The sequence below is a fragment of the Nematostella vectensis genome, chromosome 14 (genome assembly GCF_932526225.1).
Source record: "Nematostella vectensis chromosome 14, jaNemVect1.1, whole genome shotgun sequence".
Lineage (NCBI taxonomy): Eukaryota > Metazoa > Cnidaria > Anthozoa > Actiniaria > Edwardsiidae > Nematostella > Nematostella vectensis.
Genome location: NC_064047.1, coordinates 1,612,575 through 1,897,435, shown reverse-complemented (window position 1 = coordinate 1,897,435; position 284,861 = coordinate 1,612,575). Strand labels below are relative to the sequence as shown.

General features: G+C 40.7%; 21 protein-coding genes across 42 annotated transcripts in view; 7 read left to right on the top strand and 14 right to left on the bottom strand.

The window, feature by feature from the left end:
- Window positions 1-4,411, top strand: part of LOC5518800 (tetraspanin-33) — a 6,232-nt gene extending 1,821 nt beyond the window's left edge. Inside the window, exons 4-9 of one of the 3 annotated variants that reach the window (XM_048721992.1) lie at window positions 567-641; window positions 938-1,144; window positions 1,365-1,412; window positions 1,889-2,005; window positions 2,224-2,300; window positions 2,966-4,411. In XM_048721992.1, the coding sequence (XP_048577949.1) occupies window positions 567-641; window positions 938-1,144; window positions 1,365-1,412; window positions 1,889-2,005; window positions 2,224-2,300; window positions 2,966-2,975 (534 nt within the window). In that variant the 3' untranslated portion in view covers window positions 2,976-4,411. Of the gene's footprint in view, window positions 1-566; window positions 642-937; window positions 1,145-1,364; window positions 1,413-1,888; window positions 2,006-2,223 lie in introns of all 3 variants that reach the window. The other 2 variants (XM_048721991.1, XM_048721993.1) reach the window with 2 other exon arrangements.
- Window positions 4,311-10,558, bottom strand: LOC5518799 (monocarboxylate transporter 10). Of its 3 annotated transcripts, none has more exons than XM_048721990.1 (6): window positions 10,248-10,558; window positions 8,815-8,855; window positions 8,052-8,443; window positions 6,934-7,496; window positions 5,871-6,240; window positions 4,311-5,413 (listed from the first exon to the last, which is right to left on the bottom strand). In XM_048721990.1, the coding sequence occupies exons 3-6, from the start codon at window positions 8,242-8,244 to the stop codon at window positions 5,064-5,066; spliced, it is 1,476 nt and encodes a 491-aa protein (XP_048577947.1). In that variant the 5' UTR covers window positions 8,245-8,443; window positions 8,815-8,855; window positions 10,248-10,558; the 3' UTR covers window positions 4,311-5,063. The 3 variants fall into 3 exon arrangements, with proteins under 3 accessions (XP_048577947.1, XP_001638729.2, XP_032219467.2); XM_001638679.3 differs by having other exon boundaries at window positions 8,052-8,321; XM_032363576.2 differs by lacking the exon at window positions 8,815-8,855 and having other exon boundaries at window positions 8,052-8,321.
- A 3,726-nt stretch (window positions 10,559-14,284) lies between these two features.
- On the bottom strand, window positions 14,285-27,950 carry LOC5518797 (T-box transcription factor TBX15). 2 transcript variants are annotated; one of them, XM_048722124.1, is made up of 8 exons: window positions 27,791-27,950; window positions 21,363-21,549; window positions 18,161-18,277; window positions 17,600-17,756; window positions 16,623-16,787; window positions 16,132-16,196; window positions 15,477-15,580; window positions 14,285-15,359 (listed from the first exon to the last, which is right to left on the bottom strand). In XM_048722124.1, the coding sequence occupies exons 2-8, from the start codon at window positions 21,494-21,496 to the stop codon at window positions 14,935-14,937; spliced, it is 1,167 nt and encodes a 388-aa protein (XP_048578081.1). In that variant the 5' UTR covers window positions 21,497-21,549; window positions 27,791-27,950; the 3' UTR covers window positions 14,285-14,934. The 2 variants fall into 2 exon arrangements, with proteins under 2 accessions (XP_048578081.1, XP_032219494.2); XM_032363603.2 differs by lacking the exon at window positions 27,791-27,950 and adding an exon at window positions 22,562-24,741.
- Window positions 27,951-31,499: 3,549 nt separating this feature from the next.
- On the bottom strand, window positions 31,500-36,829 carry LOC5518796 (matrilysin). Its single transcript, XM_048722028.1, has 7 exons — window positions 36,675-36,829; window positions 35,984-36,201; window positions 35,386-35,541; window positions 34,039-34,355; window positions 33,590-33,655; window positions 32,745-32,861; window positions 31,500-31,570 (listed from the first exon to the last, which is right to left on the bottom strand). The coding sequence occupies exons 1-6, from the start codon at window positions 36,813-36,815 to the stop codon at window positions 32,749-32,751; spliced, it is 1,011 nt and encodes a 336-aa protein (XP_048577985.1). The 5' UTR covers window positions 36,816-36,829; the 3' UTR covers window positions 31,500-31,570; window positions 32,745-32,748.
- Window positions 36,830-37,741: 912 nt separating this feature from the next.
- On the bottom strand, window positions 37,742-41,214 carry LOC5518847 (ribosome biogenesis protein BOP1 homolog). The gene is made up of 5 exons (XM_001638675.3): window positions 41,064-41,214; window positions 40,498-40,858; window positions 40,209-40,228; window positions 39,089-39,210; window positions 37,742-38,441 (listed from the first exon to the last, which is right to left on the bottom strand). Exons 2-5 carry the CDS (start codon window positions 40,806-40,808, stop codon window positions 38,322-38,324), a joined length of 573 nt encoding a protein of 190 aa, XP_001638725.1. The 5' UTR covers window positions 40,809-40,858; window positions 41,064-41,214; the 3' UTR covers window positions 37,742-38,321.
- Window positions 41,215-41,335: 121 nt separating this feature from the next.
- Window positions 41,336-76,889, top strand: LOC5518846 (activating signal cointegrator 1 complex subunit 3). The gene is made up of 34 exons (XM_032363480.2): window positions 41,336-41,738; window positions 44,069-44,752; window positions 45,028-45,098; window positions 46,263-46,405; window positions 46,917-47,070; window positions 48,024-48,149; window positions 48,639-48,839; window positions 49,166-49,306; window positions 49,455-49,619; window positions 51,167-51,415; window positions 52,633-52,767; window positions 53,147-53,338; window positions 57,515-57,739; window positions 58,472-58,591; window positions 59,363-59,527; window positions 60,839-60,925; window positions 61,594-61,773; window positions 62,446-62,671; window positions 64,023-64,273; window positions 64,989-65,255; window positions 66,181-66,303; window positions 67,257-67,342; window positions 67,510-67,663; window positions 68,312-68,470; window positions 69,031-69,294; window positions 70,046-70,183; window positions 70,814-71,067; window positions 71,541-71,778; window positions 72,606-72,740; window positions 72,889-72,944; window positions 73,827-73,995; window positions 74,367-74,636; window positions 75,344-75,547; window positions 76,160-76,889. The coding sequence occupies exons 1-34, from the start codon at window positions 41,489-41,491 to the stop codon at window positions 76,454-76,456; spliced, it is 6,579 nt and encodes a 2,192-aa protein (XP_032219371.1). The 5' UTR covers window positions 41,336-41,488; the 3' UTR covers window positions 76,457-76,889.
- Window positions 76,741-83,225, bottom strand: LOC5518845 (protein DGCR6). Its single transcript, XM_001638674.3, has 5 exons — window positions 82,903-83,225; window positions 81,662-81,822; window positions 81,101-81,207; window positions 79,240-79,338; window positions 76,741-77,829 (listed from the first exon to the last, which is right to left on the bottom strand). Exons 1-5 carry the CDS (start codon window positions 83,109-83,111, stop codon window positions 77,725-77,727), a joined length of 681 nt encoding a protein of 226 aa, XP_001638724.2. The 5' UTR covers window positions 83,112-83,225; the 3' UTR covers window positions 76,741-77,724.
- Window positions 83,226-88,955: 5,730 nt separating this feature from the next.
- Window positions 88,956-90,635, bottom strand: LOC116602230 (TNFAIP3-interacting protein 3). The gene has a single exon (XM_032363508.2). It carries the CDS (start codon window positions 90,344-90,346, stop codon window positions 89,456-89,458), a length of 891 nt encoding a protein of 296 aa, XP_032219399.2. The 5' UTR covers window positions 90,347-90,635; the 3' UTR covers window positions 88,956-89,455.
- Window positions 90,636-93,143: 2,508 nt separating this feature from the next.
- LOC5518843 (protein mono-ADP-ribosyltransferase PARP4) lies at window positions 93,144-131,673 on the bottom strand. 5 transcript variants are annotated; one of them, XM_048721509.1, is made up of 43 exons: window positions 131,431-131,673; window positions 130,620-130,824; window positions 129,473-129,551; window positions 129,298-129,376; window positions 128,913-129,041; window positions 128,293-128,463; window positions 127,721-127,900; window positions 127,323-127,463; window positions 126,830-126,990; window positions 126,424-126,532; window positions 123,762-123,790; window positions 122,974-123,072; window positions 122,829-122,910; window positions 121,832-121,930; window positions 121,105-121,148; window positions 120,286-120,383; window positions 119,977-120,122; window positions 119,521-119,605; window positions 118,974-119,107; window positions 118,278-118,483; window positions 113,475-113,556; window positions 112,981-113,118; window positions 112,580-112,672; window positions 112,234-112,327; window positions 111,630-111,703; window positions 110,943-111,139; window positions 110,185-110,284; window positions 110,002-110,097; window positions 109,800-109,874; window positions 109,392-109,472; window positions 108,535-108,615; window positions 107,552-107,653; window positions 106,618-106,752; window positions 105,718-105,861; window positions 104,813-104,906; window positions 102,612-102,702; window positions 101,412-101,791; window positions 101,016-101,119; window positions 100,039-100,231; window positions 97,525-98,040; window positions 95,098-96,488; window positions 94,493-94,589; window positions 93,144-93,833 (listed from the first exon to the last, which is right to left on the bottom strand). In XM_048721509.1, exons 1-43 carry the CDS (start codon window positions 131,566-131,568, stop codon window positions 93,541-93,543), a joined length of 7,065 nt encoding a protein of 2,354 aa, XP_048577466.1. In that variant the 5' UTR covers window positions 131,569-131,673; the 3' UTR covers window positions 93,144-93,540. The 5 variants fall into 5 exon arrangements, with proteins under 5 accessions (XP_048577466.1, XP_032219398.2, XP_048577467.1 ...); XM_032363507.2 differs by lacking the exons at window positions 93,144-93,833; window positions 94,493-94,589 and adding an exon at window positions 96,987-97,120 and having other exon boundaries at window positions 96,189-96,488; XM_032363506.2 differs by lacking the exons at window positions 93,144-93,833; window positions 94,493-94,589 and adding an exon at window positions 96,900-97,120 and having other exon boundaries at window positions 96,348-96,488.
- Window positions 131,674-135,165: 3,492 nt separating this feature from the next.
- LOC5518842 lies at window positions 135,166-140,469 on the top strand. Its single transcript, XM_032363496.1, has 14 exons — window positions 135,166-135,301; window positions 135,808-135,833; window positions 136,270-136,326; window positions 136,409-136,434; window positions 136,869-136,905; window positions 137,040-137,065; window positions 137,231-137,279; window positions 137,640-137,695; window positions 138,198-138,246; window positions 138,649-138,704; window positions 138,924-138,972; window positions 139,413-139,459; window positions 139,537-139,585; window positions 140,250-140,469. The coding sequence occupies exons 1-14, from the start codon at window positions 135,292-135,294 to the stop codon at window positions 140,409-140,411; spliced, it is 699 nt and encodes a 232-aa protein (XP_032219387.1). The 5' UTR covers window positions 135,166-135,291; the 3' UTR covers window positions 140,412-140,469.
- Window positions 140,470-143,330: 2,861 nt separating this feature from the next.
- Window positions 143,331-148,780, top strand: LOC5518841 (muscle-specific protein 20). Its single transcript, XM_001638725.2, has 6 exons — window positions 143,331-143,489; window positions 146,119-146,258; window positions 146,589-146,649; window positions 146,853-146,957; window positions 147,775-147,807; window positions 148,360-148,780. The coding sequence occupies exons 1-6, from the start codon at window positions 143,439-143,441 to the stop codon at window positions 148,555-148,557; spliced, it is 588 nt and encodes a 195-aa protein (XP_001638775.1). The 5' UTR covers window positions 143,331-143,438; the 3' UTR covers window positions 148,558-148,780.
- Window positions 148,781-150,306: 1,526 nt separating this feature from the next.
- On the top strand, window positions 150,307-154,396 carry LOC5518840. The gene is made up of 4 exons (XM_001638724.3): window positions 150,307-150,538; window positions 152,076-152,247; window positions 152,957-153,116; window positions 153,829-154,396. The coding sequence occupies exons 1-4, from the start codon at window positions 150,355-150,357 to the stop codon at window positions 154,024-154,026; spliced, it is 714 nt and encodes a 237-aa protein (XP_001638774.2). The 5' UTR covers window positions 150,307-150,354; the 3' UTR covers window positions 154,027-154,396.
- Window positions 154,397-155,172: 776 nt separating this feature from the next.
- Window positions 155,173-165,600, bottom strand: LOC5518795 (muscle-specific protein 20). 7 transcript variants are annotated; one of them, XM_048721427.1, is made up of 7 exons: window positions 165,426-165,597; window positions 161,737-161,876; window positions 160,873-160,933; window positions 160,425-160,532; window positions 159,693-159,725; window positions 155,280-155,494; window positions 155,173-155,237 (listed from the first exon to the last, which is right to left on the bottom strand). In XM_048721427.1, the coding sequence occupies exons 1-6, from the start codon at window positions 165,474-165,476 to the stop codon at window positions 155,297-155,299; spliced, it is 591 nt and encodes a 196-aa protein (XP_048577384.1). In that variant the 5' UTR covers window positions 165,477-165,597; the 3' UTR covers window positions 155,173-155,237; window positions 155,280-155,296. The 7 variants fall into 7 exon arrangements, 5 of the variants coding, with proteins under 5 accessions (XP_048577384.1, XP_001638721.3, XP_032219405.2 ...); XR_007306439.1 differs by lacking the exons at window positions 155,173-155,237; window positions 155,280-155,494 and adding exons at window positions 156,386-157,029; window positions 157,099-157,304 and having other exon boundaries at window positions 165,426-165,598; XR_007306438.1 differs by lacking the exons at window positions 155,173-155,237; window positions 155,280-155,494 and adding exons at window positions 156,386-157,029; window positions 157,122-157,304 and having other exon boundaries at window positions 165,426-165,598.
- A 2,025-nt stretch (window positions 165,601-167,625) lies between these two features.
- LOC5518839 (F-box/WD repeat-containing protein 7) lies at window positions 167,626-169,813 on the bottom strand. Its single transcript, XM_001638670.3, has 2 exons — window positions 169,560-169,813; window positions 167,626-168,917 (listed from the first exon to the last, which is right to left on the bottom strand). The coding sequence occupies exons 1-2, from the start codon at window positions 169,741-169,743 to the stop codon at window positions 167,737-167,739; spliced, it is 1,365 nt and encodes a 454-aa protein (XP_001638720.2). The 5' UTR covers window positions 169,744-169,813; the 3' UTR covers window positions 167,626-167,736.
- Window positions 169,814-169,871: 58 nt separating this feature from the next.
- LOC5518794 (nuclear migration protein nudC) lies at window positions 169,872-176,623 on the top strand. Its single transcript, XM_001638723.3, has 12 exons — window positions 169,872-170,073; window positions 171,909-172,031; window positions 173,062-173,238; window positions 173,996-174,109; window positions 174,558-174,575; window positions 174,670-174,738; window positions 174,991-175,050; window positions 175,176-175,238; window positions 175,650-175,733; window positions 175,907-175,975; window positions 176,135-176,184; window positions 176,448-176,623. Exons 1-12 carry the CDS (start codon window positions 169,999-170,001, stop codon window positions 176,497-176,499), a joined length of 954 nt encoding a protein of 317 aa, XP_001638773.2. The 5' UTR covers window positions 169,872-169,998; the 3' UTR covers window positions 176,500-176,623.
- Window positions 176,624-179,546: 2,923 nt separating this feature from the next.
- LOC5518838 (monocarboxylate transporter 10) lies at window positions 179,547-185,032 on the top strand. The gene is made up of 4 exons (XM_001638722.3): window positions 179,547-180,172; window positions 181,671-182,230; window positions 183,604-183,973; window positions 184,687-185,032. Exons 1-4 carry the CDS (start codon window positions 179,938-179,940, stop codon window positions 185,013-185,015), a joined length of 1,494 nt encoding a protein of 497 aa, XP_001638772.3. The 5' UTR covers window positions 179,547-179,937; the 3' UTR covers window positions 185,016-185,032.
- Window positions 185,033-187,723: 2,691 nt separating this feature from the next.
- LOC116602257 (ralBP1-associated Eps domain-containing protein 1) lies at window positions 187,724-205,329 on the bottom strand. 6 transcript variants are annotated; one of them, XM_048721431.1, is made up of 18 exons: window positions 205,226-205,329; window positions 200,823-200,921; window positions 200,200-200,528; window positions 198,891-199,136; window positions 198,225-198,435; window positions 197,672-197,915; window positions 195,518-195,666; window positions 194,484-194,547; window positions 193,823-193,974; window positions 193,096-193,184; window positions 191,758-192,532; window positions 191,524-191,564; window positions 190,881-191,111; window positions 190,510-190,549; window positions 190,337-190,392; window positions 189,418-189,533; window positions 188,761-188,866; window positions 187,724-188,058 (listed from the first exon to the last, which is right to left on the bottom strand). In XM_048721431.1, exons 2-18 carry the CDS (start codon window positions 200,914-200,916, stop codon window positions 187,993-187,995), a joined length of 3,009 nt encoding a protein of 1,002 aa, XP_048577388.1. In that variant the 5' UTR covers window positions 200,917-200,921; window positions 205,226-205,329; the 3' UTR covers window positions 187,724-187,992. The 6 variants fall into 6 exon arrangements, with proteins under 6 accessions (XP_048577388.1, XP_032219480.2, XP_032219479.2 ...); XM_032363589.2 differs by lacking the exon at window positions 205,226-205,329 and adding an exon at window positions 202,859-203,283 and having other exon boundaries at window positions 193,096-193,160; XM_032363588.2 differs by lacking the exon at window positions 205,226-205,329 and adding an exon at window positions 202,859-203,283 and having other exon boundaries at window positions 197,672-197,912.
- A 590-nt stretch (window positions 205,330-205,919) lies between these two features.
- LOC125559771 (transient receptor potential cation channel subfamily A member 1-like) lies at window positions 205,920-211,661 on the bottom strand. Its single transcript, XM_048721433.1, has 7 exons — window positions 211,429-211,661; window positions 210,675-210,882; window positions 210,052-210,185; window positions 208,883-209,732; window positions 208,077-208,286; window positions 207,637-207,812; window positions 205,920-207,323 (listed from the first exon to the last, which is right to left on the bottom strand). The coding sequence occupies exons 2-7, from the start codon at window positions 210,852-210,854 to the stop codon at window positions 207,122-207,124; spliced, it is 1,752 nt and encodes a 583-aa protein (XP_048577390.1). The 5' UTR covers window positions 210,855-210,882; window positions 211,429-211,661; the 3' UTR covers window positions 205,920-207,121.
- LOC116602256 (transient receptor potential cation channel subfamily A member 1) lies at window positions 207,225-247,198 on the bottom strand. Of its 2 annotated transcripts, none has more exons than XM_048721428.1 (13): window positions 246,859-247,198; window positions 245,510-245,661; window positions 245,197-245,360; window positions 240,960-241,300; window positions 239,804-240,077; window positions 238,138-238,468; window positions 236,265-236,461; window positions 235,479-235,686; window positions 234,855-234,988; window positions 233,686-234,535; window positions 232,809-233,018; window positions 232,368-232,543; window positions 207,225-207,636 (listed from the first exon to the last, which is right to left on the bottom strand). In XM_048721428.1, the coding sequence occupies exons 1-13, from the start codon at window positions 246,902-246,904 to the stop codon at window positions 207,621-207,623; spliced, it is 3,099 nt and encodes a 1,032-aa protein (XP_048577385.1). In that variant the 5' UTR covers window positions 246,905-247,198; the 3' UTR covers window positions 207,225-207,620. The 2 variants fall into 2 exon arrangements, with proteins under 2 accessions (XP_048577385.1, XP_048577386.1); XM_048721429.1 differs by lacking the exon at window positions 246,859-247,198 and adding an exon at window positions 246,559-246,729.
- Window positions 247,199-247,675: 477 nt separating this feature from the next.
- On the bottom strand, window positions 247,676-257,460 carry LOC5518837 (acetyl-CoA acetyltransferase, mitochondrial). The gene is made up of 15 exons (XM_032363594.2): window positions 257,361-257,460; window positions 257,222-257,272; window positions 256,154-256,271; window positions 255,718-255,813; window positions 254,729-254,829; window positions 254,234-254,326; window positions 253,899-253,949; window positions 253,713-253,814; window positions 253,455-253,506; window positions 252,982-253,077; window positions 252,447-252,560; window positions 251,937-252,001; window positions 251,485-251,574; window positions 248,676-248,743; window positions 247,676-247,893 (listed from the first exon to the last, which is right to left on the bottom strand). Exons 1-15 carry the CDS (start codon window positions 257,409-257,411, stop codon window positions 247,773-247,775), a joined length of 1,269 nt encoding a protein of 422 aa, XP_032219485.2. The 5' UTR covers window positions 257,412-257,460; the 3' UTR covers window positions 247,676-247,772.
- Window positions 257,461-258,470: 1,010 nt separating this feature from the next.
- On the bottom strand, window positions 258,471-279,600 carry LOC5518836 (palmitoleoyl-protein carboxylesterase NOTUM). Its single transcript, XM_032363593.2, has 12 exons — window positions 279,406-279,600; window positions 269,402-269,635; window positions 268,943-269,157; window positions 267,894-267,946; window positions 265,460-265,558; window positions 265,297-265,357; window positions 264,966-265,027; window positions 264,459-264,561; window positions 263,438-263,626; window positions 261,889-261,986; window positions 261,238-261,397; window positions 258,471-260,598 (listed from the first exon to the last, which is right to left on the bottom strand). The coding sequence occupies exons 2-12, from the start codon at window positions 269,402-269,404 to the stop codon at window positions 260,223-260,225; spliced, it is 1,419 nt and encodes a 472-aa protein (XP_032219484.2). The 5' UTR covers window positions 269,405-269,635; window positions 279,406-279,600; the 3' UTR covers window positions 258,471-260,222.
- Between the last annotated feature and the right edge of the window lie 5,261 nt (window positions 279,601-284,861).

The following is a 284,861-nucleotide window of genomic DNA, read 5'->3' as shown; positions in this document are numbered from 1 at the left end:
CGCGTAATTTGGCTTTCTCCGCATAATCCGCAAATTTCTGGGTAATTTGGCTAAATTTTGAAAGACAAAACATTTAAGTGCATAGCTGATGTGTTTTTTTTTAGGGTTCTTTACCCTATTTCCATACCTGTCAACCTCCGAAAATCTCAAGGCTTGAGAATTTGTGGGGAGGAGGGGTGGGGTATATTCATTTTTGGGGGAGGGTATAACCTCGCAGGCGTTTGCCGTAAAGAAAGCTTTCGTAGCTTGGGCGTAACAGTTGATATTCCGTGTATTTAACGCGTAAATCAGTAAAGAATCACGCAAAATTTTGATTTTTAAATAAAAATGTATTGCAAAATCCCGAGTAATTTAGCGCGTAATAGCTGATTTTTCCGCGTAATTTAGCGCATAATTTAGCAAAGAATCCCGCGTAATTTTGAGTTTTTTTCCGCGTAATTCCAGAAGCCCTGTTTAAAGAAACAGAAAAAAGGCTGATTTATTTTTTATTCATTTTTCATATTTCAGAAAAAAATAGAAAATCAAAATCTGTTATTTCATATTTTTTTTTCTTTCATCCCTTACAGTACATGGTGGTGCTAGCTGTCCTCTTCACATCAGAAATAATTGCTGGATTCTTGTCATTTTTCTTTGTTGAGGAGGTAGGTGTGAAACAGCACTGATGAGCTCTTAGATACATATATCTTTGGTCACCAATCAATGTCACTAACATTTCTGTGGTGTTTTGCTTTGTGTGTGCAGTGTTCCATAGTGGCCGCTCTATGAATTAAGGGAACCGATCCAATAAAAAACATGTTCTTATGATCTGATTATCCACACCTCTATTCTCACAAGTAATTAGTACCAATAAGCAGCTATTGGTCATTGAACTGCATTTGGAAATTCATATTTTTTAAATAGGTATACTATGGTGCCCTTTTGTTTTTTTATTCTTCAGACTAGAAGCAAAGTGTCTTCAGCCATCAAGCTCTTTGTGGTCCATTATCAAGATGACCTAGACCTTCAAAATGCCATAGATGGGATTCAGAGTAACCTCAAGTGCTGTGGTGGTTACTCTTATCACGACTGGAATCATAACAAGTACTTCAATTGTAGTGCGCAGGCTGTCGAGGCATGTGGTGTTCCGCATTCATGCTGTGTTGAGGTAAGGGGTGTGGCCCAACTGTGGTCAAGGGGGGAGGGGCAAAGCAGGTGCAGATCTGGATGAGGGGATTTCAGAAAACCATTGGAATGTCCTAGATTTTGCCGGCTCATGCCTTTTTTCGGTCCCACTCCGAGAAGGCTTTTCACCTTTTCCTTTTACACAATTTCCTCGGCAGCATACATACGGCGCCCTGTCAAATGTTTATTTTTTCTGATTTCAGGATCAGATTAATACTCAGTGTGGATTTGGAGTTCGTAGAGAAAAAAGCGTAAGTAAATCACGCATGATTCGCTAACAAGAACATGGAGGGGGGTTAGCTTTCTAGCGTTCACCCTTCTCGTATACCATTTGCGGTTTTCACGATGTTGCGCGCGCGATCCGAATTGGCTGCGTGAACGATTGAAGTTCTATTGCGTTCGATTGGTATTTTGTTCGGATTTGTTCAATTAATCAGGCCTAGCCCTAGTCTAAGGCCCTTTCATCGTTCCCAATGAAGTATATACCAAGAAACTTTTGATCAGAACAGGCCGGGTATATGTAAGGGATATGAGATATACCAAGGGCTCGTCACGAAGCATCGAGCGTAATCTACGACAAGTGGTGTGTAGATAGCTTGTGCGATAATCGTTACGATCTTTGCGATGATATGCCCTTAGGTATTAGAAGCAACGAGCGTAATCTACAAATGTGATGTGTAAATAGCTTGTGATAATCGTTACGATCTTTGCGATTACATGTCCTTAGGTACTAGAAGCATCTAGCGTAATCTACGTCAGGGGGTGTGTCGATAGCTTATCTGACTGGATGGTGGAGAACCTGCACATTATTGGCGGACTTGCATTTGGTTTCGCCGCAATTCAGGTAAACGCAAAAGCTGCATTTATGCTGGCCCCAGCCTAATCCCGTAGCGTTTCTTCTTGGGCTTCCTGTGGTTGACATTGGTGACGTCATAGGAAACACGATTTATCTCCGTGCACAGGAAACCCGGTACAAGAACTCAGCCTGGGCTGGCCCAAGGTCAAATGGAGAAATTTGCTGTAAACCTGTTGATTAGCTGAATTGTCTGATTTTATTTCCAGTTGCTGAGTATTTTAGGAGCGAGTAATCTCATCAAGGACATCGAGCAGGCGATCGCCATCAGCGATAAGCTGCACGCAGATGCGCATAACGACTTTGTCTACACGTAAACTCACGCAGATGCGCATAACGACTTTGTCTACACGTAAACTCACGCAGATGCGCATAACGACTTTGTCTACACGTAAACTCACGCAGATGCGCATAACGACTTTGTCTACACGTAAACTCACGCAGATGCGCATAACGACTTTGTCTACACGTAAACTCACGCAGATGCGCATAACGACTTTGTCTACACGTAAACTCACGCAGATGCGCATAACGACTTTGTCTACACGTAAACTCACGCAGATGCGCATAACGACTTTGTCTACACGTAAACTCACGCAGATGCGCATAACGACTTTGTCTACACGTAAACTCACGCAGATGCGCATAACGACTTTGTCTACACGTAAACTCACGCAGATGCGCATAACGACTTTGTCTACACGTAAACTCACGCAGATGCGCATAACGACTTTGTCTACACTTAAACTCACGCAGATGCGCATAACGACTTTGTCTACACGTAAACTCACGCAGATGCGCATAACGACTTTGTCTACACGTAAACTCACGCAGATGCGCATAACGACTTTGTCTACACGTAAACTCACGCAGATGCGCATAACGACTTTGTCTACACGTAAACTCACGCAGATGCGCATAACGACTTTGTCTACACGTAAACTCACGCAGATGCGCATAACGACTTTGTCTACACGTAAACTCACTCTTCTTGGCCAGAAAACGTCTGCATGTCAACCGACGCGTGAAGACACGAATGACGTCTACATCAACTCGTGAACACACGCGTGAAAACGCGAATGACATTTACATCTACACGTGATGACACGCGTGTAGGCCCAACGTCTACGTATCAACCCACGCGTAAAAACACGTATGGTGTCTTCATCTGTGCACGAACTCGCGTGAAGCTGCGAATAAGGGCTATAAATCTAAACGTCAACACACGCAGGGAGCCTTAAAAGAAATAATGCGTCTACACGTTAACTCACGCGCGAGAGCACAAATAGCTGCTACAAAATCTATAGGTGAACTCTTGCGTTAAGCCGCAAAATGTAGAAATAATTGCGTGAGGCAATCCCCATCAACAACAAGCTACTCGCAGTTACACACGGTTAAGAAAACTATACATGCCGACCGACAAGCTTCAACCAATTTCAAGCAAATTGTTTTACATGATCTCACACGCGATACACTAGGTACCATAGTCTCGTTCGTTTACACGCGCGGTCTCGTGACACTACAGTTCTCATACAAAGCAATGGCCAGGGGTTTGTCTATAGATAAATGCAGACTGGGATCCAGCAGTAATTCACTGACTTAGGAATGGTTTGGAAATGGCAGCTACTTCTCATTATACTTCACAAACCATTTCGTATCCGGAAAATAAGTCACTACACACATCTACATATCAGCGTTTTCTATCCAAATACACAGAAAAGTCAAAACTCAATCACATTCTAAACTATTCGAGTCATCTAGTCAATCTATTCGTCGGGTACCCACGTAATGTCTCATTTCTCCGAATAAGTACTCGTCCTTGATGCCGTACGCACATCCTAAGGCAGACGTACTTTAGGGGAGTTGTTTTTTTAAAAGGAGTGTGGTCTCGCACGAGCATCAGTGCCGTAACATGTATTGCAACAGGTCTTTTTTATGGTGATAAAGATGATAGCAATGGTAGAGTGGTTTTCAAAAACCCGTGAAATACTTGATGATAGAGTGGTTTTCAAAAACCCAAAACTATTTAGTTTATTAAGTACTACAGGGTCATACCTTTGTTCTCTTTTGTTCTGGCTTGACTATTACACCCAGAGTGGTTTTCATAAACCCGTGAAACAAAGTGTGATAGTCAAAGGGTAATTGTCAGTAAAACACAAAAGGGAACAATAGAATCAGATCACAACAAAGTGTAATACGCTAAAGCGCAGTTAATAAAAATCACTCTAAACTATTACATTTTGTTGCACGGGATTTTAAAAACCAATCTAGTGCTTGGATAAAGATAGAAAGTAAGTACCACATTAATATATTGTAATTAAATTTTTCTAATAAATACATAATGTGAAACTGCAAATAATTCGAGCTTATATAAATAAATATACTTTATACCCTAAATTAACCTGCGTCGTTATTACATAGTTCCCTCAAGCAGACATGGCTATTGCCCCGAAAGTACCAAGGCTTCTCGAATGTCCTGTGGCGATTCGACGAACGCACAACGCGAGGAGCTGAGAACGAATGAATTCTTCCATGAATTACAGTTTTCAGTTTCCGCATTTAGCATGCTCACCACAGGAAACCGGTCAAGTTACTCCCCGATTGATTTCGATTCATATATATATATATATATATATATATAAATCACAAGCATCTCTTTGTGTTGTCAAAACTAGATTCTCGATACAATTTAACTAATAACAAGAGAAAACACTTTGTTATGATCAGCAGCACCTATATTTCGGCTGAGTACAACAGCCTTCCTCAGAGTGACTTATTATATATTATACTTATTATATATTATATATGATATATTATATATATTTTCGAAGTCATGTATATTCTTACAAATAATTTATCTAATGAGAAAATCTATATTTTTTTCGATATCATGCATTCATTGTGCCTTGTCTATCTGTGCAACCCTCAGACGTCCCTCGCTTGTCCAATCAGAGCATGTCTCTCTTGAACAACAGTCAGGCGTTCCTCCCTTGTCCAATAAGAACAGTGTCTCTCTTGAACAATAGTCAGGCGCTCCTCGCTTGTCCAGTCAGAGCACCGTCTCCGTCTGAACAACAGTCAGGCGCTCCTCGTCTGAAGATAGCCTGACCGCTTCTGTGTACGACTGTCGTCTGACGGACATCGCGTACCACACCGCATACGAACCGCTCTTAGAAGACCGCGCGCACGACATGGCTATCAGCCCGTCTGTCCCGTAACGCCCGGCATCATGGGATAAGGGGCCCATGATGTCATGCATGACGTCATCAGTGACGTCAAACGCCTTTTGTTTCGCTGCCATATATGGTATGAGGAAGAGTAGTAAGGAGGTGAAGATTGCAATGCCTCCGGCCATGTGGAAAGCTCCGTTGTAGGAGCCGAACCCATGGTACAGCCAGCCTGGGAAGAGGTCACGTTATTCAGTACCATCGTACGTATATATCTCTATCATAAAAATAATAAATAGATTTTGTCTTTTTGAAAGCTTTCGCGAAATTTTTTTTAAAGCCTTTTTTGATCTGCCCAATTCATTGAACTTACCAAGTAGAAATGTACAGCCATAAAGCGGGAAGAACCGCAAGATCCTATACATTTTGCAGATGAAATATATGCCTACACTACACACACCATCGGCAAATGGCTACGTGATATTTTTAAAGAACTGACCTTCCATAATGATTCGAATAAGCGCCTTCAATTAAATAAACCCCCCCTCCCCAATAAGCACCTCTTCGACCTCAAATTTTGGAATAAGCGCCCCTCCCTTTAAGACCGGAAAAAAATAATAATAAGCGCCCGAATCATTACGGTATACGCCAAAAAAATACGGACGGTTTTTCATGTCACAGTTTCTTACCTGCAATTGGTGGCCCAAAACTCATTGGCAAAGCTATCGCTCCAAACATATTTCCAACAGCCTGTGACAACCGCGCATGCCCGACGACATCGGCAGTCACCACAGGTACCTGTCCCACAAAGCATCCATCAAACATGCCGTAAACAATGGCATAGCTAAGCACGCCTGCGTACCCAGTAGCCAGCGGGCACAGACTAGTACCCAGGCCCATGGCAAACATGGCCGTCTGAAGGAGAAGTCGCCTGTTGACACAGGCACACTCGCTGATTTTGCCAAACAGGATTTTGCTGACGGTGGTGGTAATTGACAGGATGCCCAGAAGCCACGCCCCTTTCGATGACGGGATACCGATGTCTTCAGTGAATTTTACCTATAAAAAGTATCATAAATTAGTATCATCATAGTTAGATGTAACATGAGTAGAAAGGGGCTATTTTATCTTTCCCCCAGTAGGGTGGTGTAGAAGAATGTTGATCAACGGCTTGAGTCTAGCTTGCGTTGACAGCCAAACTTTACCCCGGAAAATGTTTGGCAGTCAACACAGGCTACTTGAACCCTTTGCTATTGTTTACAAAAAAAGGTTTCAGTGAAACTTTAAAATATGGAATCGTCTGGTCCAAGGCTGGAAGTCTAAAGAGTATAAGTTGTAAATGTAATAAATAGTAGTAAAATTGAATATGACCTAACTACTCTATGCAAATCAGGTGTGAGTAACCTCTGAAAATGTCAGCATGGCATTGTTTGCTTTTGTTGTATTGGACACTAACATTGAAGCTAACACCAATTCTTTAATTTTTCTGCGTGCCACTGAAATGCCAGTATCCCCAATTTCTATCAAAAAAAAAAAAAGAGAGCATGTATACGGCTACCTGGATGTCTAATCTCAAAATTAATTGGATTTGTACTCTCTGCCAGCATTGCTTCTATTTGTATCTAATAGTTCCCTTATTTTGCAATAGTTTTAATAGTTTGTTTGATTATGCACTGAAGTGTATGGCACAACTATTAGTGAACGATTAGAAACAAATGAGAGCAGAGGGTGAATATAAAACCTTTTCCTTACCAAGTGCGTGTAGGGAACTGGATAGCAGAGTTGAAACATTCCCACTGCTACAACTAGCAGAACAAACGGCTTGCTTCTCCATATTGTGAATAAAGGCCTCTGGCCTCCGTCTGTGGTATTAGTTGGTCCCCCATGTGAGGTTTTAGGTTGGCCATACAGCAACGCCCCAATCCATAGAATATTTGCAATACATGCTAAAATTCTCATTGAGTTTTGCCAACCAAAGTTGGAAAGTAAAAACTGTATGAAGGGAGCTGCAAGGAGACCACCAATGCCAGACCCTGAGGAGGCAATCCCATTGGCCAGAGGAAACCTCTTGCGGAAGTACTGTCCAAGAACTATGATTGAAGGAGTGAATGAAAGCCCTGACCCAACCCCCCACAGGAGTCCATACGTCACATACATTTTGCCGGGGTTTTGGACAAAGGATGTTAGGAAGAGACCAAGGACAGATAGGATACCACCAATGAATGCCACTGATCGGCAGCCATACCGATCACACAGAAAGCTTGCTACAGGACCACAGAGAAAGTTAAGGCTTCCTGCTACAGAACCAATCCAGGCTGAGAAGAGAAAAAGGAGGTTAACCTTGAGTTGAAAATTACTAAAGGGACAACTGTATTCGGGTCATTTAATATTATTTTTCATATATTGGGACCTCTGTTTTTTTGGTTTCACAGGAAGCCCATATTTAAAGAAATGCTTTGCAATTCCTTTTCCCCCTTTTCTTGATTTACTGATTCAGAAGACTATGAAGGAGTCAATTAAAAGGATAGCTTATTCCTAGTTTGTGCAGGTTAGAACTAGGCAACTAAATGGCAAGTGTACGCTGGCATATCAAAAATGCCTTTGTTAGTACTAATAATTGACTAAGGGAAAAATTATACATAAGTTACAAAACACTGAATTCTGCATAAAATTTGTGAATATTTTATTTTAGTTGTTTTATCTGGGGAACCTTCTAATAGATCCTCCCTTTGTTCTGCCTGGACATTTAGAACAAAAAAGATACTAATGAGGGGAAAGCTGTGATATACCATATACCATAGGACAATGTTCATGAACATGATTCATAAAAATATTAAGGAGGGGAATACAATGCAAGCTTGTAACCCTACCTGATTCTGCCTCTCCAAAGCCATGTTCATCCACCAAATTTGCGTAGATAACACCATAGGATATATGAATCCCAAACACAGTGAACATGGCGAAGAATGCAGCAGCGCAAACAACCCAACCCCTTCCCCCCTCAGGGTAAGGCTCCTCTATGGGCTGCTGTAGAGGACTGGTAGATGAGCCCTCATCTGACATGGCCACCAAGGCTTGTCACTTAGGTGTATTCAGTAAACACACCAATAATCTTAGCCGTTTTCATGATTCTTTGAAATCTGAAACATGGAAATCATGTCATACTTGTCAACTCTCCCGCATTAGGCGGAGATTTTGAACTCTCCCTCTCTCCCGCTTGAAGCACCAAATCTCCTCTGCTTTTAAGTGATTTTTATTGCTCCTGAAAAATTAGTGTTGAAAATCAACATTTTGCCTATTTTTTATTAAAATATTAGAAACAATCATTTAAATCCTTGCATATGTAGCGCAATTTATCTAACACCCTTGTGAGATCTATAAGTGAATTGGTATGCGAAAGCTTTCTGTGAGGGTATACCAACCCCTCAAAAAATGAATATACCCCAACCCTCCCCCCAAACAAGAATTCTCAAGCCTTGAGATTTTCTGGGGTTGGTAGTAGACTTGCCTAGTAAATGTCTAGTAAATTTAATATAAGTATATACTAATATGTATGGGGATGCTGTCTTAGTCATTCTTTGCATATAAGGTAACCCTGACAACCCGAACTTAGGTAACGTACTGCCCACTCACTTGAACTTATCTCCTTTGATTGTTCCCTTGTGCTTAACCATCTATAAAATTACTTAGCATAATTAAAAGGGTTTGATGTAAATATACACAAATTATACTCTAGTTTTACTGTATAAGAGAAATAAACAAATTAATAAATTAATAAATGCACAGAAGGGACTGCTCATTCCTGGAGTGTGAAATCAATAAAAATTTAAAAAAAAACTGATCGATAAATGGAAATCAATGGACAATCCTTGATTTATTGACATCAATTGTATCGGATGATCGATATTAATCGATACTCACAAAATTCTTCCCAATTAAGGCTATCGATTTTATCCGTACCTATCGCTCTGTGCAAGCGACAATAATTTTCTTGATAAGCCTTTTTTATAAGACACTGAGGCTCAAATTTTCCCATGGCGTAAGAACAGGCTAAAAGTCTATTCATAGACGTTCTCATAATAAAAAAGTGTATATGTAGTTTGCCTTGCTCACTGTTTCTTTTATGTAAATATACAACAGAATATGTTTTTTAATTGTCCAGGGTAGTAAAGGGGGTCTGGATCACGTTTCACGGACCGTGCAAAATGGCTTTTCACGTTTTGTGGACCGAAAAATGGCCTTATAAATTGTGAAATCACGTTTCACGATGTCGAAATAGACGATTTCATGTTTTTCGATGGTGAGAAATGGCAAAATCTTGTTTCACAAAATACCCTTTACCACCCTGATTGTCGGCTTTGGCTGCAAAAAAAAAAAATAGCCTGCATAGCAAAGGGATAGAGGGCGTGAAAAAAATTGAGGCGTGCAGACACGCCAAGAGTAGAATGCAGATCTCGACAAAACTCAAGACCATCAGATAAAGATATAAACTGATGTTTTTCTTCAATTACCCGTCAATTGTAATAGGCTTGCGTATGTCCCATTCTTTATCTTCTGTGGTTACTGTGGCTACTGCTAGTTGGTGTTGGTTCCTTTAGTTTTCAAGTTTTGTTTGCACATTAGGATTAAAAAAAAATTGTGAAATTGCCAGACTTGTCCTTTTTTTATAAATCGATATAAACTGATCAGAATAATCGATAATTATCGATTTTTCTCACATTTTTTTTCTATCGATTACGATCGATTACCGATACATTTAACAAATTTTATCGATTGAAATCGATTAATATCGATTCTATCGATTGCACGCTCCGAGGCTCCTTGAAAATATATCTCAAATAATATTAGCTTCAAATATAGTGTAAATTTATACTTACTTTAATATCGAATAAAATACAAAACTTAGGCAAATATTTACGCAAATATTGAGAAAAATAACGAGTCGTAAGAGAGAAGTGCCGAGGACCATGACAATTGTAATTAGTCAAACGATCACACTGCGTGTGACTTTTTGAAAGACGTGAAAACGCAACGTGTAGGCAAAAACTTGCCACTTATCTACTTACCTGACCGAAAGCATCGCCTTTCACTCTACACAATACCAAACAATAATTATCGTTTAAATCGCAAGCAAAGAGGTAGACACGCGAGATTCAACACTTTTCCTGGCGAGTCAGCTTGACTCCATCGCATTTTCAAAGTAATCATCCATTTTCTAGCTATAACAGGTGGAAGCCGCTACACAGCGGATAAACGCGGCGGCCTTGTGCCTTTGTAGTACGTGAAAGGATAAGAAAACACGGTTTCACTCTTCGCCATGAGAATCATCGATCAAAGTAACCATATCAGAAACACCAGAGCTCAGTACGAGAGGGCCTAGGTACGAGCTGATAACCATCGTACATCCAACTTGTACATCCTTGGATCGCGCGCAAGGGCAGAAGGAACAGCGTTTGTAGGCGAAGAGAGAGGATAAAAATTTATGATATCTTGGTAGGCTAAATTCTGATAATAAACCACAAAATTCCCTCTGATATGGCTAGGGAACCTGTCGAAGCTGCATTGCGTAATCTGAGCTTCTACGTAACCTAACCTAGGTTTTCTAAGGAAACCGAGAGCGCGTCCTTATGCGCATTGGGCTCTTCCCTCTCGAAGGCCAAAATGCACGCGCTTATAATCCATCTCACGCGCGTATATTTAATTTCCATTTAAGACATTTCGACATTACATTTCGATTTAAGACAAATACAGGCTCTGTTTGTTTAATATTCTAAATGTCTTCTACTTTGCTGGTTTTCCGGTAGGTGTTAGGTTTATCGGCGAATCGAAATAAACAAGAAGTGTGTGCATTTAAATGTGTCAAATCATGTGAATTTCTGGGAAGCAATTAATGAAATGGACATGATAATGAGATATATGACATAACAGGTGCGTAAGGGGAGGGGCTAGTCAAGGTATTATAAGGAAAAAAAGAAGGAAAAAAAGAAGGAATAGGAAAACATTAGCTTGGAATGACATCATGTAAACTCATTTCTCTTATTTCATGTATATTACGAGTCTTATTCCTATTCCTAGAATTCCAAGAAAAACGGACATCCAAGTAGCACTTGAACCAAACATCATATTCCCGATTCTGTATCCGCACTTGCTACGCTCCGCATAAAAGAGAAACTCGTTTAAGCTTGCGCGATCGCGAAACGCGTGACCCTCATTCCACTCGTGGGAGCACCGGTTGTTGATACTGTACAGCAGCCCATCGCATTTCCACGTTACACGCGAGGCGGACACGCAAGGCACGAGGAAAATCAGGAAGTTCATGAAAAGAACAGTCACTATGTACCCCGCGGGCGCCCCTCGAAACACGCGGGACAACAGCGAGAAGTGCATTGCATCAAATGCAAACACGGCGAGACAATTAACGCCAAATACGACCCAATGCACGATGAACCACCGCATCAAATAACGACACGCTGTCAGCAGCTGTCGGGAGAGTCTCTGATGCATGCGAATGACGTCATTGATGTCCCCACTGCGCATGTCACAGAGCTCTTGGGAAAACTTGTCAACAAGCCTTCCGAGTGCGCATGTCAAAATGAGAAATGCGCTGCAACATGTGAATGCTGTTACGTAAATGATGAACACGCATGCGCTAAGAGCGCCTATAATGTGTCGTTTTTCGTATTCAACGGCAGCTATTCTAGACCCAAAGGCAAGGATTATGAGAAGGGGACATGTGATCCAGTAACTGGCGATGAGAATGCATTCTTTGGTAAGTTTGGCGTGAGCAGATGACAGCGTTGCCAACGGGAATTCCCTCTCCGTCCTCCAAAGCGTACAAACCAACAATGCAAACGTCAAAGAATTCGCAAAACCAGTCCATACATCAAGCCCGAGCGTTACTTCTAAGACTTTTCTAATACTGCGTGACTGGTTAAGATGCCCGTTGTGTGACGTAAGGCCTGTCACGCAATCATCGTTTCGGACGCCGCAAATACTAGGGATTATAATTTCTGTTAACATAGATGCGATGTTTAGAGCCAGGACGACGGCGCACATAACTGTGTAGCCTCGTTTGCGCGGGTTCCATAACCCTGTAACCCTTGTGATTGTCTTGAGGAGTATCCCTGGACCAATGCGTAAGGCTGTTGTTACGTAATCACTACCTTTGAAAGAAGAAATCCCTTGCGATAACTTGTCGGTGGCATGATAATTAGTCAAGGGATAATTTTTAGGATCCAATAAATTAGAGTTTTCGCTGGCTCCAACATGCATCAGGCTTGCCGGCTTATCCATTCCTCAAAAGATTTGCGCTATGTTCGTTAGATGGCGTCCACAGCCTTTCAGCTTTGAAGTGTAATATCATCTCATAAAATATGGCTATTATATAACACGCGTGATCGAACGTGTCGTGGTGTGATCTTTTATTACTGTACACCAGGGTATGTCGCGCACTTCCGATACACGAAGGCGCGAAGAGAAATAGCGAATACTTCTGGTGCTTAGGCTTAAATGCTTTCCAACGTAACAACGTGCAGTTGGAAAGCGTTTTCGTTACGGTTCTGAGTATGTGTTATCACATTACGTGATCTTTTGTTTAAATATAACAACTATGTTTTTTTTTTATTTTGTAAGATTACGTAACTACTTCAGCACTACATATCGTATATACGGTAGAGATATGATAATTATTTCATCTCGAATGTTGGACGCTAGTACCACTGTGTAACCAAACTTCATGGTATATTAGATTAAGGCCTTAATCCTCGATGCTATATAATCAACGCATTCGATCGAGGAATACGTTCCCGGGTTTTTTGCTTATAGGGTTTTATCCGGGTTTTCGTATCGGGCGTGTGATTTTGAAGTTGTATTTTCATAAGATTATTGATTTTTTGAATTGTGTAATTGCACTTGCACTTAAGTAATATGTTAGGTATTATAATTTTAAAGTTAAGAATACTTTCTGCATTGTATTTATATACCACGTTTGATTTCTAATAAAATGTGTAGTGGTACGAGTTCGCAGGCTGTTGTTTTTGCGCCTTAGTGTGCGGCTACCGAAGGGTAATAATGAAACGTTTCACTTTCGAGGGGGTGGGGAGGGTAAAAGACAGGAGCTTTCTTGATCCCCGAAAGCAGTTTGCTGGGGCGAATCTAGTTTTTTTGATAAATGGGGGGGGGGGGGGGGGTGTAGACTCAGTGACAAAGGGGGGAGGGGGTATTTATTTGTTTACATATAGCTTTCTGGCAGCCCAAAAAGGGGGTTAAGCCCCCTAACCCCCCCCCCCCCCCCCTAGATCCGCTAGTAATTTGTTAGTCGAGTAAATGCAAAAGAACATTTGCGAAATCATGTATGCGTGAGGATGGACACATTTTTATTATTATCATTTTTTTGCCCTGTTGGCTCTGACATGCATTACGTCACTGCCGTAACAAATGTAGCAATCCGGGATACGACAGATTCAAAGCGTCCAGACATGACAGAGCCTTACAAGCCTCTACAGTATTCATTTATAAGGAAATTTCCAGAAGGGGCGTTGCTTTGCCCCCCAATATTTTCTTACTGTTTCTCCCAATCTTACATGGCCTGCTAAGGCTCTAAAACACCTTCATTTCATTTTCCATCTACACCACAGCGTGGTGTAACCATGAAAGATGGGGCTAGGTACTTCATTCGCGTCTCTATAAATGCTTGGGTGTCAATTGGGTCTCTGTGTTGGAGCCAGAATCTCCTGGCTGACCATTCGCTGCCATACAATGTCTCAGCGAATGTCACAAATTTATTATTACGTTTTCTCAAAGTTGGGGACGAATTCCGTTGTCGGCCACTCCCTCTCTCTGTTATGCATTTTGTTCCTCCTTTTTACGTCATATCTTTTCATTTAGAAGACAACAAACATTCCTACTAATTTAATATCAACTCCTTCTTCCACACCATTTCTACTGTTGTAATGACCAATAACGTTGCTGGGTTATCATAAGAAGGAGTGAATTTGGGAAAAGGCTTGATGGGGGCTCAAGTAAAATCAATATTTTATGGCAACTTAATGGGCGCTCCTTTGGCTCGTTTTCCCTCATGCTTTTGCCAGTTAAGAAGTCAAACTGCAGGTAAGACTTTCATTTGTGTTTTTCACTACTTAAGCTAGAGGAGTTTTCCTTGTGCTTTAAAATGTACTGTTTTCTATGGCAATTAGCACAAAAGCATGCCTTACCAAAATAACTTTATTATATACAAATTATATCTCTACAGTATCTTAGATAATTCCAATATCAACAAATGCATGCTGAAAATTGATAGAATATATTATAAAAGGCTTTTTTACGTTAAAAAAATTTGGCTTTACTACTTTATATTTGTTAATAATACTGTATTTAAACACGTGGAAATTATAGCTACAATAGGGGACTTGCGCTAAGACATCGCGACCTTTTTGGGTGGCAAATTAAAAAAATAAGAAAAGATTGCGCCCGTTTCACCAGAGAATGACGAAAAAATTAAATCTTTAAATGAAACTAAGCTCTTTCTGGTAAAAAGAATTCTGGATTCTTTCGTAAGCGCTGAATGAGTTGCTTTTCGTTGCGCAAGTCCACAATTGGATTTTATCAACAGACCATGATGTACATCATAGTATCTTCATTTCATTTGTAGGTTCCAAACCCCCCTTCTCCCCCAATCCTGACCCCCTTGGCCTCTCCCCCAATCCTGACCCCCTTGGCCTCAAATGTAGCGCAGGAGGACATTTTTATAAATGTTCAAATACATGCTGACTGGCCAGCGGTCCCTCCACTATGTCCATGTGCTGATCCGAAACCATTTGCGAACATCTCTGAATGAATCGGTAACCCATGCGCGTGCGTATTAGAGGGTCCAAGTGCATGCGGGCTCGTTTGCCTCCCAGGAAAAGCATTTGCATATGGCGCGAAACTCGTCACTGGCACGTGATAGCCGCGTGGTATGCCATTGTAGCCTTCCGGTGGCGGCGGTGGGCAGCATGGCCCCATGGGATACTGCGGAGGGAGAATAGTTCCCGAGGGTAGAGCAGGAAGGCACGGATGACTATTGTATGGCTGGAAGACTGTGGTGACGGGGGACGGAGGAGACTGGGGAATGCTAGTGCTTGCGGTGGATGGCGGGAAGGGCATTTGGGGCCCTGATGGTGGGGAGTACCGGTCTTGCTCTGCCAATAGAAACAATATCAACATTTAGATAAACAACCTAGGTTCTTTTTTTACCATTATTTGCGTTGCGTGACGCAAGTGTACCATAATATATTGCGTGATGTGGATTGCGTTACCTTTGATTCCTTTCTCTCCTCTCTTCATGTCAGGGTACATAAGCTGTGGCGGTGCAGGGGGTCTGTAGTACGAATAAGCATGCATGATCTCCTCCATGGGATCCCTGTGGTGACAAAAAAATTAAAATAAAATGCCTACGCTCACCAATAGTTGACAACACATGACTACCATTAGACAAGGCACGTTAGCAGGGCTTGATGAGTAGGAGAGAGTTGATAAGTCGATACTTCAATTATAAAATATCAGCGGGGTGGTTCGTTTTTCCATTTCAGTGGACCAAATTTCCGGTAAACCAGTCGCCTCGCCTTATAATATTAGGTAATCAATCTTGTATTTAAAATGTTATTAATATGGTGCTTTTTGACATATATCGATAATAATAAAGATAATTATTATAAAAAGATTTAGAGAGCCATTTTAAAGATATATTGATGTGCACGGTATATCTCCAGCCAGTAATATATTTTTGTTTGTTCTGAGCGGACCTTCAAGCCGGGTGGGGGGGTTCGTCCGAGCCCCCCGAACCCCCCCCCCCCCCCCTCCCCCTGGCTACGGGCCTGATCACTTTGGCGCGGTCAAGAAAAAAAAAGGAGGGGAGGGGTCATCCTTCGCGTGTGGATGCCCGGGCGCGATGATAGGACATTGACTGCTGACCTTAGTCTGCCGGAATCGCGGAAACCTTTTGCAAAAGGATTACTGTCGATCTTTAGACGAGTGATCTGTCACAAAAAATATATTTAATAATTTAATATTTAACAAGAATTCCAATATTTAGCAGTATAGAATTGTCGCTAGCGTATTGTCCTAAGTTGTGGACCATAAGATACTAAGTGTGAGAAAACATTTATATTTATAGTCTGATTTGCAGATGTTATTACGATATTTTCTTTGTGAATTTGGTAAATAAAATATAAAACCTTGTTTTTAGATAGTTATTTGGAGATTTCCTCACCACATCAAAATGAATGGAAAACAACAATGTTGCCACTTTTGTTTTGATAGGCGGTGACAGTGGTAAAGTTTATTTCTGTGACTATATTGTCATGGTTACCTGTTAATTCTGATAGGCGGTGAAGGTGATAAATACATATTAGATATTTGGCGATGGTGCAGATTTTTTATATGGTAGATGTTGTCAAAGTTACCTGTTGATTTTGGTAGGCGGTGACGGTGGTAAAGATGGTTTCGGAAAATGTAAAGGTTTTCCTCTCCGAGCAAGGTCGATCGATGTCAATACTGGCTTCGCTCGTGTCTTTCTTTCTGATGATGTGAATCCGTGGCTGGTACTTGTGCATTGAGTGGAGGATTATCTATTTGCAAAGAAAAAGCATATCATCATCATCATTATCATCATCATCAACAACATGACCACCATCACCATCACCATCACCATCACCATCACAATCACCATCGCCATCGCCATCGCCATCGCCATCGCCATCGCCATCGCCATCGCCATCGCCATCGCCATCGCCATCGCCATCGCCATCGCCATCGCCATCGCCATCGCCATCGCCATCGCCATCGCCATCGCCATCGCCATCGCCATCGCCATCGCCACCGCCACCGCCATCGCCATCGCCATCGCCATCGCCATCGCCATCGCCATCGCCATCGCCATCGCCATCGCCATCGCCATCGCCATCGCCATCGCCATCGCCATCGCCATCGCCATCGCCATCGCCATCGCCATCGCCATCGCCATCGCCATCGCCATCGCCATCGCCATCGCCATCGCCATCGCCATCGCCATCGCCATCGCCATCGCCATCGCCATCGCCATCGCCATCGCCATCGCCATCGCCATCGCCATCGCCATCGCCATCGCCATCGCCATCGCCATCGCCATCGCCATCGCCATCGCCATCGCCATCGCCATCGCCATCGCCATCGCCATCGCCATCGCCATCGCCATCGCCATCGCCATCGCCACCACCACCACCACCACCACCACCACCACCACCACCACCACCACCACCACCACCACCACCACCACCACCACCACCACCACCACCACCACCACCATCACCACCACCACCATTATCAGCAGCAGCAGCAGCAGCATCAGCATCAGCATATATTGTCATGCGGACATCATGCCTAGCTATCAATGAACACTCACATGTCCTTGTTGGTCCAGCTCGTTATTGGTCAACTTGACTTTATCGAATGACACGATCTGTCTCATCCATTCCTCCCCAAGAGCCGGAGAGTCCGGGTGAATATAGACCCGCCCGGGCATAGGAGCGTCTGCATTCCCCGCTACCACCCACTTGGAACTGGCATAAACCAAGAGGTGGATTTAAGTAATGCCGAACACCACGGAAACCACCAAGTAAAATTATTCATTTTGTGCCAAGAAGCTGCTTCCGTGCAGAACATGCATCGCAGAGCAGGCCTGTAGCCAGAATAAAAATTTTACCGAGGCAAAGCTACCCACTGGATGATAAATCCAACAAAAGCAGGTACTTTATCTCATACTTTTCAATTGTGAAACACTAAACATCAAAATTTTACCGAGGCAAAGCTACCCACTGGATGATAAATCCAACAAAAGCAGGTATTTTATCTCATACTTTTCAATTGTGAAACACTAAACATCAAAATTTTACCGAGGCGAATGCCTCACGTGGCTTTTGCTGGCTACGGCCCTGCAGTGTGACGACTGCCCTTAGGAACTTACCTATGATATGCGTATCTGTAGCGTTTGCCGTCCAGCGGTATTACATCCATCACTAGTATGTAGTGCGCATGGGGATCCAAACCAGACACCTTCACGCGAATGGCGGGAAACATGCGCCTGCAAACATGATAACAGCGGTGTCATAACAAATGGTGGAAAACATGCGCCTGCAAACATGAAAACAGCGGTGTCAGAACAAATAGCGGGAAACATGCGCCTGCAAACATGATAACAGTGGTGTCAGAACAAATGGTGGAAAACATGCGCCTGCAAACATGAAAACAGCGGTGTCAGAACAAATAGCGGGAAACATGCGCTTGCAAACATGAAAACAGCGGTGTCATAACAAATGGTGGAAAACATGCGCCTGCAAACATGAAAACAGCGGTGTCAGAACAAATAGCGGGAAACATGCGCCTGCAAACATGATAACAGTGGTGTCAGAACAAAGGCGGGAAACATGCGCCTGCAAACTTGAAAACAGCGGTGTCAGAACAAATGGCAGCAAACATGCGCCTGCAAACATGATAACAGCGGTATAAGAACAAATTTTGGGAAACTTGCGCTTGCAAAAATGAAAACAGTGGTATCAGAACAAATGGCGGGAAACATGCGCCTGCAAACATGATAACAGCGGTATCAAACATATGGAGGAAAACATGCGCCTGCAAACATGAAAACAGCGGTGTCAGAACAAAGGTGGGAAACATGCGCTTGCAAACATGAAAACAGCGGTTTCATAACAAATAGCGGGAAACATGAGCCTGCAAACATGAAAACAGCGGTACAAGAACAAATGGCAGGTAACATGCGCCTGCAAACAGAAAACAGCGGTGTCAGAACAAATGGCGGGAAACATGCGCTTGCAAACATGGTAACAGAGGTGTCAGAACAAATGGCGGCAAAAATGCACCCTCAAGCATTAACAGAATTATCACACATTTGCTCAAATACCGAACGACTAAATGGTCAAACCATCTTACATGAAGTCCCCCCACACTGCCTTTCACTACCTCTTACCCATTGACCCTTAAACGCCCCTGTAACTAGAAATATGCTATTTATTAGAGTGTAATCACTCTCAAAAAAGGAAACAAAATACATCCATGTGGAACTATCTGCTCCAATCTGCGGCTTTTTGGGTTACTAATTGCTGTAATAACCGTCTTCGGTAGTTTAAACTGACCAAAAGGCCGACGCCGAAAGGTTTAAACTAAATGAGCGTAATTCATGTAATGAGACGTACAAATCGCTATATGATAGATGAGCTTGTCTGGTTAAGCCCCTAACGGGGCCTTTCAAAGGCTGTAAATATGCCGGCATCACTAACTCTTTCCAAATGGCGCATATACATACAACAATGCTTACTAATAGGGTCAGCACGTCACGAAAAAAGACGTAGCTCTTCTTTTGAGTTAACATTTAACCATTTCTTCTTGGACTCATCAAACATGTTTTTAAAACATTAAAAGCCAGGTTTCGAATATCTGAAAGGCAAATTTTTTACCACACGATGACGTAATCCAATAAACTTTAAAAAAGGAACATTGAGATGCGCTTGTAGTTTGAACAAATAAGAAATGATACACACAGCGAAAGAAAAGGTATTGAGCAGAGGAAGGATTTTAGTGCCGTTTAGGATATTCAACCGCTAACAGAGGCTTGATGACTTCCAAATGTCTTCAAGCCGTTTCGTCGACCATCATCCTTGGGGCAGACCGGAGGAGAACTGGGCACGCCTACGCAATCGTAAACAGGAAATGACGTAACGAAGAACTAGACAAGATTGTTCTCTCAGAGGCTATGCCAGAGGCTGTTACTAAGCAAGCCGTTGGACTTCATATCGTGGATCATTTATGCAATATCAGAATGAATTTATGCAAAACTGAATGTAAGACACTAATAGAATGCTTAATCGTGTTTCGTGCAAGTTTTTCTGCTCTGTCCTGGCTGTGACACTTGGATTGTTTATGATCCAGTTGCTGCTATATCCAACTCCCTTCAATGGTCACGCGAATATGGCAAATATGGCATTTCTAGGAATTACTATATTGCCAAAAAAAAAAGCTTAAGGGGCAAATGGGTCTGTGAATCGAGTTATATTCTAAGCTAGATTTTTTTTTGAGCGGCTTTATTCCAATTGATATTTTTCAACGGTTTGCATTTAACTATTCCCGGCTTTTTTTCTTCTTTTCTTTATCTTCACTGTTTTTGGGGTTTCCACACAGTGTAGACCATCATCCGTACTACTCCCTCGATGCCTCAAAATAAAATAAATATCTCTACAAGCTCGAGCTCACCTCTGACCTTTTATCGGTTAAAGAGTTAAAAACTTATTAATTGCTCCATTCTTTTTGTTTTGTCTGTCCGAGCGTAACCTAGTAGCCCCTATCTTGACTGCTGACATTACCATAAGGGGGCACACTTGGGCTAAGCTTCCTGGTTTTAATTGAATTTTACGCTCTCAACCCAAACAGGGAATGAGTAAGTGTACATTGACAAGCATCTGCTTGATACCTGTTTTTGTTTATTAAAGAGTGTTAATCAGCCCTCCTCCCCACCTCATGTTTCAAAACGAATGATAGGTCTTTTAAAGGCAAATGGCATATCACATTTCTGTCTTCTCTTCGGGAACATTTCTAAAGGTGTGTCTATCAGACCCCAGCTTACCAAACGTATCAAAAGGTCTAAAATAAGCCGAAGTAGAGAAATAGTCATTTTTACGTCTGCTTTGAAACAAAAGATGATGTGTTGCTTTTAAGTTCTTGTCCATCACACTATGGCTTGAAATTGATGATCTTCACAAAATTGTTTATTTTTCTTTTTAGTGCTATTACAAAACAAAACACGCATTTAATTAATTCTTGATCTAGAGGTTTATAAACAATTTCAGAGATGTTTCTAGATAAGTTAGATCGTCACGTACATACGAAGCATATTCTTTATATTCTCACTACCCTAATTATTACAAACGTTTCAGTTTTCCCCATCCACTGTCGCTATCATGGAAATCCTGACTTTTTTTCACTAGCACCCACCCACCATGTTCATCCCCACATTTTCGACACTTTCTGCCATCACTTCATTCTATGTACTGGATGTACGAAATAAAAATCACCACAAACATACACAATATAGCCCCAGGCACAAAGAGTGGAACCCAGATTCGAGCTTCAAGCTCCCTATAATCCACTTCTCTTACCTTCCCGCCTTTGTAATTATCATCTCCGTGCCAAGCTCGTAAAACCTTCGCCACAAGTCGTGCATTTGTAACTCGACCCGAATTCCATCTGACTCGCTGCCGAAGGTGCTCGCGGGTGGTACTCGGCTCTGCATCGCTTGTAAGGAATCTAGAGATCGGCTCGTCAGATTCGTTTCTTCTTCAGCCTCTATACGAACAAATACAAACGATCGGAGTAGGTGTTATACCCTATAGCGTATAGTTTGGGTGGGATGGGAGAGGAAGATGGGGGAGGGGGTACTTTTACTTTTGGCATCCCCATCCCTCCCCTGACAGGCGGGTCTTGTGATGCCATGGCTTCCGTACACTTCTTAAAGAAAAAAAGAATCTGTTCGGAGAATAAGCAATAAGGACGGATACTAACAGACACCGCGCACATCGAGAGCGTCTGTTAAAACAAGGTCCTATGAATGCATTGTATGTAGGCTTCCATCGATCCGGCGTCCATTTTTATACCATTACAGAGGGCAGGTCCCTCAAAGAACCACAGCCCCTGAACAAAGCAGACATGGGAGCTATTACTAAATAGATCCATAATGTTCTACCCGTATAATTCGGACTTCACTAATCACTCCTTATCTTCGGATGACACCAATTTGTCAAACTACGTAGGTTAATAATTGCTAAGGATATTAGCAGTTAATCTATGATACATACCCTATACATACAGCCAACACTATTTAGTTTTTTTTTTTTAGGAAATGATTGAGTGTGTAATTAACAGGGTATTGGGGTTTTAGACAAAGAGTAATTCAATTCATCAATGAGTGGACCGGGCTTGCCAAGATATGGCAAGATATATCATTATCGCGATGGAACTCATTTAAGAACGTAAATAATATTTAGCAGCGTATCAAAAACGGATCTTCGTCTCGAAACTCAGCATTTGTAAGGATAATTTTCTATGAAGTGCCTTTCTGAGCTAAAGACAATGTGTTACATGTCAAACAACACGATAACCCGTGCCGAGTAATTCGAACGCGATAAACCATCTTACAGAGTTCTAATTTAAGAATAAAACCATTGCGAACAACTAATGGTTTAAACTCGGAACATCACACACCGAGAATCATCCGGCCACCGAAGACGAATTCCTCTCAACACAACAAAAACAACTGAGGCTCTTAACGTTAAAGATACACAGAGTACTTCGGAACTACCTTGGTGGCTCCGCTTTCTTTTGAGCCTCACAGAATCCAAAGTCTCTCTACTTTTGATTAGTGCATCAACAGAGAAGGCATTCGCTCGCGAGGAGAGCGTAGGACTGTAGCTTGCCAAGGTTTGCATTGTACATTGAGCTCGCTCTCTCTCTTCGTGTGATCTTCCGTTATGTGGCCTGCACCGCTGTGCCGATGGGCTAAACTACAGCAAAGCGCTCTAGCAGATGTGCTGACTGATGACGTTCCACAAGTCCCACTCGCCGATTAGGTCAATTACGAGTGATAATTAGATTAATCGACTCCATCACTCGTCGGGTTGTTGGGCGAGCGAGCCGCGCTGTGTAGCTCGGGGCTAGTAGATATGTTCTCGTGATCATTGGGGTTTGATTACAAAGAGCTGCCGATGCGTTTAGCACCGTGGAATAACAAGAGAGCGAGATGTTGACTTTGGAGCCGTTTATTGTCTGGCTGAGCTGGTAATGGGGTATTTCCTAGGAACAGTATTTTTAGCTTTAACATAATGACATTGTGCGTCTTTTGCCTTAGTAAAACCTTGTATTGGGGTATTGACGCTATTGTCAAGAGGTATATTTGTGTGGCAAGGACGGACTAAGCTAGGAGGTGTAATGAGAGTAAGAGAGAGAAAAACAAGAGAGGATCAAACAGGAGCTGCAAAATTTCACCGACAAAAGTACACAAAGTACAAATTACACCCCCTCCTGTCGCCCTTGGTAGTACGCGCCAAGACTGCCGGAAAGACGCAATAGTTATATAGTTACCATCGTCATTACCTGAGGAAAACGTTTGTGCAGAAAAAAAATCGTTACTCACGAACAGGGTTTGATGACGCAAGAAATACCGCTTTTTTGCTCAAAGAATTTCATTCTAAAATATAATTATCGAGTCATCTTTCTAAAAGACACTCGATGTAATAAAATGTAGATCTGCGGGAGACATTCTAAGTTGTCATACTGCCGAGCGAATCAATCTTAGATAATAGAAATAAAACAGACAGATTCTACGTCGACTTTACGTTTTGTGAAGTTAGAAAACATGGTGGATTTAATAACTCGAATACATGCAGTCTCTTTATTACCATCCACCCTAGTATATTACTCAGTCCAATATCATTTCTATTTCCCCATCGCTTGCAACTTCCGGCAATCAGCGGGTGCCGTTCCGTCAAATTGCCCGTAGCGTCCCGAGGAGGTTTCGCTGATGAGTTGTGACTTCCTTCGCAAGCTGAGAGCGATAATCCGACAACAACAATACACAGAGTGTGACCAAACAGCGCGTCGTAGTGGCTTTCGCACGACGAGAGACAACAGAAAATAGCTCTGTTGTGGATACCTTCCCATCTCCAGTATAGACTTTTGAGTACAAGCACTACGTATTTGAATATTCTCGAAAGTTGGCATTTTTAGTCACCTTTATGTTAACCTGGTTCCAGAGGCTCCAAGTTTCACTACTCACAAGCCGCGAAGCGGCGACAACGACTAAACAGAGAGAAGAAATGAAGAGACTCTTGAGCCAGGGTGCCTTTACGTGTGCTGTGACATTTTGTAGCTTACGCTTATGAGAGGTGAATGCGCTTTCCGTGCGCATTATCAAGAATTATTATTTTCTATATTCCGTGAGAAGACACAATGACGGGAAGCCTTGTCTGTTTGAGTTATCAAGGTATAAGATTAAAATGACTTAATTTTTACGTGTAGATTTGAATCCTGTTCGAGTTATGAAGGTTTGAGAGATCTGAGTCAAAGGTATCGGGCTTCCATGATAATATGAATAGTCGGAACTGTTGACCCTCCGCAAATTCGAGCCGTTAGCCGAGTATCGCCTCTTATCATCGCCCATAGTTTCACGAGTCTCAAGACTGCAGACAGCTCGTGTCAATAGCGACAAGCTATATTAAAAGAATTGTCACCATCATATTAAAATACTCGAGCGATGATAACACGAAGTGACGACCCATTTTGTTAGGGCGGATAACAAGATCCCGTTGAGATTTGTCATCTGCGCTCCATATTTCGTCTACGCGCGCTCAGTTTGCCTCTTGTTGTGACAGCTAAACACCCAAGTTCCTAATTAATGATTATCGTGCTCGATTAATTTTGGGATTGTTTTGATTTGTTCGGCGTTGATTATTATTCTTAACATGAAAAAATAAATTGAATTTGTTAATTAAATCGATTAATGTTAAGGTCTGTCATTGTTCTTTATATAAAATGGTGGCATCCATTAAACGCTCCTATTTAGGCTGTAAAGAGATTGTACGGAAGAAGCTCAGATCTAGATAGTTATGAATTCCATAATGCCATGAATTCAAGACTGCCACGCGGTAGCTATCACGTGAATCGACACTTGATAGCTTACGGCTCATCATTGCTTTTGATCCTCGTCCGACATCATTATCCGTCATCTCTTCAAATAATTGCTGTTATCTCTTACGCGATAATGGAGAAAACAAATACCCGCAAATGATAATAATATGTGGTGAAACAAGCTTCCACTTGAACCACCTCAAGTAGGCCTCAGCACTTCTATCCGTGTGTTCACCTTTGATTCCGCATACGGGTACTGATCAAGTAAAACTAGGCTCAGTACTTTGCGCCAGCGTCTAATTGGTCTCCCTGTGTCGGCACTCAAAGCTCTATAAGAACCGTAAATGAAGGCGGGCTGTTATGACATTGTCGTGGGAATGTCTAAAAGGTTGGTAATGTCCTTCTTTGACCGTGCCGCCTCGCCAGCCATATTTCACGCGAGCTAATTAAGGCGTTTTGGGCGATTTGTTTCGCGGTTGTATGATTTAGAGTCTCCCTCGCAGGCGTTTATAGGCAGGCGTCCGTCGCTTTCTCCCCCCCCCTCCACCTCCTATGATTGTATCCTTCTTATACCGCATTCACACCAGTATCTAAACCAGTTTAAAGGTGGGGTAATTAAACTGGTTTAAATTTCAATCTCCCAAGAGCGGACAGAACCAAGAACAAAACTGAATAGACTGTGCTGTAGACATGTCACTTAGTGATCATTTAGCTAGTAAGAATTCGACACAATTAGAAACTGGCAAGCTATCAGGCAACGAAAAACCTTGTTTAACTAACCATGGTTTTGGTGTGAATGCAGCATAAGACAGGGCAAAATCGAACATTAGTGGGCACCCAATGCGTTATGCGAAAACACAGCAGTTTTTTTTCTTAGCGAGAATTCGCACAAGAGACTGGAGACCCTAAGTAAGATCTCATCAAGCCAGATAGGATTCTGGTTCGAATTAAAGGCCCATCTAAATCTGAGTAAAGAGAGGCCGCCTATAATCGGTGACCGGTCGCTTCACATATAACCACAAACGCGCCACAGTGCAGCGGCGAACCATCAGTTACACAATGCACTGCGCGAACCTGATATCGGCGATGCGTAAGAGTGGTGAAAGGGTTATGATTGACGTATGCATGACGTCATGTACTGACGTACTGCACAATGTGTGATGATCGGAAAGAGTCGCTAGCATCCAAACATATCGTTGCAAACGATTTGAAAGGTGTGGATAAAAGGTTGCTGTTTCGAGAATTTCCAAATGCACTGCAAGTGTTGGGAGTTTTTTTTTTTTTTTTTTTTATGAGTGCTGTGAGAGTCGGTAGCGTTTGGGTTGACCATTACTGACGGCATTTACCATTTTGTTGATCGCAGAGTTTATAATCGCTCTTAAATACCAGATGTATAAGGGCTAGACCGCCAATCACGGCACAGATAAGCCCTATCAGACGCGATCATCGTCACATGGATCAACTTCACGAGATTGCCCGCTCGTCCCCTCGCATTTGGCGCTAAACAATTTGTTATATCTCTTATATACATTGACCCCGTAAGGGATTTATCTCAAACAGGTATTTATGAATTGCCGTGGAATCTATAACTTAATCTAAAGCTGTTTACGATAGCGGTTTAGTTAGTCACGCCCTGTTTTGTCGAACCTTGATGGTGGCTCCACACCCTACAAGCTTTTACAGCTTTTTTTAGTTTTTTAGTTTTTGTTGTTACAAGCTTTTTAGTTGTCTTAATAAGACGGATCTATATAAGACCAAAATGCTTGCAAAAGCGGCTTCAAGCTGGTCCTATACACTTAAAACTTGTTTTTTTTCACTGGCATAAATGTGATCAAAACCTACCAAAAACAGGTATATTACAGTATCCATATCATAGCATTCATAAAAGGATAGCTCTTTGGCATTTTCCCCAGCAAGTTCTTATACAGGTTTTAAAGGTATAAAGTATATAAAGGTATAAAGAATATAAAAGATAGCAATGCTTTCTTGGATAGCACTTTCGGCATTTTCCCCAAGTAAGTTCTTTAGTTCTAAAAGTTATTTAGTTCTAAAAAAATTTAACGTATAAGTATATAAGAAAATACAAATGCTTTCTTACCGAAATCATTTCAAAGACGCTTACGAAATTATGCTGAGGACATTAATAAACTGTGTTTCGAGACACTTAAAGCATTGAGTTCTTATGGCTGTCTTATGGCTGCGGGAGCATCCAACAGCGATGGAATTTAAGTTTGAGATTAGGGGTGCAGAATCGAATTCCCTATGCTTGGGTGAGTATTGTATTATTATTTCGAAAATGCGCGAACGCTTTTGACTTTTCGGCGTCATGCGGGAGAAGCGAGCTTTTAAAAAATTAAACCATTCGGCGAGCAACAAGATTGTAAACAACTTTAAAATTGCATGAGTTGTCTATTAGTTTTCTGTTGGTCGCCTCGTGTGACAGATAATAATAATGCTATCAATAATAAAAAATGAGTAATTCTTTTTGGGGGGAACAAGAGAAAAAGTGAAAAGCGTTTGTGATTACATCAAGATTTCTAGAAAAACAATTTGATAAAGCAAGTGTCGTATTTTTTGACAAAATTCAGAAATCTAGCGATAATTCAGGGCCATTACGGCCCGTAAAATGCACAGTTCGTAGATTTTGAGAATTTTGTCATTTTCTCACAGACGCAAATGTCTATTCTGTTGTGATTTTATTAACTTCCAACCAAGGCTTTAGCTCGCTAAAGAACGCGTATATTATTCTATAACAAATAGTATAAGCTCAATGTTTTCTTTATAGATTTTAAGTATTATATCAGCATTCTGATATATCCGTAAATTTTTCACCTGGTATTGATCAAACATTTTCAAATTAGCACAAAACCTGCAAATTTACTGAGAACAGCTAACACTCACTCACCTTGAATCGCCAACTGCCCACACACAGTAAAAATAACACTGAAATAGAGCGAAAACAAACGAGTCTCGCACAAAACCGATAGTGGCGAGTGTAAACTACCGACACGAAGGCTGAAATAACAGACTTGTTCTTACTGCTAAAGATTCCGCTTAAAGGTCCTAGCGGCTTCCAAGCTAATATATGTGTTCAAGGCAAATCTTTTCGCCATGTGTTCGGGTGATTAAGGCAGTTAATGACTTCTTGTCGGTAATTTCATTTCGTTTAATGCTCGCTGTTTCCCTGCCGACATTTTTATGTTATAGACAGATGTGGTGGCTTAGGTCATAACAGGAATTGAAAGTCCACTCAAATAACCGCCACCGCACACACAGTCAACACTCGCCTTGTGGACATTCGGCTGTTTGGGCACCTGACTATTACGGGCAGAAATACAATCTCCGTCTACTAAAATACTAAGGAATTGATAATTAAGATGTCTTGTTATTACGGAAAAACCGGTCTTAAAGATACTCCGTTATTACAGGCAGGATAAAATCCTCGACGACATGAAGTATAACGATAATACTTAGTATACTTCGCTGTTACACCCCGCTTCTAGGGACACCCCGTTTTAACGGACAGAAATACAATTCCCGGCGACAGAAACACAAAGAAATTACAAGGAGTATCTCTCGCTAATACGGGCAGTCCCGGGTAGCCAATCAAGTTTTGTACGTGCTATTCCAAAACAATGGGATTTTTGGAATCTTAGGGTCGCGCAAAACATATAATATATGTCTCTGGAAGGAACATATATTATACGTATACTATATACGTATAATGTTGGGGCTGCCTGTGTTAAGATTGATTGCTGTAATAAAAAGAAACTAATTTGTTAGAAAATACAAATACAAAATGGATAATATTTATTCTGCGGATTTATTTTGTCATATACATCAGAATGGTAGATTGTACGCAACTCTTGGACATCTGCAGGGGCTGGTAGAAATATACACGTTTATCAGGTTTGGTTGTACAGGGCAGATGAACTAGCCTTTTGTGTATGTGGGATGCGTGTCTGTGGAAGGAACAGAGTGTGTTTTGTGTATGTGGGATGTGTGTCTGTGGAAGGAACAGAGTGTGTTTTGTGTATTGGGATGTGTGTCTGTGGAAGGAACAGAGTGCGTTTTGTGTATATTGGATGTGTGTCTGTGGAAGGAACAGAGTGCGTTTTGTGTATGTGGGATGTGTGTCTGTGAAAGGAACAGAGTGCGTTTAGTGTATGTGGGATGTGTGTCTGTGTGTATGTGGGATGTGTGTCTGTGGAAGGAACAGAGTGCGTTTTGTGTATATGGGATGTGTGTCTGTGGAAGAAACAGAGTGTGTTTTGTGTATGTGGGATGTGTGTCTGTGGAAGGAACAGAGTGCGTTTTGTGTATGTGGGATGTGTGTCTGTGGAAGGAAAGAGTGCGTTTTGTGTATGTGGGATGTGTGTCTGTGTGTATGTGGGATGTGTGTCTGTGGAAGGAACAGAGTGCGTTTTGTGTATGTTGGATGTGTGTCTGTGAAAGGAACAGAGTGCGTTTTGTGTATGTGGGATGTGTGTCTGTGGAAGGAACAGAGTGCGTTTTGTGTATGTGGGATGTGTGTCTGTGGAAGGAACAGAGTGCGTTTTGTGTATGTGGGATGTGTGTTTGTGGAAGGAACAGAGTGTGTTTTGTGTATGTGGGATGTGTGTCTGTGAAAGGAACAGAGTGCGTTTTGTGTATGTGGGATGTGTGTCTGTGGAAGAAACAGAGTGTGTTTTGTGTATGTGGGATGTGTGTCTGTGGAAGGAACAGAGTGCGTTTTGTGTATGTGGGATGTGTGTCTGTGGAAGGAAAGAGTGCGTTTTGTGTATGTGGGATGTGTGTCTGTGTGTATGTGGGATGTGTGTCTGTGGAAGGAACAGAGTGCGTTTTGTGTATGTTGGATGTGTGTCTGTGAAAGGAACAGAGTGCGTTTTGTGTATGTGGGATGTGTGTCTGTGGAAGGAACAGAGTGCGTTTTGTGTATGTGGGATGTGTGTCTGTGGAAGGAACAGAGTGCGTTTTGTGTATGTGGGATGTGTGTTTGTGGAAGGAACAGAGTGTGTTTTGTGTATGTGGGATGTGTGTCTGTGAAAGGAACAGAGTGCGTTTTGTGTATGTGGGATGTGTGTCTGTGGAAGGAACAGAGTGTGTTTTGTGTATGTGGGATGTGTGTTTGTGGAAGGAACAGAGTGTGTTTTGTGTATGTGGGATGTGTGTCTGTGTGTCTGTGGAAGGAACAGAGTGCGTTTTGTGTATATGGGATGTGTGTCTGTGGAAGAAACAGAGTGTGTTTTGTGTATGTGGGATGTGTGTCTGTGGAAGGAACAGAGTGCGTTTTGTGTATATGGGATGTGTGTCTGTGGAAGAAACAGAGTGTGTTTTGTGTATGTGGGATGTGTGTCTGTGGAAGGAACAGAGTGCGTTTTGTGTATGTGGGATGTGTGTCTGTGGAAGGAACAGAGTGTGTTTTGTGTATGTGGGATGTGTGTCTGTGGAAGGAACAGAGTGCGTTTTGTGTATGTGGGATGTGTGTCTGTGGAAGGAACAGAGTGTGTTTTGTGTATGTGGGATGTGTGTCTGTGGAAGGAACAGAGTGTGTTTTGTGTATGTGGGATGTGTGTCTGTGAAAGGAACAGAGTGTATTTTGTGTCTGTAGGCTGTACGTTTAGTAAGGGGTAAGTGTGTGACAGGGGGAGTATGGTAAAATGGGGTGTCGTCTGTCTGTGTCTATATTGTAGTGAAAAAGAAAGGATCTTCGTGTATGGTTTGTGTGGTAGGGGGAGGGGGTGATATTGTCTGTAGACTGTATGGGTGGTAAGGGTCTTTGTGAATGGTTTGTGTGGTAGGGGGAGGGGGTGATATTGTCTGTGGACTGTATGGGTGGTAAGTGTCTTTGTGAATGGTTTGTGTGGTAGGGGGAGGGGGTGATATTGTCTGTGGACTGTATGGGTGGTAAGGTTCTCCGTGTATGGTTTTTGTGGTAGGGGGAGGGGTGATATTTTCTGTGGACTGTATGGGTGGTAAGGGTCTTCAAATATCTGATAATCACTTTGTAATATCTTATAATCACTTTCTAATATCTTATAATCACTTTCTTTCTTATTAATTCTACAACATACAACCTTTAGGAGGAGGATAGGGAGGAAAATTCACTCTATCTGTAAGACCGTTTACCTGAGCCGTTCTTAAAACGCTGAAAATTCTATTCAGAATTGGTGGTGGTGGTGGTGGGGGGGGGGGGGGGGGGGTCTTTAAGCCACCCCTCCGGGAAAATAACTGTAACTTCTGGACCATAGCAGCTGAGAGGCTAAAACTTGGTGACTTTTCCTAAAATGTATCTGAGGACGTTTTGATGCCATTGACATGTCAAGCAGACGCCCCATGTTACCATGGCAACCGTTTTTTCACACAAAGGTTTCCCCAAAACTGAAAAGTAGTGCATTTTTATATTTTTAAATAAATACCAAATATATGATAAGAAAAGCATTTTATATAAGAACAAGCTAGAACGAAACGAAAAGATACTGTGTTATGTTAATAATAATAATAATAATAATTTATTAATTTATATTGCGCTTTTTTCATATAATGATCTGAACACAAAATGACAAAATAAAGAAAAAACTAATTTGTAAAAAAAAATACAAGTACAAAATGGATAATATTTACTCTGCAACTTTATTTCGTCATACACATCAAAAGTGTAAAATTGTACGCAATTCCTGGAAATCTGTAAAGAAAAAAGAATGCACACGCATTAATTGGTAAAGTTTGCAAATTAACCAGCAAGTTACATTTTCACTGTCGAAGTGTCTGAGAAAGGAACAGTTTTTTTGTGTGGGATGTGGCGGTGCAGGCAGTGCAAAGAAAGGAGGGCCTTTAAGAGTTTAGCAGCCAGTACTTCGTGTCGGGTTCTGCCTGTAGGCTGTAGGTGTAGTGAGGGGGGGGGGGGGGGGGTTATATGGTTTGTGTTGGGAGGGCGCGGGATCTTGTTCAGTAAGGGTTAGTGTAGTAAGACGTTTATTGTGTCTAAGATACTCTAAGGTGCTACCATACAATCGTAGTCCGATCGCTCTAGGAGGCCGCCATCTTACTTCGCCCCAGTCCCCCTAGTCCCTCTGCTACTACAGGTAGCCCAATACTACAGTTAGGGCTAGGGTAAAGGTCATTAAGGGGTCTTGTGCTAGATGTGTGTGAGAGGGGTGGGGATGGGTGGTATTCTATCTGTAGGCTTGTATGTAAGGGGTCTTGTGCTGGATGTGTGTGGGAGGGGTGGGGATGGGTGGTATTCTATCTGTAGGCTTGTATGTAAGGGGTCTTGTGCTGGATGTGTGTGGGAGGGGTGGGGGTGGGTGGTATTCTGTCTGTAGGCTTGTATGTAAGGGGTCTTGTGCTGGATGTGTGTGGGAGGGGTGGGGGTGGTGGTATTCTATCTGTAGGCTTGTATGTAAGGGGTCTTGTGCTTGATGTGTGTGGGAGGAGTGGGGGTGGTGGTATTCTATCTGTAGGCTTGTATGTAAGGGGTCTTGTGCTGGATGTGTGTGGGAGGGGTGGGGGTGGTGGTATTCTATCTGTAGGCTTGTATGTAAGGGGTCTTGTGCTGGATGTGTGTGGGAGGGGTGGGGATGGGTGGTATTCTATCTGTAGGCTTGTATGTAAGGGGTCTTGTGCTGGATGTGTGTGGGAGGGGTGGGGGTGGTGGTATTCTATCTGTAGGCTTGTATGTAAGGGGTCTTGTGCTGGATGTGTGTGGGAGGGGTGGGGGTGGTGGTATTCTATCTGTAGGCTTGTATGTAAGGGGTCTTGTGCTGGATGTGTGTGGGAGGGGTGGGGATGGGTGGTATTCTGTCTTTAGGCTGTATGTATGGTTTTTTGTTCATGGTGTGTGTGGAAGGGGTTATTACCATTTTAGCAGAACTTGCATGTCCTAGCACACCAGTACTTCATGTTATCTGGGTACGTGCTGCAATACCCCGCGTCCTTATAAGGAGCACATGGTCTGTCCAAACGGTCTCTGCAGTCTTTGGAGAATACACGAGACAATGGTGTTGAGATAGGCGAATATTTATTAGGGTGTTGAGATAGGCGAATATTTATTAGGGTGTTGAGATAGGCGAATATTTATTAGGGTGTTGAGATAGGCGAATATTTATTAGGGTGTTGAGATAGGCGAATATTTATTAGGGTGTTGAGATAGGCGAATATTTATTAGGGTGTTGAGATAGGCGAATATTTATTAGGGTGTTGAGATAGGCGAATATTTATTAGGGTGTTGAGATAGGCGAATATTTATTAGGGTGTTGAGATAGGCGAATATTTATTAGGGTGTTGAGATAGGCGAATATTTATTAGGGTGTTGAGATAGGCGAATATTTTTAGTGTGTTGAGATAGGCGAATATTTATTAGGGTGTTGAGATAGGCGAATATTTTTAGTGTGTTGAGATAGGCGAATATTTATTAGGGTGTTGAGATAGGCGAATATTTATTAGGAGGTATGGACGGGGCTCAGAACTGTGACAAATATGGGGAAAGGGGCACGGCCGCGCCCTACGTGTCAATTCCTTATAATTTTTTTAAAATATTGGGCACATATCACAATCATTATCATATTACGGTGTCGCATTTTCAAATAACAATAAGTAAGTTTAGAAAGTTTCAAGTGGTAAGCTTATTAAAAACCATTTTTGGCAAAGTGTTTCAAACCTTAGGAACGATATCACACATTCATCTGGTGACCTGGACACTTACTGGGATTGGCAGTTGGTGGAACCACAGGAGCATCAGTGACCTCGCCTCCGCCTCCACCCGTGGGGCCTGAGGAAGAAATATAATATATGACTATAAATCGTTATTATCAAAGTGAGTTTAGAGGTGGGGGGATTAAACTCATCTCTTCTCGTAAATTGACACGGTGTCAATACTTCTGTCCTAAGAATGCAATAAAAAATGATTTTTTTAAAGATCTAGACGCGCTTAAAAATGCAGCTTGGTCGCGTTGGCGAGCACATGAGAGATCCCGAGTATGTTGTTTTACGTTACGCAAGTATTGCAAGCTTCATCGATTTGCGCGAGCAATATTCCTGTTTCAAATTTTTCTGAGAGGAGTGTTATCCGTCGGAAAAGCTTAGAATTTACCAAGGTAAAGCTTTTGCGATAACCAATTTATTTGGAAAGAAAATAAGTCTCGATTCACTTACCGCCATAAAGGTGCTGTATTCCAGCGATGTCGTCCGCGTGGAGCTTCATGTCCGGTTTATACCCCGTGTAGTAGGGATACATAAGGGCGCCCTGAACATTAGAGTGTCCAAGACCCAGGGAGTGTCCGAATTCATGCGCCGCCACCCACATGAGGTTGATCCCAGATGAGGTCCCATGGGTGAAGGTCTCGTCCTCGTCAAAGTGGGCACGCCCATCTGAGGGGAAGTAGGCGTGGGCGAGGACTTTCCCGGGACCGTCGAAGTCGAAGGGGCACTGAGACTCTACATGGGTGCCCATGTGAGCTCCGGAGCCGAAACTAAAACGAGGGTGAAATATTATGCTTGAGAGCCTAAGGATTTCTTAATGCTTTTAACTGCGCAAAAGAGCACGCAATGACCGCTCCCTCTTCGAGCATTGGTGTTGTATTGTACGGACTTCTTATAATGTCAATAAAGGCTTGTTGTCTATGGAGGCGTCAGCGCAAGTCCGGGAATAAAGGCGCAAGTCCGGGAATAAAGGCGAATTAAACTTAATCGTGAAAGAATGAGAAAACATGAAACGGAACGTTACTTGTTCCCAGGCCCGTACCCAGAGGGAAGGAGGGGGGGGGGGGGTGGTGCAGGAGGTGCGATGGCACCCCCACCCACCCACCTCCCCCCCCCCCCCCCCCACACACACACACACACACAACGGCCGAAGGTCCATTTTCGGTTCTCAATAGACGTGCTATTTGTTGACAAAACAATGAAGCATAACCTAGATCACTCTTCTACGTAGCCGAATCCGACAATAAACGTCCCGTAGAGATACTGCAAAGGCATTAAAGAATTCCTTTTTGTTTTTTTTCGGGGGTGGTCAGATTTTTATCAGAGAACCCCCCTCCGGAAAAATTAGGTCTACTTTTACGGATTTCGCACCCTCCCCCTATGAAAAATCCTGGGTACGGGCCTGGTTCTCCATTCTTCTTCTCCCGCTAACTTCATATGCATCTATTTCAAAATGCACCTTTTTAAATAAACGTTGTCAGGGCGAATGGAAATTGGCAAATGGGAGTTTTAAAGCCAATCATTTTCTATGGGTATAGTTATTAGTAAGAAAAAAGATGATAAGTAATGTAATCGCAGAAGTTATCCACATTTTCCTACGTTCAGTAGAAATTTGACGAAGTCCTTGTTATTTTTTGAACTGCCAATTTGCCAATCGCCATTCGCCATTTGCCCTGACAACAATTATTGAAATAGGTGATAATATACGTTCTTGGATTCTCGACGCGTCTGCGTCTAACGCTTCCAGTCCGTCTCAGTCTCCCTCCTCTAGTTAAGCTTTTGCATGTTTCGTGTCGTCACCTTATCTTAATATCGGCGGCTGTTCCACTTTTCACTTGACGGAAAGAGAGCCCGGACTCATCCGCCCAGAACTTAAGAGCAAGTCGGAAGATGTCATCCTGTTCGGACGCACTCAAGTCAGCGCCGTACTCGATGTAGTAAGTCAGGCTCTTTTTGCTGAAAATAAAAGAAAGTACAATGTTTTGCAAGTCTAGCCCAGGCGTTCTTACTGGGTTTTCTGTGCTCTTAAATGCCCGGGGGCCTGGGACCAACGGTTTTCAACACGGCTGTGGCAATCGCAATGATGTTTTTGTGGGAACGGTGCGTGTTTTTCCAACGCTGTTGTAGAACTTGTTGTCTAACAAAGCTTAACAAGTCGTAAGAGGCACTTGGACTTGAAAAGCGTGGGGACGAGAATATGAAAGATTCATCATTTTGTAGGCTTAGGAAGGTGGCCATGACAACATAAATGTCACATGGACAAGTCAATGAGATCAAAATGTCCGCCGTTGATCGTTCAGGAATGGTTTTAGCTTTATAGCTCATTAACTTTAGTCTGTAAAGGGTTAACGCTTGGGAAAGAAAAACGAAAAAAATGTAACGTCAAAGTACAGCTCACCTCCATGGATCTCTTGCATTGTATCTGCGCACGCGCAGACCGCTATCGTCAACATCGGGCATTCCGCACCGCGGTTTTCTCATGAGGGCCACGGTAGCTTGATCCAGCTCGCCTGACAGAGGCAGCCCGAAGAATGTTTGGAAATTCTTGATTGCAGTCGTGAAGTCATGGTTTCCGCTTCTCGTTTGGGAGATGTAGTTGTATCTGCTCAGAAAGTCCTAGAAGTGAAAATCAATTTGGCAAGGCAGTCATATGATTAAAAAAAAAAAAATTAAGAACGTTCTTAAGAACATTTTCTGTATATCGCAATCAGTTTTCCAAAAAATACTCGGAGAAGAGCTCTCATATATGAAGAACAATCGAGGCGATCTCCCATATTTTTTATGGTTGGCTACACCAGAAATCAATGTCGTAATACCGAGAATATTGTAACATGAAATGTCGCTAGATTGACAGGTTCTGTATGCGAGAAATTATTCGTATAAATTTCATAAAGGCTAATTTAGATAGCAGGATTTAGTTGTATGCGTTACTTCTACAACTCCAGTAGAGTGTAAATCAGCCTACGACTCACTTACGGCAATGCTCGATACAAAAGTCGTAGTGTGTAATTAAGGGCTAAGACACAGGCATTTCTGAGGCAGGTATTATACGACTAAATCGTGCTGTCTGAATCAGATTTAAGACTTACAAAGGCAAAGTTCTTGTCATCCTCAGCCCTCACGGAGCACAGGAAGACCAGCGCAAGACCGAGGACGAGAACTTTCATCATGGTGGCAGCGACTCCAGCAAGATTTGAAATGGCAAACCCTATGGCTGCCTTTATATGCATATGTGGCGGGGCTCAGCCAGGGGGAGGTAAGATGACCGCCCCTATGTATGAGTGGTTATCGTATACATACATTGTACCTCGCACTGCTTATTGTTTTCACTTTAACCAGCCTTTCACCGCAGGCTTACTTACGGGGTAGGGGATCCCCCCCAAAAAAAACTGTAGTGGAGCATTCATAACTTACTGCTCAATTCATGTGTAACAGCGATTACCACAATTAATAAATAAGTGCCCCCCCCTTTGCCGCGTTGGGTCTCCTCGTGCAGTAAGGCTATATCAGGTATCTCTGTAAATCAAGGCAGTCAGCTGAGTCATGAGTAAAACGAGGCAAGGGTGTCATCTTGCCTAACTGTTTGTGCGCGTGTGTTTAAATTCGATTCAAATTCTCCATTGTTCCAATTTGTTTCACCCAGGTGAAACAATAACAGGGCAGTATGGATTAATGCATGCGGTTTGAATTTCAATTGAAGTTTTGTTTAGATGATTCTGCATTTTTATCAACTAGAGGCGATTTATCTAAAACGTAATTGCTCCCGGACAATAAAATGTTGCTTTTTTGTTTGTTTTGTTCATCATTGTATTTTATTTTTGTATACCATTGTTAAAATCAAAACCAATAAATGCATGTTTTGTACTTAAAAAAAATATTAACGCTCTTTTTGCGAAGTCAGAAGTTTATTATACGGAAAATGTAGTCCGAGAGTAAAGCCCTTTTTTCGTTTCCTTTAAAGAAAAATATTGCTTGATACTCGGGCTAAGGAAAATGTGTAGTATTTGACGATCGTTCAATGAAAATGCCTGAAATTTTGCACTCCACAACCTTTTGTGATATACAGTTTCTGTGTACAATGTTACTGTAAATATTTATAATGCTGTGTTTGGCAACATCTGAATCTGTTTTCTAAGGTAAAAGGATCACGCACAGGCACAGAAAGAAGTTTTTAATTTCAGATGATATCTTATAAACATACTTCTATTTTTATAAATTCTATATCTTTTAAATCATCTAGCCATATATACAATCCAGTAGCCAGGAGGATGAGGGGGGAGGGGATGGAAGGAATTACACCACACCACTGGAAGGTCTGCTCTGGTGAACGAGAATTCAGTAAGACAGTGAGCTAGGATAAATACCTAGAAAAAGTGCTCTTGGGTAAACGTCCATCCCCCCACACACACTCATTATCCTGGCTAGGTATATGCATAATTTCACAGTGAAGTCATGATTAGGACTGCCATCCCTGATACAATCTAATAAATGATCATTCAATCCCAAAGGTTCAAACATGCGGAAGTTTTGCACTGCTTCTTAGTTGACTAGCAGATAATCTAGAATGATTCCGAAACTAATAATCTGTTACATACTCTATACAGAAACAACCTTTTAAGCCTCTTGTGCTTCAATATCTATCAGTCTGATGAGTATGTTATGTGAAATTGGTAAGAAATGCGGGCCCCTAAGACCATGACAAGCATTCGGTTTGTATAATCTGGGACAAGTGCATATTATGATGAAGAGTACTTTGTGTGTATTGTTGGCAAGACGGACATGTCCACAATGCTTTGAAGAGCCACTTGCAGGGCATCCAGGTCTTCTAGAATGACTTTAGACTGATATGCAACCTCCTGAAACAGATAAAGAACTGAATGAATAGTGTCCTTGAAACTGATAGCCCAGGGGAAGAGGGGCAAAAAAAGGGGTGTGATTGTCGGCAAAATCTATTTTAACCCTAAGGCATGGCACTTTGGGTGTGGTGATCATTAACTGTTACCCCTAAGAGAAAGTGCATTAAGTGTGGTAGACGCAAATTTCTAAACCTAAGAGATTGCACTAAAACTAACACATTTTTAGTATTCCTCATTCAGCACATCTTATCTCTGATGAGTTTGAAGAGTGCTGTCATCTTTATGAAAGTCTTCAAATCCTGGTGTTATTTGATGGGATGATCCATTGACATGGGACCCCTAATGGATAGCAGAAAGGGAAGAATCTTTGAACCCTTCCCCCTTAGTGATATCGGTTGGTAGAATTTTTGTGGCCCAAAGGATGATCACCCCCATCTACTTTTATAGAGAGACCCCTCCCCATGATCGATAGCTAAAACCAACTGAAACACTCAATTAACATTGATATCAATATGATAAAAAATCAAACCTCCTTTCCCAAAAAGACCCTCTACCCTGTCACAAAGTAAAACAAATGAAACCTTTCGTTACACAGTCACTCTGATGGAAAAACCATGGTTAGGAGAAGTTCCAAGTTCGTCATTTACCTCAGCAGCAGCCTGTGCCTTATTCAGAAAGAATCCAGAGCTCTGCAGCTTGTTGGAGGCTGCCTTGTAAAGTTGTGTGGTGCCCTCTACTAGGCTACTTCGGAGCTGAAGATTTCTCTCCCCTGAAAATATTTTTAACACACCAAAATAGTTAACACTTAAAAGTCTGTGTGTTAAATTGTGCCTTATTCAGAAAGAATCCAGAGCTCTGCAGCTTGTTGGAGGCTGCCTTGTAAAGTTGTGTGGTGCCCTCTACTAGGCTACTTCGGAGCTTGAAAATATTTTTAACACACCAAAACAGATAACACTTAAAAGTCTTTGTGTTAAGTATTCTTATACTTCCAAGCACCAGAAGACCAAAGACATCAGCCAAAGTAGATTCAACATTGGACCGCTGTCACACCCATATACAGAAAGATATACAGTAAGTTACCTGACAATAAAGATGGACATTGATCAGCATAGACTATACATACAGCTTTGGTGAAATAATGGTTAAATGGTTAAATTTAGATTTCTGAAACACTAGAATGGTACCATTTCTCTAACCATATTTACAGTGAGGACACAGAAAGCAGGCCATGCTTAACAACTTTGACCAATCAGATTTAACTTGAACAAGGTAAACATTTTGAAAAAAAAAAACCAGTTCAGCCAGTGAGAAACGCAACATAATCTGGCTCAAACTCAGGTGGTTTTCGCAACACCGGTGTTTACTTTTTTTATAACCAATTGACGTGGACTAGAATGGCTACAATCCAACGCAATCTAATACACAACAGACTTTATAATTCTTTCCATGAAGACATAACACGATTCTGTTATCGGGTCTTGGATTCCTCCTAGATAAGCATAGCCTTCGTGCTGTTTCACAACTTACTGTAACCCCTATTTCATGAGCGAGCTTCTTTATATACTCTTGGGTGTTTCTAAATATACCTAATTACATCATAATTGTTACTAATGTACTAATGTTACTAATAATAGAAACATTACATCATCCATTTCTTTATCATAAACTTCTGAGTCAATGTTCCAAGCGTGAGAGCCTGCACATAAAGAATGTTCTAGACAGTTCCACTAATTAATATAACAGTGACTCCGTCACACCAATACTCACTAAGCTTCCTGTGCATAGGTCTGTACAGGCGGAGGATGTCATGGAAAGAAAAAAACATAAAATATGCAAGTGTTCACATAGCACAATACAGAATCAGTCATGTATTTAGGAAAGCTTCACATATTCTCCATGTCTCTACCAGAGGAATCAAACCCATTTCTGCAGATATGAAAGGTCTGGTAGCGTGGAGCTGTTTATGGCTTCACAGTACAAGATTTACTCTTAATGAGGGACACATTTCTGGATTCCTATCCAATAGTAAGATCGAAAAGATCTCATTGATACTTACGTATCATGTTTGAAGACAAGTTTCTGTCGTCTGACTTTGCTCTGTTTTGTGGCCAAAGGATCTTCCACCTCCAGATTATCAATTTTTATAGGTATAGCAGTATCCCCAATATCTATCTCTACTGGTTCTTGGTGCATTTTGTCATCATCAGCTGATTCCTGTTGATCATCAGCATCATCTTCCTCATCAGTTTCTGATGCTTCACCGGACACCATTGTACTCGTAACCATTGTATTCTTCATGAATGACAGTGATTGACATGTATCATCATCTGATTCGTCACCTTCCCCTGAGGTCACGTTTGAGCTCATTATGGCTTTCGGTGTCGACTAAGCTGATATCTGGATTTTACAATGCTTATCTGAAAGAAGAAAACAAGTAAATTTCTGGGAGGACGGCAAAATGCTACAGTAGTAATAACGGGAAATAACCCAACACAATAACGGGAGCGATATATTCAACGCAATAGCTGAGGATCTTTTGGGTTTAAGTGTATTTTTGAACTTTAAATGTAGCATGAATAGCCTGAAATACGACTAAGCAAAAAACAATAGCCATTAATGTACCTTAGAACGTCTGTATTTTGAGTGAAGAGATTGGTCATTGCATGTTGCTTCGAGGATGTTTTCCCATAATCCATCGCGCTAACTATGTACACAGGTATACCAAAAAACAAGCGAATAAGATGCAATTGTGGGGAACGAAGATAAGGTAGAAGATAGAATCATGTTTTGTATACAGAAGCCTTTCTTATAGATTTCTGTGCATCTACTTTTTTCTAAAGCAGCGAAAAGAAAAGATTGCCCTTCGTGGAGACTGGGTCTAGCATTGCACCACGGAGCAAGGAACGCCCGGCTAAAATTGCATTTCATTGAAAAATGTCGTGAATCATCTAGCTTGTGTGGGATTTTTTTCTGTTCTTTTCCCTTTTCGTTTAGCCCAGAGATAGCCAAATTGGCCATGTGACCCTTTGATAGGTGCTTAGCTTATAATGGAGGTTCCTAGGCTTACAGGGTCTTTAAGGGCGTTCTCTGGGCTGTCTGCTCCAGCCAATTTGGAACTAGCCGGCCATGACGAGCTTGCGAGAAAGAGAAGACTTAGGGCGAAAAAGCAGCGAGAACAAGAGCTTTCATGGAAACAGTTAAAGAATGCCATACTAGGTGCTACTTTGGACGATAAAAGTGCTAAAAATGAGATCAAAGTCTTGTTACGTGAACTTTTGACCACTGCTGCTGAAATTGGTAAGTATTTAACCAATTTTTATTTTCAAAGCTGTATGCTTACAAAATTAAGGTAAGTTGTACACTACTGACGGAAAGTAATGCAAAAGAAATTGGCTGAAGTTCGCTGAATTACCTCAAGCACATCCGAAAACACCCGAACTTCGGCAAATTTCGTAACGGCCGAAATTCTTTTGTTTTACACGCTCCCGATCTTTGGTGATTTTCGCCTGAGCGACGTTTCTAAGGCAAACGCATTCTAGCCAAATTTCTCCGTATTTCATCTTCCCAAATTTCGAATGGGCTAATTTGTACAGCAGAAAATCCAGAGAATGTACAGATACTAAATGTTTGTTGGCAGAGTGACACAGGGTTTTATCATTATCAGCAAGCAGGGATACCGTACATTGAACGAAGGGAAATCAAAACACGTAATCACTTGCGAATACCGTTGTTCTTGCATATTTGCGGGTGTATTTCTTTATGAAGAAACTAACAAGGCCGAACACTCCATGACACTTCTTTTCCCAATTCTCAGTTCGAGTTGATCGATTTCATAATCAATAACCCGAAAGCCGTGTGAATCCATCACGTTCGTAGAATAAACATGGAGCTCATTTGATTCGTAAAAATCACGAAATGTGGTTCAAGCAAAACTTGAACCACAAAAAAAATAATTTAGAATCAAATAGAGATCCTTGTTAATAACTGTATTCGTTTACGGAAATATTATGTGTTTCTCAAAGAAAAAGCGTGATTTGATGGTTGCGACAGCGTGACACGTCATAATCTTAACAATTTTTCCCCGGGTCTTCCCGCGAGTTCTAAAAATATCAAGTCGCGTTTTGCAAATATCATCGAGCTGTACAATAGCTTTTAGACTAGGGGAAACCAAAATACTTTAGACTAACATTACATGATTGTTATAATAAAGTTTTAGAACAGAGAGATGAATGTAAAGATCTTGAGATGCGTGACATTTCCATTGTCTGGACTACGCAACAGCGACATGCTTTCTGCTGTCACAATACACATGTAAACATCAAACACCGAACAATTTTTATATGAATGAAATCTATTTTCCATGCTTAACATCTTTCTTACTTCGCACGTGTTGTTCGATGATCGCGTGTGTATGGAGCTTCGATAATAAAGCTAACATTAACGATACGAAGAAGTAATTTTTCCACGCTTAAAAGTTTTTAGACTTTTTGGCCTGCGTTAAGTTAAATTTACTTGCCTTGAAGCGCAAATCGTGTGTTGTTCGATGATCGCATGTGTCTGTTCTCCTAAATAACATAGAGCCTCCGTAATGCTGTCTCGGCCTTAGGAATGTACGGTGTACAGATTAAGAGCTCACTTCAAACGAAAATCGTAAACAATAGCCTTAAAACTTTGCCGAAATTCGGATGCCGAAATTTCGGCTGGTTTAAACAGCAGAAAATTTCGTAACCGAACTTCGGCTAAAACATCCAAAATTTTGGATTAAAAAAAAAGGACGTAATTCGGGGAACTTCGACCAATTTCTTTTGCATTACTTTCCGTCAGTACTGTAACAGTAGTTGTCATATTTGTGATAGTTCTAATATTGGCTGAATTTTGAATTAGTTTAATAGGGAAAGTACAGGTTTGTTGTAGCCTTGTATAATAATAACTTTATTCACTCTGTACTTTACACAGTTTGTGTTAATAATTAAAGGCAAAATAAGAAATAGTACGTTGAGTTTGGAATCCGGAATAACAAGTAGTTTTCGAGCCGTATTTCAATTCACAGAATGGGTAGTGTTTTTGTCCTACTGTTTTCTCACGTACAGTTTATAAGTGTATATAAAACAAAGACCAATTTAAGATGCAAGAAGATAACGTCCTAGAAAATAAAGACTATTGGTTATTGTTACCTACTTGCTAGTTTTATAAAGAGTAGAAATTTGAATCCAATCACCCATATTGATTTATTTAACTGCAATAAATTGGACTACAACATGTTTTCTTGGTCTTTTCTTTTTGATGTATGGGTCTTCCATTTTCTACCTTTGTTTTCTTGATTTCTTGACATTTTGTTTAGCTCATGATACCATACTAAAAAAAAGGTGCATTTTCACTTCAAGCTGCTGTATTACTGGATTCTACTAAACACTGACCCATATTCCATTGGTCCCTCATGCCATGAAGGTTTTCACACTCACCTTTTGAAAAGAAAATACATCTTTTCTGGAGAGGGGATCATGAATCAGGGGTCAGTGTTTTGTAAAAACCTGACAAGCTGGGCTTGAATCACCCTTACTCAAACATTTTTTTATTCAGATTTTCAACGGGGCTCTATACTAATTTTTTTACTTGTTGATCTTCAGGTGGCCTGAATTCTCCAGAAGCTACTGAGGCTGCATCTGTCTCCCTCTTCAATATTTTACACAACTGTGATCACTTGGGCAAAGAGCAAACATCACAACTTAAATCCCAGTTTGGCGCATTCCCTGCCTCCACTGCAAGCAAAGCAAGGCACATTGTACAGACAATATGTCAACTGTCACAACCCGAGCGAGTCTCTCAGATTTTAACCCGCAATAAAACTAAACCCAAAGAAGTGACAGAGTTTGGAAGTTCTATTCCTTTCCATTTTAATGAGACAAGGGGTAAAGCTTTAGAAAATGAGGATTTATTAGATTCGGGATCAGAAGATGAGTCTGAATCAAAGTTAGATGAATTATTAAAAATACCTCAAGTACCTAATGGTATGGATGAAGCTGATGGGACTAGTAGTAGAAGTGGTGGTGCTATTAGTCAGTCCTGGCTTATGCAAGAATGCGGCAAGTTCGCCGAGACATCATCCGGAGGATTGACACCCGAGAACTTATGCTCTGCTGTTTTTGATATTCTCAGTTCCGAGAGGAAAAATGATGATATTCAGACAGATTTGTTTGACTTGTTGGGGTTTGAGGCTTTGGAGTTTATAACAAATTTACTGCAGCAGAGATATGACATCATCACAGCCTTCATGGATGAGGGTGGGGATCCTTTATCTACTGGAATGAAAGGTACCAAGCCATGAAAAAAGATTTTCAGTTTCATAAGGAAGAAGGCAGTGAATACTTCTGGGGGTTGCAGGATGGGTTGGGGTGGGTGGAGATGAGTTGAAAATAATTTCCTCTAATAGATATTATTTTGGAGTGGTTGTCAAAATTTAACTTAGATTAAATAGGTGATAAATAGGAATGATGAAGTTATAGACATCTGAGGCATTATTTTTACTGTCACATTAATGTTGTTGTTTAGTATTATTATTTATTATTATAATTGTTGTTATTGTTAGATAAAAAGACTAAGTTGGTTGGAAAGCAAGGTCCATCTAAGCCACAATACGGATGCCAAGTTGTAGTACAGGTGAGTACAGGTTAGCTTATAGATACTGTATACTCTTATCTACTGAAGCTGTTTCTACTGCTCATAGTAAAGTCACTTTTAATATACCGTGTAACAAAGCAGAACCAGGTACATCACTGGGGGTACACAGGCTGCATTTGCATCCCATCCCCCACAGAAGCAAAGGCATTTTGAGGGTATTGACTGAACAAAACACCAAAATAGGAAGCATTATGTCCTCTACTCTTTTATCAATCTTATAGTAGACTACCCTGCTAGCAGAGCTTTCTTCCTTTTTATTTCTATCAGTTCACTATCTGTGTCGCAAGTCTGTTCTGTTCGTGAGTATGTTCTTTCTGCCAACAGCCCCTATCAAATCCCCTTAATTATTTTTGGGGTTACCATGGGAATTCTTGTCACGCAAAGCTGTTTTTGGAAATTCCCAGCCGTAACCACTGTAAGCTACTCTTAACTCTGTCACACAAAAGTAGCTAAAAGTGGTTGAAATTTATTTTTGCTATAAATATGGCAATCAAACAAGACCAGAAGACCAATACTCCAGAGTTTAGAAATACTGTACTACATGAACACGAACAAAGCCAGTCAAGTACTGACCAGCTCAATTAGAAACATGTGTCTATCAGGAGCTTCAAACTTTTGCACTGATTAACTGTAAAAAACAGCTTAAGACAACTTCTTTAAAGTAGTTTAACAATTCATTCTTATTTTGTTTATTATGTATGGTTAAGTTGTGAGCATTCTTGTCAAAAGTTCAATCTCTGAAAGCTGTCACACCTTTGATAAAAACAATCGGTTATACCATGTGACTACCTCCAAAAACTTGGAGGTGACTAATGCGCATGCTCAACGGGTTACAAAAGCGGCTGTCGGGAGAGGTTTCTCCTGCAGACACAAACAAACGAGAACTCGAAAGAACAGACTTGCGACACGGATAAGTGAACTGATAGAAACAAACAGGAAGAAAGCTCTGCTACCTGTGTAATAGTAGACATGTTTTGTAAATCAACACAAGATCTTGGCAAACAATAGTACAAGATCATACCTAAAGAAATACACAATTTGCAAAGGAATTTAGAATTTCGGGGGAATCTCTTGTATCCCCTAGAATTGTTTGTATTTACAGTTTTGATCTAAAAACCTTGTTTTATGCTTAACACCATGTAGTCTGAGAAAGACAAACAAATGAAGAAACAGGCAAGGAAAGAGGGGCGTCGCCAGGCACGTCGTGACAAAGGGGACGAAGATATGGATCAGGAATCGTACCTAAAAGAACAGGGATTTGACCCTGAGATCCTAGCAGCACAAAGGTATTTAATAGTACAGAATGGTCAACATTACTGTATCCTCAGTGGGGGTGCTGTAGTGTACAGTACCTTCAGGTTGGAGTAGTGCTGTTTGAGAGAGACAGGCCCTTCAGTCAATTTTTGTTATCTGACTTGTGTTATGCATGGTTTCATAAATTACAAAACCCTAGACATTGAGATGTCTATTGCAGTAGTGAATTAAATCCGCTTGAATCTCAGTGAATCCATCCTAAATTAAAACAGCTTAATTCTATCACATAATACAGGGGGAGTTGTATTTTCAAAAGATGGTGAGAGTTCTTCGAATATTAAAAAAAACATAGCAAAATGATTTTGTTATGCAGGTATAAGAAATAACTACAACTTGCAAGGGCAGAAGCAATGTGCCAGAGCATATTTGGTATTCATTACAGTGATTGAGTAACTAATAATTCTCGACTTTGGAGAATGTCCACTTGATAGAGGCTGGCTGATGTAGACGTTCCACTGAACATGTATTTGTTTAATTGACAAGGGAGTCTGCCCTACACCTTGCAAGCATCACATCCTCGTCCAACTCCTTATTTAGTAGCAGACCACGGCTAGTGCGCCCAGTTGAGAGGTACCCCCACGTATATGACACCATGTTAGAGAGACAGATGGGAGCCAGCTTTGTGGCAGGATCTAAGGTAAAGAATTTGGATATTCTATTGTGTTCTCTGTGATGTGCACTTGTTATTTATCATGATCAATTGTTCTCTTGTTGCTATCACCTTGTTCTCTGGTAATCACCTTGTTCTCTGTGGTAATCACTTGGTGTTAATCACTTGTTACTGTGTCTGTGTTGATCACTTGCTTCTTTATCCTGATTTCTTTGTTTTTTTTTTATTGTGATCACTTGTTCTTATGTTGTGACCACTTTTTGTACGTTGTGACCACTTTTTCTGCCCAGTGATCACTTGTGCAGTTACACCCCAAACAATTCTGTGGCATCGGCACTTTTCGAAAAAAAGACAAAGAACAAGTAAATAAAGTCTAATTTTGTAGCAAAACTTCCAATAACTTCGCAAATTTGTTTAAATTTCTTGGGTGCACGATGACAGCTAATTGTCAAATCATTTGACAGTAAAGAAACCTGATTGGCTGGTAGGGAATCCGCTAAAATGATGTTAGCCGTGATTGGCCCACTTGTTTCCGGGCAGTGGAATGGATCCCTCTGTGATGAAAACTTCCTACAGCTCGACATTACTTGAAAATGGCGCGATTTTTAGTCAAACCTGTACTGTACCCAATGTATTTTTCTGCGCTGTGATCACTTGTTCTGCTTTGTGATGAATTATTCTGTGTTGTGATCACTTTTTCTGCTTTGTGGTCAATTGTTCTTCTGTTGTGATCACTTGTTCTGTGTTTTGATCAATTGTTCTTCTGTTGTGATTACTTGTTTTTGTTGTGATCACGTGTTTTTGTTGTGATCACGTGTTCTGTGTTGTGATCACTTGTTTAAGTCATGACGACTTGTTCTGCGTTGTGACCACTTTTTTCTGTGCTGTGATCAATTGTTCTTCTGTTGTGATCACGTGTTCTGTGTTTTAATTTATTTCCGTTGGTCACTTCTTTATGATCACTCGCTCCGTTACCACAGATTGCTCTTCCCACGGATGCCAAGCGTAAGATCACCAAATCATACGAGGAGGTCAGCATACCTCCATCCACAGGTCCCCCGCCCGGAGCTGGGGACCACAGGGTACCCATATCACAACTTGACGAGGTAAGATAAGTGTTTTCCAAAGTCTGTTTTCCAAAGAAGCATAAACTCACAACCATGTTCACATCTTTCTGTCAGTTTCTAAAATAAAGAGGACACCATTTTAAAATAAAAAAAAATTATATTTCTACCTCATGAATCTGATTATAGGGCCAATACAAGTATAAAGCAAATATTGTACTAATCTTGTATGCAGACGCCTGTCCGAGAGGGGGTGTCCGAGGTCTAGACCACACCCTGCTCATGTGTGGGGATGAGTTCGACTCTGGTTGGCGCCCTCGTTGGTAGTTAAGAAGATTGGTCAATTCTAAGGGTGTATTTGGATAGAAAAAGTTTCTAGATGGATCTAGTAACCTATTACCATAGCTAAGGATGTCGATTTGAACTTACTTGATCCATGGTCAGTGAATTACTACTGTGGACCCCATCCTGGTATGTAACCTTCCAACTACAAGAACTTGTCTAGATGCTGTTTTGTACTATTTTGTACAGATCGGTCAGATTGCCTTCCAAGGAACAAAGTCTCTAAACAGGATTCAGTCCATCGTGTATGACAGCGCATACAATACCAATGAGAACCTGCTGATCTGTGCGCCCACGGGCGCGGGTAAGACGAACATCGCCATGATGACAATCGTGCGCGAGATCAAGCAGAACATCGAACAAGGGGTCATCAAGAAAGATAAATTCAAGGTATCGCATGGTCATGGTACTGATAGTGTTTTTTGTTACCTTGATGCCAATAGGGCGCTAATAGTTCACGTGACTTTTTGGGTGGCAAACTAGCGAGTGCTCAGGCCTTTAGCAGCAAAATAAAAGCAACAAAAAGCTCATCCTTTGCTTACCAGAAAAGCCAAGAATTTTCTGTGATTATTTTGGTTTGAATTTGCCACTCAGAAAGGTCACGTGATCTCTTAGCGCAAGTCCCCTCTTGTTTTGATGATGATGATGGTGATAATAATTATGATGGTGACAAACTATTTATTATTATATAATATATATTCCTTCCTTTTCACCAGATCGTGTATGTAGCCCCCATGAAGGCTCTGGCTGCAGAGATGGTACGCAACTTCAGTAAGAGGCTTGCGGGTCTCGGGATTTCCGTGCGGGAACTTACGGGCGACATGCAGCTCACGAAGATGGAAATCCTTAAAACCCAGGTATAACCAAGCGTCCTTTTTAGTCATGAGAGATGTAAACATTGTCTACATCTCTCTTTCATATTATACTATTCTCCTCTTCAAATCCTGATTTTTCAGGCTTTCCAAAAACCATTGACAAGCACTCTAATCACGTGATCTGTCGCAGATGCTTGTCACTACCCCGGAAAAGTGGGATGTTGTCACACGTAAGTCCACTGGAGATGTAGCGCTGGCTCAGCTTGTCAAGCTACTCATCATTGACGAGGTTCATTTGCTGCATGATGACCGTGGCTCCGTCATTGAGTGCCTTGTGGCGAGGACATTACGACAGGTAATCATCGCCATTTCCGAGTAAACCCTGATTAGTCCCGAGACTTTTTAGCGAGGACGTTACGACAGGTAATCATCGGCATTTCCGAGTAAATCCCGAAAAGCCCTGAGGCTTTTTATAGCGAGGACGTTACAACAGGAAATCATCGGCATTTCCGAGCAAAACCCGAGTATCCCTGAGGCTTTAAGCAAGGACGTTGCATTATTTGTTTTGCTGTTCGCTAATCTCTCATGTGTTAGTAAGACATCTAGAGGCCATCTAAAAACAAAGTTTGATTCTTTATTTAACAAATTCAATCTAAAATATGACATTAATTCCCCTTATTTAGCCGATAAAAGTGGTGCTTTGCTAGGATGATAAAATGGCTAAGACAGAGGATGTTTAATATTTGCCTTGTCGGCCATCTGCCACTCTCCCTAACCATCTGTTGGAATTTATCTTAATATGTATTGTAGGTTTTGTCCTCACAGTCTAGGATTTGCATTGTCGGCCTATCTGCCACTGTCCCTAACCATCTGTTGGAATTTATCTTAATATGTATTGTAGGTTTTGTCCTCACAGTCTAGGATTTGCATTGTCGGCCTATCTGCCACTCTCCCTAACCATCTGTTGGAATTTATCTTAATATGTATTGTAGGTTTTGTCCTCACAGTCTAGGATTTGCATTGTCGGCCTATCTGCCACTCTCCCTAACCATCTGTTGGAATTTATCTTAATATGTATTGTAGGTTTTGTCCTCACAGTCTAGGATTTGCATTGTCGGCCTATCTGCCACTCTCCCTAACCATCTGTTGGAATTTATCTTAATATGTATTGTAGGTTTTGTCCTCACAGTCTAGGATTTGCATTGTCGGCCTATCTGCCACTCTCCCTAACCATCTGTTGGAATTTATCTTAATATGTATTGTAGGTTTTGTCCTCACAGTCTAGGATTTGCATTGTCGGCCTATCTGCCACTGTCCCTAACCATCTGTTGGAATTTATCTTAATATGTATTGTAGGTTTTGTCCTCACAGTCTAGGATTTGCATTGTCGGCCTATCTGCCACTCTCCCTAACCATCTGTTGGAATTTATCTTAATATGTATTGTAGGTTTTGTCCTCACAGTCTAGGATTTGCATTGTCGGCCTATCTGCCACTCTCCCTAACCATCTGTTGGAATTTATCTTAATATGTATTGTAGGTTTTGTCCTCACAGTCTAGGATTTGCATTGTCGGCCTATCTGCCACTCTCCCTAACCATCTGTTGGAATTTATCTTAATATGTATTGTAGGTTTTGTCCTCACAGTCTAGGATTTGCATTGTCGGCCTATCTGCCACTCTCCCTAACCATCTGTTGGAATTTATCTTAATATGTATTGTAGGTTTTGTCCTCACAGTCTAGGATTTGCATTGTCGGCCTATCTGCCACTCTCCCTAACCGTCTGTTGGAATTTATCTTAATATGTATTGTAGGTTTTGTCCTCACAGTCTAGGATTTGCATTGTCGGCCTATCTGCCACTCTTCCTAACCATCTGTTGGAATTTATCTTAATATGTATTGTAGGTGTTATCCTCGCAGTCCATGATTCGCATTGTCGGACTGTCTGCTACTCTCCCTAACTATCTGGACGTCGCACACTTCCTAAGGGTGGACCCGTACAAAGGTCTTTTCGCCTTCGACTCACGTTTTCGCCCAGTCCCCCTCGGACAGACGTTCATCGGGGTGAAAGGGCTGAACCCGTTCCAGCAAGCGCACGAGATGGATAAGATCTGCTATGAGAAGGTCACAGAAAACGTGGAGAAGGGCTACCAGGTATAGCAGGCAATTCTACAGTTCCAAGAAAATGACGGCGCGGGTCCAGGAAAAATTCAGACATATTAACGAAAACTTCTGAACTGTTTATGAAAAGTTCTGACATGTTTACGAAAATGTCTGACCTGTTTACGAACAATTCTGACCTGTTACGAAAAACTCTGACCTGTTACGAAAAGGTCTGTCCTTATTACGAAAAATTCTGACCTGTTTACAAAAAATTCTGTCCTGTTACGAAAAGTTCTGTCCTGTTTACGAAAAGTTCTGTTACGAAAACTTTTGAGCTGTTACGAAAAATTCTGAGCTGTTTACTAAAAGTTCTGACTTGTTTACGAAAATTTCTGACCTCTTTTAGGCTGAACACTGTCGCCTTAACTAACAGAATCAAGACTTGCAGCTCATTCTTAATGTTATAAATCTAAACCTTTTGACCTGTTTACGTAAACAGGTGGAATTGATCTGCGCTTGAAGATGGCGACAATGTTGATAATAATGTTAACAATAATGATTACGATAGCAAGGACGATAATAATAATAATAATAATAATGATAATGATAATGATAATGATAATGATAATGATAATGATAATGATAATGATAATGATAATGATAATGATAATGATAATGATAATGATAATGATAATGATAATGATAATGATAATGATAATGATAATGATAATGATAATGATAATGATAATGATAATGATAATGATAATGATAATGATAATGATAATGATAATGATAATGATAATGATAATGATAATGATAATGATAATGATAATGATAATGATAATGATAATGATAATGATAATGATAATGATAATGATAATGATAATGATAATGATAATGATAATGATAATAATAATAATCGGTAATGTTCATGATCACGTCGATGATGATCATCATGACGGTGATTGTTCTGAAAATACCGGAAACATACTGATCTGAATACAAGAAAACGATTTTGATGACGGTGATCATAATGATAATTATTGTAGTGATGATTACGAAAATGGTATCTACGTAGTCATTTATCTTTTCAGGTTTGTGTTTGTTCGTTCTATAATTATTTATTTGTCTCTTCAGGTCATGGTGTTTGTTCGTTCTATAATTATTTATTTGTCTCTTCAGGTCAGGGTGTTTGTTCATGCTAGAATTATTTGTCTCTTCAGGTCATGGTGTTTGTTCGTTCTATAATTATTTATTTGTCTCTTCAGGTCATGGTGTTTGTTCATGCTAGAAATGCCACCGTGCGGACGGCCATGACGTTAAGAGAGATGGCTTCCAATCAGGGGGACTCCATGCTCTTCAGGGCAGAGCAGGCCCCAGACTACGGTAGCGCCCTCAAGCAGGTACTGTATCACTTAATTTTATCGCGCTAAAACAGAGCATCGCCGCGACTTGCGCTAACTAATCACGTTACCTCATGAGTGACAAATTCAACCCAAAAAAACGACGAAATGACTTTGCCCTTCACGCCAGAGAACGACGATAAAATAAAATCTTTAAATAAAAATAAACCCTTTCTGACAAATAAACTCTCTGGCTTATACGTTAGCGCTAAATAAGTTGCTTTTTATTGTTGTATTTTGCCACTAAAAGCCTGAGCCCGCGCTTTGTTACAACCCAAAAAGTCAGGTGATCTGCTAGTGCAAGTTGCTGATTGTCATGTGTTTGGCTAGTGTTGGGGAAGTTATTACTTGGCTTGTGATTGGCATGCTTGATTGACAGGTCATGAGGTCTCGTAACAAGCAACTGCGGGACTTGTTTCCTGACGGCTTCGGTACTCATCACGCTGGCATGCTTCGCACGGATCGCACGATGGTCGAGCAGTACTTCGCTAAGGGACTCATCAAGGTGCTTGTGTGTACCGCGACCCTTGCTTGGGGCGTTAACCTTCCTGCACACGCCGTCATTATCAAGGTACTGATCCTATACATGTGAGGGAGGGGTGGGGATAGTGGAGCCAGGAAGAGAGGGAGGAAGGTTTTTGTTGGAAGAGAGAGGAAGGGAGAAAAATGGGGGCAGGGACGGAATGTCATGTTAGGGCGTCGATCTCCCAGTTCACAGACTCCCAGTTCACAGACTTTTATGTTTGGAAAGATGAGGAAGGTGAAATGCTGATGGGATGGTACGGGGGGAGCTGTGGCCGTCTATCAGGCTTGAAGCGTCAGCCCCGTCTTACCCACTTCACCGTCATTATTAAGGTACTGATCTTAAGTACAAAAAAAAGGAAATAAGAGATGGAGAAGTTGGGGTCTTGTTGGGGCCTCTTCGCTGACGCACAAAGTACAGTTGGGAGATAAAACATTGGCGAGGGATGGGTGGGTGGGGGGATAGGTTAGTGTCTCTGGCTTGAAGCATCTCTCTCTTTTTACATGCTGTCATCAAAGGTATCGACTCTTTAGACTCTTAACCTTCCTCTAGGCAGGAGAGGTGAAACGCTTGGAAGGGATGTGAGGGAGGGGGGAGGGTTTGAACGTCTCTCTGGGTTGAAGTGTCGTCTTATACACTGACATCATCAAGGCACTGGTCTGCTATGGATGGGTGTAAGGGGTTGGAGGGAGACAAAGGGAGTGGAAGGGTGGAAGAGGGGGGCAGTCTGGCTTTGGGCGTCAACCTGCCGTCAAGTACCTGGACCTGTATAGCTGAGGGATAAGTGGAGGAATGAAGCAGGAAAGAGGAAGCGGAAGGCGAGATGGGGGTTGGCAACATACCCGTGGATCAGAGCCGCTTTCTTCAAAAAAATCAAAAAGAACTTTGAAACAAAAGCGATAACAAGATCTATTGTTTTTTTGATTTCTTTCATTACTTACTACAGTCTAATGCCGTTGCTTTCAGGATATAATACCCTGTTTATTATACTAGTTCATAAAATATTTCATAACGGTTTGACGTGTGTGTCGAAGTGAAAACCTTTTCACCGCTGTCATTATGTCATAGTGACAAAAGCAAGCGATTCTGATTCTGATTTTGCGCAAATCGCCTTAAAATCTGTTTTAATCAGACCTCAGGTAGTGTGGCAAAATTCTGGGAATAATAATAAGGGGTTAATTACATTCACCCTGTTCGACTAGTTTTATGAAAATCATCGAGTACTTGCCACCCCTGACTTCTGTAACCAGCTGTAGTAGAGCTAATGTGCAGCATTTATTCAGTTCGGTTGTGCCTCTAGTCTATTTACCTGATAACAAAACACCCATCACTGCTTCGAGGTTTCTTCTTCCTTTGTTGCTCGCTGTAAACGGCAGGGATTTTCTCTATCTGCCTAGTTGATTATCCTCTGTGTATGTATGTATGTAGGTTTTACTGCCTTTGGTAGTTGATATCACATTACTTCTATATTTTTCAAGATACGAGCCACCACCATTTTTTTCTTTTTTGCTGTAGGTGATATGGGTTGCCTTGTTCAATCTACCGTACAGTATTCATGGTTTTCGAGGTTCCACCTTCCTTCGTTGTTTGTCGTATCGTGACTTACAAGAGTTGTCATGGTTAGTCGATGGCACATTCCTCATGGTGTTCGAGGTTACACCTTCCTTCGTTGTTTGTCGTATCGTAAATTACAAGAGTTGTCATGGTTAGTCGATGGCACATTCCTCATGGTGTTCGAGGTTCCACCTTCCTTCGTTGTTTGTCGTATCGTGACTTACAGGAGTTGTCATGGTTAGTCGATGGCACATTCCTCATGGTGTTCGAGGTTACACCTTCCTTCGCTGTTTGTCATATCGTAAATAACAAGAGTTGTCATTGTTAGTCGATGGCACATTCCTCATGGTGATCGAGGTTACACCTTCCTTTGTTGTTTGTCATATCGTAAATTACAAGAGTTGTCATGGTTAGTCGATGGCACATTCCTCATGGTGTTCGAGGTTACACCTCCTTCGTTGTTTGTCATATCGTAAATAACAAGAGTTGTCATGGTTAGTCGATGGCACATTCCTCACGCTCTTCAAGGTCTCGCCACTGTCTTGGGTCTGCTAAAGCCAGAAAGTGTCTTGCACACAGTTGAGTGAAAAAGTCACATCCTCGGGTACCCAGGACGTTGAGGGCAGCGAAAGAAGGCGCGATAACGCTTCTCTCCCGCCTACTATCCCCTACCCCTCTGCCGGCCATGTTCCGACACGCTCATGCGCCTGTGGCCTCGACGCCCTGGGTTCCCGAGGATGAAAAAGTCATTGTTTTCAAGTTGACTTACCAATCGTTGTATGCAGTAAATGTCAGGTTGTCTTGTCTAGTCGATGGAACAGTATCCAAGGCTGTCGAGGTTTCACCTTTCTTCGTCGTTTGTCGTACAGGTTTGTCCTGTCTAGTGTGTTCGTGATTGTATTCTTCACTTGTTGCAGACGGCAGGAATGAAACTTGCAATCTTTGCTAAGGGTAGCACACCTAAGGATCCTCTTCGCCTCCCTCTTGAACTCTTCCATTCGCAGGGAGTACACCAGAACGTTAACGGCGGAGTTAAAGTACATAAGACACGCTAAGTTTACGAGAAGGGACACCTTAACCTCTACCATTCATATTACAAAATACCAATTGCCAACGGAAAGAACAGCAGAAACGACACCAATGTTGTAACGAATAAAGTTTGCGTTAGTTTGTTTGTATTTCACGAGCTGTCTCTCCCTGCTGTTGGATTTACAGTAAACTTCACCCTGCACCAAGTAGCGAGATAGCAACTGAACTTTACTTTTAACGAAATGAGGGCCAGGCCTGTTTTGACTGTGGAGAGTATTTTACCCTTCTCTGTCAAGATTTGATGGAATGACCTTTAAAGTACATTATACAATTCGGTTATGATTGCCAGGACCCAGACCAAGGTTATCGCTACGCCGTACGGCTTGCTTGTAAGAAGGCGATGTCTAAAGGGTACCAGGACGGCGTAGGATCTTTCTATTGCTATGAAGGTGGACGAGAACAGCGACGCGTTCACCGAAACCTTCATAACATAGAATGAAATACGGGCTTCCTCGGCGCCAACCCCTTTTGTTAATGTTGAGAGGGAGTCCATGGTAAGGCTTTGCCCGACCATCAGATCCGCCACGGCCAGGATGACGAGAAGATAAGTCGACTTCTTGACGCGAAAAGTCTTGCTCAGGAAATCAGCGAGCGCCAGCGAGTTAACGATCACAATAAGTATACCCTCGACGCCTTGTATAGTTCGAGTGGTTTTTGTAGGCTGCGAGGGAGTGGACTTATTTATTTACCATTATTTTTGCTTGGTGTACCGAATACCAGAGGGTCTTTAAAAGGTCTTTCTCAGGAACACAGCGAATAATATTCCCTTTCCACTCTTGATAACTAACACGGAAACTGAAAAGGCTAAGTAAATGTATTTTTCACCATCCGCCTGATACTCGAGAAATAAGATCGACAGGTTTAATCAAAACAGAGTTTTGTTAAGTCATTTGATCAAAACTTTTTCTAGATCAATCACTCGACACCTCTGATTATTTATATCTCATTACTACTGTTTTTCGCAGTGTATATCTGCGCAATATTGCGCTTGTAATATAAATCCCAATTTGGTTTTTAAAGCGCCTTTTACGCCTGTGATAAGTTAACGAAAAGAAGAAAATTTAAATTTAATAAACTAATGAACTAGCAGATTATTTATTTTGGTACAGACAAATCTTTAGTCTTTTCTTTTAATTAAAAATGCTTTCTGCCGAAAAGGCCTAACTTGCCAAGATTATGATGTGGTTGATTGATTTTTTAGAAAAAGAAAAATAATAATTGCTGCAATAAGTGTGTGGAATTGACTAACCCAGTCCACCCACTAAAAAATCAGGGAATGCCCAGGATGTTAAGCATGCATTAAGAGTGTCGAGGGTTGGTCAGAAAAGTCTTAATAACGACTAAATTTGACATAATCGATGTGTATCATTTGTTGGTATTTTATATCTATTATTCTAGAAAGAAAATTACACACATGATCAATAACAACAATAACAGCCACATGCTAACAAAATACTATTTTGTTACTGTCTCGACATGTTCTAAGCATGTTCTGAGAATTTGATGAAATCTTAGGCTGGGCGTTCTTTATAAAGTCTTATAAAAAAGGGTGTATCAAATGAGTTTTCTATCTTTTTACAGGGTACAGAGGTGTACGATGCAAAGAAGGGCTCGTTCGTGGATCTTGGCATCCTGGATGTTCTACAGATCTTTGGACGTGCTGGTCGGCCGCAGTTCGACAAGTTCGGTGAAGGGACAATCATCACTGCGCATGACAGACTGTCACATTACTTATCACTGCTGACCAGGCAGGCTCCAATCGAGAGTACGCTGACCGCTAGCTTAACTGACAGTCTTAATGCAGAGGTAATATTCGGAATCTTTGTGCCGTGTGTCATGTTTCTTCTCGGTTTTATTTTGCTCTACCACCTGCCCACGCTATGTTTTTCCATGTCGCCAAGTTCACTCTTTGAATTGTCTGAGCGTTTTTACTTTGTCGCAGTGCTTGCTGTGTCATTCTCCCTCGTTTATCACCTCCTGTACTTTACTCGAATTATCCCTATTTATTTCCTTCTCCCTTCAACTCTCGTTGGTATGGTACCCCTACTCAATCAGTACATCCGATCATCTTTCTATTTTGGGCCGCACCAAACTAATAATACATTGTCTTGTAGATTTGTCTTGGTACTGTTACTGATGTAAACGAAGCGGTGGAATAACTATTCGACCCTACACGATTAGTATACATCCCATGATCACCCCTTTTTCAGACTTGACTTTCTAGGCCGCATTCAACTAATACATTGTCTTGTAGATTTGTCTTGGTACTGTTACTAATGTAAACGAAGCGGTGGAATAACTATTCGACCCTACACGATTAGTATACATCCCATGATCAACCTTTTTTTTTAGACTTGACTTTCTAGGCCGCATTCAACTAATACATTGTCTTGTAGATTTGTCTTGGTACTGTTACTAATGTAAACGAAGCGGTGGAATAACTATTCGACCCTACACGATTATTATACATCCCATGATCACCCCTTTTTTTCAGACTTGACTTTCTAGGCCGCATTCAAGTAATACATTGTCTTGTAGATTTGTCTTGGTACTGTTACTAATGTAAACGAAGCGGTGGAATGGCTGAGCTACTCTTACCTGTACATACGAATGATCAAGAACCCTCTAGTCTATGGAATTCCTCACAAGGATAAAGAGGTTCGTTGTATTAACTTTCTTCACTTTTGTTCTGTATTTTTTTCAAGGCTGGTAAAATTTGAAGAAACAAGTTTAAACTGAATCATTTAAAGTTTGATCAAGTTTGATCATTCGTGAAACTCATATTCAAACTAGTTCAACTTGAATCATGAGTACCTGTCTTAGCATTTGGTTCTGCGCGCTATATAAACTGTATATTTTAAGAATAAATCGCAGATTCATCGCATAATTATACCTTTTTCCTAACATATTCGAATCACAGTTTTAGCCCCATCACTTGGGTAATACCGACTGCAGAGGGTTTTTGAGGGTTTGACAGAAATAGGCCAATTCGGCCAAACCTTTTTCATCCAACATAGCAACATGAATTATGTAATGAAACTTTGAAATATTAATCTAGAAACAAAGTTTCACTCTTCATTTACCAAGCCCGACCGTAATATTGCAATAGTCTTTCAAACTTGGTATTTGCTAGTATGAAAAAATCCAACGTTTTGATTGCCTTGCCTATAAAGAATCTAACGCCTAGATTTAACAAGGCACCAGAGTCGCATGTCCAGGCGTCGTGCCGTTCTGCTTCGTTCTGTCCGACCATAGACCGGTCCCACAAAACGACAATAAACCACCTCATGGACTCAATTTCCTGTGCAATAAACCTGTCTAACGTTTTCTAGAGCATCAGGGTGTTGCGAATCTGGTGGGCCGCTTAATCTAGGCCTAACTCGTCCAAATGAGAGAAATTCACCTGTTGAACATTCTGTTATTTTCAAGGATGACCCGACACTCGAGAATTACAGACGGCAGCTGATAGTGTCGACTGCTCGTAAACTGGACAAGGCCCGTATGATCAGATTTGCAGAGGAGCAAGGCTACTTGTCAGCCACCGACCTCGGTAGAACGGCCAGTCACTTCTATATCAAGTACGATACTATAGAGGTAAGGACCAGGCGACCTTGAGACCACGAGCAGTCACTTCTATATCGAGTACGATACCAATGAGGTAAAAACCAGCCGACCTCGATAACACAACTAGTAACTTCTACATCGAGTTCGATACTATTGAGGTAAGGACCAGCTGACCTCGATAGCACGACTAGTTACTTCTACATCGAGTTCGATACTATTGAGGTAAGGACCAGCCGACCTCGATAACACGACCAGTCACTTCTACATCGAGTTCGATACTATTGAGGTAAGGACCAGCCGACCTTGATAACACAAACAGAAATTTCTACATCGAGTTCGATACTATTAAGGTTAGGACCAGCCGACCTTGATAACACAACTAGTAACTTCTACATCGAGTTCAATACTATTGAGGTAAGGATCAGCCGACCTCGATAACACGACCAGAAACTTCTACATCGAGTTCGATACTATTGAGGTAAGGACCAGCCGACCTTGATAACACGACCAGTCACTTCTACATCGAGTTCGATACTATCGAGGTAAGGACCAGCCAACTTCACTAACACGGCGACTCCTTTATTAAGTATGATATTTTTTTAGGAAATAAGGAATTACCTACCGCGCATCCGTGTTGCATCAAGTATAATGTTATCGGACAGTGCTTAATAACGTATGCGCATGCGCGTGTTCTGGCGAGAACAAACAAAATCTCAGTGTTGAATCGTTCGAGTAAAGGTACGAATAGCTTACATCGGTTTCGGTCGCTGTTTTGACTTTTTGTACAGCATTAAAACCATACTGTACAAAAGATGACAGATTTGTTTGATAATGAGGGAGTCATAAAAAAAATATAGCCTTAAGTTTGATCTAGGTTTCTTAGCATTCGCTAAAATGTTTGTCATTTGTATAGCGCACTTTAACAAACGAAATGATCAAATGCTCACACTCGTCAGTGTGTAGATACGGACTGCTCCACGCAGTTTACAATCATGAGTGAGTTAGTTTGTAAGCATTGTCACTGAAGATGGTACCACGAGCCAGCGTCCCCAGCGGTTCTTTTACGTCTCCCAATACAGGTTAATGATGTGCGATGAGTGACGGGACCTCCGGCTTAACGTCCTTATCCAAGAAGATGAGGGATTCACAGTCACCAGTGTAGAGAGCCAAGTCTATTTACACCTCTGAAAAAAATCCTTGATCAGTTGATCTGACCAGGGTTCGGACCCCCGCCCTCTTGCTTGAGAAGCGAAGCCCGTATCACTGAGCTATCGCGCCACTTGTGGTGGTTGTGCTGAGCTTTTATTTGTTCACACCTTTAATGTGTGATTTCCTGTGTAGGAATTCAACGAGAGGTTCCGTCCAGACCTTGCAATGCCAGAAATCCTGGAGATGTTGTCACACGCTGGCGAATTTGAGCAAATTAAGGTAGGGCCTGAGACATGTGCCTGATATCTGGGTCTGTGACATATTAATTTACAGGGGTGGATCCAGAATTTCAAAATAGGGGGTGGATAATGGCCGGCTAGACGGCTTATAACTGATTCTGTGGTACTTCACATGGTAGGTCACATGGATCTAACAATACTTTACGCTGAATTGGATATGTCGCGACAGCAAAGTCAAGCAGGCGAAGGAACATGGACAGTTCCTCCTGTCCATCGCACATATATTTTTTTAAACAAAGTGATTTTTCAATTTTTCTACTCAAAAAGGGGGGGGTGGATATCCACCCAATCCACCACCCTGTATCCGCCCCTGATTTACGTCACTTATCAGGAAACGTTATAAGGAAAATGTTCCCTTTCCTTATCGTATTTATGTTTTCTACTTCGTACTCGTTAATAAGCAGGACAACGAGTGACGCAATAAAACACATATCTTTTTATTGACACTATATATTTGCTAGCATTGTTCAAGGGTTTCGTTCTACAAGATTCAGCTTTATATGTTTTCTGTGGTGAGGGTTGAGCGAAACCTGAATTTTCCTATATCTGCCCCCTGACTATTTTAAGAACTGCGCAACTGAACAGTAGCTTTGTTGTGTGACCTGATCGTTTGGGTATAGCATGACCTTACCATGTGTTGCGTGACAGGTGCGCGAGGACGAGCTGTCGGAGCTGGAGGAGCATCTCCACGAGGACTGTGTCGTCATCCCCGTCAAGGGAGGGGTGGAGAATACTTATGGCAAAGTGAACATTCTTCTGCAGACCTACATAAGCCGTGGCAGGGTAGAGTCATTCTCCCTCGTATCCGACCTCGGCTACGTCGCGCAGGTGAAAACCGTAACACAAAATAACCTGATTATCTTAAACTTCATGGATAAAGGTACTTACCTGTGCTTTCGCAGGATTTAGTTATGTTCACCCTCCCCACCTCTCCACACAACTCTTTGCGACGTGCGCGTGAAAACGAGGCGTCAAAATTATCCTCAGTTCCACGCGCGCACCGCTAAGAGTTGTGGGAAGATGTGTGGAATTATTTGTTTCAAATATTTAAAACAAGGCAACAACTTCTTACGCAAATCAAATAAAAAACCTTTTAAAGGGGCAGCGTCAGGTACTGCGCATGTCTTGGGTCACTGTTTATTTTAGGCTTTTAATTGTCTACAAGCATTTAAACTTTAAGCTGTCAATGCCTTCGTAAAATAATATGCAATAATTTATTGAAAACTATGTTTATTAACAGTTTGTGGTCATTTCCTTTGAATTTTTAAATTCAGGTCTCCCACATAATATCAAAGGCTCAATATTAGAATTTGGCTGAAATTCTTTGTGTCAGGGCCGGAGAGCTATTGCAAAGCTCTTACCATGAAGCTGCCCTTTTCAAGCTCTGTACCTCTCCTTGTGCATTTGAACATATTGAAATATTTTGACATTTCAATTTAAAAAAATTGCGCGGTATAAATTATAAATGTTATTATTAAATACTGCTCTCTTTACCTCCAGAACGGCGCTCGTCTGATTCGAGGATTATTCGAGATTGCTCTGAGGCGTGGGTACCCTGTGTTAGCAAACAGGCTACTGACGCTGAGTAAATGCATCGAAAAGAGGCTATGGCCAGAGGAGCATCCGCTGAAACAGTTCACCACCTTAAGCCCCGAGATTCTCAATAAACTAGAAGGACGTAAAGCTTCATTAGAAAAACTACGAGATATGGTGCCTGAGGAAATAGGTAGGAAAATAGCAGACTCCACATGTCTTCATCCTCTGAAACCCAGGGCGTCCCGGTTGAAAAGGGCGGTGGAAGGGGGGGGGGGGGGGTGGAGAGAAGGGAAAGGAGTGAGAAGACGTCTTCTCCCTATTATCTCTTCTCTCCCGCCCCCTCCGCCGACGGTATTCGACACTATTCACCCCTGATCTTAAGTTCCTATCTCACACCATACATCCCTGATCATGTGTTCGTATCTCACACTCTACACCCCTTGATTATGTGTTCGTATCTCACATTATACAACCTTTAATTTTGGGTTCGTATCTCACATTATACACCCCTTGATTATGTGTTCGTATCTCACATCATACACCCCTTGATTATGTGTTCGTATCTCACATTATACACCCCTTGATTATGTGTTCGTGTCTCACATTATACACCCCTTGATTATGTGTTCGTATCTCACATCATACACCCCTTGATTATGTGTTCGTATCTCACACTATACACCCCTTGATTATGTGTTCGTATCTCACACTATACACCCCTTGATTATGTGTTCGTATCTCACATTATACACCCCTTGATTATGTGTTCGTATCTCACACTATACACCCCTTGATTATGTGTTCGTATCTCACATTATACACCCCTTGATTATGTGTTCGTATCTCACACTATACACCCCTTGATTATGTGTTCGTGTCTCACATTATACACCCCTTGATTATGTGTTCGTATCTCACATTATACACCCCTTGATTATGTGTTCGTATCTCACATCATACACCCCTTGATTATGTGTTCGTATCTCACACTATACACTCCTTGAGTATGTGTTCGTATCTCACACTATACACCCCTTGATTATGTGTTCGTATCTCACATTATACACCCCTTGATTATGTGTTCGTATCTCACACTATACACCCCTTGATTATGTGTTCGTATCTCACATTATACACCCCTTGATTATGTGTTCGTATCTCACATTATACACCCCTTGATTATGTGTTCGTATCTCACATCATACACCCCTTGATTATGTGTTCGTATCTCACACTATACACCCCTTGATTATGTGTTCGTATCTCACACTATACACCCCTTGATTATGTGTTCGTATCTCACATTATACACCCCTTGATTATGTGTTCGTATCTCACACTATACACCCCTTGATTATGTGTTCGTATCTCACATTATACACCCCTTGATTATGTGTTCGTATCTCACATTATACACCCCTTGATTATGTGTTCGTATCTCACATTATACACCCCTTGATTATGTGTTCGTATCTCACATTATACACCCCTTGATTATGTGTTCGTATCTCACATTATACACCCTTTCATTATGATCTCAGGTCACCTGGTCCACCACGTGCGTATGGGGCATACCGTTAAGAGCTGCGTCAATCGTTTTCCCGCCATTTCCATAGCAGCGAGCATTCAGCCAATCACACGAACAGTTCTGCGCGTGCGCCTTACGATTACCGCTGAGTTCGAGTGGAATGACCGGGCTCATGGCAGCAGTGAGCCGTGGTGGATCTGGGTCGAGGACCCGGAGAACTCTCACATCTATCATTCCGAGTACCTGTTACTGCAGAAAAAGCAGGTAAGCGGCGGCTATTTGGTAAATGATGGATATGGATTCGGTAAACATGGACTCGGGATTCGGTGAACATGGACTCGAGATTTTGTAAACATGGGATCTGGATTCGATAAACACGGACTCGGGACTTGGTAAACAGGGGATCTGGATTCGACTGGCGTAACACCGTTGTTTTAAATATGTGGAGACGTCTTAATTTTGTCAAAGGGGTATGGTTAGGAAAGAATTTTATCCATTTCTTGGCAGCTGTGGTAACTCAAATAACAACCTTTCACATATTTTCGAAAATTCAATCCTTCACTTGACAAATTGGACTTAATCTTCCAAGCTTTGCGCAAACTGTGACCCTTTAAACATGAGCGCTATAGCTACTTGAAAACTGTAGGCAGCTTCGTTAAAATGATCTGGAATGATGATGGAAATTTAATTCACATTTATTATTTGATGCTTTAGCAGTGAAATGGAGTTTTTTCCAGTACGGTTAATTTAATTTCAGAGATAGTCAAGCAGATTTTATTAGCCTTGGGCTGAAAACCTTCTTTGGTTTCCAGGGCGCAATCGGTCTCATTCTAGATAAGTCAGATTTTATACGCCTTGATTTGGCGGAGATAAGATGGGGGATAAAAGGCCAAGATGTACGTGACGCATTGTATCCCCATTGTTGTGTGCCACCGCATGTCATTGTCTTTCCTTATACGCTTTTTTATTTCCTTGTCAGGTCTTATCAGAGGAGCCCCAGAGTCTCGTATTCACCATCCCTATCTTCGAACCCCTCCCCCCTCAGTACTACGTACACGCAGTGTCTGACCGGTGGCTTGGGGCGGAGACTGTGTGCGCTATCTCCTTCCAGCACTTGATCCTCCCGGAGAGACATCCACCGCACACTGAGCTACTAGACCTACAGCCCTTGCCCATCAGCGCGCTACACAATGTCAGCTACGAGCTGCTCTACAAGTTTACGCACTTCAACCCTGTGCAGACACAGGTATGGTCACGTAATACTACACCGTGATGTCACGCAATGCTACTTGAAATCACGCGATGCTGCAACATTAGGTCACGCAACACAACCCCGTGCAGATACAGGTACTGTATTGTCACGTAATACTACACCGTGACGTCACACAACACTACTTGAATTCAAACATTACACCGTGGCGTCACGCACACTACCCCGTGCAGATGCAGGTACTGTATTGTCACGCAATACTGCACCGTGACGTCACGCAACACTACTAAAAATCATCGCAATACAGCACCATGGCGTCACGCAACATAACCCCGTACAGATACAGGCACTGTATGGTCGCGTAATAATTAAATTAATTAATTCAATTGACATTTATGTAGCGCTTATATCAACCATGTTCTAAGCGCTTCACATTTAAAATCCTAATGTATTAATAATGACCCATCTTGGAACTGAGGAACACGAGCTTCTAGTAAGCTCACATACGTCCAACAAGTGAAATTCAGGGTTGAGAGGGCCACCCGTGATTCCATACTATACCGTGACGTCACGCAACATTAATTGAAATCACGCAATACAGCACCATGGCGTCACGCAACATATGGTTGCGTAATACAGCATTGTGACGTCACGCAACATTGCTTGGAATAACGCAATACAACGCCATTGCGTCACGCAACAAAGCTAGCCACGCACCCAATCCTCGTACAGATACGTATGGCCACGTAAGACGGCCGTGACATCACGCGACACAACTTGAAATCACGCAATACAGCATCAACTGAAATTTATCAGAACGCCTTTTTACCTGCTGCTATTCATAATCCCGTTTCATTGTTTTCTGCCGTCTTCGTCCACGTTTTCGTCATTGTTGCTAAGGTCCAAATTGGCATTTATAATGACGCAGTTGAAATTTACCATATATACACTATTCCTTTAGGTTTTCCACACCGTGTACAACTCTGACCACAATGTGCTGCTAGGGGCGCCCACCGGCTCAGGCAAGACCATCATCGCCGAGCTTGCTATATTCAGGTTGTTCGACAAGTATCCTGGTGCAAAGGTATGCATAAACAGTTAAATGCACACGAATGGTACCGGGTCACTGCCGAATAGTACCGAGTCACTGCCGAATAGTACCGAGTCACTGCCGAATAGTACCGGGTCACTGCCGAATAGTACCAAGTCACTCCGGAATAATACCGTGTCACTCCCAAATAATACGAACTCGAGTTACTCTCGAATAGTACCGAGTCACTCCCCGAATTGTACCTAGTCACTCCCCGAATTGTAACGAGTCACTCCCCGAATTGTAACGAGTCACTCCTGAATTGTACTTATTCACTGCCGAATTGTGTCTAGTCACTCCAGAATTGTACTTATTCACTGCCGAATTGTATCGAGTCACTCCCGAATTGTACCGAGTCACTCCCGAATAGTACCTAGTCACTTCCCAAATTGTAACGAGTCACTACCGGATTGTACCGAGTCACTCCCGAATTGTACCTAGTCACTCCCAAATCGTACCGATACACTCCCGAATTGTAACGAGTCACTCCCGAATTGTATCGAGTCACTCCCGAATTGTACCGTGTCACTCCCAAATAGTACCAAGTCACTCCCGAATTGTACCGAGTCACTCCCGAATTGTACCGAGTCACTCCCGAATTGTATCGAGTCACTCCCGAATAGTATCGAGTCACACCCGAATAGTATCGAGTCACTCCCGAACCCAGTACCCAGTCATGCCCTCATAATAACGAGGCACATCTCAAATTACTTCTATGCCGAGTAATGACCGAGGCACTAGAAGTACTGGGCCGGATTCCTAGAAAGCATGCTAACGCTAAGTCAGGGATGGATGCGCTTTTTGTACAATTAAATGTCGGGATAGCCGATTTATCCGTGTGTTAAGGCTAACCTGCCATCTAGGAACCGGCCTTTGGGTAGCATATCATGTGGGAGGTTTTATTTTAAAGAATCAAAGGTCAGATGAATTGTTTTGTCCTTTTACAGGCTGTTTACATTGCGCCTCTGAAGGCCCTCGTGAGGGAGCGCATGGATGACTGGAAAGTGCGATTTGGACGAAAGCTAGGCAAAAGGTACGTTTTTTATTCCAGAACTGAGATTTGTTTTCTTATATACCATTTTTCTTCAGTTTAACGCACAAAAACTGCATCCAAGAAATGGACAATTACATTTAATTGCTTCCCGAGTACGCTGCAAGCAATAACCTTATCATGGGATAATGAGATAATTCCGTTGCCAGGGTGATAGAACTGACGGGTGACGTCACACCAGACTCGCGTTCCATTAGCCAGGCTGACCTCATCGTGACGACACCGGAGAAGTGGGACGGCATCAGTCGAAGCTGGCAGACGCGTAGCTACGTCAAACAAGTCAATCTGCTTATTATTGACGAGGTAGATACTTAAAACTGTAAAACTAGTATGCAATTTGTTTGTCGGGCTGGGATCAGTCAGAGCTGGCAGACGCGTAGCTATGTCAAACAATTCAATCTGCTCACTATTGACGAAGTAGATATTTAAACATGTAAAACTAGTATGCAACTGGCTTGTCGGGCTGGGATCAGTCAGAGCTGGCAGACGCTTAGCTATGTCAAACAAGTCAATCTGGTTATTATTAAAGAGGTAGATTCTTTAACCTGTAAAACTAGTATGCAACTGGTTTGTTGGGCTGAGCGTCAGTCAGAGCTGGCAGATCTCATACTAGTTATCTTTGTGGTCGACCCTATGGACTTTGTATGTGGACTGGTTTGAGTAGGAAAATGAAGACATGATTATTCACCTGATGCAGTTCGATGCTGTGAGATTGGGGAAGAAGGGAGTGGCTTGGTGCTTTTCCTAAAACAACAAACATCAAGTCACCAGCTTTACCCCTTGTACCACGTAGCTGTCTCAGGTCTACCCCTTGTTTTATAAGCCCGTACCACGCAGCTGTCGCAGCTCACAAATTAGCCTAATCACTTGATTGTTGAAGCCAACAATGTTGAGGTGAGGTTGGGGCTGGTCAAACCTGTTTGTAACCAGTATTAAACCTGTCTGTTCCAGATTCACCTGCTGGGGGATGAGCGAGGTCCTGTCCTTGAGGTGATCGTATCAAGAACTAACTTCATCTCCTCACACACCGACAAGAAGGTCCGTGTCGTTGGCCTGTCGACTGCACTCGCTAATGCTCGGGACCTGGCGGATTGGCTCGGGATCGGATCGGTTAGTACTTGGATGTATTCAGTGATTTCTTATCTGGTATCAACGACTGTATTTATTATTTACAAATATTTTTCCAGTTAAATATCTTCAGCAAAGCTGATATTAATGGGTGACCTGGAAAACAAAATTTAAAAGAAAATAGAATGTGTATATGCTACAATTTTAAAATTTAAAGATATAAAAACAACATAATTTTTTTAAATTAACACCTAAATCTAACCTGAAAATATGCTTTGAAAAGTATTTTTATTTTTTATTTTGTTTTTGCTTGGTAATTAAACGACCTAAGCGACCTAGAAGTGATCACCCCTGCAGGCTAAATATTATACAATTTGGCTCCATTAACCTGCAGGGATTTTTTTTATAAAATTCAGTTCGAGTTTTGGGGAGAGCTAGATGGTGGTGCTCTCTATCCCTTGTGGCGTAGCTATGATTATCACATTGAACATATCAAGTTCTCTTGGTAACATGTTGTTTACAGATTTGTATGTGAATACAAACATGCATTTCACGCCTGTCAGTCAGTGACATCCACTTATCCACCTTATTTCGTCCCCAAGGCTGGTATGTTCAACTTCCGACCTTCAGTTCGCCCTGTTCCTCTTGAGGTTCACATCACAGGATTTCCCGGCAAGCATTACTGCCCTCGTATGGCTACTATGAACAAGCCAACTTTCGAGGCGATCCGGATTCACTCTCCGACCAAGCCCACCCTCGTCTTCGTCTCGTCCAGAAGACAGACCAGACTAACAGCCCTGGACTTGATCGCCTTCCTGGCCGCCCAGGATGACCCCAAGCAATGGCTGCACATGCCTGAAGAGGAGGTGAGCATCACGCGACGTCACATGCAGAGGGTGAAGGTCAAAATCACGTGACACCGCATACTGGAAGAAGAGGTAGGAATCACGTGACGCCACTTACCGGAAAAGGAGGTGAGCATCATGTAACGTCACATTAAGAAAGTGAAGATAAGCATCACGTGACGTCTCATGCCTGAAGAAGAGTTTAGAATCACATGCCTGAAGAGGAGGTAAGCATCACGTGGCGTCACCTTCAGAGGGAGGAGGTAAGCATCACGTGACGTCTCATGCCGGAAGGAGAGGTAAGCATCACGTGACGTCACCTTCAGAGGGAGAAGGTAAAAATCACGTGACATCACTTACCGGAAGAAAAGGTAATCATCACGTGACGTCAAATGGTGGAGAGAGGGTATACATCACCTGGCGGAAATGGAGGAGAGGAGGTAAGTACTGTGTGACGTGACCGCCCAAAAAAGGAGGTTACTATCACGTGACGTGACATGCAGGAAGAGGAAGTAGGTTTTGCGTGACGCGATATGGCCTTTCAAGCATGTGTTCGAATAGATCGTATTCAGATTTGGCTTTCGGTGGCGCATACATATTGGTTTTCAACATCTTCTTCTTTTAACCTAACCTCTCCGGACATCAGTGTCCATGCCGCAGTTATCGGTTTTTTAACAATAAATTAATAATGCTAGTCCAGGGCGGGGCTCTACTCTCTACTCTACTCTACGACCTTGTACCCCCATGACTAATTACTGACATTGATCCATAGATGGAGCAAGTCCTCCACGCTGTGCGAGACAGTAACCTTAAGCTCGTGTTGTCGTTTGGTATCGGTCTCCATCATGCGGGCCTGCACGAGAGAGACAGGAGTGTCGTGGAGGAGCTCTTTGTCAACCAGAAGATCCAGGTCAGATTACAGTCAACGTTCATGATGGTGACGATGGTGATGATAATGTTGGTGGTCATGGTGGTGGTGGTGGTGAAGGTGACGATGGTGATGATAATGATGGTTGTGAAAATGATGATAATGGCGATGCTGATGCTGATAGTAAACGTTTATGATGGTGACGATTGAGATGATAATGATGGTTGTGAAGATGATGATAATGGTGATGCTGATGGTGTTGACGATGGCGATGGCGGTATTCATGATGACGGTGGTGATGATGATGGTACTGATGATGGTGATAGGAGTGGTGATAATGACAAATGATTATTGATGTGATGACGATGAAAATTGTGATGATGATGATTGTGATCCTGATTATTATGTCCGTTATGGAATCATCCTCTCGTAATGATTACTCAACTCGCTTCAATCAACCAACAACTCATTCGCCTATCACGGTTTCCATATAATATGAGTTGCTCAAATTAAAATGAAAGTAAATTTGATCTTTTAAGTGTGATAAACTTGTCGGAAAACAAAGGAGGTCGTCAGTGTAAACAGCTAGGTTGTCGGAAACAAATTTTCGGTGAACAGATTTTCTGGTAGCCTTTTGACACACTCCTGATCACAATTCGCTCTCCCTGCTAGGTCCTGATCGCCACCAGTACATTGGCTTGGGGTGTCAACTTCCCCGCCCACCTCGTGGTCATCAAGGGCACGGAGTACTTTGACGGCAAGAAATGCCGCTACGTGGATTTCCCCATTACTGACGTACTGCAGATGATGGGACGAGCCGGGCGCCCGCAGTACGATGACCAGGGAAAAGCGGTTATCTTAGTGCATGACGTCAAAAAGCATTTTTATAAGAAGTTCCTGTACGAGCCCTTTCCTGTGGAGTCGAGGTATGGTTAAATTGTCATGCTTATGACGTGGTTGGGAAGCCTGCGGTTATAAACCATCAGGGGCGTAGCCAGGATTTATTACAGGAGGTGGCCTAAAAAGGCCCAGATTATGCATTGTTCCTGTATTTAAGTAATGTAGTAATGTATCATAGATTTACTGTATTTTTGCCTGCTGGAAGGGGGGGGGCTCCCCCTGAGCCGTCCCCCTGGCCACACCCCCAAGCATTTCTATTAGTAATAGCTATTCCCTGTAGAATAAAGGTTAAAAAGTAATGATTGTCGGAAATGATGATTTAGTCGAGCTAGTTCATTGGAGTTGTACAAGCAGACCATGTTAACGTCTAGGTGGTACTCTAGCTATTGTCTACCTACATCATTTTACAGTTTACCTTTCAATGCCGATGTAGCACCTAGCACTAACATTTGTCCACCAATACCATTACTATCATTTGTCTACCGACACCATTTTCCAGTTTACTGGAGGTGCTAGCAGACCATCTCAACGCCGAGGTAGTGGCCGGCACAATCACGTCCAAACAGGACGCCATGGACTATATGACCTGGACGTACTTTTTCCGTCGCCTGGTCATGAACCCGACATACTACGACTTGCAGGACACGGACCATGACAGCGTTAATAAGTACCTGTCCCGGCTAGTAGAGTCTGCTGCGGCGGAGCTGGAATTATCGGGCTGTCTCAATACTGGAGAGGTTAGTATACGTCTTTTTCTGTGTGGTTTGTGTAGAAGCCCCATATTAACTTATACCGCATTCACACCAGCACTTAAACCAGTTTAAAGGTGGTTTAATTAAACTGGTTTAAATCTCATTCTCCCAAGAGTGACAGAACCAAGAACAAAATTGAATAGACTATGCTGTACATGTTACTAAGTGATTATTTAACTAGTAAGGATTCAACACAATGAGAAACTTGGCAAGTTATCAGGCAAAGAAAAACCTTTTTAACTAAACATGGTTTGGCGTGAATGACAGTGTTAGGGGTATGGAGTTCGATTAAGTGGGTGGCGTGTCTTTAGGTTTTTGTGGATCTGGAATTATCGGTGTATCACTACTGGGGAGATGGGCATACGTCTGTCTATCTTTTTGTGGTTGAGATAGAAACCCAACTTTAACATAGGGGTATTTGGAGTTGGGGGCTATTTATGTTTACCTGTTATTGTCGGTATGTCCCGATATTGGAGAAGTAGGCGTCTAGCTATCTTTTTATTGTCCAGGTAAACACCCCACTTTCACATTTGGGCACGGATTTCGAATAAGTGGATCTGGCTTTCGGTTTGGGCGGAGCCGGAATTGTCGGTCTGTCCCGATACTCGGGAGTTAAGCATACGGTGATATCTTTTGGGGTATGGGTGGAGATATCGGGGTGCCTGGATACTGGGGGGGGGGGGGGGGGGTACAAGTGGATCTCCCTTCCTTCGCCTGATCACGTGGTGCTATTGAATTCTAATTTATTTTTTGCCGTAATCGTCAATGTTGTTATCTTCTTTGCTAAAGGTCCTCATTTTTTTCCCCATTAGGATAGCGTATCGTTGTCGCCAACCACCGCTGCGCACATCGCGTCGTACTACTACCTTAATCACCTCACCCTGCGCATGCTAAAGGAGCGGTTGCACGCTGACTGCAGCCTTCCTGACCTCTTGGAAGTATTATCTGTATGTAATGCTTTGTTTTATAAATTTGTGTGACACAAAGTGGATTTTTTTTACGGAATATGTTTTGTCGTGTCTCTAATCGTCAACAGGAGGATTTAATACTTTCTACTGATTTCAATATTGACACCCACTTGACTGTTTTCCACAGGAAGCCCACGAATACAGTGAGCTCCCAGTGCGGCATAATGAGGACGCTATTAACAGGTGAAAAGAATGTCGAAGGTATTTTTAGTCAAGTCAGTGAGGTCCTGCGTGTTTACACTGTAGTAAACACCTATCAAAAGGACGTTTCGGTCGTTATCTATTCAAAAGCTGTGCTGAGAATACACTACACAGTCATGAAAGGTATTCAAACACATCTATGCGTTTATAAAGGCTGATACATCGACACTTGTTCCTTGTCTTAAAAAAATATATATAGCACTTCACATTTAAATCCTAATACGCATTGCCCGTGAAACATAGGCTTCAAGTTAGCTCAAGAAGTCAAAATCGGGTCTAAGAAACAGAGAGATACTAACCATGTCTCGACCGGGAATAGAACCCGTTTCAGCTGAGTTGAAAGGCCCTAAACGCTACTAACGCGCTCCCCTGGGCCACCTGTGATTTCCTTATACAATCCTATTTTCCATTCTTACTTTGCGCGGGGACCGAGTTGAGTTTATACGCGAACAGCATTTTAGGGCACGTAATTCAACATGGCGTCGAATGTTGTCAATATTGATGTCGTGAGTCCAACTAGCTAAGATATCCCGGTAGCAAAATTAACCAAACCTACCAATTTTTCTGTCAAAATTAAATCAACGCGTTTACCAGATTTGCGTCCCCTAAAATCGTCCCTGCGCACGCAACGCAAGAATGGCGAATCAGGCAGGGGCGGGTCTAGGGGCTGGCCGAGCGGCTCCGTTCCCTCTCCCCTATTTTCAGATATTTGGCTTTTTGACAAGAAATGTAAGGAAATCCATGGAAGGACAATAAATCCGCCCACCACTCCTTTCTTGAAACCCTTGCTTCGCCCCTCTTTCTGGTACTCCTGCATCAGCCCCTGTTCCGTTCGTGCTTACTGGCTTACTGTGTACCGTTCAGTGATCTTGCTAAAGAGCTGCCTTTGGAGGTGAACCCGCACACGTTCGACAGTGCGCACACCAAGACCAACCTACTGTTCCAGGCGCACTTCAGCAGACTCGCGCTACCAAGTAGTGACTACTTTACTGACCAGAAGTCTGTGCTTGACCAGGCCATCCGGATTTTACAGGTAAACAAGCAACGAGTAGTTTACAAGTGACGAGTCATTTACAGGTAACGAGTTATTTACAACGAGTAGTTTAAAAGTGACGAGTAATTAAAGCGGCGGCATTGTCACCAGTTAATTTCGGGAGGACCGACGAAAACCTCAAGAGACAAGAATCTATTAACAGGCCATCCTTTCTAAATTATCACATCACATCCTCAAAGAAACTTCCAATAGACACACTGCTTTTACAATTTTGAAATATTTTTCGCGTTTTCCGTTAAAAATTATCAGATATTGTTACGCAAATTACCGAAAGTAAAACTGGTGACATTTTACCGATTTAACAAGTGACGAGTAATTTATAAGTTGCCCCTTATCTTTCTATTCCCAAGGCCATGATTGACGTGGCTGCAGACGAGGGCTGGCTGGCCACCGCCCTTCGCATCATGCACGTTGGGCAGATGGTTGTCCAGGCACGCTGGTTACACGACTGCTCCCTTCTCACCCTTCCTGGTATTCAGGCGCAACACCTATCAGGCTTCAGGAGGCCAAATGGTGACCAGATACAAAGCCTACCTGAGTTGGTCCATGCGGTATCTGCCAGGAAGAGTATCCTGGACAATGCTCTGAGAGGCATGGTGTCCAGTCAGGAGATAGAGCAGGTTTGCAATGACAAATGAGAAAAATACAATGCCGTTAAACTGCCTCGTCAGCCGCCATTTTGTCCTTCTATCAAAGTACCAAGTGTGAAAAAAGGATCCATTTCCATCGGCTAAATTGGGGAAGCCAATGTAATATTTTTTATTGGAGTCGGTAAATTTAGTATTAACCTTTGTTTTTAGATGGTTATCTCGAGATTTTACCACATTACAGTATGTGCCTTTCTGACGTTGTTACGTAAGTTAGGAGCTCGGTGGGTTTGGCATCAACGTGGTTGTGAGTTGTTGCAAAGAGTCTGACTAACACCCTCTACTGCGATAACACGCTCCTACGGTCGTAGAAGAAAAAGGTTTTGTTATTTATCTGGCCTTGTATAACACGTGGTCTGAAAGCACCCGTAACTTTAAAAACAAAGTTGTATACTTCTTTCGTCAAATTCAATCGAAAATCTCAGATAGGCCTCCCATATCAGCAGATGGATACTTTCTTACACTTGGATAACTTGTAAGGAAACTTCGAAATAACCATCCACGATTGTAGTCTGATACTATATAAATGATACTTGATTGAGAGAGGTTCTCAGTTGCTTGAATTAGCCGAGGTAAGTGGATGCTTTGTGTGACTTGGCATTGAGTGAAAGCATAAAATGGCGGCGTGATTTACCTTTTTCAAGGTTGCTCATTAGGCGATCATGTGTTTTTCCCCATAGATACATAGTGTCCTCAGACGTCTCCCCATGCTCGCTCTGTCAATCAAGCTGAGAGGAGCCTGGGAAGAAGGGGATGGTGCGAAGAAAGCAGAGAAGCCTGTCAGAACGGATCTTGTCGGTCTCCATGACAACTGGGTAACTGTGCACGCTGACCAGGAGTACGCAATGAAAGTTAGTTTGAAGCGGCTCAGTGCCTCCTTCCGGGTAACCAGTGTTTTGTTGTTGTTCCTGTAACAACGTCGTGTATTCAGATGTAAACAATAACAACTGGGTGGCTGATCGACATTAGGTGCCTTAAGCAAGGACGACGACGACGACCGCTAAGACGATTAGGATCGAAAAAAAGGGAAAAAATTGGCTTTCAATTCCAAACTTGTTGCCAAAGAACATTATTTCTACACGAGCGAACGTAGGAACGTCCACCTCATCAATAGACCGTGAAACTTGGAGTTTTCGTGTTGTGGTTTGGTGGAAAAGGGCTGGAACCCATAATACGCCACGCATTTTCAAGTGCTTCTGTTGAGTTCTCAATCCAAGTCCATTGTTTCTGCTGTCGTCGCCCACGTTATCAAGAGTGTCGATCAACCACTCCTTGATTATTGTTTACAATTGAAAATACATTGGTTTATTTGCAAGAAAACTTCAAAATGACCACCCATTATTTAAGTTTTATACCTTATTAACGATATTTTATGGAAAGTATCTTAGTAACTTGCTTGAATTAGCCGATGGAAATGGATTGTTTTAGTGAGTATAGGTATTGTGCGGGAGGGAAAAATGGCGGCGTGACTCGCCTTCTTGGATAAATCATTACAGGGAGCCGATGCCAAGGTCCACGCGCCGTGCTTCCCCAAGGTGCAGACTGAAGGATGGTGGCTGGTGCTTGGAGACACTGACACGGGCGAGCTGATGGCTTTGAAGAGACTTGGGCCTGTCCAGGGGACAACCACCGCTACACTATCCTTCTACACGCCCGAGGAGGAAGGGAGGAAAATCCTAACGGTGTACTTAATGAGTGACTCGTATCTTGGAATAGACCAGCAGTATGACTTGTTTTTCGAGGTGATTCCCTCTAGTATTGAAAGTCAGTTTCTCACAGAAGTGAATGAATAATGTAATACTATACGCCCGTGAGAAGGAAAGCCGGAGAATCACCAAGCATTACTCATTCGGTGACTTATGTCTTGGAATAGACCAGCAGTATGACTGCTCCCGCTCTCATAAGTGAATAAATAACTCTTCATAGTACAAGATCAATTACAGAATATATGTTCACGCTGTGGATTTGACCGGCAGTATGAATTCAAAGTGGTTCCCTCGAATTCCCACACGTTAACTGTGTCATATCGATATCATAAATGGACACTAATATAATTATAGAGGACAATAGACTATTATTATAATTATTGTTATAATATATTATCCTGATACTAATTCAATGTTGAAATTTATCAAGTTATAGTAGTTGTGCAACCTTCATTTGTTAAATTTTGATAAACACAAGCGAATAAACTCACAACTCCTAATAAAGTCGACGTTAACACTTGTTGAGTGACTTGATTTAGTTGTGATCATCCACAATGTTTCCAAGATAGGCTCTTTGTTGTACTATACATGTAGGCAGAACATATAAAATATGGTAACATTTTGAAGAAAAGGCCTAAAACAAGAAACATTTGTTCAATATTTTCTGATCGGTAGTACAATTGACAGGATTTGGTATCGATTATTAGTTGCTTCTTGATCATTAAACTTCTTTTTCAATTTCATGATTGACAACTTTACGGTCCCTAATACAAAAGGCATTAAGGCCTAAATGTCCGAACGCAGTCTTTTTAAAAATATTCCTTTGCAAATCTTATTTTCTACAACAATCTGTCCAGTACACTCCAGTGCAACAACCAAAAATTCTTCTTAGTCGCTCATTTGGATTTAAGAAATCAAGAAACTTTTGAATATCTGGCCAAGAGAAAAAAAAGCTGCTTGCATTTTTCTCTTGCTGGACGATGAGATTTCTTTGAATTTTAAATTTATCTATTACATACTGTAAAACAGCTTTCAACAAAAAATTACATGGTGTCATCTGTTGGACCAGGTAGTGTTGGCTCATGACAAAATACACAAGGTATCAGCTGTTGTATAACGTCACTGACGATGTAACATTGTACAGTATGTTGCACTACGTTAAAAACCAGGTACCATTTGTTTTATGGCGTCACTGACCAGACAATAGCTTGCTTATGACATCATTGGAGAGGTATCATCTGTAAGACGTTATCAGCTTGACTCGGTTCTGTATCATCTTCTATATTACGTAATCAGGTTGAGGTACTAGCTTTTTATGACGTCATCAAACAGGCATCACATTCTGTATGATATGTTCAGCTTGGGCCAGGTATCAACTGTTGTATGAACTCCAATAAGTACATCTGCAGGCGGACATCATCAGGATTATTGGTGACAAAGAAAAGGGGGACCCCAGCTCTCTGCAACAGAATCAACAGCTCTATGAGCCAAGAGGCCACAAATACAGTGGCGGCGATGTTAAGAAAGTTAATATAAATATTAAATCAAGATTATAAGCCATAATGATCAGTGAAATAAATAGCATTGTTGATAAGACAAAGTAAAAAGTTCAGCATTGCGACCCATTGCGAGTCGTTGCCTAAGATATTATGGCATGCTGTAAATGATTGTCAAAAAAGTTAGATATTATTAGCATTAATGCGATGAGCCGCCTAAGTTATAAACAAAGTCAAATGCCGTGATTTATCGTTTGGAGGAGAGGCTTCCGATGTAGAGTTATCATTGGGGTCGTAGTCCCGCAAGGCGAGCTAGAGGTACCTACAGCTGTAGAACACTGAATAAAGCTCGAGCGGGCACTCAACCAGTTCAGCCTTTGATCCCGTATCGCTAAGGCTTCTTTTCCTCCGCCTATCCTGACGTTCTGTTTAGTTTTTAGTCCTTGTAGGGAGCTCACAGGTCATTCGTATAGAATCCAGTTATTTGATAATTCTCTTCGAATTTGTGAAATGAAGTTCTAAAGCACAAAGTTAAATATTTTATGCATAGACAAAAACTGAAATTATTTGGCCATTCGGCAAATCGCGATATTTTTTAAGACACGAATTACCATGTTATAAAGCACAAAGTTAATTATTTTATGCAATAGACAAAAACTGAAATGATTTGCGCATTCGGCAAATCGCGAGGTATTTTTAAGACACAAAGTACTATGTTATGAAGCACAAAGTTAAATATTTAATACACAGACAAAAACTGGAATGATCTGCGCATTTGGCAAATCGCGAGATTTTTAAGACACAAAGTTGAATATTTTATGCAATAGACAAAACCTGAAATAATTTGCGCATTCGGCAAATCGCGAGATTTTTAAAGACACAAAGCCCCATGTTATAAAACACAAAGTCAAATATTTTATGCAATAGACAAATAGTGCTATGTTACAAGCACAAAGCTGAAAGTTGTGAACGATATACTGAAATGTTTTAAGCAAAGGCAAAATGATGAGTTTTTTAAGACACAAAGTGCGATGTTTTGAGACACAAAGTGCGATATTGTGAACTAAACCTGCAATGTTTTAAGCGATAATTAAATAGTGCTTTGTCGTGATACTCAAAGTGAGTTGTCGTGACGCAAATTGTTCATAGTCGTGACCGAAAGGTGAGATGTTGTTAACGAAAACATTGAGTGGCCCTCATGGGCTTCCGTACCCCCATCCCCCCGCCTCATACATAGACCATCTGGTCATACTGTATGTTATCTATGTTATCTATCACTAAGGTCATAGACTATCTGGTCAACATATGTTACAAAATGACCAGATTATCTTGTCATACCTGTAGGTCATAGACTATCTGGTTGACATGCATTACCTCTAATGTTGCTTGCTGGTCACAGACGATCTGGTCGAGCTCAAGCACAAGCTTCTGGTCCATACTGGTAATTTCTGTTTCCAGGCGCTGCTCCAATTTCTAACCAAAAACAAAAATTAATTCATTTTCAGAAGATGTGTCACTATCTCCTAAGGAAAAGGAGAAAGTGAAAAACTTGCATTTGTGGACATGTGTTTTTTATTACTAGTTCAAAGCGCTTGGGAATCTCTCCATGTGAGTCAATAAAAGTCTTTGAAAGAACTTTGTCAAGTGAGTGGCCAATCAGATAATTTTACAGGGCTTCTGGAATTACGCGCTTGTGCGGAAGCGCGTATTTTGGCTTTCTCCGCGTAATCCCGCGTAATTTGGCTAAATTTTGAAAGACAAAACATTTAAGTGCACAGCTAATGTGTTCTTTTAGGGTTCTTACCTCTATTTCTCGTAAAAGAAGACATATTCTTCGTTAGAGTGCGATATATTTCCAACTGAATTTCGAAAACAAATAAAACGATTAGGCGTTCTTTGCTAAACCGCGAAGACCTAGGACTAATAATAAAATACCTTGCTTAATTGGTTGGTGGCTTGGAGCCAATGAAAATTCGCCTAAGATATTTTCGCGCAAAAAATTAACCTTTTCAAGATTTCGTGCTTTCCTTCGGTACAAAATGTAGTTTGGGCGTAACAGTTGACATTCCGTGTAATTTAGCGCGTAATTCAGTAAAGAATATCGCAAAATTTTGATTTTTAAAGAAAAATGTATTGCAAAATCCCGCGTAATTTAGCGCGTAATGATTGATTTTCCGCGTAATTTAGCAAAGAATCCCGCGTAATTTTGAGTTTTTTTCCGCGTAATTCCAGAAGCCCTGATTTTTTCAGGTTTTCTTAAGTCGTGATGTCATGGAACACGATTATCGCCAGCGTTGGGTAGTTGCTACGAGAGGATATTATTCGCGAGTTGGGCTACATGAAGGCTACCCTTTGGCAGTCACCTGGAAAAACTCCTCCTTGTCTTCCTCATTTGTCTTCTCCACTATAGGAATGTGGTGTGGGCGGTGTTGGTTCTTCTCTATCTCTTTTTTGTCTTCCTCATTTGTCTTCTCCACTATAGGAATGTGGTGTGGGCGATGTTGGTTCTTCTCTATTTCTTCCTTGTCTTCCTCATTTGTCTTCTGCACTATAGGAATGTGGTGTGGGCGGTGTTGGTTCTTCTCTATCTCTTCCTTGTCTTCCTCATTTGTCTTCTCCACTATAGGAATGTGGTGTGGGCGGTGTTGGTTCTTCTCTATCTCTTCCTTGTCTTCCTCATTTGTCTTCTCCACTATAGGAATGTGGTGTGGGCGGTGTTGGTTCTTCTCTATCTCTTCCTTGTCTTCCTCATTTGTCTTCTCCACTATAGGAATGTGGTGTGGGCGGTGTTGGTTCTTCTCTATCTCTTCCTTGTCTTCCTCATTTGTCTTCTGCACTATAGGAATGTGGTGTGGGCGGTGTTGGTTCTTCTCTATCTCTTCCTTGTGTTTCTTGTACTGTACCCTGATTCGCCCTACCTAGCCTTATAATGGCTTTTAAAACTAGTAGTGATGCTTAAAGCCGCATTGTCACCAGTTTACTTCCGGTGGATTACGTAACAATTTCCGATGATTTTTAACGGAAGAAGCGAAAAATATTTCAAAATATGGAAAGTAGTGGGTATTGGAAGTTTCTTTAAGGATGTGATTGATAATTTAGAGCGGATGGCCTGTTAAATATCTCGGATTCTAGTAGATTCTTTTGTCTTTTAACGGTTGAGGTTTCTGTCGGACCTCCGGAAGTAAACTGGTGACAATGCGGCTTTAAGTAGTATAACTGTATCATAACACTGTACCTCCTTGTCTTCCTCATTTGTCTTCTCCACTATAGGAATGTGGTGTGGGCGGTGTTGGTTCTTCTCTATCTCTTCCTTGTGTTTCTTGGCCTGCTCCATTCTTTGCACTAAAAAAATCATTAGGAATGTCATGGAATTTGCACTATGAGATAAAGTATGTTTATTCTTTATGTGGAACAAGAGGTTCCCACCATGTGCTAATGTGTTTTGCTGGTCAGTTTACAGAACCTGCTAGGATTAAAATTTACCATTTTAGTCACCCTCCAAAGAAGAATAAGGTTCTTAATATATTTAAAAAAGAATAAAGATTGGGATTGATTTTGTTTAAACCCTACCACAGCATCTCATAAACAGTGTTGACAGGGGCGTAGCCAGGATTTTTGCTTGGGGGGGGGGGGGAGCAAAGTGATTTCTAAAGAACATTCTTTTCCAACTGAGGCATAACAACAAAGACTTAATATATTTATTGGCTAGAAAGGGGGAGCCCAGGCCCCCTGGGCCACCCCCCTGGTCATTGATACGCTCCTGGTCATTCTATGATTATTAATGTCTCACATGTACCTTTATGTGAATTAATAACTTTCATTCTTTTGTTAAGTAGATTTCTTTCTGTCAGTTGTTGAATATCTTCCAAACCCTTGACAATCTCAAAAACAGTCCCATCTAGCAATGAGGTTGCTACATCTGCCAAAACATCATATGTGAATTTGCCCTTGTATTTACTGTGAAGAAAAGAGGATGAACATTGTACATCTGACATCTTGCACTAGCCTATACTTTTATTCATTTTTGTAGCTACTGCGCATGTGCAAGTAGCTACTATGTCATCACGTCACCCAAAAAAGTAAGTTTGGTCACGGGGTTTGCTGGGAAAATTTGACCTCAGATACACTTGGGGATATGATCGTTACATTTTTTCGCCCGTATCCGATTATTTTTTACATTAAATCAAGTTGCTTTATTGAGGTTCTCTGTAGGTTCAAACATATTGTTTCGTACAAAAACATGCCCCCGCAAATCTACTTATCGATTGATGATTTTGCATTTTTTAGATTATTATGCAAAATACATATTGTACAACAGTAATGTGATCAATTGTAGCTGCATTTTATCTTTGTAAAAGAGAAAAGTAACTGGAATTTGACATGCTCGGCGTGTCTTTTTGAACAGTTCAATACAAGCACTATGTAATAATATTGTAGTATCCACATTTTCTGGTGCAGGCTTTGTGGCTTAGAGGTTCAGGTCTGCGATCAGAGTCCGTAGGTTGTATAAGGTCATGGGTTCAAGTCCTCCCAACGGATTTTTTCTTTTTTTTTAATCCTTGTGAGTCTTATACCATTTATCAATACTTTTTATATATGATTATACTAAGAAATAACCTATGATAACATTACAGTTGTAAATACTTGCTGTAGTAGCTACACGAACGTCTTATGGTTCTTTCTTTTCAGTTTTAGGGGTATTACTGTGACATTTTTTTTTTCAACAGGTACAGTACTTCTATAACACTACTCGATATTTTAGTACATGTTTGACAAAATTTATTCATGGTTTAACACCAAATGGCTTTGTGTTTATGGTTTCTAAAGTTCAAAATGCAATTTTCTATTGACAGTAGTGTTTTACTGACAATATTTCTCTGGCGAACTATTTAGATCAATGATGTGGTATACCACTTACAGCCATTTGTTATTCAAAGGAAAATAGTCCGTCAAAGCGCGCGTTAGAATGAAGCTATAAAAACGCTTACATTTAATTTGACCAAAGTTCCTTTGTTAGCTCTGTTCATGCCGTATTACCTGGGAATACTCCTGACTAGCGCCTGTAGCTGTGTAAGGTACTCGGTCACTTTCCTCTGCTCTACCTCTCTTCTTTGGTGTTCGCGTTTTTGCTCTTCTTCTTTTCGTAACATTTCGTCTCGCACAGTCGCCAATAAATTAGGGTCAATGTTGGGTAAATAGTTCACTTTAGCAGGGGAATAACCTCCCCCACCCGAATAGTACGACATTTTGGCGTTGTTTATAGAATCTTCTCTCTTTAAAGTGTTGGACTTTCTCTAATTCTTTTGCGGGTAAATACAATTCTCGTCAGGCGTTCCAATCTTTGGCCGCGGTTATTCAAGTAGTCTGGAGACTAGCCACAGGAGTCCCAATATAATCGGGAAGTGTAAGATCGACAACTAGGGCCCCCGAAATTTCGCAGTTTTCGGCTAATGCTCGCATACTCGCGCAATTATTTCCGCCGTGATCGCATCGCATTTTTCGATGTGCCCGCTGCGATTTATTGAACAACTAAAAACGGGGTGCTCGTAAGCTAGTGCTCGCCAAAGACTATTCAGGGGCCAACTAGCAAATAATACCACCATTGTATGATATAGAACAGTGAAACTATAAATTCTTTAGGTCTGTTCTTTCTACAACACTTGCGCAAGGGGAATAAGGGCCGTTTTAACTGTAACAAGGATTAATTTTTGGTCTGATTTAAACAATTTTTACTTGTTTTTTTTTTTGTCGTAAAGTCACAGTAGCACGTTATCAATACTGCAGCTTATAGCACACGAAGATTTGACCAAAAACCTACCTTGCAAACTTAACTATTGATGCGTCTCTTTGTCTTCACGCCATTACTGTACAAAGTTCGAAGAATAGTTGCGCTTTTATCCGAAAACTACGGCCAAACAACTTTTGTTAGAGGTTCAATGGGTCACAGTTGTATTAACAGTGTTGTATTAGAAGGGTTCAGATAGTCACAGATGGTAGTTTTAGTAGTTTCAGATAGTAAAAACCGAACAAAGTATTCCTTGTTTAGTTTTGAGGCACACGTCGCGTCTTCTTAAATATTACCTGTCGCTAATTGGAAAATCGTACCCTCCAGTGTATGGAAATAGTGTGTATATACTTTCAGAATGCTTTTAAAAATAAAGTTATAACCGTATGACTTCTTAGCATCATAATCGATGGCATCGACCGTTACAAGACTGCGCTGCAAACAAAGCCCATGGCAGCACACAATCAATTAGCGGCCGTGTACGTTTATATAACGTGTAAGACCTCTCAGAGAATAGGAAAGACGGTTCCTATGTTCCGTACGTGCAAAGTTTCATCATCGATAGGTGTTGTATGAATGTCCAATACCCTTTTTAATTTTATACATAGATTCTACACATTTATTTGAGGATATTTTGCTTTCAAATAAAAGAAAGAAACTCGATCTTTCGGATCCTGTTTCAAGGCAGGATCTTACCCATGCTGTCTGGCACGAACCGAGTTCCGCTAAGCTGTCCTTGTGGGTTTAAATTCCTGTTGACTTCGTCAGATCAGCCAAAACCAAACCGTCTTCACCTGTCTTCACTCTCAAACAATCCCTTATCTTAAAATAACTCCAACGACAGAGTTCCACCGAAGTGATTTGTCAAATTTTATGACAAAAGGCAAAATTAAGAATTGGAACCGTCAAGTGATTATATATATAAGCGCCTGCACCCGCGAACGGGTATAGCACAGTTTGTATTTAACTGTTCTCCGCCCTTTTACGGCGAGCTTCCCTTTGTTTTAAATAGGTTTCATATCTTCTTTTGTCGTATGACGTGCAGATGTTATTTGTGATCGCCCTCCATTCCTTTCTATTATGTACATGATAGTTCCACGCTTCAAGGACGCATCCAATTTTGAGGTCTTTTTTCAAAATGTCCTTGAATCTTAGTTTAGGACGACCAACTGGGCGAGACCCGTGTTCTAGCTCCGAAAATAACAGCTGCTTAGGCACTCTGTCATCGTCCATTCGGCAGAGGTGACCAAGCCAGCGGAGACGATTTCTAGCTAATTTTGTTTCAATATCATCTACGTTTGCACGACGGAGGACGTCTTCATTGCTTATATAGTCATCCCACTTGATCTTGAGGATTAGGCGTAAATGGCGTTGTTGCAGAGTACGAAGTTCTCTAACTTCATGCTGATATACAGTCCATGTCTCACTACCGTACAATAAGAGAGGCATTAGACATTGATTATAAACAGCGATCTTGGTTGGTACGGTGAGATCACGTGAGTCGAAAACTCTCTTTCGAAGGCGACCGTAAGCACATGATACAGCTTGTATACGAGATGTGAGCTCCGCTCTCATTGAGCAGTCACTTGACAGGATACTACCAAGGTATTTAAAGTGAGTAACATTGACCAGCTTAATGCCATCAACATAAAAGTCGGCAGTATTACCAATACACATAGTCTCCGTCGTTTTAGTGTTAATGCGCATCCCCATTCTCTTAGCAAGTTCATTGTACGATGTAAGTAAAGACTGCAGACCCTCTGGGGTATCGCTAAATAAGGCGATATCGTCAGCGTACTGTGCCTCTCTGATGAATTCCGTAAGGACTTTTGTTTTTGCTTTGAGCCTGCGAAGATCGAAGAGATTACCATCAAATCGGAATCTTATCTTGATGCTGCAGGTGTGTTCAATTTTATTAAAGGCCAACCAGAGCAGGACAGCAGCATAGATGCCGAATAGAGTTGGTGCTAACTTACATCCTTGCTTGACACCACAGTTGTATTCAAATGCACGAGTTAGCTCTCCGTCTACGATTAGCCTAGCATGAACATCAGAATATGGCAAAATTAAGAATTGGAACCGTCAAGTGATTACCTGATAACATTACCCGCAAGAATTGAGTGCTTCATTTTAAAAACGGTATTTTACCTAACAGTTTTAAATGCAGATCCCACCCACCCCCCCACCCCCCTTCTTTTCAGGACCTTTGGGAACAACAAGATTCTATTAGCGGTATTACAAGATGTTTTTCATGGCTAGACTTCGCAAGCATCATGAAAGCACACGGCGTTTCTGTGAAGTGTGCCGGAGAATTCAAAATCTTGGAAAATCTAAACAAGCACAATGGATTTCTTCTTGAAGATCAGCATTTATTGGGGGAATGGTTGGGAGGGGAAAGACAGCTGTGATAGGAGGAAATAGATACAGTTTTGGGGGCTGGTATAAAGCAAACAGGAATTTTAAACAGGTTCAGCGGAACTTGTCGATATTTTCGTGCCAGAAAGCGTGAGTGCGAGGTCTAGCCATAGAAAACAGGATGATACACTGAATGTCTTTTCATTTTTAGTTTCCACTATCAAATTTGTCATTATTTTTTCTCTGTGTTCCTTTACGATTTCCATGGGTCTCGGTAGCCTCGCCCAAGGCTACACTCCCTGTGGGCTCAACCCACAGGGCACCAACAAAATAAGAGCCTGCCGCGCGTGTAGGCCATCAGTGATCAGAATAATGATGCATGGTTGTCTTAGCCTCATAGTAAACAGTCATATAGAGAATAGTCCGCATAAATGCAACCGCTTTACAAATATCAAAGTTTTGCAGGGAACAAAACGGAGCTGTTCCGCAACCCGTTTTTTGCTGGCTGGGAAAGTGTTAGAACCCTCGGTTGGAAAATAATCGTCCCGAATGGTTCTGCTGGCAAATTTGTGGAGTCGAACTAGTGGTGCTGAGAATAATTTTGGGGGCGCTGGGAGCGGATGCTTGGGAAAAAATCGTCCCGATCGGTTATACGGGCAATTATTCATGTACTTATAAATGCCTAACCACTCGATAGGGCGGGGTTCATTGTGTGCCCTTGCATTTTATTATCTAAGCTCCAGAAAATTAATCCCTGGTATGTGCGTTGTCATTTTCTGATAGTGTTGGCTGTCATTGAACTATTCGTCCTTATCGAGGATATCGAGCATCAGAGGGCACCACGGGTAATTTGAAACAGGGCTATGACAAAAAGAGAGGTCATGGCTTTCAACGATCCAGTGCAATAGAGCGCTTCAATGTCAACTAACTCTAGTGTTAGTGACGACCGCAAATGAAAACCACGGCACAATTCAACACATGAAGGTTGTGTAGGCTATATAAGATCGACTATGGGGCAGAAGCAACGTATCGTTTTCACCATGGTCTCATTACTTATTCACGCGCGTACCCTGGGGGTTGCGCAGTTGCCGCAAAGAAGGGGGTCATTGTATATTGAAGGGTCGTTAAATTATTCATTTCCATTACTATTACTGCATAAACACCCACCTTCCCCCCCCCCCCCCCCCCCCCCAACAAATCCTGGGTACGCCTGCCCTTGTAGATTTTTCATTATCCAACTTGCGGTTAAACAATTTGCGGCGTCTTATAGCATAGCGCAGGAGCTATACAACACGCCCTTACTACATAAAAGCCGGTGAAAGCGCTTTTAAGCAATGCTAACAGTTGGCTCAGTAGCTTGCCCTTATCAGGAGGTTGCGGTTCGGCCGGTTTGTTGTCTGTCAGCGAGTAATATGCAGACGCAACGGAACTTGTTGGTAATCTTTCGCGAGCAAATCAATGAGCCGAATTTTGTGGTATCAATAACCACATTTGATGCATAGCAGATTTGATTTCCTCTGCTTGAAAGAAAGCAGACAGCATTTTGTGCAGCGTGTTGTTCTGAGGTTGGATACAAATAGGACATCCAAAATAGGAGCTTCAAAATAACAGCCTTCCAATAAAAGTGCCAACCATTATACTTGGCAAACTGAGTTTTCATGGGAAAGGACTATAACGGGAATGTATTCATATGTCTTTCTTTTACTCGCTACGCTAATACACTAGAGTTTAAAAGGCCAAAGCCAAGTTACCCTCCGGCACAGAGCTTATTATACTGCTCGTTTCACTTGCTCTACATCGAGCGGCACAAATGGATCTGCACAGGAAGGCTTGTCACATAACAACATTGTCTCACATCAGACTTCCTTGCTTGTCAATTTCAACCCCATCTCAACGAAAAGGTGGTCTGGTATGGAATTCTTCGACCCGGCCAAGCAGCCGTACGTGACAGGCCAAGATCAGTTTCCACGAAAGTGTGATTAGAGCCCGGATGGGTGTGGTCTACACGCCCCCTCCTATCCCAATCCCATCCCCCACAAGCTCCCCCTCTTCCTACGTCTGCTGATTATCACATGGCATACAAAAGGGAAGGTGTAATATCTATAATTTGAACTTTCCTAATGGGGCTCAAAATGTGTCTGTTTTCTGAATCCCATTTCAAGGGTGCTACAATGGTTTTTTATCCTTTCACATCAGTTGCCTTTTGCATTGATTCATTTCGAAGTGACAGGCATTCGGGATAAGGGACGAACCATTTGATATCTGATGGCAAAGAGGTGACTTATTTTTTTATTGCTCGATTTTTTTCGCAGCCTGTTGGGTTGCTGGCTAGTTTTTCTACGAATTTCGCTCATTCAAGCGAGCAGCTAAGCCGCTTTCGATGAAAAAAATAATCATTTGCTTAGTTATTCCAATTTTTTTAAATAGACTGTTGTATTTTCAAATGTAAACAAAAGCACAGGATCCGTTCAAAGACATTCTTTAAACACCAACCCTAAATTAAGATATTTATGACACGCTCAATTATATAAAGTTCAAAGATCGCTAAAAATAAGATTATTTATATTTTTATAACTATTTTTTACTTTTTTGTTATTAGTGGTATATTAATTTCAACTGCTTTTCGTTATTAGTACCCTATTACGACTATAAAAGGTATATTTAGTAATTCGAATTGATTCATACAATCCCTTAACAACCGGCGCTTTTTGGCGTATGGCGTGACACGGCACGATACATGGCGTGACACACCACGGTCAAGCACAACAGACAGGAAACTCACGTCAATCAAACCTTTGACAAATACTTCCGGTAACAAAAAGCACCATTCCCCGTGTCGAGAGCAACCACCACATCGAATTATTCCATTATTTTTCAAAACCAGGAGAATTTGATTCAAAATACAGGATTCATTATTTACATAAAGTTTATAATAAAAGCAGATACAGAGTTTGATATTAAAATTATAATTTATTGATATAGAGTGAGTTTATACAATAGAAACGACGTAAGCAAAGTAAAACCTATGGATTTCTTGTGACATTTTTGGCCTTAATAACTTTGTCATTATTCGTTGAAAAAAATGTATGTACAAATATATATTTGGCTCTGTGGAACTGTACAAAATTACATTAATTACTGCGCGACAAAGGAAATTGAATATTGGGCTTGAGCGTTAAAATAATCCATAGCGCCAGAGCCCGTGGCTTGTAATGCTATTTTTGCTGCTTATCTCATTTTACTGAGAAAAAAGAGTCCATTATACTACGTTTCTACAAGACGGAAGTCAGACTTGCACAAAATATTCCACGAATTGACAGTCGGAGACCTTGACTCTCATAACAGCCCCAACTAATAAATCGCCAGATATCTCCCCTTTATACTAATTGAAAAACAACCAAGTTTTTTTTTTACCGTGAATCAGGTAATAGCTCTTTAACTTCCTGCCTCTTACGAGCTCCAAAAACAGTCCGACTCGAGGGCATCTTTATAAAAACTCGACAGATTCGTGGGTGAATTTGGAGCGTTTCTTGAATACACTCCTGCTCTCTGCTGTCTTCGTCTAAGATCATCTCGTTGTTCTTGTATATCGCTTACTGGGTACACAACTTGAAGTGTAGGCTTAGGTAAAGTTCTGGTACGATGCGGCTGACTTCTTGGCCCCGTGCAAAGCGGAAGTTCTAAACATGAATTTCTATCCGCGCTATTACTGACTAGCAAAATTTCTTTTTCCTCTTTCTCCCGCTCGTATGCTCTCTTATACATGTCTACCTCTGTAGTCAAACTAGAAATTAATTCTTGTGATTCACGGATCTCCTCTTGCAAGCTTGATATCTTTTGCTCTGCGTTAACTTTGTCAGTTTTTTCCTTCTTAAAGTCTTCTTCATATACGAGTAACTGCTCCTTTAGTAACTCTGTCTCTAATGTCGGGTCGATTCTACTAAGAGAATTAGCAAGTCTGAATACCTCATTCTCCAAAACTTTTTTCTGACTTGCCAAAGTCTCATTTTGTTTTCTTAACTCTTGGATTTTTGACTGCAGAATTGAGATTTTTTTATGCAAAGCGCGCGCTACACTCGCATTATCCTCGGATTCATTCGGAACATTTTCTGACTCTACAGACAAGTCCTCAAGTCCTGTCCGCAATTTAACAGTTTTCAATCCTTGAATTTCTTCCCGTAGTTGCAAACACTCACTCCTCCATCGCAGAGTTTCTTTCCTTTCCTCGTGTAGCTTGCCTAGTAACGTCCGTTTCTCGTTGAGTAGTTTTAGCACAAGTTCCCGTTCCTCGCTTGGTTGAGCAGATTTCGTGTTAGTCGATCCTGCCCCAGCATTTGCCATTAAAACAACATGAAAGCTCTCTTAAAGAGAGTTCTACACGTAAAGATCACATTCCTGTACTTATGGACGGAGGTTTTGTGACGGTTCTCCTATACTTCTCTCGCTGAACATCCTGTGTGTACTGGCCTAAGGTCACCGCTGTCGCTAACATATAAGCAGCCTTACAACTTCCTTTGGCTTTGGACCACGTGACGAAGCGTAATTATTATAATTCTAGCGATGAGTCAGTTAGTTTTTCCTTTGGAGTAACTAAACGTGTATTTCAATCCCTCGCACAACATCCTTTGCCTAAAAACTACGATGGGAAACAAAACAGGTCTCAATCACGTTAACGCGTTTTCGATTCATTTTCGCTTTTAGGCTATTCCTGTTGCTAGGAAGATCAATTTCCCTAACGAATACGCGGATTTTCACCTCTAGGCCGCAGTGGCGACCGTTACGTAAGAGCGACCAAAAAGAAAAACTTCATGCCAAACGTTTTATTTCCCATTAACAAGAAATGAAGCGATTTCTACACAAACCGTGTTTCCTTTGTGATACCCGATCAGTATTTATTTCACCAAACCGTTGAAAGAAATTATGGGTCAATATCTGATATTTTTTGTCTAACTTGGTAACTACAAAAAAAAAACATTCTTCCGGGTTTCCATGTTTTATGTCTGGGAGACTGTGGGTCGAAGGAAAGTATCCCATCACCGTGGTGGCGGTATTCGTATTTTTTACACTGATGCGGTAATTCGTCTCGACTGAACATCCTTTGAATACGGACACTTTACATCTTTTTTTATTCTAACACAGAACAAGCTGGTCTCTGTAAGTAAAGCAAAGCTAAAATTTAAAAGCGAGATCACGCAGGGAAGACTGGGGTTGGTTTAGCGTCAAAAGTAGCGTTCCCCTTTAAGCAACATTTTCAATTTTTTTTTCAATATTTTGTATTTTTTATGCTGCATCTCCATCTTTAAAGCTTAGTGAAAAAGATAGATATTTGATTTTGACAATGATAAAGAAACATCGACAATGGAATCATTCATTCTGATTAAGAAAGTAAATAGTGTTTATCGCTTGCTAAATTCTAATCAAGCATACTTTTGCTTGATATTTTTAACATGCTCAGCTAAAGCTTGCTCTCTTGCTCGTTGCTAAACGTATTTTAAACGGTTACAAGCCGCTTATAAAGGTACCATTGTTAGATGAAAACTCAAACTAGATAACCTGGATAGATATTTATTTGTGCGCGTGAACACAGGCATCGAAGAGCGGTATTTTTCAAGCGTCACAGACATTCGCTTTCTGCTCTACAAGAAGTCTGAAATGCGGATGACAGGAAACTGGACCTGGGGGAACAAAGTCCGACGGGATCTGACGGAAGCCTTTGGCAAATCAAGCGATGAATCATACTATTTAGACGCACTGTTCTGACGGAATGACATTTATCCATTAGTCGTCTATAGTAGAATTAATTGAAAGCTTTAGATTCACGGATGCCGTTATGTAGTTTGTTGATTAGAATTCCTCCATTCGGTCCATGTGAGATTAAAGAATTGTCGGGGGATTGGCAACGAGGGTTTGCCTCCACTCTTGCTTTATTAAACATTCGTCCCCTATGTGGCCTCACATCTTGTTCCCTATCTTTGCCTCTCTGTCATCTCCGAGTATCTCTGTCCTTTTTTCTCTTTTGGCTTTCTCTGTTTCTTATTCTTCTTTTTATATCTAACCTTCCAGGTGGATCTTAAAATGAATTTCCTTTGCGCAAGAAAATGTGTTAATAGTTACTCAGCGGAAAAGACAGATGCTCTTAATTCAATTTACCAAGATGAAAACATTTCTTATTACGAAAAGGCAAATGTTGGAAATTATAGCGCATAGTAACAAACGAAGCTCTAGACTCTGTGTGATGCGTTCTGAAACGCAGAATCAATCGTGTTCATAATAACAACTTTTCTACTTATTACTCTAGAAAATTTGTGTTATTCTCTTGTAATAATTCATTTTTTTTTATTTTCGAATACCTAAATAAAAAACTAAAATTCAAGAACATTTTCAGCCTTAGAATGCTCTAAAACAAGGCCTAGCCAAAGCTGAAAATTTTACGTTCTTATAAAGAAAACGTGTGTAAATATTGATAAGTCGTTTTGGCAAAGAAAGTAAACGGTCCTGAAGATTCCGATTTGAAGTGTTCAGTTGGCATTTCCTCTCATTAGCGCACATTCGTCATTTGCTCAAATAGACGCCGATGAGTTACTTGTCTCTAAATATTAGTCACGTGACGGGAGTTGCGTGACAGAATGATCAAAATCGCAGTTTTGAGATTTAATCGCGAAAATCCAATAAAAAGTTGACAGACGCAAAATAACAAGAGTAAAAAATATTGTTTGCTGTGATTATTTTAGTATTATCTTTTTTTTTTAAGTAACAAAGATGAATGACAATGACATGGTGTGTTGATCATAGTTCCGTCAGTAAAAAATCATAGTTAATCATTAAAACTATGTGGTAAACAATGTAATGTAAACAAAGTTTATTTCTCCTTTTTTTGTTAATTCTTTTACTGTCGCCCAGAAGATATCCAGGGAAGTGCACAAAGCAAGACTCTGATTGGATCAAAATGGTTTTACTGACGGAACAGAAAACCAAAACAAATCGTGTTTTGAAAACGCGGGTCGCAATACAACGGAGGACAGCAAGATAAAAAAGAAAGGCTATTTGTCTTGCATTTGACGTGGCCTAAACACAAACTCTTTCATTTTGAGATTTTCGTAAGATGGCCACACTGTTTAGGGACAAGTCTTAACGCAAATAGTCTTTATCTATTACTTTATTATTATATACTCTTTGATATCAAGTTTACGTGAAATTATGGACGCACCTAAAGCCGCATTGTCACCAATTTACTTCCGGAGGTCCGACGAAAACCTCAACGGTTAAAGGACAAAAGGATCTATTAGAATCCGAGATATTTAACAGGCCATCCGCTCTAAAATTATAAATCACATTCTCAAAGAAACTTCCAATAGACACACTGGTTTAAATATTTTGAAATATTTTTCGCGTTTTCCGTTAAAAATCATCGGAAATTGTTACGTAATCGACCGGAAGTAAACTGGTGACAATGCGGCTTTAATAAACGCTTGGTTAAATGTTTGGTTGTTGTTTATGGAATTTGAGCCTGCGGGGCGCTCAATGTTCCAGGCTCCTCAGCGCACCCCTATCATCAAATGTACCTTGTCATCAATTATACCCTTTGCCACAACGTCCCAGTCAGGCCCAAGCTCTAGACGGGAGCAAACGGACGGCATCTTTCGGTCCATCTTTCTTAGCCATGATAGCGCCCTCCCGACTTGGTTTCTCCATTCACTAGTCACAAGGCCCTCACTCGATACGCCTTGGACAAGAGAAACTGGGAACTGATCAGGTAGGTAAGTCTTGAGGATGGCCAGTGTGATAATGGTTGTCAGCATCTTAAGGATTGTTTCGAACGCTTCGTCACCTGTAAGGCGAAAGTTTGGTTGAAGGGTTTGTAGGGGTTTAACTTAATCCTAATGATACAAAGCATCGCCGGCCGTCGACATTTTCGACCCAAGCAAAGCTGACACACTTACACTATATGTAATTGGCATTGTCATAGATAGTCTTAGAATATATCTACATTTTACTGTGTATTCTGGAGGGTGAGGTGATACCTAGGGCTCTAATATATTCTTATATATTAGAGCCCTAGTCACTGCCATCACCGTAAAATTATGATTATCATCATCATCATCGTCATCATCGTCGTCATCTTCGCTTTCGTCGTCGTCGTCGTCGTCCTCGCCGCCGCCGCCACCACCACCATCACCATCACCATCACCATCACCATCACCATCACCATCACCATCACCATCACCATCACCATCACCATCACCATCACCATCACCATCACCATCACCATCACCATCACCATCACCATCACCATCACCATCACCATCACCATCACCATCACCATCATCATCACCACCACCATCACCATCACGTCACCACCACCATCATCATCATCGCAATCGCAATCATCATCATCAACAGCAGCAGCACGACCATCATCATCATCATATTCATCGTTGATGTTTTTTTCATGTTTTTCCGTGTTTTTATCATGCGTGCCCCTCTCACCTAGACTTTGTGCACCAGCATTCACAAGAAGCCTTGACAAGAACGAGCAGTCTATCCTAAAGGCGACCTCCAGTTCTTTCTCACTCCAATAGCCATCCTGCAAGCAGATCACAAAGTCACTAAGTCGAATATTTTTTTTGGTGGGTTAAAGCCACTGGCAAGTTGATACTGCATAATCTATTTTTCATTTCTAGTAATAATTGACGAAGGCAGAAAACAATGGAATTGGATACAGAATTAAATAGCAGCTTGTGAAAATGCGTTCTGTCTGATGCATTAGTTTTACATTAGTTTTAGACCAAACCATGTCGTGAAAACTCCAACTTTCACGGTAAATTGGGGACGCGCACATTTGCACTGTCAACTCCTCTGACTACGTTCGCTACAGTAAAAATAATGTCTTAGTTTATTTTTATTATCTTTTTATCGCATGTTTTGCTTATTGCATTGCAATTAAATTGGAATTGATCACCAAGCGCTAACACATCTTTTTAGATCTCGTTGTCCTTGCCACCGTCGTCGTTCTTGCTTAAGGTCCCTATAAAACAACACTGATCTATGCGTGCTTTAAAACCCCCGCCGTCTCCTTCATTTCTCTTACTTACGTTATGCTGAGACGCAAACAGCTCCAACAACTTGTCAGCGGTCATCCATTTCCGCATTCTGTTCTGCAACGATTCCGAGGGCTCTTCCATCGCCTCCTTTTTCTGCTCCGCCGCCTTCTTTTCCAGCATCCTCTTACCACGCTTTCGTGGTACCGGACGAACACCCATTTCAGCCTCATTCCTATCAGCTTCTAGCTCTGTTTCCATGCTATGTTGGTGGGCTTCTCTGCGTAAAATATCGGCCTCACCTGAGTCATCCTGTTTCATAATATCTTCTCTGTCGGTCTCCTTGGTCTTTTTCTTCGCGCGAATACTTTCCAACAGTTGTAGTCGGGACATAAAAACTGGAGCTTCATCATTAGTCTGTGATGGGACTCCTTTGGGCGCGAGTTCAGATGGAGTTCGGGCTAGCCTCGGGTGAAGGATTTCACTAGCAGATGTTGCGAACACCTGTGGTTGACCTCTTCCACCAAAACTTGGTTTCGATGCCTTTGAGGGGGCACCTGTCCTCAAAGCCATGGCACCGAAGAGAGGTGGGCCTCCACCTCTCTTCGGAGGAAGAGGTGGGCCTCCACCTCTCTTCGGAGGAAGAGGTGGAGCGCCATATGAAGCCCGGTAGTTGATCCGGGCAGCTTGTTGAGGTGGAGGAGGTGGTAGTGGTTTTTTTACAGATCTTTTCAACGGTGAGTCCCCAGCCTTCAGGGGAGGTTCCGGGAGGTCGATACAGACAGCTTGTAGGGATGGAGCCGGTGGTGCGGCTCCATATGAAGCCCGGTAGTCGATCCGGGAAGCTTGTTGAGGTGGAGGAGGTGGTAGTGGTGCTTTTACAGATCTTTTCAACGGTGAGTCCCCAGCCTTCAGGGGAGGTTCCGGGAGGTCGATACAGACAGCTTGTAGGGATGGAGCCAGTGGTGCGGCTATCTTAGAGGCCCTAGGTGGCCGCGGTTTGGGTGACGGTATGTTGGCGACTCTCTTCGGAGGAAGAGGTGGGCCTCCACCTCTCTTCGGAGGAAGAGGTGGAGCGCCATATGAAGCCCGGTAGTCGATCCGGGCAGCTTGTTGAGGTGGAGGAGGTGGTAGTGGTTTTTTTACAGATCTTTTCAACGGTGAGTCCCCAGCCTTCAGGGGAGGTTCCGGGAGGTCGATACAGACAGCTTGTAGGGATGGAGCCGGTGGTGCGGCTCCATATGAAGCCCGGTAGTCGATCCGGGAAGCTTGTTGAGGTGGAGGAGGTGGTAGTGGTGCTTTTACAGATCTTTTCAACGGTGAGTCCCCAGCCTTCAGGGGAGGTTCCGGGAGGTCGATACAGACAGCTTGTAGGGATGGAGCCGGTGGTGCGGCTATCTTAGAGGCCCTAGGTGGCCGCGGTTTGGGTGACGGTATGTTGGCGACTGCGAATGGGAGGAGTCCGGTATTAGCACTGAGTATATCCGTAAGAGGGGCTGGGGGAAGTGTTGAAGTGTCACATGAGAACTTCGGAAACAGGAACAAAAAAGGATCTGGAATTGGCTTTAGGTCAAGGGCTTAGTGGTCGTTTAAAAACTTTCACCTGGTACATACGAATTCAAATTATAAATAGCAATTAAAACCTTTTCATGTCAAGTTAAAAAAAAAATCGAAAAAAACCCGGTGTTGATTACGTAGACAATGTAGTTGGTGTTCTTGTTTATTGTAGATCTTGTGGTTGGATTTAAGTGATTGAGTGAACAACAGTCAACCTATTATAGAATTTTACTTCAAATTATTTCTTCAGTAATGAACTGTAAGAGCGAAAAGGCGCGTCTAGTAAGCGAAGACGTTACCTGATATTTGATGACACCTACTCAGATGAATCGAGTTCCCAAATAACTATATAGTGCCGTTCCATACATTATACAGACGTCTTTTACCCCTCTTTCTTTCGTCGTCGCGCGTACTCCCGCTTCCGGTCTACGGCTCGCCCTTGGTCCCCAAGGACATATGGATATGGATGCTGAGTTGGTGTCATCAAATGTCAGATCGGGTCCCCGCTTACTAGACGCGCCTTTTGTTTATAAATAACAAGTCCAACAATAAGAATTCCAAAGGTACAATTAATGGCATAGAGCTGTAAACAAAACTTTGCTCGGTTTTGCGTAGACCAGCTATAATGTTATAAATGTTTTTCCTTACTAAATGTTCTTAGATATTGCGTAAATGTTTATAAGATAGATCCATTAGTAAAGGAATCTTTGGTAGGTTTTGTTGTACATATTACTCAAAGGGTTAAATGGATCCATCCAAAAAAATTAAATGTATCCTGGTGTAAAAATTATGTAAAGGTTAAACAAATCCATTAGAAAAATGGTGTATTCTGGTGCAAAAGTTGTATTTAAAGGTTACACAGAGAAACATCACAAAAATAAAACTTTGTTGAATTTTGTTATCAGACCTTTTCATTAGACCTACCTTTTTTTTTGAATGGCCTATTTGGTGGGGATGGAATCTCGTCATACAACGAACTCTTTTCCTCAGATGATGACACGCGTGCGATACACGAGTCTAAGCCAAAGATTGCGATTGGACGTTCGGCTTCTTCCTCCTTAACAGCATCTTCAGCAACCTCACACAAGCTATCTTGGATATCATAGCTAACGGCCCTCTCCTTCAAAGCAGAACTTGTAGCACGGTTTTTCATATCTACATACATGTCGTCGGTGTCCAAAGTTGCTGCGACTTGGGTGTTACTAGGCAGGACTTCATGTATATCATCGTAACTGTCCAACGTCAGCTGGTCCACATCTTGGCGACGCTTGCCCATGGCCAAAGATGCCGCCTTTTGGGCATTATTGCACATCGCCTCAAACAATCCGTCGTCATCCAAGACTTCCCCTTTGTCCATATCTACGTACAAGTCTTCCTGCTCCTCCAGGTCAATTGATGCTGTGTGGTCTAATGGTGCCTCTTCGATAGGCCAGATAACTCCTGAAAGGGGTCGACAAGAAACATAGCAATTTAGTGACTACACGCCGTCAAGACCTTGTTGCGATGGTTTTACAGTAACATCCAGTGTTTCAAACACCCTTTAAAATGTCACTCAGTCCAATAAATCATAAGTTTTAGTTAATGACCGCTTTTCTATGCCACCAACTCTGTGTGTGATATGATCTTGAGGGCCTTAGCTACTGTGGCTAATTTTAAGCCAAAGGAATGAGCCACACTGATGAGGATTACGTACAACCGAGAAGCTATTGCGAACAATTTAATTAAAATACCTTATTGGTTTCTTCAATTTCTCGACATTTAGGCCCCGCGAAATCCTATTCCTACGAACTTTAATATCGCAAAATTCAATACCCTATTTGTTTTTTTTCGCTAGTTTTTTTTTTAATGACGACCAAGACAAAGACGTAGTGGCGAGAGCTAGCGCGCGCACGGAACCTACACCTGGGCTTATCGTTTGTTTTTAAGCTTTATTGAGCAGCTGCGTTTATTAAAATTCATAGATCCGACATGTCAATCACGCGCGCACGAATAGCCAATCAGGAAAGAGATGGTGCAATAACAGCCATGTGGTCCCACAAATGTCCCACAAAAAGTCGGCAATCGACCCCGAAAAAGATTGGTTTGAGATATTTTTCTGCGAATCTGGACAAGCAAATAAGCATTTTCCGGTCAGCGTAGAGAGTGCTAGCCCTGTTTTTTTTGCTCGGCCGCTTTTAGTGTAGAGTTGGGACTCAATTGTAGAAAAACACGTAAAATTTACTTTCTACGAAGAAACGAAAAACAAAAAGCAAACAAACCACTTACAAGAGCAGTGTTAGTCCTACCATTAAACTTGTGTTTGATATTATACCTAGTTCATTTCAATTACATATAAGAATGAGACTGTCGTTTGTATTTTTACTGTAAATCTTGACGTTTGCCAATAAAACTTGTAGTTAGAAGTCGGTCGTAAACAGCGAATTCGGCTTTCTCTTATGATTTTCCCAGCACATAATTCACTGCAAGTCGACAAAAATAGCTTTGAAAACACATAAACACTTAGTACCTACCGTAGAGAGCACCGCTTTATCTTATAATTTCCAATTTTTCGTATTTTAAGCTGGATTCGTGCCGTTTCCATTCAACAACCAAACTCGTAGTTATATATTTCTATGCTTCATTCTCACAAGATTTTCACCAAGCTTGGACAACAAGACAAGTTTCCATCATCTTAGGTTACTGTGTTTAATTTTCCAAGTCGCAGGAAAACCCCTATAAACGTCTGTATTTAAAATAACTCCGGGCAGGACTCACTGACCTCATCCGACATGTTGTACAATTTGTGGGACTTTTGTGGGACATTTTGGTTGCACTTCGCTGGCTTCTATTTGCTGCTTACTGATTGGATATTCGTGCGCGCGTCGGATCTATGAATTACAATTTGGGGTTTGTATCACTACGCATCCACCATGGGGATGCGTGAACTATTGTCATCCATATGACAGGCGAAGTGCAAACCTAGAACTTGAAAAAGTGGCTTATACTCTGCTTGGAGCAATTATAAGTAGAATAAGCCGCTTTTTGTTTTGTCATTTTCCGGCTAAAAAACAATAAATGCGCGAGTTTTCTACAAAAAAGTCACCCGATTTCTTAGCGCAAGTGGCCTACTTAACTTATTAAAGAACACAGCTGTTTGAGTATACTCATTTCAGCGCTTACAAATCAGTCAGAAAGAGCTCATTTTCATTGGAAGATTTTATTTCTGTGCGCTATCTGGCGTGACGAGCGCAGACATTTCTGCGCTTATTTTGGCGTGAATTTGCCAGCTAAAGAGTCACGCGATTTCTTAGTGCTAGATGTCCATTATACATGAGACAAAGAGTATGCTATAGGGCCCAGCATCTATAAGCGATCACTGAGGAACGCCTGCAAATAAGCTTCCCCAAGAATAAGCCAAAAAAAAAAAGCAGACAGATCATGGATCACTTTTGCACTTACGGTCCTTCGTCAAAGCCCTTCCTTCCATCGCAGGCGGCGGCCGATCTTGCAAGGGAGGAGGGGGGCGATCTTGCAAGGGAGGAGTGGGGCGAGCTTCACGTTTTTGGGGGGTAGAGAGAGAAAGAATACCACGCTTGGAATGTGCCTCCCAACCCACATAAGAGTCCTTTTGCCCCATTCCTACCATCACGCCCTGCAGGCAAAGGACAGCACACGCATGAATACAGTTCTAGATCTAAAAACAGTTTCCTATTCTTTCTTTTTTTTTCGCTATCCCAGTCAGAATAGTCCTCCTAATCTTCTTCTTAGGGGCTGCTTTCGGAACTAGACAAAACTGCACGCTTCAAACAGGTTATCAACTAGTTTGGCTCCATGGGTATAATCTTTTATATTTTACGCTAAAACTATCGTTTAACACAGTTCTAGGTCGATAGTCAAAGTCAGGGGGAAAGGTTAAAATGGACTTCCGAACATGGTATGTAATTTCCTTATAAAAATGTAAACAGGGTTATAGAGAGTTTTTAACGAGGCAAGTCGTGATAGGTCACGTGCTTGGCACATGATGGTCCACGTGATAGGTCACGTGCTTGGCACACGATGGTTCACGTGATAGGTCACGTGCTTGGTACATGATGGTCCACGTGATAAGATTCGTGATAAATTTATGGCAAGAGCTAAAACTGTTGAACCCTTAAAATCTGTGGTTAATAACATGACAACTGTCCAACATGGATATAATTTGAGATCAGGAAATGAGAAAATAATAGGACCGCAAGCTAAAACTTGTAGGTTTAGAGATTTTGTGACTGTGCGCTATTGTTAGTTTCTGTGTGACGACCTCTCACTTGTAATTCAGCCATGATAGCTGCAATGGTGTAGAAATAAACATATATATATATATATATATATATATATATATATATATATATATATATATATATATATATATATATATATATATATATATAAGAGTTTACCTGGTGGCGAGGTCGGCCGACAATTGGCGGGAACACACCCTTAGGCGCGTCGTCACCTGCGAACCCAACCTTCCACATGTGGGAGCCAACATCGATAACAAGTGCTAAAAAATAATATAAAAACAGTTACGAGATAAAAGCAAGCATCGACAACTGTAACTGTAAAGCTGTAGAGCTGAATGAGTGCCGGGGTGTTGGGGCTAGTGTCTAGTAAACCAAGCGATTCTAGTCACCGCTTTGGTACCGAAGTGTTAGGTGCAAGTGTCTAGTAAACCAAGCGACGCTTCGGGTGCCAAAGTATTATATCTCCTGTATGTGACCATGCGCGAGTCTGCATTTATTTATAAAACAGATGTACCAAGTAAATAAATCATAAAAGTTTCACTCATGACTTACGCGTTGGTGCCTCTGATCTTTCTACTTCCTCGGCTTCTTCAAGGCACATGCCATACACATCATCTTCGCCCTCCTCTTCTTCTTCCTCGCCGACGGCATCTTGGTAAACTTCATCGTCTATATTGTCTTCGTAAAACTCGTCGCTACCCCAGTCGGAATCTTCCGAGTTATCTGACAGTTCTTCTTCCGAACTGCTTTCGGAACTGGACGTCGAACTAGCTGTTGAACCAGTCTCCGTGCTGGATTCAGAACGGCACGCTTCAAACAGTTTATTAACTACAGTTTGGCTCCATGGATAATCGACATTTGGAAAAAGAGAAGCTATGACTTTTCGTTTGGATTTGTTTATATCCTTCATTGGGTTAAATTCAGCAACCAGCCTGTGAAATAAAAAATACAAATGCATTTAGGAAGTTTTTATTTAAAATGCGGATGATTGAAAAGCTTCGCTTTTTCCGCACTTCGCTTCCTAATTTTTAATTGTTTTATAATCAACAAATACCACTTCTCCCCTTATTTTAGATTCTACGCGTTCAGTTAAAGGGGCAGCGTCATGGTATTACGCAAGTCTTGAGTCAGCGTTTCTTGCAGGCTTTTAATTGTCTACAAACAGCTGAACTTTAAGTTGCCAATGCCTTCTTAAAATAATATGTAAAATTTTATTGAAAACTGTGTTTATTGACAGTTTGTGGTCTTTTTTTCTGAATTTGAGTTTCCCACATGCACCATAAGTCAATATTACAATTCGACTGGAATCCAGTGTGTCCGGGCCGAAGAACGTTTGCAAAGCTCTACTAGTACACTGCCCCTTTAAGCTCAATTCTATTCTCTTTCACTGCGTTCAGCCGAATAGAAAATATTTATTGTCTATATTATGAAATAAGATAGACAACATGTAGGATGATAGCCATCCAGCTGGTTTAGTTTATTGAGCAATAACAGTATAGACGGTTAATATACAATATAATTGGCGAAAATATATCATCGATCTAAGGACACAACTAGTTCAGTGATCTGGAAGGCGTCAAGTGAAAAACATGACGCCAAAAACTGCATAATGAGGGCATACTAAAGTAATGTGACCGACACGAAACAACAACAGTCTCATTAATAACGAAAATAAAGTCATTAAGTGTTACCTACAATGGATGTTTAAAAAAATGTCCATCAATGCACGGCGATTACCCAGCCATTCCCTACCTCCCCACTTCGTCGCTATACGAACTGTCCTGTCGCAAATGCTCAAGCAGATCGTCAAAGTTGGATCGCGAGGAGACATCGTGTTCGATACCTAACAGAAATAAAGGAAAAGTGTTCATTCATAGTGTTCGATCCCTAACAGAAATAAAGGAAAAGTGTTCATTCATAGTGTTCGATCCCTAACAGAAATAAAGGAAAAGTGTTCATTCATAGTGTTCGATCCCTAACAGAAATAAAGGAAAAGTGTTCATTCATAGTGTGCGATCCCTAACAGAAATAAAGGAAAAGTGTTCATTCATAGTGTTCGATCCCTAACAGAAATAAAGGAAAAGTGTTCATTCATAGTGTGCGATTCCTAACAGAAATAAAGGAAAAGTGTTCATTCATAGTGTTCGATCCCTAATAGAAATAAAGGAAAAGTGTTCATTCATAGTGTGCGATTCCTAACAGAAATAAAGGAAAAGTGTTCATTCATAGTGTTCGATCCCTAATAGAAATAAAGGAAAAGTGTTCATTCATAGTGTTCGATCCCTAACAGAAATAAAGGAAAAGTGCTCATTCATAGTGTGCGATCCCTAACAGAAATAAAGGAAAAGTGTTCATTTATAGTGTTCGATCCCTAACAGAAATAAAGGAAAAGTGTTCATTCATAGTGTTCGATCCCTAACAGAAATAAAGGAAAAGTGTTCATTCATAGGGTTCGATCCCTAACAGAAATAAAGGAAAAGTGTTCATTCATAGTGTTCGATCCCTAATAGAAATAAAGGAGAAGTGTTCATTCATAGTGTTCGATCCCTAACAGAAATAAAGAAAAAGTGTTCATTCATAGTGTTCGATCCCTAACAGAAATAAAGGAAAAGTGTTCATTCATAATGTTCGATCCCTAACAGAAATAAAGGAAAAGTGTTCATTCATAGTGTGCGATTCCTAACAGAAATAAAGGAAAAGTGTTCATTCATAGTGTGCGATTCCTAACAGAAATAAAGGAAAAGTGTTCATTCATAGTGTTCGATCCCTAATAGAAATAAAGGAAAAGTGTTCATTCATAGTGTGCGATCTCTAACAGAAATAAAGGAAAAGTGTTCATTCATAGTGTTCGATCCCTAATAGAAATAAAGGAGAAGTGTTCATTCATAGTGTTCGATCCCTAACAGAAATAAAGGAAAAGTGTTCATTCATAGTGTTCGATCCCTAACAGAAATAAAGGAAAAGTGTTCATTCATAATGTTCGATCCCTAACAGAAATAAAGGAAAAGTGTTCATTCATAGTGTGCGATTCCTAACAGAAATAAAGGAAAAGTGTTCATTCATAGTGTGCGATTCCTAACAGAAATAAAGGAAAAGTGTTCATTCATAGTGTTCGATCCCTAACAGAAATAAAGGAAAAGCGTTCATTCATAGTGTTCGATCCCTAATAGAAATAAAGGAAAAGTGTTCATTCATAGTGTGCGATCCCTAACAGAAATAAAGGAAAAGTGTTCATTCATAATGTTCGATCCCTAACAGAAATAAAGGAAAAGTGTTCATTCATAGTGTGCGATTCCTAACAGAAATAAAGGAAAAGTGTTCATTCATAGTGTTCGATTCCTAACAGAAATAAAGGAAAAGTGTTCATTCATAGTGTTCGATCCCTAACAGAAATAAAGGAAAAGTGTTCATTCATAGTGTTCGATCCCTAATAGAAATAAAGGAAAAGTGTTCATTCATAGTGTTCGATCCCTAACAGAAATAAAGGAAAAGTGTTCATTCATAGTGTTCGATCCCTAACAGAAATAAAGGAAAAGTGTTCATTCATAGTGTTCGACCCCTAACAGAAATAAAGGAAAAGTGTTCATTTACGTTCCCCGCCCACCCTCCATCCCTTCCCCCTCACCGGTAATGTATCCGGCTATACCTTAACATCCTGATTTTTATTTTTAGTTATTCATTTGGAGAATTCCTTCACACTAATAAAATCATTGCCCTAGCGACCGGGGGCCAGGGGCCAGAGGGGGGACAGTATCCCCTTTTTTTTTCTTGTGCCCCTCCAGCTTTCTTCATTTCATGTATTGTGCCCCCTCCCCCCCCCCCCCCCCCCCACAGTTTTTCGATGTCCGTTACAGCCCTGATAATTATAACACAAAATAAGCAACAAACAGAAAGTAAGTAAACGGACACGAGGACTTGGCGAAGCAAATCCTGACAAAAAGACGATGACGTACCACCTAGAGCCCCATGCAGCATCATCGTAAGTGCCTCTGCCTTCTGGAGGTCGCCATGCACGTCAACGTAGAACTGGGCCAGCGATAGGAAGGCCTGAGGTAAACCATTGAAAAGTCTCGGTCAGGGATTTGACGTTGGAATTACGTGTAATTTAATAGCGCCATCTTGAAATTACCCAGAAGGACCTGGTAACCACATCCTCGTCCCCAAGTTTTCTAGGTCATTTTCAATATGGCGTCTAGTTTAGAAGGCTAAGTCAATAACTATCAGATTTGACAGGGTACGATTCTTCTTCTTCTTCTTCCAATTACCTAACGCTCCATCTCTTTTGAAGATTTTTGTGAGTCTTTGTGCGTCTGATTATATTGTAAAATAAATTTACCTCCTACTGATAAAAATCTAACCACCTCCGAAAGAACAAAAAAGGGATTTTTATGCCTTTGCAGTATCTCCATGGGACGTTTATTGTCGGATCTGGCTACATAGTTACATAGTGATCTAGCTTATGATTTTGAGTTTTGTCTACAAATAGCACGTCTATTGAGAACCAAAATGGACCGTTGTGTGTGTGTGTGGGGGGTGCGTTCGGGGGTGCAGGGGGTGCTTAGAGATGCCTTCCTCTGACATTCATTTTATTACTTCCTAACTTATGATTTCGCACATTTCTAGCCTACCCAACAGGCGCTAGTTGCGTGAAAGGCGAAACAGCCGAGCTGGAATAGCCGAGCTTAGTTGTGTAAAAAACGGTCTCGCCCCAGTCTCCCTATTTTTGGCCAATCGCTTCGTGTAGTTTTTCCGGTAGCTTTTCTGAATCGATTTTCGAGTCTGTTTCGCAGTAGTACATTTTTGGTTATTTAGTAAAGACGATTGCAACATGAGTTACGACGGAGAGAAACTGGGTTACCTTGTATGTCGCCCGGTTGTCAGGGCTTTCCGCTGATAAGGCAGTATCGCAGGCTCGCTTGTATAGCGTCTCAGCCTGAAGCACCGAGAAGCGCTCTAGTACCCGGGCCTCTGAGACAAGTCCGGCCACGCGGTCACCTGTCGACTAAGCGGAACAGTAATTCAATGATAACAGATGCCATTTTTAGCATTCGATGTATTGTTTCTTTAGTAGATTTTATCCTTTTGCAGATTTCTGCTGGATTACAGGTAGCCTCCCTCGCAGGCGTTTTAAGGCAGGTGTCGCTAAAAACGCCTGTGGAGGGGGCTAGATTACAGGTAATGTATCATATAGTTTACATACTTGACAAATACAAAATTTGAAAACCAGTGGGCATTACATTTTCTAAGGTTGGAGCTGTTCAATCTTGGGCCATATTTATGAGTGACAGCTGATGTCTTACTGTTTGCCAGACTGGCAGCCGGATTTTGTCTGTCTAGTGAAGCTTTCATTTTTGTACAGCAGGAGCCAAGAGACGGTTATCATATGCCTGTGTGGAACAAGCTTGTGGAATCTACGTCGACAAATCGAACACTTTACTAGGAATGCCGACACCAAGAACATACTTACAGTAATAAATTCATAGAGGTTTGTCTTCTAATGAAGGTTTCAAAGAAAAGAAACGAAAAAAAACCGGAATATCTTACGATAAAAACCACCGCAAAAAGTCCATGTTAAATGGGTCGTTTGCATGCTTGTTTATAATTTTTTGGTTATTTATTAGTTTTTTTGTACTAACCTGTCATCGCGAGCTTCTCGTGCTTATAGAGTCACAACCACAAAACGCCAGATACTTTACTTCCAAGTATTATACAAAACATTATGCCAATCGTTTTCACACTAGAAAAACACATTGCAAACCTTGGATGATGATTCAGGTTTGCCCACATCACGTGACTCAGGCTCCTCCCAGCTGACGTATGGAATGACGTCAACGTCCTCATGTGACACCAGTTCATCGATACTCGGCCCCAGACTAGCGTCAAACTTTTCATCCTGAGAAAAGAAAATTGAATCGCAAAAACTAAGGGACAGGTTCGATCCTTGCAACGTCACGTCGTTGTTCAGCTTGTTCAGAGCCATAAACAGACACACCTGTTCCATTGAGGAGCATCTGTCAGCCGCCGTTCTGTCATTCTAGCAAATTACCAAGCGCAAGAGAGCATCCATTTCCATCGGTTACATTGGGGAAGCTCTTGCAATATTTTCCATTAAGTGCAGTAAATAAACAATAAGATTTTATATTTGGCTGATTATTTTGAGATTCCTTTTCATGATTACTTCCCATATTAGGAGAAACCAATAACAAAGGTGTGGCTGACAAGGGCTTAATATTGGCAACAAAATAATGAACGAAGTGTTACACTTCTTTTACTAAATTTGATGGAAAACATCACAATATTTTTCCAAACCAACCATGAAACATTTTGCTTTCTTACATTTGATTTTCTTCTAGGATGACAGAATGGCAGCTGATAGACCCACTTAATCACCCCACAACCCTATCTTCCTCTAATCGTAAAGTCAACCGAGGGTTCTGGTTTGTACCTATTACCCTAAACGTACAATTTTGATCTCCGGCATCCGCAACAACCCGAACTTAATCAGGCCCCCACGACGCCTATTTTCTAAAAAGGTTAAGGACGACTCAAGCCAGGGCGACTGCAATTTGAGAATATCCTTTGCGGTTAAGGCTTCTACAGTATATATTTGGACTGTCAATGGGGAACATAGAACAACCGTCCCACCCCCCCCCCCCCCCCACACACACACACACACACCATATTCGGCATACCTTTTTTCTGTGTTCGATTGCCACAAAACTTGTAAACTGAGATACGATGGAGAAGCGCTTGCTGAGAGAAATGATGAAATCCTTCATGTCTCTCTTTGCCATCTACAAACGTAACATGGATTTTCAGTTGTTTTATTCTAATTGTCATGAAGTGACAAAGAAAACTTTCACTAAGAAATCACATGACTTTTTGGGCGGCAAACTTGCGCGCGCTCCGGCTTTTGGCGGCAAAATAACTTACTCAGCGCTTATGAATCAGCATGAAGGGTATTTTCATTGAAAAAGGTCATTTTTATCGCTCTCTGGTGTGACGGTCGGAAACATTTCTGTGTTTATTTTGGCGCGAGTTTACCACTCAAAATGTTAGGAGATGTCTTGATGCAAGTTTTATTTATCACTTCACGACAATTATAATAAGTCGAGAGCTTTCTTAGATTCATTATCTATTCTTAATAATGAATTGGTCACAAAACTCCCTGACAATACAGGGGCGGCGGAGTGGTCCCATAAGTGGGGGGTGGGGGGGGGGGGGAAGTTGGGGGGAGGGGTGGGTAGTCGTTTCAGGGGGAGGGGTGGCTGGTGGCTGCATGGGGAGAGGGGTGGGTGGTGGTTTCAAATTCTTAAGCGCTGTTTATAAGAACGCAGGGGATAACCTAGGTTTTTATGCGCGGGATTTTAAACTGTTAAACAAATTTGTTGTCGGTTACATATGTACCGCTTGGTTTAAAAAAAAGTTCATATATAAAAAAGCATCCGCTCTGGCGTCCTCCCTGCCCCTCCCCTTCCGCCGCCCCTGCAATATTGGTCAATTCTATGATCTATATCTAGAAAAAAATAATGAGAACTTTCTCCGATTTTTTTACTATTATTTCTTAAAAATTGATGAAAAATCTGCCTGCTAAAGTTTCATTATCGATTCTTTCAAATAGATCGCCAACAATCTCCAATTTTCTATTGGAATGATTCCATTACATGTGTTATACCTCATGCTTGGTGTGGTTCGGGTCCAGGCTTCCCTCTTCCCAATCGCGAATTATCGCTCGCGCTGTCAACTGGTGGAGAACCTGGGGATAAAAGAAACAGGTATTATTCCACATCTTTCAAATCCACTTTTACAGCGTGAACAACAAAACCGTGAACTCCGGAAACATGTTTCAACAAGTCTCAGTGTCTGAAATTTCGCGTCTGATTTGTCAGAAGACATACCACACACAAAGGTGTTCAAAATTTCACTAGTTGTGCTGAAATTGTAGTTTAGCATTTGGCTTCCACCTCATATGGAGATTGAATTGCTTGTCATAGTACTTGGTATATGGTATATGTTTTTGGCCCTTCTCAGAATAGGCGGCAGTCGTGAATGTGCGGAGAGAAGTCATACTTATGAGTCATAATGACATGCTTCAGGCCCGTACCCAGAGGGGGGAGGGGTGTGTGCAGGAGGTGCGAGCACCCCCACCCCCCACAACGACCGAGAGTCCCTCTTTTGTTCTCAATAGACGTGCTATTTGTAGACAAAACTATAAAGCTATAGATCATTCTGGTATGTCATCAATCCATAAAATACTTTTTTTTGGCCAAATCCGACAATAAACGTCCTGTGGAGATACTGCAAAGGCATAAAAAAAACTTTTTTGTTCTTTCTCAATTTACTTTTTCGGATTTCGCACCCTACCCCCCATATAAAATCCTGGTTACGGGCCTGTGCTTGTTTTATAATTAAAACGTAACTGCACATAACAGTTCATCAAAGGTCAAACTTGTGCCCGTAGCCCCTATTAAACCGATATTCACCAGGGCCATCGTTAGCAACCAATTCTGAGTACATCAATCAGTAATGTACCTTGCCGGTTGTGATGCTGAGTTCGGAAGTGGACACCATTGTCGATACTACCCTACCGTCAACTTCTGCTGTCAAAGACGCCTGAAAGAGAGGAACTTTAAACCAGCTGGTAACTCTTATTATAGAGCAAACAACAAAAATAGCGTTGAAGCATTGTAAGGGAGTTCACAATAAGTAAGTAGTACACAAGCGATGGTACAAAGGCTATTTAATCTGCCATTCTTATATAATCTGCGCAATTAAATATCTAGCAATAAAACTGCTAGGATATTTTTCATGGCGATTCATGGTAACCCCGGATGTCCGTTCTTCTGTACTGCCTCAAATTTTCATAGAGAAGTTAGCAACTTCCAATCATCACCTAGCAACGCACTTGGATACAATTGTCATCATCACCTAGCAACGCACCTGAGTACAGTTGTCGACGAGTCCGTAGACTACTTGTCTTGAACCGTTGAAAAGCGACACAATATCATGTGGAGCCTAAGTGAAAAAGAGATTGACAATTTAAATAGCAGGGATTAATGCCTTGGCAGCGGATATACCAGCTTTGATCCGAGTATAGAAAAACATAAAAAAATCGTGATTGTTTATTATTTTTATTTTTTACCTGCACTGGTGGCTTAGCATAGCTGTCATGTTGTTGCCAGGCAACCTTCACTGACGTCAAAACTGGCTGCCTTGCTTTAGAGAGTTGCGATTCCACCTAAAACACAATCAGTCAACTCACCAACACCAACAAAAACAGCGAGAAAACTCGCGGTTCGTTACCAAATATGTACGACCATCATACCTTTCGCTCCCACTTTGACTTGACTTTAGAGTCAAACAGCTCATAGGCCCCAGCCCCCACGCGGGCCATAGAACGCAAGAAGTGCCGATTGCATGTGGGTCTAAAACAAATCACGTGATCAAACAATCCAACAGTTTGCTAAAACGTACATTTGTTGACTATCAAAAACAGAAATTGTAGCCGCATTGTCACCAGTTTACTTCTGGAGGGCCGATTGAAACCTCAACCGACAAAAGACAAAATAACCTATTATAATCCGCACTATTATCCGGATATAATAGAAAATCTGGCGTAGAGTACGTGAAAAAGTGACCTAGACTTATACTCAAAACAAACTAAGTTTGAGAATATTTGCATCCAAGATTTTTTGCAGTGATAATATGTCGAAGAGATCAATTGTTTCGATGATATATTTTTCGTAGCCTTTGAAATCTATGAAGATCGTTTTATTTAAACGGAAAAACCATCAAATTAGTGTTAAAACCTATAGGGTGAATTTACTTCCGCCGTATATTCGACCGGAAGTAAAATTGTAATCGCCAAAATGTCCACTTTTAGGCCGAAACGGGCAAAAAGACGTCGATATTCGTAATCTTCTCCATAAATTCTGTTAAATATCGACAAAATAGTTTGTTAATTGATACTAGGGATTGACAGGACATTCAACAGGCCATCCGCGTTTTTTCGCGTTTCCGTAAAAAATCATCTGAGACTGTTACGTAATCGCCGGAAGTAAACTGGTGACATTGCCATCTTACCCGACACCGAACGTGAACACGCGCGTGCGCAACCTAATATCCCGGATATACGCCAGTGTCGTGCTCTCCTCTGTCACGTGACCGTCGGTGAAGAGGAACACATTACTCGGGTAGTCAGCGGTTGAGTTGCATCGGAGCAGGTACAGCGAGCGCAGTACGCGCCAGAGGTCGGTACTTCCCTTGACAGCTTTGACGGACTGTGGAGCAAAACGGGGGCGTATTAGTCCAGTAAGAGGCGTATTTCATTGGGACTCCTGTGGTAAACAGACGCCCGAAGCCTAGTCATCGCCTGGGACTAGGCTAGAGTCGTACGATGTTTACCTTGAATCACAGCTGAGTGAAAACTTGAAGCCTCATTTTTAGCTAAGTTAACATTTTTTCTGACGCACCTCTCCATACCTGAGTAAATCTATATTAAAATCGCCATAATATAAAGTTAAATATCGTTAAGTATCGTTTTTACTCGAACCGAAGAGCTTCAAAATTATCCAGACTGCATTTTTCGTTATGACACGACTTAATCTCTCATAAATATATTGCGAAAGCCTAGTTCTTGACATTTGACAAAGTTTCTTTTGGAAAGAGTCCGGAAGTATGAAGTCCCAGGTCATTCTCCCCAGATCCCATTTGTTAAGAGGATCATCTCAAAGCACAGAAAAAAACAATATTAGGATATCCTGTTTGCACCTTGACGAACTTGGCAGCTCTAGCGACTGTCTCTTTGTCCTTCTTCTGACTCTGGGTAAAAAGCTCGCTGTAGTCTAAAAGAAATGTAAGGGACAGAGTTCTAATAAGTTTGGATCGCTTTTGGTTTTGTTGGAGTGCCTTGTGCCTCCCTTTGCATTCCTCCCTTTCACGTGCTACTACTGAATAAGAGTAAGATATATAACGGACAGACCAACTAAATGCAACTAAACCAACCAACTAAATGCAGTCTAAAACCACGAGAAAAGAGCAAATAAGATAAAGAGACACACAACAAATAAATTTAAAAGTAATGTACTAAGGCCTTATGCACGATATCCTTCCCATTATTCCCGTTATTAAAGCCGCCTTGTTACCAGTTTACTTCCGGTCAATTACGTAACTATCTCTGATGATTTTTAACGGAAACTGCGGAAAATATTTCAATATTTAAAAGGATTTGACTGATAGTTTAGAGCGGATGGCCCGTTTTATAGCGCGGATTCTAATAGATTCTTTTGTCTTTTAACGGTTGAGGTTTCCGACGGACCTCCGGAAGTAAACTGGTGACAATGTGGCTTTAATAGTTGAGCACTGCTCCACTCACTGCTTCCAAACACAACGATGTTAAACGCCCATTCTTCCTCCATAAGACTCAGGCACATCAGGGTCAGTTTCTTGGCTTCTTGGAGGGCTTTTCCCTAGCAAGCAGTAGACGTGGTAAGCAAAGACACATTTTGTCAAAAAACTTTATTGCACTCAATCTCAATTTGACTCTCAATTTGAAAAAAAAAAAAACAATGTGCAAGTTTGACAGCGCGCGAGTAGTAAAATAAGCCCATGTTCTTCCCTGTCCATGATCCGACTGCACTCAACCACATTCACCTTGTCAAATAACTTAGACATCTTTAACTCTTTTTGCCATTCTATTAAGGCCAAGGACTAGCTTTTACCTTCATAGAGCATGACGCGTCAAGGACGAAGATGACCTCGACATGGTGCGGTGGCCCAGACTCGAACTCAGGGTAGAAGGCTAACATACACGCCTACAATAGAAATAACACATAAGGTGAAGAACCAAGCTAAGGGCTTGAAGTACCAGGCTTTGAGCTTGGTTATGACTTGGACGTACACGCGAGGGCAAGAGAAATACATGCACAAAATCGGTTAAACACAAACACGGCAATCAAGCAACTGCGTTTTCTTTGACTTTCATTTTTGTTTACGTTCCAGTGACATTCAGAAAAATTACTAGGGTTGAGCTTGCTGTATTCACAAGTACTGCTTTGCAGCTTACAACATATTTGCAGTAGATAATGATAATCGCAAAAAAGTAGGCAGGTGGCAATCAAACCTGGCTATCAGCCTCGGTATCATGTCGCTCCACCCACATCCGGGGTACATGAATTTCGGCCAATTGGATTTGAAGCTGGAATCCGCTTCCGAGGGTTCCTCCAGGCGCCATCTCTACGACAGCCTTTGTTGAGGTTCGCTAGAAACGAAAATGCACATTAAATAGCAGACAAGTAAAAATACTACATGAGCCCTCTACATGGCCCAAACAGCCAAATGTCTGAATTCCACACTCCCTAATTCCCAGCTACTAGCATAGCGCATATTGAGTTTATAGTTTTTACGTCTGAGTATATAGTTTTTACGTCTGCTCGTCATGTTATTTTGGTGCTGCTTAACCTTGACCTTAGCCCCACCCTCCACCCTTTAGGCTTCTCCGTACGCATAACACCCTGTGCTTGACAATCGGACATCTTGAACATGCAACCCCGTCTCTTCCCCTGACGGCCAGATGTTACAAGCAACGATCCTCGCCCCCTCGTTACCGGAACTTACCTTGACCTTGACATCGTGTCCAGGGCAAAGAATAGCACGGATCTCAAATGGCATTTCAACAGAGACCTGAACTGAGGTGTTGCTACAAAGAAACAATCATTCATACATTCAATCATTCATACATTCATTTTACAGGATGGGGGTACATCGGATTTACATTTTGTAAGGGATACACAGTATGTACATGTGTAAGGGGGTACACGGGATGAACATGTGAAAGGGGTACACAGGATGCACATGTGTAACAGGAACACCGGTTGTACATGTGAAAGGGTATACATGACGTCCATGTGTAAGGAGAACACAGGATGTACATGTGAAAGGGTATACATGACGTCCATGTGTAAGGAGAACACAGGATGTACATGTGATGGGGTACACATGATGTACATGTGTAAGGGGTACAAAGGATGTACATGTGAAGGGAACACATGATGTACATGTGTAAGGGGTACACAGGATGTACATGTGAAAGGGGTACACATGATATCCATGTGTAAGGGGTACACAGGATGTACATGTTAAAGGGGTACACATGATGTACATGTTAAAGGGGTACACAGGATGTACATGTGTAAGGGGTACACAGGATGTACATGTGAAAGGGGTACACAGGATGTACATGTGTAAGGGGTACACAGGATGTACATGTGTAAGGGGTACACAGGATGTACATGTGTAAGGGGTACACATGATGTACATGTGTAAGGGGAACACAGGATGTACATGTGAAAGCGGTACACAGGATGTACATGTGTAAGGGGTACACATGATGTACATGTGAGAGGGGTAGACAGGATGTACATGTGTAAGGGGTAGACAGCATGTACATGTGAAAGGGGTACACATGATGTACATGTGTAAGGGGTACACATGATGTACATGTGAAAGTGGTACACAGGATGTACATGTGTAAGGGATACACAGTATGTACATGTGTAAGGGGGTACACGGGATGAACATGTGAAAGGGGTACACAGGATGCACATGTGTAACAGGAACACCGGTTGTACATGTGAAAGGGTATACATGACGTCCATGTGTAAGGAGAACACAGGATGTACATGTGAAAGGGTACACATGACGTCCATGTGTAAGGAGAACACAGGATGTACATGTGATGGGGTACACATGATGTACATGTGTAAGGGGTACACAGGATGTACATGTGAAGGGAACACATGATGTACATGTGTAAGGGGTACACAGGATGTACATGTGAAAGGGGTACACATGATATCCATGTGTAAGGGGTACACAGGATGTACATGTTAAAGGGGTACACATGATGTACATGTTAAAGGGGTACACAGGATGTACATGTGTAAGGGGTACACAGGATGTACATGTGAAAGGGGTACACAGGATGTACATGTGTAAGGGGTACACAGGATGTACATGTGTAAGGGGTACACAGGATGTACAGGTGTAAGGGGTACACATGATGTACATGTGTAAGGGGTACACAGGATGTACATGTGAAAGCGGTACACAGGATGTACATGTGTAAGGAATACACATGATGTACATGTGAGAGGGGTAGACAGGATGTACATGTGTAAGGGGTAGACAGCATGTACATGTGAAAGGGGTACACATGATGTACATGTGTAAGGGGTACACATGATGTACATGTGAAAGTGGTACACAGGATGTACATGTGTAGGGGGTACACATGATGTACATGTGTAAGTGGTACACAGGATGTACATGTGTAAGGGGTACACCGGATGTACATGTGAGAGGGGTACACAGGATGTACATGTGAAAGGGGTACACAGGATGTACATGTGTAAGGGGTACACATGATGTACATGTGTAAGGGGTACACATGATGTACATGTGAGAGGGGTACACAGGATGCACATGTGTAAGGAATACACATGATGTACATGTGAAAGGGGTACACATGAGGGACATGTGTAAGGGGTACACAGGATGTACCCGTGAAAGGGGTATACAGGATGTACATGTGAAAGGGGTACACAGGATGTACCCGTGAAAGTGGTATACATGATGTATATGTGAAAGTGGTACACAGGATGTACATGTGTAAGGGGTATACAGGATGTACATGTGAAAGGGGTACACAGGATGCACATGTGTAAGGAATACACATGATGTACATGTGAAAGGGGTACACATGAGGGACATGTGTAAGGGGTACACAGGATGTACCCGTGAAAGGGGTATACAGAATGTACATGTGAAAGGGGTACACAGGATGTACCCGTGAAAGTGGTATACATGATGTATATGTGAAAGGGGTACACAGGATGTACATGTGTAAGGGGTATACAGGATGTACATGTGAAAGGGGTACACATGAGGCACATGTGTAAGGGGTACACAGGATGTACATGTGTAAGGGGTACACATGATGTACATGTGTAAGGGGTACACAGGATGTACCCGTGAAAGGGGTATACAGAATGTATATGTGTAAGGGGTGCACAGAATGTAAATGTGTAAGGGGTATACAGGATGTATATGTGTAAGGGGTACACAGAATGTACATGTGTAAGGGGTATACAGGATGTACATGTGTAAGGGGTACACAGTATGTACATGTGTAAGGGGTACACAGAATGTACATGTGTAAGGGGTATACAGGATGTATATGTGTAAGGGGTACACAGGATGTACATGTGATGGGGTACACATGATGTACATGTGTAAGTGGTACACAGGATGTACATGTAAAAGGGGTATACAGGATGTACATGTGTAAGGGGTACACATGATGTACATGTGTAAGGGGAACACAGGATGTACATGTGAAAGCGGTACACAGGATGTACATGTGTAAGGGGTACACATGATGTACATGTGAGAGGGGTAGACAGGATGTACATGTGTAAGGGGTAGACAGCATGTACATGTGAAAGGGGTACACATGATGTACATGTGTAAGGGGTACACATGATGTACATGTGAAAGTGGTACACAGGATGTACATGTGTAAGGGATACACAGTATGTACATGTGTAAGGGGGTACACGGGATGAACATGTGAAAGGGGTACACAGGATGCACATGTGTAACAGGAACACCGGTTGTACATGTGAAAGGGTATACATGACGTCCATGTGTAAGGAGAACACAGGATGTACATGTGAAAGGGTACACATGACGTCCATGTGTAAGGAGAACACAGGATGTACATGTGATGGGGTACACATGATGTACATGTGTAAGGGGTACACAGGATGTACATGTGAAGGGAACACATGATGTACATGTGTAAGGGGTACACAGGATGTACATGTGAAAGGGGTACACATGATATCCATGTGTAAGGGGTACACAAGATGTACATGTTAAAGGGGTACACATGATGTACATGTTAAAGGGGTACACAGGATGTACATGTGTAAGGGGTACACAGGATGTACATGTGAAAGGGGTACACAGGATGTACATGTGTAAGGGGTACACAGGATGTACATGTGTAAGGGGTACACAGGATGTACAGGTGTAAGGGGTACACATGATGTACATGTGTAAGGGGTACACAGGATGTACATGTGAAAGCGGTACACAGGATGTACATGTGTAAGGAATACACATGATGTACATGTGAGAGGGGTAGACAGGATGTACATGTGTAAGGGGTAGACAGCATGTACATGTGAAAGGGGTACACATGATGTACATGTGTAAGGGGTACACATGATGTACATGTGAAAGTGGTACACAGGATGTACATGTGTAAGGGGTACACATGATGTACATGTGTAAGTGGTACACAGGATGTACATGTGTAAGGGGTACACCGGATGTACATGTGAGAGGGGTACACAGGATGTACATGTGAAAGGGGTACACAGGATGTACATGTGTAAGGGGTACACATGATGTACATGTGTAAGGGGTACACATGATGTACATGTGAGAGGGGTACACAGGATGCACATGTGTAAGGAATACACATGATGTACATGTGAAAGGGGTACACATGAGGGACATGTGTAAGGGGTACACAGGATGTACCCGTGAAAGGGGTATACAGGATGTACATGTGAAAGGGGTACACAGGATGTACCCGTGAAAGTGGTATACATGATGTATATGTGAAAGTGGTACACAGGATGTACATGTGTAAGGGGTATACAGGATGTACATGTGAAAGGGGTACACAGGATGCACATGTGTAAGGAATACACATGATGTACATGTGAAAGGGGTACACATGAGGGACATGTGTAAGGGGTACACAGGATGTACCCGTGAAAGGGGTATACAGAATGTACATGTGAAAGGGGTACACAGGATGTACCCGTGAAAGTGGTATACATGATGTATATGTGAAAGGGGTACACAGGATGTACATGTGTAAGGGGTATACAGGATGTACATGTGAAAGGGGTACACATGAGGCACATGTGTAAGGGGTACACAGGATGTACATGTGTAAGGGGTACACATGATGTACATGTGTAAGGGGTACACAGGATGTACCCGTGAAAGGGGTATACAGAATGTATATGTGTAAGGGGTGCACAGAATGTAAATGTGTAAGGGGTATACAGGATGTATATGTGTAAGGGGTACACAGGATGTACATGTGTAAGGGGTACACAGTATGTACATGTGTAAGGGGTACACAGAATGTACATGTGTAAGGGGTATACAGGATGTATATGTGTAAGGGGTACACAGGATGTACATGTGTAAGGGGTATACAGGATGTGCATGTGTAAGGGGTATACAGGATGTACATGTAAAAGGGGTATACAGGATGTACATGTGAAAGGGGCGCAATTGATGTACATGTAAATAGGATATATATAGAAACTTAACCTTTGATTCTCCTCATCAACACAAATAGTATCCACATCTGTTTGAGTGACGTCATCATGCGCTTGCGTGCGCTGCCATGGCGCCACGCTTCCTGGTAACCGAAAGCAGATGAGTTCTCCCTCCACGGTGAGTTCGGCAACATAGGTGATCTTAATGAGCACGCTTGCAGCTGGGGGTAGGTTACCTACGTTCACGGTGAACACGTCCTGTAAAGGAAATAAATAATCTAACTTGCAGCAAGCCATCATTTTAAACTTTGAATTTCAGCTGATCATGGGATGCTGTCAAAACATTTTCGAGACTTAAGTTTCGAGACTTTCGAGATCTCGAGACTTATTTCTTGTATAAGTACAAGAAAGGTGTCATAACGTGTGTACTTCCTCAAAAAATGTCAGTTATATGCAAAACATTTAACAAGCAATATATAAAGTTGTATTAGAATACGATAAACTAATATATGCTTTAGTAATGCTACCCTTACAATATCTTTAAATATATCAACATAACTTATGAATCAACATAAAATATGATATTTTTTAAGAGTAACAGGTTAAAATTATATGTGAAGCAAGCTAGGGACAAAAAAAGAAAGCAAAGCTATCGGTTTTGTCTTATACATTTGTGATTTTAGAATACATTTAGGAATTACAATCATGGCAAAGCTGCTCTATGCAGGTCGCGCATGCGTATACTTACTGGTGTCTCCTCGTCCATGAGATAGGCCCCATGCCCTGCGCTGATTGCTTCCCGGTACTCTTTGCGTGCTTGTTCTTTTTCTTTTACCTCACCAATGATGTGTTTACCATTGATGAAGGCCTCAAATCCGCAAACTGCGATGTATGAAATTACATCAAAGGGAGAAGAGGTTCCTATTCTGCGCTACCCAACTATATATATCGTATCCAATTCCATCGGCTAATAACAAACCATGGATTAAGAAACGTTTAGTCAAATATTGTTAAAGCCGTCCATCATCATAATCGCTGTGCTATACCCCGTCAATCAGAATTTTAACGAAGGATTTGACCCTGATGGCTTTTTCCGTTAGATAAAGCAACCAAGTGAGGATATGAATTTTTTTATGCACATTTTAATCGGCTGAATTGGGCTGGTAGATAAAATAAACAGACAAAAAAAGGATGTGATCGAAAGCCAATTCCACACTTCCGAGGCTCATGATTCACACAAGCTATTTTTAAGTTTGTTCGGATCGAGGAATACTCAAACTCAGGTGCCGCCTTACCCGCCGCCATATCATCTAGAGGGAAGACGTACTTGGCTTCAATCGGTACGTCGCTGTTGTTACAATACACCTGCATCACTACAACCTGGAAACACACAGATCTGTCGTTATCTAACATACGACTTCTTCAAGCTGATTTATTTGATACTCATTACTACGGGTTGCACCGCTAAAAACTGAAAAGCGTTACGAATTAATGCCGACGGAAACCGGAAGGCGCGACGAAAGAATGCAGACGGGAACCCGAAAGCAGGACGAGGGAACGAGCGGTATTCATTATGAATTGTCCATGCTGAGTGGATTTCCTGTGTGGTAGCCACGATTGGATAACTGTAAGTAATCCTGGGTTACCTGTGGGGGTGGTCACGATTGAGCCACCTATGGTGAGTGGGTTACCTGTGTGCTAAAAAACCTCTAATGAATGGGTTACCTGAGCAGAAGTCACAACAACATTACCTGTGCTGCGAGGTCAAGAAGCTTGGCGCGAATATGGACCGCTTTGAGTGGAACAGGCTTGTCAGCAGTCCCTTTCAACCCAGCCTCAACCTTCAGTAAGGGATCTGGGATGGACATCACGTCAGACAGATCAACTTCTATCTCATCTGCATAGAAAAAAACTTCATTACTGATAAAGCGATAAACTACGAAAAAAAAGGTTTTTTTTGGATTTTATTATGATTAGATTATTATTTTAGATTATATATAACATCTTATTATGATTGTTTTTATAACTTTTACTTTAACAACACATATTTGCTGTCTAACCTTCATTATCGAGCGGCTCTTCAACAAATCCGCTGTCAACGGACACATTATCGCGGGCGATTATGTTATCTTCCGGTAGAGCAAATTCCACAAGATATCTGACGAAAGTCACAAATATTAAACACATTTTACTGTAATTTATTTCCATTTAAATAAACGAACATTGCGTTAAACATCCGCGTAGACAGACACAGACAGAGAGACAGAGAGACAGAGAGACAGAGAGACAGAGAGACAGAGAGACAGAGAGACAGAGAGACAGAGAGACAGAGAGACAGAGAGACAGAGAGACAGAGAGACAGAGAGACAGAGAGACAGAGAGACAGAGAGACAGAGAGACAGAGAGACAGAGAGACAGAGAGACAGAGAGACAGAGAGACAGAGAGACAGAGAGACAGAGAGACAGAGAGACAGAGAGACAGAGAGACAGAGAGACAGAGAGACAGAGAGACAGAGAGACAGAGAGACAGAGAGAGAGAGAGAGAGAGAGAGAGAGAGAGAGAGAGAGAGAGAGAGAGAGAGAGAGAGAGAGAGAGAGAGAGAGAGAGAGAGAGAGAGAGAGAGAGAGAGAGAGAGAGAGAGAGAGAGAGAGAGAGAGAGAGAGAGAGAGAGAGAGAGAGAGAGAGGGGGGGGGGGAGCACCATGTAAACAAAGCGCAAAAAATAGAAGGGGCTAGAGAAGGTGTGATGCATAAAAAATGTTTATCCTCAGTTTCAGTGCGACTCGATCAGCCCTCTACCACAGTCATCCCGAATAAGTATTTGAGGCTCTCTACCACAGTCATCCCGAATAAGTATTTGACGGGTGAAGATGACATACCTCATCTGCTGCTGCTTGGTGTCGTAAACAACAAATTCGTCATCCTACAACAACAAAAAATTAATTAGCCTTTTATGATAAATTATTAAAGTACAAGGGTCTAGCTATGGTGACGCACTGGCTGCAAAACCTCATGGAAACAGTATCGTTGATGCCTATGACCTCACCGTGACATATCGTGTCGTTACATATGTTCTACCGTGACATATCGTGTCGTTACATATGTTCTACCGTGACATATCGTGTCGTTACATATGTTCTACCGTGACATATCGTGTCGTTACATAAGTTATACCGTGACATATCGTGTCGTTACATATGTACTACCGTGACATATCGTGTCGTTACATATGTTGTACCGTGACATATTGTGTCGTGACATATGTTCTAGCGTGACCTAGTATGTAGTAAGGCATCAAATTGAAGTCTGATGGTTCGGTCGCTTTGATACCTTTAACCCGCCGTTTGTTACGTGTCATATTCTACCGTGACCTACTAATAAGGCGTCACCTTGAAGGCTGATGGTTTGGTCGCTTTGATACCTTTAACCCGCCGTTTGTTACGTGTCATATTCTACCGTGACCTACTAGTAAGGCGTCACCTTGAAGGCTGATGGTTTGGTCGCCTTGATCCCTACACCATAATGTAACATAACCTATATCCTACCGTGACATATCATGTCGTGACATAGTCTACCGTGACCTACTGTGTAGTAGTGAGGCGTTACCTTGAAGTCTGATGGCTGCGTCTCGGTCGCCTTGACACCTATGACGCTATTATACCCGTCAGGCGGTCGCGTCAGATCTTTAGTAAACTTACGATATTCCTACAGGAACAATAAAATGGCATCACTTTAGACTATGAGCTAACCGCGAGAAAATTTTACAAATAGTCTTTGTCATTCGCAAATTTGGTCATCACTTTTATCGGAGTTTATTAAATGTAGAAAACGTTGTTTTTAAATGGCTACTTTCGGATTTCGTAACATCACTTAAATCTCCCAATTTTGTATGAAAACAATAACAAAGATCTGGCTGACTAGGGTTCTTTAAGAATTTTTCTAAAACTTTTGAGGAAGAGAGGTTCAGATTATGCGACTCTTGAAAAAAAGATATAAGACAACTGCAGATAGTAGCAAATCTGTCCGGCTTCACTAGGCTTTTTTCTACTCTCGGAACTATAAAAACGAGTTAACTAGCATTAAGCGCTAAGCATAAAGCAGGGCTTCTGGAAATACGCGGAAAAAAACTCACAATAACGCGGGATTCTTTGCTAAATTACGCGGAAAATCAATCATTACGCGCTAAATTAGGCGGGATTTTGCAATACATTTTTCTTTAAAAATCAAAATTTTGCGGGATTCTTTACTGAATTACGCGCTAAATTTTCATTGGCTCCTAGCCACCAGCCAATTAAAAAAGGTATTTTATTATTAGTCCTAGGCCTTCGCGGTAGCACTCTTACGAAGGATATCTCTCTTTTTTTACGAGAAATAGAGGTAAGAACCCTAAAAGAACACATTACCTGTGCAATTAAATGCTTTGTCTTTCAAAATTTAGCCAAATTAGGCGGGATTACGTGGAAATTGGTGCATTGCGCGGATTACGCGGAAAAAGCCAAATTACGCGCTTCCGCACAAGCGCGTAATTGCAGAAGCCCTGATAAAGGCGTTTCCTTAATCACGTTCTCTTCGCCGTCGTCGTTGCAGAAGCTCCCTGTATTACCTTGGATTTGCCCAACGCCACTTTATTGACCAGCATAAAACGGGATCCGAGCATGCCTGGGGACGAGTATTTAGCACTTGTGCTGAAAAACAAACACGTGATCACTACCTAGCACAACTGGAAGCGAAGTGCATGCTGGTCTTACCTGGCTCTGTCAGCAAAATAGATACCGTGGCCCAACATCCCTGCATCAGACCGCTGGCCCCCAAAATCGTCGACGACAATCGTAGGGAGAAGTAAACCCCTGAAAGAATGCTACACTTTTAGTTTTACATACGAGACATGCACACGGAAAGAGAGCAGACAATTCGAAGGAATAGGAAGGAATTTTCCAGATGGACCAGATGAACCCTGGAACCCAGTATGTGCAATTTTCAATTTATCGTTTTTACTAATTCTCACAAACGTTTAATTAATTTTTTTTTCTATTTAGCTTCATTGCATCGAAATATTCTCTCCGTTGCCAGTACATCAAATTATAATCTAGTATCAGATTTTATTAGTTTTCCTTGGCTTTGACACAGCGCGGTTAGCCATACCTTTGTTATCGTGTTTATTCCCTATTGGAAAACAGATGATGATGAGGAAATCTTATAGTAGTCACTCACAAACATAATTTTATACTTTTTTTACAAACTCAAATCGAAAATATAACAGAAGAGCAGTCAGAAGTGGACCGTTTCTCGTTCTTCGTATTTCGTGAAGATGACAAATTGCGGCTGACAGGGACTCAGGCTTTTATCGATTTTGGGCTTCGTGTGGCGTGATCAAGAAAGAGCGGGGGCCTGGTTCCGGTTCAACTAGCCCTCAGTCCAATATCTTACATGAATAGTACCACAGGAACCCGAATTCATAAAAGTACGGAAAAGTCCAAAAAAACACTCGAGATTCCTGTGGAGGAGATTAAGTGGAACATATATTAAATGGATTTACCTCGAGAGTATTCCAACAAAATTCCTGACCTGCGATACAACAAAACAGAAATAGTTAGACTTAATAGCTTATTGTCTCTTTGTCGACTATACTTTCATCAAAAGTCCTCACGATATCATTGTCTTTCTTTTATTTCAAGCCGGAAAAAGAACAAAAAACCCCTTACCCTTAGAGGCGAAGAAAACCTAGTTTGTAACCATGTTTGTAAAAAATAAATTGCCCTACAAGAATGGAATAGTAGATTTTGTCCGCCTATAGGCAATGTCTTTATAGAATGATTTACCCTAAAACGAATGGAATAGTAGCTTTTGTCCGCCTAGGTTATATATTTATCGAATGACTTACCCTAGAAGCATGAAATAGTAGCTTTTGTCTGCCGAGGTAATGTCTTTATAGAATGACTTACCCTAGAAGCATGGAATAGTAGTTTTTTTTTTCTGCCGAGGTAATGTCTTTATAGAATGACTTACCCTAGAAGCATGGAATAGTAGTTTTTGTCTGCCGAGGTAATGTCTTTATAGAATGACTTACCCCAAAAACAAGAAATAGTAGTTTTTGTCCGGTGAGGTAATGTCTTTATAGAATGACTTACCCTAGAAGCATGGAATAGTAGCTTTTGTCTGCCGAGGTAATGTCTTTATAGAATGACTTACCCTAAAAGCATGGAATAGTAGCGTTGTCCGGTGAGGTAATGTCTTTATAGAATGACTTACCCTAAAAGCATGGAATAGTAGCTTTTGTCTGCCGAGGTAATGTCTTTATAGAATGACTTACCCTAGAAGCATGGAATAGTAGCCTTTGTCTGCCGAGGTAATGCCTTTATAGAATGACTTACCCTAGAAGCATGGAATAGTAGCCTTTGTCTGCAAAGGTAATGTCTTTATAGAATGACTTACCCTAGAAGCATGGAATAGTAGCCTTTGTCCGGTGAGGTAATGTCTTTATAGAATGACTTACCCTAGAAGCATGGAATAGTAGTTTTTGTCTGCCGAGGTAATGTCTTTATAGAATGACTTACCCTAGAAGCATGGAATAATAGCTTTTGTCTGCCGAGGTAATGTCTTTATAGAATGACTTACCCTAGAAGCATGGAATGGTAGCTTTTGTCTGCCGAGGTAATGTCTTTATAGAATGACTTACCCTAGAAGCATGGAATGGTAGTTTTTGTCTGCCGAGGTAATGTCTTTATAGAATGACTTACCCTAGAAGCATGGAATAGTAGCCTTTGTCCGGTGAGGTAATGTCTTTATAGAATGACTTACCCTAAAAGCATGGAATAGTAGCTTTTGTCTGCCGAGGTAATGTCTTTATAGAATGACTTACCCTAGAAGCATGGAATAGTAGCCTTTGTCTGCCGAGGTAATGTCTTTATAGAATGACTTACCCTAGAAGCATGGAATGGTAGCTTTTGTCTGCCGAGGTAATGTCTTTATAGAATGACTTACCCTAGAAGCATGGAATAGTAGCCTTTGTCTGCCGAGGTAATGTCTTTATAGAATGACTTACCCTAGAAGCATGGAATAATAGCTTTTGTCTGCTGAGGTAATGTCTTTATAGAATGACTTACCCTAGAAGCATGGAATGGTAGCTTTTGTCTGCCGAGGTAATGTCTTTATAGAATGACTTACCCTAGAAGCATGGAATGGTAGTTTTTGTCTGCCGAGGTAATGTCTTTATAGAATGACTTACCCTAGAAGCATGGAATAGTAGCCTTTGTCCGGTGAGGTAATGTCTTTATAGAATGACTTACCCTAAAAGCATGGAATAGTAGCTTTTGTCTGCCGAGGTAATGTCTTTATAGAATGACTTACCCTAGAAGCATGGAATAGTAGCCTTTGTCTGCCGAGGTAATGTCTTTATAGAATGACTTACCCTAGAAGCATGGAATAGTAGCTTTTGTCTGCCGAGGTAATGTCTTTATAGAATGACTTACCCTAGAAGCATGGAATAGTAGCCTTTGTCCGGTGAGGTAATGTCTTTATAGAATGACTTACCCTAGAAGCATGGAATAGTAGCCTTTGTCCGGTGAGGTAATGTCTTTATAGAATGACTTACCCTAAAAGCATGAAATAGTAGTTTTTGTCCGGTGAGGTAATGTCTTTATAGAATGACTTACCCTAGAAGCATGGAATAGTAGTTTTTGTCTGCCGAGGTAATGTCTTTATAGAATGACTTACCCTAGAAGCATGGAATAATAGCTTTTGTCTGCCGAGGTAATGTCTTTATAGAATTACTTACCCTAAAAGCATGGAATAGTAGCCTTTGTCCGGTGAGGTAATGTCTTTATAGAATGACTTACCCTAGAAGCATGGAATAGTAGTTTTTGTCTGCCGAGGTAATGTCTTTATAGAATTACTTACCCTAGAAGCATGGAATAGTAGTTTTTGTCTGCCGAGGTAATGTCTTATAGAATGACTTACCCTAAAAGCATGAAATAGTAGTTTTTGTCCGGTGAGGTAATGTCTTTATAGAATGACTTACCCTAGAAGCATGGAATGGTAGCTTTTGTCTGCCGAGGTAATGTCTTTAGAATGACTTACCCTAAAAGCATGGAATAGTAGCTTTTGTCTGCCGAGGTTATGTCTTTATAGAATGACTTACCCTAGAAGCATGGAATAGTAGCTTTTGTCTGCCGAGGTAATGTCTTTATAGAATGACTTACCCTAGAAGCATGGAATAGTAGCTTTTGTCTGCCGAGGCCATGCCTGTAATTGATGTCCTCCACGGGGCGGTGCAGCGAGAATACATTTAACACTATGATATCATTTGAGCTGGAAACAAGTAAAATAGAAAGTTTGAAACAATCTTAAATATAGATGAACTCTTCTACATTTTATACAGCTAAGGTGGATGTTTGAAAATATGAAATGCATCTGTTGTTCTGCTCTAATGAAGGAAAATTAAATACCACTCTGTGAGCTAGGAGAAAATGATCCGCTCGATGTGTAAATAGGCCTGTTGTTGCTGCTGGATAAGTTCCTGTTTCTTGTCGTGGATAAGCCTATTCTGTTGTTGTTCTAGAATGTGCAACTAATCATATTGCTGCTAGTGTGATAATCTCTGCTTACCCTGTCTGTTCTTCTATTGCAAGCTCCTTGATCGCCTTGTATTCTGCCTCTTCAGGGTGCAGAGCCTCTATGTGGCATCTAAGAGCCTTGTACTTGGCCAAGTGGCTGCTCACCGTTGACATGTTGGTGGCTTCGCTGATTGTTACCATATCTCTAATTAGCTGGAACCAACAAAATATTATCCTGCACATTAAAGAGTCCCAGTCCGCCAAACATTTGTCATTGTTTTTTTTTTCTATTATTGGAAGATTAACCTTGCAGAGAAAGCTTGAGATAGCAATCATCTTTTAAAAGCTGTGTCGTGAAGGTCGGGTAGATTTTTTCGTAAAAAAAAAATTAGGGTATATATACTATGTATGCCATATATATCTATTACAATCAATTACAATCTATCTATTACAATCTATTACAATTAATACGGTTGAGGAGGGGGAATTCCACCTGGATGATCTGAATTGGCTTTTACTTTTATGGAACAAGCCTTTATACTCACCTGACAAAGATTTTGCTTCTCTGCAATCAACCCCTTATTAACTGTTGAGTCCTTGATTTTAATTTGATGAGGAATAAGTGAATCAAACTCTTCCCAAAGTTTTGAAATCTTCTCCTTGTTTTGTGTATTGTCAAATTCTTCCTGTTTGGAAACACATAAGATATATCATTGTAGTTATAAAACAATCATTGTAATTTGATCAGGTTGTATATTATTATCCTCCTTCTTATTAATATAACCAACAACACATCATAATCATCTTAATACCACCACCACCATTATTATCGTTTTCATCACCACCAACATAACCAATTCAATGACAAGACCCCAATGACCCGCACTCAAGACCCTTGTGGAAGCATGGGTGGCTTAGTGTGTTATGCCCTACATGTATGTACCTTCAATGACATCAATATTGCCTCAGCTTCTTGTACTTTTTGCAGCTTTATGGATTCTAAAGGCACAGACAATGTGCTATTTAAGCAACCAATCGCTTCTGTCCACAGGTAGTCCACAAGGCTCGCCACCTCTTGGCTGACAGATTCTCCTTCCCCTGATGAGCGGGTGTCCATTGATTCCTGGATTAATTGGTACATATGTTCATTTTAATGATAAAGCATCCAGATGAGGTACACAAGATATGGACGTGAGCCAGATGTCAGTTTTACCACTAAATCATAGCATGTAAAGTCATTTAAGCTCCCATTATCACATTACAATACATTACAATACAAAACTAACAGGTATTCTGAGTATGTACTTGTTAATTTATTATTATAGGTACAAACAGTGGTCCATTTTAGATTGATCATTTGCCACTTATCGTTTTTACTGACAATACTTTAGAGCTTTATTTTTTAATAAATTATTAAAATACTTAAAAATAACGGCCACCCCAACAATGCATTTAGGGTTGGGTGAACTGCCCCTTCAAAGGTGCATCAAATGAGTATACATGTACTGCACTAACCTCCTTCATCTTATCGGAGCCTATCTTGGATGAGAGGGTCTTCCAGCAGCATGTTAAGTTGTGAGGGGGTTGTGTTACCTTCGCACACAGCGCTATGTACGTCCCCAATGCCTCCTCACTGCTTCCATGGTAACTACACTCTTTTGTGCATTGCTCAGCATCATTTCCTTCCTAGTAAATAAAACCTTTTTATAATAATACTGTATGTGCATAGGATGTTTTATCTAGAATGTGTTTTAAGAAGTGATTGGATACAGTTTATTGATAGAGGAATCTCCCGCCAAAAAAACCCTGCTATTCATGTTCTAACAATGGTAATATAAAGGCGAAACATTGATCAGAATGACAAGCTGTCTCTCTCTATTTTGAACGGTAATTATTCAGCCACCATTAATTTAGGGCATGGTAAAGGCCAAAAGCTGTTTATAATTATTATTCTTTTGTATTATATACTATTCCAAATAAGTTACACTCTGAAAATCCATGTGTTATTGTATAACAAATATCACATAATATAACGTATAAAATAATGGAAAATTTCATTATCTATATGATGGCAACATCTTCTGGACTGATAAATCCTGCATCAGCCTGCATAGCTACATATTTGGTCTGAATACCTTAAGTGCCTTAAAATTCCCATGGTGGTGGAACACCCTGTAGTGATGTCCATCAAAGCAAGTGCTTGGAGGAATGACATGAAGCTCAATGGCAGAGAAAACAAGAACCTCTCCTGCATCTGCCCTTCTCTATGAGATAAGCATGAATCAAAAAATATTATTTTTTTCCAGAAAGAGATAGGAGGAATGGGTTAGGGTAAAGCTGCACTTTATCCTTTTCAGAACCAATTTTTCAACATAAAATGCATTGGACTGCTGAAGCTAAAGTATTCAATTGCACATAAAAACAATAAGGGCATCCTAAAACTTCTGAATCACATCTCTCAGAAATAATCTTTCACTGTGATCACCATCATCTGTCTTGAACGCACCACACACTATTTACCTGATACAGCACATGCTTTGCAATTTCATAACTTTTCTCATCGTAACTTGGGCCTTTAGAGCCTTTGTAAGGGAAGAACCTAACAAAGACAGAGAACAGACATTAGATTATAGATTGAAGCAAAGAATACATAATGATTTTGATGAAAAGATTGAAATGTTTGTGTTTTGAGTACCTTATTTTGCTTAGATCTGCTTGAAGAACTTGGACAGAACTGGAGACCTTTTTGTTAAAACATCCACCTTGTTTTGGAGCTGTAAAATATGCAAGCAAAAATAATTTCATATTAGGAAAATCAAATAAAAATTTATAGTGGTGTGTCATCAAATGCTGCATTCTGATTGGTGGATCTACTACAAAGACAACAACGTGGACAGTGATGGCAACAAATTTGGAATTGATCATCAAACAAACACTTCTTTTTTTATGCCATTGTCTTTAGCTATCATTGTCCTTGTTTGAATTAACACAGATCCGATTCATGCAGGAATATCCAATCAGAAAGCTGCAAATAGAAGCCAGCTAAGTGCAACCCAAATGTCCCACAGAAAATGTTTTAGAATTCTGCAATATCAATCTGCCTCATTATATTTTACTGATCGTTATATTACTATATCTCACTGACTTAAACTTATGAATGGAATGTATATGGACTGGCCTGTCAGGTATATTACTGACAAGCAAAGGCAAGGCATCTGATCATGTCCAGCTTTCACATTATGTTTGCACTTTAAAAATACTAGTTATACAAAAATATTTCTTAACTGTACTGTATGCAGGGCTTCTGGAATTATGCGCTTGTGCAGAAGCGCGTAATTTGGCTTTCTCCGCGTAATCCGCGTAATTTAGCTAAATTTTGAAAGACAAAACATTTAAGTGCACAGCTGATGTGTTCTTTTAGGGTTCTCACCTCTGTTTCTCGTAAAAAAAAGGCAAATATTATTCGTAAGAATGCGATATTTCGAACTGAATTTTCGAAAACAAATAAAATGACTAGGCGTTCTTTGCTAAACCGTGAAGGCCTAGGACTAATAATAAAATACCTTTTTTAATTGGCTGGTGGCTAGGAGCCAATGAACTCACCTTAGATATTTTCGCGCAAAAAAATAAACCTTTTTCAAGTTATTTCGTGCTTTCCTTCGGTACAAAATGTAGTTTGGGCGTAACATTTGATATTCCGTGTAATTTAGCGCGTAATGATTGATTTTCCGCGTAATTTAGCACTAATTTAGCAAAGAATCCAGCTTAATTTTGAGTTTTTTCCGCGTAATTCCTTAAGCCCTGTGTATGTACTAAAATCATGTATATCAATCCTAGTGTACCTGTGACAATCTTGCCTGAGCTAAACTGCTTGGATTCTGGTGTCTCTGACAGAATGTAAGTGGGGTCTGGGGCGGAGAGTTGTCCTGATGATAGACAGCTGTCAATAAAGTCTATGTGAACCACAGGGACCCCAAGCTTGGCTGCAGTTCTTCCCTTGTATGAAGACAAGGTCCTTTCTCCATCAGAAGTCAGCACATAATCAGTCTAGACAAGGCAGATATTTTTTTTTAGGTTTAAATAGATTGGGTATGTGGAAATGTGAGAATAAGGAGAGAATGGTGGACTTAGGAGTTTTTGGAAACATGGAAGAAGGGAAATTTGTGGATTTCGGCTCGGATGCACTTCTTATTAAAACTCTTATATGATGAGATGCACTAGCCAGCCTGGATGCCCGCACTGGACCCCATCCCCAGCAAGTGTTGGAAAAGGAAAAGGAAATGCATGTGTGTATAGTTTAGTATACGCAAAGGACAAATCACCCCTATACCCGTTAGCCATTCCCCCCACCCACCCACCCACCATGTAACTTTTGTTAGGATTATTTATATATTTTATAGGTTGTCTATATCCATTGCAGAACCATTGGCTTAAATTCTTTACTTCCCAATTTTGACTTTAAATATTCAGCAACAACAACAAACTGAAAAGTTTAAGAAACTGTTTCAAAATAACACTTTCTTTTTGTTTTTAATGTCTCGAATAAATTAATATATATGAAAGAAAAAGAGAAGAAACTGCATAAAAGAGTTATTTGCAAACTGCGTAGTCAACAGGAAAGGAGAATTGTGGATTCGGGCGCGATATTCTAACCTTCTTGGTCAAAATGTAGGATATTGTTCCGCCATTTGAAGTGATCTTCGAGCGAAGTTCTTGCTTCTGTTTGAATGAGAAACCAGGCAATCCGGAGGAATCCAGTACAAATAGGAGACCAGAGAAGATAACAGACATCGTTATGCCCTTTAAGATAGGAACATGTGAACAAAACCAGTGTTTGAGACTGCTAGAGAGAAGCCAGTTTGCTTTACTCCGCAGATCTAGGTTTCGCTTCCTGTGAAGATGTCTATTTTTAGAATTCACAGTCACCACAGGAAGTCCGGTTAGGAAACAGTGTCTTGTCCACAGGATACCCACGAATAAGGGTAGCTAAAAAAAAATAGTATTTTATTTCATAGCGGGTTTATATTCATTAATTTCTTTTCTTTTTTTTTTTTTTTTGCTTACCCAAGGGAAAAAACACACTTAGTTTTGGACTGCTAGATACGTTACAAAAGAATTTTATTTATCATATTCTCAAAGTTGGGGTGTGTATCGGAAGGATAACAAACAGGATAACAAAAATATATATACAACCAGGAAAACATCCTGATAAAACCTATTTCAAATAAGGTTGCACTCGGAGAATCTGTGTTTTGTAGCCCGCAGTGCTACATGGGTATCAAGTAAATAAGGAAAAAAAGCGTTAAAAAAATTTCAGGTTTCAAAGGCTGTAGAATGCTTGTTTACATTTTTATAAACATTCACATTGCGAGAGAGGGATCAAGATTGTGTATATCACTATTATCAAGACTAATCATTAAATGTGATATATCATGATAATTCTTACATGTTTCTTGTATTTAAGGCCCTAAATATCATGATTTATCAAGAGTCTGATAGGGGTTGATATTTTGATATTCTTCAAAGGGTTTTTATCATATAAGCATTTGTGTATCATGATATTATCAGAATATTTAATGAGGCACAATTTCTTCTAAGGCCCATGATATAGTGATATATCATGATATTATCAGAATATTTAATGAGGTACAATTTCTTCTAAGCCCATGACATAGTGATATATCATGATGTTATCAGAATATTTAATGAGGCACAATTTCTTCTAAGGCCCATGATATAGTGATATATCATGATATTATCAAAATATTTAATGAGGTACAATTTCTTCTAAGCCCATGACATAGTGATATATCATGATGTTATCAGAATATTTAATGAGGTACAATTTCTTCTAAGGCCCATAATATAGTGATATATCATGATATTATCAGAATATTTAATGATAGTTACATTTTTTTCTTATTTGAGTGTCAAACATAAGTAGAACGAAGCTAATATTATATATGAAAACATTCCAAAATAAGATTTGATATTACTATTATACAATTCTGAACTAGAATAAGTGGGTACAGCAACATAGATGCAAGACCCCTGGTTGCTCTGTGGGCTATGTTACCATTGATGGCGCAACGAATACCTCAAAAGATCTAAATGTGCTTTACCGTCAATCAAAGTAAAATTGCTTAAAGACCTTCCACCTGTTTTCCAAAGTTGCACCAATCCTATCCTCCCGAGTGGTAAAAATCAAATGCCTTTTAAGTTTTGTGCTGCGCATATCAGTAAGAGTCAAGAGGTGGAAGAATTACCAGTACCACCAGAATTTACCTTTGATAAATGCGAAGTGGGGCTACTACCTGAAGAAGTGGCTGATCCATTAGTGGGATGTACACGCAAAAACGCAAGACGCTTTTTTTCGAATCCACTGCTGGTATGCTTGCGCTTATTCGTCCTCGCGGTATTTTAGTGGATTTGACGGAAATGTATACTTGTGAATCATTTACACAGGTTTTTCTTTTCATTTTACGCACCTTTTTCAGGGATGTCAGTGATATCACCCATTTGAAATACCTGGGATATGACAGGGCCTGTGGCTTAGTACCGTACCTCCGAAATAAGGCAAAGAATGGGAGTGCAGGTGCGAAACTCCTGCTCCAACAAGTGAAGTTTTTGGTCGATATTTTCCATGTTTCGGACCACAAAGAAAGTGTGTGTATGCCCCCAGACAACCCCAAGTGTAAATTCCACCCAACTTTCCCTTAATTTTCAAAGATTCGAGGTGTCAACACTGAGACCTGAGACACTGAGACCTGCGAACAGGTCTTTCGTCGTCGTCTGAACAATTACTTTGAGGTCACTAGAAAAATGACCCAATACAAGCGTAGCATTTTATTTTGGTTTGTCAACAACAACTTCAACAGAGATCTTGAAAAAGAAATAAGAAGACGAAGAATGATGTGAACAGTAAAGTTAAAAAAAACACTACCAGGATGAATTTCAAAACGCGCCTTTCTTTCTCCGTTTTGTCCTCGCGTAAACTAATACGCACCACAAAACGAAGCTTTTTTTATTATCCAAAGCACACGGAAATCGCCGAAAGAAAAATGATACGTTTTCCAATTTAACACTCTTAAGGTGCCATTGGTTAAGATAAACAAACAAAAATCATATTATCATGATATATCATGCTATCAATCTTAGTGTGTTGTTGGTCAAGATAATAAAAAAAAAAAGATATTATCATGATATATCATTCGCTTACTGTTTGTGTTATTTTGTTCAACATTGATAATAATAATAATAATAATAATAAAATGATATTGATACCATGATAACTTGCTATTTTGGAATATCACTGTATCCTGCTAATTTCTATTTATTGAGAGTGATATTTAGATTTTTCAATCTACCTGCTTCTCTTATTAATGATAGTGATAATAGATTTGAGATTCCTTTTTTGGGGGTCAACTACCATAATCCAATTGATAAAGACATTTTGATATTTCACATTGATATTTCACTTACAATTTTTTCAAGACAATATCATACTATTATCACCAAAAAATCATTGAAATATCAAATTATCAATTATCAAATGAATGATAAACAATCATGATATTTTGATAATCCGCAATCCTGCACCTTAGTGCCCATTGTATTCTATTTGATAACACTCCTTATCATACTCAGTTCAAATAAGGCATGAAAAGAATAATTGGTCAGCGGCCTAAGCCAAGCTGAGAGGCTAGCGGTACGACCCGAGCGATAGGCCTAGGCAGGTGGGCCGTTCCCTTCTCTCGTTGCCCTGGAGAACTGGGTACGAGTGAAGCTAACAATGCTCTCGCTATCTATGGCGCGATTCTTGCATAACCATCACAAAAATCATCGCCTTGCCTCACCGGTTGCATTGTTTTAGCCTATTTCAAACTTACATATGATTATGAGTGTTATGAAGAGCTTTCAGATACAAGGATCACCCGTTTATACGCTACCCATGAACCAACGCGGGTTACGACACATGGGTTCTCAAGTGCAACCTTATTTATTATAGGTGTATATCGACGTCCCGCTATGGAGAGATGCGCTCTGCGCACATCCTCGAAAAGCAAAATTCTATGCGTAGAAGCAGGACAGTGCCGAATAACGTATGCGCATGCGCTTGTTCTGGCGAAAACAAACAAAATCTCAGTGTTGAATCGTTCGAGTGAAAGGCTGACTTCGGTCGCTGTTTTGACTAACTGTACAGCATTAAAATCGCCAAAACGTGACAGTTCGCAGGTAAGCGCCACTATTTCAAAACAAAAAGGCTGGTTTAACCGCGCGGTACTGAAACTAGTCTTGCGTTTTTCAGCACTCAACACGCTACTCGGCGAGACATACGATCTTGTAAGGAAATACCCCCCCCCCCCCCCCCCTAACGTTGATAGTGTTCTAGAATTTGTGCGCGCTTGCTCTTGCGTATCGTGACGTGTATTTCGCGTCAATAATGGATTTACAAATTAGAACACATCGATTACCGTAACAGAAGATTCACATTTAAGACGGAGGATTTTTTTGATGATGGCAAGTAAGTATGCACAAGGGCACAGCGGGAATCTGTTCCTCCTAATATTTGTTCCGCATCCGGGTTTTTTTGCTGGCTGGGAAGATGTTAGACCCATCAGTTGCTGGGAAAATAATCATCCCAATGGCTGTTCTGCTGGCCAATTTGTGGGGCCGAACTAGTTGTGCTGGGAATATTTTGGGGGCGGAGCGGTTGCTTAGGGGAAAAAATCGTCCCCACCGGTTATACGAGCAATTATTCATGTCTAAACTTCCTAACCAATGCTGGCTGGAAAAGAAAAAAATGGTCCCAGCAACTATTAAAATGGATATATTCTGCAGCAGAACATATTCAAACAACGAAATATGCTATTTTAACGTGTTTCGTGAAGGGGGGGGGGGGTCGTTGTGTGCCCTTGTATGCAATCAAGTTATCATTGGTTGCAATAAGAAATATGTTTAGTCTCTTACAACATCTCAAAAACGGTTTGCCTGAGTGTAAGTGATGTGATCATTTCTTTTATGTTCTAGGGCATCTAGGGGACACGGGGAGATATGTAAGTAAAACGTTACTACCATGGCAATACAGTATGATCGTATGATAGAGAAACAGTATTAAGTATACTATAGCAATATAAAAGTAAGGAATCATGATGATGCCCTATATGATAATTGGTTATTGTTTAAATACATAGGGATTGCGGTAATGTAAATCAAATTCAATTGCCTTCTTGCTTAATCTGAGCTTGGTTTCTACTGATTGAGACTTGCTCAATGTCAAGAAACGCTTTCCACGACGCAGGCTATAATTTAACTTGATCCTGACTGAGATTAGAACCCAACTGCACCTGCGATTGTTATATTGTTGTAGTTTGTAAACACCCCGGGCGTTTATTAGATCATTTACGGTAATACAGGTGAGCGTGGTGACCAGGAATACATTAGTAATTAATATGAACAGCCCAAAGGTTTTAAAAATATCTTCTCTTTTAGATTTCCAAGCTGGAAGGCCACCTCTCGTACACGGAGAGACAGTTCAAGAAACACAAAGTGCGCAAAAGACTCAATTGATTATAAAATGCTAATAACATGTATAAATTTCTAAATAGTTTCTCCTTTCTTTTTATCAAAGGATGAATCTCACAGAAGAATCATGGCGTGAGTATATTTCCTATCTCTTTCCCGGATGTCAAATTCTATGTGAATATATCAGGCGCGTACACAGGGGGGACATTTCTTATTAAGGAATCTTCAAATACTATGATTTTCCGTATGATAACTAAGACTTCATACCCCCCCCCCCCTGGCCAATCCTGGGAACGCTCCCGTATGTGCATTTGCTGCTGTTTTTACTTACCCATTGTTTGATGAAAAAATCTGTCTCAGTTACATTTTTAATTAATAAAATGCTTGCCTCTAGCGGCCATCCGTTATCACAAAAGCGAAACCAATGGAAGGCGGCATAGTTTTTAAGATTACTTCTAAAATTTCAGGTTTCTTTCAACCTTTTTCTCCAAAGATATCTCTCCTAAAAACATTTCTTGAAGACTCAATTAATACTGCTTAACAGCTGATTTTCGTTTGTTTTTCAGTCTAGAAAACGAGAAAAGAACCCTGTTACGGACGCATGTAAGTGTTTTATTCTAATAGCTCTATCTATACCTAAGTAACTAAAACTAATTTTCACACCTCTGACCTATGGCTTGCTCATGTAATGCGGAATTCTTTTATTTTTTTTTCTTAATGTTTTATTTATCTTATAGGCTGACAACATCGAAGCTTTTGAAAGGTATGAGTCATAAATCTGCCCACAAGAAGTACATTTAAAACAAACGAAACATAAACATAAACAGTCGCACCTTCTACATAACGGACACTACTAAGGTAAAAATCCTTAAACTATTCAGTCAAACCCAAGCGTCCTAATTGGCTGCAATTGATTTGTTTCTCGTAGGACTCTATCCAGATTCAAAGAAGAATTGCAAAATTTGAAGAGAGTTAACGTGAGTCATATCATTACAATGGCGCGCCCGCTCCCGATTTGCTGCAAAAGGGAATTTTTGGGAAGGCGTGCGCGACACAAGAGCAGCTAAGCAGACTATTGTAACGGCAAATTTAGAACTGCATTAGCCCTATTTTCACGTTCAACGTGCGCGGTCACGGACTTCAATGTTCGTTTTGAAATATTCGTGAGCGCGCGGGCCGTTCCTAATGCCGTTTGCATTGACTTGCTCAAGCTCTCCATTATTAACATTATTACCGACACCATCGACAATTATCATTATCCCAGCAACATCATGATCTGACACATATCGTTTCCACTATAAATCCAATCGCCAACAATCATTTTGTTTTTGTTTTAGATGGAAACTTCAGACGAGCTCGCCGACCTTAAAGACGAATTACAGGATAAAAATGAGTAAGATTTGAATGGGAAAGACTTGTCATCACAATATCATTAGTCATCATAACCATATCATCATCATCATGTCATCATCACCATGTCAACATCACCATGTCATCATCATCATGTCATCATCACCATGACATCATAACCATGTCATCATCACCATGTCATCATCACCATGTCAACATCACCATGTCATCATCACCATGACATCTCCACAATGACATATCATGATCACATTATCAACAGTTTGAAAGAGGGAAAGGACTTCAATCCTGTACACGAATTTTTTTTTTTTTTTTAATTAAATGCATTGTTGGTTGCGTTTATTTCGTCATTAATAATATTATCCATACGACTATCCATTACTGAGTGGTATGACTAAAAAGTATACAGAACAGCTTTGGAAAAACAAGGCGACGTACAATGCTCGAAACATGTCGACATGTTTTTGACAGAGGCGTGAAACAAACCATACTTTATTTGATCGTGTGTTGTTTTCGTTTCCCCGTAGAGCATTATCGAAATGTGACGAGGAGCTCCTAGCTTTCAAAGAAACTAGTGTGAGTGCTGTTCGCATGCTGTTCGCTTATCAACTTGACCCAATCCCCCCGCAACGTAAGAATAACAAATAGGCGACTTGCACTTAGAGATCACGTGACTTTTTTGGTGGCAAACTCACCCCGCTCCGGCTTTTTGCGGCAAAATAACAATAAAAAGCAACTTTTTTAGCGCTTGAGAATCAGACAGAAAGCTTTTTAAAGGGCTTATTTTCACTGAAATATTTAAAATTTTCGCTGCTCTCTGGCGTGACAGCCCGCAGAATTTCCTGTGTGAAGATCGACTACCTAGAAAAATTTGGAGATTTTAGAGCTGTATCATACTCGTACCCAGTCCCACGCATGCTCGAGGATACGACCCAGGGGTACCATAAATGAACTGATATTTGCATTTTTTTCGTATAGTTGGATTACGCCAAGGATATTGCAAACCTGCGCGAAGAAATCCAAGCTCTTAATCAGTAAGTTACAGCAGGATTTTTTTGATCGATAATCCATACACCACAACGCAGGCTACCAATATGTTATTGAGACCTGCCTTTTTTTCCTATTTGTAGATGCACAGGTATCCCAAGCTCCCAGTTTATGAGCGCGCACTGTGAGCTTGGGATACCTGTGGATGTGTAGATCGTTCTTGCACTTACACATCTCATTTTTCAATTTTCTTGTTCCATATTTAGAATCATTTCTGGGCACGAGATGGAACTGGTGAAGCTAAAGTCGGAACATGTATGTACTTCTTGTAATAACCAAGTCAAAGAAAGCGCCCTTGTTTTCAACTTTTTTTTGTCGTTTAAATTGAATACTGGGAAACCAGGGGCGTAGCCAGGATTTTAACAGGAGGGGGCCCAAAAGACTTACAAGGGTAAGGCATTTTCCCGTGTATGTCAATTAATCTAACTTATTTTTACTGTATTCGAGCTGCTAGAGAGAAGGGGGGGGGGGGCTCTGGACACTTTTCTGGCTACGCCCATGGAAACGAATTAAAATGTTAAGATATACCAAGAAAAGAAGTGAATTGACTTAAGCAAAGCTGGTTGTTGTTATTGGATTTATGGGTGACGGGTCATTACATTTATTGTTGCTATTATTATATTAATGGCCGTCTTACATGTATGAATAATACAGAATTAAATTAATAAATTTATTTTATTGTGCTGCAAATCTAGGCCCAAGAAATAGACGAGAAAAAGCAAGAAATCTCCACAAAAGACGAGTAAGGATTTTTCTAAAAGTATGACCAATAGTTTATAGTGCACCTATAAACTACTTTGTAATATCATTTGTTTACAGACTTATCTCTGATCTCCTGGTCAAGCTTGATACGCTTCAGCATATTATTGTAAGTCATAGTCCAGAGCTCGTTGCTGATATTCATGCAATTATGGGCTGATCTCATGTTATGACACCCAGAGAGTATAGAGAAACAACAACGGCGTGGACAAGTGTGCCTTGGAGTAAAATCAGGCTGTTCTTTCTTCTGGTTTGTTAAATATCTAGATCTCTTGCCATATCCCAAAATTTTCAAGTTTTGACATGACGGTGAAAACTAAAATACAAAATTCAAATCTATACCACAAGGTTTAAGGTTGGTTCTCACTATGGCGCAATCGTTAGCGCAAACGGAAGCGCAATACAAGTGACAATCGTCAGGCGCAAGCGCAAGAAAAACAAGTATTTTCTTATGCGCTTACGGCCAAGTAAGAATCAACCTTTATTGAAAAAAAAATGAGCTTCGGACACGGTTTTGGCTCTGAACCTGTGGGAAACACCGGTACAAAAAATTCAAACCATATAATGACCATACCATGAAACCTAATCTGGTATAACCATATTTAATCACTCTATTGGACATCCAGTAAACATTTTTATTTCTACCCCTCCTGAAAACCTTTTTTCCTCTTCTTTCTATTTCTAATCTGCTTTAGTCACTTTTAATCTCGCTAATAAACCTTTATCTCTTTCCTGTAAACATTTTGCCTTTTTATTTCTATTTCTATATTCAGACCATGCATAGGATGTCGACATGGGCACGGTTCAAGCGACGTGTGGCCAGGAGTTTCCGCCGAGGCTCATCAGATGACCATAAGCCTGATGGGGGCAATATTGGGGGGAATATTGCTGCCATTAGCGCAGATAAAACAGTGGTCGCGAGGAATACGAAATGATTAAGGAGCTTGATTGCGTTTACAGTGATTTTAATAAAACGGCTATCGATAATGCTAAGCGTGTCTCGTGGATGTCAAAACAAATAACACACTCACCAGCACGAACAGGTAACAATATCACACAAACGCGATTAAACGCGCACACGAACGCGAGATAACGCGCACACGAACACGAGTTAGCACGCTAGCGGACGTAAGTTAACACGAAGATTAACACGCACACAAAGACAAGTTAGCACGCACACGAACACAAGTTATCACGGAGATTAAAACGAACATGAACACGAGTTAAAGCACTCACGGACGTAAAATAACACGGAGAATAACAAGCACACGAAGACAAGTTAACACGGAGATTAAAACGCACACGAACACGAGTTAACACACTCACGGACGTAAATTAACACGGAAACACGCACACGAAGACAAGTTAACACGGAGATTAAACGCACACGAACACGAGTTAACGCACTCACGGACGTAAATTAACACGGAGAATAACACGCACACGAAGACACGTGTTGATGTCTGCTTGCTAGTTTCTTCGCGTTTGTGTGAGTGTTATCTTGCGTCTTTGTGTAGATATTTGTGTGTTTTATTAATATTCTTGTGCTTGCTAAATCCTTTGCGTGTTAACTCGCGTTTGTGTGAGTGTTAATGTGTTTTTTGAAGCTCATGTAAATGCCAGTTCTTATTCGTGTGCGTGCTAACTTGAGCACAACCATAAACATGCTAAATAGCAGACTAGCTTGATGATTGTGTGCGTGTTAACATCCGTTTCTGAGTTGTTAATGTTCGTGTTTGGCTTTTAGTGTTCTTGTGCACCTTGATGTTCGTGTTATAAACTTTGCGTTCACGTGCGTAATGTTGTTCATGTAAACGCGTTTTGATGCTCGTCTCGACTCGTTTGATGCGCGCCAGCTCTCTGTTAACTTGCATCTTACACGAGCAACGACAAGGCACACGTACATTAACACACACATAACCACACAAGCTGCCTGTGATATAAATCAAAATTACGTGGTATAACGTGGGTTCCTCTAGATTGTAGGACCTACCAGGTGAAGAATGTTGCGCGCCCTGGTCACTTCCTGGTCATAACACGCTATTTTTTTGTCAAATGGGCTCCAATCTATCCAGGGATAAACATAAAGTAAAAGTGCGATGTATAAAGCAAGAAGATCTAAAAATCGAATGAAATACTATGATAAGCCAGTCTGTGCATTCTTAAATTGTCACGTGCGTTTGCCATCACATCGTCTTGCAAGATGATTTGTCACGCACAGACAGCCCAAGCCTCATGTCAGATATTTTTAATAAGGAAATACAATATACATTTCTGTTTATGAAAATAAAACGACAAAGCTTTTGACATATCGCGAGTCTTCGTTTTTTTCATTTTCCGGATAAAATGCTTCAAACCAAACAGCTAAATGAAGGCAAGAGCACACTGGGGGTGCATATTTTTAGTAAAACCAAAGGTTTACCATTCTAATGTTGTTAATTGCAAGCCGGGGTTAGTTCACAGAAGAGAACGGATTTAGTATTTTTTTTTATCATAGAATAAAGGTCAAATAAACACCAGGGCCTTTGGGGGCACGTGCCCCACCGCCTGCTACTGCATTGAACGTCATTGTGTTTTGTTTCATGTGTCTTGAGGAAGAACAGTCGAGAAAGGGAGTTTCTCCCTGAAGATACATAAAACAATACACAATGAGTGTATTGAGTGTAAAAAATAATGGAGACTGATACGTTAGGAGTATGTTTTTCGTTGTGTGTTTTCTTAACTTTTCTTGTTTTTGTATCTGTTTTAGTTTTAGCTTAGAGAGAACTAGTTTGCCAAGGTAATGGTGAGGTATATCAAATCGAAAATATTTCATTGGATCCAGTATTTTTACAGGCCTGTACCCAGGGGGAGGGGGGTGCAGGGGGTGCGAACGCACCCCTCCCCCCCCCCCCCCCCCCCCCACAACGGCCGAAAGTCCACTTTCGGTTGTCAAGAGACGTGCTATTTGTAAACAAAACTATAAAGCATAAGCGAGGTCACTTCGGTATGTCATCAATTCAAGTCAGACTTTTTTGCAGCCAAATTCGACAATAAATGTCCCGTGGAGTGCAAAAACATAAAACAATCCCTTTTTGTTTTTTGGGGGGCTGGTAAGATTTTTATCAGGGAACTCCCCTCCTCCTCCCCCCCCCCCCCCACCCCCACGGAAAATAATGTCCACTTTTTCGGATTTTGCACCCACCCAAAGAAAAATCCTGGGTACGGGCCTGTATAATGATACCACAGGCGGACCAGGATTAGAATCAGTCCCCCGTTTTGCTAAACCCCTTTCTGTGCCACATTTCCCCTTAAGAACAACACACGAGGCTAATATAGTACTGTAACTAGCTTTATTGAGAAAACAGACAAGACACAACTTCAAATTATATTTTATTTTCCTGAAGGGTCACGAGGGACTGATTCTAATCCTGGTCCGCCTGTGATGATACTATAATGTTATGACTTTAATATTATTTATAACTTTTACCAAGAAAGATAATTTCCTTTTTTCTTCGCTGCGTGTCGGAAGCCCTGCAAAGGCCTCTGAATAAACACTAATAGATCGAAGAAAGATTGAAAACCTTAGCTGATTGTACTCATGATAGGATAATATAGCAATTTTACTGCGGTTGTAATACAAACCGACGAACTCTCACACAAAGGTTATCAAGTTAAAAAGGACAATAGCGAGACGGAAGGAAATCAGAGACTCTTGCGGTTTTCGTTTCAGATGCATTATCTACAACGATCAAAACCGACCAGAAGATTCTCACAGCAGAAATACCAAGCATCCTTTGATGACGTGATCGCCTGTTAAAAATTTAGTTAGATGCGTGAAATAATAAATTCCATCCAATCAGAAGCCCGTTCCGGATACTGGCAAACAATGTCAAATTGTTGTCACTTTCAATATTTAACCACCCAGTTGCCTGTTGAGGGATTTCGTGTTCTGTTGTGAGAAAAACTCGTACTTGTACACCATGGCATCGAGACCAAAGGGATACGGAATGACAGCAGAGCTTGCCCGTAAGGTAAGGGGTGACCAGTATTTCTTGTAATTTTGTGTTTGGATAAGTTTTGCGTCTTCACCTTTTGGCTAACGTGTCAGCTAGATTCTTTGTTGTTCATAGCGGGGGTGTTGCCTTGAAATGCTCCAAATAAGACAATTATAGTTCAAGATAAAGCGTTTCTTATTCTCATTCCCATTCTATTGCGTCTTATTTTTCGTGAAATGAAGACTGAACGCCAAAAGTTTGCTAAGCTCGCTGATTATGATGATTATATTCTTACAGAATTACTTCTGAACATAAGTTCGCTTTAATAATCTCTTTATTTATCAAACATTCTTTTTTGAACCACAGGGGGTTATTCAACCAACTCCTAACTAGCTAAAGGTCATTATTTTGCGATTTTCTTTTGCAAGTCGTGACATATTTCAAGTTTTTTGTCTCTAGTGATTAGAATATGCAGATTTAATGATCCGAGCTGCATCCAATGTCAGTCATGCTCGTTTTGCGAGGCCTGTGTCGGTGTGAGCCGTCGTTAATTTCTTGTCAATGCTTTCAATTCATGAGAGTTAGTACTCTAGAAAATCTTCCCTACCACTCATCACATTACCCAAACAATCTTTAGCCATTTAACGCCGCCAAATAAGTTAATATCTCTACGAACTTTACAACGCCGATAAATGAGAGGAATAGGTAAAGGTTGATTAATTGTCATTAATGATTAATTGCCATTAACATGTTTTCAAAACAAAATACCACTCTGAGTGGTATTCAAAATCCCGTGCAACAAAATGTACTTGTTAAAGTGTAATAGTCAAGCCAGAACAAAAGAGAACAAAGATATCACAGTGTATTAGCACTAAATAAACTAAATAGTATTTCACGGGTTTTTGAAAACCACTACATACGTAAATATATTCGTTTAAAAGCTTTTATTCGCCCTTTCATGCCGCAAATCAAAACACAGGACATAGTTAAAACTACAATATACGGTTTAGCAATCGACAATTAAAATCAACACTGTGCACGCGTTCGCGCTTCAGGGATCACACTAAATTAACAAAAGGCCCACCCTCCGTATTTCATGAACCGCTTAGGCTATGACCATCAAACTTAAAATCTTGGGTGTTGTCGAATAATTATGACGTCGCAATGACGTCATAAATACGTTTGTTTAGCTATTCTTTCAAATATTGCCTAAATTATCAGATATCGAGTTGAAATCATCGTGCATCATTCAGATATGTCAGAATCAACCTTTTTACGGCTTTACGGTGCAAAAAGCCCATAAAATGTTTATTATCATTTTTTGTAAGAATTTTTTGACATCTTGGGTACGCCATCTTGTATTCTTCTTCTGGAATTATTACAGAAAAAAATATGTATTTATGCTCATAGTATTGATCAATAGTGGAAATATATATTGAATTGTAGGGAAAGTTGATTTCCGAACGACATTGAATGGGGGGCTTATAGACAGGAACAGAGTAGGTTCCGATCTTAAGATGCGCGCACCCGTGTTCTACGTGCGCAAAACCGTTGTGTCCCTAAGTAATTTGTCCCTGATTGTCTGAAAATGACTTTTATTTATAAAATTGAATATTCTGAAAAAATAATCGATTTATCTATCTGAAAATGCGGTTTGCATGTTAAATAATGGCTAAGAAACCAGAAAAAAATAAATCTAGTGACATTTTTAACAACAGCTGAGAGAGCAGAATTTACCCACCCCTCCCCCAAATATCGAAGGTAAAAACATTCTAGCGCTGTTGTAAAACTTGTCACCTAAACAAACTTATAAAGTTTAAATATGAAAACAGGACTAAAATATGAAAAATTCACTACTTTTTAGTTTTTGGGAAACTAATGTGTGAAAAAAATGGTTGCCATGGTAACATGGAGCGTCTCCTCGACATGTCAATGGCTTCAAAACGTCCGCAGATAGTCTATTGTTTTAGGATTAGGAATGAGCCAGTTTTGATTGTAGGATGTGTTTGAATTACTGTGATATTGAAACAGATTAAGTTCGCTACTGCTCCGCATATTAATTCATTAGAATCGATAGTCGCTATTAATCAATGAAAATTCAAAGCAAATTGTATGGGATTGATGTCGATAAAGGAACTTGGTACGAGTAAACTGATTTTGTTGATTTTTTATCGAGTATAGATATTATTTATTCTTATTTTCTTTTTTCAATGTCGAATTTCCAGCGTTTTCAGTTTTCAGAAAAACCTTTCCCAAAAATACATCATATTCCCAAACATCCTCGGGGACCCAGGGCGTTGCAGAGATCGGGGATACAGGAAGCGTGCGCGAAAGAAAGAGGACGAAAAGACGCCTTTGTCTTCGCTCGTACGTTCGCTTCCGGTCTTCGCGTCGCCCTGATTCCCTGAGGATGATTCCCCAAATTATTGGCAATGATCGTTGTAAATGATAAATTGGATGGACGGAAATTTGTCAGTATCGATTATCAGACAAATTGAGGGGGGTGGGGGGGGCTTGGGGATGGGAGACGCTCATACCCATCTCCTCCCGATCATCGCTTTGCCACAGAAAACCCGAACATCGAAGAGTACAAGATAGTTGCCTGGTGAAGAGATTAGGTTTATATTCTATACCCAAACCCCTGACTCACCATGTGTCTCAATAGAGAGATGCCAAGTACGACTCAGACCTGGCAGCACAAGCAACAGCGTGGATTGAAGGGATTCTGGGTGAACGTGTTTTTGGAGGGAAGACTGGTGCTGACGACGTGCACGAGGTTTTGAAGGATGGGCAAGTTCTCTGTAGGTATGTAGTGGATATTAGCGGGGAGCAATGCCTTAACAGGCCTCGAAATAAGGGGGGTTGGGGGTGTGACTATACAGAAGAATTAAAAAAATATTCTGGGGCACGGCCACGCCCTACTGGCTATTTCCTTAATGTTGGGTGTTGCACGTGCCCCCAGTGCCCCACCCCCTGCAAAGGCCCTGGGGAGGGTGTGTGATGGGGAAAAGACCTGGAATACCTGTGTACATATGGAAAAGATGGTTGTAGCTAGCTAGAGAAAAAAAAGGTGGGTTCTCCACCAACACACTCCCCTTCAAAAAAGTGTCTCATTCACAAACGTTTTTTTTTCAGGGTTGCTAATAAACTTGGAGGAAACATCAAGATTAACAGTTCAAAGATGGCCTTCAAGATGGTATGCAACCATCGCGATACAATATATTCTTCAGATCTACTTTAGTGGGTATCGAAGGCAAAGGGGCCGTATTTTCTCTTTCTCACATTTTTACCATTTTGATCACTAAACACCAGAATATGCAGATATTTAACAGTCGAACGATGTGTTTTAGTTTTTTTTTGGGGGGGGACTTTGACTGCCTTTTGACTTGTTGTTCACAGATGGAGAATACTGGAAAATTCCTGGAATTCTGTGACACGATTGGTGTTCCTAAAACCGACATGTTCCAGACAGTGGATCTCTACGAGAAACAGAACATGCCTGGGGTAAGATAATCAATTTTTTTTTACGGTTTTTGAAGCGCAGTCCTTGTTCTTGTCTCCCGCGCAGCCAGTCGGTCTCCCGCGCAGCAGTCGGTCACGCAACGCTCTGGGATGGTAGAAAGGTAAACGAGGCACGAGAACGAGGCGGAACAAGTCCGGTGGAGGGGAGGGGGTCTCCTTTACGCCCTTGGTTCTCGAGGATGACAAAATAGATGCGAATTAGAAGATTTATTCCATCTTCTGTTAGTATCCTTTATGCTCCTTACGTTCCTTTAGGCCCCTTAAAAGGCTGCATTTTTATCCAAACTTTCTTTTCCTTTCTGCTACACATTTTTCAGAGGTAAAAAGATCTGATAATTATTGGTGTGATGTACCGTTTTCGGTGCACATACACAGATATATATATACCATACGTGTGAATGGTAAAATCATAGTCGTAAACGTGAGGATGCGAACAATTCGATCAGTAAACGTGCGCCATTTTGTAGCAATCCCGCTGTTCAGAGCACCTGCAGGCGTTTTGTTGCTAGTGCGCATTTGCACCCTTCACTTCTCATGATTACAATAATGGCGTGGGAACCAGGCTTAAGCCGCGCGCACCCTGCGCAACCCCCTGTGTACGCGCCTGAAGCACGAACCATTAAGAGACATGCTCGAAGACCCAGCAGCCTTTGCCCGCGGTCCCAGAGAGTTCTCTCGATCGTCGCGTGCCCGAACGAGAAAGCGCTGGATGCCTACAGAATGGAAAGATATATATTTTGTTCGATATAGAGTTTGATTTGTTTGCGTAGATGATTAATATGTTTTTGTTATCTTGCAGGTCATTAATGGAATCCATGCTCTTGGAAGAAAGGTGAGATTCACAAGATGGCTCACCTCGAACACAAATGAGGCGAACCAATTTTGTTTTTACTTTATTTTATTTTACATTTGAGTATTCTGAAAACTCTCGCCAACTACTGTGCTAGAAGGCGTTTCTCACTTCCGTCAATCAAATTTGGAATTTTAACGGAAAACATTTTGTAAACTTTGATTGCCCCGCATTGCTAGATTGGACCACTCAAACCTAGACTATAGTTCAACGGAAATAACAGAGGCGTGTCTAGAGAAAAACGCAGGGTGGGGATTAGAAGTATGAGTAGTTCGATCTTACTGACCACGGATCAAGTAAGATCAAATAGACACCCTTAGCTCTGGTAATAGGTCCATCTAGAAAATTTTTCTATAGAAATACACCCTTAGAATTAACCGTCTTCCAACGAAGTTGTTAGACCGGAGTCAAACTCAGCTTGTCACATGAGCAGGGTGGGGTCCGAATCCCTCTACCCCTCCCTCCCCCCTCCCACACGCGCATGGATAAAACGCGACTCTTTGACTATCTTTTTCTATCTTTTTGTTTTTTCAGGCTCACTCAACCGGCAAAACGTGTCTTGCCCTTGGTCCAAAGGAGGCGTCGGCAAATCCGCGCGAGTTCACCGAAGAGCAAAGACGAGCAGGACAGGGGGTGATTGGCCTTCAGATGGGATCCAATAAGGGGGCTAGCCAGGCTGGCGATCACTTCGGGCGGCCACGCCAAGTCGCAGGCAGCAACGTCTACAAATAACTGCTTTCATTTACAGAAAATCCCTTCTTTTCTGATATTCATAATTCTAGTGAAAAATAATGCAATTTAACGGGCTTAGGCTTGAATGCATAGGTATGCATAAAAATGTTTGATTATTATTTGATTTAAACTGTTAAACTGATGAAAAATCGTTGTTTTGAGACATTAGGAGTGGATTTAGAATCGTCTTTGTACTTATTACAAATAAAACTTTTGAGAGATATCTTGATTGCATTCTTTCACTTGAACGTTTTTTAGATAAACTTCAATGAACGCTCAACCAGTAGGCAACTTGCACAACTGATCACGTGACTTTAAGTGACAAAGTTAAGCTACAATAAACACTGAAATGACTGCGCCAGAAAATAACCTCTTTTGACAAAGGGTCGCGAAATAGTTGCTTATTGCTGTTGTTATTTTACAGTTAGGATGGGGGCACGTACAGCGGGCTCATAGAAACGAGCCGGAAACCGAGCGTATTTTACAGCGCGACCAGTAAAACGGAAGTGTTTGTTTCGACCAATCACTCGCGAGATATTCAAACTGTCACCTTGAAACATGTTTTAACAAATTTTGTGTCTGGATTGTCGCGTCTGATTCGTTAGAAGACAATAAACATTCCGCACATATTTAAGGTGTTTTACTGGTTGCGCGTACCCTGGGTAACAGAAGCTCCGACAACGATTTGAGCGAAAGCGCTTCGCTTAAATCGTTTTCGCCGCGAAGCTCGGTGCCTCTAATGCCCATGGCAGGGTGCGCGCAATGATGAATGATGATAGCGTCATTCAACTCACGTGATGCGCAACGTAGGCTGGTCGGGAGGATGTTATTGACTGTCCTCATTCACTCTCCTCTCCCGAGGAGAGTGAATGAAGTCATTCTGATCACGTGAATTTTTTGGATGGTCCGTTTGCGCCGCGTCCAGGCAACAGGCAGCTTGCGCAATCCTCCACCACCCACCCCTCCAAAACACCCCTCTCCGCCTCCAAAGCACACCCCCTACGCCTCCAAAACACACCCCCTCCGCCGCCAAAACACACCCCCTCCGCCGCCAAAAAGCGGTCTGCCCACCGTCGGCAAAGCCTTGCTATTCGCTTGTACGGAAAAGCGAGAAGGAAAAGCCCTGCAAACATTGACATGGAAAAAGTATAGTTTTGTGATAGGAAAAAAAGGCAATTAATTGGCCGAAGATCGAACCTATTCTGATCAAACGAAATCAGAAAAAAAATAGACCATACTTCCAGACGTACGCTGAAACGTCGTATGGCAGCTTAAAGCTTTACGGCTAGGCTAGAGATTACGGCCCCAGCACCGCTATCTAGTGAGCTGTACAACACAAAGGAACCTGAGGCACCCGCGCATTAATGGGGAGGCAATAACCAGGATCCCAGGCCTGTCTTAGTCGGTTACGCCACGCACAGCTCGCTGAGATGTAAAGTGAAAAAATATCGGGGTCTTTTGCACGCTTGCGTCTCTTGGGAGTTAGTGTGTTGCTATAGTATCGTAGTGATGTCGTCATCATGCACGACCCAGGCCTTAGGTCTCTTTGATCAACGCACGCACGCACCTGCATAGGCCATCTTTTATGGTCAGAGAGTTGGTTAACCGTAAACTTAATTTTGAGAAAATAAAATAACCGTTAACCGTAACAAAGCTGCCGAAAAATTAACCGAACGGTAAAAAAGCGAGTAGAAATACTGCAGCTAAAGCAAATAGATACTTAGCGAGTTTGGGATACCTGTGGTCATTTATGTCACGCACTGACACACAAACAATGGGCTTTTCATTCTACACAACATGATGAACTGTGAGAAGCCTTTAGTTTTTTCGAAATTTCTCAAGTCCATTTGGCTCACAAATGTCAAAGATTACTATATAAAGAAACGAACGATACTTATCAACATCGGAATCGAAGCAACAGTGATTAAATCAACAGAGCCGTGCAAATCCCTAGCTCCAAGAACGTCCACCATTTTGCAAGGTTAGTATCTGCGGATGGGCACGCAATCACAGCTTCAATCGCAAGCACATTTGTGCTTTTTTTTAGGAATGTCTATTTTGGTGAAGGAAGCCATTTCGCAGTTTACGACGTGCGTAAACCAATAAGAAAGCGCCGAATATCACCAGAGGTCAAAATAGCAGAATAGAGTGACCTGGTTACAAACGCTGCTCATAAACAAAATAACAGCAACAAAAGGCTCATAAACCATTTTGAGCTTGTTCAACTGCTGGCTATTGTGTCTATTTCTTGTTGACAGTAGCCAGGAATGTGATACACTATGGTGTTTTGTGTTTTGGTTATGATCTTGTTAACTGCTTAGGGGCCAACCATTTGACTTTGAAAGGGGGGGGGGAGGGGGTAGCGTTGCGTGACTTGAACACGTGCTGCAAAGGAGACGAAAGCTGTGACAGATGCATACAGTATTTTTGGAGAGATGGCACGACAAATGCGCGCTCAGGATCTGGGTTTACAACACTGGTTCTAGGATCTCATACATACAACTTGCTTTCGAGTCTTACGTCTTGGTTCTTTTTAGATTTAAAAAATATCCAGGATGCACCTGGAACCTTCCACAGGGGAGGGGAGAATTCCTGCATTAATCACTGCACCTGGAACCTTCCACAGGGGAGGGGAGAATTCCTGCATTAATCACTATTATCAAAAATAGCTTCACAAAAAATTAGCGTACATTTGACAGGGAAAATTCGGAATATGCTAAATAGTTAAGATTGTCGTTTATTTGGGGTTGTCGTCTATATGTCAACAATAGTGACCGTCTCTATTTTAAAGGGCCTTCAGCAAGGACAACGACGACGGCTAGGACAACGCGATCGAAAAAGATGTTTTCGCACGTGGCGATCAATAATAATTTAATTGCAATGGAATAAGCAAAACATTATAGTCAATGGCGACATGACGGAAAAACATGACATTACGCTTCAAATAAGTCCATTTCACATTTTTTTTAAATTGATTCGACTTTTTGTAAAGTGTCATTGAAATTTGAGCTTTCCGTCCCTGTGCTCACACATAGCGCAAGGATGATCAAGGAAAAATTATCTTAAAAAGCCAAAATCTGGTTATGTGCACTTCGGCCTCACGTTATTTGTTTTGAAAATCAGTCCGTAATACAAGGATCCTATAGCCATTGTAAGAAATTGTGTCTTTCTCTATCTCCAATTGCGCGTTTTCCAGGTTTTTCCGTCATGTCGTCAGACGCAGATAAAATAACCTAAGGACATTATTTCTACAGCAGCGAACTTAGTACTTACTACTAGCTGGAGTTTACAGTGCAAACGTCCGCATCCTCAACTGACCGTGGAGTTTTCACATCGTGGTTTTATGGAAAACAGCTGAATGTCGAACAAAACGCATTTTCACGTGCTGCTATTGAATTCTGAATCAAACCCCATTGTTTTCTGCCGTCGTCGTCCACGTTGCCGTCGTCGTTGCTTGATTCGAAGCAGGGTGCTTTTTTGGAGTTGAGTCATGCATTTACAGTACTTCATTTTTGCAGATGTAACCGTACAGAGTGCTGATTCAGTTGTTCTTGTGGAAATAGAAGATGAGCGAGACATCAGTGGGTGTGTTTTGGAAAATGGTTGGCACCACCTCAATGAACTTTTCCCATCCTTTCCAAAACATGTGTCGCTTTATAAATCTCCACAATTTGAAGTAGGGAAAGTGAGGTAAAGTGCAAAACTTCTATAATTAAAATTTTGTAAGGCCCGATTCATACGTCGCGCATCTACCGCATCTTCCTGTCGACTCTAATTAATCGAACAGTTCAATCCCTGAATCTAGTAACTTCGGCACGCCAGAATTATGCTCGACACGACACTGAGCACGTCTGCGCCAGTCGTGCTCTAGGCAATAGCACGACTCTGATTGAAATGACGAGCCAGGGGGGCAGATCTTGCTTTTCGCTAAAGGGGGGGTTTGACTCAGTGACAAAGGGATGAAAGGGAATTTTTTTTGTTATGTCTTTCTGGAAGCCCAAAGGGAGGGGTTTAACCCCCCTAAACTCTCCCCCTAGATCCGCTACTGCGAGCTTTTGTTGTGCCGAATCAAATGCCACATTTCTTTGTTTGTTTGTTTGTTTGTCCTTCCTCTATTTGTATTTCCATTTACATTTTCTATCCCATTTTCATTACCATAACCATTACCAATCGCATTTAATTATTTATTTCTATTTCTATTGGACAATCTTGCCTTATTATATCAGTGCTGACTTATTCATGTTTGGTAGCTTTGGGTAGCGCCTAAATCTATTTATATTGGACAATGCTTCCCTAATTGTTACTAACTAACTACACTTGTTCATGTTTGGTACTTTAGGGTGGCACGTAGCATGCTTGCCTTATTGTTACTAAGAGACTCGTTCATGTTTTCTGATAGCTTTGACCCATTCCACGCGGTTGGTCAGTCAGAGGGTGTGAACTTAAACAAAGTGAGGGAACACCAGGTTAAAGTCAATGTTTGGTTCTGCCCTACAAACACTCATTGTCGACTACACAACAAGCATAGCGATCCTGAAATACTGGAAGTGCACACACAGGTATGATAATCTATGAATAAGCCACAGGCAACCCAAACACGCCACAGGTATTCCATAACATAACATACAAAGCTATAGCTGATTTTAGTAAAAAACACAATGAGGCAATCAGGTTTGATTAATAATAAATTTCGACTTTATACAGAAGTCTTTTTATCATGCTAGATATTTCCACGACATGAATGGTAATGCACAGACTTTAATGAACATAACTTATATAGCGCTTAGTACCGTATTCACCATGTGCTGACTTCTTTGAGATTTAAAATACTACGTTTTGAGAATGGCCCATCCTGAACCGGAGTAGCTCAAGATTCTAGTAAGATCACATACATCCAGCACGTCACTTTTAGGGCCGAGAAACTCGTGCTGTGAACACACACAGAAATTCACCAATATTCAAACAAAACTACACACTGCTAGAAGGAGATCAGGTCTGATGATGACAAATATGCATTATAGAATGTCAATAAACCACTCCTTTGCTATCGCTTATAAAAAAAATACAACGGTTTATTCGCAAGGAAACTTAAAAAATAACAATCTACGACTGAAGTATGATAAGTAAATGACGATATTGGATTGAAAATATCTTGGTTTCTTGCTTGACTTTAGCCGATGCGTTACTACTCGGCATTGAGCAAGAGCATAAAGTTGCGGCGCGATTGACCTTATATGTATAAGTAATCTTTACATTTTGTTAACTGCACAGATATACGGGACAGGACGAATGCAGAAATTCCATAGTGAAGATTTTAGCAGTTTGTACGAAGATGTGGTCATGAGTCCTGGTATGACGCACGTGCCCTTCTGCGGTATCCATGACAACGGGGAGTACTACTATGGGTGGCACCAGTACTATGGGGATACGGACTGCATTTGGATGGCGATAGAGTATCACCCGCTGTAGCTTGAACACCAAGAAGAAATATGGTACAAAATTATATCTGACGAGCAAGGGCATACTGAAATACCCTAAATAAGAAATTAAGGTGTCCAGAACAATTTGTTAATCTTTGTGAGTTCTCAGCTTATGTTTGAAAGATATGATTCGTGTTGGAAAGAGAAAACGTGGCACACCTGTGCTTTCATTAAATTCCACAATTTCAACTATTGAATTCCACAAAAAAATCTCACTTTGTTTTGACCAATGAGAGCGCGCGTAAGAATTTGACTATAGGATTCTACATAATATTGGTTACTACGGGCTATAGGATAATCTGACTCCGAAATGAAGTCTAATGTCTTGTTAGTAAATAAAGCACGTATTCCTACCTCAACTGGCCGTATTTGCCTTGGTTTCGCTCCCCTAGCGAGCTCTGTTCCTACGCGCTTGTGACCTTTCAAACGACGCGTTATATAAGCTACGCCGCCTGGTAAATGAGTAACTCGGCCCCCAGCGGCGAAAAAAATTGTTTTGGTCCTGTTTCTCAGATTAAAATGCCTCTTTTGAGTTTATAAGTTTGTTTAGGTGACAAGTTTCACATCAGCGCTAGAATTTTTTTACCTCGGATATTTGGGGGAGGGGTGGGTAAATTTTGCTCAAGCTGTTGTTAAAAATGTCACGAGATTACACTTTAAAAGCTAATATTATGCATTTATCATTACTATAAGCAGTAATACATGTATGCAAATACTTTTTTCCTTAATAATTCCAGATTTTTTTTCTTTTGCAAAAATCATAAGAATCCAAGATGGCGGATCCAGGGGGGGTGGACCCAAGAAAAAATTCTTACAAAAAAAATAATTACAAACGTTTTTATGACCTTTTTGCATTGTAAAGCCTTTAAAGGGTTGATTTTGATATATATGAATGGTGCAAAATGATTTCAACCCGATATCTGATAATTTAGGCAATATTTGAAAGAATTGCCAGATAGACCTCGTATTTATGAAGTCATTGTGACGTCATAATTGATTTGACCACACACAATAGGGTGTGACGCATGCTGGTGATCTTTGTCTGTAAGGTTGAAGGTCATGAAATACGGAGGGGGGGTGCGTCTCCCCCCCCCCCCCCCCCAGTCACAGACAGCATAAGAAAAAAAACACGACACGAAGTCTGCATTGTTTTAATCTTTCTAATTATTCCTATAAGTCTTTGGACTTTCGAAAATTTTGCCATAAAGACACGCCCATAAAGACACGCCTACAAAGACACGCCCATAAAGACACGCCCTCTACTTGTAGCGGTCAACTATCTGCCTTGGGCGACCGGCGTGAGTACCAGTTGCCGTAGCAACCTCGTCCGCTTTCGGGCCGGCCTGTTTGGTCAGGATTCCCTCTCCGGCTCTGAGCTGCTCTTCACTGAACTGGCGTGGATTCGCGTCTGCCTCCTTCGGGCCAAGCACAGGGACGTCCAGTCCCTTGGCAGCAGCCTGGAGCAGAGGATAGTATGGAATGTGACATGGCGTGACGTGTATGCCGTGTAGCGTGACAATATGGTTTAACATGACATGACATGCAATGAGACGTGATATGACAATGGCGTGACATGAATGCTGTAGCGCGTGACAGTGTGGTGTGACATGAAAAAATGGCATGGAGTGGGACGTGACATGGCAATAGCGTAACATGGGTGCTGTGACGCATGACATTAATATGTTATGACACGGCATCATGGAATGAGACGTGAGATGATAATGGCGTGACATGAATATGAATGCTGTAACGCGTGACAGTGTGGTGTGACATGAAAAAATGACATGGAATGAGACGTGATATGACAATAGCGTGACATGGATGCTGTGACGCATGTCATTAATATTAACAATTATTATTATAAACAAAAACGTTCTTGGCGACTAAATGGAAACGCGGATTTTTTACTTGCAGGGATTTAGAGTTTTAAGAGAGCTTTCCCACCCCCACCCCCCCCCCCCCCCCCATCCCAAATTCAGCCTGAAGGCCTTGAAAGACATGTGACGTGGCCTATGTCAGGATAAGTGTGACTCGAGTTCTTCGATGCGATAAATCGTGTTTTGCAATGCCGTGGTATTTGATGTGACATGTCAAGAGAATAGGATCAAGAGAATGATCTAGTACAGATGACTAAGCTCGGGTTAGACGTGAGAATTGGCGCTGTTTATACGCGTTAAGATAAAGGATACTTGTGTATTTATCAAAGACATGATAAAGGAAGAAAACAAGAAGAATATAATCTGGGTTACTAACAAGATCGACCATAGATCCTTGAAAGGTAGATAGTAAGCAGTCCAGATTCGTAAGAAGAGATGCAACCGCCCCCTTACAGAAGAAAACACCTAATGTTCACATGCTCCGTTTTTTTAATAAACTTCTTCCTACACGATGATATACTAGCGTCTTGGAGGTAGGGGCCTTACGCAAGGATTAGGGCGACGGCATCAAGTACGGCGCGCGCGCTCGCGAATTGCTAAAAAACGGCGGGGTCGTCATCACTATGGACCAAAGTACACGGATTCATTTTGATTCACTTTCCGGATTTGCTGGATCCAGCGCGCGTGTTAGTGTGGACGGAAGGCCTGGTATCAAAAAGTATACAGATCCCAACGAATCCGTGTTAGTGTGGACGCCCCTTATAACGGCATGTTCCTATTTTCAATTTCTACGCGCGCCGTCACGAACGTCAACGATCGTTTTGGAATGACCTTTTCTCGAGACCGTCGCTGTCGTCCTTGCGTAAGGTCTCTAATAAGTGATTTGCAAAGTCTTTAGTTTGATCGTGTGAGTTCTGTCTAAATTTGTTGTAAAACGTTTTTTGCCAATACCACTTTTTCCAAGTAATCTATACAGTCATGTATCTGATCGGGACTGTGTTATCATGCCGGTTTTTATTAGACGCCTTTGACTAACTTCAAAAAACGAAACATTGGGGTTTAGCGAGAAACAAATCTACCATAAAATCAACTACATGCAAGTATCGTCACGTGACCTATGCAAATATCGTCACGTGACCTATGCAAATATCGTCACGTGACCTATGCAAATATCGTCACGTGACCTATGCAAATATCGTCACGTGACCTATGCAAATATCGTCACGTGACCTATGCAAATATCGTCACGTGACCTATGCAAATATCGTCAGGGGTCCTACGCGAAATGTATCCCCGCCCCTCCCTTGAGCTGCTCCTCTGTGAAGTCACGCGGGTTTGCTTCCGCCTCCTTAGGGCCCAAGAGAGGCACGTTCAGGCCTTTGGCCACAGCCTGAGAAAATAAATAAAGCATTTAAAGGGGCTTTACAGCATTTGAACGAGTGCTCGACGTGAGATGGATACGAATGGAGGGCCTTTTTGGCAGGCGATGAAGACACGCGGCGAGCCAAACATTTGTCTCGCTGATCCTATACGATGTAGGACACCATGAATGTAACATGGGACGGATCAAATAGAGTGTCATCCCGCTGTAACGCAGGATAATGGCGATGGCGTGACATAATGCTTCGTTGTGAGGTTAATTAAATACAACTCAGGCCTTTTGACGCCCGTGCGCCATAAAAAATGTATACGGGCATCTTTTGGCAACGCGATGAAGATGTGACGTGATGAAGGAGTGACATACCCCAGGCGTGATTAAGAGGGCCTGACATAGTGCCTGACGTGATTTTGAAGGCGTGACATATGTATTATTGAGGAGCATCATCCGGAATTCTCAGGCGCGTATTATCCCTGACGTGGCGGTAAGCGTGACATTAGGTGCCTGATGTGATCAAGAAGGCGTGACTCATTTATCATTGAGGAGCGTCATCCGGGATTCTCAGCGAACCCACGATATACCGAGGGGGGCGCGCAGTCAAAGGTATCATATGAAAACAAAGATAATATTTGATGGTCTTTCCACATTTTGGCGGTTAGAGAGAGGTGATCACGCACCTCTCATTTTTTTATTTTTTTTATTTTTTATTTTATTTTTTATAATAATAGTATTTTATTTTACTGTTCTTGGCGTGTCATGACATCGAAAAGGAAAAAGGTATAAGGACATTTCTATGTACTCTCAGCATCTTGAATGTGTTCATTCTTTGTTCAGTATCATGTATATCTTTTATGCACACAAGAAAATAACTAATAATAAATTAATAAATAAGCAATCACGAGTTGGCTCACAGAGCCTTTGATTGTGTTTACCATTCATTGGCACGGTTAACATTGTCAGGGAAACGTTTGCCTTGTAGCACGCCATGCTCGGAGTGCCAGCGTACTTTGTGTCTTCTCTTATCACGGAGATCTGTTTGATTTTCGCTGCAGAAGACGGAAAGCACTGGATCCTTAATCACATGTGCATTACTGCGCAAGCTAATATTTCTCAAACAATGTCCTTGTGCTATTTCCAAATATGATGTACAATTTTTCAAAAGAAATTGCTTGACTCGCAAACACAGAAAAAAGACGTGACGTGCGCGGCCCTCTCTCGCCAGAAGTATCTGGGGGTCCCCTAATAACCTCAGGTGATATAATATATCTAGATTTACAGTATTAATAAAATACAAATATAGTACGAAACAGCAATCCGGATCAAGGAATGATTTAGTTTAATTTCATATATCATCTTAACAAGAAAAAATAAGTATTTATGAATATCATACTATGGATAATGATTGTTAATATATATTTTTTTATATGTACTCTCAATTTAGATAAAGTTTTTTATTAGGTAGATGTTTTGACTGCATACGCGGGCAAATATCCACAAGCGTACAGTATACAGGCCTACTGAGCTACGGCACTGGCCGAGTCGTAAATAGATTTTCGTAAGGAAATCTCGAAGAAAGTCTGATTAAGAATTCGACTCGTAGTCAAGACTTTCTTGGGTCCAAGTCGATAAAATTGAAAGTCCACTTTAAGGGAATGGCCTGGGTTTCTTCTCCTCAGTATGTCATCACGAAACATTTTAATTAAATATTAAGGAATAGTTATTGTATGGACTATTTATTTGTTATCATTGATTATCTGTCGTTGACGACCGAAACTCTGGCCGGACGCAGTAGCAACATTTTTGGCCGCCGGTCCCATTTGGAAGCTGTTTATTATCGTTTTTCCCTCGTTGAGTTGTCTTTCTGTGAATTGACGAGGATTTTTTGTCGATTCTTTGGGCCCAAGTTGAGGGACGTCCTTTCCCAGAGAGTAAGCCTGCGTATGGATGAGTTAGAGAATAAAGAGGAGATGTTAGGCTAAGAGAAAGAAGAGAAGATTAACAAAAAATTATCATGAGTAACTGGGAACCTAAAGGGTAGCTCAGAGACGACCTTCAAGGAAAGAAAGCAAGAAAAAGAGCAAGTATTAGGAGAAATAGAGGAGAGTGTTCTTTTTTAGAACGTCTGAAAAAACGTTATGTGGAAAATTTAAGCAGCTTTCAATGACGAAATGCTGCCTACGTATACATCTGAAAATGTGCTTTAACTTTTGCTAGAATACGTCTAGCGAGTAGTATTTAAGATAGTATATTTCAAAGGCCTAAAAAATGATAGGTTTTTAAGCATATTTTCCAAGTTCTATATGAGTGTGAGTGTAGTACGTACGTTCTATGTGAGTCTAGTTTAATTTCAGTGCGAGTGTGAGTGTATTAGTGATACTTTTCCTGGTTATTTTTTCTTACCCTTCGTCCAACAGCATGAATACAGCAAATGACCTAGAAGAACAACAAACAGAACCTCGTGAAACTCAAAAGCGCAAACTCAAAATTTTAAACTCTAGCGCACACTCAAAATCGTAAACTCCAAAGCGCAAACTCAAAAGCGAATACTCGAAAGCGCAAACTCAAAAGCAAATACTCGAAAGCGCACACTCAAAACTCCAAAGCGCTCACAGGCGCAAATTCGAAAGTGCAAAATCAATAGCGTTAACTCAAGCGGCAAAAAATGGCAAAATTTAAATTGTAAGGTTGTGTTAGCTTACATTTTTATTATATTTTGCCTAGAGGTTCCTTTCATAAAATAAAACAAAATAAGCTTTACTATTTTTTGGTAGATGATCGGTTTTTGAGATTTGAGCAAAGTTGTCATAGATCCTGAAAAAAGCACCAATTTCGCCCAAATTGAGCAATTTCAGAGAAATCAAGAGTCTTACATTATGCAATATCTCAAGAACGGATTATCTACTAGAAAATTCTAAAGCTATTTTGTTTTATATTACAAAAGGAACATCTATGCAAAAAATCATGCAAATATAAGCTAACGTACCTTACAATTTGAACTTTGCTATTTTTTGCTCCTAGCTAATGCATCTTAAATTGGCCAGAATGTGAGCAAACTCTGTGTGATCATTATGCTGGAGGAAAGTGGCGTGGTAAATGGATAAGTAAATACGAAGGGAAGGGGGGGATACTTACGTTCCACATATTAGACTTCTCGTAGAGATCTACCGTCTGGAACAGGTCATTTTTAGCCACGCCTAACTTATTCTCAATGAATGACAGAAAGTTGCCAATATTTTCCATCTGTAAAATCAATTACAACAACAAAAATGGCGTTGCGAAATTAATGTATAAAGTTTAGATAGACGAGGTATTTAGATATACGTTAAATACACTGATATGTGACGCGGCACGAATCACTATCGAGTCATATAGCTCTTTAGCTCTCTATTCTACGTTATATTGCTAATAAAAGAAAACATACTACACAGCAAAGTATTTCTGTAGCTCCAGAATTCTAAACACATAGCAAAGAAGAAAAGGTTAATGTCTTTGTGACGTGTAGCAACTTGCAGTATACTGTTGACTATTTATACGTTTCAATTAGTTTCGGTTTGTTGTGTAACTTTGCTGCATGCGTCACCTGTTTAAAGGGCATCTTCTGCTGATTAATCTTCAAATTACCGCCCAAACGGTTAGCTAGCCTAAAAGCAGAGAAACACTCTATAAGTTGTCATTAATCGAAAAAGCGCCTCCCTTAAAATTTAACGCCTCGCCGAATAAGCGCCTTGCTTTAACGTGTGCACTCAATAGATGTCGATGACGAGAGGCTGACTGAACGCTAGAAGGAAAGTAACAATATAACTGACCTTACTACCATCCTCGGGGACCCAGGGCGTCGCGGAGATCGGGCACACAGGAAGCGGTGCTCTTTCTTTCTGGCGCGCGCCCTGTGTGCCCGATCTCCGCGACGCCCTGGGTACCAGAGGATGCCTTACTATCCGCCCCAACATTTTATCATTAAAATGTTGTTTCGATATGGTACTGGGAAATTGCTTACTCCCTACCTTATGCAAAAAGCATCTTTTATCAAGAGATAGAATTAATTCTAAAAAAATAATCGCCTCGCGAAAAATAAAATGAATTAGCGCCCCAGCGCTTATTCAACCTATCAAGAAAATTCTCGCGAGAAATTCTTAATCCATTTCTCGTCTGGGAATAGCGCGTAGTCAATCATACCACGTGACCAATCATACCACGTGACCAATCATACCACGTGACCAATCATACCACGTGACCAATCATACCACGTGACCAATCATACCACTGTGACCAATCAATTCTCTAACTGTGTGCAGTCAAATTGCTTATAACCCCATCGATTAGTTTAGACGGTTGTTTGACTACGCGCTATTCCCAAACGAGACAAGGAGTTCGAATTCGCCGAGGTCACGCAACAACGAATTCGCCGAGGTCACGCAACAACGAATTTGGCTGTACGGCCCACCTGCACAGGACCTGGCCGTCTTTGAGCGTCTGATGCACCGTGTCTACACCGCCATTCTCGCCAAATATCGACTCCCCCAGGACCGTGTCGATCCACTTACGCGCCTCTTCTTCTTTCGTGGGGTCATACTTTGAATCGATCTGAAATGAGAATTCATTCATTTATAACTTATCCCCATCATCCTTACTTGGATAAGAGCTTTGCTAGATCTGAGATGAGAATTTATTCATTTTATCACTTATTCCCATCATCCTTACTTGGATAAGAGCTTTGCTAGATTTGAGATGAGAATTTATTCATTTTATCATCACTTATTCCCATCCTCCTTGGATAAGAGCTTTGCTACATTTGAGATAAGAATTTATTCATTTTATCATCACTTATTCCCATCCTCCTTGGATAAGAGCTTTGCTAGATCTGAGATGAGAATTTATTCATTTTATCACTTATTCCCATCATCCTTACTTGGATAAGAGCTTTGCTAGATTTGAGATGAGAATTTATTCATTTTATCATCACTTATTCCCATCCTCCTTGGATAAGAGCTTTGCTACATTTGAGATAAGAATTTATTCATTTTATCATCACTTATTCCCATCCTCCTTGGATAAGAGCTTTGCTAGATTTGAGATGAGAATTTATTCATTTTATCACTTATTCCCATCATCCTTACTTGGATAAGAGCTTTGCTAGATTTGAGATGAGAATGTATTCATTTTATCATCACTTATTCCATCCTCCTTGGATAAGAGCTTTGCTAGATTTGAGATGAGAATTTATTCATTTTATCATCACTTATTCCCATCCTCCTTGGATAAGAGCTTTGCTAGATTTGAGATGAGAATTTATTCATTTTATCACTTATTCCCATCCTCCTTGGATAAGAGCTTTGCTAGATTTGAGATGAGAATGTATTCATTTTATCATCACTTATTCCATCCTCCTTGGATAAGAGCTTTGCTAGATTTGAGATGAGAATTTATTCATTTTATCACTTATTCCATCCTCCTTGGATAAGAGCTTTGCTAGATCTGAGATGAGAATTTATTCATTTTATCACATATTCCCATCATCCTTACTTGGATAAGAGCTTTGCTAGATCTGAGATGAAAATAAGTCAGGTATTTTTCAGTGATAAATTGTTCTCGCCCATTACAAAGGTTCGCAGTTATAGGTATTATACGGAAAAATCATAGTATTTAAAATTTCAATAATAAGAAATGACCCACTTTTTGGCCACAAAGATGTCGGGGGGCGGGGGGAGCGCCTGGTACATACGCGCATAAATAGAGGTAAAAATTAATATCGAGCTTAAATACAGATTCTCGCGCGCTCTGATTGGCTCATTATATCAAAATGATGGGCTATATCATACACATGTATTTTAGCCTTCCACTTTAGTTTTTTTGTAGGGAGGGCTGTCTGGTGCACGTGCCCTGCCCCTCATGGAAATATGGTAGGCATTCTGAGAGTTTTCTCATAGCAAGCATAAAGGTGCGTGACCTCTCAAAATACCCTCAAAGCTTGGTCACCCCAGAAAAAATGACATTCGACCTAGGAATTTGCGTTTACTGTGAACGACCACTCGCTTGCCCGAGGGCAACTGGTACAGGCTTGTCAGGCTAAATTCTAAGGAGATAATAGAAGCACAAAATGCCATTAAAACTCACTAATTAATTAAAATATGCCTTGTTTTGTAACGCTCTCTCCGTTATTACTGCGAGACCCAGTCAAATTACGTTGCGAAAACTGGAAAATGTTCGTTTCAAGAAGTCCGATTGTTGTGTTTGACGAATGTTCAACCTTAATCTGATGGCCCTCTTGATTGCGAAAGGACCTACTATCAGGCTTCATCAATTGTGGAATTGTAAGTACTTTTGCGAGTAAATCGTTATATTTTCAAATATAAACAATGACATACATGTACAAGTGGTCGACAAGAAATTCTTTAAAAAGGAAAATAAACAAGTTAGCGTTTTATGAGGAGATGCGGCATATTGCATTGATATAAGGACAAGGAGAATATTGATTGATTTGTTTGATAGCCAAACTTTTTATTTTTTTTTTAATAACATATGCGAAAAACGCATAACGAAAAATAGCGACACGAAACCTGTCTCAAACATATTTTCCCCCTTTTGCCTTTTACTTTTACCATTACATTTTTTTGAAATGATGGGAAATGCAAAACCTCTGTACAAGTGACAGGCCTGCGGAAATGTCAATTGACCTCATTCTAAACGTGATTTCACTTCTCTAAAAGCCACAATAGCACTCAGAAATAGCGCACGCGTGGCTTCCGAGACCGCGCTGCCTTTACATCCATTCAAAGTTCCATTACATACTGTAACCGAACATGATGATTTATTTAGAACTCGCGCATGCTTTCCATCAAAAAACGATATTCTACTCGAATGGGTAATCAATTATATATCTTCAATATAAAGAAAGAATTTGGAAGATGTGAGAGCGGGAGGGATATTTCTAAAAATTGTATTCGAGGTCCACTTTTATAATTAAAAAATATGATTCTGGATTAAATAAGGCCAGGACATTTTAAAATGAGATTATAACGAACTATGATAAATTCAATGCGTCCAAAAAATTCACTTTGTCGATATAATGGCTAAGAGAAGTTAAAATGTGGGTGAAATACTGGATAGTTTTCCGCAAACACATGGCATTCTTAGGGTTTGAAATATAGAGTGTTGTTCAGTGTTTTCAATGAACGGAACATGTTGGAAACTGAACTCATCGATTCACTCAAAATACAACCTCCTTTTTTTCCATCCTACCTTTGCTTGTATCTCTATGTCAAATCCAAATACATTTCCTCTGTTTGCCATTCTTAAGCGTGTTTTCGCACGAGATAAAGTAAATGAGAAGCGTGTTTTAGTTTTCAGTTTCGTGAAAATGCCGTGAAATCCCGAATAAGTCGCCGTGCGCGCGAACACCTGTTCCTGTCAGATTCCGAATCACGACGAAATCCCGAGTATAATGATTACATTTTTTTATGATCGGGTGAAACCCGGAAAAAAACCCGAGAATTTCCGGCAATGCGATGGCCTGTCGGATCAGGCAAGCTGTTGTTGCGGCATTGAAACGCCACCTTTTACAGTTTTTTTAAAGAAATAAATTGTTGTTTGAAAATCACTGCGCATCATATTTTATTTTAATAAACTCTAGAGGTTTTTTTTTTTATAGGAAAAAAATAATGATCTACTAAAAGGTAATATGGCAAGCTGTAATCGCGGTCGTAAATATAGTTGGACCGATGGCTTATCCGTGGGGGTCCATTATTCAATGACCTTCGGGATATGTGACGAGACGCAGCAATGTCCGTGTAAAAAATAAAATATAAAAAAGAGGAAAGCCGACAAAATGCTTTTCAACTTAACTAATCTAAATTATTTTGATAATCGAAATCGCCTTACCATAATTACCTAGGTAATACAATAAAAAAATAAAAAAGATGGCCAATAAAATGTGCAGTTTCAAAATTTTCAGCACAGAACAATATAATCCCTAAAGAAAGAGTAGGCAAGTTTGCTTCCAAGAAGCTTTCATATTCGATTTTAAATGAAATTTCTAAGGCGGTTTTAAATCATTCCAACATAAATCAAACTGATATAAGCGCTGGCATTTTGCGCCGCGTGCAAAACATAATATGAGATAAAACAAGGACCAACCTTTTTAGCTGCTTCTGCACTGAAGCCGTATCCCCTTGGTTTGTTTGCCATGTTGGAGCAAGTGAAACGAAGAGAGTGAGAAAGGCGAGGGCTAAGTACGAGAGAACAGCCTGTTCTAAACGGAGCAATGCAGAGGAAAATGCTAGGCTCGCGAGGTCGTAATTTGGGTGCAGCAATCATAGGTTTTATCTTACATAGTCGGGCATTGTCTATTGGTGGAGGCAGAAGGGCGAAGTGTCATCAATTACGAAGCTCGTCTGACTCGAATAAGTAGTATTGCACGAGATACGAAAAACAGCTCCGGGCGAAAGACAGAAATAGTAGAATTCAAAAACGGCTATCCTTTTATGGACAAAAAATAGTTAAACCTTTATTGGATAACGAAAATGCTGCGAGTAATCAAACTTTGGCGATTATAAAGTATGTTTTTTTTTTACATTTAACGCCATTTCGAAGCGACTAACGCGGCGCGAAGCACTGGTTTATATTTTCTACTTTACGTACTCGTTAAACAGACCGCACTAAAAACTAAACGACTGAGCGCACCTGGCCTGCCGTAGGTTATACGTCTAGTCAGCTCTTATTACAGGGATTATAATGGACTTAATCTGACGATCATAGACCGATTTGGCGAACAATGCAACTACTGGATCTCATTGGCTATAACAGCTTGGAATTGATACCTTCTAGTCCCATAGCCTTAGTTTGCTAGTAGGTGCGTTTCTTGGTATTTACGGGACGAAATTTACGGCTTTTGAGTAGGGGGCGAACCCTAAGGGAGGACCCGGATCAGCTAGCAGTGTAAGCTGTCGTATGGGTCATGTGGCCTGCACCAAAGGACAAAAATATCACCACAACAAAGTTTTATTTTATAACTATAAATATCCCAGTTTTGAAAAGCAAAATCTCGCAATACGAGAAGACTGGGAAACACAGTGAGAAATAACTTCAACTCACTTTTTATAGAAATCCAAGTCAAGGCACTCATGAACCCGGAAAATCCCAAGCTAGAGCCACTTGTGCTACCGTAAGCCAGGATTGAACTCAATCCTTAAAATGTGAAAACTTTATTTAGCGTTATTCAATAATTACATTATCTACTAATGCTACATAATTATTTATGATTCCAGTAGATGTGTCCACTTGAGCCAAGATAGTTCTGTTGATAATGCTTATTACAATTTACACCTCACGAAATCTTACAAACATTTCGTAGACATACATCGATGTCAAAGTTGTAAAACTTCACCAACTAAGAAGTGGATCAACCTTAACACATTGACCCCTCAACCGGCCTGTACCGGCTTTGGGAAGTACCCACAACCCAAAAAATTCATAAATTCAAAATAAACACAACAAGATGAAGATACTCAGGCATCAGTCTAAGGGATAAATGGTCTTGCAGATATGCATCCAACCAAGGTGTTGGCATCTACTCTTAAGCCAAATAATAGCACAGGTTCTTTGACAAATCTCAAATCGAACAAGGAGAGAAAAGCAGAATCACCCCTCTCAATAAAACGCTCAAAATACCACACAAGGGAGAGAGATCAGCAAACACAGCTCAAGACACAAATAGATACCTTTATTCTGATCCTCCAGGTACATTTCCTTGGCCTCAAAACACAATGTCCATTCCTTGAAGGATTGTACAACCACGAAAATATGTTTACGTATTGCAAAGCATTCTGGGAGATCCATGGGAAAATTCACGAGGGGAGGGCCAGTCAACACTGGAATAGCAGTGTAAACAATTTTGGAATCAATTTGGTTTCAGAAAAGACAGCATTTAGGAGAGCTGTGGTGATTCATTAGAAAATTATTTTCTCATCCGGGCAAAGCCAAACAAGAAAAAATCATCATGAATCCACCTTTGCTTGCAAATATCCATAAGCAAAGCACTCAATTATGCCCCAAAAGACTTCATGATGTCCTGAGACACTCTCCTAATATGCTCATAGCTGTATTTTTGATGAAAAATACAAGCAACCATCAACTTGTGCTGGCTTCAGCACATCGACGAGGGATTAAAAGTGGGGACCGCAAAGCACTGTTGGAAAGCTTGGATACCGCTGACTAGGTGCAGCTGTGTTTGACTTTGACGGGCTGTATAAAACACAGAATAGGGGGGGAGGTATCTGTTTTCAGTCTGTTTTTTGTAAATTCAGCTCCAAAAAAGCCAGGAGTCAATGGGTTAAGGTTGAACCACGTATTAAACAATACAAGGCGTTCATTGCTGATCTAATAATCAAGTACCTTGAGTAATGTCCCTCTCCCTCCCCCCCCCCTTGGGATGCCTCTATGGTACATATTAGGCCTGGAATGAGTAGGCCTTCAGAACATTATTTGCCATTCCTATGCAGGTAGTGTAGTCGCAAATGACCTTGTCAAAACCCTGCCCAGCTCTTTGTAATGATCCGCCTAACAGGGTGTATTTGCTGTCAAGTGCTCTTGCTTCCCCCCACCCGTACACTCGGATAGAGTAATCTCTAGAGCATGTCACAACCTTGAATGCATCACCATAAACACTAGTTATCTCACTATTGTGGTCCAAGTAGGAAGTTAAAAGTTCTAACCGAGAGACTGACCACACACAAGTCTTCAAATCCTGACCAATGCTCACCAAGGTATTCCCAACAGCAGTTAGACCTGTCACGGAGCCCATGTGAGCAGAGAAGTTGTGAACCTCCCGCCCATTTGATGTGTCCCACAGCTTGACATTCCCATCACTGTACCCAACTGCAAGAAAGTTGCTTTGGCTTGGGGCAGCACAGAAGCATGTACAGGAAGCATCGGGAGGGGACGGCAGCACATAAAGCTCCCTACCATGCCTCTCAAGTTGCCTAATATCATACACTCTAACATTTGAAGGTGAGTCAAAACGATGACCAGAGACAACCAGCCGGTGACTTGCGTACAAAAGCAACGAGTCGAGGACATCGACAGGGCACTCAAGAGTAGTGTGCAACTTGAAAGAGTCATGAACATCCAAAAGTTTGACCTCCCCATTGCGAGCTCCAACAAAGAAGAGCTTTTTTTCTTCACTGCTTTTCCTGGCTTCACCACACACCATTGCAACAATTGGACTGTTATGTGACTCTGGTAGCTTGTTACTCTCTCCAGACTCAATTTCCCACAGGACAACATTACCATTGGAATCCCCACTGGCAAAACTGCCATTTGGCTTGACAGCTGCAAGGCATAAGATGGAAGAGTTGTGTTGCTCAGCATTTTTCCAGAGCTGCTTTCCATTGTGAGGATTCCACAGGCAAACCATCCCATCCAGGTCACAACTAGCAACTACAGGATGAGCAGCTTTGTCTATGATTCCTTCATCATATATGCTGTTACTTGTAACATAAACAACATCATTAATTTTGCTAGGATGTCCTCTCAAGGTCTTGCAGGTGTAGTCAAGACCTGGCCTTCCCTTGGATACCCCTGTGTCTACTTTGTATCTCGCTTGGTAGTATAGTTGCCAGGTAAGATGCCCTATGAGAAAAAATGTAAGCAACTCACAACTTTTCAAGTCCCAGGAGACTGGGGCGAGAGGGTGTGCTATTTCTAACGAACTTTAGGAAATTGAAAATCAGCAACAGTAACCACAGGTAGCCCAGGCTCACGGCGAGTCTAGGTTTATTACAGAGTTTGTAGGAGCGTAAAGAGTTTGTATGAGCGTATAATAATGGCGGGTTTGAGTAGCAGCAACGTCAAGCTACTGTTTTATTTTCAAATCAGCATATTTATTTCAACGAGATTTGTTTGCTCATACAAACTCTGTAATAAACCTACACTCGCCTTGAGCCTGGACTACCTGTGCAGTAACATAGGAGATGTGTGATATTTATAAATAAATCATTTTGAGGGAGAGGGAGGGGTATTCCTTTTTTCTCTTCAGCTGCATAGTTGCAAGTTTTCAAACAAATTCCCTCTTTCGTTTGGCTAACTTATTAAGTCTATTTGTTCGAAAAAGGTATGATTACATAGTACAGTAAATGACCTGACTGCGAATTTTCAGTGTTCGCGAATTTTCCGGGCGCGAATTTTCCATCATTACTGTATATGTTTCTAAGATAAAGCTATCCACGAAATGGGTGGTTTTCTTAACATTGGTTGCGTTTAGAGGTAAGTTACCTGGTTCGATGTTGCTTAAATTACAAAACATCCATTTGCGAAGGCAGTGTTTTTTCCACAGGCTGCTAACACCCGCTGCCTCCCTCCACAATTTGCACACCTGGGCGGCATTTACAAGATCTTTGGGATGGAGAAAGCCGAAAACAAGGACCAATTCATCGAGAGGCAAAGTAGAATAACTCATGTTAGTTTTCCGCTTTTTCCGCTTTCATCCACAGGAAGCCCGTTTGTATCGCAGTCGCATAAACCTCAGCGGTCGATAAAAGATAAAATACTTCATGTCTTTGGATCAAAGGTATTTGTACAATATTGCTTTGAAGACAATTACTGTTATGAAGTATCCTTACAGTGTGGAAGAAGAGCGTGCACCTCCGTGTGCTGTCAGGTCTGAAGTTTGGTCTTTTATCTGAAATTAGACAGTCTGCGTTCTCCCGTTACAATGGCTGATCAATCAGATCGCTTTGACGGAATGCTGATGGCGATGGCGCAGCAATGTGAGGGCGGAATACACGAGGTAGTACACTAAGCAGTATTGCAATGCCCAAATAATTAGTTATTCGCACGCTGTCTATTCCGTCGATCGCAAAAAGGCAAGCATGCTTTTTCCCTGTCACCAGTAACGGTCCTTACCCATTCAACGATATTCCTTAGACCCAGCTTTCGCGTAGCCAAAAACTATCCAACAAAACAATGACACAGGCATATAACTAGAAGGTTTAGGAGAGGGGGACAGTTTACGTAAAAAAACACATGGTCATCATCTATTCCCGGCGTAATTAATCGATGAAACCGATAATCGATGAAAATCAGTATCAATCGAAATCAATCGATGCTAATCAATCGATTAATATTGGAAATCGATGGTTAATCGATGATCTGCAATTTGTGATCTTTCATCGAATAGTAATCGATGATGGTACCATGATCGATTTATATCGATTTTCATTAAATATGATCTGAATGATCGCAAAGAACATAAAAGAGTACAAATGTATCATTTATATAGTATACGTTCATTGTTAAAGGCCCTTAATGATGCCTTTTTGAAACGGGCAGCAACAGAGTTATAATCCTTTTCAAAATAGCTTATTAAAAAAAACATAACTACTATAACATTTCAATCGATATATATAAGCCCCATGGCATCAAGTGTTTACATTGTTCTTCTAGTGATAGAAGATTCAAAACGTTATATGCACACTCAAAAACATATACATTATTTTTTCTATGGTAAAAAAAAAACACTAGAAGCTTAGTAGATGTCTATGCGTTTCACTGACTTTGGAAATCAAAGATTCCTGCCATTTCGCCGATGGTTACATGTACGTTATTTGCTAACGACTTACAACGGAAGGCTTGCACCTGTTTTGCAAAAGCTTGTGTCTGACTCGCGGAACACTCATGCGTTTTTTCCGGAATGCTTGCGCCTATCTTGCGGAACCCTCACGCTTATCTCGTGGAATGTTCGCGCCTATTTTGCGGATTGCTCACGCTTATCTCACGGAGTGTCAAAAGCTTAGGCCATCCTGGGTTGATTACACAAGACCATCAATGCACTTGAGTCAAAAATCCGAGAGCACGAGGCTTGGAACCACTGACATAGACAGTTTCGGGCTGGAAAAAAGGTCCTAGTGAAACTAAGCCGATTGCATTTTATTGTTGGATTATAATAATGCCAAGTTATACTTCATCTAGCACATAAGCAATAAGCCTCTCTGATTATACAGATTATAATAGCAGAGATAAGCTGTAATGAAACATGTCGCTGGTCCTTTTCCAGGCTTCGCTGGCCCACCCCCTTTCCCTTTGACGGACCCTTGTGGATCCTTGAATAAAAGAACGAATGCCGAGCTTGCGTGGCAAGATGAGTGAAGCGAGCGGCCTGCTATGATCTCTGTCGACAAAACGAGCAAAACATTAAAAAGCATTTCAACAAATCATAGCTCCACTAATGGCTATCAACAATCGCAACAACAGTCATTCAGTAAACGTATTTTTCGATACACAAACTCACATTATGAACATTTGTTGGCCCCGGAGAATTTTATTAAATAGTATCGAAGCCAGGGTAGTCAATCGATTACAGGCGATGATAATTGATGAAATCCATTAAATTAAGGAATATCTTTGTGTGACTATCGATTATTCATCGATTACCAATATCAATCGATATTTATCGGCTGATTTCATCGATTAATATCAATTTATCGATTGGCAAACCGATGATCGATTTTCATCGATTAATTACGCAGGGTCTATTAGACCTTTGTTTCATACCATCATAATAACCTAAGTACTCTAGTTCATGGTTTGTTTTGCTTTACTTTGACATTGAAATTCTCCTTTTAGCTTCTAGACCATTTCTTTGGATTTCTGGACAGAAAAACAGATTTTTTTCTGGGTGGAGAAAAAGGGTATGCAGAAAAGATTGTTTTGCAGAAGTTTCGTGAACACCAGAAAAAAGCATTAGAGGTGAGGTAGACATACATTTTACTAAGGAATTAAATCATTGTTACTTACTGTATTACTGTGAATAACTGTAGAACTCCACTTTTATATCCTCTTTTTTATACTTTGAGTGTTGAAAATGTATATTTTTAAAATAAGTTGCTAAATATTTTGTAAAAAAACAAGGCATGGCAGAGTGATGATCTCCACTTGTTGAGCTCCAAGCTATGATCGAATCAAGCTGATAAGATCTGACTGCCTGCCATGAAAGATAGATGGCATAAAGATATTATAACATTACTTTAGAAAGATAGATAGTTTATTAAAACATATGCATTGCAGCCAAAAGGCTGGATTACGCATTATGTACAAAAAAATTAAAAATAATATGAAAAATTTAAATACGACAATAAAAAAATATAAAAAAATATGATAAAAATGTATATAACTACAGCCTAAGTTGTTTGATCATGGAGAATATGAAAGTATTACTAGCCCTTTTTGTGCGAAGTCTTGGAACATTACAACGGCGCTGGTGTCGCAGAGCATATCGGGAGTGATCATTTACAGGCGACAGAAGAGTTCTTAACTTGTGGTTAGGATTATTAATAGTGTCATTAAAAAGCTTGCTGCACAGTAAATTATGATGGTCAAAGATCGGATTGATGTCAATATGCTTCGCTAATTTACACCTTCCTGATGTTATTATTGATAAAAACTGGTTGAAAACAGTTAAAAACAGTTGCATAGCTAAAATAAAAATCAAGGTTTATTTTATTACTTTTGATTGGTCTGATAAATACACATAATGTAAATAGAATTCGATTGAAATAAAAAATGCACTGTAGAATTAGATTTTCTGTTATATTTTCTGTTTTCTGTTATATTTTCTGTTTTCTGTTATATTTTCTGTTTTCTGTTATATTTTCTGTTTTCTGTTATATTTTCTGTTATATTCTCACATTTTTAGTGTATCCATGCAAGTTTCCTTTTGAAATACATTCCTCCCATTCTCATTTTTTCAAAATTTCTGGTTCTTTTTGTGACAATACAGAAAAAGGAACAAGAACAGAAAGAAGGAGAAGCTTTAAAGGCTGCAAAGGCTCAGAAAGAATCTACAAACAAGAGTAAAGCCTCTATACAAGAAGTTACAGATGAGGAAGCCAAAAGAATAGAGGAAGAAGAAAAGAGGCGAAAAACACTCGCTGACACAAATGTTGATAGTAGCAAGGTGTCTATTTTTGGTTGCTATGTAAAGGGTATCAGGGTCTAAGATGCATTAGCATTAAGTTATGATTTGCACAAGAAGAGAAGCATAGTTGGCAATGGAATGGTAAAAGGTGTTTTTTATCTATTCTTTAATTCGTTTTCTATTTTCGTTAATAACTTGAAATTCTTAAGGAGAACGAAGAAAACATTCGTTTTTAGTAAATAACTTTTGAAAATTTTTGCTTTTAATTTGTTATAGATGTCTTCCATAAAATAAGTTAAAGAAATTTGCTATCAGCTACTTTTTTCGCTTTGTTTTAATGTAAGCATTTCACAAATACTATAAGGTAACTGCAGTCAACAGTGCTGAATAACGTATCCACATGTGCATACTATGGTGAAAACAAACACAAAATCGTAGTGTTGAATCCTTCGAGTAAAGGTACGAAAGGCTGACTTTACCGGCTGTTTTGACTAATTTTACAGCATTAAAACCATACTGTGCAAAAGTTGACAGATTTGTTTGATAATGAGGGAGTCACATAGAAAATTATAGCCTTAGCTTTGCACTAGTTTTCTTAGCATTTGCCAAAATGTGACAGTTTGCCGGTAAAAATTTTTAAAACAAAACGGTTTGTTTAATTGCATGGTACTGGAACTAGTCTTTACATTGTTCAGCACTGTTCTGTTGCTGCTGTCCAGTTAAGATGTTTTTGTTGCTGCAGTCCTATTGGTTTTGTTTTTAACCAGAATAATACCTAATCTGATATTTCTGCCAGGATGAACCAAAAAAAGAGGAAGATGAGGAGGAGGAGGAGGATGAGGATGCTAAAGGGAAAATAAAACCAAATGCTGGAAACGGAGCAGATCTGCCAAACTACAAATGGACGCAGGTATGTACACTGTACGTTAGACTCTTATCACTTCATCCAATATATTTTGAAATTCACCATTTCTGTATGGCATTCCTTCTCTGGGGCATAACACATAACCCATTCCTACTCTGGGGCATATCCTCAGGCCCTAGCCTCTAACGTCTTCTAGAAGTTTTGGCTTGCCCTTTCACAGAATGGTACAGTTATATTAGGACAATTTAAAAAAAGGTTTATCAGGCACAATGTTATGGACAGACAAGCTTCATTCTTGGGTCATAAATCGAATAAAAAAAATTATTAGGTCCAAAGGCATCCTGCATTCAATAATCTTTTATGATTTTCAGATCAAAATTTTGTGATGAAGTGGGCCCCCCACTTGTTGGTCAGCTCCACCACTGCTGGTACAGATAGCTATACATATGTCAATAGATTCCTTGAACTAATGTTCTTTTGTTTTACTTTTCAGACATTAGAAGAAATTGAAGTAAGTTGTTAGTCATTTTGAAATTGATCTTTTGTTTGGTCTAACCACCTGTTTTGGGTTTGGGTGATTTAATCAGAATTTTATTGCCTTTTAGTTACGAATCCCATTAGATGTCAGCTTTAAGCCAAAAGGGAAAGATGTTGTTGTGGATATTCAGCAAAAGGTAAATTGCTACCATTTAGACTGTTTGTAAAGTCAAAATGTTACATTCAAACAAGAAGAAGAAGAATAAAGCCTTGCCCAACCAATGTTTGACCATAAGTATGATTCAGAGAAATGTATCCTTAACTGTGGTTGGATAAAGTAACATGTACCCAAATACATTATGGCTAATGATGTGTTGCTCAATGTGTTGCTGAATGTGCTCAATTGAACTTGTTCTTTGTTTATTTCTATTTGCTTTTTCTTTTATTAGCATTTAAAGGCAGGTCTTAAAGGTCACCCACCTATTATTGATGGGGATTTTCCCAAAAAGGTAAACATCTCTCAAATTTTTTAATGAGATAAAGTTATGAATGTAATAAAAGCTTGACCTTGTTCGAGAGCGGATTTTTGTATTTTTACGGGCATTTAAATATTGATACTATTTTATGTCACCAGGTCAAATTGGAGGAGTGCACTTGGCTCATCGATGGAAAAAATCTTGTCTTGAACCTTGAAAAAGTATGGAATGTATTTTGTTTTTCTTTTATTTTTGAGATGACATTGAAATGTAGAATAAAATGAGGAGATTCAAAGATGCCCGTGAAACATTGAAACATTTTCCAAAGAAACACCAACACTCAAATAAGTTATTTTTTTAAATTAAAATTGTATTAATTATTAAATGGGAACTGTCAACTATTGTATTTCGCAAGCAGACTTTTTTAGGAAACAAGATCGATTGGTGTCCATGGGGGGCGGGGAAGGGGGGGCGGAAGGGAGCATTAAGGGGCCACAGAAACTGCACAGAAAATAGAAAAACAAAAATACCAATATCGAAAGTTGATACTGTTTTTGTGGGGATTAGCAAGGTTTTCCTTGAATAAAAAAAGTATAAATAAGTCCATTTTCTGGAATTGTTTTTATCTGAAGGTGAACAAGATGGAATGGTGGTCTCAACTAGTGACATCCGATCCAGAAATAAACACAAAGAAAGTACAGCCTGAAAATTCAAAGGTATTATCCAGATACATACAGAGTTATTAAGTGTTGTGGGTTGTTGCTTTGTGCTTTGGGATGTTCTGGTAGATTAGAGTGTCACATTGGCTTTGTTCTATTGTGCATGCTTCCTTTAACATATTGCTTGTATTGTTGGTCTTCCTGGCCATAACTCTAATTTTGTTCTTTAGTTGTCTGATCTGGACGGTGAAACAAGAGGCATGGTGGAAAAGATGATGTTCGATCAGCGACAGAAACAGGTGCCTGGCTTCTCATATTGTTGTACATACCATTATATAGTATAATGAAACTTTTAAATAGCTGTGAACCTGATCCCAATCGGTTTTGCCAAAAGACAATTTTTAAATGTAAGCAGTAACACATTAAACATTTTTTAACCTTTCAATTTTTTTTTTCAGATGGGTCTACCCACATCTGACGAACAGAAGAAACAGGACGTTCTTAAAAAGTAAGAAAGTGAAAAAGAAATGATGAATGATTTCGTCCACTAACTTGACTGTCTACCTACCTGGCCATTTGACAATCCATTTTCAATATTTCCTTCATGGGTCTTTCCACCTATCTACGTTTAAAAAGCCGTACACGTTACTCGTAGGAACAGAACTAATTTTTGCTAATGCTTAGTAAATACCTACTAACTAGGTTGTTTTCTGTTGATTACATGAGGACATAATTGATTACGCTAGGACTAATAAACCTTTTTTTTTTTAGATTTATGGAACAACATCCCGAAATGGACTTTTCCAAAGCAAAGTTCTCGTAGCTAAAAGGCTGAGTTAAACTACGAAGTGAATCGAATCAAGAACGGTTTGCAGTGTCTTGTGTTTTTACTTCCACCCTGTCAATGAAACTCAACTGTTAAAGAAAATATATATGGAAATATTTTCGTTGTAGTTGAAGCATTTGGTGAACAGAATTGGGAATGTCGTACGGGAAGGACGTTGGGGTCTAATTACCGCAATACCGCAGAAAAAAACTGAAATATCGCATACCGTACAGAAAGACGAGGTTTTGGAGACAATGTGCGACACATCCACCAGATCATCCCGTACCAAGGAGGACTAATTAACACCCCAACACCGCAATATTTTAATTTTTTATCTCAATACCGCCGTTTAAAAAGCAACATCTCGCATCTCGCGGCGTTTTGAAATACCGCATGTTTTTTTTGCTCGTTTACCGCAATCTCGTACAAAAAAAGGGCCAATACCGCAAAACCCAACGTCCTCCCTTGTACCCTGGATACCAGAGGCTCCAACTTCACTTCAAATAGCCGCGAATCGGCGACAACGACTAAGCTTCGTGGCTCTTTGAAGTGAAGCCTGGAGCCTCTGGTACCCGCTGTAGGACCCCCCAACAACGGCGGAAAATCCACGTTTGCAACAGACGTGCTATTTGTAGAAACTATAAAGCATAAGCGGATAAGATAAAAAGGCATTCTAGATCACTCTGGTATGTCATGAATCTTCAAGTCCCGTAAAGATATTGCAATGGCATGAACAGATGAAAGAAATCTGTTCGTTCTATCGGGAGTGGCAATTTTTTTATATTTATTATTTTTATTATTAAGAAAACTAGCCTCTGTCTACAAGTCTGAAAGACAATACAATATGGGTGGCCATATTGTAATTTCCAAAGCTCCGTATCCGTCGAAATACATAAATAAAAATACACCTTTTGCTGTTCAATAACGGGAAAGGGACATTCATTTGTGTCAAATGTTGTATCGGTAACGTGCATTGTACGTTCATCAACATCGCACGAGACATCCTTAGCGTGACTCGACTTTCAATAACAATGATTGAATACGCGCGAACATTCAATAGCATCAACGGACATTCAATAACGCAATTGGGCATTCATTCAGGATGGAATGAACATTCTTTTGCATGCATTCGAAAAATCAATTGCACGTTTGGACAATCAGTAGCGTTTATTGACAATCAGTTATAAAAAATAGAAATTCATTAGTGCTATTAACATAAACAAAGACAATAAATAAGCCTTTAAGACAATCATGTTTATCAATGTGACACTCATCAATGTGACACTCATCAATGTGACACTCATCAATGTGACACTCATCAATGACACTCATCAATGTGACACTCATCAATGTGACACTCATCAATGTGACACTCATCAATGTGACACTCATCAATGTGACACTCATCAATGTGACACTCATCAATGTGACACTCATCAATGTGACACTCATCAATGTGACACTCATCAATGTGACACTCATCAATGTGACACTCATCAATGTGACACTCATCAATGTGACACTCATCAATGTGACACTCATCAATGTGACACTCATCAATGTGACACTCATCAATGTGACACTCATCAATGTGACACTCATCAATGTGACACTCATCAATGACACTCATCAATGTGACACTCATCAATGTGACACTCATCAATGTGACACTCATCAATGTGACACTCATCAATGTGGTTTGACAAACATTTATCCGATTTAAACCAAACAACAAGGAAAAATAAAATTTCATTAGAGTTACTATTTTTCACTTTTCTTTAAACAGTGGGCTCCTAAAATTAAGAGAAATATAGAACTATAAATAATTTTTAACAAAAAACAAGAAAAACATAAACAGCACTTTTTGTGGGGGGCTTATAAAAGCTAAAAAATATATACTCACTTGTTCGCTATAGAAAAACAGAAAACGTTTGTATGAGAAATGCCGCCAAGAAACCCCTCGAACACATGGAAGAGCTAGAAGAGGGGAGAGAGAGAGTACCGCCAAGTATGTGGTCTAATTGGAAGAAAAATCACAGTCACTTTGGCTATTTCGCCCACTAACGGTCTTATCTTCCACTTTTCTATCATCGGGGGAATGGATGCACAAAGATTCAACGACTTCACAAACACGACTGAATCTTTACCCCAACGAAAACGTCATTTTTATTTACGACGGTGCACCAGCGCACCATAACCCACTAGATACCGGCGCAAATAATGAGCTAAAAAGTAACCGCCCTACAGCCCATTCCTCAACATCGGAGGCTACAACATAGGAACTTTATATAGAACAGTCACGGGAGCGAAATGTGGGCAATGGTTTCGTTTTATGAAAACCTATATACCTCGCTGTGTTAATAGAGATCAATTTCAGGTATAAATGTCACTTAAATCGAAAATCGAAATGAAACTAATGATATTTTCTTTTCTTATAATGTTTGTTTGAATCGAACAAATGATTGTCAAACCACATTCATGAATGTCACCTTGATGAACATGATTGTCTGAAATGGCTTGTTGATTGTCCTTGTTTATGTTAATAGTACTAATGAATTATCTATTTCGTATAACTGATTGTCATTAAACGCTACTGATTGTCGAAACGTGCAATTGAATTTTCATTGTGTACAAAATAATGTTCGTTCCAATCGAATTGAATGTCCAAGTGCGTTGTTTGGTGCTAATGAATGTTCACGAATATTCAATTATTGTTATTGAAAGTCGAGTCACGCTAAATGATGTTTCGTGCGATGTTGGTGAACTATACACGCTATCGATGTAACTTTTGGCAAAAATGAATGTCCCTTTCCCGTTAATGAACAGCAAAAGGTGTAGTATCCAACACTTAAAAGAAAAAAAAACAGTTAGCGCCCGAATCTGCGTTTTATGCACACCCGCTTAATCTGAGCTACCACCGTCTGCTAGCTCTGTGTCAGGCCCCTTTTATCGTTCCCTATGAAGTATATACCGGGAAGCTCCGACTTTAAAAAAAAAAAAAAATTAAATCGCCTGATACTCGGGCTAGAGAGGATGCAAAGAAACCAACTTTTTTTTCGTTTTCTCGTCCCAGCGAAATTCCTAATCCTCGGATTCAAAGCAACGCGCGTCCTCACCCGCGTGACGCCATGAATGCGTTACCAATGTTTTGTTATTAACTTCGACCTGTCAACAAGGACATAAGAAGGTTGAGTAATTTGGCAATACTTTTGCAACCAAAACAAAAAACGAACTGTTGCTATTCTTATTCTTGTGGCATTGACCTCCGCTTTCCAGTAGGAAAGGAGGATTTATCACTGAAGCTGAAGAAGGCTGGAAAATCGCCAATATGAAGGGAGCTGTTTCATTTGTGTTGTGGCGAAGTTTGTTCGGTTTAGTCTAACGCGTGCTTATTATCGATCGCCTGACACTAAACTATTGCTATTCTCCGGAGTCATGAATATTGGCTCGCAAGAAAACAATGCAAGCCCTTTGGAAGGTTCAGAGGGAATAAACGCCGATTATGCAAACAGCGAAGAGGGAACAAACTTGCCAGTCGAAGGTGGTTGGGGATGGATTGTATGCGCCGGAACTTTCATTGTAAACTTTATTGTTTTCGGGATACACAATTCTTTTGGAGTGGTCTACGTAAATTTACTAGATGAACTTAAGCTTGGAAAAGCAGAAACCGGTGAGTTGTCATCCTTCTCATAATACGGGATTTTATATCTTTTGGTCTTAAACAGTTGCGTTGTTTTCACGCTAAGCAATCATTTGCTAATCGATTTTCACTCAACTATTTTCTTGCAGAAAAATGATAACTCAATAACAAAAGAACTCAAATATGTTTCAGGAATTATTTTCTGCTTTTCTTAAAATCTGAAAAGTGCTATAAAAATTGCTTCCTGAAAAATTGGCGCGCATGCCGATCGATTTTATTTGCATTGAAAACAAAGGCGTTTTTCTAATTACCGGCACTTGTTTTTGTTCTGATAAAACATACGGATTATAAAGTTCAAAGTCCTCAGAGTATAAATGGCAAATTTTTCATACTGTAGTCTACAATAACCTGATAATTTTAATTGTGGATAAACTGACTCCGTCCGAACCCTTTTTAGTGACGCTTGAGATAAAGAACAAGCGAAAGCAGATGACAAGGGAATGTTTGGAAATACGTTACACTCTTATTAGAGTCGTTGCATCTTTTATAGCAAGTGTTGTTTTCACTAGCCAAGCCCGAGGTCAATGGCTGTTGACCTGCCAGGCTTTTATTATGACGCCGGCTCAAGTCGTTGTAGTTTTACAGTGAGAGTTTGGCGTAATCCTGGACTTATTCAATGGAGTTTTACAAGAAAATAATACTTTCATGGATTAAAAACCATCAAATCCCCCCCCCTCTCCCCTGCACAGGGCTATCTCTACTTGATGCGTTCACGTGGGAAAAAGTTGACCTAGTACAGCGGCGTAGCCAGGATTTTTACCAGGAGGGGGCCCAAAAGGGACTTTCAAAGCATTTTCTCCTGTATTTTAGATAATGTCTCATACCCCCCTAGGCCACCCTCCTGGCAACGCCGAGGGTTTTGCCACCCTCCCTCATGTGAACACCCTTCACATGCCCTACTAGGTAAGGTCACCCTCCCTCACCTTAAAACCCCCTTACATGCCCTGCTAGGTAAGGCCACCCTCCCTCACCTTAACACCCCCTTACATGACATCCGGGACATCCCCCCTCATGTGAACCCCCCCCCCCCCCCCCACCGCCCAGATGTTACACTACTAGTAGATTCGATAGGCTCCCTAGAAGCCAACCGCGTTTGTCAGTCGCGAAAGTGACCCAATCCCCCCAACATTGCCCCTCATGTGAACACCCCGCCATGTCACCTACTAGGTAGAGCGCACCCTAGAATGAAAACAAAGCATTTCCCAAACATCAGGTAAATTAGGGCGAGCTAGCATGCAATTATAACATAAAATAAAATAAATAAATTATTGTTATCCATTAGCGGATCTAGGGGGAGAGTTTAGCGGGTTTAAACCCCCCTTTGGGGTACAAGAAAGCCATATGTAACCAAAAAATCACCCCCCCCCCCGCCCCTTTAGCAAAAAGCTAAATCCGCCCCTGTTATCGTTGTTGTTGCGAAGTTACCATGCCATTCTGTCTTCTTATCACCCCTCCCCTCACATTGCAGCTTGGATAGGCGCCATGGCAATGGGACTCAACTTTTTGTGCGGACCGCTGACCAGCATCCTCTGCACTCGGTACTCGTGCCAGGCCACTGCATTCATCGGAGCACTATTGTCGGTGCTAGGTCTTTTTCTGACGTCATTCGTCCAGGAGCCGCCAAAAATGTACCTGACTTACGGCCTACTATTTGGAGTCGGGTCCAGTCTCTCTTTCGTGTCCTCGATTGTGATTTTAGGTGAATACTTTCAGAAGAGACTGGCTCTAGTTAACGGGATTGCCACTTCCGGTTCCGGTGTGGGATCTTTAGTGACCGGGCCTGTTATGAATTATTTACTTGCTAATATCGGATGGCAGAACTGCATGCGTGTGTTGAGTGGGTTCGCAATGCTCTTATGGATAGCGGCGTTTCTCTTCAAACCCAATAAGCGCCGGGTAAGCACGAGGCCCTCGAAGGATGCTGGGAAGCTTGTTGATTTGTCCATTTGGAGGAACAAGGCATATGTCACATGGGTTATCACCGTTGCTCTCTTTCAGTTCGGCTATCTTTTTCCGTTTGTTCACCTGGTAAGTGTATAGTTTATTGTTTTTTCCCTTTCCAGGCGGAAATGTTTCGCCTGACATCCGCACCGTGAACTTGTTTCTTCTCGCACTGATCAATTGAAAGTGTCTTATTTTTTAGTTTTACTTTTGAGCAATGCAACTTAAGCAATTCCATATAAGTGAAAATCAAATTGCGAGTAAATCGTCCATTTGACTGTCCAGGCGCATACCCAGGTCGCACCCTCCCCGCCCCCCCCCCCCCCCCCCCTCCTGGCCACCAAAAATTGGTCATCTTTTTTATTGAAGGTACGCCAAATACTATCCTTTCCATATCAATTCGATTCAATTATCTATATGGCACCTTTTAATCTTTGAGACACGGGCGTTGCTTCATGAATATACATTCATATTGAAAGGCAGCAAGTATTCAGTTTATATTCCTATTCCTAATATGTTCTTTATCATCTAATTTTGTAGCGATGTCATTTTTAGTCTAATAATTACAACGCACTTTCCCTTATTTTTGTTGCTTCCAAAACAAATCGAGCTATTTTTTTTTTTGGTTGCACTCTTCTGGTTCAAACTGATCACCTTCAAAAATGCTGTAGCATGAGGCATCGCTTTCAGATCCATATGACAATCCCCCAATGACATCCCTCCAATGACATCCCCCCCAATGACATCCCCCCAATGACATCCCCCCCAATGACATCCCCCCTAGCAGATCCATATGATACCCCAATGACATCCCCCCCAATGACATCCCCCCCAATGACATCCCCCCCAATGACAGCCCCCCCAATGACATCCCCCCCAATGACATCCCCCCAATGACATCCCCCCAATGACATCCCCCCCAATGACATCCCCCCCAATGACATCCCCCCCAATGACATCCCCCCCAATGACATCCCCCCCCAGCAGATCCATATGTGCCCCAATGACATCCCCCCAATGACATCCCCCCCAATGACATCCCCCCCAATGACATCCCCCCCAATGACATCCCCCCCAATGACATCCCCCCAATGACATCCCCCCAATGACATCCCCCAATGACATCCCCCCCAATGACATCCCCCCCAATGACATCCCCCCCAATGACATCCCCCCCCAGCAGATCCATATGATACCCCAATGACATCCCCCCAATGACATCCCCCCAATGACATCCCCCCCAATGACATCCCCCCAATGACATCCCCCCCAATGACATCCCCCCAATGACATCCCCCCAATGACATCCCCCCAATGACATCCCCCCCAGCAGATCCATATGATACCCCAATGACATCCCCCCCAGCAGATCCATATGATACCCCAATGACATCCCCCCCAGCAGATCCTAGGTACGTACCTGGTTCCAGCCCTCTGTTGTTTTCCATTTTATTTCGTAGATCAAATACGCTGAAGAACTTGGCATCTCCAAGTCCAAAGGCGCCTGGTTAATAGGATTCCTTTCCATCATGTCGACCATTGGCCGAGTTGTGTTCGGGAGGCTATGCGACTTTCAGCGCGTCAACCGCATCACCGTCTACCAGCTCTCCGTCTTCGCTATTGGAGTCAGCACCATCCTGTGTCCACTGGCCAGTAATTACGGTGGGCTCATAGCTTACGCCGTAACGTTCGGGTTCTTTGACGGCTGTTTCGTAGGGCAGGTGGCGGTGATAACAGCGGATATCGTTGGACACGAGAAGCTATCACAGGGAGTCGGTAACATGTTTGGATTTATAGCCATCCCCATGAGCTTTGGGCCGCCTGTTGCAGGTATGACGTCATTCGCAATGGATAAGGGATAAGGAGAGGGCAATAGGCACTCAACACAATGATGCTGTTGTACGCTCCTTGCGGTGGGCTCTTGGAAAGAGGACAAAGAAGCACAGGCTGAACTCGCAGCTTTAATCGTCGTGTACTCTCTGCCCCAAGGCACCTCTGCCTTTTCGATAACAAAAGCGTTAACTTGTCTTCTAGGAACCCGGCCCTAGTTCTATAAACGTTCCAATGCTCACGAAACAAAAGCATCAAGGCTCTGTTCGAATTCTAATGAGTTCACTGTAATTCTAGAAGATGTCCTTGACTTGTTTGTAGGCATTGAACGTGGGATATTTCATGTGTGGGCCCTGCCTTCACCTCCCCCTAAATGCGATTAACATTCATATCAGTCAATCTTGTTTTAAAAACGGTCGTTTATTCTAGCTCGCTCGGCCATTTCCTTATTAGGCATTACATACCATATTTGGGAGTCCACTTCAATCATTCTTTCGCTTTTTTATCGCTCTAGAGCTTTGTAAGTCGAGAATTTTCACGTAAACCTGCAGGAATTGGTGTTTACTACGATTTTGCTGGAAGCTGACAGCTATCTTGGAAATGGAGCCGAGTCCCTAACGTTTTAGAATATCACAGGTCTCCCGCGCGCTCGCCCCAGGCTCTTTTAGACCATTTAGAAAAACGACAGCCATTGATTGATGTCTTTTTTCCAGGGTGGTTATACGATGCATTTGGGTCTTACGACTTGTCTTTCTATCTCTCTGGGGGAATAGCTGTGGCATCATCAATACTTGTGTTCCTCGTATCACGCATGCTCAAACATAGGGAACTGCTTCCCTCACATTTCGATGGGCGAAGCCTTGTTTCTATCACGGAAATGAACGAGATAAAGCAAGACTGTTCCAGGCCAGGTAGCTCAGGGTACTCGTCACGTGATAGTCAAATAGAGAACCAACCGCTGATGGACACTAAGGGATCACCCTTGGCTGGGGCAGAGTTGAGAAAACAATTCCAAAATCTAGAAAAAGAAACAGTTTTATGAGAAGAGTCTGATTAAAATAAAATGATGAAAATAATGATAATCATATAACTTATACCAGATTTAACTAGAGACGATGGTCTTGCTTAATCGGAGACCTTCAAAATGAATACGAGAGCATATTAGATTCATTCATTGTACAGGGAAATTTTTTTTTATTCTCAAGCATTTATATAGCAATTAAAATTAGAAGGAAGTTTGATTGATTGGGTTAGATGTAATTTCTTTAGATTTTTTTAAATTCCAAAACCTGCTGGAGGCGCAGATGGAAGACTCTTTAAAGTTATACCATGATGAATCTGCTCTTCGGGCACGTGTCCAGAGTTGGGGGGGGGGGGGGGGTGGGGAAGGGAGGGGGGGAGGGAGAGGGGTTCGGACCCCACCCTGCTGATGTGACGGAATGAGTTCACACCGTTTGACACTTTCGTTGGTAGATAGACGGGTTTTCAAAAACCCGTGAAATACTATTTAGTTCATTTAGTACTAATACACTGTAATGTCTTTGTTCTAGCTTGACTTTTACACTTTAACAATTTTTTGTTGCACGGGATTTTGAAAACCACTCTAAGATGATTTTGAATAAATGCACATGTGTACATTTAGATCGAATTAGTTTCTAGATGGATCTAATGTACATTAGCAAAGGATGTCGACAGAAAAAAAGATCCGTGGTCTGCGACTCCGGACCCCACCCTTCGTTTCTCTCTAGACACGCCCCTGCTCAATCTCGTTGCCAAAAATAGAATTGCTTAATTATTCAAAAACACTCTTTTCGTCCTTGGGTGGACTTCAACCACCAACCTCTCGGATAACAGCCCAGCGCGCTAACCAATTGCGCCACAGAGACTTGACGAACACTTCTTTTAACGCGTTTCTGCTAAGGCAGTATTGTAAAATATATAAATGTTGTGTCCCTGGTTGGGCTTGAACCACCACCCTTTGGGTTATCAGCCGAACGCCGATTGTTCCACAGAGACTTGGACAGACACTAAACATAACTCGTTGCTTAATGGCACTACTTTATAGCACCGCCCCGACACTGACCTGATTGACGATTGACAGTCGAAGTGCCCCTTTAAGCCGATTTCGTGCTATTCAATGGATTTCAAAGTCAAGCACAGGCGTCCCAAGTAGACAGTTCTAACGCGGCTTCTATTGGCTACAGGTTTCCAATGCGGGGCCTTAAAAAACGTTACAAAAGACCGTTTTCACGATGTTGCGCGCATCAATTACATAGATGGGCCGGCCACAGAGGATCCAAAATGCGGACGGGAGAAAATTCGACGCCAAAAACTCCGTGAAAGGTAGCACTCTGACATCATTTTTTATAACTTCATCTGTATAGTTCACATTTAAGATCAGCTGTGGCCGGCCAGTCCGTCATTTTTTTTTATGCGCGCGCAACATCGTGAAAACGGTCTTGTTTCATAAGTGACGGTTTGACATGGAGTGCATGTGAGCATGTACTTAAACACATGGGACTTCTCGAGACAGGTAAACTTTATTTTGTATGTTGACTGGCTTGATGGAAAGACCTCTCACAAGCATAAGCCTACGATTTGTTACTAGTCATGTTGCCATAAGCTGCTGGGCAGAATTAGGACAGCCTCGTTCTAAAGAATTCTAAAGTGGCGGTACTCTCATGTCCCTGTGTTGTCTGTTTAGGATAATTCATAACTTCCCTCTATCACAGCAGTTCTAGACGCTTCTAGATGTTTCTAGATGATTCTCTTTGTTACCTTATTTGGATCTGAATCTCTAAACGAGACTCGACTGGACACAAAACATTACCCTACCCATGATGCTTCGCTCTGTTGATTAAAAACAAGCCTTATACCTTGTACAAAAAGTGTCTATCGAAATGTCAAATAGTGTCCAAATTAAGACATGGTTGTATTTTTGAAGAAAAAAAACGTATCCCAATATATCCCAGGGCTACAATGTGAGGCATTATGGGTAGAGCAACCTATACAAAGCACGAGCACACGAAACATACGTGCGGCAGTCGCAGCACCAGGTTACTTCGGGGGGGGGGGGGGGGGGGGGGGGAGAACGAACGGCGACAGAACCCCCAACCGACAAAAGAATCTATTAGAATCCGCGCTATTTAACAGGCCATCCGCTCTAAATTATCAGCCACATTCTCGAAGAAACCTTCCATAGACACAACGTTTTAACAATTTTGAAATATTTTTCACTTTTTCCGTTACAAATCATCGGAGAATCATTTGTTACGTAACCGACCGGGAGTAAACTGCCGACATTGCCGCTTTCACGGGTATATTACGAACATGCGCAAAGATGCAACCATAAAACACGAAGAACAAAACGTTCACACTAAGGGCGCGTTTTTTTACTAGCGTTTGTGATTCCGGAATGAGAATGTTTAGAATAGAAAAAGCGCGCGTTCGTTTATCGCGCGTTCCCATTCCGGAATGGAATGAAGGCCATTCCACTTATTCTGCTAATAATATATAGCAATATATAATATATATATAATATATATTATATATATAATATATATAATATATATATATATATAATATATAGCAGAATGACTCGAATGCCATTCCGAACATTCTCTACCAACCATTCCCATTCCAAAATGATAGAAAAACGCGCCCTAAGGCTGAACCTAGAACACAACAAAAAGCGCAAATTGTAGCACGAACGCAAGGAAGCTTATGGTAAAATAAGTCTTTATATACTTCTTTCTGTAAATGCTGTCTTTATTTTTCTAGTATTTAATTTTTAGGCAAACTCTTACCCACTATAAATTGCCGTTCGGCTTTGCTCACCTTAAAAATTACTTGTATGTACTATATCTATATGTTTTATCTGTATTTACGATACGGCAACAAGACGCAGTTAAGAATAGCTGCTCCTTGTCTCCATGGTAACTGATCCCCTCGGGTAAGCTCTGGAAGATACCACAGCAAGCCCGCAAAACACCCGGGTTTATGTGAGTGCTTGCCGGTGCTTATTTGGGGTTGAATGGCTTGAGGCGTTCAAGCTTCAGCTCTAGAGCTATCCTCCATTCCATAACCTGCAAAGATACAAGACGTCTTGAGCTTGCGCATGCATGTGAAGGCGGCCATGTCACACGAGGAAACTTTTCCTGCAACTTGCAATGAAACGATTGACGAAAACAAAGCAAAATAATTGCAGGTTGCAGAGAGATGATACATATGGCAATTTTTCTCGCATTGTTGCGAAAAGAAGAAACCTAATTTTACTTTTCTTACAACGGAAAGTGTGTAATGCGTGACTCATTTCGTGACTTGTTTGAGCTCGTTGGAGCTCGATATTTAAGCGTGACGGTAAGTGTGTATAATGCGTGACTCATTTCGTGACTTGTTTGACCTCGATGTAGATCGATATTTAAGCGTGACGGTAAGTGTGTAATGCATGACGCATATCGTGACTTGTTTGAGCTCGATGGAGACCGTGTTCGAGCGTGACGGTAAGTTTGTAATGCATGACACATTTCGTTACTTGTTTGAATGTAATGCGTGACTCATTTCGTGGCTTGTTTGAGCTCGATGTAGCTCGATATTTAAGCGTGACGGTAAGTGTGTAATGCGTGACTCATTTCGTGACTTGTTTGAGCTCGATGTAGCTCGATATTTAAGCGTGACGGTAAGTGTGTAATGCGTGACTCATTTCGTGACTTGTTTGAGCTCGATGTAGCTCGATATTTAAGCGTGACGGTAAGTGAGTACTGCGTGACATCTCTTGCGTGACTCACTTGTTTAACCTCTTGCTGCAGCTCGCTGTTTAGCCGTGACAGAGCCAGGTTCTTCTCCTTTAGGTCACGAATCGACGTTTGGAGCTTGCTCTCCTTCGTTAGAGGCCTAAAGGATAATTAGATAAAATAATTTGAGTATTTCTTTCACGTTGATCGATGCACTTTTGGCACAATTGGGCGAACCAAACCTAATACGTATACGTCCTTCATTCAACAGATCAATGGTTGTGATTATGTGGGTGGGATGGGAAAACCCTTCGTTATACCGACAGATGTATGGATCCTGGTAAAGTGGGTGGGATGGAAAAGCCCTTTGTTCTACTGACAGATGTATGGATCCTGGTAAAGTGGGTGGGATGGGAAAGCCCTTTGTTCTACTGACAGATGTATGGATCCTGGTAAAGTGGGTGGGATGGGAAAGCCCTTGGTTCTACTGACAAATGTATGGATCCTGGTAAAGTGGGTGGGATGGGAAAGCCCTTTGTTCTACTGACAGATGTATGGATCCTGGTAAAGTGGGTAGGATTGGAAAGCCCTCCGTTATACTGACAGATATATAGATTGTGGTAAAGGGATGGGAAACCCTTTTTCTACTAACAGATCAAGGGTTAACTAATTTCTGCTTTGCATGGGACTTTCAAAGGAAATTCTACATACTTGACGACGACTTTTGGGGGTTCTGTGTTGAGCTTTCTCTCTTTCTCTTTGTCTTTTTCACTGCTGCGATCAGGTCTTCGAATTGTCAGCTTAACAGGAGGTGGGCTTGCTGGTTTCTGTAAGAATACCATATCAAAGTAATAGAGTGTTTTCATCACAGGTAGTCCAGGATCACGGGGAGTGTAGGTTTATTACAGAGTTTGTTTGAGCAAAAAATTCGTTGAAATAAATATTATGAATTGAAAATAAAACAGTAGTTTGAACGTTGCTGCTGCTCAATCCCGCCATTATTTGCCATTTTAAGCTGTTTTAGCCACTGAAATTTTTTCCCGTCGCCTTCTGTATATAAAATAGACAAGGTTGCAAACTCCGACAATCGCCAAATTACACGAATTTTTTGCTCATACAAACTCTGTAATAAACCTACACTCGCCGTGAGCCTGGGCTACCTGTGTTTTCATGAGGTTAGGCCATTGTCTTAGTCACCCCTTCTTGCTAATTATGGTCAGTTGAAATGTTTGTATGACACAAGCTCCAAAGATTATGCCAAGATAACGTATTAAAAAACATCGATCAACCACTCCTTTGCTATTGTTTATAATTAAAAATACAACGGTTAATTCACAAGGAAACTTCAAAATAACAATCTACGAATGAAGTCTTAGAAGTTATTAACGATTTTTAATTGGTTACTCGCTTGAATTAGAAGATGGAAATGGATGCTTTGTGTGACTTTGCACTGAGCGGGAGCATAAAATGGTCACATGATTGGACTTTTGGATTCTGGAAGGTCCTTTCAAGTCATTTTTTCCTGCATTACAGATTATGCCTCATACATTTACTGTATTTTTGGCTGCTGGGCCCCCTGGCTACGCCCCTGAACACAGTGGTGTTCATGAGACTGCACTAGACTACCTACCACTCTGGGCACAGGGCGAGGTAAAGCTTCTTGGTTTCCGCGAGGGGAAGTGCTCCCTGCAAAAACATATTGCAAAAAGTGACGATCAAGCCATGTTTAGTAAAGGGAAAGAACAGTAGTTATTAGAATTAAGAACATACATATCTAAACATGCATGCATGGCAAATACATACCTTCGAAAGTGTTTTTCCTTGGTTGCTTGGGTATGAAATCCTAGAAATAACAACATGTTAGTATATATTTTTTTCATGTTGTTAATAATTACAAAATCCAGTGGACCGGGCTCAGAATGGCCAAGACCCACCTCTTTAGGGGGAGGGTCGAATAATATATTAGTTCAAATCATAATAGATTAGTCCATCAAAGTGAAAGCCCCAGCTTATGTTCCTGTTGTGACCTAGTCAATAGTCCAAAACGTAAAACCACAGGTCGTTACACATATTTTAATAATTCCACACCTATCTCATTCAATTCCTATCCGCATTCCCCCCATTGCAGCTCCCTAGCTGTATAGAGTCAGTCTAGATAAAGGGGCCACACCTACCAGATTCTGATCAAGTGACTGTGACCGCCGGTGAGATCTCACCATGCTCTGACCAGAAGACGTGCCATCGCTGGACTGAGCGTTAACAAAACTATCAAATCGGCTAAAATCGGCAAAATTCTGCTCTTCTGATGCCTGTACTGGTGAGCGTGGGGTCTCCTCGGATGCCCCCCCTTTGGGTTCATGTTTCTGTGAGGTGTCGGGTCTTTCAGCAAGTACTGTCTCACTGTTCTGTAAGCAAATGATATGAGACGAGCCTATCATATCAATGCAGTAGACATTGTAACAACCCCTCATCTACGTACCATTTGAATTGGGCCCCATCTTTTTAATAACTGTACAGGGGGCTTGAAGGCTACACACTTACTTGATATTTTCAGTGTTTATGGCGTGCATGTCTGTACATGAGCTAGCAAAGAATTCCTCTAAGGTATAGTTTGGATGCCGTTTCAAATGCAAATATATGCAAATAAACAAAGTCCAAAGCACGTACATACTGTACATCTGGAAAGGCATATGAAAAGAACAGCTTCTAAACTAGGCCTAAGGTTTGTAGAGCCTAAGTACCTCTGTTGTTTGGACAAATTTCAAATACATTGCCATTTGATGGTGATTGAAACCATTATCGAAAGTCTTGCATTACCTGGCTCGAGTGACTGGACGTTGGAGAGGATGTGCTTGCAGCTGCGGAAATATAACCAAGAAGACTTGGTGTTACATTGTGTTACATTAAATCGGTCAGTCTACAGTAAATAAAGTTCATTTAAGCTTGACCGCCGAATCACATAGTAAATCAAAGAAAGATCTAGTTGCACAACGGTGTGACATGGGGCAAAAAAAAACATAAACGAAATACGTAATGGTTTATTGAGCAAACCTCTGTTCTCCTTCGCCTCCTTGGCTTTAGCAGCAAATAGCTTATTGAGGTCAAGTGATGAGGACCTAGAGTGACCCCTCTTGTTCCTGGGAGGAGGTGGTGGAGGTGGGTCCTTCTGGCCGTGGGACCCCTGGCTACCATCACTAGGCGTGGTCGACCCAGGGGTGCTATCATCCATTGGGACAATATGATTGACATCACCAGCTGATCGTGGTCTCTCTCCACTCTTGCGTTGTTGTCTCATGACCACCTTCTCTGCAGTGGACCTTAGCGCAGGAGGTGCCACACTCTTCGGGGAGTCAGGAGGCGGCGAGGGTGGTGTTGTTGTACCAGGCTCTGGGGTGACTTTCTCTGGTAGCGGCAAAACAGGCGTGGTCTCAAGAGGGCTCTGTTGTGTGGGTGATGTTGGGGGTGAGCTGTCAGAGGTATCAGAGTCTGAGTCTGACTCTTTGATGGCCTCACGCGCAAACTTCCCAGACGGTGGTGGCAGCAGCTGGCCTGGTGCACTATCCAGGAGGGAGATCTTTGCTGATGCTCTTGGTCTCTCTATGCCTATGTGTGGACCGGGGCTTAGCGGAAGAGGTGGGACTATTGCTGAAGCACCCTCCGGTTGAGTTGTACCAGAGGTTGGTGGGACGGGGCTGGAGATTTTCCTTGAATGGTCATGAGGCTCCTCTGTGTAGTTTGGGTCTGAGAGGGAGCGCGGCCGAGATAAATCTTGCCGTCGGTTGTGTTCCCTTTTGAGTGAGGCTGAACGAGGGGAGTGAGACTGTTCCTGCAAAATGATGCAAATTGGTTAAACTATTTATTACATATTTAGTACAAATATGTGACCTTAACAAAGGGGGAATAACGTGGATGGGTTGCAAACTCTTCACAAAGAAAGGGAAGCACATAGCTAAGATCTATAACTATCAGGTTTTTGTTATTTAATGCAGAGTCTTGAAAAAGTAATAGGATGTGAAGTGTTATTTTGTAACTTTTCTGATATTGATTTGACAGAGGAGTATGATTAAAATTTCCATCACTAAGAGCCAAGACACAATTCTACAATTAAATTAGAATACACTTTTTATAGTTATTGAAGGACATTTGATTGCCAATGTCCTGAATCTGAGCTTGTTCACTTGAGGTATACAACCATGGTTTAAGCTGTAAGCTTTCTGTGGTAACTCTTCTCCAGTTCTCATGTTATGACACCCTATTCTATTCCAGAAACTAAAATCACTTAAACAGTTAAATCTAATTCATTCTAAAACAAAATCGGTCCAAGAAGAATCAAACTATGCAAGAAGGCATGACTGATTTGAAAAGTTGTGCACCACAGGCATCCCATACCTCAATTGAAGCCTCTATGTGTTCCCCAACACTGTTCTCTTTTTGCCTTGGTGACGTTGGGGCTGCTGTCATGGAAACATTGAATGGATCTGACATTAACAAAGAACAGCACCAATCAATAGACTGGGTATAGGAAGTAGTGAAATAGGGGACTTGCACTGAGAAATCAATGACTTTTTGGGTGGCGAACATGTACACACTTCATCTTTTGGCGGCAAAATAACAACAGTGCACTTTTACAAACAGAAAATAATCATTGATACACCTATGTTTAAAATCAAAATAAAACCATATTAAGCATATTATACATTCATCAACAGTTCTGATATTTTAAGTGGTGAAAGCAAGCATCTCATGGATTAAATATTGATATGTGCATACATTTTAGCTATGTATTTCCAATGTCTAGCTGTGAAGCAGGACTTCGCACATATTTGCTTTTTTCCCTGTATCATTGGGTTATGTGTATTGTATTTCATATTTTTGTCTATAACACACTTTGGGGTAATCTGTGAATAATTATACTGTAGGAGACCTGTTGAGCTGATATTCTCTTTACCTCCCTCTTCCTCACTGGCCCTAAAGTTGAGTAATGTGAATAATTATACTGTAGGAGACCTGTTGAGCTGATATTTTCTTTCTCCCTCCCTCTTCCTCGCTGGCCCTAAAGTTGAGTAATGTGAATAATTATACTGTAGGAGACCAGTTGAGCTGATATTCTCCTTACCTTCCTCTTCCTCGCTGGCCCTAAAGTTCAGTAACGTTGGGGGTAGTGTTGGGGGCAGGTCCAGCCCATGTCTTATAGCAACTACCAGATGCATTGCTATACAAAACTCCTCCAGGTGAAGTGCATTGTCTTTATTGATATCTGAAAGGTGCCTGGAGAACAGACAAGGAAAGATTATTGGTCAAGGTAGCCCAGAGTCAAACAAAATAACAAGGAAATGGTAAACGCTAGCTGCAATGAGAGAGATTTTGAGATTTTTTCGCTTCTTGTTTACTTAAGGTGTACTTTAAAAGAATTGAGAATTGAATAGAGAATGATGATCAGAACAGAAAGCTGGAATTTGTATTACATTCAAGTTTCTTCAGTGATTACACATGGCATAGTGGAATTCAAAGCTGGAATGAAACTTTACAAGAGCTTAATAAAATTGCTAAAAATATAAAACAAAATGTGATCAGAAACTGTTTTTGTTTTTGTTTTTGTTTCCCTCATAGGAAACTGTTTGAGTAAAAGTACTGGTCATTTCCTTATACTTTTTGAAAACATTGGGGGAGGGGGGGGGGCATGTGTCCCCAATGCCCCACCCCTTGCTATGACGGCCCTGAGAAATGACTGAAGGATAGTCTTTAAGGAGCACATAGCATGTTTTGTAATAACATACCATATCTTGGATAAAGTTTCGGTCGGCAAGTTAGATTTCAAGAAGAAATCTCTTGCTTTAGGACCTGAAAATGAATAGGACAAACAACCTAAGTGGTCATTGCCTAAAGTTGGGGCTCCAATACATGATTTTGCTCCTCTTGAATCCATAGGAACAAGACACATGGGTGAAGTTGCATTTACACAGGGGTACTTACAGAAGACAATGAATGACAAGGATGGAGTAAAATAACTGGTGATGATGATGTTATGATTGGTGGGTGACAAGGATGGGGTAAATTAATTGGTAATGGTGTTATGACTGTTAAGGGACAAGGATGGGGTAAATTAATTGGTAATGGTGTTATGATTGTTACGGGACAAGGGTGGGGTAAATTAATTGGTGATGATTATGTTATGATTGATGGGTGACAAGGATGGGGTAAAATAATTGATGATGGTGTTATGATTGATCGGCAACAAGGATGGGGTAAATATATTGGTGATGATTATGTTATGATTGATGGGCAAAAGGATGAGATAAATTAATTGGTGATGATAATGTTATGATTGGTTGGTGACAAGGATGGGGTAAATATATTGGTGATGATTATGTTATGATTGATGGGCAAAAGGATGAGATAAATTAATTGGTGATGATAATGTTATGATTGGTGGGTGACAAGGATGGGGTAAATATATTGGTGATGATTATGTTATGATTGATGGGCAAAAGGATGAGATAAATTAATTGGTGATGATAATGTTATGATTGGTTGGTGACAAGGATGAGATAAATTAGTTGGTGATGATTATGCTATGATTGATGGGCAAAAGGATGAGGTGAATTTATTGGTGATGATTATGTTATGATTGGTGGGTGACAAGGATGAGGTGAATTTATTGGTGATGATTATGTTATGATTGGTGGGTGACAAGGATGAGGTGAATTAATTGGTGATGATAATGTTATGATTGGTGGGTGACAAGGATGGGGTAAATAAATTGCTAACGGTGGTGTTATGATCAGGGTACATTTATTCCTGATTGTGGCACCTTTGATGACTCCATCTTCCCCAGGCTGTAGTTTTCTAAATTGTGTAGCGTAGTAATCTCTTTGCTCATGCTGGATCACCCACACATCTTCTTCTCCCTCATCTTCCACACTGCTTGTGCTTTCAGCAAAACTGGTCAGCGACGGTGCCCTAGGGATAATCATGATTCAATAATCTATACTTATATAACACAAACACTTATACATAACATGCTGAAGGGTGATATTATGATTGATATTGATTGATTATGATTGATATTATGCCAAAAAATATTATCTTATTTCAAAAATTACGATTTGGGGTGGAGGGGAGGGAAGTGGGAAAACAAGATGGTGATCTTTCTTTCTGATATTTTTTTTTAATAATAATACGTATAATAATAATAAACAAGATGGTGACCTTTCTTTCTGGTATTTTTTATAATAATATGTATAATAATGATAATGGTAGATAGATAGATAGATAGAAACTTTATTAAAGTGTCATAAACAACCTCTAGCCGGGGATAAAACCCCTACTAATTGGGGGACACAAAAAAAAGATAAAATTATAAAAATTATACTGATTATTAAAAATTTAAAATTGTAGATTCTTACTGATAAAGCTAAATAAATATATATATATATATATAAATACATGTAAATTGATTGTAATCTATATGAAATTATGAAAAAAAAATTGACTAGCGTAGTAGCGTAGTAGCGTAGGTAATAATAAGATATAATAAGAAAAATAAATAGATTTTTTTAAACTTGGTTCTCAAACACCAAACAAGGAAATAGCTCAAATACACAATTTACAGTAAATTGCATTTATTATAAGAATAGATGTACATTCTACAATAACTCTTATATTTATCAATACTTACACTATTTATTAAAATAATAATACCTTGTTATTTGTTTGAAGAATTTATTATTATAGTAACAGCCGAACTGTCATTTCTGTTCCACTGCATTTAAAAACATGGTGAACATATAACATAAACTTAAATATTTCAATTCTAGCACAATATGACTAAAACACAAGTACAGACAAACCCAGAAAGTTGATAACTCTCATGTACCCATGCATATCATTGTATAGTTGCATATACTACTTGTGTAAAAGTATACCACCATGGTGATTTATGGAACAGAATTTGGAGCTTTTCAATGGCCAAATCTAAGCTGACATCAAGGTTAACACAAAAATTATCAACTATAATAATAAATTTCTGTTAAGCACTCGCAATGGAAAAATACCCATATCAACTCCTACCTAGAGTTTGTTCCTGTTTCTATCATGACATCTTTGAAGGTTTTTATTATCATTTTTTGGTTGTAACACTTGGGACTTTTTACAGATCTACAGTTTAAATCCCTAAGGGATTTGCATAACAATTAACATTTCTGTGACAGGTACTAGTAAACCATATCAACTCCTACCTAGAGTTTGTTCCTGTTTCTATCATGACATCTTTGAAGGTTTTTATTATCATTTTTTGGTTGTAACACTTAGGACTTTTTACAGATCTACAGTTTAAATCCCTAAGGGATTTGCATAACAATTAACATTTCTGTGACAGGTACTAGTAAAAAATTATGTAAACATAGCAAAATTCAATTTAATTTATAGCAACAATCCGGCTTGATGATCAAGAACAATTTAAGGTTCTAAAGGACTGGGTTTTAAACAAACAGAAAAAGGAAAGTAGTATAAAAAGTAAATAGTTCTTGTACATTACACCATGGGGAAAAAGCAATGGATGCAGCTCAGAATGCATTTTTCATTTGTTTATTTCCAGAAACGTTGATAAAGCAGAAATGAGAGTTTAGCACTTACCCAGAAAAAAAAGTTTATTTAGATTATTTAAGGTGATCCTGATGAATACTAATATTTTTTACAGGTATACCGTATCTCATTAGTGGGTGGAGTATGTATGGTAAGCAAACACACTTATGTAATAAAAGGATGATTAAAACTTTACAGTTTTTAGCATTTAACAAAGATCATCTAAATTAATGCTCAGATATCAAACGTTAAGCTCCACCCCAACTGGGTCTGGTGATGTTTAGTTTGCATTTCTGAGGTTTTGGACTTGGGCTGTAAATTCTACGGGTATATGGGGTGAATGCTCAGATATCAAACCTCAAGCCTCACCCTTTCTACTCACCTTAAAAGCCCCTCCCCCTCTTCACCGCACAGCACAGGTGAGCTGCTTCGGTCCAGTTCCTCATCACTTGAGCTGTGATCAGAGTGGTCTGATGAGTCGTCCCATTGTTGGGGTTTCTCAGGGGTTGGGGGGCTGCCACTAAATGCTGCCCAGTAGCTCTCCATGGGGTGTTGGGTGGCAGTACTACCCGGTACCCAGGTCTGCTGGGACGCAGCACCATTACTTTCACCAACCCAGTTACCTGCTGACATTTAGAGATCAATTAATAATGACACAGCACTTTTAATTCCAAGTTATTTATTACAATGTACCTTGTTATTTCATTTTGAATATCAGGGCTATAATACAGGCCCATAGCCAGGGGGAGACTGGAAGGTACGCTATAATGAAGGAAAACTGAGTACCACTGCTAGCTAGGGCACGCTACCTAGAAAAAATGGTCCGCTAAATGGGTAAACGAACCCCGCTCAAATGCTGGCTACGGGCCTTTTATGAAATAAGTACCATGCATTGAATTTTGTCTTATCCAGATATGCTGTTGTGACTTGTTTACCTTCAACTTGGTCTTGTGGCTGTGGTGGCGGCTGATGTGCTACCCACATCTGCTGGTCCTGGGGTGGGCCCCGCCCTGGGGGACTCTGGGGTGCAGGGGGTGGGCCCCGCCCTTGGGGGACAGGCTCTTCTGGGAGTGACTGGCTGCGCACTAGGACATGCTGGGGATGTCTTGGCTGATGTATGTACGGTGCACCTATAGCACCAGGGACCTTAAAATAAATACACCAAGATTAGAATCTGATACCTGGCTAACTATCTATCTGAATTATGGCATCTTAGTTACTGTTTCAATTAAACCATGAGAGTTGTTTTTTACATACATCACACAGGGCTGTTGATAATATTTCACATTCAATTAATAAAAATTGTCGGTGCAAATGGCAAATAGAAAATGGAAGTTCTAAGATCAACCCTTATAAGTGAACTAATTTCATGGTTTAATAGACCCATGGTATCTTTTGATAGTGTACTCTTACTACTGTACCATTTGTCATTGCATTGCATTTGAGATTTTGCACTGAAAACATGTTTTTAAAATAGCATGGTTATTTAAAAGTTTTCTTGTAACTTATGTATTTGTGTTGCAAACAATAACCTAAGTGTCACTAGGGGTTTTGTTTACAATAAAAAAGAAGTTACTGAAAAATAAAATTTTACATTGTACCTGGCCTGGGACTCCATGAGTGTAATGCACGCCTGGAAAGTACCCCTGTGGTGGGTGGGGCTGGTAGGGTTGATACTGGGCTTGAGGGTGTTGTGGGGTGGCTTGATACTGTTGGGGTGCCACTACTGGGTGTTGGGCGGGGCCAGGAGGGGGCGGTAGCCTTACAGGCAGTGGTTGCTGTTGCTGCCAGTGAGTTGCCACTGGGTTTTGCGGCGGAATGTGCTGAGGATGGTTTGGCTGGTAGACCTGTATTACAAACAAAGAAGTCATTCTTTTAACATGAGGTCAAGGACCAAGTTTCAATTATAACCAACTTTAACAACCCAAGTTGAAATATAAGTAACAATCAAGAAGATACATAAAATTGTGCAAACTGGAGTTAGAGCTTTTTCCAATTGCTTGCAAACCCAGCACTTTGTGGGAAGTACAGTACCGCTCTCAAACATGTGTACATATGTTCGCAAAATTCGCGAACAGCTGATGTTTGAACAGCGGGAAGCCATTTACTGTATTTAACAAAGACTTGTATTAGACATGGGGTAATTAGTTTTGGGAAGGAATGCTGATTGCTTGATATCCTTCGAAGATATCTGAATGTGTGATAACTGCTAGCGAAGACTTTTGAACAGCTGGGAGCCATTTATTTGACAACGACGGAGATTGCTTGATATTATTCGAAAAATTTCGAATGTGTGAAATAGGTCATGTAGATAGTCCATGTAGATAGCAGCTTTTCTCATTATACTGACCTGTTGAATAGGCTGGTTTATTGCTACAGGCATGACCATGCCAATGCAACCCTTTTCTATTTATACTGACCTGTTGAATAGGCTGGTTTATTGCTACAGGCATGACCATGCCAATGCAACCCTTTTCTATTTATACTGACCTGTTGAATAGGCTGGTTTATTGCTACAGGCATGACCATGATAATGCAACCCTTTTCTATTTATACTGACCTGTTGAATAGACTGGTTTATTGCTACAGGCATGACCATGCCAATGCAACCTTTTTCTATTTATACTGACCTGTTGAATAGGCTGGTTTGTTGCTACAGGCATGACCATGCCAATGCAACCCTTTTCTCATTATACTGCCCTGTTGAATGGGCTGGTTTATTGCTACAGGCATGACCACGCCACTGTTACCCTTTTCTATTTATACTGACCTGTTGAATAGGCTGGTTTATTGCTACAGGCATGACCACACCACTGTAACCCTTTTCTATTTATACTGCCCTGTTGAATAGGCTGGTTTATTGCTACAGGCATGACCACGCCAATGCAACCCTTTTCTATTTATACTGACCTGTTGAATAGGCTGGTTTATTGCTACAGGCATGACCACGCCACTGTAACCCTGCTGGCCTTGAGGTGTAACCTGCTGCGCTGTAGACCCCTGTTGGGCTTGACATGTCACCGGTGGCCCTGCAGGGCCTTGCTGCCGATACGGGTGGGTGGGCGGGGGCTGGATAGTGGGCAGGACCTGGGTGGGCTGGGTGTGGTTAGGTGAAGTTATGCCATCCGCTGAAGGGTTGATAGCTGCACCCACGACAGGTTTAACCTTAGAGTTGTTCATACTACTGTTGTAATAGCCTTCAAGGCGTTCACCTTTCTTTCCTTTTCTCCTTTTATCACCTGCAATCAAATATTTAAGAGGTTAATTTTAGGGCAGGCATTATCTGCTTAAGGTGGCTTGGTGTTGTTAGCTTTTGGAAACTTCATTTGCCTAACTGTAAAACTTTCTAGTAGCATTAAAACAACAGAGAATGGTTTGGCAGGGTATAACTTTATATAAAAGATGAAAATACTCCATACTTGAACTTGTCCAAAAGTTCAACAAATCTGTGATTTTGACTATTCCATATTATAATTTAAACTGCTGTTTAGATCTTTAAAACAATACTAACAAAATAATTGGTGAAGTCTAACCTTCTTGTGTGCTTTCTCTCTTGCTCTTGTCATCACCATTAGATTCATCATCATCCACCTCTTCTTTCAGCAGTGTGCTATGCTTTCTTGACATGGTATCTGTAATTTAACACATTGACTCTTGCTGTCTTTTTTTTTCAATATTACAATATATCAGATACTTTTCCCTTTTTCTTGTCTTTCACAACCTTTTAACCTGCAAGTGGCATCAACTTAAACTAATCACCATGCTCCAAGAATGGTAAATTATCAGATAGCGAAACTAGACAGTTGCTTGCTTGAAAATTTCAATAGACACATATGAAAGAAAATGGTGTCTCCTTCCGCACCTGTGCAAATATACAAACAGTACAAGGAATGACTGAGGCTTGCCCCATAGGCAAAATTTCCTAGCAATGGTCTTGTTACTGTTGGGAGAAGTATATTGACTTCCCTTAGTATTTTGCATTATTGAGACACAAAAAAATATTGCTTGCTGATTGGCTATTCATGTATTATAACTAAATAGAAACTGAAACAACTGAAAAGAAGAGAGAACTTAAGACCTTGCAAATCTCCTTTTAATTTGATTTCGGCTAAAGGTCAATTGACCTTATATGTTATTGCTCTGTGACCTCACCCAATAAAAAAACTATTTTATTTTAGCCATAAATATAAATATCTTGTGGTATTGCTTAAAGGTTGTTGGTGATTATGATTGGAGAGGTAATGATTATAAATAAGGTAGTGGCGCTCTGAAGGGATCATTGCATTAGGGTTATGGTGACAGAAGTACTGTCCTTTTGATTATTTGACGTTTCCTAAAATGCTAAAACCGTTGTTAATCAAGTTTTCAAATTATAACGGAACACTGCATTGTGTATAGAAGGCTTTCAAGAGGCCAAGGAAAAAAGTTTTTATCCGAAAGAGAACAGAATTTATTTCATCACTTGAAATTTATGAAGGATGTGATAAAAGATCACTAAAAGTCACAGTGTAAATTGCAATGATCCAATAGTTATGGTGAAGACAATATAAACATTAGAGGGGTAGATTTCTCCCTGTATACAGATTTCATTGCAGAACTGGGTGGCTGTGAATAAGGTACTGTAGAAACCTTTTTCCAGGAGCAGTATGCAAATACTGTACTTCTTTTGCTATCCAAAATACTATTTGTTGTGCTGTCTTCATATGAACATCAAAAATAACCATGGTAATGTTAGGGTGAAAATTTATATAGATTCATTTTTTTATCTTGTAAATTAGACAGAGAAACACAGGATTATAAAAATCATTCTTTTTTACTAAATACCAGATAATTCTAATTCTAAGAGAAATAGTATCATAAATCGGGATATTTGAAGAATATTCGGAAAAGCATATCTGGTAAAACTTCAAATTCTAAGATGTTTTGATTGATAAATAGATCTCTAGAGCGAGTTAATGGTCAAGCATGACTATTTATGCTAATAATTCTTGCAGCAACTCAAAACAAAACATAAAACCAAAACAATACAAGAAATCCTACAAATCTTGCCTTGAAGGGAAACGGAGTCGGTTAAAAAAACTAATTTCGAATTGACTGACTGCATTTTTTTACACTATGGATTCATTTGGAAAGTATGCACATTTCGGAATTATAAACAGTGAGAAAAAAATAATCAAAATACAATAACAAACGGACAGCCGTGTTTAGTTTGATCAAATGCAAGAGATAAGTTTATTTTAATAATAATTACGAAACAATCTAGAATCTTATGCATGGAATCGAGTGACTTGTGAAATCAGCTAGTTTGCATTGTGTAAAATTATAAAACGAAAGCAAGAATTAGTTTAAACCCAGACCATGGAGCTAATAATTTTCATCTACCCCTCTTCCAAAAATTTGAAAATAATATTTGTGAGATTAAAAAAAGGGAAGAGGGAATTTGAAAGGGTCTGGCTTGGTGCAGAGATCAGGCGTAGGAGATGAATTTCGAACCGAGCTCAACCCCAGATAAAACTTGCAGATTTTGTCCGCACCTAACACCTCCAAACACGAACAATTAGGAACATACCAGTGATGAAATACTTGTCAATGTTCTGTAATTATGCAGTTATGAAGATGAAGTGAAACTTCTACACGCAGTACCCAAATGTATCGGCGATAGAGTTTAAAATCAGATGAAATGTTATCCTCTTCTAGTTAACACAATCTTTGGTTACTCTGAGGTCGTATGACGCATTGAAAATGCACAGGAAATGCGTCTATTGTATATCCTGAATTCATCTTGCTGTGTGTAAAATTGGAGGTGAATTAAATGTCATTTTTGTAGGAAACTAGTAGATTTTCTCTGCACCTAGCTCCCATCGCGAATGAGCCGACAAGCAGCCATGTTGATGTGTGGTCACGTGTTCACCAGCGGGATTTCCGCGAGGAGGTCTGGAGCGAGATTGAATACCGGAAGTGGTAAAAAGGTCATTTTTTTAACTCGGGAGATGAACTATTTCAAGAACACCATTCATACCAGAAGCGCTGGGCGTCCGTTTTTGGCTCCCTCCAAGGAACTACGCGGCTTCAAATACAAAATGGCGCCCGATCACCGGACGAAGAGGGTTTTCTGCAAGCAGGCTCAGCGCTGTTAAAATGTTATAATTTGGGTAGATGCTGGAAAATGGCAATTTCAGATAGGGGAAGTTTAAAAGGGGCATATACCGTATCCAGACCCGTACCCAGGATTTTTCTTGGGGGGGGGGGGCGAAATCCGAAAAAGTGGACCTAATTTTTCCGGGGGGAAGGGGGAGGAGGGAGTTCTCTGATAAAAATTTAACCACCAAGGCTGCCTTTGAAGCATGCCTTTGCAGTATCTCCACGGGACGTTTAGCTTTGGAATTGGCTACATGCACGAGGGATCTAGCCTATGATTCTTAGCTTTGTCTACAAATAGCGCGTCTATTGAGAACAAAAAGTGGACTTTTGGCCCTTGTTGGGGGGTGCCTTCGCACCTCCTGCACCCCCCCCCCCCCCCCCCCCCCTGGGTACGGGCCTGCGTATCGTTAGCGACCAGCACGGAATGCCCAGTTCCAATCAACGCGACACCCCACCCTAAGAAAACGTTGTCGTTTAGGAGGTCTGGTACCGAGGAATTTTTGTTTCTTTTCAGATACTTTCTCCATTAACTAAAGATGGTCACAGTCACTGTTTTGCTCTTTTGATTACAAGTTATAAAGTTAACGAAGCACCTGCGGACTGCGGTACTGCTAGAAAGCTCATTTTTTAAAAATAAGGAATAAAACATTTTGACAGCGTTTGGCAAAAACAATTTTTTTTTTTTTTAATTTTCTTAGCTCGTCTCCGTTTTTATTCAGGAATAATCAATATTTATTTTTATATTCTGAGTTATACTTGTATATGAATATGAAAAAGATACTGAATAAATAATCACCTGCAGACACTCTCGTTAAAGAACCAATGTTCGCTTACGATGAGAAAAGAGCCTGGGGAGAGCGTGCTATTCTAAAACGTTAGGGACTAGGCTTTCTAAGATGGCTGCCATCAAAATCGTAGTAAGGCACGAATTCCTGCAAGTTTACGTGAAAATTATCGACTAACGAAGTTCTAGAACGATAAAAAAGAGCATATGAAGAAACCGTTGTCGCTTTAGGGGTCTGGTACAGAGGAATTTTAGTTTCTTTTCAGGGGCTTTCTCCATTGACTAAACATGGTCACAGTCACTGTTTTTCCCTTCTGAATACAATTCACAAAGTTTGCGAAGCACCTGCGTTACGGCAGCCCTAAAAATGACAAGAATCGTGCAGGTTTTCCAAATAAGGAATATATTAGTTTCCTTATATGGAAGTTACCGCGTCTGGGGAAAACGACAATTTTTGGCTAAATTTTCTTGATATGTGGAAAGTTATTTTTTAATAAAATTTTAAAGTTCAAGTTTATCATATATAATTATATTATAATTATAAAAACGACAATTTTTGGCTAAATTTTCTTGATATGAGAAAAAATGATTGCAGCGGACTTCCATATATGGTATGTAATGCCTAATAAGGAAATGACTAAGCGAACTAGAAAAACGACAGTTCTTAAAACAAGATTGAATGATTCATATACCCATCAGGGGCGGATCTAAGGGCGGGCAGAGCCCCCCTACCCCCATTTTCAGTATTTGGTTTAAAAATAACAAGAAATATATAAGGAAATCCACGACAGAACAATAAATCTCCCCTCTTTTTGATATCTTGATTCGGCCCCCTCTTTTTGGGACTCCTTTACCCCCCCCCCCCCCCCCCCCCCAAATTTGGAATCTTTTCAGTGTTCGACAAATTGTCTCCCTCGAATTGTGACGTCACAGTGCACGGGCTATAGGATAATTTGACTCCGAAATGAAGTATAATGTCTTGTTAGTGTTGAATAAAGCACGTATTCCTACTTTGACTGGATGTACTCGTCTTGGTTTCGCTCCTGCAGCGAGCTCTGTCCCTACACGCTTGCGACCTTTCAAACGACGCGCTGTGTAACCGCCGCCACCTGGTAAATCAGTAACTCGACCACCTCGAACCCCAGCGCGCGGTTTTTTTCTTCCCCTTTATAAAATAACAGGGTAGGCAAAAGAAGCGCTCTCCATTGTTCTCTAGTCTGCTCGTTTTCTTACCCCTTACTTGAAAGGTACTAGGAACAGAGATGATGGATCCGACCCTATCAAAACAAATCCAACCACCTACGTCCTCAGCTGGGACTGCTTTGGACTTGTCATTACAAGCATTGAGACACGAGAAAACGCTTTGGTTTGGGGGGACAGTGCTGAAAAACGCAAGACTAGTTCCAGTACCGCGCGGTTAAACCAGCCTTTTTGTTTTGAAATGGCGGCTTTTTACCGGCGAACTGTCACATTTTGGCGAATGCTAAGAAAACTAGACCAAACCTAAGGCTATAATTTTCTTTATGACTCCCTCATTATCACACAAATTTGTCATCCTTTGTACAGTATGGTTTTAATGCTGTACAGTTAGTCAAATCAGCGACTGAAGTCAGCCTTTCGTACCTTTTCTCGAACAATTTAACACTACGATTGTGTTTGTTTTCGCCAGAGCACGCGCATGCGCATACGTTATTCAGCACTGTCGTTTGGTGTACGGGGTTTTACTTCTGTACGTTGTTACACGACGAAGGTCTATAAGAAGTTTACAAGCAATTTTGGGGTATCTACCGCATCCCTTTTATATGCTCCTAAGACGGCAAGTCCATTCGGGAAACCTTCACTAACACCCCCGCAAAGCGAGCTTGGTTTAGATAAGGTTTTTGGGTGTACGAAAGGCGAGTTCCGTTGGGGGGTTGGGGGGGGGGGGGGGGGGGGGGCAGAGAGTTACCCTTGGACTTCCGTGACCTAAGTATTGATTACAAATTCTCCATAGTTTTCCGTGGTATGTACTTTTATACACCACGATATTCGCCACCTCATGATCAAAATGTTGTGAAGTGTATACGCGTGTATACGAGTATAAGAGTACATAGCACGGAAAACTATAGGGATGGTATGAATTATTTGACTACGGAGGTAACACACTACATGCTTGCTATGCTAGTGGACATGGCAGGCTTCACACGTCGGCATCAACGCCATGATAGCATTCCAATCAGTTTTGCATTCGCTTACTTAATAATGAACCTGGCTATACCAGAGTTTCATTGGACCTAGATGATACCTAGAGTTACCTGCTCGTAAAACCAGATCAAGCTTTCTACCGATAGTTAATGCGTACGGAACGGTAATAGGCGCTCAATTTTACGACTCTCGAGTAACTCTTGAAAACAATGTGGAAACGCCTACAATTGGGGGGAGTTCAAATCCCCGTGACCCCTAACTATGGTCTAAAATAAAAATGTTATAAAATAGCGAAACCCATCACCTTGCGTTAATTTTCCGCGTGACAGTATGCTCGTTTAAATATAGAAACAAACAAAAACTTTTTCATTGTTATTTTATCTTTGCTACTCGTATTTTGTGCATCGTGGTGTGTGAGTAGTTTAGTCTGCAGGCATCTCTACTTGCGAGACAACACAAGAAAACAGCGAGCACGCGGACCGAACCCGAAAGAATTTGTCTCGCCACAGAACTCCCGCTAGCGAAAAGTTGTTTATCTTTTTTTAGCAAAAAAAAGCGGTTTAGACGCCTGCGGAGAAGGCTAGTGTGTGAGTACTGAGCTAGCGAAATATTAACGCACTTTTTGCATTCGTCTTAAGTACGGTCAAGGTATATAAATAAGATAAAATAAATAAGTAGAGATAAAAATAAAGAAATAAATATAATGAATGCATGCATTGCTATTTACAACTTAGAGAGGAATGGAGCCTCAAGCTTTGCTATGGCGGTCTGTAGAAGCTGAGTCAGGTGGTCCAGCTTCTGTTCCAAGTTCCGTATTTTCTCTTTCTGTCCCTCATTCTCTTCTCCATGCTCCGCGTTGCTTTTCTTATTGTCGCTTGACTCGGCGATATCGATGATCTCGTCAAGATATTCACTATCCACAATACTTGCGCCAGATGAGTAGATTAAATCACAATTAAAGGCAAGAAAATAAAAAAAAAAAACAAGTTATTTTGAATCACTATAGGGGGGTGTTTGGCAATGATACGCTCACCAGTTCGTCAGGAATTTTAGTTGACGTCACATTTTCAAAATTTCGAGAATTATTTCTTAGTGATTTCTTATTAAAAAGAGTGTATTGGTACCACACCATTGCATTCTAAGGATCCAAAGCGAGGAAGTCGTGTAAAATATTTTGAAAGAATGGAGGGCAAATGTGCGATATAAATGTTCATTGCGGAGCTCATCTGGGAACTGACCTTTTCCAGAATCTGTTCCTGTTGGGTCGAACGTCAATCTTCTCTTTGTACAACATTCTTATCATCTTGAGCGGATATCGCCTCTGAATGTCAGTCACGTAGTTAACCTGGTCTTTCAGTCGCGAGAACGAAGCAGTCTTTTGAATGGCATCAATGTCACCAACTGCTAAACCGACCTAAGATAGTCACAAAAATAACACTGTCTGTCAATCAGCTGTCAGAAACCAATCGATGGCTTTCATATTTTACTGTTGCATCATAAACCATTTAAATGCACGCAGCAAGGGAATTGATTGGTCTCGGTATAATGAATTGAAGAATTCTATGAATGACTACGCGCAATTTCTAGACGAGAAATGAATTCGAATTCTCGGCAACATCGCAACATCGAATTCGGCTATAATATATAACATACCGTGAGGTTGGTAGGCATTACTCACCAGTAAGTTCATCAGTAGTATCGGGACCATGACCACGAACACAAAGAAGAAGACGTAAGTCACAGGCGGCAATGGTACATACGGGGCCCCTGTGGCGGGGTTCACCTCCCTGTTAATGACGTTACTGGAGAGCACGTCGTTATAGTCGATTTCTCCCACCATCATCACAAACGTCTTGACGAAAGCGAAATGCACTCCACTGAAGTTATCCTTAAAGTAAGAAAGAGTTTGGTCAAGTGCAACAAAAAAGCATACATAGAGGAGTCTAACGGTCCAAGCCGGTGGGTGCGTGGAGTCCGAACGCTTCTCCATTCTCTCGCCTTAGCGTGAGTTTTTTAAACTTTAGATGAGTACTCGAAACGTCCTAAAACCAACAGCAAAATAGGCAGAGTGAGGTGATTATTTTGTTGCTGTAATTGTCATTTATGATTATACTAAAGGTGGTGATGACGACGACGATAATGATGACGATGATGATGATGATGATAATGATGACGATGATGATGGTGATATTGTGATTATGACGATGATGATGATGATGTGATGATGATGATGATGTCGACGACGACGACGGCGACGACGATGATGATGATGACGATGATGACGATGATGATGGTGGTAGTGTGGTGATGATAATGATGATGATGATGATGATGATGATGATGAGTGGTGCTGGTGATGATCTTGTTTTATGGGTCACTGTACCTACTAACAGAAGATGGTGATAAAATATCAAACAACAAACCCTTCACCTACCACCCCTCCCCCTGATTTGCCAAATGTAATCACGATGAACAAACTCTTACCTCTTCTTTAAGTAGCACATAATAGACTAGCGTACTCCCGAGCAACACCACCAAGAACACCGTAATGACCTTAAGAAAGGTATACCACACCTCGAAATACATGGTCACGTACAAACCGGAGGATCCAATACGCTTTATGTACAATAACACGTTCAAATACGCCAAGAAAAGAGTCACGACTCCAGCGTTCCAATGCCCATAAGCCGCTGTATACAGCGGCTCCTCGGCCAGATACGGGCTGATGAATATAATCGCGCAAGTATACAACACGAGTTCGACTAGATTCGTGATGTCTTTGAAGTAGTCCAGTCTTATCATAAAGATCTGGTGGAATTCCTTCAGAAATTCAATGGTGGCGAACAGAATTAGTACTATCGCTATGGAGTTCGTTGATGAAGGTCGCTTCTCAAGGTACTGCTTCTCCAAGGCACTGGCATTAGGGTGCGTGAGGTAATACAGCGTAGAGGAGTCCCGCTCGGTTATGATAAAGTAAGAGAAGAGAATCACGAAGATGAGAAACACCATCAGGTTTATATAATACGGCACCTTCCCAAAGGCAAACCACTTGTATCTTAGCAACACTTGAGTGACAGGATGACTCAGCAGTTCTTCACAGTCGTTCTCGACCATGACTTCAGAGGCGTCACGTGATGTCTGGCCCTCCTTGCAGGGGCCTGGGTCTAGTAGGACCGTATGAAAAGTCAAGCAGTAGTCTTGATGGGATGTCGGGAGTGGACAGCGCTCAATGCACTGATCAAGTGCAAGTTTGGCAACGTCTGGGAGAGCTTCTATTAGGCCTACCATTGGCAGCTCGCCCGCAGAGTTCCGAGTGAACATGACTTCCCACCATCTGAAACAAAACACTTCATTAACAACGATTGCATCTCTGTCCTTGCAATTCAAAAGGGTGTGTCAGCCGCCATTTTGTATTCCTAATAAATTACTGTGAGAAGGCATCAATTTCCCTCGGCTGTTTTGGGAAAGCTCCAAGATCATAATTTGTCTTGCAATATTCAATGAAAACAAAGGTGTACTTGACTAGAATTTGTAAATCCAATTTTAAATGTGTATTTCAGAAATGGAAACAACTTACACTTATCTATTCCTTTTGATCAATTATTTGAAAGAGAGAAGAGAAAACAGGAGGGAAATAACCTGTCAATATCTACCTGTCATGTTGGATTAGAGCTTTAGCGACTTCAGTTCGTTCCCAGTCTATCGCGACATCCAAGCAGGTCTTGTCGTCTTTATTTCGCATAGTGACGTCAGCTCCTTCTTCTAATAACAGCTTGACAATCTTTACCTAAAATCATAAAACAAAAACAAAAAGTTTTTTATTGTTAAAATAAGCATAAAAGCAATTTTATCGCGTTTCTGTTGTAGTGACGTTTATTGTTGGGCAAATTCCCTGGTGACAACAAAGACGACAAAGAAAAAAAACATCTAGCGGAATTACAAGCAAGTGTTGTAGAAAACACAGCTTTAACAAGGAAAACGTGGAAGGATAATAATAAATACGCCTGAAACTTTATTTTTAACACAGCAAACGATGATGGTTTTCAGCGCACGCGTTCCCGTCCTTGCAAGACCATGAAACTTGGAGTTTTCACGTTGTAGTTTTAAGAAAAACTGCTGAAATGTATCAAACAGAATCCATTTCAGAGTACATTCCACGTCTGCTTCTTTGAGTTTTCAGTTGTGCCGTCGCCGTTCTAGTTGCAGTCGTCCTTGCTAAAAATTACCTTCATATCAAATACAGCATTGTCACAGATATGCAAGGGTGATACTTCACCTCGTCGTTTGCACACGCAAGATGCAGCGCCGTGTTGCCGTTACTGTCCTGCATCTCCAGGAGGACGTTAGAGTCCATGGTGCGTCCAAGGAATGTTTTGACCGTTTGGATGGATCCAGACGTCACTGCTGAATGGAGCGGTGTCCGGAAGTTCAAGTCTCGGAGACGAGTTGACGACATATTTTTAAGAAGGGCTTCACACGTCTTCCTTTAAAGAAACGTTGATGGCGATATTAGAAACAAGTAAGTAGTAAGTAAGTAAGTAAGTAAGTAAGTAATAAGTAAGTAAGTAAATAAACAAATAATATCGTTAATAAGGTATTAAACTTCAATCGTTGGCTATTTTGAAGTTTTCTTTCAGTGGTTGATCGACATTCTTTAAGTTCAAAATATATAAATAAATAAATGCATAAATGCATACCTAAAATATACAATAATTCAGAGTGACATCACTCTTTACTTGATGTGACCGGAAAAATATATTTATTACTTCTAAAATATGCTTATTTTACCAAGAAAAATGAGACGTTTATAAAATGTTAAACCACCTCCGACATGAAAAAGCCTCGCTTGTGTGCTTAAATTGTTTTTAAGAGATGTGACGTCTAAGAAATCCATCTCCCCGATGTGTGGTCCTGTTGGTAAGATCCTTCCAGACCCCAAACTTTGCAAACTGTCTCATGGATCATCGCCAAGGACAGGAAACCCGAGTAAGGACTAGGCGGCCTTGTGAAAACAGAATTCGATGACTCACCAGTAGCCATGAGAAGCGGCCTTGTGTATTGGAGTATGTCCGTACGAATCCCTGGAGAAGACCGCTTCGGGAGAGTGATGAGCCAGAATGCGGGCAGCCTCCACTGAACCGTTACTCGCCGCGATATGAAGGGGACATTGGTCATTGGCGTCTTTTGCATCGATCTCACAATTCTTGCCGAGCAGAAGATTAATACTCTACAATGTAAAAGGGGTATTGGTCATTGACGTCTTTTGCATCGATATCACAATTCTTGCCGAGCAGAAGATTAATGCTCTACGATATAAAATAGGTATTGGTCATTGACGTCTTTTGCATCGATCTCACAATTCTTGCCGATCAGAAGATTAATACTCTACGATGTAAAATGTGTATTGGTCATTGGCGTCTTTTGCATCGATCTCACAATTCTTGCCGAGCAGAAGAATAATACTCTACGATGTAAAATGTGTATTGGTCACTGGCGTCTTTTGCATCGATCTTACAATTCTTGCCGAGCAGAAGATTAATACTCTACGATGTAAAATGGACATTGGTCATTGGCGTCTTTTGCATCGATCTTACAATTCTTGCCGAGCAGAAGATTAATACTCTACGATGTAAAATGGGTATTGGTCATTGGCGTCTTTTGCATCGATCTTACAATTCTTGCCGAGCAGAAGATTAATACTCTACGATGTTAAATGTGTATTGGTCATTGGCGTCTTTTGCATCGATCTCACAATTCTTGCCGAGCAGAAGATTAATACTCTACGATGTTAAATGTGTATTGGTCATTGGCGTCTTTTGCATCGATCTTACAATTCTTGCCGAGCAGAAGATTAATACTCTACGATGTAAAATGGGTATTGGTCATTGACGTCTTTTGCATCGATCTCACAATTCTTGCCAAGCAGAAGAATAATACTCTACGATGTAAAATGGGTATTGGTCATTGACGTCTTTTGCATCGATCTTACAATTCTTGCCGAGCAAAAGATTAATACTCTACGATGTAAAATGTGTATTGGTCATTGACATCTTTTGCATCGATCTTACAATTCTTGCCGAGCAGAAGATTAATACTCTACGATGTAAAAGGGGTATTGGTCATTGGCGTCTTTTGCATCGATCTTACAAGTCTTGCCGAGCAGAAGATTAATACTCTACGATGTAAAATGGGTATTGGTCATTGGCGTCTTTTGCATCGATCTCACAATTCTTGCCAAGCAGAAGAATAATACTCTACGATGTAAAATGGGTATTGGTCATTGGCGTCTTTTGCATCGATCTCACAATTCTTGCCAAGCAGAAGATTAATACTCTACGATGTTAAATGGGTATTGGTCATTGGCGTCTTTTGCATCGATCTTACAATTCTTGCCGAGCAGAAGATTAATACTCTACGATGTAAAATAGGTATTGGTCATTGACGTCTTTTGCATCGATCTCACAATTCTTGCCAAGCAGAAGAATAATACTCTACGATGTAAAATGGGTATTGGTCATTGACGTCTTTTGCATCGATCTTACAATTCTTGCCGAGCAAAAGATTAATACTCTACGATGTAAAATGTGTATTGGTCATTGACATCTTTTGCATCGATCTTACAATTCTTGCCGAGCAGAAGATTAATACTCTACGATGTAAAAGGGGTATTGGTCATTGGCGTCTTTTGCATCGATCTTACAAGTCTTGCCGAGCAGAAGATTAATACTCTACGATGTAAAATGGGTATTGGTCATTGGCGTCTTTTGCATCGATCTCACAATTCTTGCCAAGCAGAAGAATAATACTCTACGATGTAAAATGGGTATTGGTCATTGACGTCTTTTGCATCGATCTTACAATTCTTGCCGAGCAGAATATTAATACTCTACGATGTAAAAGGGGACATTGGTCATTGGCGTCTTTTGCATCGATCTTACAATTCTTGCCGAGCAGAAGATTAATACTCTACGATGTAAAATGTGTATTGGTCATTGGCGTCTTTTGCATCGATCTTACAATTCTTGCCGAGCAGAAGATTAATACTCTACGATGTAAAATGGGTATTGGTCATTGGAGTCTTTTGCATCGATCTTACAATTCTTACCGAGCAGAAGATTAATACTCTACGATGTAAAATAGGTATTGGTCATTGGCGTCTTTTGTATCGATCTTACAATTCTTGCCGAGCAGAAGATTAATACTCTACGATGTAAAATGGGCATTGGACATTGGCGTCTTTTGCATCGATTTTACAATTCTTGCCGATCAGAAGATTAATACTCTACGATGTAAAATGGGTATTGGTCATTGGCGTCTTTTGCATCGATCTTACAATTCTTGCCGAGCAGAAGATTAATACTCTACGATGTAAAATAGGTATTGGTCATTGACGTCTTTTGCATCGATCTCACAATTCTTGCCAAGCAGAAGAATAATACTCTACGATGTAAAATGGGTATTGGTCATTGACGTCTTTTGCATCGATCTTACAATTCTTGCCGAGCAAAAGATTAATACTCTACGATGTAAAATGTGTAATGGTCATTGACATCTTTTGCATCGATCTTACAATTCTTGCCGAGCAGAAGATTAATACTCTACGATGTAAAAGGGGTATTGGTCATTGGCGTCTTTTGCATCGATCTTACAAGTCTTGCCGAGCAGAAGATTAATACTCTACGATGTAAAATGGGTATTGGTCATTGGCGTCTTTTGCATCGATCTCACAATTCTTGCCAAGCAGAAGAATAATACTCTACGATGTAAAATGGGTATTGGTCATTGACGTCTTTTGCATCGATCTTACAATTCTTGCCGAGCAGAATATTAATACTCTACGATGTAAAAGGGGACATTGGTCATTGGCGTCTTTTGCATCGATCTTACAATTCTTGCCGAGCAGAAGATTAATACTCTACGATGTAAAATGTGTATTGGTCATTGGCGTCTTTTGCATCGATCTTACAATTCTTGCCGAGCAGAAGATTAATACTCTACGATGTAAAATGGGTATTGGTCATTGGAGTCTTTTGCATCGATCTTACAATTCTTACCGAGCAGAAGATTAATACTCTACGATGTAAAATAGGTATTGGTCATTGGCGTCTTTTGTATCGATCTTACAATTCTTGCCGAGCAGAAGATTAATACTCTACGATGTAAAATGGGCATTGGTCATTGGCGTCTTTTGCATCGATTTTACAATTCTTGCCGATCAGAAGATTAATACTCTACGATGTAAAATGGGTATTGGTCATTGGCGTCTTTTGCATCGATCTTACAATTCTTGCCGAGCAGAAGATTAATACTCTACGATGAAAATAAAGGACATTGGTCATTGGCGTCTTTTGCATCGATCTTACAATTCTTGCCGAGCAGAAGATTAATACTCTACGATGAAAAATGGGTATTGGTCATTGACGTCTTTTGCATCGATCTCACAATTCTTGCCGAGCAAAAGATTAATACTCTACGATGAAAAATGGGTATTGGTCATTGGCGTCTTTCGCATCGATCTTACAATTCTTGCCAAGCAGAAGATTAATACTCTACAATGTAAAAGGGGACATTGGTGATTGGCGTCTTTTGCATCGATCTTACAATTCTTGCCAAGCAGAAGATTAATACTCTACGATGTAAAATGGGTATTGGTCATTGGCGTCTTTTGCATCGATCTTACAATTCTTGCAGAGTCTACAATGTAAAAAGGACATTGGTCATTGGCGTCGTTTGCATCGATCTTACAATTCTTGCCGAGCAGAAGATTAATACTCTACAATGTAAAAGAGGACATTGGTCATTGGCGTCTTTTGCATCGATCTTACAATTCTTACCGAGCAGAAGATTAATACTCTACGATGTAAAATGGGTATTGGTCATTGGCGTCTTTTGCATCGATCTTACAATTCTTGCCGAGCAGAAGATTAATACTTTACGATGTAAAATGGGTATTGGTCATTGGCGTCTTTTGCATCGATCTTACAATTCTTGCCGAGCAGAAGATTAATACTCTACGATGAAAAAAAAAGGACATTGGTCATTGGCGTCTTTTGCATCGATCTTACAATTCTTGCCGAGCAGAAGATTAATACTCTACGATGTAAAATGGGTATTGGTCATTGGCGTCTTTTGCATCGATCTTACAATTCTTGCCAAGCAGAAGAATAATACTCTACGATGTAAAATGTGTACTGGTCATTGGCGTCTTTTGCATCGATCTTACAAGTCTTGCCGAGCAGAAGATTAATACTCTACGATGTAAAATGGGTATTGGTCATTGGCGTCTTTTGCATCGATCTCACAATTCTTGCCGAGCAGAAGATTAATACTCTACGATGTAAAATGGGTATTGGTCATTGGCGTCTTTTGCATCGATCTCACAATTCTTGCCGAGCAGAAGATTAATACTCTACGATGTAAAATGGGTATTGGTCATTGGCGTCTTTTGCATCGATCTTACAATTCTTGCCGAGCAGAAGATTAATACTCTACGATGTAAAATGTGTATTGGTCATTGACATCTTTTGCATCGATCTTACAATTCTTGCCGAGCAGAATATTAATACTCTACGATGTAAAAGGGGTATTGGTCATTGGCGTCTTTTGCATCGATCTCACAATTCTTGCCGAGCAGAAGATTAATACTCTACGATGTAAAAGGGGACATTGGTCATTGGCGTCTTTTGCATCGATCTTACAATTCTTGCCGAGCAGAAGATTAATACTCTACGATGTAAAATGGGTATTGGTCATTGGCGTCTTTTGCATAGATCTCACAATTCTTGCCGAGCAGAAGATTAATACTCTACGATGTAAAAGGGGACATTGGTCATTGGCGTCTTTTGCATCGATCTTACAATTCTTGCCGAGCAGAAGATTAATACTCTACGATAAAAAAAAAGGACATTGGTCATTGGCGTCTTTCGCATCGATCTTACAATTCTTGCCAAGCAGAAGATTAATACTCTACGATGTAAAATGTGTATTGGTCATTGACATCTTTTGCATCGATCTTACAATTCTTGCCGAGCAGAATATTAATACTCTACGATGTAAAAGGGGTATTGGTCATTGGCGTCTTTTGCATCGATCTTACAATTCTTGCCGAGCAGAAGATTAATACTCTACGATGTAAAATGTGTATTGGTCATTGGCGTCTTTTGCATCGATCTTACAATTCTTGCCGAGCAGAAGATTAATACTCTACGATGTAAAATGGGTATTGGTCATTGGCGTCTTTTGCATCGATCTTACAATTCTTGCCAAGCAGAAGAATAATACTCTACGATGTAAAAGGGGACATTGGTCATTGGCGTCTTTTGCATCGATCTTACAATTCTTGCCGAGCAGAAGATTAATACTCTACGATGTAAAATGTGTATTGGTCATTGGCGTCTTTTGCATCGATCTTACAATTCTTGCCGAGCAGAAGATTAATACTCTACGATGTAAAATGGGTATTGGTCATTGGCGTCTTTTGCATCGATCTTACAATTCTTGCCGAGCAGAAGATTAATACTCTACGATGAAAAAAAAAGGACATTGGTCATTGGCGTCTTTTGCATCGATCTTACAATTCTTGCCGAGCAGAAGACTAATACTCTACGATGTAAAATGTGTATTGGTCATTGGCGTCTTTTGCATCGATCTTACAATTCTTGCCGAGCAGAAGATTAATACTCTACGATGTAAAATGGGTATTGGTCATTGGAGTCTTTTGCATCGATCTTACAATTCTTACCGAGCAGAAGATTAATACTCTACGATGTAAAATAGGTATTGCTCATTGGCGTCTTTTGTATCGATCTTACAATTCTTGCCGAGCAGAAGATTAATACTCTACGATGTAAAATGGGCATTGGTCATTGGCGTCTTTTGCATCGATTTTACAATTCTTGCCGATCAGAAGATTAATACTCTACGATGTAAAATGGGTATTGGTCATTGGCGTCTTTTGCATCGATCTTACAATTCTTGCCGAGCAGAAGATTAATACTCTACGATGAAAATAAAGGACATTGGTCATTGGCGTCTTTTGCATCGATCTTACAATTCTTGCCGAGCAGAAGATTAATACTCTACGATGAAAAATGGGTATTGGTCATTGACGTCTTTTGCATCGATCTCACAATTCTTGCCGAGCAAAAGATTAATACTCTACGATGAAAAATGGGTATTGGTCATTGGCGTCTTTTGCATCGATCTTACAATTCTTGCCGAGCAGAAGATTAATACTCTACGATGTAAAATGGGTATTGGTCATTGGCGTCTATTGCATCGATCTTACAATTCTTGCCGAGCAGAAGATTAATACTCTACGATGAAAAAAAGGACATTGGTCATTGGCGTCTTTCGCATCGATCTTACAATTCTTGCCGAGCAGAAGATTAATACTCTACGGTGAAAAATGGGTATTGGTCATTGGCGTCTTTTGCATCGATCTTACAATTCTTGCCGAGCAGAAGATTAATACTCTACGATGAAAAAAAGGACATTGGTCATTGGCGTCTTTCGCATCGATCTTACAATTCTTGCCAAGCAGAAGATTAATACTCTACAATGTAAAAGGGGACATTGGTGATTGGCGTCTTTTGCATCGATCTTACAATTCTTGCCAAGCAGAAGATTAATACTCTACGATGTAAAATGGGTATTGGTCATTGGCGTCTTTTGCATCGATCTTACAATTCTTGCAGAGTCTACAATGTAAAAAGGACATTGGTCATTGGCGTCGTTTGCATCGATCTTACAATTCTTGCCGAGCAGAAGATTAATACTCTACAATGTAAAAGAGGACATTGGTCATTGGCGTCTTTTGCATCGATCTTACAATTCTTGCCGAGCAGAAGATTAATACTCTACGATGTAAAATGGGTATTGGTCATTGGCGTCTATTGCATCGATCTTACAATTCTTGCCGAGCAGAAGATTAATACTCTACGATGAAAAAAAGGACATTGGTCATTGGCGTCTTTCGCATCGATCTTACAATTCTTGCCGAGCAGAAGATTAATACTCTACGGTGAAAAATGGGTATTGGTCATTGGCGTCTTTTGCATCGATCTTACAATTCTTGCCGAGCAGAAGATTAATACTCTACGATGAAAAAAAGGACATTGGTCATTGGCGTCTTTCGCATCGATCTTACAATTCTTGCCAAGCAGAAGATTAATACTCTACAATGTAAAAGGGGACATTGGTGATTGGCGTCTTTTGCATCGATCTTACAATTCTTGCCAAGCAGAAGATTAATACTCTACGATGTAAAATGGGTATTGGTCATTGGCGTCTTTTGCATCGATCTTACAATTCTTGCAGAGTCTACAATGTAAAAAGGACATTGGTCATTGGCGTCGTTTGCATCGATCTTACAATTCTTGCCGAGCAGAAGATTAATACTCTACAATGTAAAAGAGGACATTGGTCATTGGCGTCTTTTGCATCGATCTTACAATTCTTACCGAGCAGAAGATTAATACTCTACGATGTAAAATGGGTATTGGTCATTGGCGTCTTTTGCATCGATCTTACAATTCTTGCCGAGCAGAAGATTAATACTCTACGATGTAAAATGGGTATTGGTCATTGGCGTCTTTTGCATCGATCTTACAATTCTTGCCGAGCAGAAGATTAATACTCTACGATGAAAAAAAAAGGACATTGGTCATTGGCGTCTTTTGCATCGATCTTACAATTCTTGCCGAGCAGAAGACTAATACTCTACGATGTAAAATGGGTATTGGTCATTGGCGTCTTTTGCATCGATCTTACAATTCTTGCCGAGCAGAAGATTAATACTCTACGATGTAAAATGATTATCGGTCATTGGCGTCTTTTGCATCGATCTTACAATTCTTACCGAGCGGAAGATTAATACTCTACGATGTAAAATGGGTATTGGTCATTGGCGTCTTTTGCATCGATCTTGCAATTCTTGCCGAGCAGAAGATTAATACTCTACGATGTAAAATGGGTATTGGTCATTGGCGTCTTTTGCATCGATCTTGCAATTCTTGCCGAGCAGAAGATTAATACTCTACGATGTAAAATGGGTATTGGTCATTGGCGTCTTTTGCATCGATCTTACAATTCTTGCCGAGCAGAAGATTAATACTCTACGATGAAAAAAAGGACATTGGTCATTGGCGTCTTTTGCATCGATCTTACAATTCTTGCCGAGCAGAAGATTAATACTCTACGATGTAAAATGGGTATTGGCCATTGGCGTCTTTTGCATCGATCTTACAATTCTTGCCGAGCAGAAGATTAATACTCTACGATGTAAAATGGGTATTGGTCATTGGCGTCTTTTGCATCGATCTTGCAATTCTTGCCGAGCAGAAGATTAATACTCTACGATGTAAAATGGGTATTGGTCATTGGCGTCTTTTGCATCGATCTTACAATTCTTGCAGAGTCTACAATGTAAAAAGGACATTGGTCATTGGCGTCTTTTGCATCGATCTTACAATTCTTACCGAGCAGAAGATTAATACTCTACGATGTAAAATGGGTATTGGTCATTGGCGTCTTTTGCATCGATCTTGCAATTCTTGCCGAGCAGAAGATTAATACTCTACGATCTAAAATCGGTATTGGTCATTGGCGTCTTTTGCATCGATCTTACAATTCTTGCCGAGCAGAAGATTAATACTCTACGATGAAAAAAAGGACATTGGTCATTGGCGTCTTTTGCATCGATCTTACAATTCTTGCCGAGCAGAAGATTAATACTCTACGATGTAAAATGGGTATTGGTCATTGGCGTCTTTTGCATCGATCTTACAATTCTTGCCGAGCAGAAGATTAATACTCTACGATGTAAAATGGGTGTTGGTCATTGACGTCTTTTTCATCGATCTTACAATTCTTGCCGAGCAGAAGATTAATACTCTACGATGAAAAAAAAAGGACATTGGTCAATGACGTCTTTTGCATCGATCTTACAATTCTTGCGGAGCAGAAGATTAATACTCTACGATGAAAAAAAAGGACATTGGTCGTTGACGTCTTTTGCATCGATCTTACAATTCTTGCCGAGCAGAAGATTAATATTCTACGATGAAAAAAAAGGACATTGGTCATTGACGTCTTTTGCATCGATCTTACAATTCTTGCCGAGCAGAAGATTAATACTCTACAATGTAAAAGGGGTATTGGTTATTGACGTCTTTTGCATCGATCTCATAATTCTTGCCGAGCGGAAGCTGAATACTATACAATATAAAAGGGGTATTTGTCATTATGCCTTTTGCATCGATCTTACAATTCTTGCAGAGTCTACAATGTTAAAAGGATATTGGTCATTGATGTCTTTTGCATCGATCTCACAATTCGTGATAACGATGATTTTCTGATGACGATGACGATGACGATGACGATGACGATGACGATGACGATGACGATGACGATGACGATGACGATGACGATGACGATGACGATGACGATGACGATGACGATGATGATGATGATGATGATTTTGTCGATGATGGTGGCTCGCGTGTTCTGACGAGCGGCTACTAAGCTGCGTGAAACGCGTGCTAAAAACGCTTCAAAACTTTGGAGGTTGTTTGGACGTTGTTTAATACAAAGCATATCAATTTGGATTAGAGTAAGGGAGAAATAAGTTTAAGTATGTCTTGAGTTATTTGTATGTTTTTGTGTGTTACAAAACATGGTCGAAGGTGTTTGAACAGTATGGTGATGATACTCACCTCATGGCTTCCTCTAGCGGCAGCAACATGCAGAGGAGTCTGTAAATCAAGATCCGTTGCATTCAACAAACTTCCATCATCCCAATCCAATAACAGTTTCAGCGTCTCGCAGTCTTTGTGAAGTGAAACTGCCAAATGTAGACTTGACAGGAAAAACAGGTTTCTCGCCTTCATATCTGCGCCACATTTCAACAGCTCAGCGGCTGCTAGAGTTTTGTCATACTTAACAGCCAATAGAAATGGAGTATTGTTTTCGAAGTCGCGGGTATCTTTCGTGGCGCCCTTTGAGATGAGCAACTGGACGGCTGGGAGTTGGTTACTGAACGCAGCTCTTTGGAATATGAAAAAAGAACACTCAATAAATGACTTATCAATCTTGTTCAGTGCGACTCGATTACCATGGCCACCAAGACACAGATGGCACCAGTTTATTTCCGGAGGGCCGACGAAAAACCACAACCGACAAGAGACAAAAGAATCTATTAGAATCTGTGCTATTGGTGATGGTTATTGAACCAGTTAACAGGCCATCCGCTCTAAATTATCAGTCACATCCTCGAAGAAACTTTCAATCGACACACTGCTTTAACAGATATGTCACCTGGTGACATTGTTCTTATGTTAGCCAATCAGCATGCGAGAACCATGGTTTTGACTGACACCGGTGATGAGACTCTCATTTTTTTATAAGAACCTTTTTTATAAAGAACGTCCAGCCTGAGATTTCACCGACTTTTAAAAGCATGCTAAGAACATGCCGATGCTCAGATAGCCGAGAAAAATGTTTCTTAGTCCTGGTGCGTTCTAAAAAGCAGAATGAAAATGTGCTCATTATAACAACCTTATTATTGCTATTGATCATTAGTGAAATTCTCTTCCTAATGATTTATTGGGTTATATTCTTATATATACACTTAAATTTAAGAACATGGTTAAAAACATATTCAGCCGTTAAATGACCCAAACAAAAGAAAGGCTCACCCTCAACTGAAAATTAGACATACAAAAGAGTGTAACCGGCAGAAGCCATGGTGTTCTGATGTGCATTATTTGTCAAGCTTGTTGACAAGTGAGGTTCGAAGAAAATTTGATAAAACGTTTCAATTTTTTTTTGAAACGCTGAAAAAAATTTTGAAGTACCCGCGAAAATGAACCCTATTCAGACTAGGGGGGGGGGGGTCCGGGAAAATTGCTATACCTTCTGAACCATAGAAGCTAAGAGGCTTAAACTTGGTGACTTTTCCTCAAATCTATTTGCGGACGTTTTTTTGATGCCATTGACATGTCGAGGAGACGCTCCATGTTACCATGGCAACCGTTTTTTTCACACCTAGGTTTCCCAACGAAAAAGTAGTGAATTTTTTTTTTATATTTTGGTCCTGTTTCTCAGATTTAAATGCCTCTTTTGACTGCATGAGTTTGTTTATGTGACAAGTTTAACAACAGCGCTAGAATTTTTTTACCTCTCATATTTGGGGGGAGGGGTGGGTAAATTTTGCTCAAGCTGTTGTTTAAAATGTCACTAGATTACACTTTAAAAGCTAATATTATGCATTTATCATTACTATGAGTAGTAATACATGCATGCAAATACTTTTTTGTAATAATTACAGATTTTTTTTCTTTTGCAAAAATTATAAGAATCCAAGGTGGTGGATCCAAGATGGCGGACCCAAGATTCTTCCAAAAAATGGATTATAAACGTTTTTATGGCCTTTTTGCATTGTAAAGCCGTTAAAAGGTTGATTATCAAGAAATCAAGAAATCGTATTTATGACGTCATTGTGACGTCATTATTGATTTGACCACACCCAAAATAGAGCGTGACGATTCTGTGCATGCTGGTGATCATTGTCTGTAAGTTTGATGGTCATAGCCTAAGCAGTTCATGAAATACGGAGGGGGGCCTCTTAGCCCCCCCCCCCCCCCCCATCACAGACAGCTCAAAATAGCCCAGTCTGAAAGGGTTAAGCATAACAAGGTACACGAAAAGTGTTGGGGGGGGGGGATAACTAATCTGCTTTCTTACCTATGCAAGGGCGTCCTTGACGCAGAATCACGGCAGTCGATCGTAGCTCCCTTAGCAAGTAATTCCTCCATTATCATCACTTTGTTGCGCCTTGTGGCTATGTGCAGCGGTGTCTCTCCGGAGCCCATGCGCTGCGCATTGACATTAGCGCCGTTTTGCAAAAGTTCATGCACAGCCTCCTCGCGGCCGTAAGTGCAGGCCAGGTGTAGTAGAGTGTTGAACTCGTAATCAAGAACATCGATGAAGTCGCCGAGTTTGATGCCCTTTGATATCGCTAGAGTAAAAGCAAAATATCATATATTGAGGATGGGGCTGGTATATTTAAAGTCGGGTGTTCACCAGCGAAACAAACGGAGACAAAAAGACGGAGATAAAAAAAAACACAAAACAAAGAAAGCGGAGACAGAGAAGGAAATTGTTACGTTCCTCCCTTCTTGCTTTTCTGCTTCCCTCAACGTCCAGGTTTCTTTTCTAGTGTGAATAGGACTTAAAGGTGCCTTCGCTAGTGTGAATAGGACTTAAAACCTTTTTCTCTAGTGTGAATAGGATGCTGACAATCCATAAAAGAAATGAGTAAACAAAAACATCCGCCGAGATTTTTAACAAACTCTGGTTCAACCCTATTTCAGGGAGCAAAACTCCTTGCAAGATAACTAACAGATGTACAGCAGTATTTGGGCATTATTATGCTTATTCTCACTAGGCCCTCACTGCCTACAAATACAAATGCGCGCACCTTTCTTTGGCATTTTTTTCCAATGAGAATGAAATGCTTGAATAAGATCCAGAAAAGACCCATACTTTACGCCAAACGATGGATTTTTCTCGGAAGGTGAGGGGAAATCCCCCTCACCAACCTAGAGCCTGTATGGACTAATATTAGTGCAGTAAGAGCTATGTAACTTACCTGAAACAATAAGTAGTTTATCCACGTGATGATCCCCCTGTATGGACTAATATTAGTGCAGTAAGAGCTATGTAACTTACCTGAATCAATAAGTAGTTTAACCACGTGATGATCCCCTCTGTATGGACTAATATTAGTGCAGTAAGAGCTATGTAACTTACCTGAATCAATAAGTAGTTTAACCACGTGATGATCTCCCTGTATGGGCCTGTATGGACTAATATTAGTGCAGTAAGAGCTATGTAACTTACCTGAATCAATAAGTAGTTTAACCACGTGATGATCCCCTGTATGGACTAATATTAGTGCAGTAAGAGCTATGTAACTTACCTGAATCAATAAGTAGTTTAACCACGTGATGATCTCCCTGTATGGGCCTGTATGGACTAATATTAGTGCAGTAAGATCTGTATAACTAACCTGAATCAATAAGTAGTTTAACCACGTCATGATCCCCTGTATGGACTAATATTAGTGCAGTAAGATCTGTATAACTTACCTGAATCAATAAGTAGCTTAACCACGTGATGATCCCCCTGTATCGAAGCCAAGTGTAACGGCGTCCTTTTCTCTACGTTCACACACACGATGTTAGCACCGGAGTCAATCAAAAGCTTACACGTCTCGTAATGCCCATTCATGCAAGCCACAGCTAGCGGAGTCAAGTCACCTAACATCGTGGAGTTTACGCATGTGCGGCTGGAGTCTAGTAGAAGTTTCGTTATGGCTTGGTAACCGTGTCTGGATGCAGCGTGCATTGCCACAGCGCCTTCGTCCGTGCCCACAGTCTGGTCAGCGTTATGTTGTAAGAGGACTTTGACACAGTTATAGCAGTTGAATCTGAAATTTTGAAGACCAGAACTTTAGGAAAAAAATAGATTTTTAAATTTTCCAACACACACATAAATCTGACACACAATCACATGTTTAGCTATCACTCACACACTCTCACATGTGCAGCCATCCCTCACACACTCACATGTGTAGCTATTCCTCACACACTCAAATGTGTAGCTATCCCTCACACACTGCTTGTCCGCTGTACGCCCTCCTACATGAAAGTCTCACCTAGTTGCAAGGTGCAATGCCGTATATCCCTCCGGTCCCTTGGTGTCGATATAAGCCGCAGCATTCAGCAGAATCTCAAGAATCTCCGGTTTATCAAGCCTCGCCACGTGCTGTAATATGGTGAAGCCTACGCTGTCTTTGCAGTTAACGAGGTTCGACAGGTTCTGGGTAAAAGTAGCAAAATACATAATGCTAGAGTATCTAGGCTAGAGAGATGTGGGGCTACCTGTGGCAGTCCCCGTCGCTCAACCCTGGGATTTAAGCTTTTTTTATACAAGTTTAAAGTGCAAGTTAATTCATAGCCGTAGCAGGCCTCCAATTATTGGGGGGGGGGGGGGGGGCGGCACATTTAGAAAACAATGGGTTACACAGCCACGCCCCTACTGGCCATTTTCTTATATATATTTTAAAATATTGGGGGGCTATGTGCATATAATTAAATAATTACGGCTAATTAATTATATGCACATAATTTAATCATAACACACATATGAAGAAACCGTTGTCGTTTTAGGGGTCTGGTACCGAGGAATTTTAGTTTCTTTTCAGAGGCTTTCTCCATTGACTAAAGGTGGTCACAGTCACTGTTTTTCTCTTCCGAATACAATTCACAAAGTTTGCGAAGCCCCTGCGGTACGGCAGCCGTAAAAATGACAAGAATCGTGCAGGTTTTCCAAATAAGGAATATATTAGTTCCTTTTATGGAAGTGACCGCGTCTGGGAAAAAACGACAATTTTTGGCTAAATTTTCTTGATATGTGGAAAGTTATTTTTTTAATAAAAGTTTAAAGTTCAAGTTTATTATATATAATTTAATCATAACACATGGAAAGTTACCTTAAAATAGCGAATTTCATCTTCACGGTCTTCCTGTGCGGCAATGCACAAGCTTCGCAATGCTTGCTGGGTATCATCATTTACGACGCGCCGGGAGGGCTTGGACACGAGCTTCTTCATTTCTTTTAATTCATATTTTCAATCATTGACTTAACTGTAAAAAAAAAATCACAATCTAATGAAAAAGAAGTGGCTATCAAAAAGTACGTTTATGTTATTTTCGCGATATTTGACTGCACGGACCGACATTTAGGGTCATCATCATATTTATTTCCCTCCGAAAATATTTACACTAGTGTTTTTTTCCTTTTCCTTTTTTTTCCTTGTAGGTTAGCATAGCCAATAGTGTTGGGTTGGAAACTTCAGAGAAAGTACTATAAGAATACCGTAATAGCTAACATTTAATTAGCTGTAACGTAGCTGTAGTGTAGTTGTAACGTCAGAAAGAAGAAATGGAAAAAAATAAGTTTTATGACATGTTTTTCAATAGCTTTCTTGCATTTGATGCTTCGATAATCTGGTTATTCTGTGAAGTCCCATTGTGAATTGATCCTTTGCACTGTGGTACTCACTTTGTCGGGCATCGCACACCTTGAAATCAATATTACAATATTTATGACCCAGGAAGGGTGGGGGGGGTTTACCTTGAAATCAATATCGGAATATTTATGACACAGGAAAGGGGAGGGGGGGTTCACCTTGAAATCAATATCGGAATATTTATGACCCAGAGGGGGGGGGGGGGGGTAATGGTGATAGCGATGCTCGTCGGGAAATTCGAAAAAAATACTTCTTTAAAATACCTGCACGCCAAAAATTGTTACCCAAAATATACCACAGAGGCCTATTTTTTCTCGGATACAATCAATCAATCAATCAATCAATACTCTATTCGCATTTCCATAATTCTTAATTTATACATTGTTTGTTTTCGAGACTATATCTCATTTCCATTTTTTATGTTTAAATTTTGAGTCAGTCCAGGAAGAAATATAGTAGTATAATTGTAAGGAAATGCCTAGGGCCTAAATGAACCGAAATGGTTTTCGAGTTGGGCCCCTAGCCAGAACTTGTAGTGAATTGAAAAATGTAGCCTTAGAACACACATACAAAAAAATAAACAAGCGAAAAAGCACACAAAACACATAGCAAGAAGCACACATGGGGAGGGTTAGAATTTTATGTCAAGAGTTCCATTTTGTTTTAATAATAGATAACTTTCGGCCTTTTTGCGAAACATATTTTTATTAAGTTGTTTTAGATCAGGGGGCAGTTTTTCCAAGAGATTAGTCGCTATAACAGAAAGTGTTTGTTTACCAGTATTTGTCCTAAAACGAGCTTTGTATAGATTGTCATTTGCTGCATAACAGGTATTATAAGAGTGAATGTCCTTAGCGTATTTGAAAGAGTTGTCAAAGATAGGGGGAAGATGTTGCTTGTGCCAGCCATGTATAAATTTTAAAGTTTGGAGTTCAAAAATGTGATTTACTGTTAGGATATCTAAAAGGTTCAAGAGTGGTAAAGCACTTCTGTATTTTCATCAAATAAAGTTAAGAAGAAAATTACCCTGGCGATATGATTTTGTTTAGTTTGAAGTATTTTTGTATTTGATTTATAGGCGCTTCCCCATGCTATTATAGCATATGAAAGGTAGGGAAATATGAGGTTGTAGTAGATCTGTCTAAGTGGGGATGGGGATAGATAGTGACGAAGTTTATAAAATATACCTGTATTTCTTGATATTTTGGAGGAGATAAATAAAATATGGTACTTCCAATTTATTTTGTCATCTAGAATAACGCCTAAGTATTTGACATGGTCTTTTTTTCCAGGGTAACAGTTTCATCACCATTCGGGAGTACTATTTTTATTTCCGTATTTAATTTCTTTTGGGCTGATTTAATTATCATAAAATTAGTCTTTTTAAAGTTTATTGACAGTTTGTTTGCATCGCACCAGTTCTTAACATTGCTTAATTCATTGTTGATAAGTATTTCGAGATCTTTTGAGTTTTTATTAGAGGCAAAGACATTTGTATCATCTGCAAATAACCGGAAGAATAATTTATCAGAAGAATTTATGATATCATTAATATATAGTAAAAACAATAAAGGTCCTAGGGTACTTCCTTGAGGAATCCCACAAATCACTGTTTTAGGGAAGAATCAGTACCCCCTTAAATACCTGAGGCCTGATTTTGACCCCTAAAAATACGACGAGCACCCCTATCAGGTAGTAAAGGGGAAAAATCCCCTTCCCACCCGGGATTCTCAGTGTTTATCTCACTCTCGCGGGGTACCCAGACTCAATAAATGTTTTCATCACCCGCTATCTTCACATTTCGACACTTTCTACACGATTACCTCTCTAACTTCTTATCTCGTCCATTTCCCGCCTATTCGTAAATTTCATAACTACATTTTCCATAAAATATATCGCTTATTTATCTAACCCTCTCCACTACTTTCCTTTATGCTCCCACCTTCTACGTGATTGATAACGTCATGTATTTTGATTGAAGGGTCATGTTTGTTGCACCCCAAGTAATTTTGTTTTCAAGTTTGGTGGTCAAAGCGTTTTCTTCCAGTTCACGTGATTGATTACGTCATGCATTTTGATTGACGGGTCATGTTTGTTGCACCCCAAGTAATATTGTTTACAAGTTTGGTGGTCAACGTGCTAAATGGCCTGGACATCTTAGCGTTGTTCTACCAGGCGCTCGTTTCTCGAAACACCCTAAAACTTCTTTTTGCATTTTTGCTCACAATTTCGAATGTTTTCCTTTTTGAGAACCGCTTTCATGTTTTAGAACAGTTTGAACTTCCTCTTTGTTAATATTCCAAATGATTACGCTCAATAAGGCCATTTTCGAAGTTTTTCTGAAGCCAAAAAGTTACCCGAAAAGTCTCGGATAACTCCGAGGTCCCGAGAACTTTCTTAATATTTAAGCCATGTGACTTTCGGGCCCAAGAAGTTCGGGAAAGATCAAAATCTTTAATTCTATAAAGAGAATCATCCTTGACTTGAATCTTAGTGGCAACAGACGATGTTTGACGATATTTCAACACATTCAGATACCATAAATTGTATAGGAATTAGCAAGCTTTTCAAATTTCAGGAATAAAACGTTTTCGGGCCCGAGAATTCTCGGGTGTTTCGAGAAACGAGACCCAGGTCACGTGATTGATAACGTCATGTATTGTGATTGACGGGTCATGTTTGTTGCACCCAAGTAATTTTGTTTTCAAGTTTGGTGGTCAAAGCGCCAAATGGCTTTGAGATCTTAGCGTTTTAATCTTAGCGACACTTTTGCATTTATAACATCGCACTGTTTGCGTGGTATCAAAATAAATATCAGTTTATGACTTAGGATATCGCGCTTTGTGCTTATAACACCGCACCTTTACTTGATAAAATTCATAAGACACACAGTCAGATTGTTTTAATGAACGGTCATTTTTTTTCTGTAATTTTTAGTGAATATTAAGTAATAATTGACCTCGGAAATTGGGGAGGTCTTAAATTCGCTGGTAAAAAGAAACATAAATTTACGAGATTCAAATTTTTAATCACAAATTTTTGCATCACATAATATTATGAGTAGTAAAACATGCATTCCGATCCCTTTCTCTATTATTATACTTTTTTTTAAAGAAAAAATGAAAATATATTTCAGTTGTTTTATTTTTATGGAAACCGCAAGCACAAAAAATTCCTGCTGAAAAAGGTTTTAACGTTTAAAAACCCTCATGCATGGATGATTCTTCTATAGGTTCAGGAACAATTCAAGTGTCAACAAGGATTTCTAACCATGAAACATAAATGTGTGCATGCATGTAAAGATTCTTCAATATTAGCAACAACAACTTATAAGCTACAGCAACATGGTCGCAAAACAATCCCTTAAAGCAGCTTTATGTTATAATCGCAAGTTGTGACCGTTGGTACCTAGACTCATGTACCCTTTGGGTACCTATTTTTTTGTAAGCTACCAAAAGCACCAAAGCAACCAAGTATAACTCTTAGAGGAATTGTACTAATCGAGTTGTCTGGTTTAGACTAGATGTCATGTTTAATTTTACCTTTCTTAGTTTTCCTTGGAGACATGTCGAGTTCACAGTACAAACCGGCCTTGATATTAATAATTAAAAACTTCTTTGAATATGAGCCAAGTACCAGCTATTATTTATATCCAGCATGCTTTTTGGCCGAGCATGCTAAAAACCTGTTGCACCGGTAGCCAACCAGTTTTTAAATCCCAAAGTAACCCGGTTCACGGGGGGAGGGGTAGGACGCGTCTTCGACGAGCCCAGTGCTCCTCCGAGGGATCTTCCAATGGTAAACAAAGCTATCAGCAGTAATGTTGACTTTATGAACTGTCTGTGTATTGATTTTTTTAGACAATTTCCGCCTTTTGAAAGCTTTTTCTTCTATGTCGGAAATTTGTATGCCTTGCGTGGCGTTTGAAATGTCAGAAATGCAAGGCGAAATATCACCAGACCAGCATACTCATGGACTCCTCCAAGGCATAGACGAACTTCAAAAGCGCATCGAAAATTGACTCCATTGTCAATATATCATCAACCTTGTTTTCTGACCAATTCGGAAACAATAAATGCTTAAACTGAAATGCTTAAATAAAAATAGTCAAAAAAAGAAAACTAATTTCGAATTGATTACTACATTTTTTAGGCCATGGATTCAATTGTAAAGTATGCACATTTGGGAATTATAAACATTATAAACTTTGTTTCGGCCCCTTGTTTTTTGATCTTCAATCGAAATCTTCAGTATTTTTTTAACAAATTGTCTCACTCGAATTGTGACGTCACAGTGTGACGGCGGTAGCCGCAGGGTTAGCCAATCAACGAATAACAGGGTTTTATTCACGTGGATTCATATAACAGTCACATTTGCTCGTTGAGATAAAGAAACTATTATCTGCATGCAGTTAGCAAAAAGGGCGAGGTCACAGAAATTTTAAAATCCTCAAATTGGGGTTTTCGAGCCGATTTGTACTTTGTTGTAATGATGTTTTCAATGTACAAATGACGTTTTGTGAGTGAGCTCATTCAAAAATAAAAGCAAACAATGACTTTTTCATTATTACTCTTTTTCTTTAACTACTCGTATTTTGTGGTATCATGGTGGGTGTGTACTGATCTAGCGAATTTTCCGCTCTTTTTACCATATGAAGAAAACGTTGTCGTTTTGAGGGACTGGTACCGAGTTAGTTAGTTTCTTTTCAGATACTTTCTCCATTGACTTAAGATGGTCACAGTCACTGTTTTTCTTTTCTGACTACAAGTCATAATTTTAACAAAGCACCTGCGGTACGATAACCTTAAAAATAACAATAATCATGCGTTTTTTTTCAAATAAGGAATATACTAGTTTCCTTATATGGAAGTGACCGCATTTGGCAAAAACGACAATTTTTGGCTGAATTTTCTTGATATGATTCTTCTAAATACGGTCAAGTTATATAAATAAGATGAAATAAACAAATAAAGAAACAAATAAATACAAAGAATTCTTGCATTGCTTTTTTTACAAGTTAGAGAGGAATGGACGGTATAAAGTAATTATATTTGCTCTAGCCAGAGAAAGAGTTGAGATTCTCAAGCTTTGCTATTACAGACTGTAGAAGCTGAGTCTGGTGGTCCAGCTTCTGTTCCAAGTTCCGTATTTTCATAGTGTGCTTTAAGTGAAATCTCAGCTCTCTCTGTAAAATTGTTTGTTTTTTTAGTTTGTGTACTCGTGTTTCAAGATCGTGTGGCATGTAATGTGATGCTGAGATTGAACAGGATTGTCGTGATTTATGAAAGTGTAACAGTGAGCTGCATAGTTTGTTTGAGGGCAGAGGTCAGCCTTCGCATTGCATGTAATATCTGGCATTTATCTTTCATTTATCTGTCATTTATTTATTTGTCATTTATCTGTCAGCATTTGTGTAATATTTGGAATTTATCTGTCAACAGTTTAACAATTACTGTTTGCCTGTTACATTCTGTTTAAAGGCATCGTCTCCTTATTTGGACAGTCACGCACTGTGGATGTAATAGTTGTGTTGTAATAAATCAGTTCTGTGCTCTGTCCTGGCAATCGTTGTGAGAGGACGTTCAGAGTTCGCTCTCCCTGCCTCCGAACCATCCTAAGGTCACACTAATGAAAAAGGTTCTGATCTGATAAAAAAGGGTAGGTAGCACACCATTGCATCCTGGGAAAGGTAGCCTGGTGGTGGTGGTGGTGGGGTGGGGGGGGGTCTCAAGAAAAGTAGACGGAGGTGATCGTCCTATCTTTTGGGGTATAAAAGTTTCTGATTCTGCTGTCTGCTGGGTATAAATTTCGCCCCCTACTTGTCAGTGGAGCCCTCCGTCTTAAAGGTGTAAAGTAATTTTGAAGGAAACTGACCTTTTCCAGAATCTGTTCCTGTTGGGTCGAACGTCAATCTTCTCTTTGTACAACATTCTTATCATCTTGAGCGGATATCGTCTCTGGATGTCAGTCACGTAGTTAACCTGGTCTTTCAGTCGCGAGAACGAAGCAGTCTTTTGAATGGCATCAATGTCACCAACTGCTAAACCGACCTAAGATAGTCACAAAAATAACACTGTCTGTCAATCAGCTGTCAGAAAACAGTCGATGGCTTTCATATTTTTACTGTTGCATCATAAACCATTTAAATGCACGCAGCAAGGGAATTGATTGGTCTCAGTATAATGAATTGAAGAATTCTATGAATGACTACGCGCAATTTCTAGACGAGAAATTAATTCGAATTCTCGGCAACATCGCAACATCGAATTCGGCTATAATATATAACATACCGTGAGGTTGGTAGGCATTACTCACCAGCAAGTTCATCAGTAGTATCGGGACCATGACCACGAACACAAAGAAGAAGACGTAAGTCACAGGCGGCAATGGTACATACGGGGCCCCTGTGGCGGGGTTCACCTCCCTGTTAATGACGTTACTGGAGAGCACGTCGTTATAGTCGATTTCTCCCACCATCATCACAAACGTCTTGACGAAAGCGAAATGCACTCCACTGAAGTTATCCTTAAAGTAAGAAAGAGTTTGGTCAAGTGCAACAAAAAAGCATACATAGAGGAGTCTAACGGTCCAAGCCGGTGGGTGCGTGGAGTCCGAACGCTTCTCCATTCTCTCGCCTTAGCGTGAGTTTTTTAAACTTTAGATGAGCACTCGAAACGTCCTAAAACCAACAGCAAAATAGGCAGAGTGAGGTGATTATTTTGTTGCTGTAATTGTCATTTATGATTATACTAAAGGTGGTGATGACGATGACGACGACGATAATGATGACGATGATGATCATGATGATAATGATGACGATAATGATGGTGATATTGTGATTATGACGACGATGATGATGATGATGATGATGTGATGATGATGATGATGACGACGACGACGACGATGATGATGATGATGACGATAATGATGACGATGATGATGGTGGTAGTGTGGTGATGATGATGATGATGATGATGACGATAATGATGACGATGATGATGGTGGTAGTGTGGTGATGATGATGATGATGATAAGGATGATGATGATGATGAGTGGTGCTGGTGATGCTCTTGTTATATGGGTCACTGTACCTACTAACAGAAGATGTTGATAAAATATCAAACAACAAACCCTTCACCTACCACCCTTCCCCCTGATTTGCCAAATGTAATCACGATGAACAAACTCTTACCTCTTCTTTAAGTAGCACATAATAGACTAGCGTACTCCCGAGCAACACCACCAAGAACACCATAATGACCTTAAGAAAGGTATACCACACCTCGAAATACATGGTCACGTACAAACCGGAGGATCCAATACCCTTTATGTACAATAACACGTTCAAATACGCCAAGAAAAGAGTCACAACTCCAGCGTTCCAATGCCCATAAGCCGCTGTATACAGCGGCTCCTCGGCCAGATACGGGCTGATGAATATAATCGCGCAAGTATACAACACGAGTTCGACTAGATTCGTGATGTCTTTGAAGTAGTCCAGTCTTATCATAAAGATCTGGTAGAATTCCTTCAGAAATTCAATGGTGGCGAACAGAATTAGTACTATCGCTATGGGGTTCGATGATGAAGGTCGCTTCTCAAGGTACTGCTTCTCCAAGGCACTGGCATTAGGGTGCGTGTGGTAATACAGCGTAGAGGAGTCCCGCTCGGTTATGATAAAGTAAGAGAAGAGAATCACGAAGATGAGAAACACCATCAGGTTTATATAATACGGCACCTTCCCAAAGGCAAACCACTTGTATCTAAGCAACACTTGAGTGACAGGATGACTCAGCAGTTCTTCACAGTCGTTCTCGACCATGACTTCAGAGGCGTCACGTGATGTCTGGCCCTCCTTGCAGGGGCCTGGGTCTAGTAGGACCGTGTGGAAAGTCAAGCAGTAGTCTTGATGGGATGTCGGGAGTGGACAGCGCTCAATGCACTGATCAAGTGCAAGTTTGGCAACGTCTGGGAGTGCTTCTATTAGGCCTACCATTGGCAGCTCGCCCGCAGAGTTCCGAGTGCACATGACTTCCCACCATCTGAAACAAAACACTTCATTAACAACGATTGCATCTCTGTCCTTGCGATTCAAAAGCGTCTGTCAGCCGCCATTTTGTATTCCTAATAAATTACTGTGAGAAAGCATCAATTTCCCTCGGCTGTTTTGGGAAAGCTCCAAGATCATAATTTGTCTTGCATTATTCAATGAAAACAAAGGTGTACTTGACTAGAATTTGTAAATCCAATTTTAAATGTGTCTTTCAGAAATGGAAACAACTTACACTTATCTATTCCTTTTGATCAATTATTTGAAAGAGAGAAGAGAAAACAGGAGGGAAATACCCTGTCAATATCTACCTGTCATGTTGGATTAGAGCTTTAGCGACTTCAGTTCGTTCCCAGTCTATCGCGACATCCAAGCAGGTCTTGTCGTCCTTATTTCGCATAGTGACGTCAGCTCCTTCGTCTAATAACAGCTTGACAATCTTTACCTAAAATCATAAAACAAAAACAAAAAGTTTTTTATTGTTAAAATAAGCATAAAAGCAATTTTGTCGCGTTTCTGTTGTAGTGACGTTTATTGTTGGGCAAATTCCCTGGTGACAACAAAGACGACAAAGAAAAAAATATCTAGCGGAATTACAAGCAAGTGTTGTAGAAAACACAGCTTTAACAAGGAAAACGTGGAAGGATAATAATAAATACGCCTGAAACTTTATTTTTAACACAGCAAACAATGATGGTTTTCAGCGCACGCGTTCCCGTCCTTGCAAGACCATGAAACTTGGAGTTTTCACGTTGTAGTTTTAAGAAAAACTGCTGAAATGTATCAGACAGAATCCATTTCAGAGTACATTTCACGTCTGGTTCTTTAAGTTTTCAATGTTTTCTGCCGTCGCTTTCCAAGTTGCAGTCGCCCTTGCTAAAAATCCTTCATATCAAATACAGCATTGTCACAGATATGCAAGGGTGATACTTCACCTCGTCGTTTGCACACGCAAGATGCAGCGCCGTGTTGCCGTTACTGTCCTGCATCTCCAGGAGGACGTTAGAGTCCATGGTGCGTCCAAGGAATGTCTTGACCGTTTGGATGGACCCAGACGTCACTGCTGAATGGAGCGGTGTCTGGAAGTTCAAGTCTCGGAGACGAGTTGACGACATATTTTTAAGAAGGGCTTCACACGTCTTCCTTTAAAGAAACGTTGATGGCGATATTAGAAACAAATACGACGAGATTGAAACTTATTGTTTACATGCTATTAAATAAGATCAATCTGGCTCCCGCACAGTAGTAAGTAAGTAAGTAAGTAAGTAAGTAAATAAATAAATAATATCGTTAATAAGGTATTAAACTTCAATCTTTCAGTGGTTGATCGACATTCTTTAAGTTCAAAATATATAAATAAATAAATGCATAAATGCATACCTAAAATATACAATAATTCAGAGTGACATCACTCTTTACTTGATGTGACCGGAAAATATATATATATATATATTACTTCTAAAATATGCTTATTTTACCATAAAAAAATGAGACGTTTATAAAATGTTAAACCACCTCCGACATGAAAAAGCCTCGCTTGTGTGCTTAAATTGTTTTTAAGAGATGTGACGTCTAAGAAATCCATCTCCCCGATGTGTGGTCCTGTTGGTAAGATCCTTCCAGACCCCAAACTTTGCAAACTGTCTCATGGATCATCGCCAAGGACAGGAAACCCGAGTAAGGACTAGGCGGCCTTGTGTAAACAGAATTCGAAGACTCACCAGTAGCCATGAGAAGCGGCCTTGTGTATTGGAGTATGTCCGTACGAATCCCTGGAGAAGACCGCTTCGGGAGAGTGATGAGCCAGAATGCGGGCAGCCTCCACTGAACCGTTACTCGCCGCGATATGAAGGGGACATTGGTCATTGGCGTCTTTTGCATCGATCTCACAATTCTTGCCGAGCAGAAGATTAATACTCTACGATGTAAAATGGACATTGGTCATTGGCGTCTTTTGCATCGATCTCACAATTCTTGCCGAGCAGAAGATTAATACTCTACGATGTAAAATGGGTATTGGTCATTGGCGTCTTTTGCATCGATCTCACAATTCTTGCCAAGCAGAAGAATAATACTCTACGATGTAAAATGGGTATTGGTCATTGACGTCTTTTGCATCGATCTCACAATTCTTGCCGAGCAGAAGATTAATGCTCTACGATATAAAATAGGTATTGGTCATTGACGTCTTTTGCATCGATCTCAAAATTCTTGCCGAGCAGAAGATTAATACTCTACAATGTAAAAGGGGTATTGGTCATTGACGTCTTTTGCATCGATATCACAATTCTTGCCGAGCAGAAGATTAATGCTCTACGATATAAAATAGGTATTGGTCATTGACGTCTTTTGCATCGATCTCAAAATTCTTGCCGAGCAGAAGATTAATACTCTACAATGTAAAAGGGGTATTGGTCATTGACGTCTTTTGCATCGATATCACAATTCTTGCCGAGCAGAAGATTAATGCTCTACGATATAAAATAGGTATTGGTCATTGACGTCTTTTGCATCGATCTCAAAATTCTTGCCGAGCAGAAGATTAATACTCTACGATGTAAAAGGGGTATTGGTCATTGACGTCTTTTGCATCGATCTCGCAATTCTTGCCGAGCAGAAGATTAATACTCTACAATGTAAAAGGGGTATTGGTCATTGACGTCTTTTGCATCGATATCACAATTCTTGCCGAGCAGAAGATTAATGCTCTACGATATAAAATAGGTATTGGTCATTGACGTCTTTTGCATCGATCTCACAATTCTTGCCGAGCAGAAGATTAATACTCTACGATGTAAAAGGGGTATTGGTCATTGACGTCTTTTGCATCGATCTCGCAATTCTTGCCGAGCAGAAGATTAATACTCTACGATGTAAATGGGGTATTGGTCATTGACGTCTTTTGCATCGATCTCACAATTCTTGCCGAGCAGAAGATTAATGCTCTACGATGTAAAATAGGTATTGGTCATTGACGTCTTTTGCATCGATCTCACAATTCTTGCCGAGCAGAAGATTAATACTCTACGATGTAAAAGGGGTATTGGTCATTGCATCTTTTGCATCGATCTCGCAATTCTTGCCGAGCAGAAGATTAATACTCTACGATGTAAATGGGGTATTGGTCATTGAGGTCTTTTGCATCGATCTCACAATTCTTGCCGAGCAGAAGATTAATGCTCTACGATGTAAAATAGGTATTGGTCATTGACGTCTTTTGCATCGATCTCACAATTCTTGCCGAGCAGAAGATTAATACTCTACGATGTAAAAGGGGTATTGGTCATTGCATCTTTTGCATCGATCTCGCAATTCTTGCCGAGCAGAAGATTAATATTCTACGATGTAAATGGGGTATTGGTCATTGACGTCTTTTGCATCGATCTCACAATTCTTGACGATGATGGTGATTATCTGATGATAATGATAATAATGATGTTGATGATGGCAATGATGATAATGGCAATGATGGTGGCAATGATGATAATGATGATGGTAGCGATGGTGATAATGATGGTATGGTTAAAAAGAGGATGATGACAGTGCTGATGATGGTGGTGATGATGCTGATGATGGTATGGTGATGATACTCACCTCGGGGCTTCCTCTAGCGGCAGCAAAATGCAGAGGAGTCTGTAGATTAAGATCCGTTGCACTCAACAAACTTCCATCATCCCATTCCAATAACAATTTCAGCGTCTCGCAGTCTTTGTGAAGAGAAACCGCCAAATGCAGACTTGACAGGAAAAACAGGTTTTTCGCTTTTATATCGGCGCCGCGTTTCAACAGCTCAGCGGCTGCTTGAGTCTTGTTATACTTAACAGCCAATAGAAATGGAGTATTGGTTTCGGAGTCGCGGGCATCTTTAGTGGCGCCCTTTGAGATGAGCAACTGGACGGCTGGGATTTGGTTACCAAACGCAGCTCTTTGAAATAAGAAAAAAAAAGTACACTCAATAAGTGAATGATCAAATTATACACGGCTCGCGCGTTACCATGGCCAACAAGACACAGTTTTAAAGCGGTATTCAGCCCCGTAGCCAGAATCAAAATTTTACCGAGGCAAAGCTAGCCACTGGATGATTAATCCAGCAAAATCTCATACCTTACAATTGTGAAAAAAATAACCATCAAAATTTTACCGGCTACGGCCCTGGTATTGTCACCAGTTTACCTTCGGTGGGGCGACGGAACCTCAACCAACAAGAGAAAAAAGAATCTATTAGAATCTGCGCTAATTAACAGGTCATCCTGTCTAAATAGTCAGTCACATCCTCGAAGAAACTACCAATAGACACGCTGCTTTTACAGTTTTGAAATATTTTTCGCGTTTCCATTAAAAATCATCGGAGATTGTTAAGAAATTGACCGGAAGTAGCCTCGTGACATTGTTTAAGTTAGCCAATCAGCATGCGAGAAGCATGGTTTTGACTGAAACCGGTTGATAACCGGAAGGAGCCATTGTGTTCTGATGCGCATTATTTGAAAGCTAGTTGACAAGTGAGGTTCGAGTAAATCAGATAAAAGGCTTGAAAGTGAAGAAACACTAACATCTAAAGGCCTTGTCACACGTACGTTTTTTTTCTCTTGCAATTTGTCTCGCAAAAAAATTAATTGCAAAAGTCGCACGCGCCTTTTCTTACGTGTGACACACTCCCTTTGTAACTTGTTTTTTTTTTCCCTCAAAGTCGCACGAAAAGTAGAACTCACTTCTACTTTCGGCGAGAAATGTCTTCAAGTCTCAGAAAAAAGTTCACGTGTTACATGGCGGGTGCGACTTGCAATTATTTTTGTTTTGCGAGACCAGTTGCAACTTAAAGTGACAAAGACAAGTTGGGTTGCTGTAGTAATACGGTTTATATCTCCGAGTCTCAGCATTGCTGAATAAAAAATTCGAGAGCGATGTTGCGCGTTTTTCTACCGGCGAACCAACTTTTGCTGCAGCAACTTTTTTTGTTGCTAGAAAAAGTTTGCTGCAGAAAGTAGAAGATGATTCTACTTTTTGCAACAAGACTCGGAGATGTAGCCGTATTACTACAGCAACCATACTTGTCTCGCAGCAAAAAGACGTCAAGCATACGGAAGCAGTCGAAAGAAGGTTTGTCATTAGTTGAAGAACGAAAGTCGCACATCAATATGGCGGATCAACAGAAAGAACCGTTTATTTTTTGCTGTGACAAAAGTTGGTTCGCCGGTTGTAAAACGCGCAACATCGATTTCAAATTGTTTTTGCAAATGCTGCCACAAAAGCTTTCTCTTACCTATGCAAGGGCGTTCTTGACGCAGAATCACGGCAGTCGACCGTAGCTCCCTTAGCTAGCAATTCCTCCATTATCATCACTTTGTTGCGCCTTGCGGATATATGCAGCGGTGTCTCCCCGGAGCCCATGCACTGCGCATTGACATCAGCACCGTTTTTCAAAAGTTCATGCACAGCCTCCTCGCGGCCGTAAGTGCAGGCCAGGTGTAGTGGAGTGTTGAACTCGTAATCAAGAACATCGATGAAGTCGCCGAGTTTGATGCCCTTTGATATTGCTAAAAGCAAAATATCATAGGTTGAGGATGAGGTTGGCATGTTGGTGGACATCTTCCCCAGCCAGCAAAAAAACGGGCTGCGGAAGATACATTTTGTGGAACAGATCCGTTTTGTGCCATTGCTTCTCCGCTTCCCTCACCGTCCAGCTTCCTTCGCTAGTGTGAATAGGACTTAAAGGTTCCTTCGCTAGTGTGAATAGGACTTAAAAGTTACTTCGCTAGTGTGAATAGGACTTAAAGCTTTATTCGCTAGTGTGAATAGGTCGGCTGACCATCCACAAGCAATGCGTACAGCAAAAACCTCCGCCGAGAGGAGATTCGAGCCCTATTTCCAGGGAGAACAACTCCTTGCAAGATAACTGCCAGATCTACAGCAGTTTTTGGGCACTACTATTTGGGCTTATTCACTCTAGGCTCTCACTGCCTACGTCATAGTAGAATGCAATGCTTCAACAAAATCCAGAAAAGATCCATACCTTACACCAATGGAAGCATTTCTTTCAGAAGCCCTTTACACCCACGGAATTCCCCCAACCCAACCCTCGAAGTGGCTCAATACAGGGCCATGGAATAATATTAGTGCACAGGCGCGTACCCAGGATTGGCTGAGGGGGGGAGGGGTGCGCAGTTAGGTATCATATGGAAAAAGAATAGTATTTGAATTGAAGATTCCTTAACAAGGAATGACCCACTTTTTGGTCGCCAAGAGGGGGGAGGTGTGGGGGGGGGGGGGGGGGGGAAGAGGTGTGCGCGCGCACCCTCATGTGTACGTGCCTGGTGCAGTAAGATCTGTATAACTTACCTGAATCAATAAGTAGCTTAACCACTTGATGATCCCCCTGTATGGACTAATATTAGTTTAGTAAGATCTGTATAACTTACCTGAATCAATAAGTAGCTTAACCACGTGATGATCCCCCTGTATCGCAGCCAAGTGTAACGGCGTCCTTTTCTCTACGTTCACACACACGATGTTAGCACCGGAGTCAATCAAAAGCTTACACGTCTCGTAATGCCCATTCATGCAAGACATAGCTAACGGAGTCAAGTCACCTAACATCGTGGAGTTTACGCATGTGTGGCTGGAGTCTAATAGAAGTTTCGTTATAGCCTGGTAACCGTGTCTGGAGGCGGCGTGCATGGCCAACGTGCCTTCGTCCGTGCCCACAGTCTGGTCAGCGTTATGTTGTAAGAGGATTTTGACACATTCATAGCAGTTGAATCTGAAATTGTGAAGACAAAAAATTCAGGGAATAAATTATAGGCTCCTGCTCACATGTGTAGCTATCCCTCGCACACTCTCACATGTGTAGCTATCCCTCACACACTCTCACATGTGTAGCTATCACTCAACACTCTCACATGTGTAGCTATCCCTCACATACTCTCACATGTGTAGCTATCACTCAACAATCCCACATGTGTAGCTATCACTCACACACTCTCACATATGTAGCTATCACTCACGCATTCTCACATGTGTAGCTATCACTCACACACTCTCACATGTGTAGCTATCACTCACACAATCTTACATGTGTAGCTATCACTCACACACTCTCACATGTGTAGCTATCACTCAACAATCTCACATGTGTAGCTATCACTCACACACTCTCACATGTGTAACTATCACTCAACAATCTCACATGTGTAGCTATCACTCACACAATCTCACATGTGTAGCTATCACTCACACAATCTCACATGTGTAGCTATCACTCACACACTCTCACATGTGTAGCTATCACTCAACAATCTCACATGTGTAGCTATCACTCACACACTCTCAAATGTGTAGCTATCACTCACACATTCTCACATGTGTAGCTATCACTCACACACTCTCACATGTGTAACTATCACTCACACACTCTCACATGTGTAGCTATCCCTGACACACTCTCACATGTGTAGCTATCACTCAACAATTTCACATGTGTAGCTATCACTCAACAATCTCACATGTGTAGCTATCCCTGACACACTCTCACATCTGTAGCTATCACTCAACAATCTCACAGGTGTAGCTATCACTCAACAATCTCACATGTGTAGCTATCACTCAACAATCTCACATCTGTAGCTATCACTCAACAATCTCACAGGTGTAGCTATCACTCAACAATCTCACATGTGTAGCTATCACTCACACACTCTCACATGTGTAGCTATCACTCACACACTCTCACAGGTGTAGCTATCACTCAACAATCTCACATGTGTAGCTAACAATCAACAATCTCACATGTGTAGCTATCACTCAACAATCCCACATGTGTAGCTATCACTCAACAATCTCACATGTGTAGCTATCACTCACACACTCTCACATGTGTAACTATCACTCAACAATCTCACATGTGTAGCTATCACTCACACAATCTCACATGTGTAGCTATCACTCACACAATCTCACATGTGTAGCTATCACTCACACACTCTCACATGTGTAGCTATCCCTGACACACTCTCACATGTGTAGCTATCACTCACACACTCTCACATGTGTAGCTATCACTCAACAATCTCACATGTGTAGCTATCACTCACACACTCTCACATGTGTAACTATCACTCAACAATCTCACATGTGTAGCTATCACTCACACAATCTCACATGTGTAACTATCACTCACACAATCTCACATGTGTAGCTATCACTCACACACTCTCACATGTGTAGCTATCACTCAACAATCTCACATGTGTAGCTATCACTCACACACTCTCAAATGTGTAGCTATCACTCACACATTCTCACATGTGTAGCTATCACTCACACACTCTCACATGTGTAGCTATCACTCACACACTCTCACATGTGTAGCTATCACTCACACACTCTCACATGTGTAGCTATCCCTGACACACTCTCACATGTGTAGCTATCACTCAACAATTTCACATGTGTAGCTATCACTCAACAATCTCACATGTGTAGCTATCCCTGACACACTCTCACATCTGTAGCTATCACTCAACAATCTCACGGGTGTAGCTATCACTCAACAATCTCACATGTGTAGCTATCACTCACACACTCTCACATGTGTAGCTATCACTCACACACTCTCACAGGTGTAGCTATCACTCAACAATCTCACATGTGTAGCTATCACTCAACAATCTCACATGTGTAGCTATCACTCAACAATCCCACATGTGTAGCTATCACTCAACAATCTCACATGTGTAGCTATCACTCACACACTCTCACATGTGTAACTATCACTCAACAATCTCACATGTGTAGCTATCACTCACACACTCTCACATGTGTAACTATCACTCAACAATCTCACATGTGTAGCTATCACTCACACAATCTCACATGTGTAACTATCACTCACACAATCTCACATGTGTAGCTATCACTCACACACTCTCACATGTGTAGCTATCACTCAACAATCTCACATGTGTAGCTATCACTCACACACTCTCAAATGTGTAGCTATCACTCACACATTCTCACATGTGTAGCTATCACTCACACACTCTCACATGTGTAGCTATCACTCACACACTCTCACATGTGTAGCTATCACTCACACACTCTCACATGTGTAGCTATCCCTGACACACTCTCACATGTGTAGCTATCACTCAACAATTTCACATGTGTAGCTATCACTCAACAATCTCACATGTGTAGCTATCCCTGACACACTCTCACATCTGTAGCTATCACTCAACAATCTCACGGGTGTAGCTATCACTCAACAATCTCACATGTGTAGCTATCACTCACACACTCTCACATGTGTAGCTATCACTCACACACTCTCACAGGTGTAGCTATCACTCAACAATCTCACATGTGTAGCTATCACTCAACAATCTCACATGTGTAGCTATCACTCAACAATCCCACATGTGTAGCTATCACTCAACAATCTCACATGTGTAGCTATCACTCACACACTCTCACATGTGTAACTATCACTCAACAATCTCACATGTGTAGCTATCACTCACACAATCTCACATGTGTAGCTATCACTCACACAATCTCACATGTGTAGCTATCACTCACACAATCTCACATGTGTAGCTATCACTCACACACTCTCACATGTGTAGCTATCCCTGACACACTCTCACATGTGTAGCTATCACTCAACAATTTCACATGTGTAGCTATCACTCAACAATCTCACATGTGTAGCTATCCCTGACACACTCTCACATCTGTAGCTATCACTCAACAATCTCACAGGTGTAGCTATCACTCAACAATCTCACATGTGTAGCTATCACTCACACACTCTCACATGTGTAGCTATCACTCACACACTCTCACAGGTGTAGCTATCACTCAACAATCTCACATGTGTAGCTATCACTCAACAATCTCACGTGTAGCTATCACTCAACAATCCCACATGTGTAGCTATCACTCAACAATCTCACATGTGTAGCTATCACTCACACACTCTCACATGTGTAACTATCACTCAACAATCTCACATGTGTAGCTATCACTCACACAATCTCACATGTGTAGCTATCACTCACACAATCTCACATGTGTAGCTATCACTCACACACTCTCACATGTGTAGCTATCACTCAACAATCTCACATGTGTAGCTATCACTCACACACTCTCAAATGTGTAGCTATCACTCACACATTCTCACATGTGTAGCTATCACTCACACACTCTCACATGTGTAGCTATCACTCACACACTCTCACATGTGTAGCTATCACTCACACACTCTCACATGTGTAGCTATCCCTGACACACTCTCACATGTGTAGCTATCACTCAACAATTTCACATGTGTAGCTATCACTCAACAATCTCACATGTGTAGCTATCCCTGACACACTCTCACATCTGTAGCTATCACTCAACAATCTCACAGGTGTAGCTATCACTCAACAATCTCACATGTGTAGCTATCACTCAACAATCTCACATGTGTAGCTATCACTCAACAATCTCACATGTGTAGCTATCACTCAACAATCTCACATGTGTAGCTATCCCTCATATTATAGCTATCCCTCATATGATAGCTATCCCTCATATTATATATATCCCTCATATTATAGCTATCCCTCATATGATAGCTATCCCTAGCTATCCCTCTTACGAAAGTCTTACCTAGTTGCAAGGTGCAATGCCGTATATCCCTCCGGTCCCTTGGTGTCGATATCAGCGCCAGCATCCAGCAGAATCTCAAGGATCTCCGGTTTATCAAGCCTCGCCACGTGCTGGAGTATGGTGAAGCCTACACTGTCTTTGCAGTTAACGAGGTTCGACAGGTTCTGGGTTAAAGTAGCAGAAGACATAATGCTAGACTATCTAGGCTGGAGAGATGTGTGGCTACCTGTGGCAGTTCCTGTCGCTCAACCCTGGGATTAGCCTTTTTTTATACAAGTTTAAAGTTCAAGTTAATTATATGTAATTTAATCACCTTAAAATAGCGAATTTCATCTTCGTGGTCTTCCTGTGCGGCAATGCACAACCTTCGCAATGCTTGCTGGGTATCATCGGTGCTTACGACGCGCGGGGAGGGCGCGAACGTCTTCATTTCTTTTATCTCATTATTTCCAATCATTGGTTTAACTGTAAACAAAAATCAATGAAAACTAAGTGGCTAGAAAATATCATCCCAATTTTTTTTCCTTTACTTTGTGCTTTTTCCTTGTAGGTTGTAGCATATCTAGATATAGTGTTGGGTTGAAAGCGTCAGAGAAAGTAGAAGAGAGATGGAATGCCGTAACAGCTGCTGCAACTCATTTGTAGGTAACTTTTAATTAGAAAGAAGAGAAATGGAAAGTGATAACTATGTTAATGACATGATTTCCAATAGCTTCCTTGCATTACTGCTTCGTGATCCGTTTTTCTGTGAAGTGTTATTATTAGCACTGGCATTGTAAAAGTCGTCATAAAATGCCACTGCTTTCGAGCCATGGGAAAATGAGCCCAGAATGGCTTAGAGCTGATTTAGACAGCACAATCTGCACCTTGAATCGGGACGCGTGACCGACACAAAGGCTGGTTGCTGCGCGAGAGACTAAGAACAGCTTGGATGGAGATTAATGAAAGGTGGTGAACCCATAAATTAGATTGATGAGAGGTCTTTCTGGCAGCGCAGAACGTGAAATCAATATTAATACAGGGTCCTGAAGGGGGTCCAAATCCCGTTTCCCGGCCATTATTTTCGCAAAATCCCGGTGGCTATACGGGGTATATTATAGAGGCCGGGAATCGGTATAGAATACGAATGTCATCTAGGTTGGTTGGGTTTCAATATAAATACTTCGATACTTCGATATGGAGCTGTTCCGTAACCTCAAAGATTCAGACTTTGTTCAATTCACCGATCTATTTGTCTTTTATCGATTAATCCATTTTTTCGTAAGTCACCAAAAGTACCAAAACAGCTTAGAATAACTCCCGTTAAGAGAATTGTACTTGGAGTTGTCTTTGACTTGATGTTGTTTATATAATAAACGTTACCTCTCTTAGTTTCCCTCGAAGACATGTCGATTACACAGTGCAGCGGTAGGGCTACCGTCCTTGCTATTAATGATTAAAACTCCTTATAATAAACACGAACGATCGCTTTTCAGAGTCAATGATTCGAACCATGTTTAACTAAATTAACATTAGAATACGTCACGCTGTGTGTTGGCATAGTAACAGCCTATTATTCATTGTCTTATATACAGTATTAAAAAAAGACAGAAATTTAATTGTTCATACTAGTTGTATTTCGTGTATTCTTGGTTATAATTGTGAATCATTAAATGATCTTACCTCTTACAATGTTTGGGTCCCATATAATAAAAGCTGGTTCTGCCATGTTTGATTTAAACAGGACTCTTCTCTAGCAGGGTACATCTGTCGTTGTCGCTTGAAAAGTAATTCACAGAGAAGCGACAGTTTCATTTAGAACCCCACCGTTGCTTCGAAGTTTTTTTTCATACATTAGGTTCAATTGTAATTCGTCTTTGGTAGCTTCTTGAAACTCTTGCGACCAGCTAGAGTTTATGTGAATAAACCGCTTTGTTATTCAGCGCATCTTCATATTATGTTAGTGCGCACGATAGGAGAGATATATTTCAATCTGGACTGCTGGTGGGATCGAGACAAAAACTACTACACGTGACAAACGAGTAACATGTGACTAACGTGCGTGTGAAAACCTCGAAAGCTGTGACCCTTCCAAAATTATATTAACATTAACTCTTTTTTTCTGGATGTCTCTAAAAATCTCAAGGCTAATTTAGACAGCACGATTTAGTCGAATACGACCTGCCTACGACATGTCTAAGCCCTAAATGACACACTACGACTTTCTCATTTGAGCATCGTAGCGGAGTCCTAGGATGCTTTACACTCTACGACTAGGAGTTGTAAAGGTATAGCGGGCAGGTCGGATACGACTAAATCGTGCAGTCTAAATCAGCCTTTCATTCTTCAAAACTCGTGACCCATTATGCAACATGCATGCAACAGAAGGAGGAGCCATGCTTGAATATCCAGGTTGAACCGAAATTGAAGCTAGGAGAAGGGGTAGGACTTCTGTAGGACTACGTAAGTAAGTAATTGACTACAAAAGAAAGTCGCAAACAACAATTTCCCACATTTATTGACTATCGTAAGCAAAATACCAAGTGCCCTATATCTGTATATACACCATGCCTTCATGCAAACAATTCGATAGCTTATCAAAGTTTTCGGAGAATCATTGCCGAAGCTCCTCCGCCACCGTTACAGATGGCAGCAAGTCCGAGCGCTCCCGGGGCGAGATTGTACGTCATGTGACTGATGAGACGAGCGCCCGACATCCTGGAAGAGAAGCATAAGGATTGTGAAATAAGGCATGCATTTGCAGTACGAGCACAACAGTGGCAGCGCAGAAAAAGACAGAACGCTATCCAATCAGGATGCAAGAATCGCAGTTAGCCGATCAGGGTGGGAGAATCGCAGTTAGCCAATCAGGATGTGAGAATCGCAGTTAGCCAATCAGGGTGGGAGAATCGCAGTTAGCCAATCAGGATGTGAGAATCGCAGTAAGCCAATCAGGGTGGGAGAATCGCAGTTAGCCAATCAGGATATGAGAATCGCAGTTAGCCAATCAGGATGGGAGAATCGCAGTTAGCCAATCAGGATGGGAGAATCGCCGTTAGCCAATCAGGATGGAAGAATCGCGGTTAGCCAATCAGGCGGGAGTATCGCAGTTAGCCAATCAAGATGGGAGAATCGCAGTTAGCCAATCAGGATGTGAGAATCGCGGTTAGCCAATCAGGATGTGAGAATCGCAATTAGCCAATCAGGATGGGAGAATCGCAGTTAGCAAATCAGGAAGTTAGAATCACAGTAAGCAAATCAGGATGCGAGAATTGCAGCTAGCCAATCAGGATGCAAGAGTCGCAGTGAGCCAATCAGGATTTGAGAATTGCAGTTAGTAAATAAGAATGCCAGATTCGTAGCTAGCCAATGAGGATACGATATTAGCAGTTGAAGTAAGCCATCCAGGATGCGAGAATCGCAGCATAGATTTACATGGTTTGCTCGTGCTTCTTGGTATATTCTGTCCTCATTATTTCATCTACTAGTTCGTTCCTTACCCGACTGGATGGCCGATAGAGACGGCACCTCCATGGATGTTGACTTTGCTGGGGTCGAGGTCTAGAATCTAATAAAAAAAATCAATATTACCATAAGTGATTCAGTAAAACAGCCCACTGGTGTATAGCATAGTGGGTAGTATACCATAGAGAGCATAATGTAAATAATTACAGTCGAACCTCTATTAAGCGGTCACCCTCGGGACTTAGCTTAGTGACCGCTTAATAGAGGTTTCGCTAGTTTCGCCCCTAAATTAGCGTAAATCGGGCTGTAATTATACGTAAGAACTTTTTATTATAATAAACAACAGTAACAATCATATTAGCCCTAAGACGCGGCCTGGTGCATTCCAATTTGATCCAGAAATGTTTGAAACCGCCTAGTCAGTTTGTTTTTACGGCTCTTGTGGCTTTGCCCAATTCAATGGGCATGAGTAGCTACTTTCGCTGGCGTTATGTAAAGTAAATGAGTGCGTTAAGGTGATATTACACGCGTCGTTTCCGTCGATATCCGTCATTAAGTGTTCGCGCGATTTTGGAAGTCGAATCAAAAACTCGCAGCGCGTTGCCGTACCCAAAATCTCACAAATCCGACCCTGTTACACGCGTCGTATTTTTCCGCGCAACGGCGGTGCGTGTAACATCACCTAGATATCCGCATGCTAAAAGAAAAATATGGTAGTGCGCGCTGAAATCCAGCATCTGCGCCGTCGTCGTCCCTCCCCCGTCGATATTATCGACGGAAGTCCACTATTGGACTACGAGGACGGGAAGAAGTCGGTTATACTTTTTTGTGTTTTTGGTGAGGATAGCTTCATCTCGTAAAGTAACTCATTTACTTTACATAACGCCAGCGAAAGCTGCTCGTGTCCATAAAATTGGGCAAAGTCTTTGAGTTGCTCCGCTAGCCGGTCGGCTTGCAGCACCGTCTTAATGGCTGGTTCTTTTAGCTCTGGGTCATCGTCGTCATCTCCAACGACCTGTACGTCAGCGCCGACTTGACACTGAATTTGTTTCGTCATGTAGGTCCTCACGTAGGTCCTCTCTCCAGTGTGGATTCAAGGCATCAACTAGTGGCAAACAAACCGGTATCTCTTCTTCGTTAGAGAGAAACGTGCTCGCATCACAGGAACCGCCCACTTTATTGAGAAGTTCTTGTAGGGCTGGTAACTCTTCCTCGCCTTCAAAGGGATCATCCTCCTCTTCCATTTCCTCGGGGAACAACTTTGTTTTCTTGAAACATTTAACTATGGTATCGGGCGATACCTCGTCCCAGGCTTGCTTTCCCCATTCAATTGCCATAGCCACGTTAACACCTTTGGCGATGTCGCTGGCAGTCTGCTCTCCATCAACTTTGGAGCAGATATACCTCAGTAGCTTTTTCCTGTACTTCGCCTTCCAGTTTGCGATGATGCCAGCATCAAGAGGCTGCGTCTTTGATGTCGTATTCTTGGGGAGAAACTTGATGTTTGAGAAACTATCGGCAAGTGATTGGATGTGACGGGGAGCGTTGTCCATGAACAGCAGTATCTACTTTTCTTTTTCAGCTTTTCATTCAATCGCCCTAGCACTTCTTCCATGATTTCTGACTTCATCCAGGCTTTTGGGTTGGAATAGTACCAGCATCCATGCGGCCGTTTGAGGTTTTTCATGTTTTTGAAACATCGGGGCTTTGCGGCGTTTCCGATAACAATCGGATCTTCTTTCTCTCCAGTAGAGTTGGCAAAAAATGCCCACGTGTTTCTCTGCTTGGCCGACTTTTCTCCGTTGCAGCGCTTTCCTCTCTCATTCAAACTTGAGTCTGGAAGTCCTTTCCAAAAACTCCCGGTCTCGTCCATCCTCTTCCATCCGCTTCCATCCTCTTGTGATTTCTCTTACTCGCTCATTCCAGCTTTCCAACGTTTCCGAACTCACATCCCCGTCTTCGCCAGCAGTGACCATTCTTTGCAGGTTGTAATGCTCTTTGAAACATTGAAGCCAGCCATTAGAGGCGGTAAAGCCATCTACTCCCAACTTCTCTGCGATAATCAAGGCTTCCTCCTGCAACATCGGACCACTAACTGGGACATTGGATAATCGGCGGGAACCAACTAACATAAAGGATCCGAATGCTGTTGCAATCGTAAGAGAAAAAGCCGACAAAACGGTGATGAATGGAGACGGTCACCCGAATACTCTAGTTGACGATAACGAAGTTATCGGGCATATTCCCAAACTGATGTCAACGTGGGTTACCAAGTATCTCAAGAGACCTACGAACTGTGGGAAAGTCGTAGTCAAAGGGAAGTGGGTGAACAGAGGTGGTGGCTATGGACTCCAGATTTCTTGAGAATACATATTTGAAGGTGACAGTTTTTCTTCTAGCTGGCTAAAGCGGAAATTGGTAATCGAGGAATTTGATGCGACTTGTCCGCACAAGACCAGACAAGTCTCACAAGACGATTAGCCATAGTAATTAGATTAGACAGTTAAAAATATGACGAAATATGACGTGCACTATCTGTTGTCATGCTGACAAATATGACCGTTTAATAGAGGTGAAAACAATGAAATCAACCAATTGGGACCCTCCTTTGGTGACCGCGCCCGCTTAATAGGGGTGACCGCTCAATAGAGGTCAAATTTACAGTAAACATAAGGGGGGAAATTCGGGACTTTGGTAAATGACCGTTGAATAGAGGGTGACCGCTCAATAGAGGGCCGCTTAATAGAGGTGCGACTGTATGTGGGACCTTTCAGGGGCTTTCCTATGTACATTGTGGAACCACTGTGTAAGTGCCCCTATCCGGGTTGTACCCAAGGGTGGTACCTTTATATTGGCTAGAGCCACGGCACTGAAAGCCTCGTTAATTTCCCACATGTCGATATCGTCTTTTCGCAAGTGAGCCAGTCGTAAAACCTGAAGAAAAGATGATAAATACAGAGTACAGGAAACAGTAGCAAAACAGTGAGGGTATGGGAGAGGTAAAAAATAATGGTCAAATTATTGAGTTCGTGGAAACATGGCAGAGCTATAGCAGGCCTCGAAATACTGGGGGGAGGGAGGGGGAACAATACAGAAACATTTGGAAATATCGGGGGGGGGATGGGCCCTGCCAAGCCCATACTGGTCATTTGCCAAGAATTTTTGAAAATATTGCAGGAAGTGTGTCCCCCAGTGGCCCACCCCCTGCAGCGACAAAACCTGAGAGTTTAGGGGAAAAAATATTGGGCCCGAGCAAACAGCACTAAAATTGATTGACAAAAGGTTTTATTTATCACCTTTGGGATGGTGGCCGCTGGCGCGATAGGGAAGTCGATAGGGGCGACAGCTGCATCAGCGAACGCTGAAAACAAAAAAGAGTCACCTATAACATTGTTCTTGTTTTCTTTGGACACAAAGATAAATTATGTGATAAAAACTTGGAATAACAATTGAAAGACAGAATTTGATTGTTTATTTAACAAATTCAATCGAAAATATCACAATAAGCCGATGGAAATTATGCTCCCCTGCACTTGGTATTGTGATAGGATGTCAAAACAGCAGCTGGCAAAGATTCCTTTTATAAAATGAATGTCCCTTTGCTTGCAGGCTATTTTTCCGGTTGTTTTAGCAATAAAAATTTAACAAAATTAGCCTTCAGTTAACTTCCAAAACAACACTACCATCAATAGAGGCATCAAAAACAACAACAACAGCAAAAGCAACAGTAACAACAACAACAACAACAACAACAATAATAATTATAATAAAAACATCAACAAACATATTGTAAGTAGTGCTTTTACCTACGATGCTTGCTAGCGGTGTTAGACCATTCTTCTCAGCTGCTTCTCTTGTCATCAAAACCACTGCCGCAGCACCGTCGTTCAGAGTGCTGGCATTGGCTGCTGTCACAGTGCCTGGAAAATACCGAAACAAAACAAATAAATCATTTTATTAAATGGGAAGTTAACCACCCTCCTTACAGCTGGAATACTGGGTTACGAGAGCGCAGATACAACATTGTCGAGTCTATGGCATAGAAGGTGCCACCACTCATGTCTGACCACAGAGAACACAACCTTTAGATCAAAATTGTTTTTTTTTTTTTTGGGGGGGGGGGGGGGGGTGGAGGAGGAAAGAAAACCTGAGAACCTGTAGAAAAACCCTCATAGCAAAGGCAAGAACCAGCTAAGTCAACTCGCGTTGGAACCGGGGATTGAACCCAGAACCCAGTGGTGAGAGGCACAGGCAATACAGAGCTCTGTCAACTGCGAGTCAAGTGCTACTACTGGGAGAAGGGTTGGATGATCAGTACCACCTTAGGTGTGGTAGACTCACCATTTTCTTTCTTAAACACAGTCTTCAGTGAAGGAAACTTCTCAAAGCTGACCTTTTTGTACTCTTCGTCCTCCTCGAAAACAATATCTGGTTTGCCTGTGAAATAAAACAAGTTCACAGTTTACACGGCAGTTTACACACAATTACTTTTACTCTGCGCAACATTTTGTACAACAATGTTTCTTCAAAAATTTTAGACCATGCTGTGCTGCTTTCATAGGGCTAACTGTGATTTTGGGAATACTGTGAACTTTTCAGCTCTTGTACTTCTAATTTGATATCCCTGAAAGGACATACAATATTTTGTGTGCTTGGATAAGGTAACCTTACGCAGCGAGGCTTCTGATAAACAAAACAGAGTAGTCAAAGTGCCTTTCCAGAAAGGCACCTTTATCAATTTTGGGGGGAGAGTGAAAAAAGAAGGCTTAAAGTAACACAATCTATTCATTTTATATACATTTTTAAAGACAAACCTTTCTTTTGAGGAATATTAACTGGTACAACCTCTTGCTTGAATTTCCCTGCCTGCAAAAATAAAAAACAGAGAAACAATATACAACAATGACATAACCATGATGCAGCCTAATCCCTTGTCATTCTTGTGGGATTCCTTTGGTTTGATGTGATGCTAGAGGGACTGGGCAGAGGGTTTCGGATACATCATTAACCACAGGGAACCTGTGACACCACAGGAAACCCGAAAGAACGCCAGGTGTGAATAGTCTACTTACATCCCAAGCAGCAGCTGTGCGTCTGTAGGAATGGATGGCATAATCGTCTTGTTCTTCTCTAGTGATGTTGTACTTTGAGGCAGCGTTCTCTGCACAAACTCCCTGGAAGAGTGATGTGATAAAGGAACAGGCTTAGTCTCCCAAGCAAGAGGACCAAATCTTCAAAGTGGTTTAAATCAAATTTACCATGTGAAACTGGTTGTACACATCCCACAAGCCATCTTTGATAATTCCATCCTATAAAATTAGAATAACTATAAATAACCATCACTTACATTGAAAACTATATTAAAAAAAAAAAAAAATTATCTAGCTAACTTTGTTCCTCCTGCTCTTGCTTATACTTCAAATTGTTCATTGAACTAGTGGATAAATTTAAAGAATTTACTGTGTTTTGAGTAAAAAAATGCTATTAAAAAGCACACATTTCTACAATATTATCTTTAATCCTTTAATTAATCCATTCTGTTTTGTAATTGTGTCTTTTGTTTGTGTTTCTTTACTGAGTATGTCTATTTTACCTCCATTTTGTGGCCTCCATATGTGGGAGCCTCCCTTGAGACATAAAAAGGCACATTAGACATGCTTTCCATTCCACCAGCGACCATTATTTCCTGGAATAGAACAAAGTGCTCTCTATGAAGACCTACATTATAACCACTGCAATTCCACTAGACAATACTTGTTTACATGTAAAATAGAAAATAGCAGCCAGAGTAACATAGCAAAACTTACTAGGGATGGGAGGAATTATGAATTCTAAAATTTTTATTACATAGATTATTTTTATTACTATTAATAAATTTCAAGTTACTGTATCAACAACATATGTAATATTCGTTATGCCATAGCAATGAAGAAATTGCCAAAAGTCACTTCACCTTCAAGAGATAGTAAACTAACCACCTTAGTCAGAATTCATTTCACAGCTTTTATGTTGTTTTGTCACATGATCTGTCTTTTTTTTAGTACAAGTGTCTATTTCTGGGAAAAAAACTATTGGTTGTTCAGATTACCTGGCTACCACACATCAGACTTTGTGCTGCCGCCATGATTGACTTCATTCCAGATGCGCACACCTTGTTAATAGTTGTACAGGGTGTTGAGATAGGAAGGGCTAGAGAGATGAAAAGGATAGTATCAAACAACATCTGCACCCCTTCAATATTTTCAAAAAAATTATAAGGAAATGACCCATAGGGGCATGGTTGTGCCCTCCCCCCCAATCTTACATGGTCTGGTATGCCTCTTTGTAAGGAGGCACTATGGAGTGGCCCCCATGACTAATCCCCTGTGATACCGTCCTCTAGTGACCCCCCTGGTTTATCCCCTACGATACCCTCCCCTAGTGACCCCCCTGGTTTATCCCCTGTGATACCCTCCCCTAGTGACCCCCCTGGTTTATCCCCTGTGATACCCTCCCCTAGTGACCCCCCTGGTTTATCCCCTGTGATACCCTCCCCTAGTGACTCCCTTGGTTTATCCCCTGTGATACCCTCCCCTAGTGACCCCCTGGTTTATCCCCTGCGATACCCTCCCCTAGTGACCCCCTTGGTTTATCCCCTGTGATACCCTCCCCTAGTGACCCCCCTGGTTTATCCTCTGTGATACCCTCCCCTAGTGACCCCCCTGGTTTATCCCCTGTGATACCCTCCCCTAGTGACCCCCCTGGTTTATCCACTGTGATACCCTCCCCTAGTGACCCCCTTGGTTTATCCCCTGTGATACCCTCCCCTAGTGACCCCCCTGGTTTATCCCCTGTGATACCCTCCCCCAGTGACCCCCATGACTTATCCCCTGTGGTGCCCTCCCCTAGTGACCCCCCTGGTTTATCCCCTGTGATGCCCTCCCCTAGTGACCCCCCTGGTTTATCCCCTGTGATACCCTCCCCTAGTGACCCCCTGGTTTATCCCCTGCAATACCCTCCTCTAGTGACCCCCCTTCTTGGTCCCTGCCCCTAGTGACCCCCCTCCTTGGTCCCTGATGCTAGTGACCCCCCTGGTACCTGCTCCTAGTGCCGCCTGCCTGGCCGGTGCCTGGCCCATCCCTGCTGCACATACATTGCCCATGTAGACCTCCTGAACCTGCTCAGGGGAAATACCTAGAAACAGACAGATAATAAATGATATCTTTAGATATATGTTATGTTATTTTGTATATGTTATATGTTATTTTCAAATGGCTGCAGCTGTAGTGCCACAACTAAGATTATTTTCATTCAGTGACAAATAATCCATCTGGACTTTTATTTTCAAAGGACTTATCTTTGTAAAATTTTTGGTTTTAACATAGCCATTGTAATCAATTGTAAAGAGTTATATTTTTGTTTTGTTCTCTTTGATACTTGGCCCACTCTCAGGAAACATCAGCGGTCTTGGGTCCACAATACATACTATTTCCCTCGGACCAGTCAATAAGTGTTAAATATACATGTTACCAACCCGCTCTTTCCACAGCATGCTTTATTGCGACAGCACCAAGCTTAGGGGCAGGAACACTACAGAGAGCACTTCTAAACGATCCGATGGCTGTACGGGCTGCACTCACTATGACAACCTCCTGGCGACAGAAGAAAAAACAAGATATTTTAAGTGAATGCAATGCATGATGGGTAGGTTAAAATGACCCCTTTAAATTATTCACACCTTTTAACAGGTGACAGATAAACAATACACATAAAAGTGAATGCAATGCATGATGGGTAGGGTGTACTGACTCCTTTCATTTTTTTCATTAAATTGGTCACTTTATCAAGTGACAAAAATAAACAATACAGCACATAAAAGTGAATGCAATGCATCATGCGTAAGGGGAATTGAACCCTTTAAAGTTCTGCTCCCCAATAACAAGAAATGACAAAAGATAGAAATCCAATCACTCCATAGAGTGTGCTTGGGAAACCTTAGTTCCCTGCGCAGCCAACCTTAGTGTCAGTCAGTGAAATCTACTACTGTAAGGAAGGTAGCGTAGGATTAAACAAGGGAAACTCTCTGATTGAATTAATCAATTTTTCCACGTAAGAAGCCTGATTTTGAGATTAGAAGAAAATATAATATGGAATAATAAAATGGAAAAATAAAAACCGCCCACCCGACCAGAAACGAAATATTTTTTTTTTCGTGACCTCACACATGGAATGTTGTTTACAATGTTAGAGTCTGGTAATCTTAAACAGCCGAAATTCCTGTTTATAGTAGTTGCCATGAGAATACAACTATTGACTTGTTATAAAATAGAAACGATTGCCAAAAGATCTTAAATATTTGAGATCGATTCCCTCCGTGTCTCTCTACCTCTGACATAGAACGGGATAACGTGGCATTCGTGAAAGAAGTGCGTGGTAAAACAACTGCTTTATGTCTAATGGTTCAAATTTTACTCTAATTTCACAAAGGGCAAGAAACATGACAACACAGATTTATAACAAATTCCTATCACATTAAGTATATTTAACATCGATAACAAGATATGCGATTTCGTTTCGTACTTGAGTAAGTTATAGTACTCACGTGTAGTTGGTTGTGATGATTTTTCGAGTAATTCCTATGCGCATGTCGAAGCTAGATCTTAAAATCAAGGACAAACAACAGTAATTTGAAATAAAATAAACATCTTTGCAAATACAAAACTCTCGTTTTAAAAGGATACAGCAGAGTAAGGGATATTTCTAGAATTCAGACGAAAGATTACGGCCGCCATTTTGAAAATTAAATTAGCAAGCAATATACTTCATAAATACACGCGCGAAGCCATGTCACCATGTACATATGCATGTGCATTCATAAGTCCTACAGGTGCCCTCCGTAGCTATCTAAACTTCAGTGTATTGTTTGAAGGAAATAATATTGGCTCAAAATAAGCGCGTGATTAAATCCGGTCATATTATATTATTCCCAAAAATAAAAGCCATTACCATAAAGCATGATAAAGTTTTGTGACTTTCGCGAGTTTCAAGTACGGGTATTGAGTTGTGAGTGCGGGTATTAAGTTGTGAGTGCGGATATTGAGTCGCACGTATAATGTTGCGGGTATAAATGTGCGGGTATAAGATCGCGAGTGAGGGCATGAAGTAAAGGGTGCGGGTAAACGTCACACATGGAGGTATAAACTAGCGGCTGGGGTTGTAAAGTAGTGAGTGCAGGTTTTTAGTATCGATTGTGGTATGATGTCGCGGGTATAAAGTCGTGGATGCGGGTGATAAGTCTCGGCTGCGGCTATAAAGTCGGAGATGTTGTAACAGATGCAGGTTTTAAGTCGCGTGTGCAGTTGTGGGTATAAAGTTGTAGGAGGATTATCAAGTCGTGGGCGCGGCTATGAAGTCGTGGGCGCGGGTACAAAGTCGCGGGCGCGGGTATAAAGTCCCGGTGGCGGGAATGAAGTCGTGGCCGGGGGCATAAAGTCGTGGGCGCTGTTTTGAAAACGCGGGCGCTGGTATGAATTCGCGGATGCGGGAATAAAATCGTGGGCGCCGTTATGAAGTCTCGGGAGCTGGTATGAAGTCGCGGGCGCCGGTATGAAGCCGCGGGCGCTGGTGTGAAGTCGCGGGTGCGGGTATAAAGTCGCGGGCGCCGGTATGAGGCCGCGGGCGCTGGTATTAAGTCGCGGACGAAGGTATGAATAAGAATGAGGGTCTGATGTCGCGGGTCCAGGTAGGAAAAAGGAAGGGTACGATAATAGTGTCTAGAGTGCGTTTTCGCATCTTTTTGTACATTTGCAGTGTGGATGATAACCTAACGAAACACAAATATAGTCACACAATTCAGATTTCTTGCGTATATTTTTCAATCGATAAACATATTTACAGAAAATACCCCACTGGAACCTTTTTACGACAGACTAATTCACAGATAAATTATTCAACGAGATAAAGATAGTATGGAGGTAACGTTGTAAACTAAAATTCATAATTTTTTTTTAAGTTTGAATGTGTAAGTCGAGTGTAAACCACGAGTGGAACCACGTTATAAGTTTTATTTTTTCCCAGAAATTTATAATAATCATTGATGATTGGTGATGAATTATCTCTTGATTTGTTGGAATACTAGCTATTTATGTCAGGAGGTTCTCATCGGAAAATTACTACCGCGAAATCTTTAACGCATGAATCTGGGCCAACAAATATTTCAATAAATTGCATTTATTCCGCGTTTAAAAAAAATTCACGTTTACAGTTTTGACTACGGAGATCACCGCGTCGCTGGTATACCTGATGCAATATAAACCAATCTGCCATCGTAAATTTTTTGGGGTACTCGTAAGAGCCTCAAGTTGCCCTAATTATTAAACGATAATTCCCTTTTGAAGCAGTAAACGAACCAAAGAAAAACATGTTTCCTCGGTAAAACCGAAGAAGCTGTACGTGGAAACATGCTTTTTAAAGCTATTCAAAATGCGTCTTGATAAAGCGAGGGAAACTCGGCACTAACTCCATCCTCGCAGCTGTGGACCATGGGACGCTAGCTGATCACTAAAATTCTCATCAGTAAAATGTTTAACTTAAATCACCAAACACTGGTATTCGAATCTGACAAATTTTTGTTCTTTATTGATTTCTTCATGCCCCAAAGGCCCCCCCTAAAGTTGTCTTGTAAGACAAAAAATATCAATGCTTGGTGAATCACATTAAGTATTCTGGCGAAAGATCTGGACAACTTGGATGTTATAATTATTTTTTTGATTTGAATATACAGAACTTTTTACACGAAAGTATATATATATATAACATATTCCATCGAATGAATGCTTCACATAACCAAGGACCGTGTTTTTTAAGCGAAAATAGCTTTTTTGTTGACTAGAAAAAGGCGATGAGGGGTGGGGAAGAGGGGTGCACTCGCCCCTTACCCTCCCCTCCCCCCCCCACCATGCCCTTCGCTACTCGCATGTACATGTGGGATTGTATAGGAGATCAAAATGCCACAAGTCCGGGTTTGTATTTTATACCCGTACGTAAATAACATCTAGTTAAAAAAACTGTTTTGATTGATGAATTTGTATAATAACACTTCCCAGAATTTCTTCTAGTGGCTTAGAGACCAAAATAATTATCAATTAATTCGCATAAATATGGCTGGCTCATACCCTGATAGACAGTAATCAGATTGTCAGCCTGGACGAACAAAGAAATAAGTTCAGATGCGGGGGATATGTCACTCTCGAGAGTGTGTCATGCCTTTTCAGCGTCCAAATTCAATCGAAAATATCCATGGCCGTAGCAGGGGGTGGGGCACTGAGCCCCTTCCCCCCCAATATTTTCAAACATTATTTAAAGGAAAGACCAGTAAGGGCGTGGCTGTATTGTGCCCCCCCCCCCAAAAAAAAAAAATACGTGGCCTGCTACGATTTTAATGTCACAATAGCTCAGCTGATAGAATTGATGATAAGCACAATGACAAAACGGCGGCTTATAGAGATACACTATGGCACTATCTCTTTAATAAAAGAATCCCCTGCCCAACACCAAGCCCAATGTTCGTCCAAGGCTGACAAATCGAATACCGAACAGACTTCTTAGTCCCGATTTAAATTAGAAGGTATATTCATGAAGGAGTCTATTCTACTGAGTGGTATGCCAGGTAAATGGCCAGGGAGCTTCATGGGGTATGGTTTACCAGTAAACGGATTCCTGGGGATGGGGCAGGTCGGGTTACACTGGATGTATAAACAGTGGTCCACTTGGTGTGTGGACCAGTGATGCTGGTTTTCAGGGCCGCGTTTTCCATGGCCGTGTTTTCCATGGCCGTGTTTTCCATGGCCATCTTCATGTCCATCTGTATGGTACCAGCTCGTTAATATATCGTTCAGGGACGCGCCCTTGAGACGGATATTCAGCCAGCTGCTGTGGGTGAGAATGGTGTGCGAGATGCAGGCCGGTGAGAACACGTGTCTGAAAGAAAAGCGTGAGAGACTTGGTAAGAATTGGTGATCACTTAAAAGTGCCCTTGTCAATCACACCTTTGTTATTTAACATTGAAAGACACATGATGTGCTCGAAATAACCATATAAAAGCAAAGTTTTTCCAAATCAGCCGATGGAAATTAATGCATTTCCACACTCGGTACTTTGCTAGGATGACAAAATGGCAGAGGCTTTTTAAATAATGGGGCTCCCTGTGGTAAGCAAGGTTAGTCCGTTTTTTCTTCACTATGGGGTCCCTGTGGTATCCACTTTGGACTCCATGAATTCCCATAAAACGCTGCATGAGAGACGGTAGTTATGTGCTACCTGTGGTGGTCACCTGTTTACTTCCGGTAGATTATGTAACAATCCCCGATGATTTTTTTAACAGAAAACGTGAAAATTTTCAAAATTGTTTAAGCAGTGTGACTATTAAAGGTTTCTTTGAGGATGTAATTGACATTTTATACCGGATGGCCTGTTAAATAGCGCGGATTTTAATGGATTTTTTTTTCTCTTGTCAGTTGAGGTTTTCGTCTGCCCTCCGGAAGTAAACTGGTGACAATGCGGCTTTAACCAGCGTTTGTTGAGAGAGCATAGGTGTCATTCGGTGCACTCTTCACTTACCGAACCCTTGCCCTTTTTAGAGATTCTCGAATCTTCCTGCCAATTTTGAAGATAGTCTTGATTTGTTTCAGGTCGATCGTTTGAATACCACGTGGTTGAATTGAACCATCGAGGGCGAGCTGAGCTTCGTCGTACAACCATTGGAAGATAAATAGCGGAGCTAAAAGGACACGTCGACGAGTTAGTATCGTCGATTCATTGCCATATAGCCATTGGAAAAGGAGAGCAAATGCGACAGGTCGCCAGACACTAAAGGACGGCTGCGCAGTAGACTACTGCTAGTTCCGACTACGTCTAACAATACGCCATTCCAGCTATAAGCATGCACGCGTATTACATTCGAAACCTACCTCAACTACCAGAATGCAGCGCGCGCCTTTTTAAGCTTGCACCAAACGAAGCGCGCACTGCATGACGGTAGTTGAGGTAGGTTTCCATGTCGAGTGCGCGATCATGCTTATGGTAGCTGGAATGGCCTATTCATATAGCACTGGCGTATCCATTGTTTCTACAGGGTCCCCAAGGCCTGTGTTGACTGCCGCTTAGGACAAATATCGTTTGCGCTTCAAAAATGTGGTTGTATCGAGCCCAAGGGATGACCTCTTGATCCGCCACAACGAAGCTAAAATACACGGCGCTAATGGTACTTACCTCTGATCGTTGGGTAGACAGTTTCGCCAAAGTAGCACATCCAGGGTTGGAGTAGGTTCTCTTTTGTGCAATTCTCAGGGACTATTCCTCTCCAGTACCTGGAATAACATACGTCATTCATAAATCGTGCCGAGGTTTTGCAACTAGCCAATGGAAACCGTACCGGGTTTTTACAATGTTTTTATTAGTTAAGCCATGCCAAACTGTCCCGAGCTTTTGCAATATTTTGATCCCTAAAGCCTAGCCAAAAAAAATCGTATCGGGCTTTTGCAATGTTTAATTGATAAGACGAGCCAATGAAAACCGTGCTGCGTACTTGCAATGTTACACAGGAAAACGGTGACGGAGAAAGAGACGTGTAGACATGAAAAAGCTCAGGCGATTGTGCAAAAATAACATCAACTCAAGCGCAATAGAGAGAAGCTATTACATAATGCTATTGCCCTAATTAAGGAGCTTTTATATCATCCTATTGTCCTTATAAGGACTTCTAATAACTGCTACTGCCCTAATAAGGATTTTCTTATATCATGCTAATGTCCTAATAAGGAGTTTTTATATAATGCCATTGCCCTAATAAGGATTTTATATCATGCTAATGTCCTAATAAGGAGTTTTTATAAAATGCCATTGCCCTAATAAGGATTCCTTATATCATGCTATTGTCCTAATAAGGAGTTTTTATATAATGCCATTGCCCTAATAAGGATTCCTTATATCATGCTAATGTCCTAATAAGGAGTTTTTATAAAATGCCATTGCCCTAATAAGGATTCCTTATATCATGCTAATGTCCTAATAAGGAGTTTTTATAAAATGCCATTGCCCTAATAAGAATTTCTAATATCATGCTATTGTCCTAATAAGGAGTTTTTATAAAATGCCATTGCCCTAATAAGGATTTCTTATATCATGCTATTGTCCTAATAAGGAGTTTTTATAAAATGCCATTGCCCTAATAAGGATTTCTTATATCATGCTATTGTCCTAATAAGGAGTTTTTATATAATGCCATTGCCCTAATAAGGATTTCTTATATCATGCTATTGTCCTAATAAGGAGTTTTTATATAATGCCATTGCCCTAATAAGGATTTCTTATATCATGCTATTGTCCTAATAAGGAGTTTTTATATAATGCCATTGCCCTAATAAGGATTTCTTATATCATGCTAATGTCCTAATAAGGAGTTTTAATATAATGCCATTGCGCTAATAAGGATTTCTTATATCATGCTATTGTCCTAATAAGGAGTTTTTATATAATGCCATTGCCCTAATAAGGATTTCTTATATCATGCTATTGTCCTAATAAGGAGTTTTTATAAAATGCCATTGCCCTAATAAGGATTCCTTATATCATGCTAGTGTCCTAATAAGGAGTTTTTATATAATGCCATTGCCCTAATAAGGATTTCTTATATCATGCTATTGTCCTAATAAGGAGTTTTTATAAAATGCCATTGCCCTAATAAGGATTTCTTATATCAAGCTATTGTCCTAATAAGGAGTTTTTATAAAATGCCATTGCCCTAATAAGGATTTCTTACATCATTCCTTCCTTGATGGTCTTGACTGGGCCACACTCCTTTATCCCAGGGGGACATGACGACTCAAAAGGCCTGTCACTCAAGTACCACCCGGAGTCCGCAAGTCCGCGCACCTCCACCGCGGAGCCCATGGCGTGAAGCTTGGTGGAAATCCGGTCCAAGTTCAGAATAACACCGATCCCACCAGCACTAGACGAGAAAAGAAATAGTTAGATATCATTGTCATCATAATCATTATTATTAAGGGCCTATGGTACTATCTTTTGAGTCCGTTGCTATGGGAAATTTGTTTGTATTTAAAAGCTTTCCATGGTCGAGTGACCCAGAGCAGAAAAACTTGTCCGAGAAGCTACTGTTCAAATTTAACATCATATTTTTTGCAGAAATATTTTATTATCACTATTCTTTAATACTCCACGCATCTGATTTGCGAAATTTTGCTAAGGATGGTAAGATCAATGGTTTGAGTGAAAAAAAATCCACTATTGTTCTAAAATGTTCTCGCGCGGAAATGGCCGCAATCTTGTTTTTTCGCCATCTATTTTTATTCTGTCAAACATATAAAAATTGCATTTTTTTCTACAAAATGTCGAAAGTTTATTTTAATCTCTTGAGAAAAAAAAACAAAAAACAAAGTTAAAACTGGAGTTTCGAAGAAAATAAAATAAAAAAAAGACTCGGCCGGGGATTCAACCTGGAGCGCTTGCTTACGAGTCAAAGGTGCCATCTATTGGGCTACGGAATCAAGTTGGAGGCCACACGGCGAGTTTAGTCTATTTAATCGGATTTAGCGCTTTTTCCTTTCGTAGCCAACGGTGTTTCGTAGCAACGAGATAGTACCCTTAAAATCATCATCATTATCATGGTCACCATCACCACCACCACAATTATCATTATCATCACTATTCTACTGCCTCCAGAATCATTTCATTAACATCATCGGCACTGAAGTACGACGGGTACGGTCATCGTTGCCACAACTATAACACAACTATAGTCGATAGACTTTATAGAAACGTACCTACTGCCAGCCAATAGCAAATGCTTTGCTTTGTACAAACCACGTGGTAGCAAGTCTTCTATCACTTTTTCGAGGATGCGCGCGCCAAGGAACGAAAACTTTTCTGAAAAAGAAATTGGTCGCTTGTTTTGCCATTCCAAGGTAAAGTAGTACACTGTCTTATTCAAGATTCAAATCCCAGTTTGAGAAGGGCAATTCCTCGTTCTCAATGAATGAAGTTCTTGTTCTCAATGATTTCATCTCGTTTAGTCAGCTGAGAAAACATTGCTGAAATCGCAAAAATGGGTTTGCTCAATTATTTATAAAATTTAACCCATTTTTGCTGCGCAGCCATGCACTTTATCCCGAGTTTTTGGCATCTTTCGATCTAACAATATAGCTATTTGTGAAAAGAATCGAGCAAATTGCTGAATATTCGCAATTTACTGAAAGAGCTAGTTTCGAAAATAAAATTTATAATAAAAGCTTATAACAAAATATTTTAATAGAAATTCATCAACAACTCACCCCCAGTCTCGTGACGGGAGGCATTCCCACTCCACGCATCGCTTGAACAGTATGGAATAAGCCTGGAGACGAAACAAGAAATTTCATTTTAGTGATAAGATTACATAAATCACCAAAAACAGGTAATCAATATTTGGGTTCGTTTATTTAAATGCGCAATATTGTCAGGAAAAAGCACGTGACCAGTAAGCAACATGCACGTGATCAGTTGAGAACATGCACGTGATCAGTTTAGGACATGCACGTGATCATCTTGTTGCATACACGTAAAGCTAATAGCATGTACGTGATCATCCTGTTGCATACACGTGAACAGCTAGCTTGCACTTACACATGATTGGCATTCCACCAGTTTGGGTTTTCCTCGGGTTGCGGTGATAGCATACCGCTACCTGTGAAATACAGAAGAGTTTTACGCGAAAGAACACTTAACAAGTTCATTGATAATAGAACACGTAATAAGATCATTGATGGTTGAATTGGCTCTCACTTACCTCGCTTGGTCTTACTCCAGTTTTTTGAAGTCATCAGATAACGCATTTGCGAATTTGCTCTAATATTACATGACATCTGGTTGTAGCAAAACCAGCCACCTAAGTAACATGCGCACAAAAGTAAGAATATACATATCAATGTTACTCCCTCCCCTCTCAACTTGTCGCGCATCGTTGTTGCGTTTCGAGTTGTGCATTGATATTGCAAAAATGTTTTTTTGTTGCGTGACGGGGTTGTGGTGCGAGGTGACTTGCAACAACTCGCAACGCAACAAAAATGTGCGAAAAGTTAAGGGATCTTGTGCCTCCCATGCCTTTAGCATCAGCGTGTAACAAAATTGTTTTGACATTAAAACTATATCTTTTTATTATATAGCAGGACCTCTTTGCAATATGATTCTTTCAAGTAGTAACCAAAAATAGCGAAAAATGTATGCTAAGTCATTACGCGCAGTAAAAAACAGGAAGGCGTATAATGTATTTACTGGTGCACGCGCGTGAGACGTTCAGGAAATAGTGGGAATAGGAGTTTGGAAGGGAGGGGCAGAGGGGGGGGGGGGGGGGAATACTCCTTTCCCGCTCTCACGCGACAAATATAAATCAAGATAGCGGCCATGACTCAATACACATAAGTATGATCCAAGATAATCCCAAGTGACGCCCGCTAGCAGGCTACTGCTTGGCGTATTCGGGAATGTTATACTGGTGGTTCCATTTTGACGATAGTGTACGTGCTGTCGGATAAGTGGGTTGGTCAAGTTATCCCTCAGCTATGACGTAATAGTTAAGCCCAGACCGGAAAAGACTTTTTGTTTTAGATTTGTATATTTGGATGCTTCTATACAAAATAACCTATAACTAAAACAAATATATTAAAAAAAAACCCACATTTACTGTCTAAAGCAGTGTTTCTTAGCCTGGACGCTTAAAACGTGTTTGGCCCCATTATGTATTTCGTCTTCAGAAACTAGTCTTTGAGTTCAAATGGTACACTTAATTCGGGGCCGCTGTCATAATTCTAAAATTATAGCCTTCGCTACTGAGATTCGAGTTATTAAAATGTGCTGGCGCTAAATGTGAAAAATGATCGCACGTTCTCAACAAAGCGTCAATTCTATTACCCTAATCGATTATCCCACTCTTGTCAGTCCTATTTTTTTTTTCTGAAGAATCTTAATCTAGAAATAGTGCTTCTCCACTCGTGCTATTACCAGGCTTATGACGTTGTACGAAAGCATCTGTTTTTGAAATTACAAAACATGCAATAGAGAAAAAAAATTAAAATAAATATGTAAAAACTATAACATCAATTAACAAAGCAAGTAGCCACGTTTATTCTTTTTATTGAATAGACTAATAGTTATTGACATAATCTAAGTCACTTTCTCAAAGGTTGTGCATTGCTCTCTCAAAAGGTCTGTATTGCTCTCTGAAAAGCTTATTTTGACATGGATATATATCACTTTAGTCAACAGCCTATTTGTTTAAGAGACACTTGGATTCGGTGATCCCGCGTGCGATTATACCGCTAATCTTGTTACATGCCGTCCGTTTACGAAGTATCATCATTCAATGACAGATTGCAAAACTATCACCGACTTTTTTGTCCTGAAAACCGCTCCAATTATGAAGACTATTACCGGCGCAAATATCAATGGTTTTTCCATGTGTTTTCAGTATTAATAGCACAATTTATAACAACTTATTTTATGGTGGCTAAGCGAGAAGTAGGTCTTTATCGATTTAATGAAATATTTTTTTCTGGAAACTTCAAAAGATTGTTAGATCAATGTATATTTAGGCGCATTTTCAAAATTAAAGTGCGGGAATATTTCCTTTGAGTCAGATAACGTTAAATTCCTCAATGTTCAGTGCGATCGGTATCAACTACAATTTGTGCAAGTAATCGTAATCGGAAAGTTTCGAGGTTACTTTAAAAAGAAAACAACAACAATTAAGAAGATTAATTCTTATTTGCGAATATCCTAGTATCCTATAGCTTGAAGAAAGGTGTACATATGATCAATATTTTTAACAACAAAAAACTAATCCCCTCAAATCCAGGTACTCTCCACTTTAATTGCTTATGCTAATCAAAGCGCAAATGCACAATTGGTTTAGCGATTTTTTTTATCTCCAATTGGAATCATGAGTTACGAAACGTTTGAACTGGAACTTTCTGTAGATTGCGCACGGGATTTAAAGAAGGTTAAATATTCGTGAGGGCGTAAGATATTCTGTTCTCTACAGGACTCTATATCTCTCCCCCGTGATGTGAAACGCCGCTGAGCTCTAGTCCGCAAATAACAAGGGCGGATTATGTGGCACTGTACGCGGGGCTTTTCTATTATTCTGTTTATTGTAGTTGCACGCTGCGTCAAATTGCGTAAACAACTTTTTTGTTGGTGTGTTGTTATCGCGCGGTGCTACATACCTTCCAGGTAGACCAGCCAGCGCTTGCTTTTAGGAGATTCTTTTAAGTAGTAACTAAAAACAGAGAAAAATGTATGCTAAGTCATATTACGCGCAGCAGAAAAAAAAAAAAAAAAACTGGGATCGTGACCCTTGACATTTTGATTCCCGCGATGTTTCAAAACATTGCAAAACATAAAGTTCAAGTGGCGCGCTTGAAGGCTTCAGTGAAAAACAGACGGAATTCCCATAGCACCTTTAACATTTGTCATTTGTATCACCGCAAGGGAAACCCCAAATGTCTTTGTACCGACTCCTGATATTAAAAACACATTAAACAACGCAAAACGCAAAAATGTATTTTGCGCAAACGAACAAAGGTCGCTTGTTATGGCCTCTAGCTTTAATAACACTGCAGTTTGGGTAATATGGAGTGTTTAGTAAGCTCTTGGAGAGTGTTTAGGACGGTCACATGTTTGGGTAATTGCCGACGGGGTATAGAACGCGGCGAGATCTCATGGACACGTCGCGTGGCACGAGTCATCAAGTCCATTGATAAGCGCACATGAGCCAAGTGCCGAGACAAAAAAACGCGCATCGGCCACGAGAATGCCCTCTGTACGCACGCTAGACTTGCAGGTTTAACCAGGGCGTAAAGAGAAAGGAAAATAAAGCACCACGATTGTTATTGAACACACAATAATACTAGGTATAAGGATAGAAGAAACGATCAATAATCCGTACACGAAAATAATTCAGGGTAGAATTGCGCGTAACATGGACAGGTAAATAAAGGATGATCTAAATATACATCATGTGGGAGAATACTCCAAAAGGCTGGGACAATATATCAGCACAGAAAAAAAAACAAGGAGGCCATACTCGTACAAGCAATGGAAGTCTCTGATTATACGTAGTGATATGCGATTGCACTGCAATGCCAAAATTCCCTGACATTTCTAAACAAACGCAAAGAAAGAATGCGAACTTCTTAGGGTGCAAGTGGGAATTAAACCCACGCCTCCAAGATTCATGGCCCGATTAGCATTTTTACTACACATTTTTCCTTACCCTGCTGGCGAACCATCGTTACAGGTTGTATTTACGTCTGTAAGATAGTGCAGTTTCAAGTCGAAAGCAGACAAGGAAGGCAGGTCGCCCTCGCAAGCCTGTAGCTGTTGAGCCATGTAGCGCAGCTGGGCTTGTAGATCCATAACACTCTCCTCAGCGCACTTGGAGAATGATATACACAGCACTAGTAACGCTAAAAGGCTCCACAAAGTATCCTGCGATAGCAGAAAAGAGATTATGTTTTCACACACAGAAAACTATATCTAAAGCTACATAAGAATTTATATCAATATTAAAGGTAAACTCAAGTTTAATTGACGGAATTAAAACAACACACACTGCAGTAAAACGCCAGCGATAAGAACTTTAGTATTCGCAACTGGGGCTTGATGCCTGAATAGATGTATTTGTCTAACAATATCTAATGGGTTAATAGCAGGTTCTGGATAGCTAACTTACCATTCTTAAAAAGGCTCTTCAGCCTTGATCGAAGAATAAAGTAGTTGTCGCGGGAAGTGCTCTGCCAATTTTGCGGTTCACGTCTTGTTATCACTGTTACACGCGAGTTGTGCCGGTCTGACGAGTCGTCGGGGCTCAGTGATTCACCGTCCTTTGGGCGCTTTCGAGTTTTGTGCGTGGTTTAGCAACGTGATTGGTTAACTACCGCTCCAAGTCGGCATACGCAAAGGCCACCTGTGATTGTTTAATGTTAGTAACACCGAAGAGTAAGCCGCCCAGCCAGGCGCTGAGTCAATTAGTATTGATTCAATTAGACGGATTGCTCCCTTCGCCATACGCCACTCCAGTGTTGATACAAGCTCGGTTTATGTGTTTGGTTAACGACTAATAGGTAATTAGCGCGCCGCAGCATCTGAACATGGAAAGTAGGAAGCGTCGGAGTGCCCGTTCATGAAGATGCTGGATTTAAACGGTAACTGCTATACCAAGGATAAGCACGTGTTGTGCCCGTAATTACATTACTCCTCAGAAACGTGTCGTCTTGGAGAGGCAATGGCGGTCGATCAAAGACGGGTTTTAGTAATGACATGGGGATCAAAGGCGGGTAGGCCGCAGTGTGGAGGTGTGACTCAACTGCTAGCGTATATTGACAAATACAGCCAAGAGATGTGCGAAATGTCGTCACACCACGTGGGCAGGGGCGATACGGGACCCTTAGGAAATTCCACATTCCTGGGAAATTAAAAGGGTTTCATGCGTTGTGTGTAGGATGGTGGTGGTTCGTTTCTGATACAAAAGCCTGGAAATAGAAGTAACAGATGTACTAGGGGGATTCACGTGGATTAGATACGCGTTTATGCGCGATACAAACGTTCCAAACGCAATTCGCCTACGCCTGCTCCTACGCCTAATGCAATTATTATCTGGATTTCAGAATAAATTTCTCTTCCTGTGTTTTCCTCGCATCTGAAGTGGACTCGTAAGTAGCGTACGGAGCTATCCTATTTGCTCCAATTTGCCATTTTGGCATCCCAGCAAAATACGTAGCGAAGGCAAGCAACCCAGGCCCGTACCCAGGGTTTTTCTTGGGGGGGGAGGGGGCGAAATCCGAAAAAGTGGACCTTATTTTTTTGGAGGGGAAAGGGAAGAGGGAGGGAGTTCTCTGATAAAAATCTAAACACTTCCTAAAGAACAAAAAGGGATTTTTAATGTATGCCTTTGCAGTGTCTCTACAGGACGTTTATTGTCGAATTTGGCTACATACCAGAGTGATCTTGGTTATTCTATTGAGAACTAAAAGTGGACTTTCGGCCCGTTGTGGGGGATGGGGGGGGGGGGGGGGGGATGCGTTCGCACTCCCTGCACCCCCCACCCTGGGTACGGGCCTGAGAAAAAGCTGGTCTAAACACGGGACGTCAAGAGGTTGTCTCCAATCGAGCGACATATGGTGGAAATACTAAACTTCTTTGACGGTCAACTGTGTGAACCATAAGGCTGTCTTATCGAGATATAACTCAGGTTTGGTTTCTAACATACTTCTCAAAATACAGTTATATGCATCTGTTGGCAATACCAAACAAACATATTCAAGCCTAGAACGAAACCATCCTGATTCAAAAGCTTACAAAACAGCTAAACTACCACTGTCTGTGTCCCCGTGTTCAGAGTAGCGTTTTATGGTATCATATACGAATGATTTCCCATATTGATGGGAAATTACTCTCCAGTGCATATCTTCGCTAAATGCTTTCATGTTTTGAGCGCATGGATTATGTCGAGAGAAAAGTTTAGCAATATACTCCATGTAGTGTGATGTAAGGAACTCGATGGATAGATTGTCTGAAATTTGAGAATGGTTATGCCAGGTTATGACATCCACGAAGTACTAGCCTTGTCGAATGGTTATGTCGAATGACGAGAATTGGAAACCAGTTTCAGTTTATTGTTTTGTCACTTAATACATTTTTTTAAATAAAGATAATTATAATAATTTACATAGTGTGAACAAGGAGGACCGGGATTCCGCATACATTTGAAAATAGGTGTAAGTAAAAAAAAATATTGAAAGTTACTTTGTTTGAAGAAAATAAATGTCTGAGGGACGGGAGGTATTGTCTATGGTGCCTTCGCCTTCCTGCCTTTGCTGCCGCGACAAATCGCGTGAAGTACTGTAAGATCTATGTAGTGACCTACCATGTGAAGTACCACTAAATCAGTTATAAGCCATCTATCCAGCCATCATCCACCCCCCCCCCCCCCATTTTTAAATCCTGGATCCGCCCCTGGTTAAGTTCCAATTTTTGATAGACTGTCTATAAATATTGTTCAAACGGAATACAATACACCAAGAACTGGTATTCGATTGTATTTTATTTTATTTTATTCTTCAGGTTTACGACATTATGGGCCTTTTGCATTGATTCGTATTGTTCAAACGGGTTATGGTTGTGGTCGCGTGTTAGCCAAAACTACATACCCACTTTTAGCAAAATTGATTCTTTAATTGCCGTGACCGTTTAAAGTGCCCCTAGCATTTAATAGCCTGTAACTAAGATCGCGTGCTAAGCCAAGTTACATACTCACTTTTACATAAAATAAATAGGTAACAGTCACTACACGGCACCAACTATTAAAATTATAAACACGAAAGAAAATCGGAACGAAGTTTTATATATGCCATTTTATACATGCACTTCGTATATATATGCCATATTGGGTAAACAATTACCCCCACTATTTGGTGTTTAAGAAAATGGCTTGAATTTTTATATATCTTGAAGCTTAGCACTTGTAATTACATAAAATGTGACAATCACAGCTCCCGAGATCTAAAGTTCCAATGCAATTTTCTCACTCCAGCAGCGCCGATGTCATCTAGCCTTTTCAGAAAACACTGTTGAATGTATTTGCCTAGGCTAGCATTCAATAATTCCGACCCCCGCAGATTTAAATGTTTTTTTTGCCTAACTCCTATTTAGGAGGTATATTTACAAAATCTGAAGAAAAAATATCAGAAAAAATATCAGATCTATTTCTCACAAAAATGCTCATGGTAGAAAGAGAAGTTAGAAAAGAGGGGTCTATTTTTATATACATGTGTTAACATACTTCCGAAAAAGTTTTGGTTATTTCAACTAAAGATGCAGAATCTATTCACGCCACCATTTTATTCTCCCGCTAAATGCACAGTCACACAACGCATCTATTTCCATCGGCTAATTCAAGCAAGTCTTAAACACTTTTTTAACCACATTTCATTTATAAAGTACCAGACTTCAATCGTGGAAGCCAGTAAACCGTAATAATAAACATATAAATCAATTATAAACAATTACAAAGTCTCTCAAAGGACATTTTTAATCTAAGTTGAACTAACAATTAACAGAATTTGCTGAGAGTGGACGTGGCGGCGGGGGGGGGGGGGGGTTTCCTTTTCACTGATCTCTTGGACAAAATTCTGTGTTGAAAAAGTTATTTTCGATAATTTTGAATTCGACTCATTTATCTTTTGAATGAGGAGCTGAAAGGGGCGGAAACAGGGGAGGTGGTTTGGGTGGATATCCATTTCCCTGTTTACACCTATTTTCCAATCTATGCGGAATCTCATGTTTCCAATTCTGTCATTTAACATAATCATTCGACAAGGCTAGTACTTCGTGGATGTCATAACCAATAGATGTCATAACCAATTTTAGAAGATCTCTCAAACGAGCTCCTAACATAACTTTACATGAAGTATAATACTAAACTGTTTTCCCGACATGATCCAGGCGCTCAAAACATGGAAGCGTTTAGCAAAGATATGCCCCGGAGAGTACTTTCCCATCAATATTTACAAGACTCATCTGTTGTAGAGCACTCTTAATTGGGAAATCATTCGTATATGATACCAGAAACAGGCCCGTACCCAGGATTTTTCTTGGAGGGTGCGAAATCCGAAAAAGTGGACCTAATTTTTCCTGAAGGGGCGAGAGAAGAGGGAGGGAGTTTTCTGATAAAAATATAACTACCTCCGAAAGAACAAAAAGGGATTTTTTATGCCTTTGCAGTGTCTCTACGGGACGTTTATTGTCGAATTCGGTTACATACCAGAGTGATCTTGCTTATGATTTTGAGTGTTGTCTACAAACTACAAATAGCACGTCTATTGAGAACTAAAACTGGACTTTCGGCCGTTGTGGGGGTGGGGGGGGGGGGGGGTGGTCGTTTGCACTCCCTGCACTCTCTGCACCCCCCCCCCCCCTGGGTACGGGCCTGTATCCACGTGTATCTGCTTCCTTGGGATCGCGAGACATTCTTTTTTATAAGAACGTCTAATTTTCAGTTAAGGCTGGGCCGTTTTTATTTTAGGAGCATTTGAAGGCTGAATATGTTCTTAACGATGTTCTTAACATACAGTTAATTATAATAAAAGGCAATACACAATGAATTATTAGGAAGAATACACAAATAATCAAAAGCAATATACTGTATATAAGGTTCTTATGCGCACAATTTGATTCTGCATTTTAGAACGCATCAGGACAAAAAAAGCAATATTTGGCTGCTATCTAAGCCTCGGCATGTTCTTAAAATTTGATTAAATCTTAGGCTGGACGTTCTTATAAAAAGTTCTTATAATAAAGAGTGCATTGTGATATTTTCAGTTTGATTTGGTCAATTAAGCGTATTTTTTATCGATAGTTATCTCGTGATTTCTTCATATAGTATTTGTCTTTATCTATGAATAAAACAATAACAAAGGTGTGGCTGACAATGACTCTTTAAGCAAAAGAATCTCTCTCCACCGCTATTTACCATTTATTTTTTTAGTGATGTAATCAATCAGCTCTTGGAATATCCTCCCCCATTTTTTCTCTTTTCCTTCGTGTGACCAACGAGACGTTGGTTTATAATATCAGTGCAACTAGGGCGAGACATACAGAAGAGGCTATCTTTTCTTATATGTGGCGGCTGTTTTGGTCTAAGTTCTTTTTATTTGTGGAAGAACAATTTCAAACATTTGTAAAGCATGGGCTTAACTGACTTCAATCAACCACTCCTTCCTTTTAGCTTACATGTTAAAAATTCAGCGGTCTATTTACAAGAAAATTTGAAAATAATTATCAAAGAATAAAGTCTGATACGTTATTCAAAAATAATTTCTCAAAAATAGAAGTATTTAATAAGAAAAAAGTATCCCAGTTACTCGCTTTTATTACCCGGTAGAGAAAGATGATTTGAGCAACTCGCTCGAACGTGTTGTTTACAACGTGAAATGGCGGCGTGATCGACCTTCTACAAAGGCAGACATACATCCCCTGGTCTTGTGTTGTTAATATACTGTTAAACAGCCAAATATAGCAGACGTTATGTTATATTTAGAACACTAAGCTAATTAGAAATAAATAAAATCTTTCAAGGGCGTAAACTCATGCGGAAAATCCGCTTATAGAAGACGTAAACAAATCCTATTTTCAACAGAGTTAATACATATTTTGCCTTTGTAAAGGAAGTGTTCTCTACGAAATGTGTAAATATAGGTAGAGTATAGAAAATCCAAAGTAAAATAAAAATATAAAAAGAGAAATAAGAAAAAAAAAGACGCACCAACACACCAAAATGTTCAATTCTTAAAATGTTGTTGTCTCGCGGCTTTTTTACGCTATTTCGTGGGAGTTGTTCCATACTAATATCCTGCTGAAAAAAATGGACAGGGTACATTAACGAACTTATAAATACGTTTACGTTTAAAGCAGGATAAACAGGAAAAAAATGAGCAGAGAAGAAACTAAGAAGAAAATAGGGGCATGGGAGAAAGAGAAAAAAAAAATAACAATAACAATAACAATAACAATAACAATAACAATAACAATAGCAATAGCAATAGCAATAGCAATAGCAATGACAATGACAATGACAATGACAATGACAATAACAATAACAATAACAATAACAATAACAATAACAATAACAATAACAATAACAATAGCAATAGCAAATAACAATAACAATAACAATAGCAATAGCAATAGCAATAGCAATAGCAATAACAACAACAATAATAATAATAATAATAATAATAATAATAATAATAATAATAATAATAATAATAATAATAATAATAATAATAATAATAATAATAATAATTATAGTAATAACATGCACACTCACGAAAAAAATGTTCTGCACAAACTCAACCACGAACCACAACCTGAACCCCCCCCCCCTTCAAATTTGTAGCTGATCTGTTCTTGTCACGCGGGTATAGATTCCTTAGACTTTAAGTGTCGAGGGGGGAATGTGGGTCAATCATCATAGAAATTTCCGCTTATTCGTCCGTGTCATATTTGTAGCCGTTGAGACACGACACGGAAGCATTTAGGGCTCAACCTTGGGAAGTTTCAATTGACTGAAGTGTGCTTCGTCGTATGCTTAGACCAGGTGAAGAAAGACTTAGACCAGCTTTTAGTGGAAGACGGAAACAGCTTCAAAACAGGCTTTTGAAGAATGTAAACCAAGAGGTTTTGTATCGGCTTGCACGATTATCGTAAAAATTTTGACAGTTGTTATTTAAGAAGAAAAAAGGAATAGATTAAAAGAATTTTAAAGGTTCCTATAAAAGAGCTTCCCCGTAGTCTTAAGACCCCTGCATCTATATCATTTGAGCAATGAATCATTGTAACAGACGAACCATTAGATGATTAAGGGGGCCCTTGAACAATTGTTTCTACGCACGCTACACCTACTTCAAATAACGATGCACCCGAGTATCCATGTGTCGTAACCCGCGATGGTTCAAGGTTAGCGTATAAACGGCTGAAACCTCGTATCTGAAAGCCTTGTGAATGTTCGAAAGAACATAAACAAGAATTCTACAGCTTTTGAAACCTGGGTTTGTATTGTATTTATTTCATACCCATGAAGCGCTGCGGGTTACGATACACAGATTCTTCCATTGCAACCTTATTTGAAATAGATGTATTTCTATATAAAATTCTTACCAAACATAAAAATATACGTTTCCACTGCAGAAATGCTCTTTCCCCCTTCCTCAAATGAAAATTAGTTTGTTTCACTAGCGAGGATTAAGTACGTTTCATCCTCTCAAACTTGCCTCCCACGAGTTCCTCCCACACAACACCAAATACACGCTGGTATGCCCGCTGTGGTTTGCAGGGGTGTCCCTGGGCCGTTTCATGCCCGCCACACAAAGTTTGCTCATTTACAGTTATTCGGTATACACCTATTTCAAATATGGTTTCCCAGAGAATCCACTGTCGTAAACTCACAGTGCATCATTGGCATCAAATAAATAAGCAAATAAGCTTAAATTTAAACAAAACCAGCTTTGGAAAGCTGTAACTTCTTGTTTATGTTGCTTCAAATTCTCATATGGCTTTTAGAAGATCTAGACAATTATAATGCTGACCACGAAGAAAATTGCGGGTTACGACTGCACATGAATTCTAGAGTGCAACCTTTATTGAAAATAGAGGAGATTGTCCTAAAATCTTGTTGAGTCCAGGTTCTGAGTTCTAAAACCGGGTTTTCATGTATTATTCGAATGGTTGTTGTACTCAGAAGCTCCAACGTTGCTGGAGAATCGCACGCACTACCGACTCCTACAAAGCTTCAACTACAATTGGCTATTTCAAGCTATGAGGTACTTTCGATTATATATAGTTGCTCAGTTATCAGACTATATCGTGGATGGTTACTTTGAAGTTTTTCTTTTTTTTTAAATAAACCGTATTTCCAAATGTAAACAATAAAAAAATAGTGCCCTATCAACATTCTTTAATATTGATCCCCAGAATTGCACCCTCTCTCTGCTTCCTTTCAAAATTTAGATTAGCATTAATGTAGAGGGTAGTTCCACTAATTAATCCAAATTAAATTCCCCCTCAAATTATTGCCGAAAACTGACGTAGAAGGTGTTCTAGGAAGTTCCACTTCTACTAAAAGGTTTACTTTTGTGTTATTCTTAGCCCCTCCCAGTCAAATTATAATCGAAAAAGTGACGCAAAGGAATTTAAATTATGTCTGTTAATTCTGAGTTTCACATATGGCGTCGTTCTTGTTTCGTAACACACAGATGTGCTAGGAATTTGCAACTGTTTTTAATGATAAGCAAAAGGCATTTCATAAACCAGTTTCACCCCCTTACAGAAGGCCAATCACGCCGCCATTTTATGCTCCCGTTCAATGGCGAGTCAAACAAAGCACCATTTCCATCGGCTAATTCAAGCAAGTAACCAAGATATTTTCAATCAAATATTGTCAATAGCATATCAGACTTCATTCGTTGATTGTTATTTTGAAGTTTCCTTGCGAATAAAGCGCTGTAATTTCAATGATAAACAATACAAAATAGTAGGAGTTCGACGGGCATTCTTTAACCCACGCACTACATAAAAAAATCTGTTTTATCTTAGTATGCTGGAATATACGGTCGTTCATTTAATTTTTTGCAGAACTTTAACCGGCGAAACTTATTTTCAGAGCATAACTTATTCTGCAAAGTTTATAAAATAAAAACTCAAAACAAAGCGGAAAAAATATTGGCACGGCTTTCGCCATATGGGCCGTCGTGTAGGGTATTAGCCAACGGCAAGGAACCCCGATCACGTACGACAATTTATGAGACCACAGGTTTTGTTACTTTAGGCGAATTGTATTATATTCGCTGTTTATCACGTAGTATCATTAGTGAGACCACCGGTTTCGTTGCTTTGGGCGAATTCTAGCTCACAAGATGTCGAAGTTTGATTATGTTGAACGCCATGTTCACGGCCAGGGGTCGCCGGCCGATGGACTCTCTCTGTTTCTATTTTAGCGCTTGCATTGCCGATTAGCGTCTTAGATTTCTGTAGATTAGTAGATTTCTGTTTGAGGTAGAAACACTCTATCGAGGCCGGTCTTTGTTTCGTGTGAACTGTCTAACTACCTCTGTGAAAACCAACGCTTATCTACCGTTTAAATGCGCTTCGCCTACACATAACGGTTTTGTTATGTAGTCTTTTATAAACTTGAGGTGATAATTACAATGGCTCCTTTTCAATAGACCCCCTCTTTTCCGACACATCCGCGGTAGTTAAAAAACAAAACAAATTGCTACTTCTTGATTAAACTATTTTCCCTACTTGACAGCTTGCATTAATCGTTAGGACCATATTCATTGAATTATGAAATATTTATTGAAGCCATGTCAACGAAGTGCGTCATGTATAATTGTCAAAATGGGACTATGTTTTTCGGTTTTTCGGTCAATGCCCCAAAAACACAATCTTTCTTTTGCCAGAACCATTAACCAGACTAACTTAATTGACCTCAGCCTTTATGTTTATAATTTAAAGACACAGACCCACAAAAACTGTTTTGTGGAAGAACGAGGAAGTTACAGTAAATAAGAAACAAATTCAAATTGCTAATTTTTGATCAGCCTATTCACCAACTTTACAGCTTGCATTTATCTTGAAGACCTTATTGCTTATTGACCATATTGCCATATCACATAATGTATATATAACTGCTATAAAGCACATATGGCACTATAGTTTTCTTTATTAAATTAATCATGCCCCGAAAACTCTTTTCTTTCAAGGGCTAATGTTTTAAAGGCATTCACCCCTGTTTATGACAGTTTTGATCGATCTCAGCTTTGAAGTCGATGATTTTAAGACAATGAGCTATAATGACAGCTATTTTGTGTAACTTTGGTCAAGAAAATGAGAAACGTTATGAAGAACTAGGTAATATGAAAGTATCGTTTTGGCTAACTCAATATAGTGAATTTAACAAAGAAACACAATTGTTAATTCATAATCCTTTTTTAGATATGGTATTTGTAGAGGTAACTATTAAAGAAGTGGGGCAGCTGTAATAATTACTCCCTGTGCATTTTGCTGTGTGCCCAAAAACATGCTTTTACTCTTCTGAAAGGCTGTTTTAATTTCTAGTCCTCAACACCAATAGAAATCGTGGCATAACTTCAGGCAATTAAAGAATAGTATATGGCTTACCTCGAAATAATATGGTTAAACTCCTTCCGTCATTTCAAGATAGTAGATCGCGTAGTTTTGAATTCATTTATACACGTCTTATTTTGTCTACTATGCTTCCACAGATCTTAATGCTAAGTCATTATAAGCCGTCCAGTTTAAGACTTGGTTACTGGAATCTGTCAAAGTAAATAGAGTGATGGCGCTACTATACTTTTTTTTTCGATGACGGTCATTATTTACGATGTTTCTAGCATGTATTAACTTTTTTTTACAACTTTTATTTTTTCTATAATAACAACAACAAAAAAATATTGCTGTAACGCAGGTCCTGATACTCCTTTCATTATTAATCATTCCTTTTTATTTGAAACACGAATTTTGCGTCATAAAGCTACTTGTTTAATAAAGATATTGCTTGTTTTCTTATTTCCTAGGGAAGCTAACATGACTTCTCTAGGAAGCGAACTTCAGGATGCTCAAGCAAGATCAGGATGGGGCGGCGAAAGGCGGTGTGGGATATTCAGAGTTCCATGTTTAAAGACAAAAAAAGTATTTGCTCTTTTTTGGTTCTATTGAAGGAAAAACGGTTCTTGTTCTTTTTTGTATCTATATATTGAAGAAAAAGCAGTATATCTGTTCTTTTTTTGGATCTACAACACACGCGGTTCATCTCTACTTTAACTTATGCATTCTTTAACCTTTTAGTTATCAATACCACACTCAAACACCCATTAGCGCACATTTTTTTTCTCGAGGCCATACATGTGTGAGTAAATCAATCACTATGCGGCAATATAAATATGTATTTAAATATATATTGTTCCTTGAAACTATTACATTCAGGAACTTAATCCCCCGCCTTGCACTTTGTTTGTTTGTGTGCGGCAAATTTACGATAACCCTGAAATGTAGTAAATGATTTGCAGTATCCTTTTGTTGTTATTTCAATAGAAAAGCTTAATAGTACGAGAGTATCTTTTGTTGTTGAATAGCAGTCGTTATCTCAGAATGGGTGATAGTGGACCTCAAGGGAATAAGGTTGCTTGGCAACACTAGTTCAGATCGCGTCTCCCTTAAAATCTTGAGAACACTCATTAAAAAAAAGGATAAAAAATGCGTAGCTAGGGGTTGACCCAGAAACACTTGACTTTACCGCTCTGTATAAAACAATTGCACATACTGATATCACAGCATCTTATTCATGATTCAAACGAATTCGCTTCATCAGCGATAACCAGCGGTCTGGCCTTCTCCTAATGTCTTTATGACAGGATCAACGTTTTTTCCAAGTGTTTGCCCTTTTTTGGATCTATTGAAGAAAAAACAGTCTTTGTTCTTTTTTCTATCTATATATAGAAGGACAACCTAATCTAACCTTTATCTAAAACACACGCGGTTCATCTCTACTTTAACTTATGCATTCTTAAACCTTTTAGTTATAACCTTACTCAAACACCGATTAGCGCACATTTTTTTCTCGAGGCCATACATATGCGCGAGTAAATCAATGTAGTAAATGTCGTAATTCATTTGCGGTATCCTTTTGTTGTTATTTCAATGGAAAAGTTTAATAGCTCGAGAGTATCTTTTGTTGTTGAATAACAGTCGTTATCTCAGAATGGGTGAGGGTGGACCTCAAGGGAATAAGGTTGCTTGGCAAAACTAGTTCAGATCGCGTCTCACTTAATATCTTGAGAACACTCATTAAAAAAAGAACGGATAAAAAATGCGTAGCTAGGGTTTGACCCAGAAACACTTGACTTTACCGCTATGTATAAAAAACCTGCACATACTGAGATAACAGCATCTTATTCATGATTCAAACGAATTCGCTTCATCAGCGATAACCAGCGGTCTGGCAGGCCCTTTTCCTAATGTCTTTACGACATTCCGGGTAGTTTTATATATTTTTTTTATATACCCAATTTATAACGGCCTTGTCATGCCCCCGCTGTTTAGTGTCCAGGTTGGACCGTGGACTCATATATAACCACTTTTTCAAGTAAAGATAATATATAAAAAGATAATAAATTTAAGGAACTGCCAAAATGCGGAGCTCCAAACGTTCAAATCTCCGCTTTTTTTTCGCTTAACAATTTAAGAAATATAAATATTTCTGTTTTTGACGATATCAACGATTTTACAGATCACGAGACCAACTTGTTATACCCCCTTCCCTTCATCCTTGACATATACATGACGTATAACAAGTTTAGTTGTCATACGATGTTTCGGTGTCAGGGTAGTTTTAATTTTAGTGACGTCATCGATGACGTCACGTGACCATCTCATTTCACCCCACTTTAAACAAACATGACAAGACCCTTTCTGACCCTCCAGGATCATTACAGTGCATGCTGCTATTTGCCCGGTGTTCGCAGACGAAAAAGTCCTCGTACTAAACAAAAAAAAAAAAAAAAACGGTTTCGAATGTTTGAAAGCTGCGATATCGCACTGCGAAAAAAAAATACACAAAAAATCGCAAGTGTAAACCGGCCTTAGCTATAGAACACAGTTGTTTATATTGTAGAATAAATTGAATCCCCCAGTAAATTTAGAATAGTGGAATTAATTTGCTAGTGAAATATACATCCATTTCCGATATCTTTTGCCGTAGGATGGTCACGCAAATCAGGTCGCACAAGTCGGGTCACGCATGTCGGGTCACGCATGTCGGGTCACACATGTCGGGTCACACATGTCGGGTCACGCAAATCGGGTCTCGCAAGTCGGGTCTCGCATGCATTTGCGGTATAGTGCTTATAGAAATGGGATATCGGTCTTTAGCCACCGCATGTACTATTTCACTCTGGTGCCAACACCGTTGGGATATCGGTCTTTAGCTACCCGCATGTACTACTTCACTCTGGTGCCAACATTGATGGGATATCGGTCTTTAGCCACCCGCAGTTACTATCTCACTTTAGTGCCAACACAGATTGGATAACTGTCTTTAGCTACCCGTAGCTACTACTTCAATGTAGTGCCAGTACAGACAGGATGCCGATCAGTCACTGTCTCACTCTAGTGCCAACACAGATGGGGTATCGGTCTATAGATACTATTTCAAAGTAGTATCGATATAGGCGGATTATCGTGTACCTCCCGCTCACAAACAACGCAATACGTATGGTTTTCTTTTCTCAAAACGCTGTATAATACCCTCCTCGTTTGCTTTAACCGTACTGCAACAGACTAACAGATGGAGCCACGGATTTTTCTATTGTTCTATGGCTTGCACGCTTGGCTCTTACGCCATGAAACAATAGGAATTTTCTCGGGTCCATAACTTCCCGTCCTCGGTATTTAACCCTAACTAACGTGCGCGCAATGGTCACTCCTCCTTCGGGTGCGCGCACATGAAGCACGTATTCGTAGGCAACTAGACACTCGAACCCTTGAGAAAAACTCCGACGATATCACCCTCATCACGACCGCCAAGTGGAGATAGAAAACAGGAAGTCATAAGACAAACAACATTCCCAGACAACGCCTATTCTTGACCTTTTTAGCCAAATGCATTTAACAATGCCACATACTAAGAGGGATGGTCGAGATTTCCATCCGTTTCATCTCTATTTCTCCCATCTGTTCAAACGAGTTAAGTCATACAAACTCTCTTTTACACTCATCGTAAGGCTGATGGGATAAAGCTAGCTCGTGAGGCTTCGGTAAAAGGTTCACTCAATATTATGATACTATTGTATGCTTTAATGCATCTGATAATGCCCCGAATAGAATAGAGAGGGGAAGGGTGTGTGAACGTAGTAAAGACCAATGAAAGAAGGGAGGTGTGCGGGGGGGGGGGGGGGGGGGGGGGTGGTAGCTGATAAAGAAATATCTTCAAGTAATATCTTATAAATAAATTCATTTATTATAAAATCTTTCTCACTTCATAAGCCCATTTATCCTTGATAAGCCCATTTATCCTTACATTTTTAGCCATGTAAGCCTGAGCCATTTTTGCCTTTTCTGTCAATTTCTCTTTCGAGTTGTCAAAAGCGCCAAGTGGTAATTACAAGGATACTCGGCACCCTGATGCAGCTAGTACCCTGCCCCTGAGACTCAGGAGTACCCCCTGATAAGCTAGAGCTATAGCTACAATCGACTCTGACACTAGCTAGAGCTACAATCAACTTTGACACTAGCCATAGCTACAATCGACTCTGACACTAGCTATAGCTACAATCGACTCTGACACTAGCTATAGCTATAATCAACTCTGACACGAGCTATAGCTACAATCGACTCTGACACTAGCTATAGCTACAATCAACTCTGACACTAGCCATAGCTACAATCGACTCTGACACTAGCTATAGCTACAATCAACTCTGACACTAGCTATAGCTACAATCAACTCTGACACTAGCTTGCAGCTTGTTTTTGGCATCAACTTAGATCATATCAGAACATCTCCGATAAGCTTGTCATTACCAAATTCTGAGCTAGTACCCTGCCCCTGAGACTCAGGAGTACCCCCTGATAAGCTAGAGCTATAGCTACAATCGACTCTGACACTAGCTAGAGCTACAATCAACTTTGACACTAGCCATAGCTACAATCGACTCTGACACTAGCTATAGCTACAATCGACTCTGACACTAGCTATAGCTATAATCAACTCTGACACGAGCTATAGCTACAATCGACTCTGACACTAGCTATAGCTACAATCAACTCTGACACTAGCCATAGCTACAATCGACTCTGACACTAGCTATAGCTACAATCAACTCTGACACTAGCTATAGCTACAATCAACTCTGACACTAGCTATAGCTACAATCAACTCTGACACTAGCTATAGCTACAATCGACTCTGACACTAGCCATAGCTACAATCGACTCTGACACTAGCCATAGCTACAATCGACTCTGACACTAGCTATAGCTACAATCAACTCTGACACTAGCTATAGCTACAATCGACTCTGACACTAGCCATAGCTACAATCGACTCTGACACTAGCCATAGCTACAATCGACTCTGACACTAGCCATAGCTACAATCGACTCTGACACTAGCCATAGCTATAATCGACTCTGACACTAGCCATAGCTATAATCAACTCTGACACTAGCTATAGCTACAATCAACTCTGACACTAGCCATAGCTACAATCAACTCTGACACTAGCCATAGCTACAATCAACTCTGACACTAGCCATAGCTACAATCAACTCTGACACTAGCTATAGCTACAATCAACTCTGACACTAGCCATAGCTACAATCAACTCTGACACTAGCTATAGCTACAATCGACTCTGACACTAGCTATAGCTACAATCGACTCTGACACTAGCTATAGCTACAATCAACTCTGACACTAGCCATAGCTACAATCAACTCTGACACTAGCTATAGCTACAATCGACTCTGACACTAGCCATAGCTACAATCAACTCTGACACTAGCTATAGCTACAATCAACTCTGACACTAGCTATAGCTACAATCAACTCTGACACT

Excerpts from the sequence above, each read along its gene's own strand:
- LOC5518799 (XM_048721990.1), bottom strand. The coding sequence starts at position 8,244 with ATGTCAGATGAGGGCTCATCTACCAGTCCTCTACAGCAGCCCATAGAG. Across the intron at positions 6,241-6,933 it reads CAGTTCCCTACACGCACTTG|GTAAAATTCACTGAAGACAT; the intron begins GTAAGGAAAAGG and ends TACTTTTTATAG. Across the intron at positions 5,414-5,870 it reads TTTTGGGCCACCAATTGCAG|GCTGGCTGTACCATGGGTTC; the intron begins GTAAGAAACTGT and ends ACCTCTTCCCAG.
- LOC5518797 (XM_032363603.2), bottom strand. The coding sequence starts at position 22,688 with ATGCAAACCTTGGCAAGCTACAGTCCTACGCTCTCCTCGCGAGCGAAT. Across the intron at positions 21,550-22,561 it reads AAGAAAGCGGAGCCACCAAG|AGGCTGAAGAAGAAACGAAT; the intron begins GTAGTTCCGAAG and ends TTGTTCGTATAG. Across the intron at positions 16,788-17,599 it reads AGCTGGACCAACAAGGACAT|ATAATCCTCCACTCAATGCA; the intron begins GTGAGTGTTCAT and ends CTTTGCAAATAG.
- LOC5518796 (XM_048722028.1), bottom strand. The coding sequence starts at position 36,815 with ATGCATATAAAGGCAGCCATAGGGTTTGCCATTTCAAATCTTGCTGGA. Across the intron at positions 34,356-35,385 it reads GCCGCCGATATTAAGATAAG|TTTCGGCTCCGGAGCTCACA; the intron begins GTGACGACACGA and ends CCCTCGTTTTAG. Across the intron at positions 32,862-33,589 it reads TCCACCAACTGCCAATCCCA|ACTGCAGAGACCGTTTGGAC; the intron begins GTAAGTGTCCAG and ends TATTCTCCAAAG.
- LOC5518847 (XM_001638675.3), bottom strand. The coding sequence starts at position 40,808 with ATGAGCTCAAACGTGACCTCAGGGGAAGGTGACGAATCAGATGATGAT. Across the intron at positions 40,229-40,497 it reads CTTGTCTTCAAACATGATAC|ACCTATGCACAGGAAGCTTA; the intron begins GTAAGTATCAAT and ends CCGCCTGTACAG. Across the intron at positions 39,211-40,208 it reads ACCTATGCACAGGAAGCTTA|GGGAGAGAAATCTTCAGCTC; the intron begins GTGAGTATTGGT and ends AAATATTTTCAG.
- LOC5518846 (XM_032363480.2), top strand. The coding sequence starts at position 41,489 with ATGGAGGTTCCTAGGCTTACAGGGTCTTTAAGGGCGTTCTCTGGGCTG. Across the intron at positions 61,774-62,445 it reads ACCTCGGCTACGTCGCGCAG|AACGGCGCTCGTCTGATTCG; the intron begins GTGAAAACCGTA and ends CTTTACCTCCAG. Across the intron at positions 64,274-64,988 it reads TGTTACTGCAGAAAAAGCAG|GTCTTATCAGAGGAGCCCCA; the intron begins GTAAGCGGCGGC and ends TTTCCTTGTCAG.
- LOC5518845 (XM_001638674.3), bottom strand. The coding sequence starts at position 83,111 with ATGTCGTACTATTCGGGTGGGGGAGGTTATTCCCCTGCTAAAGTGAAC. Across the intron at positions 81,208-81,661 it reads AGTTATTAATTCACATAAAG|TGCAAAGAATGGAGCAGGCC; the intron begins GTACATGTGAGA and ends TGATTTTTTTAG. Across the intron at positions 77,830-79,239 it reads ACCAGCAAGCAACATTAGAG|AGAGCTGGGGTCCCCCTTTT; the intron begins GTAATGCATGTC and ends ATTCTGTTGCAG.
- LOC116602230 (XM_032363508.2), bottom strand. The coding sequence starts at position 90,346 with ATGGCAAATGCTGGGGCAGGATCGACTAACACGAAATCTGCTCAACCA.
- LOC5518843 (XM_048721509.1), bottom strand. The coding sequence starts at position 131,568 with ATGTCTGTTATCTTCTCTGGTCTCCTATTTGTACTGGATTCCTCCGGA. Across the intron at positions 129,552-130,619 it reads CTCAGGCAAGATTGTCACAG|CTCCAAAACAAGGTGGATGT; the intron begins GTACACTAGGAT and ends CATATTTTACAG. Across the intron at positions 120,123-120,285 it reads AGAGCCGCTCGATAATGAAG|ATGAGATAGAAGTTGATCTG; the intron begins GTTAGACAGCAA and ends TTTTCTATGCAG.
- LOC5518842 (XM_032363496.1), top strand. Across the intron at positions 136,435-136,868 it reads TCTCACAGAAGAATCATGGC|TCTAGAAAACGAGAAAAGAA; the intron begins GTGAGTATATTT and ends TTTGTTTTTCAG. Across the intron at positions 138,973-139,412 it reads TGAAGCTAAAGTCGGAACAT|GCCCAAGAAATAGACGAGAA; the intron begins GTATGTACTTCT and ends CTGCAAATCTAG.
- LOC5518841 (XM_001638725.2), top strand. The coding sequence starts at position 143,439 with ATGGCATCGAGACCAAAGGGATACGGAATGACAGCAGAGCTTGCCCGT. Across the intron at positions 143,490-146,118 it reads CAGCAGAGCTTGCCCGTAAG|AGAGATGCCAAGTACGACTC; the intron begins GTAAGGGGTGAC and ends GTGTCTCAATAG. Across the intron at positions 146,650-146,852 it reads CAAAGATGGCCTTCAAGATG|ATGGAGAATACTGGAAAATT; the intron begins GTATGCAACCAT and ends TGTTGTTCACAG.
- LOC5518840 (XM_001638724.3), top strand. The coding sequence starts at position 150,355 with ATGATGAACTGTGAGAAGCCTTTAGTTTTTTCGAAATTTCTCAAGTCC. Across the intron at positions 152,248-152,956 it reads TTTGAAGTAGGGAAAGTGAG|CTTTGACCCATTCCACGCGG; the intron begins GTAAAGTGCAAA and ends GTTTTCTGATAG. Across the intron at positions 153,117-153,828 it reads TACTGGAAGTGCACACACAG|ATATACGGGACAGGACGAAT; the intron begins GTATGATAATCT and ends TTAACTGCACAG.
- LOC5518795 (XM_032363512.2), bottom strand. The coding sequence starts at position 165,476 with ATGGCAAACAAACCAAGGGGATACGGCTTCAGTGCAGAAGCAGCTAAA. Across the intron at positions 160,934-161,736 it reads GACGGCCAGGTCCTGTGCAG|GCTAGCTAACCGTTTGGGCG; the intron begins GTGGGCCGTACA and ends CTCTGCTTTTAG. Across the intron at positions 160,533-160,872 it reads AGAAGATGCCCTTTAAACAG|ATGGAAAATATTGGCAACTT; the intron begins GTGACGCATGCA and ends TTGATTTTACAG.
- LOC5518839 (XM_001638670.3), bottom strand. The coding sequence starts at position 169,743 with ATGAGTTATTCTACTTTGCCTCTCGATGAATTGGTCCTTGTTTTCGGC. Across the intron at positions 168,918-169,559 it reads TTTAAGCAACATCGAACCAG|GGCATCTTACCTGGCAACTA; the intron begins GTAACTTACCTC and ends TTTTTCTCATAG.
- LOC5518794 (XM_001638723.3), top strand. The coding sequence starts at position 169,999 with ATGGCTGATCAATCAGATCGCTTTGACGGAATGCTGATGGCGATGGCG. Across the intron at positions 175,734-175,906 it reads TACAGCCTGAAAATTCAAAG|TTGTCTGATCTGGACGGTGA; the intron begins GTATTATCCAGA and ends TTTGTTCTTTAG. Across the intron at positions 175,976-176,134 it reads TCGATCAGCGACAGAAACAG|ATGGGTCTACCCACATCTGA; the intron begins GTGCCTGGCTTC and ends TTTTTTTTTCAG.
- LOC5518838 (XM_001638722.3), top strand. The coding sequence starts at position 179,938 with ATGAATATTGGCTCGCAAGAAAACAATGCAAGCCCTTTGGAAGGTTCA. Across the intron at positions 180,173-181,670 it reads GCTTGGAAAAGCAGAAACCG|CTTGGATAGGCGCCATGGCA; the intron begins GTGAGTTGTCAT and ends CTCACATTGCAG. Across the intron at positions 183,974-184,686 it reads CTTTGGGCCGCCTGTTGCAG|GGTGGTTATACGATGCATTT; the intron begins GTATGACGTCAT and ends TCTTTTTTCCAG.
- LOC116602257 (XM_048721431.1), bottom strand. The coding sequence starts at position 200,916 with ATGTCAAGAAAGCATAGCACACTGCTGAAAGAAGAGGTGGATGATGAT. Across the intron at positions 198,436-198,890 it reads CTCATGGAGTCCCAGGCCAG|GTCCCTGGTGCTATAGGTGC; the intron begins GTACAATGTAAA and ends ATTTATTTTAAG. Across the intron at positions 188,867-189,417 it reads CCCCCAAAAGTCGTCGTCAA|GCCTCTAACGAAGGAGAGCA; the intron begins GTATGTAGAATT and ends ATTATCCTTTAG.
- LOC125559771 (XM_048721433.1), bottom strand. The coding sequence starts at position 210,854 with ATGTCGTCAACTCGTCTCCGAGACTTGAACTTCCGGACACCGCTCCAT. Across the intron at positions 207,813-208,076 it reads TACTACTGATGAACTTACTG|GTCGGTTTAGCAGTTGGTGA; the intron begins GTGAGTAATGCC and ends TGACTATCTTAG. Across the intron at positions 207,324-207,636 it reads AGGAACAGATTCTGGAAAAG|TATTGTGGATAGTGAATATC; the intron begins GTCAGTTCCCAG and ends ATCTGGCGCAAG.
- LOC116602256 (XM_048721428.1), bottom strand. The coding sequence starts at position 246,904 with ATGGCAGAACCAGCTTTTATTATATGGGACCCAAACATTGTAAGAG. Across the intron at positions 240,078-240,959 it reads TAAGCTACTTATTGATTCAG|CAATATCAAAGGGCATCAAA; the intron begins GTAAGTTATACA and ends TTTTGCTTTTAG. Across the intron at positions 233,019-233,685 it reads ATGTGCTACTTAAAGAAGAG|GATAACTTCAGTGGAGTGCA; the intron begins GTAAGAGTTTGT and ends TCTTACTTTAAG.
- LOC5518837 (XM_032363594.2), bottom strand. The coding sequence starts at position 257,411 with ATGGCGGCCGTAATCTTTCGTCTGAATTCTAGAAATATCCCTTACTCT. Across the intron at positions 254,327-254,728 it reads GTCTGATGTGTGGTAGCCAG|GAAATAATGGTCGCTGGTGG; the intron begins GTAATCTGAACA and ends GTTCTATTCCAG. Across the intron at positions 247,894-248,675 it reads TCTATCGGCCATCCAGTCGG|GATGTCGGGCGCTCGTCTCA; the intron begins GTAAGGAACGAA and ends CTTCTCTTCCAG.
- LOC5518836 (XM_032363593.2), bottom strand. Across the intron at positions 264,562-264,965 it reads CTCCCGTCACGAGACTGGGG|AAAAGTTTTCGTTCCTTGGC; the intron begins GTGAGTTGTTGA and ends TTTCTTTTTCAG. Across the intron at positions 260,599-261,237 it reads CTAAAAAGGGCAAGGGTTCG|ACACGTGTTCTCACCGGCCT; the intron begins GTAAGTGAAGAG and ends CTTTTCTTTCAG.